General features: G+C 51.4%; 6 protein-coding genes and 2 long non-coding RNA genes across 11 annotated transcripts; 6 read left to right on the forward strand and 2 right to left on the reverse strand.

Annotated features, from left to right (window-relative positions):
• Positions 1-11,219: 11,219 nt before the first annotated feature.
• DUSP1 (dual specificity phosphatase 1) lies at positions 11,220-14,288 on the reverse strand. The gene is made up of 4 exons (XM_090288584.1): positions 13,666-14,288; positions 13,279-13,424; positions 12,695-12,914; positions 11,220-12,261 (listed from the first exon to the last, which is right to left on the reverse strand). Exons 1-4 carry the CDS (start codon positions 14,030-14,032, stop codon positions 11,891-11,893), a joined length of 1,104 nt encoding a protein of 367 aa, XP_090144710.1. The 5' UTR covers positions 14,033-14,288; the 3' UTR covers positions 11,220-11,890.
• Positions 14,289-17,710: 3,422 nt separating this feature from the next.
• LOC150001015 (uncharacterized) lies at positions 17,711-41,158 on the forward strand. Of its 2 annotated transcripts, XR_016513609.1 has the most exons (4): positions 17,711-17,833; positions 19,015-19,080; positions 40,470-40,659; positions 40,978-41,158. It is a non-coding gene; the product is annotated as an uncharacterized LOC150001015 (long non-coding RNA). The 2 variants fall into 2 exon arrangements; XR_016513608.1 differs by lacking the exons at positions 40,470-40,659; positions 40,978-41,158 and adding an exon at positions 24,839-25,231 and having other exon boundaries at positions 17,737-17,833.
• A 5,799-nt stretch (positions 41,159-46,957) lies between these two features.
• LOC150001016 (uncharacterized) lies at positions 46,958-50,063 on the reverse strand. Its single transcript, XR_016513342.1, has 2 exons — positions 49,871-50,063; positions 46,958-47,129 (listed from the first exon to the last, which is right to left on the reverse strand). It is a non-coding gene; the product is annotated as an uncharacterized LOC150001016 (long non-coding RNA).
• On the forward strand, positions 48,969-126,920 carry ERGIC1 (endoplasmic reticulum-golgi intermediate compartment 1). The gene is made up of 10 exons (XM_090288586.1): positions 48,969-49,084; positions 87,522-87,583; positions 93,790-93,862; positions 102,885-102,979; positions 106,829-106,953; positions 109,353-109,457; positions 110,823-110,883; positions 115,226-115,326; positions 117,640-117,762; positions 126,732-126,920. Exons 1-10 carry the CDS (start codon positions 49,065-49,067, stop codon positions 126,837-126,839), a joined length of 873 nt encoding a protein of 290 aa, XP_090144712.1. The 5' UTR covers positions 48,969-49,064; the 3' UTR covers positions 126,840-126,920.
• A 4,675-nt stretch (positions 126,921-131,595) lies between these two features.
• On the forward strand, positions 131,596-135,277 carry RPL26L1 (ribosomal protein L26 like 1). Of its 2 annotated transcripts, none has more exons than XM_090289810.1 (4): positions 131,596-131,656; positions 131,977-132,153; positions 134,020-134,160; positions 135,109-135,277. In XM_090289810.1, the coding sequence occupies exons 2-4, from the start codon at positions 131,986-131,988 to the stop codon at positions 135,235-135,237; spliced, it is 438 nt and encodes a 145-aa protein (XP_090145936.1). In that variant the 5' UTR covers positions 131,596-131,656; positions 131,977-131,985; the 3' UTR covers positions 135,238-135,277. The 2 variants fall into 2 exon arrangements, with proteins under 2 accessions (XP_090145936.1, XP_090145935.1); XM_090289809.1 differs by having other exon boundaries at positions 131,632-131,656; positions 131,904-132,153.
• A 5,730-nt stretch (positions 135,278-141,007) lies between these two features.
• Positions 141,008-162,743, forward strand: ATP6V0E1 (ATPase H+ transporting V0 subunit e1). Its single transcript, XM_090288587.1, has 4 exons — positions 141,008-141,202; positions 144,548-144,595; positions 155,163-155,292; positions 162,275-162,743. Exons 1-3 carry the CDS (start codon positions 141,099-141,101, stop codon positions 155,254-155,256), a joined length of 246 nt encoding a protein of 81 aa, XP_090144713.1. The 5' UTR covers positions 141,008-141,098; the 3' UTR covers positions 155,257-155,292; positions 162,275-162,743.
• Positions 162,744-189,818: 27,075 nt separating this feature from the next.
• CREBRF (CREB3 regulatory factor) lies at positions 189,819-210,840 on the forward strand. Its single transcript, XM_090288588.1, has 8 exons — positions 189,819-190,004; positions 191,900-192,025; positions 193,701-194,787; positions 199,350-199,544; positions 201,458-201,647; positions 203,253-203,326; positions 206,671-206,793; positions 209,737-210,840. The coding sequence occupies exons 1-8, from the start codon at positions 189,996-189,998 to the stop codon at positions 209,850-209,852; spliced, it is 1,920 nt and encodes a 639-aa protein (XP_090144714.1). The 5' UTR covers positions 189,819-189,995; the 3' UTR covers positions 209,853-210,840.
• Positions 210,841-218,760: 7,920 nt separating this feature from the next.
• Positions 218,761-229,018, forward strand: BNIP1 (BCL2 interacting protein 1). Of its 2 annotated transcripts, none has more exons than XM_090289816.1 (6): positions 218,761-218,880; positions 220,812-220,904; positions 222,670-222,761; positions 224,951-225,052; positions 225,257-225,375; positions 228,406-229,018. In XM_090289816.1, the coding sequence occupies exons 1-6, from the start codon at positions 218,797-218,799 to the stop codon at positions 228,600-228,602; spliced, it is 687 nt and encodes a 228-aa protein (XP_090145942.1). In that variant the 5' UTR covers positions 218,761-218,796; the 3' UTR covers positions 228,603-229,018. The 2 variants fall into 2 exon arrangements, with proteins under 2 accessions (XP_090145942.1, XP_090145943.1); XM_090289817.1 differs by lacking the exon at positions 228,406-229,018 and adding an exon at positions 227,064-227,315.
• Positions 229,019-252,326: the final 23,308 nt, after the last annotated feature.

Raw genomic sequence — 252,326 nt, forward strand, 5'->3', positions numbered from 1 at the left:
TACCACAGCCGGAGCAGAGACATGGCCCCAGTTCCCGGTGCCCAACTCCCACCCCAGCCTGCTGGCCTGCTCTCTGCGGGGGAAGTGGAAGCAGAAGAAGAAGTGTGTCCCAGATCCAACCACCAAGGAGCAGGGGCCACATCCTTGTCCCAGAGAAAGCAGAAGGAGAACCACTTGCCGGGGTTGACAAGTCCCAGTCAGGCAGCCCCGTTCACGCTCTGACCCAGGCCAGGTCCCTGCCCCTGGCTCAGCCTCAGCTCCACGGGCGGCTGGTTTGCTCAGGCCGCCTGTGGTCCTCTTCATTCATTCATTCATCCCCCAAAGTATTTCTTGAGCACCTACTATGTTCCAGACGTGTGTTAGAGCTGGGGATGTGAATAAGATTGGCACGGCACAGAGCCTGCCCAACCACAGATGCTGACAGAGGGGACGGGGAGCAACAGTACAAACCATGTCACCCTAGAGCAGAAGCTAGGCCTGTGCTGGTGCATCTCGCTGCTCCAGGAATGGAGAGTGCCATGACATCAGTGAGCAATACGCAGGGGCACCGAAAAGGCGGTCAGGCAGGACCTCTGGAGGGGAGAAGCCAGCCACACACGGGAAAGAGAGAGGAGAGAGAGAGAGGGAGAGAGAGAGAGAGAGTTGGTTGTGGGGCTTAGAGTTCCAGGCAGAGGGAAATCTCCGTTTATTGAAGCAAAGAAATCAGTGTGGTTCGTTGCGGTGGTCGGGGAAAAGGCTCTACTTGCCAGTGGCAATATGTCTTAGACACGTCCCACGTGCCAGACACCGTATTTACTGTACTCGCTCATTTGACCCTCACGATAACTCTGAAAGGCAGTTCTATTGTGAATCCATTATACAGGAGAGGAGCCTGAGTGAAGTGATGTCCCGCAGTCACCGACATAGGAAGCAACAGCCCGAGAAGTTGACCCCCAGAGGCCTTGCTCTTAGCTCCCCTATTGGGGCCTGACTAACTGGGGCCACAGAGGCTGCGGCAAGAGTTGAACATTGTTCTGGGTATGAAAGGAAGACACTGGCCGGTTTGAAGCAGAAGGTCTTCACATATGAGTTAGAATGTGGTTCCGTTGCAAGAAAAGCCTGGCACGAATGGTGGCTTAAACAACACGGGACTATAAAACTATAGTTTTTCTCACCCAAAAAGGACCCACCAGATTCAAGAGAAAGAAAAGACACACCTCAGAGTGGGAGACAGTATTTACAAAAGGCAAATGTGATAAAAGACTATTATCCAAAACTATACAAGGAGCTCTTAATATTCAACAATAAGAAAACAAACACCCTGATTTTTAAAATGGGCAAAAGATCCGAACAGATGTCTCACCAAAGAAGAGATAAAGAATAAGTACATGTAAAGAAACTCCACATCATCTGTCATCAGGGAAATGCAAATTCATACAGCAATGAGCTACTGTTACGTACCCATTTCTGTGTCAAAAATCCAGAACCCTGTCACCAGATGGTGGTGAGGACAGGGAGCATAGGAAGGCCGTGCGTTGCTGGTGAGGACGCAAAATGGTACAGCCAGTCTGGAAGACGGTGTATCAGTTTCTTACAAAACTAAACCTACTCCTCCCATACAATGGAGCTACTATACTCCTTGTTATTTACTCATAGAAGCTGAAAACTTATGTTCACACAAAAGCCTGAACGTGGAGGTTTATAGCAGCTTTTTTCATAACTGCCAAAATTCGGAAGTGACCAAGGTGTTCTTCAGTAGGTGAATGGGTAACCACACTGTGGCACATCCAGATGGAGGAATATTTTATTATTCGGCACTAAAAACACACAAAAAAGAATTATCACCTCATAGAGAGACGTGGAGGAAAGTTCAATGCACAATAATAAGGGAAAGAAGCCCATCTGAAAAGGCTACACATTGTTTGTTTCCAAGTTTGTGACAAGCTACAATAAATTGGCTTGAAACCGTTCCTCATCACCCTGGGGATAGGAGTCCTTCCTGGGCCAGCCTTCTAGGGATCAAAGGTCACCTTCTCCAGAAAACCTTTCCCACCTGTTCTCGCCTCTGCTCCCTCCTCCCTGCACCTGCCCAGCCCCTTGCCTTGCGCGCACCTCGCCGGCTCCCGGATCAGGGCACTAAACTCGTGGGTCAGCCCATCGGTCCCTATCCCTTGCCAGGAGAGCCCGGGGTCAGGGACCGTGGCTTCACCATCCCTGTGTGTCCAGCGTCCAGCGCAGTGCCTGGAGCCAGCCAGAGCTCAGCAGAGGACGGTTCATGTCTGGACTGTGGGCTAGGGCACTGTCTCGACCTGGACCACCCGCCTTAGCCTCTCTAATGCCATCGACACTGGGCACCAAACCCCAAACCAGTGGGCTCTGGCCACACACACACACACACCGCCACCTTGAGACTCTACCGGGCTGGCAATATCCTAGAATGAGGTCCCTCAAGACCTCCTCAAATATTTCTTCATTTATTCAACCAGGCACTGCCCCAACGATATGCCAAGCCATGCACTGGAGGCTGGGGACCCAGAGACGATAAAGGCATGAGCCCACCCTCAGCGGCTCACAGTCTGATGCCCTCTGCCCTGCCTCCCTGCCCCCTCCCCGCTCCCTCACGCCTGTCCTCCGTTCCTTCTCCCTTCCATACATATTTACTGAGCAACAAACGGGCAACTAGGCCGAGAAAGGAGTGGCAAGGAAGGGCTGCAGAGAACTCCACGGGGAGACTCCCCACTGGCCACCAGGGAACTTGGCCCAGGCCATTTCCAGGAGACTCAGCATGGATCTCTAACCCTCCTTCAGATGAGAAGCTATGAATCATGAGCCCCAAGCGGCCCCCACAGACTTCCCCATGAATCACTCACTGCCCCATTCTCCTCGCTAGAGGCACCCACCATGGGGAATTCTCCTTCGATGGGAGGAAGGAAACAGAGGGGGAAGTTGTGGGAAGCTGGAGACCAGAGCAGGGTCCTTGAGCAGGTTTTCCCACCATCGCCTTTCCAGAATCACAGCACAGAGCCCCAGGATGGCAGATCCTGGATAGCCCAGACTGCCGCTTGCTTCCTGCTCACAAAGTGGTTTTACACACTTTCTTTGCACCCAACTGTGGGTGACTGGAACACATCCAAGGGAGATTGCCTCATGTGGAAGGGAAAGAGGTTTGGTGAGCAGAAAAGACTCACTTCTCCCTAGCTTGAGACCAGGCCCCATCCAAAGCAGGGCGAAATTTTTCAATGTGTTCAAAGTCCTTCCATTGGCTCATCCCAGTGATGGTATGCCTGCTGCCTGTGGAGAGCAGGGGACCCCCCAGAGTGAATAGCACAGACAAGGTCTCTGTCTGCATGGTCTTACATTCTGATGGGGAGCCAGACCGCACACAAGTAACTGCCAGGTGGTGACAGGTGTCATGCAGAGAAATCAAGCAGAAAGATGTGTGGGACTGTCAGGGGTCGGGCGAGGCGGTCGCTTGTTTAAATGGGTTGGCAGTCAGGGATGGCCCACTGAGGCACTGACGTTGGATCGAAGAGTGGAAGGAAGGTCAGTCTGGGCCAAGAGACAAGCGTGCGTCCCTGAAACAAGAGCAAACTTCGCTTGTGCTGGACAGAGCAAAGGGGCAGGTTGGGCAGGAAGAGGTGAGTGAGGGGAAGGGCAGCAGAAGATGTGGCCAGAGACACACCCGCAAGACCAGTTATGTCCTGTAGCCTCGGTAAGGCCACGGCCTTGATTTTGAGTGAGGGAGGAGCCACAGGAGGGATTGCAGGAGAGGAGGGAAAAATGGTCCGGTGTGTGAGAAGTTTCACTATGGGTTCTGAAACATCTAACTCCCTGCCAGTCGTGACGGATCACAGAATTCAGAACCACCCTACTGCTAAGGACTGGGGAAGATGAAGAGCACAGTCCCGGGGGCCTACTTCCCCAAAGGGCATCCGCCTCTGGGTATCTGAAGGTCACTGACACAGGAGGCTGACAGGCTGAGAGGTGGGCTGAGCTGTCAATAGACTCACGAGTCTAATGGGACAGAACGTAGGGATTGGGACGCACCAAGAGGGAATCTGGTACAACCCTCAGATTTTTTGCATGGTACCCAAAAAATAATTCAGATGGGGGGGCTCATAAATTCCCCAAGCTTTTAGTTGGACCCCCCAAAGGACACCCTCAGAATAAGAATAAAGCAGTCATCACGGAGCCTAAAGCCCAGCTTCAAGTCCTCTCAAACCATCTCAATATCTGGTGAGACCAAGGACTCCTCGAACCCCTAACCACCTGCGATCAAGCAAACCCTCTCTCGAAGAGAATAATACCACTTAAAGCCAAATTAGCTCTAAAATTTTTCATACGCAGGCCTGGCCATCAAAAATAACCAGGCAGATGAGGGAATATGTTTTACTACATCATGTTTTGATTTTTTAAAAATCAAAAGAGACAATAAGCAATAGATATAAACACAAGAGGATCCAGATAGTTCTTGGTCACAGACACTAAAAAAAGTATGTTTAATATATAAAAGAATAGACATGGGGACATAACTGAGAATTTTTGAACGAAAGATTTCAAGCCACAGATTCAAAGGCATCACAAATCAGAAACAATCTCAATAGGAAGAAAGCAACAGATGCATCCTAATAAAACCACTAAAGAAAAGGACAAAGCAGCCCTCACCGGTGCGGCTCGGTTGGTTGGGTGTCACCTTGCATGCGGAAGGCTCACTGGTTCCATTCCTGATCGGGCACATGACTGGGTTGTGGGTTCGGTCCCCAGTCAAGGTGCATGAGAGAGGCGACCGATTGACGTTTCTCTCCCTCTCTTTCTCCCTCCCTTCCCCTCTCTCTAAAATAAATAAATAAAAGACAAAGCAAAAATTCAGAGCGGCCAGAAAATAAGAGAAAGAGTGTCCTCATAGGAACCATGCTATGGTAATAAGCTGCTTCTTCAAAAACAACAGAAGTCAGAGGACCGTGGAATGTATCTTCAAAGTGGTTAAAACATAAGATTGAAACTAGAATTCGTTGCCCAGGGAAAACATGTTTAAATAATACAAGTAAATAAAAACACTTGTAGGCAAGCAAAACCTGAGAGAATTTGTCCTCAAATGTGCACTCTCTGTAGATGGTAAGAGGACAGCTCTGGCCTCGGAGGACCGGGTGCAGCAGCAGGGGTCAGAACCGCCGAGAGGCTGCATGTGCCCTGACTGGGAATCGAACCAGTGACCTTCTGGTTTGCTGGCCAGCATTCAATCCACTGAGCCGCACCAGCCAGGGCTCCAAAGTGTTTTAGCTGAGCTAATGGAAGGATGCAATAACCATTAACAAAGGTAGGAAGACCACAGGAGGTGGTTTGGGGTTAAATCAAAGGGTTTTGGAATTGCTAAATCTGGAAGTCTATTTGAACAACAAATGGATATGTCAAGGAGGCTATTTGGATAAACAAGTCTGCAGTTGGGGGAGAGGTCTGGGCTAGAGATTAAAATTTGATATTAGCTTCCATGTACACATTTCCTTTAAAATTTTTTTCTCTTATAATAATGATGGTGATGGTAATGATAATAAAATCGTTAACATTTTTAAAAATATTTTATTTATTTAGTTTTAGAGGGAGGGGAAGGGAGGAAGAAAGAGAAGGAGAGAAACATCAACATGTGGCTGCCTCTCGTGTGCCCCCAACCAGGGACCTGGCCTACAACCCAGGCATGTGCCCTGACTGGGAATCTAACTGGGGACCCCTGGGTTTGTAGACCGGCATTCAATCCACTGAGCCACACCAGCCAGGGCAAAAATCATTAACATTTATTGTTTACCATGTGTGGAGTACTGTGCAAAACATTTTATGTACATTATTCCACTTAAAAATACTTTCGTTACTCTCTTTGTAAAGATATGAAAACTGAGGCTTTGAGAAATGCCCCACCAAGGTCACACAGATATTGTCTATTAGTTTTGTCCCAGGCACTTGGATCAAAATCTCAGAATTTTCTTTGCATTATTTGAATGTCTACTGGGCACCTTCTAGGAGATTACTGTCACTCACCCTTTTAGTCAGAGGACATATATAAATATCTGCCGCTCACTAAGCCCTGGGCTGAGTCCCAGGGGCTCAGCAAGGCACACGGGGGGACCCTGACCTTGAGAGACTCATAAACAGGTGGCCAGTAGCAGTCACACTTCCAGCCACTGGGCTGGATCACAGTCAGGTGGCAGATCTTTTGTTTGGCTCACACAGTTTCTGAAATCAGGAGATCTGACATCAAAATACAAATTCCTGGCTTCTTCTAGAAAAGAGGAAAGTCTGGCAACACTGGGCTTACATTTGCAGCCTGACTGGCAGCTTCCCCAGGGGTGGACTTCGGTCACCACAGTCTCCAGTGGCCCAATCCTCAATTGTATGACCTGCTTGGCCCTGGAGGTGGTGAACTTCTGACCCTTGGGTTCAGCAGTGGGATGTAACTAGAGGCAGACAAGCAAGTCTCAATGGTCAAAGAAAGCTTCGCCGATCTGCTCATGTTTTGAGTGGGGGAAGGTTATTTAAGCCACAGGAATAACATGTACACAAGTATGGGTAGCAAGAAAGGGCATATTGTTCTGTGAAAATGACAAGTCTCAACATGCATGAAGGACAGCAGTGGTGACAGGAAGAATGATGCTGGAAATGAAGGCGGTGGTCACACCCTGGAGGGCTGTGGATTATGTGCCTAAGTGAGTCTGATCTGGAGAGAATAACAAGCTCACAGAGAGAGACAGAGACAGAGAGAGGCTCTAGAAGAGGTATATATTGAGTGTTTTGCAAATCAAAGGTGACCTGTTTGGTCTAGGAGGTAGTTGACTTTGTTGAATGAATATGTTGAATGAATGAATGAATGAATGAATGAATGAACAAATGACTGAATGAACAAATACATGAATGAATACACAAAGAATGAAGAAGGAGGCAGCCAACCTCAAGTGGCCATTGGTGGCAGCCTGGATGAAGTTTTTAAACCTGAACTTTGCAGTGTAGGACATGACGAGGATTGCCCAGGGTTGGAAAGAAAGGCAGGCTGGGGGTGGGTGCCCCTGCAGAACATTGTAGGGACCCATTTCTGCAGGGACCAGCCACCTCATCATTACACCAATCCACCTTCCAACGGTGCAGGACCCCTTGCTGCCCCTTCCCAGAAAGTGTCTATTTCCTCTCCCCTCTGTCTCCCTGAACCAGCCAAAGGAACCCCAGAGATTCCAGAGCCTCCCCAGCCATGGGGGATGAGGGGGCTTGAAGCTGACAGTTGGGCAGGAAAGCATAGACGGTCACTTCAGTTTCTTCCCACAGAGGAGAAAACGGAGGCCGAGAAAGGGGAGCATCTTGCGCCATCCATGGGGCAGGGCTGGTGATCTCCAAACAAAAGCTCCTACCAAACAAATCTCAGCCCGATAGGAGTGTCAGGATGGACAAGACAACCCATTCCTCTGGGGCGGGGGGGTTGTGGGGGAGTGCTGTTGCTCAAGTGACAGAATGGGCACCAGCTGTGTCACTAGAGGACAATGAACCTTTCCCAAGCCTCTCTGATGTGCTCAGAGGTGACCGCCTTTCATTTAATCCTTAAAGAGCCTTTACAAGGCAGAGGTTATGGGAGCCATGTCTAAACTGGGGTTTAAAGAGTTTGGTAACTTACCCACAGTAAGTCACAGCTGACACGTGGCAGAGTCAGGACTTGAACTCAGGTCAAGCTTGCTGCCCTCCTGGCCTGGAACCCTCTTCCCAGCAGGTGGATTGGAAACATTCAAGCCTTAGCCAAAATCTAAAGGAACTCCCTCTTTATCATGCCACCTTCAGAACCCTCGTCCTTATCTGATTTCTTGTCTTCTTTATATGCCCCCCCCCCCATTGTTAGCTACCCCGGAGTAGGAACTTAGTGTTGTGCCAGGTATCCCTGGGCCTATAGAAAGTCAACAAATATTCGACGAATGGGCGGATGGATGGATAAGTGAACGGAACTGATGTTCTGCTTCAAAAGCCACAGTCCCCCCAAAGGGTGGTTTTACTGCACAGCAGAGTAGTGTCTGTTCATGCTGAGGCTAGCAACGTGCACAGCCTTTGTCCTCCGGAGCAGAGGGAGGCAGACGCCCGGCCGTGCAGAGTCCCAGGAAAGTCCCCAGAGGTGGGCAGCGCTCCCACCCGCTCCCCAGAGCGCGACCTGCAGAGAAAACCAGCGCGAGCCTCCCTGCATCCACCGGCGCGGCAGGTGTGGGAACGCGGCGGGGCGGGGCTGCCCCGTGCGCCCGGCTTTGTTTGCCTGTGCGTATGGCAACCAGAAACCACCAAGGCCAGCACTTCGCAAAAACCACCGCGGCCCGCCCCGGCCCCCCCGCATTGTAATCTCCTAAACTGATTTGTCAGCAGCAGGAAGTGACATGACAGCTTTCCTCACAAAAGGGAAACTCCTCCGCGTTGCCATGGCGACGCACTGTAGAATCACAGATTTATATCACCTTAAAGGTGTACACACCACGAGGGCATCCTTTCTCCCTCGGCGGGGGTGGGAGAGAGGGAATTGGATGCCGGAGGCTGCGAATTCAAGGGAAATTAGCCACGGTTTGCAAACTTTCCAAGGAAAGGAGAGGATGCTGTGGAGGCGTCTGGGGTGGGAAGTACCCTAATGGGATAATGGGTGCCTGGAAACCACAGAAAAACATGAAGTTTGCATTGATGCATATTTCATGTCCTAGAATTAGAGGATGGGGAGGAGACTTTCCCATTAGATCCCGGACAAACTGGCCATGGTAGGGATAGGAAGACTGAGACCTGAGATCGCAGAAGGTCACTAGGAGAGGGGAGGGGGGCCCTGGTGTTTTTCCAGGGCTCACTCCCTGCCAGGCCCTGACATTCATGAGGCCATCTCCTCCTCACGAGGGAAGCAGGTTTTATGATCTTCATTTTACAGATGAGGAAACTGAGGCCCGAATGGATAAATAGCTTTTCCACCCCAAAAGTCCATATAAAGACAATGGTGGCGTCTGGTTGGCTACAAAGCTCATCTCCCCGCTCCCTCAAACTGCCTTTTGGGCTGAACTAGGACTTGGGTTCCCGCTCTTCTCACAGACCCAGGTGCCAGTCTCTGCAATGGCCTTACTTGCTGTCCGACCCTGAACTATAGTTAAAGGGCTGTTGCTTCACCTTCCTAAGCCTCCTCTGCACAGTGGGTGTTGACATTACAGGTCTGACGGGAAGGAATGCAAAGCAGTTAGCACAGTGGCTGGCACACAGTGCTTGCTCTGGAATTCCTAGCTGTTATTACCACATTGTCAGTATTGAATGATTGACTGGTCTCTGTTTCCCTCTCCCATTGAGAATCACACATTTTAATAATTTAAGCATCTTTCTTTTCATCATGAGGTGCATCTCTGTTTCCCTAAGAAAAGCAGTTTCAGGCCCAAAGCGTCATTTTATGGAGGGCCCGAAGACTAGGAATCAGAAACATGGGGAAGATGGTTGTCACTCCTGGGGTGGCGGGAGGTGGAACGCCTGTGCTGGGAGAAGTGAATGACTCGTTTTCACTGGAGGCTCCCTTAGGCAGCCGCTGTATTTTTCCACTGCATGGATCACAGTGGAGATTAATTCTGGTTCAGCCAGAGCCTGCCAAGCAGAAAGTGATGGCCCCAGCCCATGGGGAAGTCAGCCATGGCATCTGCCACAGACGCGAAGCCACTGGTACATTTCCACGAAGGGAGATATTGGCACTAGTAAATTGCCAGGGTTTGATAAAAACACTGGGTACGGTTTGTTTTGAAAGGCGTGAACACTCTTGACATCGGAAGCCCGGTCGAGGAAATGAGCTTGCCAGCCCCGGGTAGGTTCTTAGACCTTAGAACACAGGGATCTTTCAGGCCCTGGGAGTCAGGTGGCAGATGGTGAACTGATGGGGAAGGTCAAGGACACTGATTCTACGTCACGGCCTTGAATGACAGGGCTGAACCAAGCCCACTACTCAGGGTGCTACTGGAGAAGCCTAGTGGGATGTTTGCTTTCCTGCTCCTTACAACACTTTGTCCAGAAACAAAGAGCGGGGGCAGGAGCTAACGGGTCAGTAATCCGGGAAATTCACTGCTATTTAGTTCAACCCCTACAGACTGGATTACAGGCTGGTGGTCAGCTATACCTTCTCTGTTTTGGACTTTTTGGCAACACAGAGTAAAAATCCAGAATGTTACCCTGGCTGGTGTGGCTCACTGAATTGAGTCCTGGCCTATGAACCAAAGGGTTGCCAGTTTGAGTCCCAGTCAGGGCACACGCCTGGGCTGCAGGCCAGGTCCCCAGTTGGGGGTGCGCGAGAGGCATCACACGTTGATGTTTCTCTCCCTCTTTCTCCCTCCCTTCCCCTCTCTAAAAATAAAATCTTTTAAAAAAAATCCATAGTGTTGTCATAGAGCAAGTCAGACTTAATTGCCTAGCTTCTTGAACAAGATTACGAACTCAGAACCACGAGTGACCTGGAGACAGCCACCAAAGACCCATGCAGAGGCGGAGACCCCCATGTGGATGTGCTCCAGAATGGCAATAATGGTCAGGTTTGGGATGGGGGAGTCAGGTAATTTGTCTATGTTGTATTTGCTTATAGTGCTTGGGTTTTTAACCACTTAAGGTATTCTTTTCACAAAAATGAAGACCTTTTCAAACGCAAAAAGAGAGGTGAGAGGTAAGTGCAAAGCAGATATAATTAGAAAACAAAATAGATGTGGGCCCGATTCCCCCACTCCTGCCACTTAGCTATTCTGGGTCTCAGCAACTCCGCAAAAGCTCTGCCTGAGTTGCCTGGCGGGCAGGGGGCACACACTGCCTTGCATGTAGTAGGAGCACATTTATGTCCAGTGTTTTGGGAAGCTGTCGTCCTCACCACTAGCACAGCTCCCAGACGGGAGGAAAGCTGCTTATGACCCTGGGGAAGGCAGTAAACAAGAAAGGCAACCCAAGGGAATGGCCATCTTTCTGGCTTTGGCTCTGGGGACACAGATGCCCTGGGTGGCGTGGTAGGGGATACACAGAGGGACATTTGGATCCAATATTAACAGTTCAGCTAAAGCACCTGGGTTTTCACATCATACTATTCTACCTACCTTATAGCCCAAACATCCTGTGGGACTGAGAGGCCACCAACCTGTGGCATCAGATCCCCACACACATTCTGGAGGACCTTGCCCTGGTCCCCCCCAATGTCATCACTAGAGGGACAGGGATCAGGGGGCTGACAAGAAAGCAAGCAATGACAGTTCAATAGAAATGCCATAATTTATTCTGCTGTATAAAAAAATGTCATCCTTATGTAACAAAATGTCTTCTTAGAAGAAGAAATATATTATTTCAGGTCATAAATAATCGGCAAATATACAACTGTTGACAACTAAAAAAAACAAAAAACACTGGGGCTTCCCATCAGTGCTGAAAACAAACCTGCTTAGGATATATTTACAGGATATTACAGTACTCCAACACAAAAATTGAGGTATTTGGTTCTAGACATTTGTGAAGGCAGACCACCTACACAAAAATAAATAAGGTATATTCTCATATGTGTATGTGTCGTCAGGAATGATAATACTGGTACGTATGTCAAGCATGAAGTTTCTACAAAAAAAAAAAGAGGGGCAAGCGAGAAGAAATTGGCTCACACACTGAGTCCCTTCTCTTCTGCCCCTTTTTGTCAGGGTGATTTGATGTACCCACTATACATTGGTCCCAAACGTGCTGACTTCAGCACACGCCTGGATGCTCAGTCATCCCCATGACTGCTCAGGAACCCAGTGGAACTCGGGTGACATTAATAAATAAATAAGGACCAGCCCTCGCGAGCCCCCTCCCTGGAGTAATATATTTTGCATTTCTCCTCTCAAGAAGGAGCCTGGAGTCCCGGTGGGGCAGGAAGATTGCCTCCCGTGGCCTTTCAGCAGCTGGGAGAGGTCGTAATGGGACTCTGAAGGTAGCTCAGCGCACTGTTCGCAGAGTGGACGGGGATGGAGACGGGGAAGTTGAAGACAGTGGTGGTGGAGGCGCTGCGGTCCAGCACAGACATGGCCGGGCTCCCGGCCTCGGCTGAACAGTGCGGGGCCAGGACCTGGGACTCGAATTGCAGCAGCTGGCCCATGAAGCTGAAGTTCGGGGAGATGATGCTTCTCCTCTGCTTCACGAACTCGAAGGCCTCGTCCAGCTTGACTCGGTTAGTCCGCATGAGGTACGCGAGGCAGATGGTGGCCGAGCGTGAGATGCCCGCCTGGCAGTGGACAAACACCCGTCCTCCGGCATTCTTGATGGAGTCTGGAGGGCAAAGGGTGGCAGGTTACTCAAGGGCTCGGGAGAGCAACCCCACCCCCGGGCACAGGGTGTCTAAGAAATGTCATGGGTAGCCTATGCAGAGATGGTCCACGTCACCTCCTGCCATCACACAGACCATGTGTGGAGGCGAGGGGGCGCTGTGCAAAGAACAGGATTTACACCCAGGCCGGCCGGCCGCTAAGCAAACGGATGCTGGGGGAATCACTTCAATTCAACTTTCTGAGCCTCAGTTTGCTAATTTGTAAAGGAGGGCATCGAATTCAGAGTTTGCAGGGATGTTACCTAGCCCAGACTGATATTTCACGTCTGGAGGAAGGCTTAGAAATACGTCCTTCAGGTCCTTGCCATAGTGTTTGGGCTCAGTTGCTAGGAGCATGGGAGTGAGGCAGAAGTCTCAGGCATCCATGCCATTTACCTATGAAGTCGATCGCCTCGTTGAACCAGGAGCTGATGTCTGCCTTGTGGTTGTCCTCCACCGGGATGCTCTTGTACTGGTAGTGACCCTCAAAATGGTTGGGACAATTGGCTGAGACGTTGATCAAGGCAGTGATGCCCAAGGCATCCAGCATGTCCTTGCGGGAAGCATGATAGGCACTGCCCAGGTACAGAAAGGGAAGGATCTCCACTGGACCACCCTGAAATCCAGAAATATCCAACACCTGTCAAGCTTTGCTCAAAGTCAATGCCGGTGCCCACACCCACAAAAACTCCCCACTGGAAGTCAGTTTCAGAAACTAGGTGAACTTTCTCAGCACTGTTGTTAGAGTATAAATAAATAGAGGACTAAACCCATTTGCCTGGGCAAGGCCACTGGTCATTATTTCTGCGGTGCCAGCAGTTAAGAGACTCAGCTAAAGATGACCACTTGACCACGGGATAAATATCCCTGTGTCCCCTCCGCCATAAATAAAACTGCAGGTCACTTTCTATATTCTCGCTAGCACTGCTCTTCCAGGCCTCTGTCAGCTGTTCTCCCCTCTGGCACGGCCCACTACTAACCTGATCATAGAGCGGGGTGCTGCAGGAATTGCACCCGGATTCGGCGCTGTCGGGGACATTAGTACTCAGGGGAAGGCTGAGCCCCATGGGGGTCGACTGTTTGCTGCACAGCTCCGGGCAGGAAGCCGAAAAAGCTTCATATCCTCCTGGGAATACAAAGAAACATTTCTTTCCATTAGTACCGCTGAGGCAGGGCACCTATACACAACTCCCCCACCCACCCGAGCTTGGAGTTTACGCCGGAGTCTTTGTTCTGGGGCCAAACAAAGCCAGTGACAAGCCCCCAGAATACGACTCGGGCGCCCCCGCGCTCCAGGTGGGGCAGGAGCTGACGGCCAACCCTGCTCGAACCCCTCCACCCCGCCCCGAGCGTCCCCGAGGGCGCACCTTGGAGGAAGAAGACTTGGACGGCGCGCGCCTCGCGGCAGAGCGCGCCGGCGGCCAGGGCCAGGGTGCCGTCGCGCTTGGCGGCGTCCAGGGCGGCGCTGCGCTCGTCCAGCAGCACCACGGCGTGGTAGGCGCCGGCCAGCAGGCGGCCGCGCAGCTCGGCGTTGGGCACGATATGCTCCAGGCCCATGGCGCCCTTGGCCCTGCGCCGCACGATGGTGCTGAAGCGCACGTTGACCGAGCCCGCGATGTGGCCGGCGTTGAAAGCGAAGAAGGAGCGGCAGTCCAGCAGCAGGCACTGCGCCGCGCGCTCCCGCAGCAGCGTCCGCAGGCCTCCGGCGTCCAGCGAGCCCACCTCCATGACCATGGCCAGCCCCAGCGCCCCCAGCGTGCAAGTCTTGATGTGCTCTTTGTCCTCGGAAGCCAAGGGCAAGGAGGCGACGGAGTTCGAGAAGAAGCCCGACCCTGGTGTCTTTGTTTGCACGGGACGCAAAACTGCCTTTGGACTGGGCGAGGGGCTCTGGTGCGGGTTTCCTTGGTGCTGCCCTGACTGCCCCTCTGGCCCACCTCGCTACTTGAGTCCCAGGGTCCTTCGCAGCGATCCGGCACCAGGGCAAGCGGCTTTATATATCACCTCAACGGGGGCGGGACTAAATGAGCGCGGAGGGGGAGGGGGCTTGTTTGTTGAATGGCGGTCACGTGACAGGGCGGTGACGTCACCCGCCCTGCCCGGCTTGGCGCCGGCGGAGCCAGAAGCGAAGACGTCATCGGCCTCGGAGCGAGATCCGCTGGCCGCGCGCTGGCACGGGTCCCGGCCCCCCGCCCGCCCTGCGCCTGGCGTGTCCCCGGGGACCTGGCCCGCACCGCTCCGGCCCAACGGGAAGGAGCAGAGAAGGACGTGCTGCCAGCGCAGGGCTGGCAGGGATGCGAGCGGCGGGGAGGGCGGGGTGCGGTGCGGGATCTGGCGTCCCGCCGGCCTCCGCCTCCCCTCTCCCCTGTTGTGCCCCCTGCCCGCGCCCCCGCCGCGGTCCAGAGCGGAAAGGGGCTTCCTGCGCTTTTGCGTACGCGAGTGCCCGTTTTTCTCATTTCCTCGTCCCCGACTAGGGGCAGAGTCCCAAGGGGAAGCGATTTACTTGCCCCGCATTACGCTGCTGCGGGTGGGGGTGGAGGGAGGGAAACAAAGAAGAGCCTGAAATGGGAGTTGGAGAAAATTGTCCATAGAAATGTTCCTACAGGAACAACCGAGGTGAGTTGGAGTGGACGGGCTCAGGGAAATGTTCTCCTGTTTCCCAGACTTTCCTGTTACTCAAAGAAATGTACATTCAGTAACCAAAATGCCTTTCATTCAGACCCTTGGTGGAAAAACTGCCCTTAGCGGTGTGATCCCTAGAAGACTTAGCGAAGGAAGGTGGGTCAGGGGTCTGAAATCTCAAGAGGGTCGCAAGGCGCTCTTGTGGTGAGGAGTTGGGCGTTTGGGGAGGTGATAGCGCCCCCCGGGGGCCACCAGGCACGTTTCTGGACGCGTTTGCTTAAGACAAATGGGGCTGCCCCATCTCGCTTGGACAAGTAGGTACTCATTGCGGGCCTGCTATGCTGTGGGCTCCCGGGCTCCAACTAGGAACGGGAGCCTACCCCGACCCCCTCGCCCTGGTTCTCGTCAGCTATATGGGCTAGATTCGAAATCCGATCCCGAGGCGCTTAAAGGGGATCTCCGGGACCTGGACAATTGTTTGGGAAGACCCCATTGGGCCACCGTGCCCTGAGCCCTCGTGACAGCCCCGTGGGCAGTGGATGGAGCCCGCTGCGGTGGCACCGACGTGCTAAGTACACAAACATAAACATTGCGCCACCCGGTCGGGGTGCCGAGTCAGGAACATTCTGCGGTTTCTCCCCGTCTCTGGGGGAGGGGGGGATTCAGTGCCACCCTGTATCGTTGATCTGTGATTTTATCACCAGAGACGACTAATGCATTTCGTTGCGTAGCTTGTGTTCACACATGCCCAAACTTTCTGCCTAAGTTCTAGAAAATTTCAGGACGAAGTGCTTCTTCTTTTTTTTTTAAGGGCGTTTTCCACTTTCAGATGAACATTGGCTGAGGGCAGCAAAGAGGTCCTCAGAAAATGGCAACACCCACCCTGTATCTTAAAAAAAAATTGTTTTGTTTATACTACTTATTCAGCTGAGAAACTCAACATATTTTTTGCATTGAATCATAAAATGTTACAGCTGCTGACTTTTCACAGCAGACCAATTTGATCTGCCTCAATTTTTTTTTACCAAGAGCATTTATTCTACCTTCCCCTAGCTACATTTTTTTAAAAAGAAAACTTCTGAAAATTAAAAAAAATTTTTTTTTAATTTAAAAAAACTTTGTAGTACAAATATTTAGTGGTGTTGGCACCATGTGGCCCTGGAGTCAGGTGCCTGCTCAGCACTGTGGGTTTTTCCTCTTTATCCTCTTCTGGAAAGAGCAGAGCTTGAACCCCATGTGGTCGTTTTGCTGCTGGGTGATCCTAGGCGAATCTCTTTCCCCACCGGACCTCTAAGCACTCATCTGTACTATGGGTTTACAACTGTCTGCCATGTGGTGGTTTGAGGCCCAGGTGAGAGATGGGGGGTGTAAGGAACCCAGGCCCTACCACACCCCTTCCTGTGATTCACTAAATCTTGGGGTTCCCCCGTCCCAGCAGAGCAGTTCTTGCAGCGGCATGCCCGTGTGTGTTTTGGGGTCTGTCACCAACGCTCGGAGAGAACTTACCAAAGGACACCAGAAGCTGTGGCAGGGGCAGAGTCTCAGCTCAGGGAAAGGTCCCTGCTTGGGAGTCACTAACACACAATGGCTTGGGTCAGGGGACCTGGTGATAAAGGCTCAGCCACTGCGGCTCCCAGTTCAGGCCGAGTGAGTGGAGCCCTAGAGGCCCCGCGAATCTGGTCTGGGGGGCTGCAGCCGAAGCGAGGGGCTGGGGTGGTGGGCCTGGCGGGCAGAGGGTCACAAAAGAGGGGAAGTCAGTGGGCATTGACCCAGGGGACAGAACTGGACCTTTCTGACCTGGACTCTTGGGCTTTCGATGTGCCTGGGAATAAACCTGGAGGCTGCGCGGGGTGGTGGCACGTGTTCGAACTCAGAAGACGTGGCCCTGAGGAAGTCACTTCCCCTCACGGAGTCTCCACTCCCTGTTTCCTGCAATGGAGATCATAACGTGCCCCACTAGGGCTGCCGGGAGACTGAGTGTGGTGAGGGGGTGGCATTACCAGACAAACGCTGGCCAAAGCCTGACCTGGGGTCACAGCGGGAGAGAGAGGGGCACTCTCACAGATGACAGGAAGTAGCCCCAGCTCACTGTCTGCTCTGTGACCATGGGCAGGAGGCTTTATGAAGCTGAGCCTCAGTTTCCCCATGTGTAAACTGGGAATGTGGTCCATGGAGGACTGAGTAAGACCTTATGCGAGAAAGGGCCTGGTATGGGGCGCCCTTGGGAGCGGGAACTGGCTCCCATGGTCACATTCTTTCAGAACCCAGAGCCCTGTTACTGTCCCTCCTATGCTGTCTGGTGGCTCTTCCCTCTGCTCAGTACCCTCCACAACACCTCTTTCCCACCAAATCCAAAGCCCACCACCACCAGGCCTTGCCCATCCACCTAGCCCAGCCCCCAGCTACCCACCTGTGGTTCTCTGGGCAGACTCCCAAGATGGCTCCCGTCCTTTCCCATCCCCACACCTTTGCTCACACTGCTCTCCCTCCCCCTGTCATGCTGTCCCCTCTGGGCTTGGTCAGGACCCTGCCAAAGCAGCCATCACCCTGAAGCCTTTCCTGGTTTCCCTAACTTCTCTGGCTCCTGGACCCTGGAGGGCTTTGTCCCAAAGTGGTGGCCAAGTCTCTTAGATCCTCCCTCCCCTCCCCGAGTAGCTTGAGGCAGAGCTGTGGCTTTCATCTCTTGGTCACCCCACACTCCTACCTTGGGTGCAGCCCCGGCCCATAGTAGGTCCACAATTCGTGGCATGGTGGAAGAATGTCTTCAAAATGCACTGTTGAAAAGTATGAGAAGAGAAGGGGACAGAAATGGCCACTCATGTGTTTCCCCTGTATTACAGGTGACATCTCGTGGCAAACCACAATGGGACTGTGGACTAATCAATCCCTAAGGGGGTCATTGTTCCCATGTCACAGGTAAGGAAACAGGCTCAGAGACGGGCCGTGCCCATGGTCACATAGCTGGTACTCATCAGATGCAGGTGCAGACCCTGGGCCCCGCTGCTGGAGAGACAGAGGGGACCCAGCCGCCCTGCTGTAGGAACCTCAGCCTGCTGAGGTCTCTGCTCCCTAGGCTCTGTTGGCCGAAGTCTCTGACTCCCAGCTTGCCTGGAGCTCTGCACAGTGTCCCTGGCAACAGCCTTGGAAGGAGCCTGAGCATCCTAGGACTCCTGACTCAGGCCCTGGTGTCCCTGCTGCCTCTCCGAAGTCACTCAGTGCTTGGGATCTGGGAGAACCATAGGCAGGGAGAGTCAGCAGCCTCTTGGTGGCCCATCCTGTGGGGCTGGCAAGAAGTGACTTCACCTTCCACACCCAGGCAGTTGGGGCAGAGCCAGTGGCTATTGCACAACCCTTACAAACAGATCTCCGGGGAGGGCCTGCAGAACTGCGTCATCTTGGCTCGTTTGAGACAAGGGCCCAGAGAGGTTATGCAACCTGTCCAAAGTCACACAGTGTTCAGAGCATTCTAACTCAGTGTTGAATGAGCTGTTTATCTCTGGAGGATGGGGCTACTTTCATTTTCTTTCTTATAATTCTGTTTGGTTTGGATTTTTTTGACACAAATGTGGGACTTTTGTAATCAGGAACAAAAGTTAAAAATATTAACAGGCAGTCATATTTAGGCTATACTATGAGGGTAGCTTAAGTCACAGCATTAGAATCTCAGCTTGAGCACTCACCTGCTGTGTGTGTCCTTGGACAAGTTACTTTATCTCTGTGAGACTCAGTTGCCTCCTGTGTAAAAGGAGGAAATTACCATGTAGAGCTGACAAGAAGATTATATGAGACGGGTCCAAAAACTACAGCCTGTGAACCAGATCTAACACACTCCCTCTTTCCACACCCTCCCCCCCACCCCCACGCTAAGAATGGCTTATACATTTTGAATGGTTAGGAGGTAAATCAAAAGAAGAAGTTTTTGTGACGTGTTAAAGTTGCGTGAAATTCACATTTCTGTGTCCATAAACAAACCCAACCTCACCCACTCGTTTACTGTGTGTCCTCTGCGGCTGCTGTGGCGTTACAAGGGGGCAGGGGGTGAGCTACGGCACTGCATGGTTCACAAAGCCTAAAATATATACCCTGTCCCCTTACAGGAAACGTTTGCCACACCCCAACGGCGTCAGGGTTGAAAAGCATTTTGCAACAATGCCTGGCACAGGGTAAGTGTTCAGTAAACTGTTATTATTGATATGTGGATATTTATGAAAGTATTCTTCCCCTAGAATGTGTTTAAAGGCAGTGATTGCTTTCATAATAGATTTCCTTGGTCCTGAGGCACATTAGAAAACAATACTCGGTTGCATACATTTGAAGATCTAATTGGATTTGTTAAACGATTCAGGGATCAGGCAGCAGCCATCGGGCGACCAGAAGGGCGTTCGGAGGGCCTGTGCAGAATAGATGGTATTAATAGGCAGAAACAGGATGGGACAAGGACACCTTCCCTTCCGGGAGGGCTGGGGTCTCCTCAGGCGGTCACCTCTCTAGTGTTGACCAGGACATTCCAGACTGATTGGTTTAAAATTCCACTCTGGGAGAGACTAAAACTGCCATTGGGTTCGTTATTACGTTTGGTTTGGTGACCTGGCTGAGCAAAAGGGACTCCATTTTGGCTGCCTTTTTCCCCTCTTTGTTTCATTTTTTAATAGGCACATTTTTCGTATTTGAACATTCCTCCAAGTGGAATATCATAATCAATTAACAACGTTTTTCTTAATGGTGCAGACGTGAATGAGGGGGGCCTTAGAACTGCTGATGTCTTCAGCTCCGTAGAATATAGTAATGTAAAAAGGTTTAAGGCAGGCAGGGATTAAAACTCTGCAGTCATTCAGTTAGCAAACATTCTAGCAGGGCACAGCTTTGTGAATGAGCAGGTGCAACCCCGGTGCTAAGGGCTAGGGTAGATATTGGGGAGGTCAGACGGGGTGGGGGGGGCCCTCACTCAGTGGGGAGGGGATTATGCGGGAGCGATGCCCTGAGGGGGAGAAGTTTGCAGGAGACTGAGAGGGATGTGGGGTAGAAACGTCTGAACGAAATACCTCTGAGAGATAGGCCTGTGTTATCAGTCACTTTCCCCCTGAGAGCCTCCATTTTCTCCCCGATAAAATGGGACTGTAATAACCCCAAGGGACCAACTTTCAGACTCGCTGTGGGGACCACACGAAGCCCCAGCAGCTTGTCTGAACAGTCCCTGTGGCTGACTTTCTGTCTGTCCCACTAGCCTGGCAGCAGGGACTTGGTTTCTTGCCTCTCTCTCGGTCCCCAGCACAAACCTCAAAGCAGGTTTGCTGGACAAACACTGAGGAGCCCAGGACAGGGACCAGGAAGTAGCAGGGCCTCCATGACTCAGGCCGTCCCTGCACTGAGGACTCAGGCGCCAACAGGGCCTCAAGCCACGCCCTGGCCTGGGGCCCAGGGAACTGACTGGGGGGAGAAGTGACAGCTTTCTGTTGTTAATTTATTTTCTTTTATGTTGTTTTTTAAGATTTTATTTATTTATTTTTGGAGAGAGGGGAAGGGAGGGAAAAAGAGAGGGAGAGAAACATCAATTGATTGCCTCTCGCGCACCCCCAACCAGGGACCTGGCCCGCAACCCAGGCCTGTGCCCTGACTGGGATTCAAACTGGTGACCTTTTGCTTTGCAAGCCAGTGCCCAATCCCCTGAGCCACACCAGCCAGGGCACTTTTTTTTTTTTATTTTAGAGTATAAATTGAGACATAATTTCATTTTCATAATTAGAAAACACTAATCAGTGTTGGAGGAGGGAGCAAATGAGATCATAGCTCACCTATTCCAAACTCTTCCCTGAAGGAAGGAGGAAACGTTATGGGGATGTGTTGAGGATTGTGGTGGAAGACTCAGAAATGGTGCATCCCGATTTCGCTTTCGTGTGTAAGTTATTTGAGGGAAGCTCTTACTACTAATAATTGAGCGCTTGCTATGAGCCTGGTACTTGGTCAGGTGCTTTATGGTCCCGTCCTCTTGTGTTATCCCAACCCTCTCCGTGTGGGGCGGGTACCAGTACACCTGCACATAAAGAGATGAGCTACCCGGAGGCCCAGAGGAGTTACCTAACTTGTCCAAGTTCTAGTATGAGGCTCAGCGGGGTGCGCGGGGCTCCCTCCCTCTGTTTCCTAAGCCCTTTGTCCTTATCTCTCCATGGCACACAGTGGGTGTGTCATGAGGGTAGCTTGGGGCCCCATGTCCCTGTTTCTTGGGATGATGACTCTTAGGGGGCTGCTTCTCGCTCCAAAAGGAAAGAGAAAAGGCTATACACACACCCCTAACTCAGGCCTGCTGCCTGGTGCTGCCTGACTCACTGAGCCACATTGCACAAATGATTCATCCACTGGCCTTGACCTCAAAGGGTTTCGCCACCCATTGAGAGTGAAGTCACACCTCCAGCTTTCTAATGCATTCATTGGCCTGCTCATCCACCTTCAGGCAGGCAGGTTGGGCTTGCTCAGAGTCACAGACAGGAAAGCACACTCATGCCTCTGGATGTCCCCAAGTCATGGATGGCTGTCATTTCTGGCCCCAGAGATCCTCCAAGGGCTCTGTAGTAGTTTGCTAGGGCTGCTGTCACGACTCACCACAAGCGCAGTGGCTCACGACAACTTAAGTATATTGTGCCACAGCTCTAGAGGCTGGAATTCTGAGCGCAAGGTGCCAACAGGGTCGGCGCCTTCCAAGGGCTCTGAGGGGAGGTCTGTTACAGGCCTGTCCCCTTGCTTCTGGTGCTTTGCTGGCCATCCTTGGTGGTCCTTGGCTTGGAGAGGCATCACCCCAGTCTCTACCTCTGTCTCCATGGGGGGTGTTCCGCGCACGCAAGCGTGTTTGTGTCTAAATTTCCTCTTTGTGTAAGGAAGGACACCAGTCGTGTTGGATTAGGTCCCACACTAATGACCTCATTTTAACTAGATTACCTCTGCAAAGACCTTATTTCCAAATAAGATCACATTCTGGTGGTTAAGACTTAAGCACATCATCTTTCTGGCGGACATAATTCAACCCTGAACAGGGCCCATAACCCAAAGGTAGCCCCCTGAGAATAAAGCATATGTTCAGTGCCAGAGAAATGTCCATTTGGCCCAGGTAAATACATCCATTTAACATGAGCCTCATGAAAACACTGGGTTGTTGTTTATTTGTTTTTTTCCTGGAGTTAAACAAGTTGATTCTGAAGTTGATATGATACAATAAACAGTCGAGAATAGTCAGGAAAATTTTAAAAGAAGGGCAGTGTGGTAGGGGTAAGCCAGAAAGCCTCAGCAGTTTAAAGTGGGGTCATTGGGAAGATGAGTGACCAGAGATACCAGTGGAGCAGAATAGAAAGCCCAGAAATATGCCCGAGTACAGCACGCATGGAAATCCAGTGTATGATGAAGGGAGCATCTCAGATCACCAGGACAGGAGGAGCTCTTTAATAAGTGACCTTGAGACAATTGGACAGTCATTTGGAAAAGGTTAAAAGTGGACCCACATGCCACTCGAAACACTTAAATAAATACCAAATGGGCCAGAGATCTCGATTTTTAAAATGAACCTTATAGCTTGGAGAAGAAAACATGAGGGGATTCCTTTATTACCTGCGAGGGAGGAAAGCCTTTTAATGCAGGACTCAACATGCAGATACAGTGGGAAAAAACCTGATAAATTCAAATTCAACTGCATAAAAACTAAAGCTAAATTAGAGAGAGGAAAAAAAATTTTTTTTCATGGCAAAAAATAAACAAAAACCTTCATAAGCAAAGTTAAATAAAAAAATAAAAGCCAAATGAGAGACAATATTTGTAATTTAAAGACAAAGGCTCATTTCACCAATATTTAAGGAGTTCTTCAAAATCAAGATGAAAAAGACAAACAAATGATTTCAAACTGGACCAACGCCAGGGGTAGATCGTTCACAGAACAAGAGCTGCAGGAGGACCGTGACCTTGGACAAAGATGCTCATTCGTCATCACAGTAAAAGAAAATTATCATGACATCAGATTGGCAGAAATCAAAAAATTTACAGCACCCTCTGCTGAGACGAGCAATTTCAATACGGATCGGGTGTTAGATGATATTATGGACGTCTTCGTTTTGGGGGTGACTTAGAATATCTTGTTCTTACGAGATGCACACTGAAGAATCTGGCAACGAAGAGTCATGATGTTAGCACCTTGCTCTAAATGTTCAGAAGAAAGTACACAAGCAAATAAATTAATTAAATATGGCAAAGTGTTAACCGTCGCTGAGTCTACGTGGTGGGTGATGAGGTGTTCAGGGATGGGATTCTTCTTTCAGCCTCTTGCATGCCTGAATTTTTTCATCATAAAATGCGGTTCAGTCACATTACCTCAAGGTGAACTCGGGGTGAATCGGAAGCTGTCAGCAAAAGCAGCTGGCTCAGCTGGGATGGTAACAATTGTGAACTCGATCCAGGGCTTGCTGTGGGGGCTGTGCACTATTCCAGCCGCCAACTCGTTCATCTTCATGCTGTCCCCACGAGGAGGCCCCCGTCCACAGCCAGCATGGCCGAGGCCCCAGCAGTCGGCCAGATCCACGGAGATTTGTCCTCTCCCAGCTCTGCTGATTGATTTTAATCCGATATGTGAGCCGGTCCCTAGGAATCATAGGCAGAGTCCAGAGAAATGATCTTAAATTGGACTAAGTTATTTCACTTAAAGAAGAATCCAGAGGACTAACGGGGACCTTTCTGATACATCTTGTAAGCACTAGCCATTCATGAGGGCCAATGTCCTGTTCTCTAATTTAGACTCGATAATTTCAGATCCTACTTAAGGATAGAGAAAAATATTGTGATAGCACCGCTGAGAATTTGTTCTAAGGATACATCTAGGAACCAGGCAATGGAAAGTTATGGTATTCTTTTCTTGTTTTTTAAATTAAGCTATTTTTCAATTACAGTTGACATGCAATATCATTATTAGTTTCAGGCATACAACAGTGTTAGATTTTTGCATACTTTATGAAGTGGTCACCCCAATAAGTCTAGTACCCATCAGACACCATACATAGTTATTATAATATTATTGACTGTATTCGTGATCCACTGATTTTGAACCAAAGTGCCGAGGAAGTTCATTAAAGGGAAGGGTAATCTGCTTAACAAGCAGTGCTGAGACATTCAGCCACCCACCTACATTCCAGAGGGAAACGTTAGACCCTTACCTCACACCATACATAAAAATTAACTCCAAATGGATCATTGACTTCAATGTAAGAGCTAAAACAATAAAACTTTTAGAATTCATAGGGGAAAAAAGTCTTCAAAACCTTGGGTTAGGCCAAAATTTCATAGCATGGTTTATAATTTTTAAAAGGAAAACAGAATGAGAGAGTTTATAAAATTCTTTTTATTTTTTTCAGGATTAAAAAATATATATTTTGTTTGTTTTTAGAGAAGGGAAGGGAGGGCGAGAGAGAGGGAGAGAAATAGCGATGTGTGGTTGCCTCTCACATACACCCCCCACCACCACCCCCCCCCAACTGGGGACCCGGTCCAGAACTCATGCATGTGCCCTGACTGGGAATCAAACCGGTGACTCTTTGGTTCACAGGCTGGCACTCAATCCACTGAGCCACAGCAGCCAGGGCAGTATAAAATTCTTTCTGTAGGAAAGAACACAGGCGGAGACATACATGACCTTACGTGCTCGAGGATTAACTGGAAAGGCTCATCACGGGGCAGAGCACCATCGGGTCCCTGGAAGCAGCACGTCCAGCCCTTATTGACATCTTTCTCTGCCTAACAGGAGGGGGGATCTTCCCCGCCCAGATCCTGGCCCTGGCAAAATGACCTTCCCAAAGAGAAAGAGAAATTGACATTATGATAAAATAAAGGAATATTTATTTGACTTAAAAAAGAAATCTTTTTTTTTTTTTTTTCATTTTTCGTTTTCCTGGACAGAAAGCAGCACAGTCTCATTTCAAAGCAGGGAGTCCTGACAACGTAAGTCCCTCCCACAGACTCAGGAAGACGGGCTGCCGCTCCGCGCTGCTGGGACGCACCCCCAGCAAAGGCCTTCAGCATCGCTGACACCTGGGTCCACCCCAGAGCTGCTGATGTAACTCACCCAGGGTGGGGCCTGGACAGGGGCGCTTTCAAAGTCTTCCCCAGGGTTTGAGATCCAGCCAGGGCTGAAAGCGAGCTTTCTAAAGGATTATCTGTAACGTCCAGTATACGTTGTTGAGGGAAAGAAAGCAAACTGAGGGATCTGCACAGTGCTTGGCACATAGTAGGTGCTCAATAGATGTTCCTTGCAAGCTTGATGTACATAGAGTGGCTTCCTTGCCTTTTTTTTTTTTTTTTTTTTTTTTTTAAGCCATGAATGGGCCTGGGATCGATCACCCAGGACTGGACGGGTGAGGGCACCTGCCCTTGTCAGTGTGCACGCTTCTCCAGCAGAGCCATTTTCCACTCTGAGGGTGTATCATTTTTAAAATTAATAATGAAGAAAATGACTTGCCAGCTGTTCAGCCACAGGTCGAGTTTCTTTTGCTTCCTTTTTCTTTACCTATTCAAGGGGCAGGAAGCGCCCAAAAATAGCCAGTGGGAAGGAAAGGTCAAGGTGGGGGCTGAGTCAGTGAGGCGAGGCCCCAGGCGGTTAACCTACCCGGCTCTGCCCTCCGAAATCCCTTCCGAAGTCCCTAGGCCGGCAGCCTGCCCCCAACCCCACAGTAGTTTGGGGTAACTGAGACGCAGGGACAGAGCAGGCTCTGGGGTGGGGGGTGGGGGATACTGGGTCCCCAAGCCCGCTGCCCCTCAGGGGTCCAGACCCAGAGTGCCAGTGGGTCACGGTCCTGGGCTGAGTCATCCTGGTGATTTCACTCTGACACAGCCAGCTGGCCCTGCCTCTGGGTGTTTCAGAGAAAATTCCAGCATCTGGGTACAGAGGGCCCAGTTATTTAACGTAACCACCCCGCGATGCTCTGTGAGGGCTGTGTCAGGAACCCCCCTGCTGCTGCTGGGGACCCTGAGGCCAGCCTCAGCCCCTGGGTGCTAGTCCTGAGCCACACAGGCCCCAGAGTTTCAGGATCCCGTGGCACCCTGTGGCCTTCGAAGCTGGGCTGTGGTCAGGGACTCTCCCTGGCGGTCTCCCTGCTAGACCCGGAGCAGGGGCCTGGTCATGTCTATGACTTAAATGAGGACCCCCCCCCCAATACACACACACCCAGGAACCCTAAAGCACAAGAGAGCACTGAGAAGTCCCCACCCCCAGCTCTACGAAGGCCAAGGCGCCCACACCTGCTTCCCACCTGCACTTACAGGAACTGGCGTTCCTGGGACACCTGTCCTGTCCCAGGTGCTCAGAGGTGAGCGCTTCACCTGCTCCCAGGTGGCATTACAATTATTTCCCCTATTTACAGACGAGAAAACCAAAGCTCAGAGCCACTTGGACACATGACCAGGGTTCCCACAAAAGGGAGCAGAGCCAGGCCGGAACTGAAGACCCCTGACCCCAAAGCGCAGGCCTTCCTGTGCTGTCAAAGGACCCGAATGGTGAAGGGGACAGAGGGCTTTCTTCCTGGCCCTGGTCACGTCCCTCCAGGCCTCGAAGGCCAGAAGAGGCAAGCCTGGAGAGGGTCTGGGCGGAGGCAGGTCACAGCCTCCCCGCAGGCCTTGACCACATGAGTGGGCGGAGCCGAGCTGCGGAGCCTGGGGTCCCCTGAAGAGCCGGGCTCTGCGCCAGCACAGCCAGGCTGACCTCTGGCCTCCAGGCTGGGACAACTTGCCTCCCTTCCTGCCTCCCTCTTTTCTTAGAAGTCCTGTCAGCCCTGCTTCCTGAAGTTTCTGCTGCCGTGCCAGCAACCTAGGGGGTCTCTTCCCCCTCCATGTGTGGGCTCTGGTTCTGGGCAAGCTGACCCTGAACCAGGGGAGGCAGGGTCCCGAGAATGCAGGCGCCTTGGGGTTTGAGAGGAAGAGAACGTGCGTCTCTGCCTGCCCCTCTGTGGCCTTAGAGACCAGGCCCCTCCGAGCCTCGGTTTATCGGGCTGTCCAATGGGGTTGACAATGACAACAGCTTTGCAGAACATGCTCACGGGTGCAATATGGATGGGCTCAGACAGCGGACGGTGCGCCTTCTCTGGGCCAGGTCCTCGCCGCTGGATGTGCATTTCTTGACTAATTCGTCCCAACAAGCCAATGAGACAGAAATTCATGTTTTCCCCTTTCACAGCCATGGGACAGAGAGGGAAGGTCGTTGCTCCAGGTCACACAGCTGCTAAGTGGTAGAGCTGGACGCCGTTGGACCGAGACAGAGAGAGCTTTCATTTTGCCCTTGGTGAGTCATAATGCCACCCTATGGGCTTTATACGGACTGTGACCCACGCAGGGGACAGGCCTCATCCGTTCACTGTGCACCAAGGCACTTAGTAGGGTGCTTGGAGCACAGTAGGTCCTCGGGGTAGAAGAATAGCCAGCAGTGCAGACAGTGGAGTAGAAATAACCGGGGCTCAAACAGGATACCGCCAGCTCTGTCTGTCCCCGCTGTCACCTTGGGAATTGTCTCTGCCTCTCGGAACCTCTGTCTCCTCATCACAAAATATGCAGCCGTGATTGCAGTACCGTGAGAGGGTCGCTGAGAGGATCAGAGGCCTATAGAAAGCCCCCGCACCTGCAGCTCGGTAGATGGTACCTTTGTTACTGCTTTGCATTATTAACTCACAATTTTGAACTTTATTCATTTGAAATAAGAACATGTCTGCAAAGGGACTTTGAAAGGCATGATCCAGTGTCTTCAGATGGGTTTTTGATGCTAGCGATCTGCCTGAGGACACAGACCAAAGGAGACCTTTCCCGGGGGAGCAGGAAGGTGTGAGTTGTTAGCTCAAGGGAGAGACTCACAGGGACAGCATGTGACGGAGCTGAACAAGAATCTCAGACACAGCCAGAGACCCGCTCGGGGCCGGACTGGGGACGGGCCATCCCCGGGCCCCTCAGATCAGAGCCCCAGCCTGGCCCTGTCTGGGTCGGGCTCCACTAGGTCACCATGCCCAAGTCCCTAGAGTCCTGTGGGGGTGGGGATTGTTATCTCTTTTACTGATTAAGAAAATGAAAACCTGCAGCCAAGAGGGGGAAGTGACTCAGCCCACGTCAGGCTGGCAGGCCATAGGCCCACCGTCTTTGCCAGCTGTATGGGCTTTTCAAGTCTGCCCCACTCACCCTGGCCCCATTATTCTGATGGGAAAACCAGAGGCCCAGTGAGGGGCAGGGCCCAGCCAAGGTCAGCGACGCTCAGCAAGCACAGAGCAGAGGCCAGAATCCCTGATTCTTGACCCCAGCCATCCATGTCCCTCGCCTGGCTGAGCATCCCCATGAAAGCCACGTTGCCCACCTCCGATGCTCGGGGGCACGCAGACCATGGGCTGGTTGATTCCCGCACAGTCCAGGCCACGTGCCCGGTAATGGCCAGCCCCGTGCCTGACCGTACCTGCACTCTCGCCTGCCCCGGCTCAGCCCTGGCATGTGAGAAGGCTCCAAAATACGCCCTGCTTGGTGTTGGGCTGAGTCTAGGACCCTTGGAGCTGCAGAGGGTTGTGTGGGAACCGACCTTGAGATGCAGACGTGAAAACCGTGTGAAGCGGGGAGGAAGGTGACACGGACGTGAGGCAGGGCCCATCAGGGTAGCCAGCAGGTGTAGAGGGTCACAGCTCTGGGTCACCAGCATAGGTTCAAGTCCCAGCTCCAACATGGACTGGCTGGGTGGCCTTGACCCAGTTCCTTAGCTTCTCTGCGCCTCAGTTGGCTGGGGTCATAGAGCGCTTACCCCATGGGGTGCCATGAAGATTTCTGAGATGTATACAGATGGTCCGTGCTCACTAAACGGTTGTCGTTATTGTCCGGAATGGTGGCCTCTGAGCCACGTGCTGGCACACGCATGTGGAGTGCTTACGAAAGCAGGACTGTCACACTGTCACCTTGAGTCATTGGGGCATCTCCCTGCTGCTGCCCCTTTGTGTCCACCCCCTGGCAGTCCCATCGCGATTGCCAGGGAGAAACTGAGGCCCGTGAGCTGGTCTTCACTCTAAATGGCCCCAGTCTGCTGGGTGAAGCAGCGTTGGCCAGGAGTGCCGGACCAGCACAAATGAGCTTTCGGTGACCTCAGGCTGGGCGCTCTCCCCTGTGGGGCTCTGTGGTAAAATAAGGGGGTGATCAAAAATGACATGGGGGTCGTCATTGCTGCCCCTTGGACGACTGACGCTCTGTGAGTCTGTTTTTGTGTTTTCTGTTAGCAGCGGCATCGTCCCCCCAGCAGCCCGTGTTGCTGGGACACCCGCGTAGGCCAGGAGCTCAGCTCAGTGCCCGAAGGGACAGCAGCAATGACCCATCTGCCACGGACACACCGCTGGTTATCCCGCTGGGTCCTTGCAGCAGTCCTGTGTGTGGGCATCGGGACCATCCGGCCATAAGGATGAGCAAGGAGGTTCCATGTGGCGAGAGAGCCTCAGGCTGCGGGGACCGGGCCCCCCAGAGCTGGGCTCGTCATCACTGGGTCATGCCCAGGTCCCTACAGCCCTGTGAGGGGGGAATTATTATCTCTATTTTACTGATTTAAAAACAAAACAGCAACAACAACTACCCTGCCGGCCAGAACAGGGAAGTGACTCAGCCCACGTCACACTGTTTGAGAAGAGGGCCTCTGAGGATATCCTGCTTCTAGCTCTCTTTATTCCAATGGTCTCATCTGATGTGTCCACGGCATGGGCTTGGGCTTTGTGACTCTCTGTCACCACTTGGAATTCCTGTCCGGTTACCCTGGGCCCACAACTGAGCTCCAGGTAGCTGAGGGGCCAGCTTTCGGCAGGTCTGGCTTCCAGAAAAGCAGAGCCCTCATGTGGGGACAACGACACAAATCACGGAAGGTCCCATGGGTGCTCAGTGACACTCAGGGAGGGGATTTCTCCCACCAGGGCCCTTGCTCACACATCACATGCGTCACCTCCTCCACGGCCCAGGACAACTTTGTCAGCTTTATAGGACTGTCTTCGCTGCAGGAAATTGAGATCATATGGTTGATGTAGCAGGGACCCAGTGACTGACTAGTGCCCCCAGCAAATCATGTCATCAGAGATACTTGTTAAAATTCCAGCAGGTTGTGGAGGGTGGGTTGTTTGTCCACTTTGGGGGAGAACATTGGGAGGGGCAGCCAGGCAGAGGAAGGTGGCAATGAGGAGCGTGGCCGTGGCTTCACGTGCTCCCTTCTTGAGAAGTCTGTCCCCTTCCAGTGGCCACCATGGAGTGAATAGAGGCTTAGTTCCTCTTCGAGGTCTTCCTTGATATACCCACCTCTCCCACCGCCACCCAAGAAGCGGAGAGAAGTGGAAGCTCTTTGACGGCTGAAGGCCCAGGCAAAGTGAGAACAGGAGCACCTTTGGGAGCAGGGTGACTCATTCCCTGAACAGAGGCGCCTCGGGAAGACCTGGACTTTTGTTCCCTTGGGACCAAAATGAATCACTAAGTCATATGGGCCAGTCCCTAACTTTCCTGGGTAGGAGAACCAGCACAAGTACCAAAAATGAGTCAGGTGTGGCTCTGTCCACGGGCAGGAACAGGGCAAAAGGCTGAGCACCTCCTCCCCCTGCATTTGGGTGCAGGGAAGAGGCCGGACAGGTTTCCCTCTCCTTAGCACCCAGTGGACACTGGAACCAGAAAAGTAAGGGCGGGCACGATGCCTCTAACTAGCAAGGTGGCGGAACAGACAGCGCGCCGGCGCCGTGTGGACGCCATTCAGCACATTTGCTCATTCGTTCATCGATGCAGGCGGCAGGAGCATGAGCTGCGCGCCCACCAGGTGCCCAGTATTGCACCTGCTGTCGTCCTCCAGAGCCGGCGAAGGAGGAGGGCACCAAGGCACCGGCCAGGGTGGCCCAGCCAGGAACCCACCGCCGGGTGAAGAATGCCCGTCCACATGTCGCCACCTGGGTTGGTCCAGGAGAGCCTAGAAAGCCCGAGACTTTTCTCAGCGAAACCACTTGGGTTATTTCAGGAAAGGAGTGTGCTGTAAAGAGAAGCAGAAACTTGGGCAGCCAGTCCTCCGGGGCCTCAGCGTTCCAGAGGCCAGATGTGTGAGCCTGACGTCACCTGCCACGTTGTGGCCCCGGTCCAGGCTGTGCTTTGCTGGCTGTCACCCCTGCTCTGCCACACGCTCCTCCTCCCTTCCTCAGCCTGAAAGAGACAGAGAGGGGCTGGCAGCAGGGTCTCTGCATCTGGTGGAACATTCTGCCCCAGAGTTGGGCCCCTCTCACTCCCCAGCCATCCCCAGGGACAACCAGTGACTCATATTCCCATTTCCAAGGCAGAGCCAGGCACCAGATCTTTCCATGACCCCCAAGACGGGCCATATTGAAATTGGGATGAAGGACACGAGCTGTGACGTCAGCGGGATCTGAGTTCTAATCCCGCAGCGTGTTGGCTGTGTGACTTGAGGCAACTGCCTTACCCTCTCTGAGCCTCTCTTTCCCCATTTGTAAATAGAGGCCACGCCTCTCAGTTCTGATGTCTTCTTCATTGAAAAGCATCCTCCCTTTGGCTTGCAGTTTGGAACAATGAACATTCCCTTCTATCAGTTTTCTTTCTTCTATGCTCACCACTCTTAAGGCAAAGAAAGAGGAAGCTTAACATCTTGGCTTCCACACTTACTTTGTGCCATCTTGAGCAAGAGGCTGAAGCTCTCTGAGGCTCAGTTTCACTCTCTGTAAAATGGAAACAATAATGGCTTTCTCCTGGGGTCGTCGTGAGAATCATAAGAAAGAATGCAAGTCGCTGGCATGTTGTTTTATCGTTACGATATGATGATGATGATAGAATAACTGTCAGAGGGGTGTGGGGAGAGGAATACTTCTTCCTGGAGAGGAGGTGGATGAGGATAATTTTCAGGACTCGTTGGTTGCTGGTGCTAAGTCTTCAAGGAGGGGTTGGATTTTTATGCAAGGAAGTGGCCAGGAGTGAATCAGTTTAGAAGTAGAAAAATGAATGATTCAGAAGGTCATTAAAATCAAACAAAGAATCTAAACCAAATGACTGAGTTCCTTAAAAATAGGGCATTGCATTGCCAAGCTAAGAAAGCATTAGTCAGGCAGGGGAGGTGGTTACTGGAAAATTTCACCCAGTTCAGCATTATTGAGAACTTGTGGGTTCCTTCGGCGGGTGTTGCACAACCCTGTGAGGTCAGGATCGGTCCAGGGACTCAGGGGGCAGTGTTTAGGATGGATCAATCTTAGGAGAAAAGAAAAGCTACTTAAAAAGCGAGCTGTCTCAAGAGAAAGTAGTTAAATGTGTTGGAGGTGTGTGGGGTGGGGCCATAGGCCGGCAAACATCTGTCCCCGGGAACCATGGTATGAAACCGCTGGAAGGCAGGGGTCTGATTCTGATCTGCAGGGCAGACATTCCTTCTCCCCCAGGGTCCTGCGGCCCCTCCTCGCTTTTCCCCACTCTCCCACACTCCAGGGACGCCCTAGCCTTCTCCATCCAACTGATCGAACTGGGCAGATGGGGCTCCAATCCCCACTCAGCTGCTTGCTTGCTGTGTGATTTTAGGCAAATCACTTCACCTCTCTGTGTCTTTTTTTTTTTTTTAACCTATAAAAAGGGGATCATAATATTCACTTTACTGGATTATGGTCGGGAGTTAATGAAACATATACCTGGCACATATAGGTGCTCGGAAAATGTTAGTTCCAGCCCCTTCTCCCATTCTGTTCCTTCTGACTGCATCCTTCCCTGCGTATTCCAGTCATTTCTAGCTGGGGGCCACCATGCATTCTACAGGCAAATAATTGAATGCCTTCTATCCGGTGCCCTACAGGTCAGGTCATTGACTCATTTGTATTATTCAGCTTCTGTTTATAGATGCCTATAATGTGATGAGTGTTGTTCTTGGAAGAAAGACAAATATTATATAAACACAAAGGAATGAGGGGCATACAAGAAATATGGGGCCATGGCGCCAAGGAGTTGAGAGGGAGAACCCCACATTTATAGTGCCCCTGCTATGTGCTGGGTGTGGAGGTGGGCGTGACGATGAAGAGGTCAAAATGACACAGCTTGGGGTCTTGGACAGGCCACAGCACAGGAGCAGACAGACACACAGACCCAAATGACAGCTGTAGGGACCCACCTAAGGCTGTGATTTTCATCTTGGGCAAGATGGGGAAGGTTTCTGAGAGGGGGTGATGGAGGAGCTGGGTGCTGAAGGGAGAGCAGTCACCGGGAAGGGCATGTTAAGCTGAGGCACAGTCTGTGCAAACGCCCAGCCATGTCAAAGGACAGAGTGTTTGGGGAACAATCGGGTACCCCTTTAGAGGAAGTGAAATAAAATCTTTGCATTTAGCCCTGGAGCTGATACAGAGTAAGTGCTCAATAAGAGTTCAGATGGTCCATGAACTTGACCCCCCAGCAATGAGCTGATAGCACGTGCTAAGACTCACTGCAGAGAGCCTGACTGATCACCTCCCGGGATGAAGGCAGGCTCAGGATCTGAGGCAGGAGAGACGTGGTCTTCAGACCAGGGGAGGCCATGGTGTGGGACAGGCCAGGTTCATTTACTACTTTAGGGGGCCTGGGCAGTGTCCCTCCTTCCTGGGGAAGCACGGTCTGTTCCCTTCCCAAAACAGAACCTTCGGGTCTGGCCAGCTGCTGACCAGCGCCCTGCTAACGGGAAGGTGGGCCACACTGGGCCCCGAATCATCCATTCATTCTGATGAGCCAGGCACTGGGGATTCCACCGGCCTCGGGGAGCATTTAGAGAAGTACCCAGAGAGTCATCTGTCCTGTGTGGTGACTGCCGGTCAGGGCTGCATGGGGCAGGCAGGGGAAATGGGCGGATTGCGGCACTGAATTGTGGGAAGTGAGTGCAGGGCCCCGGGGCTGCCTCCCAGGGACTGTTACCAGGTTATGTAACAGGGGGCTCGTGCCCTCCACGTTAGTGCGTGGAGTGCCATCGGTGCGCCAGGCGCTCCTTCAGGCTCTGGGGATGCCACAGGGACAGACGCGGCGTCCCTGCTTCAGGGAGTTGACACTCCTCCTGTGTTTATTGAGGGTTGCTAGGGGTCAGACCCTGACCCACGGTCCTGTTTACTATCCCCAGTTGCTTCCTGTCTCATAAATTTCATCCCATTTTACAGACCACTCTGAGAGCCCCGTAGATGGCCCCCTTCCCCAGATCTGTCCAGCATCACTTCTCAAAAGGGGGTGATCTAAGGTGAGGTGCAGTGCCACCTAGCCCTGCTCCCGCTGGGTTACGGTGACCTAACGGGGCAGGAATGAGGGGCCTGGCCTCTTCTGATAACAGTCGGCTCCGCCCGTGCAAACCACTCTCCCCAGGCTTTCAGATGCTTTCAGAGCCTGTAACCACCTCCTTTCCCAACATTCCTTAATCATCATTACTCTGGGCTCAGGCATTTAATTGCTCATCTGTTTCTTCATTCTTTCATGAATGGAGAATTTCTTTCATGATTGGATCAGGGCAGGAGCAGCCTTGGACCACATCGTGCTGCAGAGGAGCCCCCGCCCCCCCCGGGAATTGCTGTTCTGCCACTTGCTCACTTGTACCCAAGAGTGAGCCCTGCTGGGGGCCAGGGGCCACATCTGGAGCCCCCAAGGAGGAGGAGGAAGAGGCAGGCCTCTGTGCCAAGGGTGACAGGTGGGAGGCTCCTCCAAGAACCCAGTCAATGCCTTTGTGAAAACGTGATTGGGTGGCTGGCAGGCCCCTCCGGCACCAGAAGCCACCTGCAGACATGAGACCTCATCCACCTTCAGACTCTGCCGCCTAGCGCCCACGGCCTTTGGATAAGGTGGGATGGGTGGTCATGGCTGACGGCTGTCCGAGGGATCGTAGTGCGGTGAGAATTTAGGTTGCCGAATGGTATATCCATTCTGTGCAGGAAAAGTGAGTAGATGATAGACAGAGAGAGAAAGAGGGAGAGAGAGATGATAAAAAGGAAGGGAGGGAGGGAGACAAATACACAGGCACGTGACCTAACGAGAAGTGGCCCCTCCGGCTGCCCTGCTCCTGAACTGAGGCCTGACCATCTTCCACCAAACCACGACCCAGTCCCAAAGTATTGCCCAACATGGATTTTCTGTTTCTCTTTCTTTATTATCAAGTAGACATATAAAACCTGTACACGATCAGGGCCACCAAACAGCCGCAAATGGAAGTCTCAGTGACGGACTTGACTGCCGTTTCCCGTAGAGGTGGAGGGGGGCCTTGCATTGCACGAGGGGGGGGGATGGGGCTCCAGAAGGCTCCATTTATGTCCTGCTGCTCCTTTCCCACCTGTAAACTCCTCCCTCTGTCGAAGCACCTGCGTCCTCCCCGGTCTTCTTGCTCTCCCCGGCATGTCCCTCTTGGCAAGACCAAGGCTGATAGTCAAGCTGGGACACTGCTCTGTGTTTTGCCTTTTAAATAACTTTTAATTTTTCAATTACAGTTGACATACAATATCATAATTGGTTTCAAGTGTACAACCCAGTAAAATGAGACATTTACGTAACTTACGAAGTGATCACCCTGATAAACCCAGTACCCGCCGACATCATGCATAGCTATTAGGTACCACTGACTGTATTCCCTGTGCTGTATCGTACACCCCCGTGACTACTTTGTAACTCTTGATATATACTTAACCCCTTCATCTTTTTCACCCAGCCTTCAGCCACCCTCCCATCTGGCAACCATCCAAATGATCTCCACCTATGAGTCTGTTTCTGGTCTGCTTGTTCGTTTGTTTTTTAGATTCCACAGACTAGTGAAATTATGGTATTTGTCTCTGTCTGATTTACTGCACTCGGCACAATGCCCTCTAGGTGTGTCCCCGTTGTTGCAGATGGCCAGGTTTCATTTTTTTGTTTATGGCTGAGTCACATCCCATTGCATACATGCATTACTTCTTCTTTATCTGTTCACCTATTGGGGGGCTCTTAGGCTGCTTTCATATTTAGCTCTTGCAGATAATGCTGCAAATGAACATCTGAAGGTATGGGGTTGGGTTTTTCTTCTATTTGAAACTATGCTATTTCCCACTCTTCTGAACAATTAATTTCTTCTCTGGATGTATATTAACTTTACATTGGAATAATAATAACCCCACCCCCTCCAGGCCTGTCTCTAATATAGCAGGGCCCAGAGAAAGAAAGTTGACCGCCAGCTGCCACCCTCCCTTCTTGTCCCTGATCCAACTTCTGGGCAGCTGTGGGGACAGCCCGGCCCGCATTTGCTCTGCCCACAGCCCCGCACCCCAAAGCAAACGCTTGGTCACCCCCCGTCCTACATCCCCTTGTCAGGTGGGACCTGGGGAGAGGCCTGCGCAGGCTCTGGAAGGGGACTTGGGGACAATTAGGCAGGGTACGCACAAGTCCTGGGTGCCAGAACACGAAGACATTCATTGTGCGTCCAGCCCATGGCAGGATTACCAGTGTCTTATACTGCTGGAACATTCCGCACGTAGCAGAACAGTTACGATTTTTATGTGTCCCCCAAATTACTCAGCTACCGTTGGAGGGGCCTGGTGGCTGGCAGAATGATGCAGTAGAGAGGGGGAGAGCTGTGGCATCAGGCAGGCCTGTGAAGCACTTTGGATTCCGTCACGCCTTAGCTGAGGGACCTTGAGCAAGTCCCCGTAGCTTCCTGAGCTTCAGTTTGTTTCTCTGTCAAACAGGAATTGTTAAAGCCACTTTTCAGGGTGATGGGAGTGACTGAGTGGCCAGGCAAGTGAGTGGCACAGAGAATTTTAAAATGTAATTATTACTATTTTCAAAATGTTCATTGATGCCTGGAATATTCCGATGATCCTCCCGGAGGGGTTTCCGGGTGCTTATTTCCTCCTCCTACTCACTTCCTCGTCAGCCCTTCCAACACCTTCCACCCTTACCTCATCACCCTCCCCCCACACCCCTGCCCAGCCCTAATCTTCCTCTTAGCCCCACCCCCACCCCGGGTTCCGCCTTAGATGTAATTAACGGGCCACAGAGGAGACACTCTAATCCAGCCTGGGGATGAGCACGTGACTCCAGGCAGTCCACAGGCAATTCAACCTGTGTGCTTCAAGGGGCCTGCAAACCCTGGAGAGGGTATCTGAGCCATTGTGTTCCAGGGAGGTAACCCCTTAATGCAGATAAAGAATTGCTGACCAACAGATAAAGAAGTCCTAGGAAAATTGTCCGCTGAACCCGCAACCCTTATCTAATTAACATTTTTTCCAAACCCCTCACCCACCCTTTCTTCTCCTTATAAAAAGGTCGGCTTGAAAGGAGATGTCAAGAAGGTTTTTGAGGGTACATAATGCACTGTCTTCTCAGATCTCGGGCCATCTGAATAAATTGCCCATTAAGATGCAATCTTTGCCCCCTGGTTCTGGTAGTGCTGTATCCGGCAGCACGAACCCCGACCTTTCCAGTTGCAAAACACATACACACAATGTCACTACAAGTACATTTTAGAAGTCTGAGGACACATACTATTTACAACAGCAGCCACAAACATACCTCAGATAAGTTGTCAAGGGTGTTTCAGGAAAATTAAACAATTTTATGAAATGACATTTTACAGACCTAAGTACACAGAGTTGCATACCATGTTCATGAACAGGAAGGCAATTTTCAAACTGTTCGAACACTATTCCAATCGAAAGCCCAGCTCAGTTTGTCATAGAACTTGGCAAGCTGAATCTTCAATTTACCTGGAAGAGCAAAGGGCCAAGGAGAAGGCCAAGACACCCCTAACACAGAATTTTGGGCAGGGAAGAAACTGATCAAGGTTTATGATAAAGAAACCACAATTTCTACAGTATGACATTGGTCCACAGACTGAGAAACAGGTAAATGGAACAGAGGAAAGGGCCTCAGCGCAGGGATCCACACAGATCAGAAAACCTCGTTTCTGGTGGAGGAGTTCCTGAAGACCGACGCGGAAAGAAGCAACGACTCCATAAAGCTGGGGAGACAGATAAGAGCTGACAGTGCCAGGTGGATCAAGGCCTTCACTATAAAGAAACATCTTAAAACTCTAAAAATAATTAGTCAGCCATCAAAGAGAAGGAAATGCTGACATTTGTGACAACATGGATGGGACTTGAGGGCATTGTGTGCAATAGAATGAGTCAGACGGTGATAAGCAATCACTGAATGACGTCACTTATCTGTGGACTCTAAAAAAATACTGACAAATAAATAAATAAATACTATTGCGGAGAACGGTGGCTGGCAGGGTCTGGGGGCGCTGTGGGGGGAGTGGGGAGATGTTGGTCAAGAGAGACAAATTTCAGACAGAGGTGAGGAAGTTCGGAGGCTCTAGTGTACGGCGTGAAGACTCTATTTCAATATTGTCTTTTATACTTGAGATTTGCTAAGAGAATAGGTTTTCAACGTTCTCAACACACAAACAAATGGTAACTATGTGAAGTGATGTGCGAACTGACCGTGCTGTGGTCATTATTTCGCAACATGTGCATATGGTAAGTCATCGCGCGGTACATGTTGGGCCTTACACAATATTATTTGTCAATTACATTTCAACGAGTCTGGGGAAACATTTGGAGAAGGAAACATGGAATATCTTTATGATCGCAGATAGAGACAGATTTCTTACGCAAAATACAAAAAGCACAACTACAAAGAAAAAAATCCGACACATTTAACTAAATTGACCAATTTCCGTTCACCAAGAGAGATGAAATGACAAACCATATATTTGGAGAAGATATTTGTAATGAGTAATCAAGAAATGATTAGTATCCGGCATAAATAAAGAAGTCCCACAAATTTACAAAATTAAGGCAAACAATCTAATAGGGAAAAGGGCACTGGGGAGAGGTGTGTAAGAGTACTAAAAGGTAATGTTAAAAAAAACAAAACAAAAAACCCAATAAGGATTAAAAGTAATCAAAAAAGAATTTTTTAATGGGGAAAAGACTCAGAGCAAATATTTTATATAAGAGGAGACAAATATGACCAAGAAACCTATGACAAGGTGATTAATCTTGTAATTACTCATGAAAATGAAGAATAAAACCACATTGAAATATTATCTTAAGCCCACCAAACTGGTGTAAGTTAAAGGTCTGTCAGTACTAAGTGGAACAACGTGGGACAACTGGAATGATCACTTAGTCTTGACGACAATGTACATTGGAACTACTATATTAGAAAATGACACGCACCCATATGGTATCCTATGACCCAGCAATTCTGTTCTTAATTATGTAACTAGAAAAACTCCTGCACACAAAAACCAGGGTATATGTGCTAGAAGGCCATAGCTGTTTCGTTTATTAAAAATCCTGGAACAATTTCACATACACGTTAGGATGCCTAATATTTAAAACAAACAAAAACACCAGGAGCTGGGAGAATTGGAACCTAGCGCACTGCTGGTGGGAATATAAGAAACGGGACCTTGTGGCCACTGTGGAAAACAATATGGTGGTTCTTCAAAAATTAAAAATAGAATTACTGTGTAATCCAGCCATTCCACTGCTGGGTATGTACCCCAAAATAACTGAAAGTAGGGACTCAGACATATTTTGTCACCCACATTCATAGCAGCATTATTTCCAAGAGCCAAAGGTGCAAATAACCCAAGAGTTTATCAGCAGGTGATGGTGTAATGTCAGGGAGGAAACATCTTCTGCTCTTTAAGACTCTCCTAGCTGGCCTAATACTCAAATTCACGTGAGACAGATGAGCAGGAGAAAAACGAACTGATGTTTAGTAACACGTGTAGGGGTTTACATAGGCTCCCCTGACCGGTGCCGCCGGGGGCACGTGAATTGTTTTGAGCTGATGGCAGCTGAGACCGTGAGGACTCACAGAAACTCTTTACCTCTCTCTTAAAGGATTTAATTTGAGGCCTTGCCCATAATAAGAGTAATCACCAAAGATAACTTTTTATGACCTCTGTCGGGCGGGGCACACTTCTAATCACAGAACATCTGCTCTTATCATCCTGCCATGACCTCATCCCCTCCCCCCTGAGTCCCCAAGGTGCCTGACCTCATCCTTAGCTCGAATGCTTTGTGTACCCCATCTTCCCTGTCTCCAAACCTCTCGTGTGCGTGGGGTCTCTGACTCACGCATGCGTGTGGGGTTCCCACACACACACACATAATTAAGTTTGGTTACTTTCCCTTGTTTATTCGTCTCAAGTAGTTTTAACCGTTAGACCAGCCACAAGAACCTAGGAGGGTAGAAGGAAGTTCCTTTCTTCCCCACACGTCTCCCTCCTGTATGCATGGGAGAGTCCCCGGAACACTGAGTAACTTGACAAAATGGCAGAAGCTGTCACCTTACATAGTGCCTGCAGCTAAAGACAAAAGAAGATGTTGGGACAGGGGCGTCAGCTCTGGGGGTGACACAGAGAGCACAGCAAACAAGAGGGAGGCCGTTCTGCAGATTTCGGTCCCTGCCTTCCCCACAGATAAGTTTCTGGAGAGGCTGCCGTTCTCCTCTTCCTGGTACAGCGAGGGCAGTCCCCTTAGAGACGGAGATCTCCCTCAGGAAGGGAAATGTCTTTCATGAAGGGAATCTTGTGCTTGGTTTTCAGAACTTCTCCCATGTCTGTTGTTGGTTAAAGTGACCCAGCTTAGAACAATTATTTGGGGCAGCAAACTCTGTTCCCCTCCCGTAAAGAAAAGTGGGAGATACATACAATGGGATATTATTCAGCCTCAGGAAGACAGGATGGATGAACCTTGAAGACGTTACGCTGAGTGAAAGAAGCCAGCCACACAAAGGTAAAGACTGTATGACCCCACCAGTCTGAGGCACGCGGGGTCCCCAGGCTCACAGAAACAAAAAGTAGAGCGGTGGTTGTCAGGGGTTGCGGGTGGAAAAGAATGGGGGGGTCGGGTGTGAGCGTTTCATGGGGACGGAGTCTCAGTTTGGGAAGATGAGAAAGTTCTGGAGACGGTGGTGGGGAGGGCCGCCCAACAGTGTGACGGTGCTTAACGCCACTGAGCTGCACACTGAAAAATGCCTAACGTGGAAAATGTTATGTTTAAATACGTTTTATCACAATAACACTATACTATTAATAATTCCATCCAATAAAGGTCTTAATGATGAAAATTATCCTGGAAACCGTGCACACGCCCATCAGCAGAAGAACAGATAAACTGAAGAATCGTATCCCCACCCATACCATGGACTACTATACAGCAGTGAAAATGAATGATCTATGTCTATGCACATCAGCATAGATGGACAGAATAATGCACTCCAGGTATATAAAGGTCAAAAACATTACATTGTCTTGGGATATTATATATATTATAGTATATATATGTATATGTATATGTATATATATACGTGTATATATATGTGTGTGTGTGTGTATATATATATATATATATATATATATATATATATATATAAACTATTAAGAAACCCAAGAGGGATTACTCACAAAGTTCAAAATCATGGTTCCCTCTGGTTGAGTTGGGAGAGAAGGGCACATGGGAGCTTCTGAGGTATTGGTGATGGCCTGTGTTCTTAAGCTAGGTGAGGTATACATGGGTATTCACTCTATGATTCTTTAAATCATACACACGTGTTAGACACACTTTTTCGTACATATGTCACATGATTTTTTAAAAACTGTAGAAAAAAGGCTGGAAGAACTCTAAATGAGCGAGTGTCTCAATAGTGGGGTTCTTTCACTTTCTACAATATTTTTTTTGTTTTTAAAAAATATCCTTTCGTACTTTTATAGTAAAAGCATTCCATTATATCAAGAAAAAAGAAATGCAGAGAGCTTTTCCCTCACATTTTTTCAGAGAAAAGGGAAGTGAGAGGGAAGGGTGAAAGCTTTGGGCTTCCCCTGATTCCAGTAATAACAGAAGATGACATTGGAATTTCGAGGTAAGATGCTAATTAAGAGATAATGAGTGTTAACTGTTATCTTGAGGGGGAACAGTTCCTCCAAAAACTGAGCTCCCTAGTCCCTCTTCTCAGGAAACCCCTGCCAGTTTCAAGAGTGGGCCGAGGGTTTTGATTCTCTTTTGAAACAAGAGTCGTTAACCCACGAGGTGAAGCCATGGGGCTCAACCAGCGCTTGGTGGGATTGATTTCAGGTGAAATCCCTGGCACGCATCCCCTTTCGCCAGCCTTAAAGCCCAGACGAAAGAGGAGAAAAGAGGAACGTCATGGAGTTCCGAGAAAGCTGAGCTAGGGGACGGTCTGAGTGATGATGACAGCAGATGTTCACACGGTGTGATTGCTATTTGGGTAAATTGAGCTCGGGAGAGCTTGGGTTTCTCTTCCCAGGACCGTCGTGGTATTTGCTTAGTCTCTCTCCCATCATGGCCAAAATGCCCACTCAGGATGAACTTGATCCTGGACTCTCTTGAAGAAGCACTTGCTGTACGTCGCGGACAGGGAGGCAGCCCCCACCCCGTGCGTGCTGGGTTTGTCGGGGGCCTGGGGACACGCGTGAAGGGCAGCACAACCTCACTTCCCGGAGCTCCCCTTCAGGAGTAACAGGCAGCCACCGTGGCAGACGGAAATGCTCCGGCAAGGCCAAGTACGAGATGTCGCGGGCCGCAGAGGGGAGACTCTGACCCAGCCTGGGGGCGACAGGGAGCACAACCAAGAGGGCCAGCACCGGAGCAAGAACTAAAGGACAAGTTGCAGTCAACTAGGCAAAGAGTCGGAAATGAGGAGCTTCCTGCGCGCAGGAAGGAAAGACAAGGAGGACAGAAACTGTGGCGTGAGGGCCGCCAGAAGTAGTTTGTTTTTCCTGCATGTGAAATTGTGATTCGTGACAAAAAGAAAAGATATTTGGTCTAAAGCCCTTGGAGTTTTCTAAGTGAGGAGTTCAGTGGCTTGAATGACACCTGAGTTTATGTTAATGAGATGGCTTTTGGAGAGCCCCTAGCGAGGGGGAAGCAATCAGGTGATGAGCAGGTTGGAGCTTACCCCCACGCCCCCCCACCTTCAGAGAGTGGAGCTAGCGGGGCTGGAGATCACCTTCATCAATCACTACTGTGGGGTTGGGACGGCCCGCAGGGAGTGTGGAAGCTACGCGCCCTTTCCGCATACCTGTCCTATGTGCTTCTGCATCTGGTTCTTCCTCTTTTATAATATCCTTTATAACTGACTGGTAGATGTGCGTAAATGTCTCTCGGAGTTCTGGGAGCCACCCAGGCACATTAATTGAACCCAAGGAGGGATTCTTGGGAATTTCCAGGTAGCATCAGAATTGATTGAGTTAATTGCTTGGAGGTGCTGGAAAATGCATACTGGAGGGAGCTTTGACCAGAGGCAGGGCCTGGCGGGGGTGGGGGGGCGGAGTTATAGGGAGCCCTGTCTAGAAGATCTTTTCTTACTGGGTTGAGGGACTTAGACCTGGTCCCTTGGGTACGAGGGGCCATGGAGGTATTTTAACAGGGAAGAGAGCTGGCCAGTTTGTCCTTTGCATTGTGATCAACTGCCATTTAAATGGCGCTTTTGATGATGTCATAAGCCAAAGGAAACTTAGGACACCGACCACGGGCAGGTGGGGTAAAGTGCAGGTGCAATGTGGACTTTGACCGAGAGCCCCACGCCTGCTCTGTTACTCAGCAGCCATGGTACGTTGCTGACGGTCCCTGCCATTCACTGGGCTTCCCTTTGTTCCTCAGCAGTGGCGCTAATGGGAGGGTCCCAGGGCAAAGCACACGGAAGCCTTGCCCAGATCTGTACTCCCCTAACGTGAAATCTCCCGGATGCATCATTCACGTGCATGGTACTATCAACTTTAAGAGACAAATAAAAACAAACCCTACATGCACGAAAAATGCAGCGAAAACAGTTGGAAGGATTCACACCAATTTGAAAATGGGGATCCCTTTGGGAGAAGTGGAAGAAAACCCAGAGTGGAGCTAGAGATCAGAGCAGGATTTAGGCTAATCTGGAAAGGTTTTCATTTTTTTACACAGAAAAGGTATTCCTAGGTGACTTGTGTGTTTAAAAGTCGCTTCTACAATGACCTAACAAAAGCCCTTGACAGAGAGTAAGGGGTTCGGTGTTCTTCTCTTCCACTTGCTAACACAGTGAAATTCGGGGGCCATTTCCTAATCCACCTTCATTCCAACCCCAGGCCAAGGCCACACTCCTTTCTGGCCCATTGTAGTCACTCAAATATTTGTCAAACCCCTTTCCTGACAGGGTTAGTGATTCTCTCAGAAGTGGGTTAAAGGTCTCTGTTGGAGCCCTGACCTCAAGGTCTCCCCTCTAGCCTTCTGGCATACCCTCAACTCTTCAGGAAGCACTCTCCCTCCTCACTTCTGGCCTTAGGGCTCCTCGCAGGAAATGCAGAGAGATGCCTGCCTTTCTTCCCCTGACTAATACCTACTTGTTCAGCTCTCACTCTTCCTCCTCCAGGAAGCCTTCCCTGACTCCCTGTAGAAGATACCTGATGATTTAGCCTCCCAACATCCTCTCCATCTTTGGCAATGCTGCCCTGTTTTTTATTTTATTTTATTTTTTTTAGGAAACCACCCCTCTCCCATCTGAATCCTGAGCCTGTGTGTGTAGAATGAGGCTATTCCACTCTAGGCTCCAGGCTTGACCAGTCAGCAGGTTCCTTTCCTCTGGAGGCCGCCGAACGGCTGTGACCTAAACCAAGCCCCTGCGGGTCAGCCCAGGAGTCTTTGCTGGAGGTATCAGGAAACAGGTTGCCTTTATCTGCTGGAACTGCTGAGCCAGAAAGCATCGGCCTGGAGCTATAGGCAGACATTTAGCCAGCACAAAGGGAAAGGCTGCCTTGAGACCGGAGCCAGAGAAAGAAGACTGGGCCCAGGAACACGGAGAGATTCCCGATGGATGCCGCTGTGAACGTGCCTGGATTCAGCTGCGCCTGAAGCCCAAGTCTACCTTGGCCTGAGACAGTTACATGATGATTTGAGATGATTTCTGTCGCCTTCCACTGAACAAATTCAGACTGATTTATCCCATGGGTACAATTAGGCACCCTCTCTGGCCTTCAGAACCTCTGATGCGGCCCTCGCCACCACACTCACCACACAAAACTACGCGTGCACAGGAATTGGAGGCCCAACCCTGGCTTCTGTAATGGCATCACACTTTTGCTCACCCTACCTTCCTGCTTCTTGGGAACAGGAATGTCGTGTTCATTTCTACATCCAGAGGCGTTTTGTGAATGAATGAATGAATGAATGAGTGAATGTCTTCTGATTGGCCATGAGACTTTAGTAGAACAAGAAAAGAGAGTTGTTTGCTCAGAGGCCTACCTTCTACAAGGCTCGGGTTACGCTCTAGACGTCTCTGAGTTGACAAAGGGTTATTATTTCTTAATCTCTCCTCATCCAGACCTCAGCAGAACCAGCCCCACCCATGGGACACAAACCAGTCTCCTATTACAGAAAAACAAATCTGACCTGGCCAGTTTTCTGCTTGAAACAACTTCAGTGACGTGTTTGCAGGAGGGAATAATGGGGGAGGGAGCATTGCATCCAGGGGACATTCTACGCTCTAGCACATTCCATTGTTTATTGCTTGATTCATCCAGCAAGCATTTAATTAGCATGTACTATGTGCTGGACACTGTACATGTTACTTCATCTTCACAGCAAGCTTCTAGGACCACGTATTTGTTTCTGTTGCTGTGTAACAAACTACCCCAAACTTAGGGGCTTAAAACATTTATCATCTCACAGGATCCAGATGCAGCTCAGTGGGACGCCTGTGGGTCAAGGTTTCCTATGAAGCTTCAGGGCTGTGGTCAGCTCAAGGCTGGCCTTGGGCTGAGGGTCCATTTCTAAGCTCATTCAAACGGTTGCTGTCAGGCCTCGGAAGGGTTGCAAGCGCACTCCCATGGACGTGGCAGCTGGATTGCCCAGGGCGATGGATCTGGGGGACAGCGGAGAGTGTCCAAGAGAAAAGCCACAATGTTTTCATAATGTAGTCTTAGGAGCGACATGCCACTGCTTCCGCCATCTTCTGTTCTTTGGAAGTGAGTCAGTGAGTCCAGCCTACGCTCTAAGGAAGGGGATTACACAAGGGAATGAATACTGAGAAGTAGACTAATTGGGGTGGCACTCTTCGAGGCTACCTGCCACCGGTAAGGTATTATTATCCTTCATTTCATACTCCGACACCCAGGTAAGGTATTGTCCGACGGAAGTGGTTTCCATTTCACTGGACTATCCAGGAGGCCAAGGCTGTATAAATGATCTACTGCCATGTAACCGATTACCCACAATTTAGTGGCTCAAAATCACTGATTACCTTACAACATTGCTTCTTAGGGGCAGGGATTCAGGAACATCTGCTGGGGGCAGTTCTTTGCCACAAAGACTCCTCTGTCATGGTGCTTGAGTATCTTTATGACACAGAACCCAGCTTCCTCCAGAGCAAGTGAGTCAGGAGAGTTAAAGCAGGAGCCTCCGTGCCCTTTACAACCTGATCTCAGGAGTCACACGCTGTCATTTCTGCAATGTCCTGTTGGCTCCCAGGTCAGCCCTCTTCATCGTGGGAGGAGATTACACAAGGGCGTGGGAATATCAGGAGGCGGGCGGCCACAGGGTGCCACAGGATGAAGAACCCTAAAACTCAGCTGTTAGGAAGTCACTCCCCTGAGCAAAGAGATCCAGAGTTTCCCCACTTACTCCTTAGCTCCATCTCCCGCTGTCATTGGGCCAGGGGGTGCCGTTGGGACCGGCAGCCTGGTTGTGTACAACCCCAGCAGTCTCTACAGAGATCCCCGTTGATGGGCCCCGCTCCCACCCTCTCTGTGCTCTGGGAGGACCTGCCACCCCAGGAAGCCTCCATGCAGCCTTCGTGGTCACTACTCTCCCTCGACACGCGAGCTCTGCTTGGATGCTGGGATCCAGCAGGGGACAAACAGACATCTATCCTCCCTGGAGAGTTTCCAGTCAAGATGCGAAGGCAGACATTAGCCTATTACAATAATTTAGTCACAAACTCTGGTTCTTTCAAGGAAAACTACCAGGTGCCATGAGAGCTTATTCTGGCCGGGCACGTGTTCTAGCACCTGGTTCAGGTGTAAGTGTCTGAAAATCCAAAATAACAGCCCAGACAAGATAGATGTTTATTTCTCTCTTGCTTAGACGTCTGGGTAGGTGTTTGAAGACAGGTACTGTGCCACGCAGTGACAGAGGTCCAGGCTCTTCTGGTCTTGTTGCCCTGCACTGCGTGGCCTCCACCACATGGTCCGGGATGGTGACATCCACATTCTGGGAATCTAGATGGAGAAAGGGATGCAGAGAGTAATGTACACCAGCTGTCCCCAAAGCTGCCACAAGCTGCTTCCCCTTACATATCAATGGCCTGAACTTAGTTACATGGCCCCACCTAGCTGCAAGGGAAGCTAGGAAATGAAAGTTTCATCTTGAGCACCCATATACCCAGCCAAAAATTGGGAGCTCCATCATCATACGGTTCCAGTCTGGGCTCTGTTCACAGTTCACAGTTCTGAAGAAAGGAAGAGTGGCTTTTGGGAGACATGTGCCTTCTCTGCCCACACAGCAGCATGGAAGTAAGAGAGGAATGTGTTCCAGGGAAAAGGAACAGGAAATGCAAAAGCTTGACGCCCAACCCCCGCCTCCAGGAGCCAGGCCCTCTATCACAATGCCTCTCAAACTTAAATGTGCCAATGAATCTCTTGGAGATTATGCGAAATGCACACTTGATTCAGTAGGTCTGGGCTGGGGCCAAGAATCTGCCCCACGATGCCCTAGCAGCGGGCCTGTGGACCACATTTGGAGGAGGAAGACTGGTGGCGGTATGTCCACCACTACATGCCTCCCTCCTGTGCAGGGCCACAAACAGTCCTTCGGGTCCAGTGGCTGCTCAAGGCCCCTCCCCCCTTCCTGTTGCCCTCAGGTCGCTAGTTCAGGCTGAGATGTCTTCCTCTCTCCTAAGAGTACCAAGTCCCTTTTTGAATGAATGAATGAATGAACGAACCAATGAATGAATAGAGAATGCCAGGGATCAGAGGGAAGGAGAGGCAACTGATCAGGCCATGGGTGTGCTCCACGGGGAAGAGTTTGGTTCGGGATCCCACCCTAGAGCAGCACCCCCTGCCTACGCGCCCGCCCGCCCCAGTACTGAAGCGCTGCATCCCACAACCTCCCAGAGGAACGGGGAACACCATTGCCCTCTATTTATAGACAAACTAACCAACCGCCCGAGGGCCCTGCTTTTAGAATAGGAGCATCCACCTTCCTCTCCAGGGGCTTTGGAAGGCGCAGTCACCAGGACCTGCTGGTGTGAGAGGAACCGGGAAGTTCAGAAAGCGTTTCCTCTACAGGGGTCTTATGTTATCTCCACCAGCATCTCCTGCAGTCCATGGAGATGCTGGTTACCTGTGAATTTCACAGAAGGAACCTGAGGCGCAGGCACTGGGTCGCAGGACCTGTGAGTTCTGAACACAGGAGCCTCAGGTGACTGAGCCGCCACGAGGTGCCAGGCTCCGCACTGAGCCCACTTTCTCATTTGACGCCCCAGGAGAAAAGCCCTCCAGCAAGTGCCAGGGTCCTTTGCGTGCACACTGCGGAACGGGGTGGGACTCAGGCGCGGGGGGCCTTTCCCAGAGGGGCCCACCAGGGAGGCGCCTTTTTGTGAAGCTGTGCGCCTTACGAAGCTGGAACTGCCCCATCTCCCTTCTCACGCCGCACGAGGCCCTCACCCGGGGCTGGGCGCTGGGCTCTGGGCTCTGGGCACGGCCCCATTCTGGACCGTTCCCTGCAATCGCCACAACGCAAGGAATCCGTTTTACAGATGCCACAAGCGGGGGCGCAGGGAGGCAGAGGGCTTTACCCGAAGCCCCGAGAGAAACAGAGAAGGAAAACTCGGGGGCGGGGGCCTTGGAGAGGTCAAACGCATCCTGAAGGCCCCCTTCCCCTCGGAGAGCCTCGACCGCCAAAGTCCCCCCCCCTCCCCCTCTGGCCGGCGGGCCCCTTAAACCGGACGGCGGAAGGGGCGTCCGGGCGGCGGCGCCCAATGGGCTGCGCGGAGCGTCACTTCCCGGCGGCGGGAGGCAGCGGCGGCTGCCTGGGCGGGGGGCGCCCGGCGGGGGCGGGGCGGCCGGAGGAGGCGTTGGCAGGCGGCAGGGACCCACGCGGCGCCGCGGCCCGCCAGGCCTGCAGCGCTCCCACCCCGCGGCGGCGACGGCACGATGCCCTTTGACTTCAGGAGGTGAGTGTGGCGACCCCGGCCGCCGGGGAGCCCCCTCCGCAGGCACAGGGAGCGCCCCGGCACGCTGCGGATTCCTCCTGCCCGGCGCGCAGACGCGGCCCCTGCCCCGCGCATACCTCGGCGGGCCCCCGGGACCCCGGGCGGGCCGCCTGCCGCACACAAAGCCAGCCAGAGCCGCGCGGGGTCCCATCGTGCAGCCCCCCACCTCCCCGGGCAAAGCCACCCACCTCGGGCCGCCCCAGCCCTGCCCTCCCCGGAGCCCGCTCCCCAGCCTGCCCCGCTCCCCAGCAGCAGCATGTCCTCGCACTTCGAAAGCCCGCACCCCTCCCCCCGTTCTGGGTCACAGATTTGCGCCCTCCTCCAGATGGGAGCACAGTAGCCACCCTGTCCCCCACCTCTGCAGAGCCTCCTTCTGGGGACCCCACCCCAGCCGACAGGTGCGTCCTGGGCACCTTGAAGGAGCCCCCAGGGACCTGCAGGCTCTGCAGCCCATCCCGCCGCCGGGCAGCTGGAGGGTTTTCCGTTACCACGGGCTCAGGCTGCCCCGACTGGGCGGACAGAGCAGGAGGCCTGTCCCCAAGCCAGTGCAGGTCCTGGATGTGGGGGCGGCGTGGGGAGGGGAGAGGCCATGGAGCGTGGGGCAGTGCTGTGCAGGGGCCCCAGAGGGTCTGCCCTTGGCTCCAGTCACCACAATGGGTCCTTCGTAGGTCCGCCGCCTCCTGGTCCACAAAGAACGGGCTAGGCCTTCTGGAAGCCTGCCTGGGAAGGGGTCTCCGCCAGACTGACCTTTGGGATGTGGAGCCCCCGGGGATGCCCTGGCCAGAGGCAGCCACACAGCATGGGTGCCTGGTCAGGGAGACGGAGCGTTAGTGTGGGAGCTGAATTAGAATTCAGGCTCTGCTCCTTCCGCTGAGCAGCTGGCTCCGTTCTAGAAGTCAGGGAGAAGGCTCTGCCTGCAGACCTCCCCTAGCTGCTCAGTTGGGTGACCTGAGCGGGGGCCTGAGTCCTCTCAGAATCCCCGAATCTCCACCTGCGGCGTGGGGCTAACCAGAAAGTCCCACCTGTGAGGACTGGGTGCAAGTTTAGAGCTCAGAAGTGGGAGTTAGTGGGCGAGAAGTTTCTCCACGAGGCCCTTTCCTTGTGTACAAAACCGGGACCCCAGTGCCCCCTCGCCAGCAGGGACTCCCCTTCCTGACTGCCCGTGCCTCCCTCCAGGTGTGAGTGAAGTCAGGCTAAAGGGACCGCCTTCTCCGCCAGAAAAGCCTGGCAGTGACCCCCACGGCAGGTGGGCACGGTGGGGGGGCTGGCCTTGGCCCTCTCGCATACTCCAGCCTGTCCTGGGCCCCGATGCCATCTCGCACACGTCGGCCGGCTCACTGCACCTTCCCTGCAGCCCCAGGCCTGGCACCGTCTCAGACAAACACTTACAGAAACAGGGCAGTTTCGGACAAGGGAAGCCCCTCTGGGGGACCTCAGGGGCCGTCCTCCCACTGACATCAACATTGGGGCTGTAAGAGCTACCGCTGGCACATGGACCTGGTACCACAAAGGCTCCCCTTACCCAGGCTGACAGTTCGGGCCCCTTCCCCTACCCCATGGGTTTCGGTGATTTTTGACCTTGGAGGAGTCACCGCTTTTGGCCATTTAATCCCTCCACTCTGTACGTAATCCCCTTATTTTAAAAGGAGAACGTTGAGGTTCCAGGGCTGAGGGTCTTGCCCTGAACCTCACCGGTGCCAGGTTGAAGGGTGGGTCACACATAGCTCCTGACCTGGTGCCCCTTGAGTTGGAGGTTTGGCATGTTTAGTGCCACGGGGTCCCCGCTTAATGCATCGCTTTAATCAGTTCCTAAGAGCGTGGGCTCACCACCTGCCCGAGAATGTGGATTCAACACTCTGCTTTCCCACCTTGGAGGATGAGCCATTTGCAGCCAGAAAACTGCACTTTTTAAAGATCTAACACCGGGGCGCAGGTTCTACGGAAGGTTCCGCCATCCCAGACACCGTCCTCTTCTTCAGTATTGCGTCAGCCAGGCTCAGCCCTCTGCCCCGTGCCCCAGGGTGCAGGGCTGGGAGACACGTGGCCCTGCCCAAGGGGAGGCAGGCATAGGGCACTCACCCTTGTCACCTGGGAGAGGGAGTTTTACTCATTTCAAATCAAAGGAAGGGGAGACTTGCGAGAGGGTGGAGCTGGGATTTGCATTTGGGGCTGTTAGCTCCAAAGCTTTAGCTTTGAGAGAAAGGGGAGGGTTTGGGGGTTCCACAACTCCGTTGCCTCCGTTAAGAACCATGGGGAGGGGAGAGGGGCATACTCTGATTGGGCCCCTTCAAGGCTTGGGAGAAAACCAGCCTTCCTGGTCCGTGTGCACTCCTTAAAACAAAATCAGGAGGATTTTGCCCTTTCTCATCAATACTTGTTTTCTCACTGTCCCTGGGGCCTCGTGCGGCTCCTCCTGCGTGTTTTCCTGCCTTTAACGGGGATGAGAGTTGGGAGGGTTTGTTGGGAGCATTCAGTGAGATACTTTGTGTTCAGCGTTTATTAGACACCAGGTAAGCTCCCAGTAGCGTTTGGCCACTGTTTACATTATTTGTGTGATTTCATGGAAGCACCTGTATGTCCTAAGAACATATAATTCACTTGATTTATTATGCTTATTTTTTCTCCCTCCCGTTAAAACACGAGCTCCCTAGGGCAGAGATTTTTATCTGTCTTACTCATTGGTAACTCCTGGACCGCACTGGCTTCTTGGAAGGGCCTCTCAAGGAGCCGCAGGCCCGGGGGTGTGATTTGATGGCCAATTCTCCCTTCACCCGGCAGGTTTTCAGCGATTGGCGACCCCCCTCCCCCCTTTCCTTGAATTGGCTTTACATCGTTGGGGGTGGGGGAGGAGGCAGAGTCCAGAGGAAGGATCCTGGGCCTTCAAAGATTACTTTGTTTGCTTTGCTTCTGTTGCATTGTTTCATTCCTGGCTGAACACTGCTTGTGACCCAGATCCGGGGGCGTTGGCCCAGACCGGACCCAGTTCCGGGGGGCGGGCCACGAGTACCACCTGCTGCCTCCCGCTCAGCCTGGGGTAGGTGATGGGGCAGTTCCTGCAGCTCAGGCCCCGGGGAGCTTGGGCTGTGCTTTCAGGGAGGCAGAGGTGGTCAGCTCCCTCACGATGGGGGTCCCCTGAGTTGGAACCCCAAGGCCTGGGGGTGCCACTACCCTGCCCAGACCAGCTGTGTCCTATGACATCGTTCGTTCGGCAGCCGTCCGTCTCGAGAGACGATGGTGTAGCTTCTTAAGAGTCTATCTGCACCGCCGAGAATGGCTGTGCAGTCCGACTCGGGAGTGACACGGTATCTGTCTCCTCCCGTGTTGAATCGACATCTTGTGATGACGCTGGAGTGTCCTCTCCAGTGAAGCTGAAGCTACAGAGCCTGGGCAGGGTGATATGGAGGGTCTGCTGTCCTATGACAGTTGACGTGCCTTCTTGGAACCTCAGTTTCTTCATTTTAAAGGGGATCGGAACCTTCACTGACACACCAGGAAGGGTAGATACAGGGGCAAGCGAGGTGTTTCTTCACGGTAGGGCCGGCTGTGTAATTTATGGAGCCGGGTGCAAAATAAAAATGCAGAGCCCCTTGTGAGGAAAGTGTGAAGAATTTAAGGACGGTGACAGCAGAGCATTGGACCTTGTGCTACTACACAGGTTGCACACCCATATCAAGTGGCCTGCCCTCCAGGAGACCCCAGCCGGCCCCAGCCCTGGAGGAACCCCGAACGTGTTTTTCTAAAACTGACAGATTTTTTCATTTCCTGGTCTCAGCCTTCAAGCAGGGTTCATTGCTTGGAGGGTCAAGTATGAATTCCTTAGCTCCCTCCGCGGCCTTGCCCGAGGGGTCCCCTGCAGACCCTGGTAGGCCCCCCTCAGTCCCTACACCAAGCTAAGCCCCAGCTTCCAGGGTGAGGGGGCAGAAGGGGACCCTGAGCGCAGCGTTAACACTCAGCAGACTGTAGCTAACACGAGCTCTTGTGTGTCTGCCCTGCCTCATTCCAGAAAGAACTGGGGAACCATAAACTGGACAAGAAGTTTTTAAAAATTTAAATAAACTTAAAAAACCTAATCTAATAATGATTAGACCAGAGGAAATATTATGGGAAAATCAAGCCAGTATTTCGAGTTTGTTGGGCACTCCTGGGGGCCGGACATGTTGTAAGGATCAGACGGATGTCAGCTCATGTAACCCCCCCAGCAGCCCTACCAGGCAGACCCTGCCATCCCCCGCCTCACAGATGAGCCCGTGGGGGTGCAGCGTGGAGGACCACATGGGTGGGCAGAAGGCGCTGGGCCCGGGGCCCACTGGTGACCTGTGGGCTCGTCTCTGAAGTGTTTCCCCTTCTGCTCACCACCTTCAGAGACTGAATCCTTCTCTAATTGGAGTCATTGACTTTCTTCTGGTCACTAATCCTTTCCCAACGGTGCTCATTAAGAAGCTTAAACTCATCCACCTTTTTTTTTTTACACTGGCCTCAGGTGGCCTGACACTCGATTCCGAAATTGTTTTTAAAGACCCCTCCACTCCATTGTGGCCTTGTTATGGGAAACACTCTCAGAAACCTGGTTCTTACCAATGCAAGCAGGGTTTAATGGTGATCCGTTTTCATGGAAGAGAACGGGGCCTAGCTAAGGTGGGGGCGGGGGAGAAGGGCGAGAGCAAGGGAGGCCAGGGCAGGGGTGGGCTGAGGCTGGGTGGGGCTGGTGGCCAGAGGGGGCGAGTCTTTTGTTCAGAGGACTCATATAGTTGGGGGGCTGGGGGCAGGTAGGGTGTGAATACCCAAATGTGTTAATGGGCTTCTTCCTTTGGGCTCTGGGTTCTTTACCATCTTTCAGGCCTTGGGATAAAAAGAGTTTCAAAGGGGTTCTTTCCCAGAGAGTGGAGATGATACATAGAATCAAGGACTGCAAGTCTGTGGGTGAGACATGTCTCCCTCTTCCTTCCCGCCTGCCTTTGCCATCTGTCCTACCGAACAGGCTCACACAGACTTAGGGCGTCTCACTCTGGACAGTCCAGGGGTCCAGGTTCCCCTCTTCGGCCACCGGGGCCTTGGAGCAAAGAGCGTGTGTTTGTTTACCTGCTCGTCTGGGCACAGAAGGAAATGGAAACTCTCCTTCCAGGCGGTTTGGATTCCTGGCCGTGATGCCACAACTTCCTGAGACGGGGCTTTAGCCAGCTGTGGTCTCGTGGAGTTCTGTCCCCACCTGGTAACCCTTTCGTACCTGAGTTTGAGCTGCTGCAGGCAGTTTCCTCCGGCATTGACAGGCAGGCAGGGTGTGAGGGGGCTTTGGGGGTAGGGTTTATGCACCAGTGAACCTCAGTGCGGGCTGTACCCTCGAGTCACTCCAAGTCCCCAAACTCAGGCAGCACTCCAGACCCCAGTCAGGCTCAGAGGGTGGGGCCCCAGGCGTCAGAGAGGGGGGAGGGAGGGAGAAATAGAGGCAGAGACATCAATTGGTTCCCTCTCACACATATCTCAATGGGGGGCCGAACCCACAATCCAGGCATGTGCCCTGATGGGGAAGCGAACTGGCGACCTTTCGCTTTATAGGAAGATGCTCAACCCACTGAGCCAGTCCGTCAGGGCCCAGGTGTCAGTATTTCTAAAGCTCCTCATATCATTTCAGTGCACAACCAAGACTGAGAAGGTTGCCCTGAATCCGGAGAACTGGTAGCGAGCAGGTCTTTGGAGGAGAGGCAGGGGGTTGGAGTCTGGCCCCTCCTGGCACCCCTGTGTGACTTGTGGCAAGCCAGTTCCCTGCTCTGAGACTTTTCCCACCAGTCAAGTGCTCCAGAAGGGGTCTTACCTTCCCACGGATACCCCAGACCATCAGCTGCAGCATCCCGGAGCTTGTTAGACATACGGTCTCTCTTTGCCCCCTTAGTCCGAACCTGGGTCAACAAGATTCCTGGGGACTTTGGGTGCTCAGTGAGGACAAAGCCTTGCTCTGTGTGACGGGGCAGACTTAGCGTCTCCCGGCCTGTGCTCCTCCACTGCGTTCCCCACTTGCAGATTGACAGCACGTGCTGACTTAAAGGCTTGGAGAAGCCCTGAATGAAGGGACCCAGAGTGCCTTGGAGAAGCCCAGCTTTTACCAAACTTACTGTCTTTAAGTCACCCCGTTGCTCATAGAGCGCTGGGTGCCATTTCTCAGAACGTGGTTTGGGAAACAGCCCTCATTGATTCCTTAAGGAAGTGGTAATTAGCCTAATTGTTGTGAACCTTAACATGTAGGTCTGTTGATTTAATTACATTGGTTGTATCTGCAGGAGAAGTACAGGACAGGACAGAACCTCCAACACTACTGTGTATTGGTATTTAGAAATCCCAGCCCTTGGGAGAGGCAGGAAGAACTCGGGGTTGGTTCTGTGTACTTCCGGCAACGAGCGCGTATGCAGAGGGCTTTATAAGTCCCCCGGTCAGCCAAGTGGGCATCATCGTTGCTGTTTTAAGTGCAGGGAAGCAGCTCGGGTACATCAGGGGGCCCTGGGACCTGCGCACATCCGACAATGTAATTCACCCCCTGGGACCTGCCAGGCGGCACACCTGGACAGGCAGCGCGATGCGTTTTAAACGAACTGAGTGTTCTGCTAAACCCCGTTGGAGAGGAGAGGCCTGGCTGTTATTAAACTTAAGCCAGGTCGCAGGTCCCCGAAACACTGGGGACTGGTGTTGTGACAGCCCCTCCATGACGCTGACTCTCTGGAGGAGGACCGGATAGGAGCGAGCTCATCCTATTAGTAATGCCCGCCTGTTCCCCAGCTTCTGCCGCATTGAGCCCTGCGCTGGGCATGTCATGGGACTTAATAGTCACTCTGCCCCATGGTGGAGATATGACTGTTAGGAATTTATTTTATTTAAAAATTAACATGCAGTGAGATTGACCTTTCTGGGGGTTGTGCTCGTCTGTGAAACTTAAGACATTATATCATGTAACCGCCGGTAAAACCCACAACTTAGATCCAGGGCAGTGCCACCCGCCCTAGAAATTCATGCTGTCACATTATAGTCACACTATTAATTCAATTTTTAAAAAAATTGTAATAAGAACACTTAAGATCTACCCTTTTGCCCTGGCTGCTGTGGCTCAGTGGATTGAGCGTCGGCCTGCGAGCCAAATGTCGCTGGTTCGATTCCCAGTCAGGGCACATGACTAGGTTGCACGTCAGGTCCCCAGTTGGGGGCGTGAATGAGAGGCAGCCACACAGTGATGTTTCTCTCCCTCTCTTTCTCCTTTCCCTGCTCTCTAAAAATAAAATAAAGCAAACAAATAAATAAATTATTTTAAAAAAAAGATCTAGCCTCTTTACCAATTTTTTAAAAACGATTTTATTTATTTATTATTAGAGAGAGGGGGAAGGGAGGGAGAAAGAAAGGGAGAGAAACATCAACGTGTGGTTGCCTCTCACGCGCCCCCAACTGGGGACCTGGCCCGCAGCCCAGGCCTGCACCCTGACTGGGAATCGAACCTGTGACCCTTTGGTTCTCAGGCCGGCGCTCAATCCACTGAGCCACGCCAACATGGGCTTTAACCAGTTTTTAAGTGCATGGCACAGCGTTGTACAGCAGGTCTCTAAAAGTAACACATCTTGCGTAACAGACTTTATAGCCGTCTAGAGCATCCAGTGTCCCTTTCTCCCTCTCCCTGGCATCCATCCACTCTTCTACTTTCTGCTTCTCTAAGTCCGACTGTTTTAGAGAAGTCATGTAAGTGCTCACATGTAATGTGTGTCCTCCTGTGACCGCCTTATTTTCACTTAGCATGATGTCCTGCGGGTTTATCCATGGCGTTGTGTATGGGAATGATTTCCTTCGTATGTGCATATCATGTTTTCTTCATCTGTGCATATGTGAGCAGTTAGGTTGTTTACACAGTATTGTGCATAACGCGGCAGTGAACATGTCTTTAAGATCTTGGTTTCAATTCTTTTGGGTAGATACCCAGTCACGGGATTCCTGGATCCTATGGTAGCTCTAGTTCTAATTTTTGAGGAACCTCCTCGCTGTTCTCCACAGTGGCCACACCAGTTGACATGGTGCGTGAGGGTTCCCTTCCCTCCACATCCTTGCCAGCCCTGGTTGGCTTTTGTTTATTGTCATAATAGCCGTCCTCGCAGGTGTGAGATGCCTCATTGCGGTTTTGCGTTGCTTTTCCCTAATGATTCGTGATGTTGAGCATCTTTTCATAGATATGTGGCCATTTGTATGTTTTTGGAGAAATGCCTGTTCAGGTCCTTTGCCCAGTTTCTGGTGGTTTTTTTGTTGTTGTTGTCATTTTTAAGTTTTGGTTTTTTCCCCCCACTATGGAGTTGAAGGGGTGTCTTATATATTTTGGATATTAACCCCTTTTCAGATACGTGGGTTTCAGATATTTTTTTCCCTTTCACTCTGTTGTTTTCTTTAGTAATTCGATTTTAGGTCGGGGAGCCAAGGCTCAGGGCTGCGAAGCGACGGGCCGGGTCACACGGCTGGGGAAGTGCAGGACGGGGACCTGAACTTGGCGGTTCCTGAGCCGGGGGGCTTCACCGCGGTGCCGTCCTGCCTCGCTGATGGTTGATTATTAGGGCTCCCCATTAGGCCTTCTGTCCCCACCACAGCCACTGACACACGGAGCTCTGTGCGCCAACGGAGGCACTTGGGCTGTTGTGGGGGATTGCCGGCTCCAACAGTACGTTCCTGGCGTGGAGAAGGGGTCTCCAAGTCTTCAGGGGAAAGTGCGGCATGGTGGGCTGCCCCTGGCTGCACCCGCAGGAAGTCCTAGACTGCGGGGCCCTCCCTCTGAGGGCTGCCCACCGGGCTCCCCAGGGAACGGACCCTCCCCCTGGATTCGCGTCTCTTCCCCGTGTTTGCCGGCTGTGGGGCCCTGGACAGGACACAGCCTCTGGGAGCCTTGGTCTCCCTCAGTCGCAAGTTGGGGTGCTGCTCCGAGCCACGTGAGATGGGCTCATTCAGAAACCAGGCCACCAGCCGAGAACGTGGGAATCTGCTCGCCCCTCCCGGCCTTGCCTGCAGCACAGGCCTTGCGCCTCGCCTGGGAAACCTCCGCAGAGGGGCCTCTGGCGGCGGGCGTGGGAAACCCCGGCCTCTCGGGTTTGCAGGCCAGTGACCTGCTCTCGTGAGGCCCTCTGGGGACGTCAGACCCGGAGCCCCGACCCCTCTCTCTAAGTGGCACCCACAGGTGACTCCAGACAACGAGACAGTAACCCGGGGAGAGAGGAGGTGGTCAGTTACACACCCAGACGCCCCAGGGTGGGCGGGAAGGGGCAGCTCCAATTCGGCTCTGCAGCTGGTGGCCCCAGCTTTTCGGAAAATGTGACGACGATGGGCGACCGCTCCCACTTTCAGTTTTGTTGAACGTCACGCTGGGCCAAACTGAAACTTGCTGAGGGCTGACGGTGGCCTGTGGCTGGCAGTGTGCGGCCCGTGTGTCGCAGGCTGGCCGGGTGGACAGGACTTGGGGCACAGCCTGTGCACTCTAGGGGGCAGTCTCTGGGCATGGGCCTGGAGCCAGAGGCAGAGGAGTGAGGGGCGCACAGGCCTGGGCAGAGGCCGCCTGGGGTCTCCCCTCCTCCTGAGGGTGCCGGCATGGCACCGCCAGCTCTGCCACTGGGCCTGATGCTCCTCTCGGGCAGGTTCGGAGCTGGCCACAGCCCAGTTTGAATGACACTCCCTTGCTCCGGATTCTGTAACACCTGCAGCCCCCCAGGATGTCTGTCAGGTGACTTCTCAGGGCTCTCCTGCTTTTACGACAGTGCCCACATTGTCCCCATTTAGCAAGTTAAAGGCCTCCCTTGGATTCCCATCATTCATCCTTGCATCAGGTAGGAACCAGGTTGTTTTTTTTAAGATAGTACTTATTTATTTTCAGAGAGAGGGGAAGGGAAGGAGAAAGAGGGAAAGAAACATCAATCTGTTGCTTCCTACACGCCCCCAACTGGGGACCTTGCCTGTAACTGAGGCACGTGCCCTGACTGGGAATCGAACCGGCGACCTTTCAGTTTGTGGGACAATGCCCAACCCACTGAGCGACACCAGTCAGGGCAGGAGCTCGGTATTATTCCCATTTACCTGATGAGGATGCTGGGCACAGAGAGGGGGCAGGACTTGGCCAAGGTCACTCGAGCCACATATGGCGCAGCTGAGACTCAGGCGCTCGGTCTGTGATGCCAGAGCTGGCTTTCTTAACCACGCTTGCGTGCCCCAGAGGGGAGCCTTATCACCTTGATTTTCTCGGGGCCACTCCATGGACATCCCCAATGTCAACTGCCATCCACTTAGTTGTGTTTATAGTTTTTTGCCATGGAAGCCTTGATGGGGGCCCTCTGGGTCACTGGTGAAGAGGCTGTCTGGTGACCATTTCCTGTGTCGTGTGCACATCTGTGGGTGGGACCTTACACTGAGCCCCTGCTGGGGAGCGGGCAGGGGGTGCAGCTCTTCCTGTGAGACATGGGGGGGGTGTGCAAGGAGCTCATCCTGCCCTTTCTTTGGCCCATCTCTGAAGCCCCCATCCACAGGCCAGGGGCTGATCGTGCTGGTGGAGTCCTTTTTTATTGGACGTGTTTATTGAGGGCCTACTATGTGCCAGGCACTGTTCTAGAAACTGGGGATGGAGTGCTGAGCCAAACAGACAACTCGGGCCCTACCAACCACCTGAGACTTCTGTTTTAGTTCTAGTGTTTTGCTTCTCTCTCTCCTCCTTAAAAATTAAATACAGTTTTAATTTTGGAAGAACTTAGATATACAGAAGAGCTGTATTGAGAGTACAGAGACCCCCATCTAGTGTTCCCTGTGGTTCACAGCATATGTTACCACGTTTGGGCAACTAAAAAAAATGACATGGGTAGATGATTATTATTATTAACTAAACTCCAGGCTTGATTTGGGGTTCACCTGTTTTCCACAAATTGGATCCACTCCAGCACCCCACATTGCCTTCATTGGTCATGTTTCCCTGGCCTCCTGTTCTGCAGGACCTCGGCAGTCTTGGGGAACACTGTCCCGGTATCCTGTGGAGTGTTCTAGTCTGGGTTTGTCCAGTCTTCTCTCATGATTACACTGGGTTATGGGCGGAGTGGGCTTTTCAGCATACCCTGACATCCGCCTGACTTCCCCGGTGGCTTTGACCTTGAGCTCCTGGTTCAGGCTGCGTTTTCCAGGCTGCATCCCAGGTTGGGGGTCTTTCTCCCCACCTGGAAACTGGCCGCCTCTAGCGAAGTGGACCCCCAGCTTCTACTGACCCTGTGGTTTTGCGTGACTTTACTGCCTCTTTCTGCTTGGTTGGTGCAGGACCCATGGTGGTGGGCACCACGTAGCACTTCTGAGCGGTGATCTTCACGGCTGCGAGTGGTCTGGCACCGCACCCGGTGTTTCCATGACACCCCACGCCCTGTGGAAGAAGAGCCGAGAGCGAGGCCCATAGGAATGCCTTTCGAGAGAGGACCCTTGAAAGGACTAGAAGTATTTCACCCAGCGCGGGAAAGAGTTTGAAGGAGTCCTAGGCCCCTTGGTAGACAGGGTGGGGGGACCGGCTGTGCTGATCGCTGTGGGCCCAGGAGGTGGCTGTTGGCTCCAGCTGAGCCACGAACCCCACCCCCACCCCCCCACGCCCGGCCCATCTCCCCGAGCTGAAATCTCTCCCACCCTCCATGGCTAGCCTCAACTACCACCTCCTCCGAGGGTCCTTTCCACCGTCCCTCTTGCCGTCTTTGGTCCGGGAAGGCGTCCTGCTCCAGGTGCAGCCACACTGAACACTGTCACATATATTCATGCTGCTCCTGCCACCTCTGTCCCTGTCACCGTCACCTGCTGGTATGTGGGGCTGCGTTTACACAGGAATGCCGGCTTCCCTGGTCTGCTTTGAGGAGCCAGGAAATCAGAAGGCGGCCCTGGGCGTGCTTGGGACCTTGTCACCTACTCGCTGGCCCCGTGGGTGACAGGATTATCTGGTGACAGCATCAGTGGGAACTGTTTCACTGCGTGCTGCTGAAGGGCGGGCTCCCCAGGCATCGGGCTTGTCTTCCTGACATTGTTCTGTGGTCTCGACTCGGGTGGAGTCCACGGGTGATTTGTTTCCAGGGTAGAGAAGCCCGGCTTCCTCTCCTGCGCCGAGTTCCCCTCCCCCGGTGTCCCACCTGGTTACAGCAGCACCAAGCCCCACCCACTGAAAACAGGTTGTGTGCCTGGGATCCGGGGAGGCTTGGCTGAAAGGTTTTGTCGTTACTGTCACGGGGACAAAGAGGTGGAGGTGCAGGGAAGCCGGGTTGGTGCGTCCATTCCTTCCTTCCTCCATTCACTCACTCAGAGGTTTCCTGGGGAGGTTTCCGGAGGGGGGGGGGTGGGGACAGGAAGGAGAGAGGCAGGGAGAGGGGGCCAGTCGAGTCAGAATCAGACTTGAAGTCTGTGGATGTGGGACTCATGCCCCCCCACTCCCCACAAAACAGCTGGGAACCCCAAATGAGATGAGACACCCCCCCCCCACGACCTGGCAGGGGGGTCCGGCTCCGGTAGATCGGGTGCTTTGTTGCCATGCCTTTGTGTTTAGAAATTGTTTCTGGTTTTCTTAGGGTGTAAGTACATCAGAAAGGAGTTGTTTCTCTAGCGGTGGGAATAGAAGGTGATCCCTATGGACTATGTCCCAAGAAATTGGGGAGTCATTACTGGGGCCTTCACTAAAGGTGGAGTGGGGGACCGGCTGCCTCTCCTAATGGGAGGTGACGAAGTCACCCCCACCCCCGCTAGCTCCACTTGCTTGAAGTGGCACATTCGCCCCAGAATCAGAGGACGTTGGGACAGAGAGGACACCTGACATTTCATCCTCACCCCAGCCTGGGGGTCACGCCTGATTGTTTCCATTTTGAGGAGACAGGCTCAGAGAGGTTGAGGGCCTGGCCCAGAGTCACACAGCTGGCAAAGTAACAGAGCCAAGCCTTAACCTTCAGACCTGCTCACCTCCAGAAAGGGATGCTTTCTGTTAGATCACCTGTCCCTGGCCAGCCAGGTTTGCCTGATTCTCAGCTTCAGCCAAGCAAGTGTGTTCTCTAGAACAGGCAGAGTTGCTCCCCTTATTACCTGGGCCCTGTGCAGCCCCACCCCCAGCCCACAGTCCTGTCCCGTTGGCCTGTGATGAGCCCTGGAATCACGGAGATCAGTGCTGCTTAGGATCAGGTAAGCTGCGGAGACCTTGAGGAAGAGACCCCCGTTATGACTCCAATGTAATTCTGGAACTCAGGACCGCACACCCCGATTAACTTAATAACAATTGCACGCAGGTGTCGTATGGGATGTAAGACGTTAGAAAGTCCTTAGAAGGTGCCTGAGGTCTGGGAGTGGTGGTTTTCCCTGCAGATGAGGAAGCAGACTCAGTGAGGTCACACAGCCCCTGAACGGACACGCCTGTGGCTTTGGACCCCTTCGTCCCTGACGCAGAGGACTAGACCTGACCCATGTTCCGCACTCAGACGTTTCCGGAAGGAGGGGAGTGAGAAGCCACAGGTGCTAGACAGTTGCGGAGGCGGTGATAACAGGCATAAACATTTACTGAGCATCTCCTGGATATCAGGCACAGGGCCGACGCAATACAAATAGGTTATCTTTTTCAGGTTTCACAACAAACCCATGAAACTCGGGCTTACTGCCCCTTTGCAGGCGAGAAAAGCCAGGTGGGGGATTTGCCCGGTGTCCGTGTGGGTGGAGGTTCTGGGCTGATTAGAATCAGTAGTAGCGATGGGAGCTGAAGAGCCTCCAGGTGGAAGGAGCCGGCCCTTTCCTTTTGGAGCTGTGGGACCCGAGACTCCAAGAGCTGAGGGCCCTGCCCACAGTCGCCCAGCAAGCCAGGTGGCAGCAGGGACCGGTTCCACTCTCGGACATGCCCGACTTCTCCCGACTCGCTTCAGTTGGCTGAGCTGCGAAACTGGGTCATGCTTGAAGCCAGGTGGTTTGTCAGAGCTGAGTTAACCCTGAGTCAAAGGCGGAATGAGAAGGTTCCCCCACCTCCCTGCCCCTTGGCGTGGGACCACCCAGGCACATCACCCAGCTTGGCCCTCCGCCTGCCTCACACTCACCGCACTGGGACGAGTCAGCCACCCAGACTCTGCTCTTTCCCAGAGCTGCTTTTGTGTGCTGCCGGGCAGATCCGGGGCAGGTGGGCTTTGGGGCCTGATGCTGTGTGTGCTTGGGCAGCTCACTTCACCTCTCTGAGCCTGCTTTCTGGTCTACACGTGGGACCACGAACCCTGACCCACCCACTGGGTGGCTGTGCAAACTTACGGAGAGAGCCTCCCACAGCTCCTTGCTCACAGTAGCTCCTAATTCACTGTCACAGTCCCTCTACTCTCCTGCCCCTGTTATTGAACTTCTGACCGACTGCATATTGCTGAGATCGTACCCTGGCAGCCGGGGGGATTACATGCTGCCCAGTCACAGGGGTGATAATTTGGCCCTCACATTTAAAGACATTGTTGAATGAAACGCCAGCATCTTCAAATTAGATTTCGCATGGAGATGTAGGTTTCCGGTGTCTAGAAAAATGGGGCTCCCTGGCCACGTGGTAACATGCAGCTGTTGCTAAGGAGCGGCCACCCTCTATAGGCGGGGCACATGCCTGTCAGCTCCCCCTACTTCACACCCAGCTGGCTCCCCTCATTTAGGGGACCCGCACCCTAGTTCTTAATGGACCAGCTTATGGAGACGGGGCAGTCTAAGGGGAAACAGGCCGCAGGCAGAGCCCAGGGCCTAGAGTAGTGAGGTGAGTGAGCTCAGTGGTTTCAGGCACCCCGACAGGTGCCCTGTGTTGCGGGTTAGCCTACAGGACCTGGTTTGTGCTGACTGATGTCATCTAGCCCAGATGGCCTCCTCACAGGGTCTGCCAATGGGCCTCAAGCCGGCACTAGACCCCAGGGACCCAGGCATGGCGGTCTCCCTTTGGAAGGAGCCAGTGGCCTTTGGGACAGTAGAGACCAGGGCTAAGAGCTTGGTCTCCCACCAGGCTGTCAATGCCTTGCTCTGTCTTGGCCAGTGCTGGGTCCCCCGGGCCAAGGATAGTGCCGGGCACACTAAAATATCCCTAATAGTGGATAGCAGAGGCTCCCTGGGTTTGAATCGTAGCTCTGCCACCGTGGGCTCTTTATTTGCTGCCACCTTATCGACATAAGGGGTTGGTGAGGTGCCTTCTTCCTAGGGGACAGTAGAGCTTCAGTGAGATGATGCAGGTCAGCCGCTCAGCACGGCACACCGCCCTGGGAAGTGCCCACTGCGTGTGGCTGTGCCTATTATTTAATTACACAGGTATATCTGTGTTTGAACCTTGATTCAGGCTCCCACATGGGACTCTGGTCCTGCAGGTGACAGTGTAACAGCTGTCATTTGGGAGTCTACCTGAGCATGCTGGCAGTAACAGGGAGAGGGCACACAGGTTTGGCTGAGGGACACACCTCTAGGGGGAGCGCCCCCTGTTTGTCAAAGAAGTGCCTGTGTGTACTTACGTGTGTGGATCTGCGTGTTCATGTCTTTGCTGAAGGCCCACGGGGCTGCTCTCAGTGCCCAGCCAGCGTCACACCGTGGGGCTCCCTAGTGTGGGGCCGTGGGATGCTAATCAGTGTCCACCCCGTCACCAGGCTGAACCGGTTTGCCATGTGCTATTGTTCTCTGGAAAGGTATTGCACAGAAGATAGGACATGCAGGAATGTACCCTCTGCCCAGCAGCCCCGTGACCTGTGAGCTGCTTCTGGGTCTGCTCCTGCCTCAGGTGGAAGCTTCTAGAAGAGTCAGCCCCTTTATAGCCCCAAGGGCTCCCCAGGTGTAAGTAGAGGGGCTGGTTGGGCTGCCCAAAGGCGTCTTCCTTGGTGGGCCTCTCTGCCAGGCTCCTCTTGGCTGTTTCTAGAACAGGTACCCAGCATTTCCCTCGCTCGGTCTTCGTGAAAAACTCACTCTGGACAGAAGGGAGCCGCCTGCAGGGTCCGAATGAGGGGGTGCCTGCGTGCCTCACGTGCCAGGTTCTTGTTCAGTCAGCGACTAGAGGCGAGGCTCAGAGCTTGCACTCAGTGAGGCCAGATCCTTGGGTTTATGCAGAAGAAAGGCCCAGGGACCAGGACCGTGTGTCTAGGAAGCTTGGGGTGGGCAGAGGAGGCTTTGCCGGATCGCCACTATCATGTGACCATTGCAGTTGTCACCCCGATGTTCCTGAACAACCCAGGGAAAGGCTGTCTCTTTAGACCCTACAGTGCGCCCAGGAGATGCACGTTCATCCTCCCAGCAGGGCACTGGGACGGGGCCAGAGGGCCCTGTTGTCCAAACAAAACAGGGTCCGTGCCTGTGAAGCTCCTGCCTACCGGGCGTTTGGGGCCAAAGTCCTGGCTCCCCTGCTCTGCAGGTGACGCCTATGGGAGGGCACGTCCCTCTTGGCAGGTAACGTCAGGTCAAGTTCTGCTAAAAGCCCACGGGGCGTGTGGCTGCAGAACTGGCTCTGAGGGTGTGACCTCTGAGGCTGTGGGTGCTCTCTTCTGCCACCTAGTCCGGCCGCCTTCCTAGCTTCCTGGGACACCCCCCTACCCCGAACACCCGGGGCTGGGTGGGCAGTGGGTGGCCTGACCCGGGAGGGCTCTGTGCCCTGCACGTCTCCTCTGGTCTCCCCCACCCTGCCCCCACTCATCCTCAGGCCTTGGGTCAAGGCAGGGCTGATCCTGTAAATACCAGGTCCCTGACATATGCATTTTTCCTCTATGATTTTTCCTGTTTTGATGAAACACTGCTCTTGGCTGTGAAGGTTCCCAAGAGGGGCCTGAGGCTCTGGCCCAGCCAGCCGGTCATTCAGGAACTTTGCTCGCAGGCCTGGCTCCACACCCTGCCTGGATTCCGCTGGGGCCATAGCCTTCCTGCTCTGCTTGAATGGGGCTTGGCCCTCCCCCACCCTCGAGTCCCAGGGTTCCCAAGTCCACCCCCTTATCGCTTTTCCCAGCTGACTGAAAAAGGCTGCATTCCAGCCTGAAATTAGACTCATCCCACCCCCTTCCTTTCTGTTTTCTTCCAGACATGGGATGTGAGAGTTTGCTCAAGTTCATGGTCACGCCTGCTGGTGTCTGAGGCCACTGAAGGGCCACCTGGTTCACAGGCTGCCTGTGGGGAAAGGACAGGGGGTTAAGTGCATTCACTTGTTTGCAAATTCATTCAGCAAAGACACTGAGCACCTACTGTGTGCCAGGCATTGTCCTAGGCAGGGGGCACAGAGAGAGTAGAAGTTAAAGTGCCACTCGGGGGCCTGTGCTACCCGCCCTCCCTGGGGGGGAGGGGGCAGCAGCTCTCACTGGCCCCACTTCGCAGGTCAGAACTGAAGCCCCAAGAGCTGACGCAGGTGCCAGTGTTGCTGACCGCACCTCTGCCACTTCTGTGGGGGTCACCTTAAAAGCTCCCCTTCTTTGGGGCCCCTGGAGCTCTACGCAGCCCTCACACCGCCTCTGCTGAGCTGAGCGTGGGCTCGATTCCAGCCCTTGCTCTGCACCCTGGTCAGGTCCCTTGGGCAGGGGACAGCCCTCCAAGACCATAGCACGGGCCATAGGTGGCGGCTCCGGAACCTGGAAGCCAGGTGTCTGTGGCTGCAGACTCCAAAGGCAGTTCTTGGGGGCTCTTATGATCTGGTGGCCCAGGTATGTGCGTCTTTCCCGGCTGTGTCTGCCTGGAAGCTGCGCTGTGCCCGCAGGCCGGGCTCTGCCCTGCCACAGGCGCCTTTGTGGGACGTATTTGTCCTGAGTGATTCCGAGGTTTAGATCTCAGCTCTGACACATTGACCCAGCCTGTCCTCCAGCAAGCTTGTCCTTTATTCATTCTTTGAACAAACAGCATTTATTCGGTGCCAGGGCCTGGACGGACAGGTGAACCCTGCCTGTGGAGCTCACAGGTATATGTGGCAGTGGGACGGTGGGCAGGCATGAGGCCCACGGGCGTAGCCCTGAAGTGGCATTCTCAGGGGCACCTGGTCCCGCCTTCTCCCATCGATGAACTCATGACATCCTTATGGCTGCTCCTAGGAGGTGGGTGGGGTCTATCATAAATATTTTGTACATTGGGAAATTGAGGCACAGAGAGGCTAACTAACTTGGCCAGGGTCACCCAGCTAGTGGCAGAACTGGGAATTGAACCCAAGTACTCCAGCACGGTACTTACTATATGACCGTGAACTTGCTAGATAAAGAAATAGGAATCGCTCTGGGGCATATGTGGCAGAATTGGGGTCAGCGGGCACCTGGACAGAGCAGCATTGGGCTGGCACCGAGCGCGGGTCCCGAGGTCAGGGCAGGGAGAGGGCCCCCGGGGCGCAGTCCCCCTGGATAGGGAGGTAGAGTGGGGCTCGTGAGAGACCTCGGTGTGAGGAAGCAGTCCAGGGCGCCAGCCACACCCATGTTTCTTTGTGAGCACAAAAACATCTTCCAGAGCCAGACCCTGAGTTCCCCAGGGCTTGGAGTTCTGCCTGAGGGCCTGTGCGGCTGGTGCTGGGGGAAGGGGAAGGGCCTGGCTGGGGCGGACGCAGGCTGGGCCAGCCGGCCAGCTCTGTCACTGGCTGCTGGGGTCACTGGGAGAAACTTAGCTCCTCTTCAGACCTGCCGCGGGGACCAATGCGGAGCTCTTTCCCCAGCCTGCAGGGCCCTGAAGGTCCGTCCTCCCCCGTCCCGGCTGACCTCATCCTGTGCCACCTCCCCTCCCTGTGCCCCAGTGCCGCGGCCATTGCTGCCCGCTGACCAGGTCGGCCCCACTCTCACCTCCGAGGCTTTGTTGAGCAATGGCTGTTCCCTCCCCTTGCGATGCCCTTCCCGGGCCAGTTCCTTCCCTTCCTTCAGATCTCTGCTCGGAGGGGCCTGCCCTAACCCTCAGCCTGGTGTCCCTCATCACGCTTTATCAGAGCGCCCCGTGGGACCCTTCGTGGCTCTTAGCTCAACTTCAGAACAGTCACATCTCCTTCTGAATTGGTTAAAACGTTTACTATCTGTCCCCTCCATGATAATGTAAATCCCTCACTTCATGGGCCTCGCCTCTCTCCTTCACTTCTGTTTGCCCAGGGCCGTCCATGGTCCCTGGCACTGGTGGGCACTGATTATTTGTTGGCTGAATGAACGAGCCTCGGTTTCCTCGTCTGTAAAATGGGAAGCGCCTTGCCGAGCTACTAAAGTTGCTGTAACGATTAAATGGGTGTATTTAGGTTCTGGTGGCTGGCACATAGTAGGTACTCAGGACTGGCAGATGAAACGAGTGGGGGGGCCCAGGTGGGAATGAGCAGCCTGGTTTGGGCTCAGCATGCACCGCAGAGCTGGGTTCTTCTACATCGCCAGGCCAGCCTGACGCTCTTGGGCTCTGAAAGTCAAGTCGGTGGCTGGGGTGGAAGGAGATGAGGGAAGTAAAGAAGAAAAAAGAAGGGAAAGTCCTGGGATGCAGTGGACCGCGTTTCCATGGAAACGTAGAAAGAGGTAGTTTAGCTCCAGGCCCGCTTTGCCAGCCGGAGAGTTTGTAAGTTCCTGCCAAGGACATTTATCTTTAAGACCAAAAGGCGTGGGAGCGCACGTATTCCAGGTAATAAATGTAGAAAGAATGATGGGATTCAGACATGAATGACAACACTGTAGTCATCTTTGCTTCGGTTAAGATCTACTTATGAGGGTTAAAACCAGTTGGCAAAAGTTGAAGCCGAAACATGGTATTTGTCGCTCAGAACAGCTCCCTCCAAATATTTAGTCATTACAAAAGGGACAGTAGTCCCAAACAGCAGAGAGTCCCAGCAGATACCATCTTAGCCCAGTGAGCAAGGCTGACATCACCAGTAATAGGACCTACGGCCCACGTGTCCCCTATTGCATGGCATTCTGACAAGGGCCCACTGTGGGGTTCTTTCCAGAAGGGCATGGCCCGACTTGAATCGCCAGAAAAGATCAGACAAACCCAGTTTGAGAGCAATTCCACAAAATAACCACAAATGCTCTTCAAAACTGCCACAGCCATGACAGACCAGGAAGGACGCAGTATTGTCACAGATGGGAGGAGACAGCACCTAGAGGGTGTGTGGGACCCTGGACTGGAGTCGAGGCCAGACCAGGACGCTCGTTAGCCGAACGGGTAAAGTCCTGATGGAGTCTGTGGTTACCTCGCACCGCTGTACCGAGGTAAATTTCTGAGTCTGAAGAAGTTTTCTGTGGTTTTCCGGGCTTCTATAAGATGTGAACATTAGGGGAAGCTGGGCAGAGGGTATGTGGGACTTTCTGTACTTTCAAATGTGCTGTCCCGTACGACTCAAATGACCACGAATAATAAGTTGAAAAGGATGAGTCAGGAGGAAGGGGACAGATAAAGGAGTACAGAAGAGGAAGCCGTGAGTGGAGACCTCAGGGCGGCATCAAGGCCACACTGAGGGGCACATGGCTGTAGAAAGACCCGGTGACGCTGACGGAGGAGGCAGCTTTCAGGTATAAAATCCCCTTTCCAGGAAGAATTTTTAGCAGCTGGTTGGCTGGCTGACCTTGCTTGACTTTGCTGTTGCCTAAGGGGGTCTGGTCCTCCCCTCCTGAGCTCTGCCACCTGGGAGCGTGTCCTTGTATGACACCCACTGATGTCACGCTGTGCGAAGACATGGCAGGATTCCCCAGTCCAGAGTCCTGAGCGGCATTTGCCAGATTTCAGCCCCCCCGGGCCAGTGCCACACTTATACCATATTTACTTCTGCCCCTGTTATTATAGACTTTTTATTTTATTTAAATGGGCCCACTTTTAAAAACTGAATGGGTGAGTTTTAAAAAATGGTAAACACGTTACCTCATCCCTAGACATGGAAAACCGGTGTCACCTGCCAGGAATTCCCGATTTCCGTGAACTTCAGAGCAGTGAGCAGCCCGTTCTGGCCCTAGGCTGTGGCCAGCTGAAGGGTCTGAGCCTGAGTCCTGCTCTTCTCTGTAATGAAAAGTGAGATTATGTGGTGATAAAAGACCTGCTAGTACCAAACACGACTTTTCCCTCAGCTCATTCCCTGGAATTGCCAAAGCGGCCCAGGCGGAAGGCCCTCCCCGGGTTCCATGTACACCCTCGCGTGCAGGACACGGCAGAGCGCCCCCAGAGCCATCTGGCCCTTCCTGAGGGACAGGAGAGACCGGGCCTGGCGCAGCGGACCCCCCAGCACGATCTGCCTCTCCTTCCAGCCCCAGGCGTTCAGGTCTGACTGCTGTGTGTGTTCCTCCAGGGCTGAAGCCGCTGCCTTGAGGCAGCTTTTTCAGAACATTTCAGCTCAATTTCAGAACATTTTGGCCCATAAAAAACCCCAAATATCTGACTTTCTTGGAAATATTAGAATTATTCTCATAGTGCCTTCGTGTTCCTGCGTAATTCCAAGAACCGGGCTTTGCCACAAGAGCTAGTTCCTGCTGTGTGGGGCTCAGTGGAACAAGGCTTTTAATCACTTCTGCTGTGCACCCTTTGTAGGAAATGCATTGCACATCCCAACCGGGCGGACAGTGCATTAAACCCAACGCTACATTTTCTTTATTACAGGCAATGCAAATAGATATGATCTGTTCTACTGTAGTCTAATTTTTAAAAAAATCCTCACCCAAGGACTTTTTTAAAGAATTGCTCTTAGAGGGAGGAAGGGGGAGAGAGAAAACATTGATGCAAGAGAGAAACATTGATTGGTTGCCTCCTGTACGCTCCCAGACCAGGGATCCTATGTGCCTCGACTGGGGATTGAACCTACAACCCTTTAGTTATAGGCCGATGCTCCAGCCAACTGAGCCACACCTGCCAGGGCTGTAGTCTGGTTTTTTAATGCTAGTTTGCAACCTGCTCAAATTGATTTCTCAACCCCACTAATGGTCATAACCTGCAGTTGGTAGAACATTGCTCTAAAGGGTGAAAGCATGACTCGTAATATCAGGGCCCATTGTTCTAAGCACCCAGTAGGTGCCAGGCACAGTGCTGAGCGCTCTCTTGTTTAATTCTGACCACGTTGGCGCATCAGACCACAGCGTCTTGGAGAGGGTATCACTTAACCCAGCTCACGCTGCAGCAAGGGCGAAGCCGGGATTCCCACCTGGCTGCCCACGTCCTGTGGGCCTTGGAGCACCCCGCCCCCTTTGCACCTGCTATTGTACCTCAGGATTGTGGCCAGAGGAGATCTGGATAGATACATGAATGACAGAATCAAACATCAAGTTGGCATAGAAAGAAATTCAAAACAGTCTCTTTAATATTACCCTACGCTGGTGCAGGGGGTTCCCAAACCTGGCTGATGATTTGACTTATTTTCCTCCTTAAAATTTTAATTCATTTTTTAAAAAGGTTTTATTTATTTACTTCTAGAGAGAGGGGAAGAACGAGAGAAAGAGAGGGAGAGAAACATCCGTGTGTGCGAGAGATACATTGATTGGTTGCCTCTTGCACACCCCCAACCAGGGACCAGGCACGTGCCCTGACCGGGAATCGAGCCAGCAGTCTTGGTTCGCAGGCCGGCGCTCAGTCCACTGAGCCACACCAGCCAGGGCTTAATTCACTTATAAATGGAGGTATAGCTGAGCATAAAGTTCTGTCATCTTAAGTGTGCAGCTAGATGGCTTTTTACACACACTCCCATGCGGCTGCCCCCCAGATCAATATGTGAGTTTCCAGCACCCTGGGCCCCACCCAGTCAGTAGCCCTATCCCGAGGGAGCCCTTCTCCCAACTTCCCTCACTGTTGGCCAGCTCTGCCTGTCCTTCTGTGTCATGAGAGTGAAGCCCACAGTATGTGTGTGTCGGACTTCTTTCATTCAGCGTGACATCTGTGGGTTCACCCATGTTGTTGGCATGTACTAGTAAGTCATTCTTTTGTGTGTTGTAGCATCTGATATCTTTGGGCTACTGCCAGACTTTTTAAGAATTTTTTCGTAGACTATTCTAGACACATCAAATGGCATAGAGAATACTCTCTACCCAGCCACCATTTTAAGAAACAAACCGTAAGCCCCCGTATTCCTCTTCTGTTTGCACCTCTCCATCCTTGATGCTCCCCCACCCCCACCCCCACTCTCACCTCAGTATAACTACTCTCCGGAATGTGGTGTCGATCCCTCCTGCACAGGCTGCTACAGTTATACCACCGATGTATGAATTCTTCGTGGATCCTTCACGCACTGTTTTGGTGTGCATTGCTGAGCCCAGATTAAACATTGTTTTAAATGTTCCAAGTCTTTCTGGAATTCAGAACGTCAGCTCTGTGCTACTGAGGTGGAGAGAGTTGGGGGTCCAGAAGGGAAGGCCGTCAGAGAGAGGCAGGAAGAGCGCTGAGAGGGGAGGAGGCCTGGGGGTGCTGGTGGGGGTTTGGAGGGGGTGCTCCCAGGCTGTGTGAAGCAGCTGTGACCTGGGGTCCCTGGGCCCCTGCCTTCATTGTGGACGTACGGGGAGCTCAGTGTGCCCCTCATTCTGACCTAATTTCCTGGGCGCACTGGGGCCACCTCTGCGAGGCCAGCCCTTAGAGGGCCTTGCGGGGGAGAACGTGCTTGTGGTCCCCCGTACCCCGCCCCCTGCCGCCTTGGGCACGTGTAGTAGCAGGCACGGCAGCCAGGCCCGGGGCCAAACAAACGCTTCCCATGTAGTAGTGCCTGGGCCCCGTCAGAGCAACCCAGCGTGGTGGGCACTGTGTGACAGGCTGGGAAACGGAGGTTCAGGGCAGTGAAGTCAGTCCCCTGAGGCCACACCTGGCAAGTGGCGGAGCTGGGACTCACAGCCAGGAAGGCCCGCTCCAGGCCCGCGGTGACCCGGCACTGCCCAGCCTCCATGGTAACAGAGGGCAGGAGGCCCGTGCCTTTGCTTCCTGCCGCCCGTCTCCTCCTGTAACTCCACGTCTGTGACAGTTTTCTCAGTTCCAGCCCCAGGCAGGCAGGGGCTGCCTTTGTTTGGCTCCCACCCCGTCTCCAGGGCCCCGCCCAGCGCCCAGAGCAGAGCAGATGTTGAATGAATGAATGAGTGAATGAGTGAGTGAATGAGCAACGACGCTGACGTGAGCTGGGAGCTGTCAGTGAGGAGGCCCCCGAGGGGAGTCTGCAAACCCGTAGCCTGGCTCGGGGGATGGAGAAACTGAAAGCCAAGGATGTGAGTCCCAGCCTCCGCGCTCCCTGGCAGTGACAGCCTGGGCAACCTGTACCTTCCTCCTCTGGAAAGCAGGGACCGTGACCATCCCTGCCTCCCAGGGCCCCTGGTCCTGTGCACCCCTGAGACCTTTCTGGGTACAGGTGGGCCTCCCCGGTGGGTGGGTCCCAAAGACCATGCAGCTGGCTGACTGATGCTGCCCCCTGACTTTCTCTGTGTCCCCGCCTCTCACCTTGGAGGCCACAGAACAGTGCTGACTGGCCTTGGCCACCGCCGCCTCCGCTGTCATTTGACACCAGGGAGACTGCTAGCCAAGCCTTGGCCAGCTGCAGAGGTGCCACAGTCCCCAGTTGGTCAGTCCTGGCCGACCTCTGCCGTGTCCTGGCTGGGCAGGATGGCACTTGCCTGTCCCCACACTTACTCTGCTTTGAAGCCACCCCTCCTGGCTGGCAGCAGCAGACTGTCACTCCACCCTCACACACACCCACTGTCCCTGCATTCTGCCCTCAGCAGGGCTGGTCACCGGATCTCCTCCGCACAGCCTGGAACTAACCTTCTGTGACTGCCTCCTGGGTGCCAGGGCTCTTTCTGCGCTCTAGTTAATGATCACGTTTGTTTCTCAAAATCATGCTCCGAGGGACAGGTGACCCGCCCCCCGCCCCATTTTACAAATGAGTAAACTGAGGCTCAGAGAGGTCTAGCCAGTTGCCTAAGCATGGTCAGGGTTTAAACCCCAGCCTGTGTGAGCCCAGGGCTGGGCTGTCCCCACTTCTGTCCGTGCCGTGTTGTAGAAAGGAAGCAGAAATATGACCATCGATGGCACGACAGCCACAGCGCTAGGGCTGGACAGTAATTGCAGCCAACGTCTGCCCCACGCTCCGTGCTGAGAACTGTGATGGGCACCTTCCGTGCGCTTCCGCTTGTGATCCTCACTCCCCTAAGGTAGTCGGTCTTTTTTTTTTTTTAAAGATTTTATTTATTTATTTTTAGAGAGAGGGGGGAAGGGAGGGAGGGAGGGAGAGAAACATCGATCGGTGCCTTTCACACGCCCCAAACTGGGGACCTGGCCTGCAGCCCAGGCCTGTGTCCTGACCGGAAATTGAACAGGCGACCTTTTGGTTTGCAGGATGACATCCAGCTCACTGAGCCACAGCAGCCAGGGCTAGTCTGTCTGCTTATCCCCATTTTACAGATGAAAAGCACTGGAGGGTCGGAGAAAAATCTGCCCAAAGGCATACAGGCCGTGCATGAGGAGGCTGAGCCCTGCATGTCCACACCTTGGGGGTTGAAATACCAGGTGCACACAGGGGCCATCCAGACACTGGACTATTTATTATTCAGTGCTGCAAAAACATGAGCTATCAAGCCCTGCACCAACGTGGAGGAAACAAGTCCCTATTACTAAGTGAAAGAGCCGACCTGAGCCCTGGCTGGTGTGGCTCAGTGGGTTGAACATCGGCCTGAGAACCGAAAGGTCCCGGGGTTCGATTGCTGGTTAAGGCACATGCCTGGGTGGCGGGCCAGGTCCCTGGTTCTTTAAAAAAAAAATTTTTTTTTAAGGAGCCAGCCTGAAAAGACTGCATACTATATGATACCTCGTATGTAACATTCTGGAAAAGGCAAAACTGGAGACGGTGGACGTGGTGGTGAGGGCGGCCTCATGACCAGGCTGAGCGCAGAGGCTATTCAGGGCAGTGACATGACTCCGTGTGGTTCTGTAACGGTGGCTACATGTCATTATACATCTGTCCAGACCCACAGGATGGGCACCACCAAAAGTGAACCCTAGCGTCAGCTGTGGACTCTGGGTGATGATGATGTCAACCTGGGTTCATCTCTGTAACTGATGTCCCACCCGGGGTGGGGGGGAGGGGGGGCGGTGTGTGGAATGTTTCTGTACCTCCCACTTAATTTTGCTGTGACCCTAACACTGCCCCAAACAATAGCCTATTTTTAAAAAAGCAAATTGGTACACGATGTACTTGGTGACTGAGCCAACCCCAGACAGATCCCTGGGCCTGTGCTCTTCCCACAAACCCCAGTGGTGGTGTCAAGGGGGGGCGGGGGGCACGTGGCTCTGCAGATGCTGGGGGCTTCCCTGGCTGGGTTATCTGCAGCCCCTTCTTTCCCAGGAGGTCTGTGCCTGCCGTCAGGTGTGGACTGAAGTGCAATCTAGGGGTGTGCTCTGTGAGGGGAGCCAGAGGGAGGCGGTGGCTGCAGCTAGTGACCAGGAGAGGCCACTGGACGGCAGGCACCCCAGGGGCTCTGCCACGGGGCGGACTGATCCTCCCACTTGGGGAGAAGGAAGGAGGAGGTGCGGGAGGCGATAACCACATTCCTCGGTCCCCATTTCCTGGGACAGCGTGTGCTCAGGCTAACCTCACCCCTGCCAGGCCATTGCAAAATTCAGGCTCCGTTAAATCAATGTCCTTTGGAAAAGTACATTTTGCTCAGGAGCCAAGAAAAACTGAAGAGTCTGCAGCCAGCGCACTGAAGTCGAGAGCCAGGCGTGAGTCACCAGTGGGAGGGAGGAGGGCTGGGCCGGCCGAGGCCCTCGTGTGGGCCCCGGCTCCCTCTGGTGCCAGGCCCCTCGGCCAGCCCCAGGCCCAGCGCTGGGGCCGCGTGTCCCGTGGGCAGCGCCCTCAGATGGCTCCCTCAGCGCTCAGAGCACCTCCCTGTTGAGAGAAGGCTCTGCTCCTAAGAAGCTGTGGAGAGAGTGAATCACTGTGAAAAGCAAAATTCCTTACTGACTTGCATTTTTGGTTTGGGGATAGCTTTTCTCGAGGATAAGTCTTTGGTAGAAAACGCCAACAGCCCCCAAATTTAGGGGCACCTGGAGGTCATGGGAAGAGCCTGAGGTGGGACTCACAGATAGTTTTCACTTGTGATTTAGGAAGTTTGGTGTAACTTCCTAGCCCTTGATATTTCTGCCTTAAAAATGGGCCTGGACTCAATCATCCTTGAGAACACCCAGGAAGCATGTCACTTAACGTCCCAGGTCCCACATTGCTTATCCATGGTCAGCCTTCCAGGCCGAATCTGAGCCCCCGAAGTGTTTTCTCTGACGTGCCCCTAGAGCCACAGTAGGCGTCTGTAATGACAGGAAGAATGGATGAGCGGGGGAAGGAGAAAAGGAGAGACAGAAGGCACCGTGCGTGCAAAGGCCCCGGGCTGGGACTGAAGGGGCCCTTCTGGAACCAAGTGGTGGTGGGGTCGTGGGTGGGGCAGGTAATGCAGAGAGGCTGGGCAGCCTAAAGACCCTGCCTGCCTTGGTTTTTTATTTATACCCTGTGTATTATAGAGCAGCTGAAAAATACTGAGACGTGCCCCCATGGAAATGGTTGCCAGCTCGCCTCCACCCCGACCGATGAGAACACTCTGATCCTTTTCCTTATCCCTTTTGCATGGGCTTCTGTGAAAAGTCTCAGTTTTAATTCGTGGGCCAGTCCTCACATTCTAATGCACACAGCTGGACCCAGCACAGCACACTAACTGCTGGTTCGGACCCCGGGCGCAGATCGCAGCTTGGCCACCTTGACTGACCTTGAACTTCGGGAACTGTGAACCTTAGCAGAAGCTGTCACTGTGCCGCAGACACCTTCCACCCTTTCCCCCAGCCTCGTGGCTGCTTGTCTTTCCAGGCTCAGGGCTTCGGCCTCAGAGCCACCATCTCTACACAGTCTCTTCTAGCCTCAGCTTCTTTTTCTGTAAAAATGGGGATGAACCCCAGCTTTGTATCTTGGATGACTTTGAGGAGACAGCAGGAGTTAAGAGGCTGGCTCAGTCAATATTCTGCCCCTCCCCACGACACCACATCTCCCTCCAACTTTTTCTCTATTATACGTTCCTTTCCCTGCAAACCTTTTCGGACCTAATCCTGTTCTAGGCTTTCAGCCGCAGGCCCAGCCAGAACTCAGCCTTGACCTTTAAGAGTAGCTGGGAATGTTGTCCAAAAGGTGGTCTCACGGTACAGAGTAAACTTGAACTTGAGGGGCAAGTGCTGGTGGAGGTCGAAGGACGTTTCTGCGCCCCTGGAAGGCAGCACCTTCCCCAGGAATCTCGGCTTGGCTGCCTTTCCCCCCAAGGGCTGGCCTGATAGACTGAAAAATGCCAGCACCCATGGCTCCTTCTGTCCAAGTCTGTCGAAGGCCGTGCCCTGGCAGAGAGCCAGGGCCTGAAAATCCAATCCCCAGAATAGCTCCTGCCGCTCAGCATTTAAATGTCGTCTATATTTTTATCCGATGATGGGTCACTTCTGAACCCCCTCCCCCGCCCGTTCTCCTGCCCCTCTAAGAATACATTTCCATTTATAGCGTCTGCACTTGGGATGTTGTTGTGTCCCGGTGTGGGGCCAGCGGCCGTGGCCTGCTTCCAGTGATTTGGAAACACTTTGGAGCCCTTGCTGCCCCCCAGCCCGCGCTCCCTGTGGCCGTGACAGCAGGATGCCTGGCTCCCCGCCAAGCTCAGGCTCCGACAGACAGCGCGACTTCCCGCTTCCTGGGGCAGCATGAGCTCATGGCGCTGGCGGTGCAGGTGGGGAGGCCACCGGGGCTGAAGGAACCCCTGTCCAGCTGTGCTCTGCAGGGCCTCAGTGTGGCGCCACACCATAGTAGGGGACCCTTCCCGCTTCACTCGTTCCCCTAGTGCCCACCAGACCGGACCGCGCACAGGAGAGCATCTGTGACAGGGACAGCCGGGGCCCCCTGGGGCCGGCGTGGAGCTCTGGGGAGGCTGCAGAGGGTCTCTGCTAGTCCTGATTCCGCCTCTGCCTGGCTGTGTGAGCTCAGGCCAGTGGCTCAGCCTCTCTGAGTCTGGGTTTCCGCCTTTGGTGCCGGTACCTCATGGGTGGCAGGGAGGACAGAGTGGGATAGGACATGTGTGTAAGGAGCGCGTGGCCCGTTGGGTAGGAGCCCAGGAGGTGCAAGTCCTCTTTTCTGTCCCTCTGTTAACACGAGTGGGTACAAGTTGAAAGTTTGGGGAAATTAATTTGCAGTTGGAAATAAACCCGTGGTTTATACCTCAGCAGGTCTAGCTGCGGCATCTTTTCAGTTGCGCTTTCACACAATGCAGTTCCTGCCTCTCCGCCCCGTTCTGGGTCAGCTCATTCCACAGTGGGGCCCTGGGACTGAGGAATTTGACACATGTGTACACCCATGAAGCAAAGATATCCATCACCCCCAGCCCTTCCTCATGCCCCTCCCTCCTCCATCTCTAGGCAACTGGTGGTCTGCTGTCACTAGATAAGTTTGTACTCCAGAAATCTATATTGACGGGCTCATACCATCGGGACCCTGGTTTGTCTCTCAGCATAATTATTTTGAGAAGCTCATAGCAACATCCCATTGCTTTTTATGGCTGAGTCCATTGCATGGCTGCACCATGATTAGTCTCTCCATCTGCCTGTTGCTAGACCTTCGGGTTGTTTCCAGTTTGTGGCTATTACAAATGAAGCTTCCACGAATATTCCTATTCTCATGTTTGTATGGAAATGCACTTTTTCTCCTCTTGCGGGGAATGGCTAGGAGTGGAATGGCTGGGTCGTATGATAGATACAGGTTTAACTTTTGAAGAAGCTGCCGAGCCCTCTTCCCTAGGGCTTATGCAACTTTTCCTTCCCATCAGTGATGTCTGAGAGTCCCAGTTGCTTTACCTCCTCCTAGCACTGGGTGTGATCAGTGTTTATAATTTTAGCTATTCTCGTAGGTATAGAGTAGTAGCTCTTTGTGGTTTTAGTTTGCATTTCCCCAATGACTTTGACGTTAGCATCATTTCATGGAGTTATTTGCCATCAGTGGGTCTTCGGTGAAATGTCTGTTCAAATCTTATGCTCAGGTTTTAATGGATCATTTGTTTTCTTATTGCAGATTTTGGAGAGTTCTTTATACTGCATATAAATTCGTTATCAGGCATGTTGGCTCACATATTTTTCCAGTCTGTTGCTTGTCTTTTCATTCTTTTAATAGCACCTTTTGAAGAGCGGAAGTTTTTCCTCTTGATGAAGCCTTAATTACCAATATTTTTTATGGATCCTGCTTTGAGTGTCGTATCTAAAAACAACAACAACTAAACACGTTTGCTTAACCTAACATCACGAAGAGTTTTTTCATTTTCTTCTGGAAGATTTATAGCAAGTGTTGAAGTTGGATCCAACTTTGTTCTTTTCAAGAGTTCTTTTGGCTGTTCCAAGTCCTCTGCATTTCCTTGTGAATCTTAGCATCAGCTTGTCAGTGTCTACAAAAATGCTTGCTAGGATTTTGTTTGGAATTGTGTTGAATCTGCCAGTCAATTTGGGGACAAATGCCACCCTAACAATATTGAGTCTTCTGACCCATTCATACAGTATATTTCTCCATTTATTTAAGTCTTCTTAAATTTTCCTCATCAATGTCTTATAGTTTTCTTATGTGGGTCTTGTACTTCTTTTGTCAAATTTATCCCTAAATATTTAATAGGCTTTGCACACCTCCTAAGAATAATAGAAGTAACCATTTGTGTTAGCTTTTGGTTATACCTTCTATTTCTTTCTGAAGTTACAAGCAAGGACGTGAATTTATTTTTATCCACTTCTCGCCACCCCCCCCAACACACAAAATTGAACAGAACGCAGTGTTCCGCAGTTGGCTTTTTTCTCTTTCGTGTGGGGCTGGGAGGCTCCTCTGTAGAGAGCCCTCCATGTGGGCACCAAGATTTGGGGAGAGAACCCCAGGTGCTGGGCTGAGGGAGAAAACTGGGCCTCTGTGTCGGAGGTGTATGCGCAGAGGGCCGTCACCCAAACCTGTACTCGCAGGAGGCCGTCCCCCGTGGTTACAAGTGAGCACCCTGGAGGCGGGCCACAGGAGTCGGGGTCCTGATCCTGCAGCTTGGGCACGCGAAATGGGCACACACCCCGCGTAAGCCTCGCTGGGACTGCTGTGGTCGTTACTAACGTTACTCCTTCCCAGCTTCGTATCCCGGCGGGGGAAGGGCACCGATGCTCTTTTGATGCTCTTTCCCCTTCCTCGCAACAGAGGGAGGAGTGGTGTGAACCCCTATTAGCCTGTTTGAATGTCAAGGACAGGGTGGGGGAGCGGAGCAAGTAACTCTAGGGCTCAGCTCTGGTGCATTGGTGTACTGTGGGCTCTCCAGCAGGCGCACACGCGCACACGGGTACACACACACACACACACACACACACACACACACGGGCGGTGCTCAGGAAGGTGGAGCAAGTTAGCAAACAGGCACGCTTTTCACCTAATTCCCTGGCACCGGGCTCCGAGGGCTCGGACAGGCCGGGGCGGGCAGGGCTGGCCACGCCGCGCGCCAGCGAAAACCCTTGCTGGTTATTTTTGGGGCGAGTGACCCACCGCGTCCCATGACTTGCTCCTACACGGCGTCTCATGTCACGGAGCTTCGGAAACAGTGATATCACCAGCGCTGGCCTGGCCGCCGCCCACGGAGGGCGAACTGCGGAGCGAGCTGAGCGCCGTCCACGGGAGCCGGGAGAAGCGAGGTCCCCGGCGGCAGACGCTAAAATAGCAGAGCTGAGGCGTTCTGCTGGGAAAAGACATGACGGAAGAGACCCGTTAGTCAGACGTCTCCACCTGCTTATTTTCGGGAGGGGGGGCCGCCTTCCCCGCCCTGCAGGCCCGCTGTGGTCCGATCAGCGAGTTTCTGTTCGGTGGATCCTGTGGGCTCACTGGCTTCTGGTGCCGACGTGTGTTTTCGCCTCAGGAACGCGCTTTAGGCCGAAGGATAACGGAGTTAGAGGCGTGGGTTCGGCACCTTTCTGATTGAACTAGTGACGCCTGTGTTTACTGTGCCACTAGAGTAAGCCACAAATCCAGAGGGACTTTCTTTTCTCCCTGTTGGGGCCTTTGCCCAGTTTTTCTTCTTCTTCTTTCTTTAAGGTTTTATTTATTTATTTTTAGAGAGACGGGAAGGGAGGGAGAAAGGGAGAGAAAAAACACTGATGTATGGTTGTCTCTTACACGCCCCCAAGGGGGGACCTGGCCCACAACCCAGGCATGTGCCCCGACTGGGACTTGAACCAGCGACCCTTTGGTTCGCAGGCCAGTGCTCAGTCCACTGAGCCACATCGGCCATGCCCAGTTTTTCCAAGTCAGCTCTGCCTTCTCAGGCACAGAGCACAAAGGGAGGGGGAGTGACCACTGTGTCCACATTCTTGGTCTCCATGGGGGGCGATCAAGGCTGGAGCCCGGACTTCCCCCAGTGGGAGCAGAGGCAATGGGACGGCTCTTCAGCGAGAACACGGGCTCCGTGGAGGATGTGGTTCCCGCATGTGAAGTCTTGCTCTGCAGGCCCTGGGGTCTCCCATCTTCAGCGCTAAGGACATTTTGGGCCCGTACTCTTTTGCCGTGGGGGACTGTCCTGTGTATTATAGGATGTTTATTAGCATCCCTGGGCTCTACCCACTCGGTACCAGCACCACTCCCCAGTGTGACAACCAGAAATGTTTCCAGACGTTGCCAGATGTCCCCTAGGGGACAAAATCGCCCCTCCTTGCATATGACCTCTCATGTGACTTTTCAGGAGCCTGAGCAGTAACAAGGATTTCACGAGCTTTTTACTGGCTTGGTTTTGTTTTAAATACTGCGAGAGTTGTACCTTGAACTGGGCGAGTCACCCCTCTTCTTGGGGCTCCTGCTTCCTTTGGAAAATGAATGGGCACCGTGCACCTCGAGCCCCTCCTAGGCCTGACAGTGCTGAGCGGAGAGCAGGAAAGAGGCCCGTGGGGTCTCCGTGTTCGGATCCTGCCCCAGCAGGTGATGAGCCTTTTGCCCCCCTCGCTCCAGACACTGGTCCCGTTCTCCTGGCCTCTGGGTCAGACCTTCTCAGGTCCCGTGACTGCTCTCTCGCTTTCGCTGAAGCCCATTTTGCTTTTCATAAAATGAAGTTTCTAAACATCCATCAAAGTAGAAGGGCCCGGAGGACCCGTCCGCCAGCTTCCCCATCATCCATTTCACCCTAATCGTGTTCCTGAGGCCCGTGAGGAGCCTCGCCTCTATGCAGATTTGCTCACGGACTCCTCCGTTCATGCCCCTTCCCCAAGGGCCTGGGCTGGGCAGGGCTGGGCAGCAGGGAGACCCAGGGCCTGTCCTTGAGAAACTCACAGTCTGGTGGGAGGTCAGAGAATGAGCATTTTTATTTGACAGCCATAAAGAGTCCATCCTTTAGCTTTCTCTGTTCCGGGCTAAGCCATTCCAGCTCTTTAGTCTTTCTTTCTAAGAAGTACCATATTTTTCGCACTATAAGACTCACCTGAACATAAGACGCACCTGGTTTAGAGGAAGAAAACAAGAAAAAAGATATTCTGAACCAAATGGTGTACTAAAATATTTAATAAAATATAACTATTTCAGTCATGTAAAGTGAACAGCAGTCAACAGCGGTATTAAGAACCATCATCACTGTTGTTAACAAATGAGAGATGTAATATTTGCTCCATAAAACGCACAGACATTTGCCCCACTTCTGGCGGGGAGGGGGTAGTGCGTCTTATGGAGCGAAAAATACGGTATTTTCCATCCAAATGCCCTGGTTGGTCCCCATACTGTTGGGGAAAGCAGCAGGAACTTAAATTCGGGCTGGATGCAGACCCTCGCTGTGGCGCTGCATAGGAGTGCAAGTCTAGCCAAGTTATCAGCCTCCTGTCCAAAATGGGTTCACCATCTCTACCTCATAGGCTGGCCGAGAAAATTGGGTGAGCACGTGCTGGTCAAGGGCCCAGCGAGAGCCTGGCCTACACTAGGTGTGCACCAAGCAAGCACCCCTGTCCCCTCCCCCGTTCTCCTTGCCCTTTCTTCCACATTCTTCTGTCACTGAGTGGTCACAGCTAATCTCATCACTGCATCACCGCAGTGAGGGCCTGACTAATGTGAACCAAAGAGAACGGCTCACTTCCTGGTCTGTCACATGCCTAGGTTCTCACCATCTTCCCTGTGACCCATTTCTGAGTGACATTCACTGCTGACTCACCCGGCTTGTGGTTAGCTCTGAACCCAGGGTCTCTTTCAGCTCTCCCTTCACCCTACCACCGCTCCCAGCCTTGGATTCTATGGCGTGGGAATGGGATCATTAATATCGGAGAGGATTCTGTTTCAGTGGCCCTACACGGGGAGCCAAAGGCATTGATACAAAGCAGCTTCATGAAGGCGGGGGCCGTGCCTGCCCTGACCCCTTGCATTTTCCCACCATCAAGAACCACCAATAGTACTTAGTAAATATCTGTGGAACAAATTAATGTATTTTGAACTGGTCCCTGTCTTCCGGGAGATTCCCACTTGCTTTGAGGCAGCCATCTTCGGACAAGCAAATAAACAAAACTTTGAGGGATGAATTTACCAATAATTGAGCTCCAAACTGATTCCTGCAAATATGGGGCAGTGGAAGGACCATGGCCTCTGGACTTGGACTTGGGTTTGAATCCCACTTTTGCTAATCAGAGGCTTGACGACTTTGAGCAAGTTGCTTAGAGCCAAACTTGGTCTTCCCCCCGGGCAGATGGGATAGCGGCGTCTGCCAGGGTCATTGTGAACATTAAGTTCAGATACGTGCGTGGAACAGCCTAGCACAGGCCGGCAGTGGTCTTGGTTTCATGTCACTCGCTTTATCTGGAGCACCTACCTCCTTGGCTTGCCACGGCCTCCTGTAGTTTGGTCTCAGTCTAGCCTCCTCTCTTAGACCTTTGTTCACCTAGCCTTCCACCCCCATCCACCGCCCACAAAGACATCCCGGACCCAACGCCAGGTACACTCCACCAACGTTTATTAAGCCAGCTCTTCAAATTCAGAGGCCTCTCGGGACCGGCAGTTATGGAGAGAGCAGGCTGGGTGGAACTTTTACATGATCCCTCCCCCTTAAGACATCTTTTAAGATTTCCCATTAAATTAAAACTTGTCTTAACTTTACATTTTGACACAATTTTAGGCTTACACAAAGTTGGCCCACATAAGACAAAAACTTCCCATGTGCCTTTAGCCCACGCTTCCTCGAATGTGAACATCTTATGTATGTAACTAGGTACCATTGTCGGAACCAAGACAACAACGCTATGAACCGATCTACAGATTAATTCAGGTGCCACCAGTTGTCCCACTGGACATCTCACGTGACTCGGTTGTGATGGCTCTTCCGCCTCCTCCGATCTCCGGTGGCTCCTTCGTGTCTCCTGCCTTCCTGACCTGGATCATTTTGACAAGTCATTTTGAAACATGGCCCTCAGCCTGGATTTGTTTGCTGTTTTCTCATGATTCATTGAGGCTGTGCATTGGGAGCAAGGTCTCCACGGGAGCGATGCGTGTTTCCCCTGTACATCATATCGGGGACACATGGCAGGTCTCCTTCCTGGTGACGCTCGCTTGGTCACTTGGTCATGGTGATGTCTGCCAAGTTTCTCCCCCGTACAATGAGGCTTTTTTCCTTCCGTAATTAACACAGGTTTTGTGCGGAGGTACTTTGAAAGTAGGCAGATGTCCTGTTCCCCATCAAACGTCTGATTTACTCATTTCTTTTTCTCTGTATAGGCTCTGGGCTTCCTGTTCCATCCAGTGGGTTGTAATCTCTTGTTGTGGTTATGGACTTTCAAGTTCACATTGTCCTTTCTCAGGCCCGCGGGAGCCCCTCTAAGCCGGTGTCTCGTCCTTTTGATACGTCCCCATCATTCCTTGAACATTTTCTTGCTCTGACGTAAGACGATGCTCTAAGCTCACCTTGTGTTTTCCCTGCCTAGCCCTAGAATTAGCCATTTCTCCAAAAAGCTGATTTGAGTAAAGAATGATATTCAGAAGCCAAGATTTCAGTGCCAGATGTGATTGTCATTATCTTTCTGTCACTGTTCCTGGACCCTTTCTATGGAACGAGCTGGGAAGTGTATGTATGTGACGTATATACATCCACATGGACATTTCTGTATTGTGCATGTAGATAATCATGAATTCACAGCAATTCTTTCGTCTCCACGCAAATACCACGGGGTTTATTCTGCTTTTCTCCCTGTCCCTCCCCTGACAGGGAGGCACCTGGCCCCCAGCAGCCTCACTGTTTGCTGATTTAATCAGTCCCCCTGTATGTGACACCTCCCAGCTCTCCCACCTCACCCTTACCAGTTCTAATCCTCTGCTCCAGGCCATCCGCACCTCGTCACCCTCAGCAGCCTCTGACTTCCTGTAAAACTCCCAGTTTTGGAAAGATGGTTCCTTTGCTTTTTAAACGGGGCAGCCCGGTTTTGGTCTGTGAGCCCTGGATGGTGACTGGTACTGACTACCCAGGAAGCTGAATTGTAAGCCCCTCCCACTTCCCAGGGACAGCTCCCTCCATCCCCAGCCTAGTTCCACCTGCAAGTGAACGAAGCCTCCATCACAATGGGATCGACCCTGCTCTGGCCTCTGCTTGCTGTTCCTACTCTCTGGGCTCCTCTGCCTGCGCCCACCTTCCGCCTGTCCTCCTGCTCTGCCCAGACGTCACCTCTTCTGGGAAGCTGCCCAGATTTCCCAGGCACCCGCACCAGACCTCGTGGCGGGGCACCCCTGCCTACTCCGTGCATTTCCTTTGTCTCTGCTGCCAACCCCCAGGCACGCAGGGTCGATTTTAGCTCCCGCCCTGGTGCCTAAAAGCGCGCCCAGCACCAAGTAGGTGCTCCTAACCGTTACTCAGAGGAGCATCAGTAGTAGGAACAGCAGTACTCAGAGCGCTTGCTGGGCACCAGGTCAGTTCGAAGTGCTCTCCGCTCAGATTCTTCCCGTCGTGACCCCGGTCTGTGAGGTGGTGACGAGTGTTGTCCCATTTCACAGATGGCGGAACCGAGGCACAGGGAGGTTAAGCAGGTGCTGGGCCCGCCCCAGGTCACATGCCACGTTTGAGCCCAGGCAGGCTGACTCTGCAGTACCTGCTCTCACCTCTCATGCCTGTCGCACGAGGGGTCAGCATTTTCAGGACAAGGGGGACGAGTAGGTATGGGGGCGGAGTCACACAGTTCTACCCCTCCCTGGCCCCTCACCACATTCTGGTGTCCTCAGGGGTCCACGCCCCTGGCAGAGCAGGGAGGAGAGAAAGTGGTGCCTTTTAACACGGCGCAGGAACTGTTTCTCCCCCGAGGTCTTAGGAAATCAGCACGGGGAGTGTGTTATTAGAGTGAGCACACAGGAGTCAAGTGTCAGGTCTTACACAAGACTTCTAAGTCATTGCATTGGGTTCGCTGAGCTCCTACTGTTTTGCAGTCACTGACGGGGACCACGGGCCAGCCTGTCACCCAGGAGGGCCAGGGAAGTGGCTGTTGACCAAGCCAGGCTCAAACTAGAGAGCCTGGGAACACTGTGTGTGGACTTCAAGCTCCATTGGTAGAACCCTGTGTGGGAGAGCTGTCTGCTCAGGGTCAGCACAGGGGAGGAAGCTGAGGGCATCTGCCAGACACTTGTCCTTTCCTTCTCTCAATAGCCTGGCAGGTCCAGTAGGAATAGCCGCATTTTTACAGATGAACAAACTGAGGCACAGAGAGGTGAAGTTATTTGCTTAAAGTCACACAGCGAGCAAGAAGACCAGCCAAGATTAGAACCGAGGGCGGTCTGATTCAGGGCCTTTCGTCGTAAACGGCTGGCTGGATTTAAACCCGTGGAGTCTGGGTCCCCAACCCCAAATCCTTCCACCACACTGCACAGCCCCATTCTGCTCTGATGGGGCCCCACATTAAACAGAGCCAGAGCCATCCCAAGCTGACGCGGAGGCAGTGGGTCCCAGGAGGGATTTTAGGTTAACCTTGTGCCTTGGAGTTAAGAAGAATCTGTAAGAAGCAGGCTTCGGGAGCCAGGGACACAGGGAGCAGGGACCAGAGGGCGAGGGGGAGAGGTGACACCATAGCACTCAGGAAGGGCTGTGTTTCCTCGTTCCCTTCAACGTCAGAGGAGCCCAACACTCACTTGGGGGTTCACTTCATTCCACAAGTGCCTATTGAGGACCTACTCTGTGTCAGGCCCACGCTAGGGTCTGGAGACATGGCAAGGGGGAGAGAACCTCACCAGGTCCCTGCCCTCGTGGGGGTGACTTTCTGATGGGGAAAGACCAACCAAGAAACATGACCAAATGTGTGTCAAGGTCCTCTCAGGTGCTAATACGTTATGAGCAAGTGTGACAAGGGTAAGGGCATGGGGGGCCGGGGTCCCATCAGAGGGGGTGTCCCACAGGCCGCTTGGTGGAGCTGGTTCTGGGGAGGGGCATGGCTTGCTGAGCCACATGACACACCAGCCGCGCCATGTCCCCTGTTGCCCGAGACCAGCCCTTTGCGCCCACCTCACCCCTGTCTGCTTTGCTCTCTGCAGGTTTGACATCTACAGGAAGGTGCCCAAGGACCTGACGCAGCCCACGTACACCGGGGCCATCAGTGAGTAGCCCCTTCTTGCCCTTGCCCCTCCTCCCCTCCCCACCGTCAGCCCCGTGCCCCCTCCCCCTGCAGAACTGCCGGGCTAGGGAGGAACGGAGAGACAGGAGGAGGGAAGAAAGGACGGACATTTGGACAGGCCCTGGGTCTAGTTCCTTGTCTCACCCCTGTCCCCATCCCAACCTAGGAGGCATTAGGTGGTACCTGTTTCTGGAAGGAGACGTCACGGGCAGTAGCTGCCCTGGGAGGTGATGTGGGGGCTCAGGGGTCAGGAAGAGACTGACTTTTCTTTCCAGACCTTTTAAACTATTTGCATTTTTGACATAAGCATGTTTTTAACCATTTAAAAAACTAAAAATCTCACTCCCATTTTGGGTTCTAAATGCTGTTCTTTAATAAAAGGACAGGGCTCTTTGGAGAAATAAATGGCCAGTTCTGGGGCTGGACAGGAAGGGTGTGAAGTAAGCCTGGGAAACCTTGTGTACCAGAAAGCGAAGAAGAGCCCGGGGGGAGAAAACAAAGGTGGGGTGTGTCAGCGGGGCTCGGGAGCCACCCCGGGAGACAGACTAGAGACCAAGGCGGGGCGGTTTGAGCAACAAAATAAATGAGGGCCTTATCGGCTTATCACCCCAAGAGTTAAGAAGAAGTCCGTGAGTCCATACTGTGCTAATAAACGGGGGACAAGGGATGAGTCTTTCTTACAGAAGAATTCCAAATAATGTCTGGGAAGACATCCCCGCCCAGGAGTGTGGGCTGGACTTAGCGACTCACTTTTAAAGAGAAGAGAATGGAAGGGAAACAGTCACTTGACTGTGGGCACACCTGGAGCAGCACCTTCCCTGAGGGATGAAGGCTAGTTGAGATGCCACATGGGTCTCGTGCACCCCAGCTGGGACGTGATGGGGAGGGCACCTGACCACCGGGGATCCTCTCCCAGAACCACACGCCCGTCTAATCATGAGAAAACGTCAAGTCGCTCCAGACTCGGGGGACGTTCTGCAGGGCTCTCCAAAAGTGGCCAGGTCTTGAGAACCAAGGAAAGACTGAGGAACTGTCCCAGATTCTAAACTAAGGACATGTGGCAGCTGAATGTGAAGCGGGGCCCTGGATCAGTTCTTGGCACAGACAGAGGTCATTGGTGGGGAAACCGGTGACCTCAGTCTGTCATTTGCTTAGTAATAGTGTTGGACAGTGTTCCTATCTCCCTCTGACCAACCTGCCCGATGTTCACATAAGGGGAAGCAGGGAGAAGGGCGTGTGGGAACTTTCTGTACCATCTTTGTATCTGGTATTGCTCCACAGTAAAAGTTTATTTAGGAAAAATCAAAACAAACCAAAAGTACTATGCACATAGGAATGATTTGACCTCATTTTCTGGAGGAGAAATGGGCTTAGCTTGATGTGTCACAGTTTGCAGAAGTTAAAAAAAATTTAGTGGGTCTCCCTGCACCGCCGGCCTCTCCAGTGCTTGGTGTGGGAGGGGGACCTTCCCCACAGACGGCCCCCTGGGGTCAGGCACGTGGGGTGGAGTCCGCTGTGGCCTCCTGGGGCAGGCCATCGTCAGGTAAGGGGATGATGGCCTCAAGGACCCCCCACCCTGGCTGGCCCAGCCCAGCCCGCCCACCCTCCCTCCAGCGCAGCTCCTTGAAGTTGCGGACGGCTTCTCAAGTCCTGGGTCTCCACATCTCTGGGGAAGGGGCAGGCTCTGGGGTCCGGCAGGACTGGGTTCAGCCTCCCATTTAGCAGCTGGGTGACCTTGGACTAGTCACTTCACCTCTCTGAGTCCCTGTTTCCTGATCTGGGCGTTAAAGGACATCATGCCTGTCAAGTGTGGGGCCCGTGCTAGGTCCTCGGTGCCTGGCTGACGCTTCTTTGCTTATCACCATCCTCCTGAGGCCCACGGGGGTCTGTGACCACAGAAGCTGTGACATTTGATGTCTTGGTCCCCACAAAAGGGATATTCGGGGAACATGAGAGGAAAGGGCCTCGTGTGTCTACCTGCTCAACTCTTTTATGAACCTGGGCCCAAAACGTCAAACCAGGCCTGTCCCCTCCCTACACCAGCCGACAGCTTGAACCTCTGCTCGGTCTGTGTAGTCTCACCCGTGTTGGCATGTTTAGCTCTCAGCTGTGCGTCCTACAATCTTTCAAACGTGTCGTCAGGCGTGGGTGCACGCCTGTCATTTTCAGCACAGATGCACGCAGGCTGTGCGCACCATCTTCCCGGCCTTTCCTTCAGTTGGTTTGTCCTGGACGCTTTCACACCAGCACATAATTGGCCACTATACTCTTCTTTCCAGCTGGGTCACATCACCCTGTCCGGGTGACCCACTGTTTACGTAACCAGCCTGTGGGGGTTGGCCATTGCTGATTCCCTTTTATTGCTATTACGGACATCTTGTCTGTACCTTTTTGCACCCTTGTAGGGTTTGTTTCTGTAAGGTAACTTTCCTAGGAGAGGAATTGCTGAGTCAGAGCCTGTGTGCGGTGAAATTCAGCAGGTACCCCCTGATGACCCCCTGGACACGTGGTCTGTTCGCGGTCCCGGTCACAGCGTGCCCGGCAGCAGATGCCCTTACACGGAGGAAAGCTGTGAACCTGGGAAGCCAGCCCCCTCAGCTGCCATTTAGTGAAAAAGTATCAATTAACCAGGTCCTGGCGCCAGGGCCCGTGGCAACACGGGGACCACGTTGATGAATGGGCTTCGGTCTTTGTCCCGGAGGAGCGCACACGGCAGTGGGCACAAACATTTCCTTACCCCGTGAGACGTGCTATTAATAACTGAAGAAGCCAGCGAGGGTGCTGGAGACTCACCGGCCATGTTTGAAATCTTCCTCCTCCACTGAAGCTGCCATGTGGCCTTGGACAGATTCATTGACTTCTCAGAGTCTCGGGCCTTAGGTCCAGTCCCCCCTTGGCTGGCTGCACCAGGTCGCCCGCTCGCCAGCATTCTCCCGGGGCCACATTCCTACCGTCCAGTGCCTGAGTTAGTCTCAGAAGAAGTCTGGAGTCCGCTTTAGCCTCTTGCCCAAACATGGATTGAAAAACCCTCATCGAGCCTTCGGTATCAGAAGGCCTTTCTGGCTGGAATACCTCCCACCTCGTCTTCGCATTTTTCATTCATCTGTTCAGCAGAGATTTATTTTATATGTCCTCTGAGCCCCACACTGTGCTAGCCCCTGAGGCCACAGGGGTGCTGAGATGCAGTCTCTGTCCTCCCAGTCTGGGGACAGGGTGAGGGGAGCAGACACACAGCTCGAGTGATCGGGGCTGTTGGACACTTGGGTTTCCCCCGAGCAGACTTGGGGCTCATGGCCTCCTCCTGTCGGCTGACCGGGCCTCCTGAGAGCCTTGAACAGAGCACACAGGTCTCAGAAAGAGGCCTTGGCGGCCCTGTCTGTCCACCTCCCATCTGGACAGAGGGAGGACTTGGGGGCCCATGTTGCAGGCGGGAGGCAAGGAGACCCGGCTAGACCTAAGTCAGTGTCGACCTTCAGAAACGCCTGCTTCCTGTGGGCTTGGCCGTCACGGCGGTGTCCTGTGGGTCGCTGGGGCTGAGGGCGGGGCGGGAGGGGTGACCACAGTTCTCAGGGGTGGGTCACTTGCCATGCGATGCTGTTCAGAAACAGCGCCGGGTCAGGTGAGGGGTGCCGGGCCCGCCCCCTGGCCTTCTGCTCCAGGACCCGTCATCCCGCAGCGCGCAGGCGAGAAGGGGACGGACGAGAGCCGGGAAACTCGGACTGTTCCCTGCGATGGGTTTGCTCGGCCGCTGGAGAAGGCGTTTGAAATTCATTTCTAGGCCATAAAAACAAACACAAACGTGGGCGCTCTATACAAGTGACGTGGCTCCTGCCTGGACACAGCTGGCTGAGTGCGCACAGCACGGCTAAGAGCATGTGTCCCTTAGGCTGCTGTTTGCTTAGAGGAAAAAAGGATGACTACGTCTGTGCTCTCGTGACCAGGAAGGCCACAGGACTGTGATGGCGGCACCGCAGGGCAGGGGCCTGCAGGTCAGGGGTGAGAAAGAGACTCACACAGTGTATGCCTTTGAATGCGACTTGACTGCTTCCTTACCGTGTGCCTATCTTACCCGTTCCAAGACAAACAAACAAAAAACCAAACCCTTAAAGCTGCCCCCAGCCAGCTTTTTCAAAAGAACTGAGGAGTAACTCTAGTATCCCCCATGTCTTGGTCTGGTTTTGGAAGCTTGTTGGGGACTCTGGGGAGATCCCTGGGCCCTTCACTTGGAGCTCTTGGGGTTCCTTTTACTTGGGCATTGGCTCTAGAGCACACAGGTTCCAGTCTCGTCCCCTCCCCTCCCCGTGGGGCTCCGGGGCCAGTCTGTTCCTCTCTCTGAGCCTCCATTTCTACACCCGTCCCATGGGCTCCTGTCCCCGTCCAGAGGGAGCGAGCAATGACTAGGTGTCCATCAGTGCTCCCTTAGCAGGGCGAACAGTAGGGGCCCAGCAAACACGCATTCTCTTTCCTCCTCGCTCGGAGAGTATCGTTGACCATTCGTTGATAAATAGGTAGATCAGTAGGTACGGTAATACCAATACCACTACTGAAGGCCAGGAAGATAGTGTGCACAGCACCCATCTAGTGCCTTGGTCAGTCCAGGGGCCGGCTGTCAAGAATGTAGCGGGAGAGCAGGTGGGGCTGGGAAGTCTCCGTCTCTGCAGGAAACTAAGGGTCAACCCACTGTCCTGTCACCTTCCCCAACCACCAAGCCCTTCAAAGTCCCTGTGATGGAAGAGCTAATAGTGAGCTGTGGAGTGATTGCCTTCCAGGCTATCAGTCTAGTAAGAGTACCAGCCACAGGGAACCGTTAAAATGTGACAAGTGTTCACCTAGAGGCTGGGAGCTCAGAGGAAAGAGGGACCAGCTCCACTTCTGGGGACAGGGTGAGCTTCCCACCAGAAGGGACATTTGAGCTGGGCCTTCACCTAGAAGGATGAGTAGGAGTTCACCACACAGAGAGGATGACCGTGGAGGAGCAGGGACGGTGGGAAAGCCATTCCACGCAGAGGAACCACAGCAGCAAAGGAACAGAAATGAGCCCTGGCTGGTGTGGCTCAGTAGACTGAGCACCGGCCTGCAAACCAAAGAGTCACTGGTTCAATTCCCAGTCAGAGCATGTGCCTGGGTTGCAGGCCAGGTCCTGAGTTGGGTGCGTGCGAGAGGCAACCACACACTGATGTTTCTCTCCCTGTCTTTCTCTCTCCCTTCCCCTCTCTCTAAAAATAAAATAAATAAAACCTAAAGAAGAAAACGGAACAGGAATGAGTCTCGTAGTTAGGGAACAGCACATGGCTTGGTGTGGCTGCATGGTGGGTGCTGGGGGCGTGTCAGGAGATGGGCCTGGGGATGAGTGGAGGGCCAGACCCGGAATACGTGTTACATTCTGCGCCAAGGAGGGACTGCCGGGCCACGGACTAGCACTGGCAGAGGCCAGGCAGACAAGCTCCCCGCGAGTGCAGGGGCCTGGCCCTGGGGCTCTGTCCCGCTCTGCGTTTCAGCCTGGGGCCATTCCTCACTTCCACAAAGAATGGTCCCTTCTCTTGAAGCACAGAGCTCACTGTCCTCATTTTCCTACTTTTGATGGGGACATGGTCGCAGTGTTGATGGTACCACGGGGGGTGGTGATACACAGCATGTATCCTAGGAATCAGGGAGGCAGGAGGGAGTGGTGGGGCTTGTGGCAAATGGCTGAGCTCAGAGCCGCTGTGGGAACAAGGGCTGGAGTGATATGGAGTGGCCAGAAAGCTGGACTTGTACGGGAAAGCTCCAGATTGTTCTGTGCCAACTCCATAGTTTAAAATAATGTTCCACTCAAGTCAAAAAGAACACATTTGGTGGCCACCACTTGGCTACCTCTATTTTTGCTGACTTCTGCATTGAAGAGCTCTTGTGGAAGAAAGCTGGGCAGGCTCCTGGAGGCTCTGCCTGTTGGGGGGGGCTGGCCCACACTGGGGGGTCAGATCTGTATCAATTAGTATCAGTCTCCCTCTCTGGGAGCAGGGCCGCTTCAGACTGAGCCCAAGAGTAGGAAGGGGCTTTGGAGGCTGTGCAAGGGGGCGGGGGGGGGGTCTCCCTCCCACTCTTTCTAGGCAGCTTTTCGCTGAGGGCAGGGGGCAGGGACAGGAGGGGGGCCCGGCTGCCCTGGTCAGTGCCCTCCTCCCTTACTGTGCGTCTCTTGTTTCTTCCAGTCTCTATCTGCTGCTGCCTCTTCATCCTCTTCCTCTTCCTTTCGGAGCTCACCGGATTCATAACCACGGAAGTGTAAGTTACCTCCCCCCCCCACGGGCATTCTAGAGCTTTCCCAGATGAGAAGAGGAAGGGGCTTTAAAACAGGGAGAAGCCTCAGAACCTTCCAGCCCCCATTCCAAGCCTGTGGCATCTCTGTCCCTCTGTTTCTTAAAAGGGTTTCAAAGTGAGAACAAAAACGATCACTGCTTTGTTACAGCTGAAGAGGAGACTTGGGTTCCGGGCCGTGGGAGGCCGCCTAGGTCCCCAAATGGACAGATCTCATTTGCTCTCTTTGTCGTCCCTTTGATTGTCCAGGGGGCTTTTTTCCCCTGCTCTGACTCATCACAGGGTCATTCCATGTCAAAGCTGGAAGAGTTCAGAGAAACGGGGCGGCTTCCTATCCGAGGGGGCGGGGCCGCTGACATCAGAGCCCGGCCCCCTTGGCTAAGCCCCCCGGCCCTGCTCGCAGGCCCACACTGGGTGAGGAATTGGGGTGGGCTTCCTGGCAGCAGCTGACACACTGTGAGTCCATCCCCGATTCCTGGCACATGCTCCGGGCGGTGTGTGACACAGATGCCACTGGGATGACTTAGTCACGGCCTCCTCGGACGCCCCTCTGAGACGGCATCAGACCCTGCAGCTGCCCGCCCTGGCCGTGGCTTGAGGCTTCAGGCCTCTCTGTTTCCATGTTTCCAGCCTAGAAAGTCATCACGGGGTTGAGCGCTGGCCGCTCGCTCCCCTGTTCCAACGCTGGAATTTTCTCTTTTACTCATGGAATTTCTTGGTTTGCTTTGCCTGCTTCTCAGCCACGAGACAGGAGGAAATTGAAAACATAGCTGCTTAGTCCCCGATGGGCCTTGTTGCTGCATAAGCATTTCCGCCTTTCAGCCTCACGCAGCCCTGGGAGCAGAGGAAACGGAGGCTCAGAAAGGCAGGGCGCAGGCCGTGGTCATGCATTTAGGGGGTGGCCCTTAGCTTGTTTCTGGATGTAGCTTCCTGCCCTCCAAGGTGTGACAGGGTTGGCCTTCCTTGTCCCTCTGCTCTTGTTTTTAACCCCACAGGGGCACCAAAGCCCAGGGGTCCTCACAGAGTGGTGGGAAATGGACAAGGACTGGGAGACCCAGGGCCAGGTCTCTGCTCAGTTACCACTCCGCTGTGTGATCCTAGGCAAGTTGCTGAACCTCTCTGGGTCTCAGTCTCGCTGCCGAAACAAGGGATGGTGGATCAGAGTCACACTCCCTTCTAGGCCTGGGGGGCCTATCTACTTCCCCAGATATGACCCACCCCCCGACCATGCAGAGGTCAGAGAAAGGGCTTGGTGCCCCCCCCCCCAGCCAACCCTTCAGGGGGGTGACTGGGACATGGTCAGGGTCCCCTCTGTGTTGCTGTCACACGTGTACTCCTCTCACCAAATGGGAGGCTTTAGATATTCCAGGCAAGGGCGCTGGCAAGTGCAAAGGCCCAGAGGCAGGAATTCCCTGGTGTACGTGACGTACAGACAGAGAGCTGGTGTGGCCGGAGCTGGGGGGGGGGGGGCAGAGCCGGAGCAGCGGAACCAAGTCAGGCCGGGCCCTGTGCACCGCTGCATATTAACAGGGATCGTCCTCGGCCCTGAGCCCCCGGAAGCCGGGGGCCAGGTCTGCTTAGTCACTGCTGCGTGCGGCCACGCTCAGAGGAGCTGAAAGTGGCCCCGGCAGACACGGGCAGTCAGCAAGCACACAGCGCTAGGATAGCATGTCGATCTGTGATAGGGCCCTGGGTTGGTAAACAAAGCTGGTAGCAGGTGCAGAAGGTGTGGGGTATTTGGGGAGGCTTGCACGAGGCAAAGGCAAGGTTCGGAGATGCCGCGGGTCTGCGTCCATACCACCGTCATACAGTGACATGTCTCAGCCTTTTTGGCAGTGGAAGGTCTTGACTTCCATTGGTCAAAACGCAGTACCCGTGAAGTGCAAATAAACGAGGAACTTGTCGTAGCGTTGGGTATCGATAGGTTGATATCTCTCCAGGCGTTTACTCATTTCATATTTACTCCCCATCTGACACCCCAAAGGTCATAGGCTGCTTAGCCCGTCCCATATGTGATAAGTGCTCCGTGAATGTTTACTTCCTGTCCCCTCCCCTGAGCGAAGAACAGGCTCCCCCCGCCTCCTGCTGAAGGCAGGTTAGGAGTCGCATGTCCTCTCGGCCCCTGGTGAGGCCGGCGCTGAGGCAGGGCCAGGCAGCCCAGTTTTGATGTCAGGCCTTGCGTCGGGAGCAGGTGGGGCCTCACCTGCCGGGTGAAGGGCCACGCTAGCAAGCCTGGACGGGTCCTTCCGTGTACCCAAGAGCACAGCGTTCCCACCTTCCTGTTGCGGCCCCTCTCCAGGACTTCCTGCTCCTGGCTCCCGGGGGCATCCTGGGATCCCACCTGGTCCCTGGAGAGGGAGAAAGAGGAGGTGAGGGGAGAAATCAAAACAAGAGGCTCTCCATTGAGGGTTCGCCTGCGGCGGGCCCTGGGCTAGCAAGTGCTTTTCCATTTGCAATGTCCGTGACCAGAGACAGGGAGGGACATGGGGACAAGAAGGGAGAGGTGTCGGGGCCGGACGCTCCATTTCCAAGGATGCGGTGACCCTAACGTCCCCTTTCTCTCTGTTACCGCATAACCATAGTCCGGGAGTTGCCGAAAGGGTGAGGACTGAGGACGCCACAGAGAAATCCGGAGGGAGACAGGATCGCTCCTTTGGGGTCTTGCCCCTCTCAGAAGCTTGTTTGGCCCCTGAGGAGCCCTGCTGATTTGGGAAGAACGGAAGGTCACAATTCTTTTCCTTTGCGGAGCAGCTGGCCCTCCCTGGCAGTTGTGTGGCCACAGTCCCCCCACCCCCCCCGCCCCACCCCCCATGAGATTGTAACCCAAGGAAATGAGGTCACCGCTGGTTGGAGCAACATGGCTCCAGCCCTGGCCTGTGGTTATCGGTGACATAAGGTGCTATTCTGGCCTGGCCTGGTGGGAGAGAGGCCTGTTTGTTTGGGTGGCTGGACTCCAACCTGGGCCCTGGACAGGCGTTCATTACGCTGGGGAAGGTGGCCCCGTGGGGTTCTGTGAGGCCTGACTTCCCAGGGGAGCCAACCACCCCTCCCACTCGGATAACGCGGCCACAGAACGTTCCAGCCTTTGACTGCCCGGGCTCTGGCTGCCCTTATTCTTAACCTGTTGAGGATTTATAATAAGAAACCGTAGCTCTCCATTGATAATTTGTAGCCTGATACTCATTAAAATGTCCAGTTCTGAGTTCCTAGTAGGCGATCAGGTGCCAGCCTCCCAGGCTAGCAGCTTACAACGCTCAACTCATGTAATCAGCACAGACCCCCAAAGTGGCTGCTGTTACCATTAGCTCCACTCTACAGCTGGGGGAGCGGAGGCACGGGAGGCTAAAGCCGCGCTCGGTTAGGAAGCGGTGCAGCCAGGGCCAGACCCGGGTCTGTCTGAGGCCAGAGCGTCACCCCGGCCCGTCACCTCGCCCTTCTCTGCCCAGAGCACTTCCGCTCCCCGGGCACCTGGGAGCAGCTACTTTTTAGTCGGGATAGCTGGCTAGAGGACTTGGGTGTCCCTCCCCAGGTGAGGTGGCTCCAGGAGGCCGCTGCCCTCTCGGAACGTGGAGGTGACCTTGACCGGTGTCCTCGCAGGCTCACCAGGCAGGCCCGGAGTGAGGAGCTGGCGTCTCCCTCAGAGCCCAGGTCCCCGCTCTGTGTCCAGATTGTGGGCCAGAGCTGGGTAGACAGCCACGGTGTCACTGTGCCTTTGGGAACGGAACAGGGGAGGGCTGGAGGCTTCTGGGCTCCGTGGCAGGACCGGGCTCGTGCCTCAGAAAGCTCACCTCTTGTGAAGGGGTGACCGTGGCGGCCATAGCCCAGGTGAGGAGGCCGGGCGATGGCCCGGGGCAGCGGGGCTGAGGGTCCTAGTGTGAGAGCTGTGGGCAGGGGTGGGCGCAGGACGGGGTGTCTGTGGAGGGCGGATCTGGGGGGCACGGCTACCTACCAGGCAGGGGTTGCATAACCTGGTCCCCGCGCCCCTCCCACCGAGTCCCGCGCTGCAGGCCTCCCTGCTGTGTAAGTTTCCATTAAATCCGGTTATTAAGCATGGAGGGCAGCGACTTTGGTCAGGAATCTGAACTATTCAAGGGCTCTTCTGAAAGCAAATAAAATTGTTTTCCATAGATGTCATCGGGCTCACGCCTCAGCCGAGAATTTCAAGGCCTCCGTTACACTCCCCGCGCTTGCCCCACCGATACCTCCCCATCTCTCTCTCCCTCCCTACATGGTCTCGGCTTACCACCCCCCACGCCATCCGCCAGACTCCCCCACGCTTCCTGGTGCCCCCCACTTCTCCGCCGGTGCTGTTAATTACCTCTCCCACCCACTCCGTCAGCAGAGATTGTGAGCCCCCCAGCCCTGGGGGAGGGGGCCAGATGCTGCCACCCAGAGGGTGTGGCAGGTAGTGACGGAGGGAGCGGGCCCCGGAGCACCTCTGTAGCCTGTGGACATTTGGGCTGTGTGTGCGAGACTGCGTATGAAGATTATCAGCAAGACTGTAACTCCCGCACCCAGGGGTGCTTGGGGGCCGCACCCTTCCGCTCTCCATTAGCTCCTGTCCCATCCGGTGTCATTCAGTCGAAGGCACGCAGCCCGACGTTCCGGGGGGCTCTGGGTCTCTAGGTTCAGACCCCGCCTCTCCCTCTTCCTGCCGTGTGACTGTGGCCAGTCTGTATCTGGCTTCCTCTGAGCCTGGCTTCCTCTTTGTGAAAAGAGAAAAGTGACGCCTGTGAAACACGGGCCCGTGCTGTGCGTTAAGTGAGATGCGTGTGAAAGCCCCAGCAGAGTGCCTGCCACCGTCCGGGAGCTCAGAACGGGGACATCTCCCCTGATTGGTTATCAGCAAGGCCAGCTTTTCGGGGGGCCTTAGACTCTACTAGGGCTCTGCTCGGTGCCTTACACACATTATTAACACACGCAGTCCTCCCCGCAATGCTATGCACTGGGTACTGTTGGGGTACCTGTTAGTATCAACTCAGTAAACATTGGTATTAATAATAACAATAGAAGTAGTGGACGTTTATTGAGCACTTACTATTTACTAAGATTGTGCCACGTCTATGATTGTCCCCGTCTTACAGATCTGGGGAAACTTAGGCTGATGGAGGCCAAGCCTCCTGGACAAGGTCAATCAGCCAGGAGGTGGCAGAGCCAGGATTTGAACCCTGAGAGCCTGGACTTTCACCATGATACCTTCTACCAAGAAGGGCCTGGGCTGCGCCCCTGAGGGTTAAGTGAGGGGCGTACACCCCAGCCCACGGAGCATGCCACTCCATCGCCTGCCCCACACAGCCTTGGGAAGTAGCCGAATCCTTAGCCCACACTTTTCTTTCTCCCTCCCTTCCTCCTTTCTCCCCCCCCCTCCTTTTTTCAGTGAGGTGTCTATACCGTAGAGATGGCCAAGTGCATACGTCTTAAAGATGAGGCTGGCTGAGTGTTCAGCGGTATTGCCATCACACTCGCGTCACCACCCCGTCAGGACAGCACATCCCCACCAGCTAGAAGGTCCTCTTTGCTCGCTCCCAGCCAGTCTCCACCCCCTGCCACCACGACCACTAGTCTGACTTCTGTTACCACCGATTAATCGTGCCTAGCTTTAAATTTCATAGAAAGCTTTATCAGTTTTACGGTTGAGGAAACCAAGGCTCAGAGAGATGAAGCACCTTGTCCCAGGTCCTGCACCTTCTCAGTGGCAGGGCCAGGTGGTGAGCCCACGTCCAACTGTCACTGACCCACGGGTCTTCTCATCAGCCTTGCTAGTGACGGGGTATCAGGCCTACCGGGGTCCTCAAATAACAGTGAGTCCATAAAAAGCTTTTGTTTTAGCTTCAAACCGGCTTATAAAATCATGTTTTAAAATTAGTTTGGCCCCAGGCAATAAGGTTAGCTCGCCTTGGCAGGGACCTGTGAGTGGCAAGTGACGTGAGGCTGTGAGTGGGCTTGCAGAGCCAGCTGGGGTGGCAGGAAGCCCTGGAACATTGGCCTTGGACTTAGAAGGTGGCCGTACTGACCTCGCCGGGTGGGCGGCCCAGGTGACCAGGCCGCTGACCTTCAGGGGCCTTCAGGAAGGCTCCCGGGAGCTGGGCTTACAGAACAGGACGGTCCCTGAGCTCTGCAGGTGGGCGCCTTCGCCTCCCTCCCCTGCCCCTTGGCCCCTGGCTTGGGAGACGCCTGCTGGTGCGCAAGGGTGAGCTCACCTTGGTGCCAAGACTGGGACTCACCTCGCTCTGCAAGCTGAGGTCACCTCCAGCGGATTGCCAGGGGATGACATCATCCCACAATCCCGCAGGGCCGCTCCGGGCCCCGCCTCGCAGGTGGGAGAGGTGAGTAGCTTCAAGGAAGAGTGTCACTGGGCAGGAAAGGGAAGCTGGGGGCTCTCGCTCGGTGACCGCCCTGTTAATCACCGAGCAGTCTCGTTACTCAGCAGCCCTCCTGAGTTGCGGTGGAAGGCCGGGGTAGGAATTAGGTGCTGAAGGCTGAGGAGGAGCATTTGGCTGTGGCAAAGTCAGCCCTCCTCCAGCGCGACCTCCCGTGATCCTGTTTGCTCCTCTCCCAGGGGCTCACTGGTTCTCCCTGTTCTTTGATGTGGGTCGGCCCGCCAAGCCCAGGCCCCATCTCCCCTCCCCACACCCTGGGGCCTCAGAGGGCCAGCCCCCCACCCCCCTTTTCTCCCTTGACCCTGGACGCTGAGGACAAGAAGGAGGGAGGCAAAGTGAGCCCTGGGGCTCAGGCAGAAGGCAGGCCTGGGTTGGGATTGCAGCTTAGCCATTTCCTGCTGTGTGACGCGGGGGTGGGACTCAGCCTCTCTGAGCCTCAGTTTCCTGCCTTTAGAATGGGTATCAGGACATTTCCCACAGGTAGACGGGGCCGTTCCTGGCCACATGGGCTGGAGGCGCAGCAATCTGCAGGCTAAGCGGTGCGGGTCTCTCGTTTCTGGGAACATTCTCGTGACCCCACAAGGAAGGAAGCCCCGGGTGTGTTTCTGAGCCCACCGTTTCTTACTAAGTGAGCACCAGCTGCCCGACACTAGGGGCTGGGCCACAAGGACAGGCTCTCAGTTAAAGCAAAGGCCCTCGCCCTGGCCTGGCTCATCCTTTCCCAGAGGTGCGGCCACTGACCGGGCTCTTGGAGTCTGGTTGTTTCGAGCGGCCGTCCTTCATGTGACAGCCCGTGCGTGGGACCCACAGGGCCGCCTCGAGCCCACCCATAGCTGCCCGCTAGGCCGGCCTTTAGATTCAGCGCCCTCTCCCCGTGGGCGGTTACGGGAACCGGGCTTCCGACACAGCCCCCCAGCGTTCCCTCCGAGGCACCTCGGGCTTAGCACAGCCGCACAGAACCCTGTGCCTTCCCCCGCACCGGTCGCCTCCTCTTCGATGAAAGGTTCTAGAGACTGTGGCAATCTGCCGAGGAAGAGTGCTTCCCTGCTCCGGCACCCCTACCCTCCGCCACCCCCACCACCCCGAGGCCAGGCCACCATCGTCACCTGCACCCTGCAGCACCTCCCGTCTGGACTCCCTAATGCACAGCGGCCCCTCCAGTCAGCCTTCTTTGCCTAGTGAAGTGCAGCCTCACCGTGGCGCTGGGTTCAGGTTCAAGTGCGAAGGCCTCGGCATGGCCTTGGAGCCCCCATGTCCCAGCCACCACCCAGTCTCCAACTGCTCCACACACCCAGCTTCCCTCTGCTCCACACGGCAACCACAGTGACCTTCACTCAGTTCCCAGGGGAGCCATGTCCTCCCCTGTCCTGAGTCCCCCCTTCCTCTTTATCAGGACGGCCGCCTCACCCTCAGAGCTCAGGTGCCACCTCCTCCGAGTGGTCTTCCCAGCGGCTCTCCCCGAGGGCAGATGCCCTGCCTGTTCCTCTGGGGCACCCCCAGCTCTCTGTGAAAGCAGTGATCATAGTTGGGGGGTTATGTCTCCCTAGTGGCATCTGGGGGCTCCGTGAAGGCAGAGACCACACCTGTCTGCTTCCTCTCACTCTGCTGCCGGACAGGCTAGGTGCTCAAGAGGATGGACTAAGTAAGCGAGTGTTGCCCACAGATCCCCGTGTGGCACTGTCGTCCCCAGCAACAAGGTGTGGCTGTCACAGAGCCACCTACCCCCAAACTATGCCTCCCCCCAAAGATGTCCACGTCCCTGCCTCAGAAACCTGTGACTATGTGACCTTATGTGGAAAAGAAAGTTCACAAATATGATCATGTTGAGGGTCTTGAGATGGGAAGGTGATCCTGGGTTACTGGGTGGGCAGGTGAGCTCCCAGGGGTGCTAAGAGGAAGTCAGGAGGCAAGAGCGGAGAGGACGGGCCACGCGGCCGGCCTGGAGGACAAAGGAGGGGCTGTGAGCTCAAGCATCCTCCAGAAGCCGAGGAGGGAAGAAAGCAGATTCTCCCCTAGGGGCCCCATGCAGACTTCCGGCCTCCAGAAGTAGAAGCTAATAAACGTGTGTTGTTTTAAGTCATTAACTTTCTGACGATGTGTTACAGCTGCCGCAAGAAACTGATCCTGTGGCCTGGTTGTTCTCAGAACTGGTACCGGCCCAGGGTTTGTGAGAGCCGGGACACAAGGAAGGGTACCCAGGGAGCCCCGACCTCCCAGTGGGGTTGGAGGGGTGCTCAAGAGAGGAGAGTCTGTGTGCCTGCTGGTGCCAGGCTCTGATCCCTAGTAAGACCCTCAGTTCTCACATGGTTACCCCCGTATAACAGATGCGTTCACAGAGGTGGCCTCTGCTGAGTTCCCATAGAGAGTGGCAGAGCCGGGGTTTGAACTTGAGTCTGACGCCTATGCCCTTGCCACGACCGCTCGCCCTCCCTCCAATGGGAAGGCCAGCATTTGGCGACTGCCATCAATCTGGATGGCTGCAGGCTCCCCCAGGGGGAGTGAGTGCCGGTTACTGGTGCAGGAGTCGCCACGTGAGGTGGGCCCTGGCTGCCCCTGCAGCGGGGTGGGTGCCCCCTTCCCAGCAAAGGGCCCTGTGCTTGTCTCCCCAGCGTGAATGAGCTGTACGTCGATGACCCAGACAAGGACAGCGGCGGTAAAATCGACGTCAGCCTGAACATCAGCTTACCCAGTCTGCACTGTGAACGTGAGTATTCCCAGCAGCCCTCACTCCAGCAAGACCCCTCCTTTAGACAGCGAACTGCGCAGGCTGCCAGCAACAGGTGGCATGCGATTCTCCCCCCTCTTCTGGGGGAGAATATGAGCAAATGTGAACATACTCGGTGAGTTTCTGGAAGAAAAAATAAGCAACTGCTAGTGGGCGTTCCTACTGAAGGGGGCATGTTGCGGGGTGGTGGTGGGGGTGGGGGTGCGTAGTTCAAGTTCCTGAGAAGCAGAGTCAAGTCTCCGAAAATGTGTTTATTGAGGGAGGGCACTCAGGAGGATCCGCTAGGGGCCTGAGGGACACAGGAGGACGAGCAGAGATGGGGGGCGTGAGAATGACCACGGTTTGTCCCACCTGGTCGCAAAGGGCTGGGCTGTTATTATCCGCATCCTTGATGTCCTTGACTAGCGACTGCAGGGTGGTGGGTGGGGGATGGGTGGGGGTCTGTGACCGCCCCAGCAGCTCAAGGCAAGGAGACCACCGACCAACCAGGCGTGGTCAGCCACCCAGAGGAGGGTGCAGCTCCCAGCTCTAAGCAGCCGTGTGGACGCTTCCTTTCTTACTTCCAACTCAACTTGAGTTGTTGGTTTCATTTGGTTCAACCAAGAGAAGGAATTACAGTCCAGCACCCAGAGTCCCGCGATAGAGCGAAAAATCTGCGATAAATGATTAAATATAATATTTTTACAAATCCCAGGATACAGTGAGGCCGCGATAAGTGAACCGCGATATAGAGAGGGACGGCTGTATTTGTGTAAACAAAACTCATTGGAAGTCGGGCGTGTGGCATCAGATTCTGGCTCCTTTGGTCACTAACACTGTGTGACGCTGGTTAAGGTAACCTCTCTGAGCCTCGGTTTCCTCATCTGTAAAATGGGCTTAGTGCTTTCTGTTGCCTGGAGACGTTGAGAGGATGTGGTAAGCTGGTTCCTAGACTTGTGGGTGAGTGGCCTGGGTGTCCCCTCCAGGGCTGGGGTCCTAGCTGTTTCTCTGCCCCAGCCTGGCACGTAACCCTCATCCTTCCTGTTGAAGGCAGAATGTTGGGCGGGTCTGCAGGTAGAGGTAGGGAACCAGCCCTGTTACTACTTTTGGTGAGAATTACATCGCAATTTTGAATCCACAGTGGGCCTCGAGCCAGGGAATCTGTTGGAATAGGTCAGTTTTATTTTTATTTTATTCTTTTTCTCTTAGAAAAATAATTCATCTGGCAGCTTCTCGCTCAGCAGCTGGTCATGTCTCTGGAACAAGGAAATTCTGAGGCCTGAGGCCTGGGACCGGGGGGGCAGGAGAGGGAAGGGATGTGGTTCTAGGCTCTGTCCCAGCTCCAGGCAGCGGCCCAAAAGGGACCCGGTGACCTCAAACTGCGGCCGTGCCGGCCCACGGGGCCCTGCCGCTCTGCGGGGCCATGACCCAAACCCGGGTGGCTCCTGCTAGAGCCCTGTACCCTGACTTAAAAAAAAAAAAAAAAAGCTTCAAATTTATATTATAGAAAAAACTATGTGTGCTCACCATCGTACTTTTGGGAAATCCAGAGCAGCGGGGGGAGAAGAGATTGTCCATCCTTCGTCCCCTATGACAGCCGCGGTGGACATTCCAGGCCGTTCTGTCCCGTTGGCTTGCCCTTCCGTACATTTCTGCACGCGCTGACATCATGCTTTGTGTGCGACCTCACATCCTGCTTTTAAAACTGCTGGGCTTTTTGGTTGCACAACTAATACAGGAATACATTCTTTGTTATTTTTAAAAAGGATAACACATCCAAAATACAGAAATAGATAAAGAAAACACAAAAAGAAATACATGTTCCCCAGAGGGCCGTCCACCCAGGGGAAGCCTCTGCCAACAGTTGGGGACCCCTTCTGCCACTCCTGTGTCTTCTGTCTGTCTGTCTGTCTGCCTATCTGTCCACCAACAACCTTTTTTTCTTTTTCCATCATTGGGAAACAACTGTACAGGGCCTTTCTAGGGCTTCTTTTTTCAGCTGATATCTTGGGGTTGTTCTTATTTACTCATAAGATTAACGAAACAGTAACCCCAGCGGGCATTGATCCGGCTCTGAGCACGGGCCAGGCCCCATCCTGAATGCTTGGGCTGTGTGAGTGCATTAAGGCAAGAAGTGTTCTAGCAAAGCGGATAAAGGACGTGGGCCCTGGATCAGGACTCCATGGGTTCCAACCCAAGCGTCATCGTTTCTTAGCTGTGCAATCACAGGCAGGTTACTTAACCTCTCTGTGCCCTCACGTCTCTCCAAAAGAATGGGTCTGATAGCATTATCTTCCTCGCAGGAATGGTAGATGGTGCGTTCTTACACAAAAGGACTTAGAAGAGTGTTTGGTGCATAGTAAGGGCTCTCTTAATTTTTTTTTTGTCCTCAGAAACCCAGGATGGAGGAGGAAGCTGAGGCACAGAGAGGTTAGGGAACTTGCGTGAAGTGCAGCCCCACATGCTCAGCCGCGGCCCTGCCCGGAGCGGCCTCTCCCACGTGGGGATTTAGTTCATTCCTGTACCTGCTGCCCAGCCTTCCAGAGGGGCTTCCCTTGGCCAGGTCCCTGTTGACAGGCAATTGGGTTGCTTCCAGTGGTCACAGTTTCAGATAAGGTTGCTCTGAGCAGCCTTGTGCACACGTGTGGCCACATGTGCATCCAGAGGACAGGCTCCCCGGGACGGAACTGCTGACTCAGACAGGGACCCGCTTGCATTTCTTTTAAACCACACGTTACGACATCGACCTTCCCGCATACTGCAGACCCGTGAGCGTCCTTTTTAATGGCGGTGTCCCGTTCTCTTCTGTGGGCGGGCCCTCGCTCCCTTCCCGTCTCCAAGGAGGGAGCTGGAGTTGTTCCCTTTTAGGATTGGCTCACTTAAAAAGTTCCTTACAGCCGCTCTTTGTCTATATTGCAACTCCCTTCCTAGCGTTGCTTTCAGGGAAATTGCTGTGTTTCTGTAGTTTATGGGGACCTTGCTGTCACCACCTTGCCAGCTGGACCATCTCGGGACAAGCGGTTGGCATGCGCCTGCCCGTTTCCCACGTGGGGAAGCTGAGTCACAGAGGTGGTGGAGCCACACTGGAGTCAAGGACCAGGACCACCCCAGTTTCCTGCTCAGTGTACTGAGTGACCCAGAGAAGTGCCTGAGCTCCTGGGGGGGCGGGGCCTGGAAGAGGTGCGAATGATGAACGAATGAATGAACGAACAAGTGATGAATGAATTAAGACTGAATGAATGAGCCTGTTTAACCAGTGAGCCCAGATTCTGTCTGAGATACATGAAGTGTTGAAGCTTATCAAGCACCTGCCCCTTCCTGTGCATTGCATTCTATTCTAAGCGTTTTCTCCACGTTAACTTTGATCCTCATGGTTCTCCAAGGAAGGGTTTCATTGGTATCACCCCATTTCCTAAGAAAGACACCGAGGCCCAGGGAGGTGAAGTGCCTCAGCCAGGGTTGCACAGCTGGCAGGAGGCAGGCAGGGCCCGGGGTCAGACCGCCTCCTGACCTTGATGCCCTGCCGCCTGCAGCCTCGCATCGGGCATGGCCGCCCCTGCCCAGCGCAGTCCTTCTTCACCGGCCCCGCTAGCCGCTGCCCGCCACCTCTTCCTTCTCGTCCCTTCCAGCCGCGGGCAGTGGCAGGGGACCTGCGGGGCTGCCTCCCTCTTAGTCCACGGTCACTTGCTGCTCCTCCCCTGCCGCCTGACTTCCTCTCTGTGTCTCTGGGCCCCAGACTGGGAACTCTGGGGGGGCCTGGCCTGTCCATGGAGTGGACGGAGGAGGGGCCGGCCCGTCCCCAGCTCTCTCCGGGTGTCGGTGACCCCCCTTTCTCCTTCGCTGCCGCAGTGGTTGGGCTCGACATCCAGGATGAGATGGGCAGGCACGAAGTGGGGCACATCGATAACTCCATGAAGGTCCCGCTCAACAACGGGGCCGGCTGCCGCTTCGAGGGCCAGTTCAGCATCAACAAGGTACGGAGACCCCGTCTCCCCGACCCCCTCCTCAGGACCTGCTGGTGGCCAAGCCGTGTGCCCGCCGACCTCCCCGGGACGGCCCCCGGCAGGCTGAGGTCATTGCCCAGGTGTTTGGTGCTTCCCACTGAGAGTCTGCGTGGGGGTTCTGGGCTCCCTGGGGTGTGGAGCCCCTGCTCGCTGGGGCAGGCGGTGTGGGATGAGGAGACCGCACCACGGACAGCCCCGAGCCCTGCGTGCGAGTCCCAGCTCCGTCCCCTTTTTGCTAAGCAACACCCTTGACCCATCTTAGCCTCGGTTTTCACGTCTTTAGGTTGAGGATGGGATGATCATCTAAGGATGCTGCCCCTTCCCCTTCACAAAGTTTGAGTGAAGAATAAATGAGCTATTCCACATGCATGTATTCCAGAAATTTGAATCAAGCACCTTCCGGGTCTCCGCGTGGGTTATCAGCTCTGGGGCCAAGCCCCGGTGCTGGTGGGTCTTCCGATCCAGCGGAGGGAGACTGGCGCCCACACACTGAGGAGCATTACAGCCCGGCTTCCGCTCTTCCCCCTCCCCGCCCCGTCCCCCGGTCCCCCTCTTGACTGCTTTTTGCTGACATCTTGGTCACATGTGACATAACCAATGTGTTCATTCATGCCAGAGCACAATTCAGGCCTTCCTCGGACCCCCACCCTTGGCAAGCTAAGGGGTCCTGCCTTCGAGACGCTCTCAGTCAAGCGGTGGCCCGGATAAGAAAGCCGCTGCGGTGACGGGTGGGCGGGGTCTGCAGCTGGCCCCCCACCCCCTGACTTGCAGCATCAGGCTGACACTTGCCCTGCGGCCTCCTTCTCCATCCATCAGGAAGCTGGCCAGCAGCCAGCAGCCAGAGGTCACGTGTCTCATGCTGCCGTGGCAGCCCCCAGCACCCCAGACTCCTCGCTCCGTGACCCAGCGCCCCAGGAAGAGGGCGGGATGAGCCGGGTTTGGAGGCCTGGCTCTGTCTATATATTTTTAAAATCCGTCAGAGGCGCTGACGCAGGTTCCCAAGTCACAGGCTCTAAAAGCGTCGTCCTTTCTTCAGCCCAGTGTGTGCGGGTATGAGTCAGACACCTGTGATGGATTCCGAGTGGAGGGGGAGCGGGTCACTGAGTCACCGCTCAAGGGGTGGCAGTGGGTGGCAGATGCGCAGGAGCCAGCCGCCTCGGCTCACCTAACTGGGAGCGTGGGGCCAGGCCCCCAGCACGACTCTGAACTCTGCCCACGTCCACAGGAGGCCCCATGCCATTGCGTAGGAAACTGAAGGACACGTGTCAGACATGATCGATTCCCTGTTCCCAGCGGGGGTAGGCAGCGGGGACTTCAGTCCTGACTTCATCTCGTGAAGTTTTTATGATAGAGATGTATCTACGTGTTAGCTCCATGAGTAAAAACGAAGTTTGAAATATTTTGTAAATGCAGTAGCTTTTCCCCAGGCCCCGCCTGTGCACCTGCTGTTCCGTCTTCCAGGAGGGTCCTTCTCCCGGGTGACAAACATGTCCATCCTGCGAACCTGACCCAGGAACAGCGGCCATTGTCTTTGTACTCGTCACCTCATGAAATCCTCCCAGTAACCCTTTGTGGTTGTCACCCCGGTTTTGCCGATGGGGACACAGACACAGGCTAGCTCCTGACCATGCTCCCGGCCCCTCAGCTGGGAGGTGGGGGCAGGCTGGAGCCCACGTGTGGCCCTCAGCTGCTCCTCTGTCACAGGTGGTCGGGCCCCTGAGTGGGCTGTGCTGTCTCTCCTGGGGGATCACGTAAGCCGGCATTCCTGCTCAGCCCAGACCCAGCGGCTTGCCTCCTCCTCCCAGCCCCTGGGCCCAGGCCCCAGGCACCGTGCCGGCCACTCGGTGTGAGCTTGCTGAGGCCGGGCCGGGCCCTGCCTGCCAGGTTCCTCCCACGGCAGCCCAAAGCTCAGGCCCTGCGTACTCCCGAGAGAGGTCTACAGAGTTTGAAGCAGGCATGCTCGCAAAATAAGCTGCTAACCCATAAGCCGTACCCCTTCCTCTAATGGGCGACAGTGTTGGTTTGGAGCTCCAGGAAGCGCCGTTGGTCTGCAGGCCTAAGGTGGGCCCCCAACCCACGGTGGAGCCAACAGCCAGGAGTTGGTGGTGTCTTGTTCTGTGGAGTGGGACACTTCACAGACACGCTCTCCCTCCCAGCAGCCCTTGCAGCCCCGTTGGGTAGCTCCCGTCATTGCTGCAGTCCACAGACAAGGAAGCTGGGGCTCAGAGAGGGGCAGGGGCCCCGCCAAGGTCTCATGGCCTGACCAAGCTGGGGTCCAAATGTAGAGCTGTCTGACTCCAGGGAGAAGCCCTGCGCCCCACCCTCTGGGGAAGCCCCCCCCAACTCCTGAAACTCGCGTCTCTCCCCAGGTCCCAGGCAACTTCCATGTGTCTACACACAGTGCCACGGCCCAGCCTCAGAACCCGGACATGACCCATGTCATCCACAAGCTCTCCTTTGGGGACACACTACAGGTGAGCAGCCATACTGCAGATGGTGTAGCCAGGGATGGGCGCACAGAGGCTGTGTCACCCACCAGAGCTGTCCTTCCTGGGCACAGCGATGCCCTCCAAAGGGGTCACCCCCTTTGAGCCTCCGCTCCATCCCACACCTCCTCTGTTTGATTCCTTCTGAGCGGACAGCTGGGCTGGCTTTGGAACCTCAGCTGGAGAGCTGGGGCCTAGGGAAAGGGACTCGCTTTTCATGAGCAAGTACTAAGTGCTAGTGCTTTCTCTGTCAGTGCAGCCTTATGAGGTGGGAGGGAGCACCACGTTTTACAGAGGTGGAGCTGGGACCAGAGGAGCCACTTGTGCAGGGACCCCAGCAGGTCTGTCCCACTGCACAGCCCCGTCAGCGTTACCTCCCAGGCCTGCGCTATTCTGTAAGGTGGCATGGCGAATGAAGTATTCCGAGACCTCGTTTTCTGCCCGACGGGGCCCCTCCAGCAGGCCCAGCCCGACAGTTTCTTACTTGGGGCAGCAAACACAGAGGACCAGACACTGGCCAGCCCGTCCCTCCCAGCGGCAGGCAGGGGCGTGCTAACGGTCCTGGAGGTAGATTCCCTTGCAGCATCTGTGACGAAGGGATCCGAGGCTCTCAGGGGAAGCAGCTGCCCGGCCACAGCGCTGGGACTGGTAGCCTGGTCCTGACCCCAGGCCTTGCTCGGTGAGAATTCTGCTTCCTGGTTGAGGTTGCTGGAGGGCAGGGGCCCTCCACGCAGGTGCACACACACACGCACCTCCACTGTCAAGGTCACTTAGGTGCACTTGCAGCCAGAACTCAGACCCAGTCTTTGCCCCATGCCACATCCTCCTTACTCTAGGCACCTTCAGCCTGCACGGAAGCCTGTCCTCTGTCCCTTAGAAAACAGGGTTGTCGGTGGCCCCTTCTTTAATTCTCTCAAAAACACCCTTTGGGATGTGGGATGGGATTTATTTTTCCTGCTGAGGCAACTGATTCAGTAACTTGCTCAAGGTCACACAGCTTGTAAGAAACCAGGTGTGTCTGGCCCTGGATCTTCCTTTGTATGCCTTAGACAGTCATGGATCTAGGAATTTCTGCTCTGCACCATGCTCTGCCAGGCCCGAGTACCCAGGACACAGTGGCACGTAGTAGCTGCCTAAGATGGGAAGCAAGCTGCCGCCTGCTGTGTGCCAGGCCTGTGCTGTGTCTGTCTCTCGCTCACCACCACTTCTTTAGGAGGCAGACCCTGATGGATCCCCATTTTACATACGGATGAGGTCCCTAAACCAATTTGTACCAGGCTGTCCCCTCACAGCCGGGGACAGGTCTGAAGTTGGCGGCATCCTGAGGTCAGTCCCCTCACTGTGACTCCACAGGTCCAGAATGTCCATGGAGCTTTCAATGCTCTCGGGGGAGCCGACAGACTCACCTCCAACCGTAAGTGTCGTCCCTGGGAACAGCCAGTCGGGGAGGGGAGGGGAGGGAAAGGTAGGGGGCACTCCCAGGCTTCCTCCCCACTGCTAGCCTGGGGGGAAGCTGGAACTCTGTCTTTCAGAGAAAGGAAGCAAAGGGGCTTGGCCCTGGGGAGTGCAGCCGCCCTAGGCACTACCCCGTGAGCACCAGCTCTGTTCTCATGGTCACTGTTACAATTCTTAGTCCTCAGAGCCAATCAGCTGAGGTTCCGCAGGGAGCAGTGGCAGAGCCAGCGTTCATCCTGGGTCACGTGGCCCGTGAGACCAGGTCTGGCTACCTGGGCCGCCTCCCCCACCCCACCCTCTCTTCCTGTGCAGACCCATTCCTCCCACAAAGGCCCCCACTGCCCTCTCCGCCCCTCAGCTCCCCGGCCCCTCGGCCCAGGTGAAAGAGAGTACCGTGTCTCTGCACACAGGCAGGAAAGCACGCACACACTCGGGCCTGTCTGCCCGCTGGGTCCTGCAGGACGGGTCACCGGTCTCCTTATCTTCTCTAATTTCCTCACCTGAGCTCACCTTCCTTCTCATGCATAAGGCTGCTCTTTTATTTATTTATTTTTTAACATTTTATTTATTTATAGAGGGAGGGGAAAGGAGGGGGAAAGAAAGAGAGAGAAACATCAGTGTGTGGTTGCCTCTCACACGCCCCCAACTGGCGACCTGGCCCGCAGCCTAGGCCTGTGCCCTGACTGGGAACCGAACCAGCGACCCTTTGGATTGCAGGCTGACGCTCAGTCCACTGAGCCACACCAGCCAGGGCAGGCTTTTCTTATCGTTTCTTAAAAGTACCTGCTGCTCTCCAATCATCAGAAATCCAAGTAAGAGAAAACATCTCCCCATGCCCCGCCCCACCCCCAGGAAACCCTGCTTTTCATTCTCTGTGTCCCTGTGAGTTCGTGTCCATGAGCAGAAGTCATTTTTTCAAAGCGAGGACAGCAGTGTACCTCCTTATTTTTGTACCCGGCCTCGTTACATAACCACAGAGTTGTCCAGATTTTTCCGGTGGTGATGGAGGCACGGCTGCCCACCAAGCGGCTCTGCCAGGCTGAGTTTGTTTGCACCGTGACAGCGATGTCACTGACACGCGCGGTATGTGGTTTACATTATTCCCCTGTGGCCTCCCAGCGGTCCGCGCCCATTCGTGCTGCCTCCACAGCGTCCGAGTACGCTGAAGTACCTCCTGTGTTCGTGCAAATGTCACGGATGGTGGGGAGTCGTCGCAGGTCTGTGTCAGGGCAGCGTGTGGTCCCAAGGTGGCTGTCCCCACGTGCCTGCAGTTAGCACGCACCCTCAGCTGGCCGAGGTCGGGAAACCGGTCAAGCTCAAGGCCCCGGGGTGTGAGCCGGCAGGAGGTATGGGCAGAGAGCCGCGCCTGCTCGGGGGCTAAGACGAGAGCCATCTCAGGCCGTCTTTGTGGCAAGAAAAATGCATTAGGTCAGGCGGCAGGCTGCCAGCCGCAGGACTGGCTTTCGTTTCCTCGGCTCTCAACCTCCGTCCGGGTGCTGGGCCTTCGCCTCTGAGGGGCCCTCTGCGCTCCCGTCTTCCCATGGGGGCTGCTGCTTGTCATTCCGCACTCGGCATAAACACCACCACTCAGCGGCCCTCCCTGACTGCCACCTTCTCTGTAGGAAACCCCACTGCTGCTAAGGAACAGATTTGTTGATTTTCTTAGCCTAGGCCACTCTCTTTGAAGATACTGACTGCTGGTTGTTGACATTTGAGCTGTGAGGACGGCCTTGGGGTGGTGGGTATTATTTTAAGGAGTTCTGATCTCTTAAGGAGACATCACTAAAATATTTGTGGATGAATGGATGTGATGTTTGGGACTAGCTTCAAAATAAAGTGGGGGAGGAGGAGTGGTGGGGTAGAGTTGAAGCAAAGTTGGCCATTGTTGTTAACTGTGACTCCCGGAAACGGGCTCATGGGAGTTGGTTCCGTGATCCGTTTCTTCTTCTGTGTCTGAGCTTTTCCATAGTGAGATGTGTGAAGAGCAGGAGGGAGCGGGAAAGGCACATGGGCCTGCGTGGGTCGCAATGGAGCCACCAGCCCCTGGGACGGGTCTGCTGACAAGGACTCCATGTGGGTGCGTGAGGTGCAGGGTCTCTGGTGGACGTTTGGCAAATTGTATCAAAGGCCCCCAAAATGTTCATTGTGTGTGAGTCATCCATTCTGCTCATGAGAGAGGAAGCTAAGGAAATAATTAATAAGAGTGTCCAGTGATTTAGGAGAAAACGATGTCTGTTAGGTCATTGTTTATAAGAGTGAACTTGAGAAACAACGCCCGCGTCTCGCCACGGCGGCCTGGGTGAGTGCGTCGCACGCGGCCATGCCACAGGATGCGTGCCGTCACGGACCGCAGCGCGTCAGAAGCTCACTGGCATGCAGGCAGCATGCGTTTACTGGGCACCGATGACGTGCCAGGCACCGTGCTGGGGGGTCCGGCAGCGCAAATAACCAGCACCCCTATGGAGCCGGCGCTCTGCGGTCTGTGATGTTGTTTTTAGAAAAAGCTGCAGTATGATCCGGTTTTAGGAGAACGTAAACGTGTGTAAATACAAGTCTGGCAGTTTATACATCAGAGTGCAAATCCACGGTTTCCTGGGGATGGTGGATCTGTGAGCGATTCTTACTGCTTTTACTTATGATCATTTTTTGGTGCAAATTTTAGCAGAACTATTTTAAATTTATTTGTAGTGTGTTGGGGTTACATTGGTCGATAACATTATATAAGTTGCAGGGATGTACCTTTGTCATACAACTTCTGCCCTCTTTGTCCTTCTTCCCCGGTAACCTCCATACTGTGTAATAGAACTATTACAGATGTGGTCCTCATGCCTCCAAGTTTTTAACCAGGGTGATAACAGACTCTTGGAGCTCTGTAGCTCAGGTGTGGTCTTGGGCTTCTGGTTTAAAATGCAGATGGATTCTGAGTCCCACCCCAGGCACACGGAGCAGGAATCTTCAGGGGTGAAGCCGAGGTGTCCGCCTTTCCTGGGTGACTCTAGTGTTTTTATTATCTGAGGACCACTTTGGGGTTGAGCAGAGGGGTCTTAGGTCTTCATGGGCTCAGCCCCGAGGCTGCAGGGCTCTTCCCGGGTTCTGAAAGGAGTCAGGTCAGCAGACAGTTCAGGAATCTCTATCCCTTCCTTCCCGAGCTCGGCGTTAGCAGGAAGGGACCACAAACACCAGCTGTATCCCCAACCTCTTACAAAAGCTGAGGGCAGGCAGGGCTCGGGACTGACTCAGCCAGGACACCAGGATTAGAGCCCACAGGCCTACATTTCTGATTTGTTATTTTAGCCCCCGGGCCCCTGACCCAGCTTCTCTTGGCATCCCAGAAGGCCCGAGGGAATTCATACCTTTCCCGAGCAATATTTGGCAGCTTGGGGCCAGAGTTCTATCAGCCTAGTGTTTGATTCCGGTTACCTCATGCTTATCAGAAGCTGATTCATCTGCTCTCCCATTCATGCCTCTGCCCAGTCATCCCTCGTTCATTCAATAAGCATTGGCCGCTGTCCGCTCTGTACCAGGCTCCATGCAGGGTTCTGGGGACACGGGGAGGCGTCAGGCTGGGTCCCTGCCCTCTGTGGCCTCCCCATCCCGCGGGGGTGGGGGTGAGAGTTATACCGGGTACATGACGGGCCAGGGCGAGGGAGAACGGATCTGTTAATTGAACGTAGGGAAAGAAATGAATCAACTGTTCATAGATGCAGGTTTTTCTGGTTTGTGGGTTCTTTTTAAAACCTACACCCAGTTTGTTTTTCAAGTAACAATATTCCAACAGGACCAGAGGGTGCACAATAAAATGGGATCTTTATCACATCCTGCTTTCCTCCCCAGAGGCAAAAGCTGCTAATAGTTCTTTGGGCATATTTCCAGAAAATTCTTTTATGTATTTTTGCACACAGAGGGTGTGAGCCTTCCCTGTTCCCAATGCACAGAAATGTGTTATTCACCTTGTTATATAACTGGGTTCTTTTGACGTCACAGTTCCTCTTGGAAAATGCCTCTCCCAGCACCCCCCTTTCAACGCCTGCCCTACTAATGGACGTCGCGCCGTGTCCAGAAATGTAGTCTTAAATACAGGCGTAAAGATCCTGACAGGTGGGGTCTTTCAGTTCCTGGTGTCAAAGGGAGAAAATGAAGAGGGGTCCTTAGGGGAGGAAAATGTGGAGCCTGGGGCCCAACCTCACCCCCCAACCACCAGCCAAGCCGAGCAGGTTCAAGGTCAAAATGACATAGAGCCGCTGCCAGCCAGGCAGTGCCCGTCCCGCCCTCTGCTTCATTCTGCTGTGTCCTTCCCGCAGCCCTCGCCTCCCACGACTACATCTTGAAGATCGTGCCCACGGTTTACGAAGACAAGAGCGGCAAGCAGCGGTACTCTTACCAGTACACGGTGGCCAACAAGGTACCGGGGCTGCGGCCGGGCCGCGCGGCGTGCAACGGTGCCCTCTGCTGGCCGCGAGCAGCGGCGACAAGGGTCTGGGCGGGCTGTGAGAGAGAGCGGGCAGGTGGGTGGGGGGGGCTCCCCGACAGGTCCACGAGGGCAACACATGGCTCCATAGCCCTGCCTCTGGCCCAGGTCCTTCAGACTAGGGACCCTGTTGGGTCCGCACAAGACTGATGCTCTGGCTTTCAGGGCACCAGCACTTTATCCAATGGAGGGGCCATTGGTTAACGGGAAGGTCCCGGGACCCCAGCACTCAAAGTCCTGGAGAAGCAGGCAGGCCTCAGTGGGAACCGGAGCATGGTCAGGGCCAGCGGAATGGGGGGACCAGCAGTTCGTGGTTTCGAGCTGAGAGCCTCAGGCTTCCCTGGAGAGGACCCTGTGAATGCTCCCACCCCAGTAGACCCCTTTACCATCAAGACGCCTCCTTTTCTTCTGTTCTAGGGCTGCCCAAGCCCCTTCTGAGTGATACAGTGTTTAGCTCAATAATAATAATAGTAAGAGTCGTCGCTGTCATTTATTGGGCACCTTTAATGGGTTGGACATTTTGCTAAGCTCTCCCCCTCCCATTTTTTTCCATCATGACAGCTGTGACATCGGGACTCTTACTGTTCCCATTTTACATATTTGACCCCCGGGACATGGAAAGGTGATCACTGAGCTACCAAATGGCCCAGTGGGGATTAGAACCAGGTTCTCCCCGGGTTCCAGAGCCCGGCCTCCTGGTCACATCACGACTCAGTCTGAACAAGGGGCAAGAGTCTGCCGGGCTGCGCGTTCCTCCCTCTGCTCTGATCTGCCCATGCTGACGGAACTCTCCCAGGGGAAGCCTGTTTCTTTGAGTCTCTTGTTCCTTGGAGGGCGTGTCACTGTCACCCCCAGTGCTGACAGCATCTAACACTTGGGAGAACGTGGATGCAGTCTGAGCAGAAAGAGCATGAGCTGTGGAGGAGACTGCCAGTTCCGACCCGGCTCCGTCACTTAGTCACATAACCCCTCGGTGCCTCAGTTTACTCATTTGCAAAATGATGTCCTCCTTATAAGATTGCTGTTGAATGAGAGGCATTGCCTTTAAAACCAGGCATTGGATTAGGCTTTGGATACGTGCTGCTATTTTTTTGTTATTTTTACTCTGTCCCTCAGCCCTAGGGCTGTGACCCAGACAGTCACCCGGCCCCATCAGCTCTCCATAGAGAAAGCTGATCTTGTTCTGCCCAGGGCTTCTTCCCCTGAGGCTTTGGCAAGGCTCATCAGCCAGAACAGCTTGCTCAGCTCTCTCTGTGGCCTTGGCCCCAGCCTGCCCCGAGAGTGAGTGGCACCCATTGGGACAGTGAACAGTGAGGGCAGGTCTTGGGCTTAGCCCCGGGAGAAGCCTGGGATCAGGCCCAGCACTTGGGGTTGGGGGCGCCCCTGCGGTTTGGCTTGGTCTCCTCTGCATGCGGGTAGCACAGAGGTTTCGGCATCCCGAAGCACCCAGACCGGAGAGGACGCACAGTTATTCGGCCCCTGAGCACCCTTCTGGGCCCGGCCGGGGGCCTTCCCGGTAGGGCTTGCTATGGGCTGAGCCCTCTGGCCTTCCGTTCTGGGTGCTCCTTCTTCAAAGAACCTCCCTCCCTGCCAGGCCTGCAACTCATCTCTTAGTCGCACGCATTCCTCAGGGTGTCCGGGGGGTATACAGTGTCCCCTCCTCGCCAAGCCTTCCAGATGCCCCCCGGGGGACTCGCTTGTTGTTCACGGCCCCCTCAGCACCCCATGTCCCTCTGTCCCCGCATGTGCAGTGTCACCGTATGACATATACTGTTTTGTCTGCCTCCTCCGGACTGTGACCCCCTCCGGGGGTGGGGCGGGGCTCACCTCCTGGGGGTCCCCAGCAGTGATCACGGTGCCAGGCACCGGCAAACAGGAGCAGTGCTCAGGAAGCTTGGTGAATAAGTGAATGGCTGTTGCACACCCAGGAGTGACTCCCACTGAGCCCAGACCACACTTGTCCTTTTCCATCTCTGCTTCCGGAATCAAAATACGCAGTTGCCAGGCAGCCAGAAGGGTCAAGATGCCCCCTGCAGTGCTGCCTGTCCACATGCTGAGGGCAAAGCCTCTGGAGAAAGGGTGTGAGAGGAGGGGCTGGCGGGGGCTGGCTCCCAGGGGAGACAAGGAGGCAAGCCCGTTCACGTGGGTGGCAGGGGGATCCCCTGGATTCCCACCCCCACCTGCTGTGAGGTGTGGTTTGTGGGTCTGAGTCTCGTGTTCGCACCCCTCGCCCTTCCCGCACCACAGGAGTACGTCGCCTACAGCCACACCGGCCGCATCATCCCTGCCATCTGGTTCCGGTACGACCTCAGCCCCATCACGGTCAAGTACACAGAGAGACGGCAGCCCCTGTACAGGTTCATCACCACGGTGAGTGGGAGGGGTACCTGCTGTGGGCTTCTTCCCTGGGCGCCCCCACTGGTTCTGGAAGAAACAGGACACAGCCCTTGGGGCTTGGGGCTCAGGCTGTGCGCGGGGGGCTTTGATGCCCGGGACGTCCAGAAACGTCATCAGAATAGCGTCAGTATCCATGGCGTCTCATCAAGAAAATACTTCCCAGAGGGGAATGCCACCAAAGTCATCTCTTAAGCAGATCTGTGTATGGCGCGATTCGCTGTTTGTGGTTTTCTCCAGTTTTTCAGGTTTGTGGAAATTATTCCTAGCAGGGTTTCTCCTTTTCTGTGTGAATCTTACAGGGAAGACTTACCTCCTTTTTTCCCCTGTGTCTGTTTTCCAACCAGAGCTGCCGATGTTGTCAGGTTTTTTCTTTCTTTCCTTCCTGCCCGTTCTCTTTTTTTTTTTTCTTTGCCACTGTCTCCTCCAAGTCCAGTCTTCTGCAGGGCTGCTTCAAGCTGATGTCATTTTTCTTTGATACTCACGATTTCTGTCGAGTATACTGTTTCCTGGCCTCCCATTCAAAATGTCCTTGGGGTCAGAAGAGCAGGGTTACAGTGCCCCACTTCAGCTGAGATGCCCAGAGGTGTTTGGTACCAGAGTCAGCTGAGGTGAAGAGATGGGGGACGGCCCCCATATCACAGATGGGGAAACCGAGGCCTCTTTATTTTTAGAGAGAGGGGAAGAGTGAGAGAAACATTAATGTGTGACTGCCTCTCACACGCCCCCAACGGGGGACCTGGCCCACAACCCAGGCATGTGCCTTGACTGGGAATCGAACCAGCAACCCTTTGGATTGTAGGCTGGCGCTTAATCCACTGAACCACACCAGCCAGGGCCTCCTTATACTTTTAATATAATTCAGGATCAGGGGTTCAGTCCTGGCACTTTCACTTCTGGCTCTGACTAGATTTGTGCCAGTCAGGACTCTCCTCCGGAAGAGACAGACCCCACATCGAGCTGCTTGGAGGAGGGTAGGCCTCAGGTACAGCTCGATCCAGGCATCAATATTGTCTCTGGTAGGTCTTGCTTCCACCTGCATTCCTCTGCAGTGGCTTCATTTTCAAAAATAATTTACCAACAGGAAATGCCTCTTTCTCAGTAATTCCACCCCGAGTCCCGGGTAGGAGAGTGCTGTCATTGGCCTGGCTCCAGTCCCATGCCACCCTTGTGACCTGGAAAATGAACGAGTGCTCCAGGTGGCCGGCCCCGACTCAGAGCCCGAGGACAGAATCCACAAGAGAAGAGTCAGGGGCCAGTTCGCGGGAGAGGGAGGAGCGGGTGCCAAGAGGCAGAAAGGTCAGGTGTCCACAGCCAGGCCTTCATCTCCCAGTCCACAAAATAGGAGTAGCAATCAAGACTCTCCCTCCAGTGGGTCTCGGCTCTGACTCTTAGCCCGGTACTCCAACCGTGTGCCCAGAATTAGAAACTAAGGTACAAGTAGGTGCCTCTGTGAGGGGTGGCCTTGACAGTCCTATGCCCACAGCTTGCAGTAGGGCTGGGAGCATCTTCATGCCTCACAGTGCCAGGCAGTTGAGGCTCTGAGGGCTGAAACCCTTGGGAAGAGGCTGAGAAATGAAGGGACTTCATTTATTCATTTAGCATTTGCTAGAATTTTCCACATGCCTGGCCCTTGCTAGGCCACAGGAAAGATAAATTAGACATCATCTGTCCTCAGGCTGCTCCCTGGCTGGCAGGGACATGGGCAAGCACACAGGGAGATGCAGTCCCTTCCAGCGTGGGCGCCGCTGGAGCTGGGCACCAGGCATGGTGGGGACACAGAGGCAGGCACAGTCCCCTCTGTTTGGAAAGTTCTCAGAAGGAAACCCTGAGGTGGGTCTGGAAGGACAAGGAGATGTTTTCTAGGCTGAGTGAAGGGGAGAGAGTCGAAGCAAAGGAAGTAGCATGTCATGGGAAAGCCAGGTAGCCTACTTCGATGGGGTTGGACTTCTGAGAGCCGGGTGTCCCAAGAAGGCACAGGGCAGGAGCCTGTCCTTCATCACCCAGAGGCCGACCGCCACCACGACTCCGGCCACGAGCCCCTCCACCACCTCCGCCTCAGTGTGAATTGTGCTGCAGGGAGCCTCTGGACAGTGTTAGCCTGCTGGGTTTTCTGAGGGCCCCGTGACACCATCTTGGTTTCCATGGCAACTAGGGTGAGCCTTGAGCCAGCTGGCTGTGCCTGGCAGATGGCGTCATTGTGCAGCTTCAGTGGCCCTTGTCACGGGACAGCAGATGTGAGGATGACGTACGCAGGCAGACACATAACACAAAGACCCCCAGCAGCCCGGGAAGGGCAGGGTGGGGCCGGTCTGGAAGTGCGGGCGCCTGCTATGACTTCTTTCTCTTTTTAAAATCAAAACACTTGCGTGCAAAGCCCTGGTCCCTAAATGGGGGCCTCTGCAAATAGCTCCTCAGAGAGGCTGTTGAAGAGGGGGCTTAGGCCAGGATGTCGTCATGTGGTGGCTGCAGAGGCAGCTGTGGGCGGACTGGAATGAGGAGTGGGCACAGCTGGTGGGGGGTGGCTGTGGGTGTGGAGGGGAGCGGCGGCTGGGGCCGTCCCGAGGCCGTTCTAAGTATCCAGTACCTGCTTGTTCAGAGCCGCTCCTGCAGGGTCTCGTCCTGAGCCTGGGCAGAGGGGCGTTTCTTCTCGCGGAAGGCTCCACCGGGCTGCTCAGCCCTCCGCTTTGTGCTGTTCCGGAAAATTCCTCTACTAAGGGAGGAAACAGATGGTGTTTTTAACAAGTGGTCCCCTTCACGGTGTCCCCTCCCACACATGCAGTTGTCCCCTGCCACTTGCTGCAGCCCCTTTTTGAGATTCCTGCTGAGTGGCTGGCAGTGGCAGATCGGATGGCTCGGTGTCACACTGCCTTCCTTGTGTGCTTTATTCTGTTGGGGCAGGCGGGCGGGGCAGCCAGAAGCCACCAAATACCAAAATGGGCCAGTACGGCTATGACCATTTTTGACCACCGAAAAGTACTGGCTGGTACTGGCACGCTCCCGATGGGCAGCAGGAGAGGCTGAATTAGACATGATCCCTGCCCACAAGGTGCTTCTTGCCAGCGAAATAATCCCGCGAACTTGAGATTGCACCTCGCTCGCAGTTGCCAGGCCTGATTCAGCTCTGTGTCCCTGGCATGTAGCTAGCACAGGGCCCGGCTAGCACATTGGTGCTCAGAAATATACAAGGGCTAGCTGCTTGAAGAAGTGATGGTATAGCTCTGCTTACTGCACGTCATTGTATAGTTATTCCCTTTAACCCCTCACCCCCCGGGACCCTGCAAGGTAGATGATGTTATTCCTATTCTGTATATGAGTTCATTGAGGCCCAGAGAGGTAAAGAAACCCATCCAAGATCACACAGCCAGTGAACGGCAAGGCTGGAATTGACCCTAAAGCCCACCCTTCCTCTTTCAAAACAGTGGCTCTCAAGGATGTTCCAGCAAGAGTCCCCAGAAGCCATGGGGTTGTTGGTAGGACCCCAGGACCCTTCAATACAGTGACTTCCATTCTGGGAACTAGAGGAAAAAACGTCATAGCAGGAAACAAGATGATATTGTGAGCACGTGGGATAAAGTCATAGTCACACATGTGCAAACCATAGAAAAGTAAGCTGTTCAGGCTTTGGTTTGCAAGTTTGCTTGCCTTTCTCTGATTACCTTTCGCTCATCTGTTTGGGCACCTGAAGGAATCCACTGCAGACAAAAGGCAGCCGGTGTCTGGTGGGGGGAGGTGGCCCAAAGAATTGAGAGGACACAAACCTGAGAAGGTTTTACCTGGTAAGATTGTGTGCGTCGGGGAAAGAGCGGCTTTGTGGCTGGGCTGGCGCAGACGCCGTGTTCTGAGCCTCCGTTCCGGCACTCAGATTTAGTGTCTCTCTGCTCGGGACCGTGAGCTCCCAGAGGGCGGGGCTGGGTCCTGTCACCTCCGGTCTCCAGGTCTGTGACAGTGCAGGCTGGTGATAAATAAACAGGTGTCAAACAATGAACAGTGTCCACACCGGTCCCCCCAGGACAGTTTCCGTTATCTGCGGAACAGAACAAACCCAAACAAGCAGCTCAGTTATTCAGTTAGTCTGGGGGGGGGAGAAAAACCTGCAAAAAAGCCAGTTCCGATCCTTCCGGACGTCTGAGCAGACCTAGGCCTTCCAGAAGGCTGCGTACCGGGGACAGATTGCTCCAGCTGGGTCTGAAGCAGATGCCTCGGTTGGACCGGAAGCCTTGCGAAGGCAGACTCTCACGCGCATGGGGAAGACTGGGACGGGGAGGGCTCCCCTGGCTCACCCTGCACTCACTTTCACAGCCATGCTCACTTCACACACTTCGCTGAGGGGGACCCCTTCCTTCGGGACATTTGATAACAGAATTGAGAAAACGAAATGCAAAGAAGCCATCTGTACAGAAAGGTGGAGACCGAGGGCAGCCTGCAGGGTGGTCTAACTGGAAGAAGCAGGCCCTTGGCAGCCAGCCTCCCAGGCCTGGATTCTTGTCACCCTCCATGGCAGCTGTGTGACCTTGGACAAGTCAGCCCCTCTCTAAGTCTTTTTCCCCATCTGTGGAATGGGGGTCCCCCATTTCCCCAAGCACTTGCAAGGACTGCACGAGAAGGCAGAGGAAAGTGCCGTTAGAGGCCTGGCACATAGTAGGTGCGCAACCAGGGTGGGGGTTTTTTTCTGAGGGGGAGGCAGGTGTTTTTCAGCTGTGGCCATGATAACAATGGCAGGGAGAGGACTCCTGCGCCCCCCGCCCCCAGACCCCTGCACTAGAGGGTGGATATGGGTCGTCCGGCAGGTGTGACACCTCTGGGCGGGGACCTCCACACCCGCTGCCCCACCCCCACCTTGCCAGGGCCCAGTCATCGCTCCCGGAGACAGCCCCCACCTCCGCCGGGCTCCGTGCTCTCATCCTCGGCTCCAGCCTGTCTGCCGCCGCCCGCTCCGTGGCCCGCAGATCCATTATTCATTTCCTAACACTGTGCTTTTCCACAGCAGCGCTGGCTGCCCGGGGAAGGGCAAGGGGATGGGGATGACCGGCTCCCGGGGCTTAGGACAGCGGGCAGCTGGACAGAGGTCGTCTCGTCCCCGTGGTGGGCCCCATTTTACAGATGAGAGGAGCCAAGGCTCTCCCACTGCTTTTCCCGGCCAGAGTCACAGAGCCGGGATCCAGCCCTAGGGATGTGTGCTCGGGGGCCTGTCGTGTCCCCTGCCCCCTGTGGCGTGTCTGTCATGCTTGTGCATTGCACGCTCCGGGGAAGGGCCGGTGCTGGTGGGACGGCGGAGGGACCCAGCTCTCCCACCAGCGCCGCTGGAACGGATCCTTTCCATAGCAGAAGGAATTAAGAGCCGGACTGAGCACGTAAGGGAAGCATGCGCACACACACCCCTTCCTTTCGAGGTAGACAAGCTGACTTCATTCCAGCCGAGGTAGGAGGTCGGGAAGCTGGCAGACCGCAGCGGGGCGGGCCCTGCGGAAGAACAAAGGGGCATTATTGGTGACTTCTGCCCAACTCAAAGTGCCCTGCCTGTCCCAGACGCGCTGGGGCCTGGATATCCTATCTTCGTTTTGGAGTCTAGAGCTGGAGCTGCTGCCCAGAGGAGGGTTGCCTGTGCTGGCTGCGGTGGCCCTTTCTGGCTCAGCGGCCCTATTTACTTCATTCCTCCCCTCCCCCGCCCCCCTCCCCCCCCCCCAGGTTGTCCCACTGTCCCTGGCCGGGAGGTACAAAGTATGGCAGCAGTGAGGGACCGAGGGAACAGGCATTCAAGAGTGGCAGGGACACTCATTTAATCCCACAGCCACCCTGACTGGTGAGGATTAGCCTTCTCAGTTGTAAAAGTAGGGAAACTGAGGCACGGGGAGCTAGGGTGACGCAAGGGCTCGCAGTGGGAGGGGCCCCCACCATCCAGAGGCTCCTCCACAGCCCCTCCTCCTGGCTGACACCCTGGGAGTGAGTCCCCTTGGCATGGAGTCCTGCTCCGTTTCTGAGCAGGTCATCCCTTCGTTCATTCGTTTGTACATTTACTCTCAGACTGAATCAGCCCTGTACCTACTCCATAAACCTGTACCGAGTGCCTGCTGTGGCAAGAGGGCCGAGGTGGGCCAAGGAGGCAGAACTACCTGTGCCCCGGGCGCTCGGCTGCTAGCCAGTGTCCGTCACAGGCACTTCTCGGCACTTACCTGACCGTGGGCCACCACCTCCCTGGACGAGTCCAGATGTGTTAATCTCCTGGTGCTGGGGTTTCTGCGACCACCCCTGAGTCAGCATCCAGGGGCCCCCATGGCTTGAGAGAACCCTCCCCACAAGCCCACTCGTGGCCAGTCACGCACTGCCTGTTGAATTGAGCGCGTTGGGGCCCAAACAGCCTATAGACAAAATGAGAAGAGCCGTGGCAGATCAGGCTATTAGATTTCTTTCAACTTTTGAGTCCCCCCACCCCCCAAAAAAGGTGTCAGTTTCCTGTCCTCAGCTGCCTGGTGACCAGCACCTTCCACACATGTGGGGTACCGGGGGACATGCTGTTCAGCGGGGTGATCCCAGTGGGTTGGCACAGGGCTCACTGCAGGGCCTCCTCAGTTCCCCCACCCGTGTTTCCTTGTGGACCCCAGTGCACATGTCACCTCCGGCTCCGGGCTGGCGCCGTCACAGGAGCCTTCAGCCTGTGTGCCCCGTGTGTGTGAATCACAGGCGCGCTCGGGCTCCAAGGTGTATAGATGAATATAGATGTGTGTGTGTGTGGTTATTTTTTATTTTTTTATTATTTGCTCCATTGCACTCAAGTCACATTTTCCTATCCTCGGATCCAAGCTCTAAAAGCATTTTGTGGTATAAAATCTCCCATCATCTGATCCGCTCTACCGAAATAAACCAGCTCCCCTGCCGTCACCCTCTGAGGCTGGCAGGGCGAGGCCGTGCCCACTGAAAGCACTTCATCATAATCCCCCCAGCGCCCCCAGCCTCTTCACTCCCCGGGGGGCCGCTACGGTTTCGTGGGCTGTTATTACTGGAATGCCACAGCTGCTCCACTTACAGCCCATCCATACAGACCCGCTCTGTCTGGCCTGGGCCTCACAGGCCCTGCTGAGCTCATCTCGTAGAAATACCATTTTAAAAATAAATGCCGGTTCGATTCGCACTTCCCTCGCCTCCGCCGTGTCTCCTGGCCTCCTGCACTTGGCACCAGAGGCTCCATTAAGGCGCTGCTCTCTCCCAGAGTCCTCTCCCAGGCGCCCAGTGTCGTGGCTGGCTGGCCACCCAGTGGTGCCTTCAAGGCAGTCTTGGGGGCCCTCTGGAGCTGCCCAACATGGCTTCTTTTGAGTCCTGTGGTCATTTAAGGGCTGCTTAAATGTAGTATGTGGGGACAAGGGAGACTGGAGTAGATAGACGTGGCTCCGCCACACACTTGCTGTGTGACCTTGGACAAGTTATTTCCCTCTGGGCCACATGGGTACATGAGTGAAGTGCTTCCCTCCCAGCTATACGGGGTGTGGGTGGTATTGGTTCTCACGAACGGCGTGAAGTGTGTGTTCAAGGAGGAGATACATTTCAAGTTCCCTTGCAAAAACCTCTTATGAACTTCTTTCGTTTTCCACCATTCATACTTTGATTGACCTATGGCACCAGAAAGCTGACAGGTAGGTCAGAACATTCTGAGTAACGCGTCGCATGAGTTTGACACGCCACCAGTGGAGTTCTGACAACTTCATAGCAAAGGGCAGAGTTCGGTTGGGAGGGCATTCCGTGCCTGAGAAGCAGTAGCGTCCTGTGCAGAGAGCAGACTCCCCAGCGTTTTGTGCCCCAGCTCGGCCGCTAATCACTGTGGCTTTAGAAAAGTGATCCAGGGTCTCTGGGCCTCAGTTTCCCTGGCTGTAAAACAGGCATAAGAATCCTACCTCCCCTGTCGGGTTGGTCTGGGGGTTCCTTGGTAGGAGGCACGAAGCACCTCAGACCGTGCCTGGCACAGGGAAGGTGTGAGCGCTTTCTGATTTGCTGTGGTTAGTAGGTGGCAGGACGTGACGGAGTACAGACATGCAGGCGACATTCATTATCATCCCCCCTACTGCAGCGATTCTTAGTCTAGAGCGGTTGTCACCCCCAGGGGACACTTGTCAATGTTTGGAGACATTTTGGTTGTCACAACAAGGAGAAGAGACTACAGGTGTCTCGTGGGTGGAGGCCTGGGATGCTGCTAACCGTCCTTCAGTGCCCAGGACAGCCCCCACAATGGGTTATCTGGTCCCGAAAGATAATGGTGCCCTCAGAAACTGCCCTGAGGGGAGCCTTCTGGTAGCACCGCGGGCCCCTCTCTCTGTAGCACTTGCCTTGGCTGTAATTTTGCATTTATTGGATATGATTATTTGATGGCTACCCATCCCAGCGGGAGAGCGAAAGCTGCTGAGAGAGATTTGCTTCCCCCTCCAGTCCACCCAGGGCACTGCTGCCTCTTCCGCCCACCCCAGATCTCGGCCCCAGGCGGCACCGCGCCTGGACCTGACGGACAGGATTGCCCTTTGCTGGCTGCGTGACCAGTGGTGACGCTTCTCTGAAGCTCCATTCCTTCATCTGCAAATGGGATTGTAAATGTCTGACAAATCAGAGAGGTGCGGACCACAGGCTCAGGGTCCAGACGGACCTGAGTTCAGGTCCCTGGGCGGTTCCGTACTGTGTGAGCTTAGTTACCTAACTACGCCTCAGTCTCCTCACCTGTGAAATGGGTCGAACAATCCCCGTCCTTATTCAGAAGGTGAATATGGGAATTTAAGGAGCTACAGCTGATTACTTTTATTCTTATGAAATTCGTTATCCAACAAGGGGGGGGTTGAGCCCCAAGTATGTTCCAGTTCCCATTGGTTACCATGGGGGGGGGGGTGCAGAGCACCTGCGCCTCGTGATGTGGAAGCCGGCTGGCCTGGCCCTCTGTCTAGCGCTGACCTCTGACCTCCCCCTTTCAGATCTGTGCCATCATTGGCGGGACCTTCACCGTGGCCGGCATTCTGGACTCCTGCATCTTCACTGCCTCGGAAGCCTGGAAGAAGATCCAGCTGGGCAAGATGCATTGATGACCTGCCCGGCCCCATGGCCGAGGACCCCGGGACACTGCCTGCCCTGCCTCCAGCACAGCACTCTGTCTCCTCCTACCATCTCTCTGGTCCAGGGCCTGGCTGCGTCCCAGAGCGGGGGGAGGGGGAGGGAGGGGTGGCTCGCAGCTTCGCAGCTACCTCTGTTCCCCACGTTTAATTTGAGACAAATTACACTGCCTCAAGTTGTTGTGTCCCTTCCCCTGGGGAGCCCCAACACAAGAGTCAGGCAAGGGGTGCTTGGGGATATTGGGGACCACTTCTGGGAGGGCTGTAGAGTCCCTTCTCCCTGTGGAACCAACCCAGAATCCTTGTGGACCAGTTCTCAGCCCAGCTTTGACAATCTCGCAGCCCCCACCATTGGGATGCACTAATCACTTGGTTTCCCCCGTGGGCAGCCAACCCGCAGACCTGGACTCTCAGCCGTGGGCCAGGCTGCCCAAAGGTACCCCCCCACCCCCGCCTTCAACAAAGGACGGTACTTCCCAGGCAGGTCCCTGAGATGCGGTGCTCTAGGTGGGACGTAGCTCTGCTCCCTGCTTTCCTGCCTGACCTAGAGCCCAGACCTCGAGTCCCGGGTCCCCACACCTTTCTTTTTCTCCCGAGAAGCAGGTGCCCAGTTATTGGTCACTGGGCAGGTGGCGGGGTCCCCTTCCTCAGTTCACATTATTCCTCTGAACTACTCCCCCTGCCCCCGCCACCATTGTGCCTCAGTCCCCACGCTGTGTGACAGCAGCACCTCTTGGTGGGGGGCTGGTTGTGACTGGAAGTCATCCTTTGAGAACCAGACAGGGTTTGTGCACTTAAGTTCAGATGGGGAGCATCTTTCTCTGTAACCCTGAAATAATCATGTCTTGGCCTCTCCCAGCTGGCTGCCATCAGCCCCCAGGCCTTAGGTGGGGGAAGCAAAGCAGCCCCCACTTTCCCCCCCTTCAGGACATCCACCTTCTGGGCTCTCCTCTGCTCCCCCTCCCCTTTCCCTTTAGTCCTGCAAAGGAGGGGCAGCGGTCCGGGCGCACTTGGGATTTTAGGTATGCCCGCGTGTCCCAGGGAGAGGGCAACCGCCTGTTTTCCATTTATATCAAGATTGTTTGCATACTTTTGTAGCTAAGGGGAGTGTCCAAGAGAAGGAGCTTTATCTGTACAGATTGCGTAAGTCTGCCATTTGTAACTTTTGGCTCTGGATTCCAGGAGAAAGAGCTTCCCTGTTTGCATACGATGTAACAGCATTTGGTTATTTCTGGTATCTGTGGCCACTTAGGTGGATTTTTAAAAACATTTTCTTAGGTTCTGTTCCCCAGTTACAGAAAGGAGTCCCTTAAGAGGGTGGGCAGAGTAGGGCAGGGAAATGTGTGGGGTGCACAGGAGTCGAAAATCCACTTTTATGCATTTTTAAAAAACTCTTGAGGGCATGGGGGATGTCGGTTTCCTATGGAAGAGACACCTCCGACCCAATATTCTTGTAAACAAAATCTCAAGGGAAGAAAATGTTTTCGTTCTTTCCCCATTTACTGGGTTCCAATAGATTAAACGCTGATTTCCAGAACGATTGCTGTGTGTTTCTTTCTACTTGATGGTGGCGGGGCAGCCCGGGGGCTTGGTCCCAGAAGGCATTTAATTCTATAGGAGAGAAATCAGGAAATGGGGGAAGGACGTGAGACGGACCAGAAAGTCACCCTGGGGACTCAGCACTTCCTTTATTGAATCCCTCCAGGCTGTTCCTGGATCTACTGTTTTCTAGCCTCATAAACTCCACCTCTCAGGACCTTAATTTACTCAGGTGAAAATGGGGCATAACTTCATAGGACTGTGGAACAAATCAAATCTATAATGTGCGCAAGCCAATTCTGGCTCAGAACAAGCTCGGGTATGCAGGGAAGGGGTACCTCCTAAGTTTTCAGAAATGGTACTTGTTCCCTATTGGTGTTCCCTATTGGTAGTCCCGAATAGAATATAATCTTGAGAACAGGGCTGGCTTTTTCCCACGTGTTAGAGCGAAGGGCTGCATAAATGACGGTGTTTCATAAATTCTTGATTTTTCAAGGACCTGGCATTCCTTGTTCAACCTTGATCTCAGCATAGTGAGACCACCATCAGCTGTAACAGAGGGACTTCATGGCTGTGTGCCATCCCGCTGTCTGGTTCTTTAAGGTCTTCACTGGGACGGCATGAGCATGGATAAACACACCAGGGATGAGAGTGGGAGGGAACCAGTCAGTAAGACAGTCTCCATTCACCTTCCCCATACCTCTAACATCCTGTCTGCTGCTTGTGGTCCAGAGCAGTCTGCCTGCTGGTAGTCAGTTACGTGCGTTCCCAAGCCTGTTCACGTGGGCTGTGCTCTGTGCTATAATAACGTGGCTTAGTTAACCAATGACACGTGATGGAAAAATGAAAGAATCCAGTGAAACAGTTAAATACTTTGGAGAGAAATGAGAAAGGTGTGTTGCCACTGCCTCCTCAAAATGCTACTGAATTCAATGACCCAGAGTGCAGAAGAGAGTTGGGGCGGGGGTCACGGGGGAAGTCCTTGAGGATACTGCATTCCTTAAGGTCTCACTCCGTGTTGAATCCCAAAACTGAAGCTCTTGGGTTGGTTTAATGAAAGGAAAATGAAGGCGAACTCCCAGGAGGTTTCCCAGGGATGAAGCAGTGGGTCCAAAGGCTAGCGAATGTTTTAAATCGTATGTGTTTTAAGTTGACGTAACATTTAAGGTACGTGTGTGTCATTGTTATGATTTCTCCCTTCAGGCAATTCTTTCAGTGATCTAACCAAGGGCTGATCATAGTGTTTTCCTGTAAGAGGACTTCTCAGTCGGACCCACACAGCAGGAGGTGATAGGCTGGGGCCATGGTGGCCTGGCCAGAAGTGGCTCCTGGGGAGGTTGCAGGCGAGGTGACACTGTAGAGCCACATCAGTGACGGGAAGAGTTTCATGTGCTGCAGTCTGCACTGCCTGGGATGAGCCCGCAGGGGGGTGGCAACATGCTGATTTGATACAATTACATATTGAGAAATGATATCGGGGAATGATTAACACACTAGTGTTAACGCCTCCAGTGCCTCGCCTAATTCTTTTCCTTTGGTGAGAGTATTTAGGGTCCCCCTTTCTCGTGTCTCTTCTCCGCGTCCTTGCCCTGGAAGCTTAAGACACAGTGGGCACACGATGCTGTTGCCTCAACAACTTCCACTCCGCTTACTCCGCTGCCCTGGCTTCTGCGAACAGCCCACGTGTGGCCATCCGCCCTGAGTCTGAAAGCCGTGCGTGTCCGACACTGACTGCAAGGGGTCTGGAATAAAACCTAAAACAGGCCCCCCAAGTCCAGGGATAAGCCACATGCCCTGATGGACCATGAGTGTTAATAAATACGAGTGTTTTAACAGTTTCACCACCACGTGTCGGGGACACAAACGGACAGAGCTCGAGACATGCCTGATTCTGGCGAGACATGCCGCGCTCTGAATGCAGGGCGCCCACCAGCTGAGCGTCGGGCACCTGACATACAGTAGGCGTTCAGCAGATACGAAGGGAATGAAAGCATGGATCAGTTCGCTCAATGAAGGAGTCGATCTGGAGCCTCCCGCACAGCGAAGCCTGTATCCGGAGACCTTTCCTTCCAAGGGGCAGCCCAGATTGCCCGGCCTAATGAACGCTCGGGTGGCGCCTACACCCCTGGGTGGTCTTCTGCACGGGGAGGTGGGCTCGGCAGGCCGCGGGAGGGGGGCGGGGCCTGGAGGAGGGGCGGGGCCTGGAGGAGGGGGCGGGGCTGCGCGGCGGCCGCAAACTCGCAGGTGCGCTCGCGCCCCGAAGTCCCAGCCGCGCGAGTTGGCCTTTTCCGAAGGCGTTTGCAGAGGTTAAAAAACAAACAAAGGAAGAAAAAAAAAAGGGGGGGGGGATTGTTGACTACAGCTCGTGTTTTCTGAATGGGACGGAGGACCGAGTGAATGTGAGGCCCGGCCGCAGGGCTTTCCGGGAGATGAGGAATAATGGGTGATGGTTGTAATTGAGTGCTGTGTGCCAGACACTGTTCTAATCACTCTAAACGGATGAACTCATTTAGTCCTCGTAACAGCTCCATGAGGCACCTACTAAGATCATCCCCATTCCACAGATGAGGAAACTGAGGCTCAGAAACACGGAGGCGGCCCCCCGGCTCTTCCGAACAGAATTTAAAAACTAGGGGGAAGTTTCACAAAGCCAGGGGGTTGGTTAGCCACGATCCGCAAATATTTGTGCGCCTCAGAATCTTGGGGGTGTGTGTGTGTGGAGGGGGGGTACTTGAAATTGAGATTCCCTGACCCCAACCTGCAGTGTCTGGTCTGTAGGACTGTGGTGGGGTGGGAAAAATATGCATTTTGAACAGGCTTCTCGATGATTTTTAGAAACAAGTCAGCAGATTGCATTCAGGGCATCATGACGTTAAAAGCGACCTAATAACATGCCTGGACGACTTCTGCAGAAAATAACGGGGGCAAAGAAAGAGTTTGGGGTAGGAGAGAGACTATTAATGGTGTACTTATTAAAAGACCATCAATAAGTCTCCATTGCAGGCATAAAAAAAGCAGGCCCCTTCCCCCAGAGGTACCATCTCTTCCGGGCTCCCGGCATGACACCCCGGGCCGCTAACCCATTCATTCAGTCGTCCCTGGAAACGAGGTCCTGCGATCCCACCCCAAGGCGCAGGGGGCGCCATTCAGCTCCGCTGCGAGGGAAAGGGGCACCGCTTCCTGCGCGTGTGCGGCGAGGACACCTCACTTCCTGCCCTGCGCGCGCACGAGCTGAGCGCTTCCGGCGCCAGGTAAGTGAGTAGCGGCAGGTGATTTTCTCGTATTGGGAAGCGCACCTGCCGTGGGGTTACCCGCCTCCCCAGAGACCTCTCTGCGTGACCCCGAACATGCGCTCTTCTCCAGCCCGGGCCTTCCCGCTTTATTCAGCGTCAGGACCCCCGTGCCGCCCTCTCCCCACGACCCCCCTGGTCGGGCATGCACCCGCGACCTCCTTCCCCCATCCGCTTGGTCGCCTTCTTCCGAGGCCACCTCTTGCAGAGCACTCGCGCGGGGGCGAGGAGCTGGTACCCCACCGAACGCCGCCGCGTCCCCTCCCTGCCGCGCTCTGCAGACGGTCGCTATGAAGTTCAACCCCTTCGTGACCTCGGACCGCAGCAAAAACCGCAAACGCCACTTCAATGCCCCCTCGCACGTGCGCAGGAAGATCATGTCGTCCCCGCTCTCCAAGGAGCTGCGGCAGAAGTACAACGTCCGTTCCATGCCCATCCGCGAGGACGACGAGGTGCAGGTGCGGCTCCCGCGGGCTCTCGGTACCCAGAGGCGCAGCGCGCGGGCCTCGCCTCCACCCGCGTGTGTCCCGTGTGCTTAGACGTGGGGGAGCCATCGACTTGACTTGCCCTCAGCGATGTGACCCTGCAGAGGTGTCAGACCAGAGACGGGGCCCAGAGCCACCAGACAGCACCTGCCCGACCTCATTGAGAGCACTCAAGTTCAAGTCTCTGATAATACTTTCTTTCCAAAAGCCGTATGCCAGCCGAGGAAAACCCCCCCTGTTGATTAGCCCCGCGGCTGCTAGTTTACCTGGTGTTGCTCAGGGTGGCCCTTCTGCACCCGGCTCTGCAGGGGGTGACTCCCAGGCCTGGGCTGCCGATCCAGTTGGCCTGTTAGCTGTTTATGGAATCTTCACTAAAAATATTTCTAGATGCCTCAAATTCGACGTGATTTCCCCTAGAAGATGCCCCCTCCCCTCCGCCGTTAAATGTTTCTGGGAAAGGCATAGCCATCCATCCAGTTGCCCAACCAGACTCGGTGTCACCTTTATCCACGCCACTGCTTTGTCCACTTCTCTTTATCCCAGCTGTTCCTTTGGCCTCATTTTATTAACATGTTTTTTCAGTCTCGATAGTAGTTCAGAGGGGCTTTTTAACAGAGTCCTTGGTTATACAGAGTGTGGTGGGCCCCCACTGAGGAGTGGCTGGTCTCTTTTCGGCCTGAACATGGCCTTGGCAAATAGGCTGGACAACCTAGGTAGACGTTTTAGGGAGTATTGAGGTTCCCCAGTTCTTTACGGGAGTTATTTCCTCTGCGCTTATTAATGAAGGTCCCCTGTATTGTGCCTTCTGTTGAAGAGGCTCTTGCCTTCAGAGAAACCATAATCTAGTTGGTTTTTTAATAGTGTGAGCAGATTTTTGGTATAGTCCACAAGGTTTTAATTTAACATTAAAACTTTTTGACTATAAAATATTTGTATTTAATTGTAGAAATCTTAAAATTTGGAAGACTTCAAATTTTTAAAATAGTCATCTGTAATCCTACTTCCTGCCTATCAGCAACCATTATCAATATTTGGATGCATTTCAATCTCATCATCAGTATGTGAGACGTATACATATAAGATTCAGATTCAGACTGTATTCTCTCTCTCTTTTTTTAAAGATTTTATTTATTTATTTTTAGAGAGGGGGGAAGGGAGGGAGAAAGAGAGGGAGAGACACACCAATGTGTGGTTGCCCGTCACATGCCCCTAACTGGGGACCTGGCCCACAACCCAGGCACGTGCTCTTACTGGGAATCGAACCAGCGACCCTTTGGTGCATAGGCTGGCTCTCAATCCACTGAGCCACGCCAGCCAGGGCTCAGACTGTATTCTATATATAGCTTTGTATTCTCACTTCTTCTCAAAACATTTCTATCTTGAGCATTTTCCTGGGTTATAAATGTTTTGAAAACATGGATTTTAAATGATTGCATGAATCTCAGTATATATTTGACCATTCTTTGTTGAGGATTTCAGAGTGACTGTATTTTTTTCTCTCTTAATTTTTTAAAACTGAGATATAGTTGCTGTCTAACATTATATTAGTTTTAGGTGTACAGAGATTATATCTTTTTACTCTCAGGATTAGTTTTGTGATGGCCGTTCTAGTTTAAGGAATATTTTTGTTCTTCAGATATGAAAAGAAGAAAATCCAGGTAGAGGAATTCCACCTGACTTAGGGTAACACAAAGCAGATTCATACCTAAAAATAGCCAACTTCTGACTGCTGTTGTACAAAAAGTGGTACACGTTAGCCTGTGTGTCCCTGACAGTGTCCTCACTGTGCTGGTCGTGCATTAGAAACGGCGGCGAATTCTCTCTTGTGTCTCCTCTCAGGTGGTCCGAGGACACTACAAAGGCCAGCAAATCGGCAAGGTGGTCCAGGTGTACAGAAAGCGGTACGTCATCTACATCGAGCGGGTGCAGCGTGAGAAGGCGAACGGCACAACTGTCCACGTGGGCATTCACCCGAGCAAGGTACGGCCGTGCCTGGGCAGCAGCGGCGGCCACACAGGGTGACGCTGCTGTGCGCGGTGTTGGCGTGCTGGTCCCATTCCCGCAGGTGACCCTGGCAGGGACTTCCCGGGGGAGGTCGGGCAGGCTAGACTGATTCACTGGCCTAGTGACGCCAGCAAGGACCCAGGTTCTTTTTGTGTCTGTTTGTCATGCTTAGTGAAAGCTCTTTCTTCAAGCAGGTAGCAGGGGGGTGCTAGGCATTCCAGACTTCGCCACTAGATATGTCCAGAGAGACTGTTTCTTCCTGTGGCCCTCACGCCCATCTGGTGGCACATGCCGCTCTTCCTGTGCACTTAGCCTTGTGATATCCGTAAAGCCCAGGAACTGCAGGGATGACGAGGGTTTCTCTCTCTCTCTCTCTCTCTCTCTCTCTCTCTCTCTTTCTTTTTGAATACAAGTGCCTGAGCCCACCATAGATATACTTAATAGTGAATAGAACCATCAGGGCTTGATCTGGGAATCTCTCCTTTTTGTTTTTTTTTAAATCGTTACCCAAGGACATATTTTTATTGATTTGGGAGAGAGAAAGATAGAGAAACATTGATGTGAGAGAGAAACATTGATCAGCCAGTTGCCTCCTGTATGTCCCTGGACTGGGAATCGAACCCACAGCCCACCTGGCCGGGGCAATGCAGATCTTTCTCAATGCATTTTGCCAGCCAAGGGAGGATAGACCAACCGGAAACATGTAGGTAGCATAAGTTTTCCCAGTCCAACTGGTATTTCATGTCCCTGAACTATCTAAATGGTCTCCTAGGTCCTCAGGCATTAGGTGGATAGGGGGTTGGCCAGCAGAAGGGGCCTAAGCTGCTGTTGTGGAGGGAACCTCTGCTGTACAAACAGGTCGTGCTTATAAATCCTTTCCACTTAAAAACCATAAAGATGTGCTCGTTTTCTCACTCCTAATAGGTAGTTATCACCAGGCTAAAACTGGACAAGGATCGGAAAAAAATTCTTGAACGCAAAGCCAAATCTCGACAAGTTGGAAAAGAGAAAGGCAAATACAAGGAAGAACTTATTGAGAAAATGCAGGAATAAATATAACCTTGTAGAAATACAGCCGCAACCGCGGTTTAGCTGCGGACTTTGAGGCTGGTGTGTATGCCTTTGAAACTTTTCAAGATGCCTCTGGAATATTTTGTTTCCTCCCTGTTTTGCTTTTGATATGTGGCTCTGTAGATCTGTGTTGCTGTTTTGATTAATTTTATAAATAAAAATTGGAACTGTTTCTTAATGCCAAATGGAGTCTGCACTGTTCTATAGATAAAATTTAACTCAGTATCAGTTCCCGGTTGCCATTGTTTCCTATGTTTCATTGATAGCCATGGTGGGGTGGCCCGCTCCTGCCTGGACCCTCACGCTGATGGCGCGGACAGGACCAGGCTGGCCCCTCAGGCAGGGGTGCATTCCACTCAGTGGCCCCACTGAGCAGCTGGTGCTGCTTTGCACCCCGGGTCGCAGGCCTGACAGATTGCCCTCTGACTAGCTTCCTCTCCCTCGTGCCCCCAACCAAGGCTCCCTAACCAGGCGGCCTTGCCCGAGGTCTTGACTTTGCAAGTGCCATTGCCATGTGACTAAAATGCCCCTCCTCTCTCCTGGGGCTGACTCAGAAAATTGATGGCCTGTAGGCAAGGATTGACTCACAGGCAGATTTCCTTTGTCCTGTTGCTTTTCATGATTTTTTTTTTAGAAAAAATTTTTTTATTTATTTTTAGAGAGAGAGAGGGAGAAGTCGGCCCGCAACCCAGGCACGTGCCCTGACTAGGAATGGAACCAGTGACTTTTCGGTTTGCAGGCCAGTGCTCAATCCACTGAGCCACACCAGCCAGGGCACTTTTCAGGATTTTTAAAAGTTAATTTCCAACGTTTAAAACTTACGAGATGCACAGAGGAGTCCAGAACTTGTGCTTCCTCTGGCCACACGGCACCCTGACCCGGTACGGCGCCAGTCACGGGGAGCCAGGGCTGGCCACTCCCTTTCCAGCTCGCTCCACTTGCAGACTCTGGGTGCCTGCCCCCACTGGCGTCTGAGTTTTAGATTCCACAGCTAACGTACAGTTCCTCTTCAAGACTGAGCTCCAGGGCCACATCTGGGATTTTCCTTTCCCCTGTGAGAAATCATCTGTTGATTAAAATACATCAGGTAAATTTGGGAAATGATGGGTTAGGATGTAGCCATAATTTTACCCACCATATGAAATAGAGTAGGTATCCCACGCGGCAGCTATGTTATTAGCACGCTGAGCCATATGTCTAGTGTGGTATAATGAGTAGGTCAACCAGTAAGGTCTGCAGTTCTCATTTGACATTTGTCTTTATTCTCAAGCAACGTGTGGTAGGACCCCAAAGTGGCATCAAGTCAGATTTCATACTAGATGAAGTTTATTTTAAGGACGACGTATTCTCGTGCCTGGTCTGAGCCCTGTTACACTGTTGTAACTATGATCATATCTCCTAGTAGTCAGGCTTGGCTTGTTTTCAGCAACTTGTTCGATACGATTGACACGGAGAAGAGCTTTGAGAGCGTATTACTTGTGTTACTGTGTGTAAAGCCCAGAGTGGAGCCAGGTTTAGCTGGTGCCTTCTGGAGGAGAATGGAGGTGGGTTGGTCTGCAGGCGCAGGGGGAAACGCTTCTCCTGGATGGAGGGGAGGGTGAAGGGCAGCAGAGCTGCGTTTTGGCTGCTGCAGGAAGTGGGGACCGGAGACTGCCGGCCGGGTGGGCCTGCCCGTCCAGGTTCTGGCCCTCGGGGATTAGCACGTTTCCTGGGAGGACCGAACTAAGCAGTTTCCTGCTGACCTCTTCATCACATGTGCAGATGTCCATTCATTTGAGTGAGTCCCCCTGTGCTATTTTGGGGAGACTCCAAGCTTCGAAACTTCAGACAACTGCTTCTGAATGTGTGCTTTCATGCTGCGCTCAGACACGGGAGGCTCAGCTACAGAGCTGTCAGCGTGAGCTGGGGAGGCAAGAATCGACTCTCCTGACCCCGCGCCCGCCGGTCCCTAGTGAGGCTGCAGCTGTTGAGCAGTTCCCATCTGCTGGTGGCTTGGGTCTTAGTTCATTGTTATTTTAGACTTTTTTTTTTTAAAAAGGAAGTAATACCTATATAGGGTACAACCAAAAGGTACACAGTGAAAAGTAAGCTTCCTCGTCACCTTGACACTCCATCACTCAGTTCTCCCAGAAGCAGTGACTGTTTCCAGTTTCTTTTGTGCCCTTCCAGAAATGGTCTATATGTCTACGATGGGGTGTTTACTAAAAGTTTCATCCATGAAGACGTCTTCATGAGCAAGGCAGGGCGACCAGATTGAAACAGCTACGTGAGTTGATTTATTGCCTGAACACCTTAACTGCCATATAAACATATGCAAATATTCAATAAAGCATTCTTAGTTGGTTAGAAATAACGGCATCATCACATCCTAATTCTAGACCAGGTTTTCAGAGATCTCATTTCCTGCAGCAGAAGCCTCTATCTTGTTAAGCAGTGTCTAATTTAGGGGTTTTTGCTGGCTTACTCTTAGAAACAGGAGCTATGATTGAAGACTTACATGCAAATCCCAGTGCTGGGACTTAACACAGCTGGAGACTTCGGGCAGGTTACTGAGATGAGCCTCTCTTTCCTACTCTGTAAAATGGGTTTAATAATACCTGTATTAGGTGTCGTGAGCACTGAATGAGACAGGTAATTTGGTTTGGTTTTTTTAAGATTTTTATTTTTATTTTTTGAGAGAGGGGAAGGAAAGGAGAAAGAAGAGAAGAAACACCGATGTGTGAGAGACATTTATTGGTTGCTTCTCACAAGGGACCTGGCCCACAACCTAGGCATGTGCCCTGATTGGGAATCGAACCAGCAACCTTTCCGTTTGCAAGTTGGCGCTCAATCCACTGAGTCACACCAGTCAGGACTGAACGAAACAGGTAATGGAAAGCACCTAGTTCAGTGGCACGTGGGCGTCACTCAAATGGCAGATGCAGCTGCCCACAGCACATGTTCCATACATACCTGCTGAGCAAATGAGTAGTGAAGCATGCTGGGCCGTTCAGTCTCTCCAGTAACTTTCAGCCTTCCAGATCGCCTTAGAAGGAGCTTTATGGCTCCATGGCTTTGGTTCTGCATGTCAGTTTTTACTTACAGGGCTGGGCTTCAGAGACAGGGCTCCTGCGGGGTTGCACTATAGCAGCTCAGTCAGCTCTTATTTACTTTACCCTATTGGGGCTGCATCTGAGGCTTTTCTTTTAGCAGTGGTTCTCAGACTTCGGGGGCTTGACACCTGTTTACATGTGTAAAAGTTATTGGGAAGCCCAAAAGCTTACATGTATATGGATTATTATCCATCACATAATTTACCGTATTAGAAATTAAAACAAAATCTTAGCATATAATAAACCCAGAATAGATGAACAGAACTAACATTTTTATAGAAAATAACTTACCTTTTCCAAAATAAATAGGATGTAGCGAAAAAAGTGACATCGTCCTTGATGTCTGAGCAGTGGATTCCCACAATGCTTCTGCATTCAGTCTGCCGCAAGACACTGTTTTAGGTGAGGCACAGGAAGAAAATTAAGCATCACACAGATTGGTGGTTAGGAAAGAGAGGCCCTCATGGAGGGCTGCAGGAGTCTCAGGAGCTCGCCAGGGGTCCTCAGTCCATACTGTCCGGAGTCCGATTTATTCCCTGAAGTAGACTTTAAGGGCCTTGAAGGCAGATAATGTTTTTTCATTTGGCGGATCACTGGCTCCTAACTCCTGGCTTTCCCTACAGTTTTCATGTGGACTGTATCACATTTTCATGTGATTAAAATGTTTTTGACAGATTCACTGATAGAGGGAGCTATTGGCCAATACTAGATCACAAATATAATACCGAAAGTAAGGATTTTTCTCAGTTCACAGAGGATAAAACTGACAGTCCTGGTGTCTGAACAGCCACTTCCCTATGCTTCCCCGCATCTGCTTCTGCAAAGGGCTGCCAAGAAGGCAAGAAAAAATTAGACTTAAAATAAAATATTTGCATTGATTTAAGAAACAGGAAAAAATTCACATAGTCAAAAAGTAAAAGCACCACAAATGTCCATTGATAGGTGAATGGAAAAACAAAATATAGTACATACGTAAGGTGGAATATTATTCAGCCTCGTGGCATGTGTTAGAGCGTGGATGAAACCTCAGGGCGTTATGCTAAGTGTATTAAGCCAGACACAAAAGACAAATGCAGTGTGATTCTACATGTATCAGGTATCTAGAGTTAGTCACACTATAGAAATGGAAGGTAGACTGGTGCTTGCCAGGGCTGGGGGAGGGGAAATGGGGCGTTGGTTAGTGGGTGTTAAAAAGTTCTACAGATCGTGGGCACAACAATGTGAATATACTTAACAGTACTGAACTGTACACCTAAAATAGGTAAGATGGTAAGTTTTAGGTTACATATATTTTACCCCAATTAAAAAATTTTCTTTTAAAGAAAGAGATGGGACGAAAGTAGGAGCATACATTTTTCAGCCAGCTGACCTCACCCTTTCTTCACTATTCAGTTCAGTTGCACAAGTGTTCCTCAAGCACATTCTATGTATCAAGTGCCCCTGAGGAGCATAGATCAGTTAAACCATGTGTCCTCAGGAGTTTGCCCTCTACTAGAGGGCTGGTTCAGATCCACAGACAAGTCCAATGCTACCAGAGATGCACTAACTTGGGGAAGGAGGTGCTTGGACTGAAACCTAAGGACAACAGAATTCCTGCCGAGGCTGAGTTATTGGGGAGCAGTTATGAGCACAAAGGTGATCAACTAGTTTCCTACCTTATTGGTCATGTCAAGGCTTGGAATCCCGTTTGAAGAGCTAGCCCTGATGTTACAGATGGTCAGTTCAACTTCACATTTAAGAATCCATTCTATCTGGTGAAGAAAGAAATCGGGAGGGAATGTGAGCGGAGAAAGTGTGCCTGTTGCAGGGAACGTGGGATTTGGTATCGATCTGTGTTCCATCTTCCTTCTGCCTGTGAGCTTCATCACGCGCCTCTCCTCTTCGAGAACTGGTTTACGCCCCTGTTCCAAGGTTGTCTCCAAGCTTGCTGCATGCTGAAATTAACATATGTGAGAGTTCTTGGCAAGCATCAGAAACTCCAAGTTCATCTCATTGTTCTAATTCCTACTCCTCTTTCAGGGCGCAGCTCGGGACTGGCTGGGGTGTGAAGTCCAACAGAACTGTCCACTACTTTCACACTGCACTGCGCGGCCCATGGCAAGCATCTCCTCACCAGCCTGTGAACTCCCCTACGGGGTTCTCACTGAGCTCTGTAACCCCAGGGCCTGCGCAGGGCACAGACATAACAATAGTGCAGGAGTTTAGAGCACTGGCTTTGAATGTCACACCATTAGACGTGGAGTCCTAGGTCTGCCACTTACTAGCTTTGTGGCGTAGGGCAAGATCCGTAACCTCTTTCCTGCAGCTTCTCCAACTGCGAAGTGGGGGTAATAGTTAAAACTACCTCCTAGGCTGTAGTGACATTTCCAAACTTAAAACTCCTACAGGAATTTATAACAATAACTACTGTTAAGATCTGTTGCATAAAAAGAAGATAACGCTGTCAGTAACTACGGTCTTCTCCTAAAAGGACCACGATCTTATCAGAAAACTTCGCCCCTGGTGACTTGACCCCTAGGTCTGGGGCTCTGGGATGAGTGACGTCGCTCAAAGGAGCAGTAGCCCAGACACCCGCCAAGTGAGGGCGGAGCTCTGTCTTTCGGCCCCGAGAGGGGCGGAGTCGGCGCGCGGGTCACGTGGCGCGCGGGAGGCGGGCCCTCGCGCACGCTGGTCACGCGGCCCGGTGTTGACACTTCCGGGTGGGACCGAAGTGCTGCGGCGAGGTAGGGGCTGGCAGCCGCGGCGGCAGCCATGGCGTACGACGGGCTCACGGTGCCTCTGATCGTGATGAGCGTGTTCTGGAGCTTCGTCGGCCTCCTGGTCCCCTGGTTCATCCCTAAGGGTCCCAACCGGGGGTAAGTGCGCCAGGCCCGCCTGGGGAGCGACGCGCGACGAGGAGCGGCCGGGCCGGGAGGGGGAGGGGCACGGGGAGACCCTGCCGGGGTGGCCCAGACCCCTGTGCGGCCCCAGATTTCCTATACGCAGCGGCTTCGGCGGCTCGTGGCCGGAGCGCGAGGACCCCCAGCGGACCGTTCTCGGGAAGGCGTTTTAGGGCAATACCTTTTCATCGGCCCCGGTGGGGGGACGGCGTCGTCGTCGGAGATGGGTTGATCCCAACCCAAGCGGAAATGGGGAGTCGGCCTTAGATGACTGTAACCTGCTCCCCACGCCAAGGAGGCCACGTCCGCCTAAAGGAACGGATCGGATAGATAAAGGAGAAGTCGCCCTCCGCGCTTCCCATGTCGTCGCAGTGGCACGGGACCAGCCTGTGCAGCGACGACCAGCCCAGGCGGCGCATCGAGTGGGCGCCAGGGGGAAGCCGGGGCGCGATTTAAAGCGAGATGATTCCCGGGGGGCAGGGGGTGTTGGTTAGGAACCCCTGCGTCATACCTTTCGGAGAGCGCTGCACCCCTTGTGTGTGAGTGTAGCAGGTTCTTCGCACGACGGCGAAGAAAGACCTTTTTCCCGTGTTAAGGAGCTTCATCTGTTTTACAAGGAAACTTGTGCAGGGATCTTCAAAGGAGCTTTAGCACACCTTTTCTTTCTTTTTTGCCTTTTAGTTCCTCTTTTGCCTGTTAGTCATTTTTTCTCAGTGCAAGATCATGTGCGGTGAGACTTAGACTGAAGTCAGGGTTTGTTGGGAACACCCTTTTTTATTCTTTGACGTTAATTGGTGGCCTCAGTGCTTTGCACGCAGAGTAGGCATTCGGTAACTCTGTTGAGTGGAATAGAATCGTCTGTTGCCTTTATTAAAAGAAAGAAAATACTGTTACTTCCTGAACCCCCTTTTGCTCTCTGAAATAAACTTTGATTATTAGGCCTGTTATTTCCAACTAGTTTTAAAATAAAATATAATTTTGCTTTAAGAAGGAAAAAGGGTACGTGGATTTTATCATTTGGTAGCATTAGGTCCCGGTTCCCTTCCTCCTCCCATAAACCACCAGTTATATAGGGTCATCTTTCCAGCCTGTAACAGTTGAATAGAGAGTCAGAGTTCAGGGGTTATTAAAACAATTTATATTAACCAAATTAATTTCTTAGATGTGTTTCTCCTATGGGAGTTAGAGAACAATACAGTACTTCTTCGTTGTGTTTCTGTCTTGGACTCTTTCCTTGCATTACGGTCTGCGTTTCCAGCCTTCATACTCAGAAAAGCAGTTATTAAAGTGCTGGTAGCATTGACCCCTCCTTTCTTAAAGACCCCCCACCTGGGGCCCACCCTGCCCAGCCTTGGGACTGGGTGCCCCTGTGTTATCCAGGGTGATGAAATGCCTCCTGTAGCAAACCTGGGTCCGTAACGCAGTTTCTGGCCCGAGTGTTACAGACCCAGGCTTGACCTGCTGGGGACATGTTTTCCAGGTCTAAGTGACAGCCTCCGCCCCAGTCCTCGTATTTCCTGCTCTTGGCAGGATCAGCAGGTCCTAAAACACAGTGCCTCCTCGGAGTTACTGTATTACGCTTGGAGAAACACGGCCCCTAGCTGGGTGATCCCTGTGACCTTGGGCAGGTTAGTTAACTTTTCCACATTCTCACTTCCTCGTTGTAAAATGGAAATGTTAGCACTGAATTAGGACTAGCGTCCCTTTACGTCCCAAAAAGACTGCAAATTAACTTTTGAAATACATAAAGGAGCCTGGATTCCTTCAAGGACTGTTGTGAACTTTCAAAACAGGAGAGCCTTTTGGATTTGAAGGATTAAAACATCTTCGCTAAGGAGATAGTGAAGCGCCTTCGTAAGGTGCCCCAGGGGAAGGGAAGAAGGAGGACTTTGATGTTACATCCTGTGCACCTGAAGGCAGAAAATTGGGTGATGAGGTTTGCAGGACCTGGTGAGGCACAGAGGGAGAAAAAAGGCAGAAGGGACGACTAATCTTTGTGTAACCCAAAGCCCCTTTCTCTCTCATTCTTTTCTAAGACTGGGAAAGAGTAGGGTAAAATGAAGTCTGGGCCGGAATCGGCTTTCCTGGCCATTCGTGCACGGGCGTGTGTGTGCGTGTGTGTGCACACCTCACAACACTTTTATCTCAGGCACCCCTGCACACCCTTATCCTCCTTTTCTGCTTTGTTTTTCTCCATCTGCACTTACTGGCATACAGCTACCTGATGGAGCGATCGATAGTTGGATAGATATGTAGACAGATCTTGTGTGCTTATTGTTCTTGTCCGTTGTCTGTCTTTCCCCACTGCCATGTAGACTTCACCAGGGCAGGCGTATTCATCTGTGTCCTACACACCTGTCTCCCCAGAGCCTGGTACATACTGGACACTTAATGAAAGTCTGTTGCCAGTATATTAACCATAGAAAAGGCACACACAGTGAACTTGCAAAGGATGAGTTAAAAATAGAAATAGGAGTTCTGATTTTTGCTTTGGGGGCGGAGATGGGTCCTTGGGCGGTGGGAGGCATTGAGAGGTGTTCAGCTGCAGAGGAATCATTTAGAAATACTAATTCAGGGTCATGGTGGATAGAATGAAAGGGAAGGAGGAATGTTTTGACTCTGCTAGCAGGTAAGCCGGGTGAGCCTGATAAATTTTGGTGCCAGGGTGGGAATGGAAGGGGAGAAATCCACACAGGGAAGGATGCTCGAGGGACGGACCCACAGCATTTGGTGACTCAGGGTGCAGAGGAGGCTTGAGCACAAAGATGACAGATTTGAAGGTGGGTTGGGTGGGCAGAGTGGCAGAGCTGGCTTCTCGGGAGCAGGAGATTCAGAGGGGAGCCCTGGGAAGGAGGAATGGGAGGAGATTAGCGTGAATCCAGTTTTAGAGATGTTGACATTCACGGGGTCCGAGATCCAGGCTTAACCGCTTTTCAGACAGGAGTGGAGGTGGGTAGAGGTCAACACTAGGGAGTCACAGTTTTAGAAGTGTCATGTCATTTTGTGGTAGAGAACACTACCCAGTGGGGCAGTCCCTAATTGTCACTGCAGCTTTTATGTGTTCAGTTTAGATGGGTTCAGATTAGACAGCTAAGCTGTGGCATAACTCCATGTCCCTTTAAATAGAAATACATGTTTTGTTACTTAAACCTCTGCCAAATGCACCCCAGGATGCACTGCAGCCTGTGGGCGTGGGCACAGATTCAGGTGCATTTTCTGGGTGCACAGCCCCTGCTGGCTTGGTAACTGGGAAGGGGACTTGTACCATCCTGCAATGTTGGCATAGTTTGCACGTTATCTCTCTCTCTCTTTTTTTTTTAGAGTTATCATCACCATGTTGGTGACCTGTTCAGTGTGCTGCTATCTCTTGTAAGTATGTTTCTTGCAAGTAGTTTTCCCCTAAAATAATAAGCGTTTTTATTGGCATTTATAATGTGTCTGATGGAAAATGACATCCGTGGAGCATGATTGTTGTGAAACTTCACAACTGACTCATCAAAGCGTGTTCCTCATGAAGCATCTAGGACTAGTGTCCGAAGATTGACAATAGCACAGCTTTCCTGTGTTCAACATTTATATAATTTTATAATTAGGTAATTAATTACATAATTAAATAGAGGCATACTTATATAAGGACTGTACAGATATTCTCTCCTCTGTCGACACAAACATAGTTTATTTGGCACGAGTTTAAAGCTCAGAATTAGCTGGAAATTGTCGCTGTGATGCTTTATATTTCACTATTGTGAAGTATTCAGGCCTCCTCATTTCACTTACGTATCTTGCTGTGAAACCATGAAGCCATTCTTTTAAAAAAAAAATAATTTATTTATTTGTTTGTTTGTTTACTTATTTATTTTTAGAGAGAGGGGAAAGGAGAAAGAGAGGGAGAGAAACATCACTGTGTGGTTGCCTCTCATTCGTGCCCCCAACTGGGGACCTGACGTGCAACCTAGTAATGTGCCCTGACTGGGAATCGAACCAGCAACACTTGGTTCGTAGGCTGACACTCAATGCCCTGAGCCACAGCAGCCAGGGCCAAAGCCATTCTTTATTATGACTTGTTCATCCGGTGAACAGCAGTTGAGCTAGAATTGTAATCAAGTAGAATAAGAACAATTTTTAAAATTAAAATCAATTTTAATTTAGAAGTATAATAATTAGCCTCTATTTGCATAGATTGTATCATTTGTATAAACCGTTGAATGAAAACTACTTTAGGACGTGTAAGGTCATCCTCCGCATACGCTTTTGGAATCCTGCTCTTCGACCTCACGCGTGTCAGCAGAGGCAGCGCTGCACTGCCCTCTCGGAAAGATCTCTCCGGCTCCTTCCACGTTCCCCTTCCGTGCGTGGAGAGTGGAATCCGTCCCACTCCGGGAAAGACTGAGTAGTACAGACAATTCATGGAGAAAATTGCCACTTCAGAGTATTCAAAGGCCTTACGATTTCTTTCTTTTTAAATTACAGTATATTTCACATACCATAAAATACATCCTTCTAGGGATTTCTTTTCGGGGTTTTGAACCAGTGATTGTCGTCTTGAAGAGAGCTTTCTAGCTTCCTGAGGCTTCCTTATAAGAAAAGTACTGGTGTTGGCCCAGCGGTTGTTCAGTGCACACGTGAGGCAGGAAGTCGCAGATTGAGCCCTGTGTGACTGGCCACGGCTCTCTGTGACTCTGAATTTGTGAATTTCCTATGTCTGCAGACTTTTTTTTTTTTTTAAAGTGGGGATGAGCCAATCCAGTTCTTGGCATAAATCAAAACCCACCCCCAACAGTTATTTCCATCAATTTTGACTCTGTGGCCCATCCTCGGTCACTTCTTCAAGTGCAACCTGAAGCGTTTTCACTCTACAAGCGTCGCTGACTGGTGATAGTGTTTGCTGCCTCGGCACCGGGGCTCGGAAGGTGAGACGAGTTGGCTGGTTTAGCCTCTTTTTCTGGTGGGAGAGGGAAAGAGGCTCTCTGGGGTGGTAGCTCAGCCCCCAGAATGGAAGCCGGACAGGTGGCATGTGGAGGGAGCTAGCGAGTGTTCGTTCCCAGCACCAGCTGCGTTTGGCCCTGAAGAGGAAGCGAGAGGAAGTGTGTGTGTGTTATCGGGAATTCGTCGTTTTAGGGGGGGCGGCTGAGTACCGTCCTGAATCTTCTACAGAGATCCTGACCAGGGAGCTCTTGATCAACCTGGGAGCCATTGAAAATGCCTTTGTTTTTATTTCTCTGACGGTCCCTGCCCCTCGAGCAGTAACCTTGGTGGTAGGGTCTTTAAAAAAAAGAGAGAAAATAATTGCACAGAGGAATGACTTCAGATTAAGGCAAGATGGGACAGAAACATTTTCTGCCTGTCTCTTTCTCCATCTTTGAAATTTAGTTATTTTCACGACACCCTCTTTGTAAAAACAAGAAAACAAACTTGCAATCAGTCTCGTCCTGCTTATTCTCGTATTTATATGTAAAATGAATAACTGGACTGGGTTGGGACTCCTATCACTTTGAGTCTTTGTGACTCAGCCGGGAACTATCTGAGTCCTTACCCCTTGCTGTCTAGATTTTAGACCATTTTTTTCTTTGTGCCAACGTGCTTGTGACAGCTGTGTTGACAGTGGACTAGTCCTGTCACTGGTGTGTTCATAAAGGTAGTACATGGAGTTCCAGCGTTCAGTGCTCCTGGGGGCCATTTAAGCAGCGGTGAGCTGGGCAGGACAGACTTGGAAAAGATTTTTTTCTTTCCCTGGAAAACCGATTGTATAGCGTACTTAGCAAGTTATCTATCTGCAACACATGGGTGGAGTCCAAACCGTAAATATTTTACATACCTGATTCCACAAAGGGGCGGGATTCTATAATAAATTAAATTAGAAAGTCAAAGAAAACATCACTGTTTGGTACGAGTGAGTGTATGTCTTGAAGGACGACATACCCAAAGAAATGGGATTTCCTAAACAAAGTCATGTTTTGAAATACATTCATGGACTTTTTAAAAGATATTTTCTTTATTTATTTATTTTTTTTAGAATGGAAGGGAGGGAGAAAGAGAGGGAGGGAAACATCAATGTGAGAGAGAAACGTTGATTGGTTGCCCTTCGTACGTACCCCAACTGGCAACCGAATCCGCAACCCGGCAAAGAACCATTCAGTCCCCAAAGTCAGTGCTGCTGGGGTTGAGAAACTGCCCTAAAGGAAGGGATGGAGAGTGAAGAGAGGACAAGGCCAGAGCTGAGGGTGCCAGCATTTAGATGTACCGCTGAGGAAGGGCCAGCAAAGGGCACCCTTGAGCCTTCTCTGTTGAATGTGCCCTGACCAGGAATCAAACTGGTGACCTTTTGGTTTGCGGAACGGCACCCAGCTCACTGGGCCACACTGGGCAGGGCTACATTCATGGACTTTTAAACTGCCTTCTGTTTGTGGCTTTTTTTTTTTTTTTTTTTTTTTCCTGTTTTCAGTTTGTTCTAGCTGAAGGTTAGAGTCTGTGGGGCGTGACATGGTTGGGCTCTGAATACGCCAGGATCTCTGCCAGTGTGACAAGTTTGTGTTAATAGTTCAGCAGAGGAAAGTCAGTTTCAAAACAATAATTCACCTGGGGACAGGCTAAGGTCGGCATGCCTGTAAACCTTCTCAGAGATGTCAGATGAGAAGCCGGGTACCTTAGGACAGATATTTGAGGCCAGGAGGCTGACCTCCTAAGGCAGTGGCTGTCTGCGGGGGCTGGTGCTGGCAGCCGGAGGGGGCAGAGGCCGGGGGGCTGCCGTACTTCCTGCAGCAGACAGGCCGGCCCCTCCGCCCGGCAGAGAACTGTTCAGCCCCAAACGTCAGTACTGCTGCGGCTGAGACATGTGCCCGAAAGGAAGGGATGGAGCTGAGGGGTGCCAGCATTTAGGTGTACCGCTGAGGAAGGGCCAGCAAAGGGCACCCGTGAGCCTTCCCTGGTGAATTAGGGGAAGTGAGCGGAACATGTGGAGGAATCCGGGCAGTGAAATCAGCAGGCATGCACCCCAAAGGGGAAGTCGGTGTTCCCCAGGAGTGGAGGGCGCTGTCTGGAGGCAGCACAGGGGGCGCAGAGGGGTTAGCGCTCCCGTTCGCAAAGGCTGAGTTATCCGGAGGTGCGGGAGTGAGCCAGTGGCAGAGCACCCAGCGGACGGGTGGAAGAGAGGGAAGGCAGGTGTGAGGTGGGCAGAGCAGTTGGGGAGGAATCTGGATTGGAGGAGGTGGTCCTGGGAGGCTTGGGAAAGTTTGGGGGGGGGAGAAATTGAGGTAAACAGACCCGAGATGTGTTGAGCTGAGCACCTGCAGGTCCTGTGATTAGGCTGTCCCCAGCAGTGGGACAGTCAGAGGCTGGGGCAGTTGGGCTCACTGCTGTCGGGGCTGCTGGCCCTGCAGTGGTGGGGTCAGGCTTTGCATCGTTTTCGTAGTTGGGTTTGCCAGGACAGTGGCACCGTGATTGCCACAGCACTGATTGAAGACTTTCCCTTTCTCCATTAAAGGGCCTTGGCATCTTTGTTCAACATTCCCTGACTGCCCGAGTGAGCCTCATTCCAGACTGACTCTCTTCTGTTCATCGATCTCTTTGTCTAGCCTTGCGGCGATCCCGTGCTCTCTTAGATTTGCAGCAGGACGTGTAAGTCCTCCGTGTTTGCTCTTCAGGTTTCTTTGGCTATTCCAAAATAGCCATATACATTTTAGAATCAACTTGTCAGTTTTTACTAAAAAAAGCCTGTTGAGATTTGTAACTAGGGTTGTGTTGGATCTTCAGATCAATTTGGAGAGAAGTGACATTTTAACAACACTGAGTCTTCTGCTCGTGCACATGGTATCTCTATTTATTTAGGTTTTCTTTATTTCCTTCCTTCTGCTTTGGGTTTAACTTGCTTTTTGTCTAGCTTCTTAAAGTAGAGACTTAGATCATGGCTTTTAAACCTTTGTTCTTTTTAAATTAAGGAATTAATGCAAAATAACTAATGCAATGACATTCCCTCTAAACATTGTTTTAGTAGCTATAGCCTATAAGTTTTGATGTTGCTGGGTTTTCATTTTTAGAAGTGTAGTGTTTAATTTCCAAATATTTGGAGCTTTTCTAGATTATCTTATCAGAAGATACACTCTGTAAGATTCCAGTCTTGAAAACTGGAACATATTCATGGCTCAGCATGTGGTTTATCTTGATGACTTTCATGTGCACTTGAAAAGAATGTATATTTTGGAGATGCTGAGTTTTGGGTTCTCTAAATGTCGGGCCAGGGAAGTTCAGATCTTCTATATCCTTACTGAGTGTTTTGGTCTACTTTTCATCAACTACTGAGAGAGGGTGTTAAAATCATCAGCTTTGTGGATCTTTTCTATTTCTCTTCTTAATTATTTCCATTTTGTTTCGTATGTTTTGAAGCTTTGTTATTAGGGGCATACATATTTGTGATTATGTCTTCTTGATGAATTGATATTTTTATCATTATAAAATGTCCCTCTTTTATCCTTGATTTGATTTTTATTTTGTCTGATATTAGTAATCATACCACCTCTCTTAAGCTCACTGTATCGGTGGCTTTATATTTAGAAATGTGCCTTCTTGCTATAGCTCAGTCTTAGTTTTTCTATTCATTCCGACTGTTGCCTTTTAATTGACAAATAGATATTCATATACAATTAATTATTGATATAGCTAGGTTTGGGTCCACTCTTTTGCTAACTGTTTTTGCTTATCTGTTTCTTATCCCTGTATTCTTCATTTTGTGCCTTATTTTAGGTCAATTGAATATTTTTAGTATGCTGCTTTTAATTCCTGTAAGGGCTTTTTAGTGATACTTTTTATATTTTTCTTTTTACTCTTTGTTCTAGTGATTACAATGCTTTTAAAATGTACTTAGAGTTAATATTGAGCTACTTTAGGTAAATGTAACAAACTTGCAATATTATAATTCTATTTACGTCCCATCTTTTGTGCTATTGTTATCCTGTGTTTTATGTCCATGTATGTTGTAAAACTGCTACTGCGGTATAACAGTTTTTACCTTAAGGAATCATGTCTTATAAAGGAAATAAGAGAAAGACTATTTTCTTATTTGCCTACAGAGTTGCCATTTTTTGTGTTCCTCATTTGTTTTTGTAGATTTGAATTTCCCTCTGGTGTCCCTTCAGCCTAAAGAACTTTCTTTAGCATTTGTTGTGGGACAGACAGGTCTGCTGACAAGTCCTCTCAGCTTTCATGTCTCTGAAAATGCTTCTACTGCACTTTTATTTTTGAAAGATATTTTTTCTGAGTATAGAATTGTGGGTTCACCGGATTTTTTTTTTTCTTCCTTTCAAACAACCTTAAGATGCTCTTAATTTTCTTCTGGCCTTACTGTTTCTGCTGAGAGCTCAGCTGTAATTTGAGTAATTGCTCCTCTTGATGAATTCTTTTTCTTCTGGATGTTATCAAGGTTTTCTCTTTATCTTTGGTTGTCAGCAGTTTAACTATGATGTGGGCAGATGTGGTTTTATTTGAATTTATTCTGGTTGGGTTTTGCTGAGCTATTTGAGTCTGTAAATTAATATTTCCCACCTAACTTGAGACAGCCTATATTTATTTCTCATTTTTTTCTGCTATTCTTTTTCTTCTCAGACTCCAATTACACGTATGGTCGACTTTTTTCTTATATCTTCAGATTGGATGGTTTCTGTTGATCTGTCTTCAGGTTCACTAACTTGTCTCTATCATTTCTAGTCTGTTAGTAAGCCCATCCAAAGACTTTTCAGTTTGTGTATTATATTTCTTAGTTCTAAGATTGCCCTTGGGTTCTTTTTTTATAGTTTTATTTTCTGAGATTCCCCATCTCTAGTACCATCATATAGTTGGGTTTCGTATTTTGTTTAGAGTTTATTATTACTCTCTATAGGATGAGTTATATACAAGCTACTCTGCTATTATTTGGCTTTTATTTTCAGTATTATGTTTTCCATTTCTGTAGGAGTTCTTTTGCTTTTATAATTTTGCATACCCCCTTCCCTCCTTCCCTCCTTCCCTCCCTCCCTCCTTCCCTCCTTCTCTTCCTTAACTTAAGTGTAAGGCGTAGGAAAGCTCTGTAAGGCACCGCAGGGCCGAGGAGACCCAGGCAGGACAAGCCCGGAAAGGACCCGGAGCCCCTCGGAGGAGGTGATCCGCCCACCCGGCGGCAGGGGAGCCGTGGTGGCCCTGCCGGAGCTGCGCTGGCCCTGCTGGGTGGGCGGCAGGCCCCTCGGGCTTCCGTGCCGGCGCAGGGGGCCTTCGGAGCCCGTGGGTGCGAAAGGGCTGCAGGAAGGCCATTTCCAGGCCGCGGCTGTGGGACCAAAGAGCAGCCGTGTTTCAGGCCCGAGCCTGGCGGCCACGTGTCCCCCCACCCACCACGCCGGTGCCCTGTCCCCGCTGCAGCGTGCCTCCGGCTCCTTCTACCGAGACAGTGTAACACTGTGCTCCCTTCACGGGGAGAAAAAGGAGTCCGGGTGTTTGTCACAGAGCACGCACGACAGGGTACGGGCAGAGCTGCTCGGCGATGGGCTCGTAGGTGATCCACACGCCCCAAAGGCCTCGTCGGGGAGAGAGCCCTGTCCCTGGGAGGAGCGCACCCAGTTAGGTCACGTCCACTCAGGAGGATTTCCCTTCCCTGAAGCCTGCTGTGTGTTACAAGCTGCCCGCAGGAGGGACCGTCACCATATTCACTGTCTTGGGTTTAGACAGGGCGTGCGCGCCAGGGGATGGGTATCTCGGGGGACATCGTGGAATTCTGCCACCACAGAGGGGAGGGGGCCGGAGAGGCGGTCGGGACGAGGATGACGCAGTGCTGCGTGAGAAACGCCTTGGCACAGCACACAGGTGGTATTTCAGTCCGTGCTCGAATGCGCTTCATCTTTCTCACGAGAAAGAGGAGGAGTAACTAGTGTTTATTAAGTGTCTATTCGTAACTACGCCACAGCACTTTCACACATCCTGTCTTTATTTCTTAACATTTTGAGGCCAGGATTCTGACCTTCATTTTACAAAAAGCGGAACTGAGGCTTGGAGTTGTCAGGCTCCTTGTCTGGAGACAGCCAGCTAATATTTGGTAGAGTTGGAATTAAGATCCAACCCTGCTGAATACTGAACTCCATGTTTTCTAAGAGCATCTAATAACAGGCTGCCCTCGAAAGAATTTGTGTCATTGGATTGGGATGAGGGCAGGTGACAGAGATCATCTCAGGGGAGACAGGGTATGTCCCCTTCTGCATCTCTGCTGTCTCTTAAGGACCCCACTGGTAGAGGTCATTCCCATCAAGGCCCTCACTGGAGGGACAGTGGATCAGAAGAGAAGTCCTTGCCAGACTTCCCCACTCCGACAGGAGGCTGGGCATTTATCCGCGTGATCTGTGCGTCACTGGGGAGGACCCGTCCCCCTGCTCCCTGTTCTCACATCTGAACATGAGACAAAAGAACAAAGCGAGATCTGAGAGAGCCGGGTATAGCCTTTTCTGGGCTGGGGTGGGAGTTGTCCTTGATGCTTGGAGAATTCTGATAACCAAGAGCTGGGTTCATGATGAGTGGTCACGGAGAATGTGTAGAACGAAGCGTCCCAAGCGTGGCTCTCCCAGAGCGCAGTCCACTGCTGGCCTGGTTTATCTCTCACATGCTCAGGAGCGCCTCGGGGGTGGCCCCTCTTCTGATTCCTCTGTGCTGCCCGGGCCGGATGGGGAGCATGTTGTTGGTAATGATTGTGGGATAAACGGGGATGTTCGTTTCAGCCTGGTCTAGTGGGACCCAGGAGCCCACTGTTCAGCCCTATCACGACTCACTGGGAGCATTATGCCTCCTCGGGCCTCGTTTCCCTGTCTTTGGAATGAGGAACCCGGAGTTGACCTTGAACCATTCCAGCTGCAGCTGGATGTTCCCGCACCCACACAGCTGCCCCGGCGTTTGGATGATCTCATGTGGTTGGTTCTGAGGCCCGACTTCAGGTTGTTGGACGTGTGGAACGGTGTGGGTGAGCTGGAAGGTACAGCTCGTTCTCTCTGCTTGGACACATGAAGTAATAGAGTCATTGGAATATGACCTCTTCCTCCACCCACTTCCATCAATTCAGATGAGATTGTTTTCCCCTCCCAGTTCTCCAACGTGTTCCTCTGATTTGAAGCGAAATTTCAAGTCAGACAGGAGTCGAAAGGACAGGCACAGAGCTCAGCTGCTCAGAGGGGGACAATTCCTCCCTGAAATTTCAGGTGAACTGGCCCGGGCCATTTCCCAAGGAACTTTGCTGAGCTGTGGTTTGTTGGTATTTTTCAGTGAGATGTTTTGCTTGAATTGAACCATTAAAAATAGTGTGTAAAATTAAATTCAGAAGTTTCTCGGTGCTAATCTGAGCAAGCAAAGCAGACTTCCATCTTGCTTCTAGGTACTTCTTTTTTACCAAAGGCTTGTCATGGCTTTAAGCAATAATCAGCAGGTGGAGTCTTTGTTTCCTCAACCCCCAGGTCAACTCAGATTTCGCTAAAAGAAATGCCAGCCCTTCAGAAGGTAACTTGTAGTGGGAGCGCTAGTTTGAGCAGATTTCTGGGTCAGGAGCTGCTGCCACCAATTAGTGTTGTGACCACAGGCAGATCGTTTTGCCTGTCTGTCTCGGTTGTGGGAGAATTCAGAGGAAGGCCACCATGGGGCAGAGCTCCCTGGTCGTCAGCGTGCAGCCGGGACTGGGGGCTGGCGTTTCAGTTGGGGCTTAGCCAGTTACTCCCGTCCCTCACGCAGGGACGGCGACCGTCTGCGGTCGTGGGGAGGCCTGGGTCGGCCTGGGTCGGCCTGGAAGTTTCCGTGACTTAGCTCTGCGCCAGGAGTGGCGCGCGGTGCCCGAGTGTCCCTGTGCGTCCACTGGTGCTGGCCTCCCCCTTCTTTTGTGACCGTGTCAGATCGATGTCAGACCCCAGCTACACGTCTGGGTATTTTGTTTGTGTTTAATACTCTGGTTCCCGGGACCCATCAGAGAATCTCATCTGAATTGGCTTTTTGTTTATAAAGTGAGTTAGCTCGCAGTATCTGTGTTGGCCCGATTTCCTCAGGTGTCACATTACCTGTCACGGAGCCACCTTTTGTGGGGCAGGGTGGGGAGGGCGGACGCAAGTTTCTGGTGCCGTGCTGGTCACCGTGATCGGAATCGGCTCTTTGATCCTTTGATTGGAAGAGTCCCACAAGTGACAGCACACGAGGGAACAGAGGGCCAAACAGCTAATGGCCTGGTTGTGTTTGGCTTGTTCCCTCCTTGTAGGGGACCTCAGGGCCTCAGTTTCTTTGCTTTCGTTCTGTAGCCCAGTGGCTCTCAGACCTCCCTGGGTTACTGTATCGGAGATGAGGCCACCTGTGAGCAGTGTATTTTTCGTGTCCGACCCCGAGGTTGTATGTAACACGGTCGTGCTTCCTGCGCAGTGAGTCCGTAGACTCCGAAGCAGACACAGGCAGTTAAAGGCCCGCCTGGTTCAGCTTCCCTGTGGCCCAGATTTTAGCAGTGACGGTGGTCAGAGAAGGGGCGCTCCAGTGCTGGAGTCTCATTGGGAGACGGGGGGAGCCGAAATGCCACCGGCTGGACCAGGAAAAGTAGGGGTGTCACCTGGATTGTGGGCCTTCGTATTTGGAGGAGGGATAACATAACACCCATTTTTCCTGAGCGTGGGAGGGGTGATGAAAGCTGAGACTGGGTAAAAACACTTCGAGGTAAAGGTACGTACATGAACTCAGGAAATCTTAGAAACTTAGAATTAAGGAAATGAGAAAAGACAGAGACGCACTGAGCTGAAGCCGCGCGCCGGGCTCCCATTAGTGCGGTGTGTTGTGAACTTGGGTTGAAGGTTGGTGTGCACAGGAGAGACTTAAGTTTTACTGAAGCTGTTTTCTTATGTCCTCACTGAAAATGGGCCTGTTCCCACATGACTTCACCACTTTTTGTTGACATCCCTCCCCATGATTCTTTCAGCTGGCTGATTGCGATTCTGGCCCAGCTCAACCCTCTCTTCGGACCACAGCTGAAAAACGATACCATCTGGTACCTCAAGCACCACTGGCCTTGAGGAAGAAGACCCGCGGTCCAGTGCTCGGCCACCGAGGTGACTATATACCTCTGACCTTTCATGTCGTGTTGTTGGTCACTCACCTAGAGTTTGCCTTGACTTCTTCTCCGAATTTTTGGGGCATTTTAACGCTTGGCAAGGGTAGGTTGCTGAAAGCAAACTTGATCTGAAGAGCAGAAGTTAATTTGGAAGTTAGGTCATTTGCTTCTACCAAAGGATTTATCCACAAGGTTCTTTGAAATTGTTACCCTGCCATGTAAACCACAGTTTGGTGTCGCCCTGGCTGGTGTGGTTCAGTGGATTGAGCACCGGCCTGCGAACCCAAAGGTTGCTGGTTTGATTCCCAGTCAGGGCACGTGCCTAGTTTGCAGGCCGGGTCCCCAGTTGGGGGCGTGTAAGAGGCAACCTTTAGATGTATCTCTCACACCTCGATGTTTCTCTCCCTCTTTTTCTCCCTTGTTTCCCCTCTCTCTGAAACTAAGTACATAAAATCTTTAAAAAATAAAAACATAAATAAGACACAGTTTGATGTACAAGATTAAGTTAGCATGCCGTCTTCTCCACACAGCTCAGGGCAGTGACTGTTGATAGTTGGTGTTAACAAGACTCAGCAGCTTCAGGAAGTGGCCGGCAGATTTGAGATGAAGAGCATTTCTGAATGCGCTGGACAGAGAGCGAAAGGGGCGCTGTGAAAACTGGTCTTAACATCGCAGCCTGATTGGGTTCTGAGGGTCCGCGAGGTCAGGGGTGGTACAGTGGAAAGATTTAGTCGCTGGCTGAGGTCAGAAAACCTGCCATTCAGTTTGTTCCTCTGTCGCCAGCATTTTGCTAAAGGGACCGTGGTGCCACATGCTTGATTCGATTCTAGTGCAGCTTCGGGCGAGGCCCCTCGGTGGGGTGCTGCGGACCACGTGTGTATGGTGGGCCCGTGGGTTCAGGCAACGGCAGCCTGGTACTCCCGTTGTCAGGTGCTCTGTCCGCCTTTCGTCCAGGGATTTGATCCGTTGATGACTGTAGCCTGAATGAAGTGTTTCTGTAGAAATTGCAAAATGGTGATTTTCTAGTTTTATCGTGACTTCTGCATTTTAGTAGATGACCTCTCTAATAAGGGTGAACTTTCCCTCATCGACTAGGGTTATTTAGTAACGTTGAAATATAGCTCATACAGGAAAAGCAGAATATGTATTTAAAGTTTTTTGTGTTTTTTTTTTTAATTTTCAGAGTAAGTTATTGGTGCTCAAGTTCCTTCAAGGGTATCCAATGAGGTTTTCTTTTCTTTCCTTTTTATTTGTTATCAATTACATTTGTTGTCTTTTTTTTTTTTTTAATTAAGATTTTATTTATTTATTTTTAGAGAGAGGGGAAGGGAGGGAGAAAGAGAGGGAGAGAAACGTCAGTGTGTGTGGCTGCCTCTGATACGCCCCCAACCCGAGACCTGGCCTGCAACCCAGGCACGCGCCCTGACTGGGAATCGAACCAGCGACCCTTTTGTTCACAGGCTGCTACTCAATCCACTGAGCCACACCAGCCAGGGCCATTTGTTGTCCTTTTTATGTTTAATTGTTCTGTCTTTGGCCTGTGGGAGCTGGTCGAGACTGGCTTCTGTGTCTGTTTGATGTCAGTCTTGGATGATTCCCTCATTTTCTGGCATCATCAAGATGTCCCAGACCCCTCTGTGTGTTTCCTGGCCCAGGCTCGGAATCCACTGGTCCTCCGATGGCTTTCTAAACTTCCCCCTGAAAGGATCCTGGTTCCCTTGTCAGTCCTCAAGCCCAGCTGGCCCTGGTTTCTTTCAGTGGGAATAGTATTTAAAAACCAAAATCTGATTGCTCAGTGTGCCTCTTTCTGCCGGGGTGGTGTTGCCTCTAAGCCTTTACAATGAACAGAGCCAGGAAGTATGTAGTTTTAAGAAGAAAAACATGTGTTCATGTTAGTATTTCTAATTCAAATTTAATATTATAGGTTTTGTAGTTACTTGGTTTTACACTTGAAGATCATTCACATATACTGACAATCTTGGTTCCTAAAGACAGTCACCTAATTATTTACTTTCATTATCCTACAGTACATATAAAATACTTTCTAAATAACACCAATATAGCTACCAACTGTAACTTTATTGAGTGCAGTTTAGGATATCTTTCCTGCTTTATTTGTCCTTAGGATAAATAAAGAACAGAATGCTGTTTTCTGAGGTCACTTGAAATAATTATTTTTTTCTGGTGGTCATCAATTTGTTATGTAGTTAGATTAAGTTTTATTTTGTGTTCAGTTCATAGTAATTTTATTTGCTGCTAGTTTTGAATATGTAAAACATATTTCCAAAGTCAAAATTATAAACTGTATATTCAGAGAAGTCTATCCTTGCGGTATTTCATTTGGCCTAGGATAAGCAAATGCATACGTGTGTGTGTGTGTGTGTGTGTGTGTGTGTGTGTGTGTGTGTCCACCCCCCCCACCAGCTGTTACAGGAAAGATGTATTGTATATACTCCTCTGTAGCTTGCTTTTCCCTGAACACTGTAGTGCAGAGCTCACTCCTGGCAGTGGATTGGGATCTTCCTCAGCCTTTTGCAGCTATCGAGGTCCTTCTGGATTGTTTCTGGTCCTTTGCCATGATTAATAAAGCCACAGTGCCATCCTGTGCATGTGACATGTGATATTTTTGCTGATGATCTTGGGATTAGTGTCCCTGAAAATGAAATCTCTGGTTAAAGGTGAAATTACTTTTGCTAGATATTACCACATTTGCTTCCCCGGGGCTGGTACCATTTTTGCATTCCCACCAATGGTGTCTCAGCACGCCTGTGTCCTGTCATCTGGGGTTTTGCCAATCTGATACGTAAGTAGTCAGCTTTTTTCCCCCTCTTTGCCCAGGGTGTTTTGATTTCCCTCTTACGTATTTTTAAAAAATCTGATGCATAAGATTTTTTTTTTATCTGCTCCACCCCCCCACCCCACAATGTCTCCTGATTTCTCTCCTTGCTTTTAACTATAGTGAGTGTTTGTTAGGGAGGGAATGTTGCTTGGGCTTTGAAGCCAAGAGCTTCCAGCACTGCCTTTCTCTTAAACTTCTCTGAGCCTCATTTCCTTCCCTTCCGACGAGGCAGTTGTGCCTTTCGGTCCTGCATGACCCTGGGCGTGTGGGTCTTTTTAGCCTCCTGTGTCGGTGTTACCCCGAGAGACGAAGTCCTTGCCTTCGCATTCTGGCCCACAGCACCAGCTGGCGCCACTGTTTGAAATCCTGTGTTATTGGTTGTTCCTTTCAAAGCAAGATGCCAGGAAGTAGGCAGGCACAGGCACGTGGACCCTGAGGAAGAGCCCCAGGGCCCGCGTACCCCACGTTTGAGGTAGTGATCCCAGCAGAGCCAGGGCTCGAGGCCTTGGAGCGCCCACATCAAGAACGCTCAGGTGTGCGCAACCTGGGACCGAGGCAGGACTTCAGTTTTCTTGGTGGAAACTCAATAGATGGAGCCAAGTTCCCTTTTGAACTTCGAGCTTTTACACAACAGTGGGTGATCCAGGAGTGCAGAACCCAGATGTAGGCCTGTCTTCATCCGGGAAGGAAAAGTGTTCGATTTTGTATGTGATTTGATTAAGAGCCGGATTTGGGAAGTCGGAGCTGTAAGTGGACACAGTGTTCAGCAAGAGGAAAATGAGGAACAGTCGTTGAAAGCTTTAGACAAATTTCATACAGAGGAAACTGACTTGATCTGAACAACACAGTGGAACACCCAGTTAATGGTTTGCTCCTTGAATCACGTGACTTGCCATGGTTTTCTTCCACACAATGATGATTGACAGGCTGAGTGCAGGCGCGTTATAGTCATTGGCTGGGAGCCTTGCTTGGCACTTCCCAGAACGGTGCTCACCCCGTCTTTGCTCCTCCCGGCCTGTTCCCCTTGGTGTGAGCTGTCACGTCAAGCCCCTGTTTTTGTCCATGTTCTGTGTTCCTGCCGCCTTGGGGGTGTCGTCTCCTTGAAGTGGTCTGGCTTCAGAGCTGGTGTCCTTTAAGTGGGCGGGCTTGCCGCACCACTGTAATATGTGAGATGAGCTTCCGTGGTTCTCCACAATTCTAAAGGCGGAAGTTCTGTTTTATTACAAAGTCTGGACAGGAGAAGAATGGAGGGTATTGGGAATCAGGCTTCTGCCCTGGGGGAGCTGTTTTTCTCTGCATTCCAGAAATACTTGCGTGCCGATGGTGTGCATAGTACTGAGTGGAAATTTCAAGGGAAGCTCTGAAGGGATTTCTGATATGCTCGAGACTGAAACTAGCCGTGCTTGTGACCGGTTCCGCAGCGCACGGTGTTTGTGGCTGAAAAGCAGAGCGTTTGCTCTGATTTCCGACTGGACAGTCTGCCGCCACTGCAGACTCAGGCCTGTCTCCCTCTCAGCTCCCGGTAGCACAGCTTTCCCGTCACTTAGGGCCAGACCTGTCATTCCCCCAGTCTCCTCTTCCTCAAATCCAGAGGATCCTGGTAATGACTGTGTATCTGCTCCTCCCGCCCACACTCACTTCTGACCCCAGTCACTGTAGCTCTGAGTTACCCTGGTGGCTCCCTGCCCGACAGCCAGTGTGTCTACAGAACACCGCCCTGTTGACCTTCCTGACGGAGCACTTCCTGAAACAGCCACTGCTTGCCCCGGAGCCCTGTCCTGCGCCGGCTGCAGCAGGGCTGTCCCCCCCCCCCCCCGCCCCCCAGGTTCCCGAGGTCAGCGGGGGCCACGTGAAATGCTGCGCAAGAGGCTGTAGCTCAGCCCCGAGATAAGAAGGACTAATCTGCAGGTTCGTCCCGCTTTCTGACTTGGAGGTCAAGGCCTTCCCAGTCTGCCCTCTCGTTCTCTGCTGCCTTTTCCCTCCTCCGGACCCAGTGGTTCCCGCCTCTTTGTTTTCGTGTTCTTGACCTATTTAGCGTTACTTAACCTTTTCCTGCCTCTCACTCCCTGCCACAGTCATTTGCGTAGGAAGTAGATTAGTAAACACTCTTATTTTGCAGACATTCTGCCCCTGCCTTGCTCCACTACCCCATTCTCTTGTAGCTCTGCCCGGTGCTTTCTCTGAGTGCCAGCTCGCAAGGCCTTGCACTTCCTTTCCCGGCCGCTTGGTTTCAAAGTGATTTCTTCTCCCTAAAGGTGTCCCGCTCCCCAGTTTTTCCACCATCCATTTGGTGCCTTCCCTGGTTAAATGCACGCCCCTAGTTCGCATAAATGCTCCTGTAGTTCATCTCCTGCGGTAAGTACATGCCCTACACGTAGCAATAGAAGAGGAATTATTTTGTGAATTTGTCTGAAATGAAAAAATAAAGATAAAAATAATATGTATCTTTTGAGTAAAGAATATGTTCACTCATTCTTCCCTGAACGGAGTTCCGGGTTCTGTCCTCCGGGCTCTCGGGCTGTTTCTGTTCTCGGTTTAGCTGGGAGTGGCCTGAGTGATTCCCTTACTGCACAAAATGAGCGTGTAGACCCTTTGCGGGCTACTCTCCCCCACCCCATCTGTCCAGGGAGACGATTAGAATGTGTGCTTCTTAATTCGCTCCAAAATCAGACCACAAGCCTATGCCATTTAACATAATGCTCACTCGCATTTATTTTAAACTGGGTGTCATTGAGTGAAAATTATCTCTAGTTTCTATGTGGTTTTTCAAAAATGAAGACCTGTTCGGGTTTTTTTTTTTTTTTTTTAATTTCGTGATTATTTATTTGTCCAAAAAGGCCTAAACGATGAGGAAGTCTAACCAGTATGTGCTTCCTGGAAAATTACCACACAGAACATCTGTGTTCACTCTTCAGGATTCCCAAGTAAAATTCATAATCGGCCTGGAACTCAGGTCTGTGCAGGGGAGCTGTCTGCTGGCCTCAGGGCGGGGAGGGGAAAGGACCACTGGGTCAGAGGAAAGGGCCTTTGAGCCTGGGAGGCTCGCGCTGGGGACCACCCTTCTGCGGCCTGCGGTGTGAAAATGGTCCCCTGGTCACAGCTTGCGGTGAGCGCACCTTGTTTGCAGTGACCTGCCATCGTGGGTCCCGGCAGCCAAGGCGGCTGGGCTGCCCCGGTCTGCCCCGGCCTCTGGTCCACTGCTGGGCACCCGGACACTGGGCCTGGGGACCTTTCCTCACGCGGCACTGTGGCTTTTCCTGGTTCTGCCCACTGACCTGGGGAACCTCGGGGGCCCATCAGATCTCAGGACCTTCGGTCTCGTCAGACCTGCCAGCCACAAACCCTGTCTCATCCGAATTTAACCAGCCCGTCCCACCTGCACTTAACCCTCAGCGTTCTGGCACACGTGTGTCCTAACCAGTGTGTCCTCTTGTCTGCCAGCTCAGGGCTTGTGTGGCAGTTGCCTTTGGTTTTTTCTCTTCATTGGCTTTTTCACTTCAGAAGTAGCATATGAGGCCCTATTTCTATAGCTGTTATAGAACAAGCTTTCCATAAAGGGGTTCGTGCGACCACCGTTAGCAGTTGGCGTGTGAAGATGCCGTTTCTGAATGTTCACTAGCTCTGCAAAGGTGGTGTTGAAGCTGATGCTTCTAGCAGAAGAAACTCACGTTTGTCACCTACACTTGTGGTGGCAAGAACGGGGAGCAAATGAGGAGCAACTTCGAGTCCCAAGGACTAGGAGTCTGCTCTTCAGGAGCGTGACAGAGAAAAGCTGGCCACGCCCGGGGGACCCTTCTCCCTTGATGTGAGAGGGGAGGGAAAACACACAGTCTTGAGACTGAAGGGAACACGTTAGACTCCACCAGGGGGCTGGTCTCAGTCACTTTGCGCCTCCTCTTTCTGTGACAGTCAGACCTGCTTGTGGTCCTCAGTTTAGCAATACCCTTGGTCACGGGACCTCCTGTCCCCGCCCTGCAAAAGCCTGCCCACGCTTGCACATTAATCGAGCCCACTTTTCACCCAAGGGTTTATTGAGTACCTCGGTATTCTAAGCGATCAGCCGCACTGACTTGCTTGATGTTAACCTTTGCCCCCTGAGGATGCTGTGAGGACCAGTTACGAGAACGGCTTTGTTTTGCAGGTCACGCAAAGAATTCCTCTGGATGCAAAGCCGCCTCCACACACAGACCGCCTTCCTTCACTCAGCTGCCTTCCACGTTCACGCCGCAGTTGAATACCTTATTCTACAATGCAGCGTTTTTTCCTGTGCCTTTTGTACACTGATGAATGCCGTTCCTCCTTAATCCTAACGGTGCTGACGACCTAAAATGTGTGTGCACTCTTCCGAGATAGAAGGTGCCAGTCTTCTGAGAAACACACCCTCCTTGGGACCTGGGGATTTGAAGACGGCTCCTGCCTGCTCATGACACGGGAATCCACGATGTGTCTAAAAACTGTCACGAGATGATGACTCCGGTGCAGCCGCCAATAGGAGAGCAAGTTCAAGGGGAGCTCCGTCCCAACAGAATTACACCAAAGTATATTTTCAGGATGAATTTCTTACTTCTGCCATCTTTTGGAATAAATTATTTTTCTGCTTTCTGTGGAAATCTGGTGTCTGTGTTTGTTCAGCTCTTTTTTTATAAGCTTTTCTATCTCTAAATAATGCCTTGAAAAAAAGAGGCGTTGCGGTCTGAACTCAGGTTGGATGGATAAGACTGGCCCTGTAGTCTGAGCTGCCTGAGGACCGGTAAGGACTTCCCTTCATTGTTCAGTGAGCACCTGCGTGCCTGCGCAGCCAGGGCACTGGAGCAGTCAAAGATGTGGAAATTGGGGTCCATTCAAGTTCAAGAGCTGTTAACGCTATTTGGAGAGGATGGTCAGTCTACGTAGAACTGTAATACAAGGCCGTGTTTGTCAATAAAAAGTGTTACAATGGTGAGCAGGTAACAGGTCATTGCCAGCCACAGGGACAAGTTGGACCCAGTGGGTCACTATCCCATCACACCCTCAGAGCTAGGACTGAAGAAATCCAGTGAGGAAAAAAGCCTGGGGCGGGGGAAGTAATTCTTGATAGTACGCATCTCATTAATTCACCATTCACGGGGCTGTATTCGTTTTAAGAAATTCGAAATTAAAAGAGACCTAATTTTTACCAGCTCATGGCTTTTTGACAGCCAGCCAAGCATGGATTTCCTGTTTTGCAGTTGGTACTTTTCTGTTCCTCCCAAACTCTCTGAACTCATTGCTTTGCTATTCTCATGACCAAAGAGAGATTCAGGCTGCAGTGACTCCTGCTCTCGTTTCTTGCTCTCTGGTCTTCACTTTCACTTTGAACTTGAAGTTTTCGTGAGCATTAGGCAATCCTATACTTGACGTTTCTAGCAGAGGGGCCCGTTTAGCTCATTTCATGGAGCCCGTAAAACAGGGAAGATGTGCTGCCGCAGTCACTGTAGTGATAGCGCTAAGCCCGTGGATTACAGACGAGGGATCAGAGCCCAGGCAGGAAAATCACTTGCCAGTTCAGGGCAGCTGGCTGGAAGCAGGCTGGGGAGTAGGACCCATGTTTTCTCACTCCCACTCTGGATCACTTCTCCCTTGCCACCCTGCCTCGCTCAGAGCTGCACGGGCCAGGAGCCAGCTCCAGGGCTGAGTGGGAGGAGAGAAGCTGCCTTTGTGGGTGGCCAGGCTTACTTGACCCCTAATCAGTATTTGTCATCTAAGGAAGCAGTGCGGTTGTTACTGGGCTACATAGAATGCCACAGATGTTGAGCCCTGACCGCAGCGGGGTAGTGAGACTCCAGCCCAGCTGTGTACCTGGATTTTCAAGTCAGGCCTGGCTTTCCACTGCCGCTGGGGATCAGCCTGAAACCCTGCCGGCTCCCACCCTGCACTGCTTCCATCGGACCACCATGGTTTTGGAGCTGAGCCTCACGATGTCCCTAAGATAGTGGTGCCTCCCTTGAGTTGCTGCTGCCTGTCCTAAGTTCAGCATCAGGCAGACCTGCCATGGAGCCCAGGATGCTAGGCCCAGCAGACCTCAGCCGCGGCCTGCTTTCAGCAGAGTGGGTGGCCACTCGGGGGGCTCTTCTCATTCATGATCATGGCTTGGTGCATTTCCAGTTTTAGTGGCATCATTGAAAGCAGAGGTCACAGCCTTGGCCAATCCAAATCCCTGAGTTCTGCCTCGTTCTGACACCTTGCTGATCCAATTTTCTACTGCTCATTTGCTCTAAGGTAGACTTTGGGCAGGAACCTGGATTACGTTGCTTTTTGCACTTGGGCTTGCTTGCCATTCCGCAGGATCTGATTCCTGTGTGTGTGTCCACTACACCAGTCACGGTTGGAAACACGGGGACGGGAGCACTGAAGGACCTGGTGCTGTGCTGGGGAGGTTTGACCGTCCCCTGGAAGGGGACATTGGGCTCGGTAAGCTTTCTAAGGAGGGAAAAGTCCGTAATGAATTAGGCAGCAGGCTCAGGCCTGAACCCAAGGGTTCTCTTCAAACTCTGTTGGGACTTACTCCTACTGATGCCCGGATGGACTCAGCAGAAAGCCTGTGAAGAAGAGGTCCTTTTCCAGCCAACTTAGAGATCAAAGACCTCCCAGAAAGGTGGATTGCAAGCTCAAGGCCAGGTACTGTGTCACCACCTGGCTATCTTGTTGCTGAAGGGAGGGGACGGTGAAATCAACTCAGAGTTTGTGAGGGAAACTCAGTAAGATCCCTTTGCCCAGGGCCACTTAACCCTTGAGCCTGTTTTCTCATTAAATGCAATTAATAGGTAAACTCAGGTACGTGTGTTCTCCTCACCTCATCCGTGAGAACCGAGCCATTCTGGTACAACATGACCCAGCATCTGAGATGGGGGCTTGTGAATCATTGCCTTTGACCCTTCCTTTGCTCCAGGGCTCCCATCAGAAGGCGCTCCGCCCACCCTTTCCAAGGATGCTGGAAAGGTCCCTCTCCTTCAAAGCCCTTCCAGGTGAACACGGTGTGGCCTTGTGGGGTGATCGTTAGATTAGGAGAAGCCCTGACTGCAGTCTTACCCCATCACTTGATAGCTGTGTAACTTGGGGCAAATCATTTCATTTATTGAGCCTCAGTTTTTTTCATCTATAAAATGGGGATAATACTTGCCCTTTCTGCTATATGAGGTTGTTACCAAATGAGATGTTGATGGTGAATATGAGTTGTAAATTATAATAATACAAGAAATGATAAACTTCCTGGGACCCACTGACAGTACTTATTTCTTTTTTTAATTTTATTTTTTACTCTGCTTTTCTATAAAGATATGCCCCAGAGATCCAACTCTGACAGGGAGATGGATCTCCTAGAAACAATCACAGATTAAGTGTCTGGATCACGTCCTTCCAGGTTTCACCAGCTCTTGTACCAGAATGGAAGTATTTCTGGCATGCTTTTGAAAATGTAGTTTGCAGGGTCATTGGTTTCTTACGTGATTTTTTAAAAAAATATTTTATTTATTCTTGGAGGGGAAAGGAGGGAGAAAGAGAGGAAGAGAAATATCAATGTGTGAGAGTTACCTCTCACATGCCTCGAACTAGGGGCCTGGCCCACAACCCAGGCATGTGCCCTGACTGGGAATTGAACCAACGACCTTTTGGTTTACAGGCCGGTGGTCAGTCCGAAGAGCCACACCAGCCAGGGCTATTACATGGTTTTTGTTGTTTCCTTTAAACATACAATGATGTCTATACCCTTATCATTGGCCTAACGATTATTATATCTTTCTTTGGTGTTGCTTCAGAAGGAGCACCTTTTTAGTTCATTTCTTCTAGCCACATGTTTTTTTTCTTAAAGCAACGGCAAGTGTCCTGCTATGCTGAGGTAAATTTAGAACTGAGAAATTATTTTAAATTGTTGCTCAGACCTGAAAGAGTTGACTCTGGATTTCATCTTCCACAAATTGGAAGAGTTGCTTGCTCCTTTATTAACTATATTTAAATTATATTTTTAAATACCTATCTAGGCATTTCATTACCCCATTCATCTATGCAAGAGCTCTCCTCTGTTTGGAGGACAAATATATTTAAAAGGGAGGTGGACTCTTAAAAGTAATGTTACTTTTTTCCCCTGCCCTTTTATTTCAGCCTTCTCTCAAGAATTGAATGGTTGATACTAATTGTAGAAAATCTATGATTTTCAAAGGAAAAAAGCACAATGATAATACCATTCTAAAATACATTTATCATGGCACAATTAATGGAAAGCAGCCTTCATGCCCAGCATAAGGAGATGCTTAAATAAGTCATGTGCGTCCAAATGAAGTAGTATCATGGAGCATTTAATAATTTTTTTCCCCCAGAATATATGCCTAGAAAAGAGATTGAAAAGACAACAAAAATATTAACATTGTCCCTGAATGGTAACTGCAAATGATTTTAATATTTTTCTCAGCATTTTCTCCAGTGAAAATATAACACTTCACTAAAAAGGAGAAACAATAAAAGTTACTGATGAAAGAGAATACTGTGCTTGCTTTTGCAGCACGTGTACTTAGTTAGCATGGCTCCTCGCAAGGATGACCAAAAAGAGGGGGGGGCAAATATAGATAATAGAATATTATATTGAAAAAATGGAATTTTCAACTTGTATACATGGCAAAAATTCTGGTAGGAAATAGACCAAAATGCTTATAATGCTTATTTATTTTACAACTTTGTGTGTTTTCCAAATTTTCCACAAAGTATGTATTATTGTACTATTATAATCAAGAGGAGAAATGTTGTTTTGGGGGGGGTTGGGAGAGGGACCATTGTCAGAATAGTGTTAGTACTTCCTCCAGACATTATATAACACACACACCCCTTTTTAAAAGAGTAATTCAAGGTCCGGGGAAGTGAAGTCAGCTAGATTTATGAAAACACTGAGGCTATTCTGAATCAATGAAGATTAGCGCGTCCACACAGCGATTCTGATTAACTGTTCCCATTGTGCGGCGCAGAGCACTGGGCACATAAAACTGGCCTCCTTTTGTACCGGTACTCATAGTGACAACCCCGTGAGACGAAAGGGGAACATTGATTTGGATTCTGCCCACGCAGAAAAGTGGAAGCCTGGGGTGTTAATGTTCTGGGGTGCAGCGTGGGGTAGAAAAAGCCCCCACTGTTCTTCCCCTCCCAGCTGCTCCAAGCAAGCCTTTCATTCAGGCTGTTCCGCTGCTTCACTTAAAAACCCCCTTCCTTGTCAAACGCATTGCCCCTCCCCCCTTTTTTCTCAACCTCTACCCCCCACGTCCCAGGCTAACTCCCGGCAGGAGTACGCTAGGGGCTGAGGACGCTCCGCCGCTGGAACGTACCTCCCTCTCCTGGGAACACCTCCCCCACTTCGCACTGCCCGCTGACCCCAGAGTCAGGCCCTGGGGGCGCTGTTCCACCAACTCCCTCCGCAAGTTGTGACACCCCTCCCCCACCCCCGGGTTCCCGCAGCACCCTTCGTTTGTCATCACTCCTGTGTCATTCGCAGGGTGTTTTCCCTGAGGCTGCAAAACCCTGTGCTGGACAGGATCTCTGGCTCATTCGAGCGTTTGGTCCCTGCAGTCTTGCATGAAGTAGGTGCTCAATGAGTGCTCATTCCCTGCGAGTCCTGCGGGAGGCCAGGCCTTCACGTGGAGCTGACTGTTCTGCGAGGGCAGCAGGCAGGAGCTGCGTCAGCCCGCCCGGGCTCCTGCAGCCCGAGTGCTGGCTGGCGGGGAGCAGGTGCCGTCGGGCAGTCTGCAGGAGTGAGGGGCCAGCGAGGCTCCCTCCTGCGGCTGCCCCCCGACCAGGACAGAATCCGCGGGTGGCATTCGGGTTTGTTAATGAGCTGTGTGCGTGGCGGTGACGGGCCTGCGAATGCAGGTGCAGAATATCCCGGTCTCGGGCGGGGCCTTGTGTAAACGAGGTGAGGCCTCAGAACTGGTGGGCACCGTCCCCGGTTTGCTGTGGCAGGAGGAAAATCCATGACCTGTGACTTTCCAGGGGGAAAACCTTGGATACAGAGTCCTCCAGCTTCACCTCAATCTTCTGAGTTTTTAAAATTATTCTTTACTTTAGCACTCTCTCTGGACTGGGGTCTTCCTTGTATTTGGAAACCCAGCTTCACGGTTTTACCCCAGATTGGGTCCTTCGGAGTGTGTGTCCATTTGTAGTTCAACAAACGGTTATCATGGCTACAGGTCTCGGTTCCTGCTTCTTATCAGTCTGTTCCTCCACTTTCTGTTTTTATCGCTCTCCTCATGGCCAAACCAACAAGAATGTCTTATTGTACCTGTCCTTTGGGAGTCCGTCCTACAACAAGTGCTAGATTGTTCTCCCTTGGCTTCCTGGTTTGCTATCAGTTAGAGTTGCTGATACTAACAGTGTACACTCAGCTCAGCGCTGACAAAAAACCAAACCAAACCAAAAAACAAAAACCCACAGGAGCCATTCGTTGTCCTGGGAGTTGTCAGTCTTAGTGAAATGGACAGAACAATTTGGACAGGAACAGAATCACAGAACAGCCTGAGCGGCTTGCTGCCTTCTCTTGCCAGGCTGCTTTCCCTTCTCTGCTGCTTCTCTTCTCCTTAACACCCCCCTGGGAGGCGGAGGGTGGGAGGGAACCAACACTGTTAAGTAGGGACTATGCATCAGCTCCTGCATTTAATCCTCAAAATCCACCTGTGGGGCAGGGTATGACAGAAGTCAAGGAAAAGCCCAGTTAGTAACGTACCCAAAAAAAGTTGGGAAGAAAATGACCCTGAAATACATGTATCATGTTCTTGACGGCCGCCAGGGCCACCCCTGTTACAGACTCCCTTACGTTGTCGGCTTCACCAGGTCGAGTTCCTCCAGGGCAAGGACTGTGTCTTCATGTATACCTCAGACTCTCAAGAAATGTCAGTTTCTTTGTACCTCTCTCTTCCCTTCCCCTACTCATCACTAAATGCAGGCTTGAATATGCTATTTAATGATGTGCCCTGCATTCTCCATAATTCACACATATATTAGTGTTTAGGCTACTTGAGTTAATTGAGGAACTAATGATAATATTAACACACGATATGAATAATACCAAGCAATGAGGGCATTAAGGGCTCCGCTGGGTGGTAGAGGAAAGGAGATGATTAATGAGAGCAGAAATAGATGTGGTAGCAATACATTGATTTCATAAAGGATTTGGGATCTCGAGTCAAGGAGGAGGAATAGGATTTGGATGTTAATCTGTGCATTCAGACCAGAAGCAGTTATTAAGCTCCTGTCCATGGCAGGCTTGGTTCTGGGTGTGGAGAGTGAGGAATCAGGTTAATAAGTAAAAACCAGACTTGGGAAGGGCATTTGGGACTGAATTTGGTGCTTTCTGGGAGAGGTAAGAAACCAAAGCTCAGAACTGTCTCATAAAGAACAACATCCTCTTGAGACATTAAGGCAATGGGGAAGAAGTGATCTTTCTTCTTCCCCCAATGAATATCTTCTAGAAAAGATGAATGAGGGATGGGTGTCAGCTGCCAGCCATCAATTAGTATATCCTTTAGATTCACCCTCAGCAAAGCTCCAGTCTGCTCAGGGGAAAAAAACTCAGTTTCTACAAGTATCAGAAGGACACAGCTTTTCCTGGAGATCTTCCAGCTTTGACTTAATTAATCTCAGTTCTGAAGCTGCTAAATCTTAACAGGTCCAGCAGGGTCTGGAAAGAAAACACTGAGGTGTAGAAAGATAATGCTCATTTAGAAGACATATACATGAACAGCAGGCAGGGTTCAATCTGGGCTCTGAAGAAGAATGCCACACAGCAAGAACAAACTTTAGTAGGTCATTAAAAAAGCTAGGACCTGTGTCAACAGCTTTAATTTTTTTTCAGGAGAGCTAAACATCCAAGTTAGAAGGATCGTAGAGGACATTCAGTTCTGGTCCAGATTCCTGCTGGTGGAGAGCCTAGACCAAAGAGAGGGCCAGCCCCTCACCCTGGATCTCATAGCCGGTCGAGCTCAGATTGGAGGCTTGGGTCCAAGAACAATGTTCCAAATACACTGAGGTTTAAAGTGGGTAAAATGTCTTTATATACAAAGTGTATCTCTGGAAGAGTACACAGAGTGTGGGTAACTGTGATTGCTTCTGAGAAGGGGAACATGGGTGGGATTTAAGAGTCACTGAATACCTTTACGGACCTTTTGAGTTTTGTGGTGTATGTTACCTAATCAAAAAGGAAATTATTTTTAAGAATTCAACAGAGTCCTAGGTATTGCTTTGTTTGCCCCATTGTCTCACGTTTGCGTAAAACATTGTTCTGACTCAGGCTACCCCAGTGTGTAAATGATTCTGTAGGAGCAAGGTTAAGCACTTTGGAAGTGGCGATGGCATTTGTTTACTACTTCCTGGCTAAAACAAGAAGAGCCTCCTGAACCTCAAGCCAATGCTATTCCAGAGTCTCAACTTCCTGCCAACTTTGACTGTGACACAGTCTGGCAGGATAAACCTCAGAGAAACACAAACCAATGAGCAGCCAGGGACTTCATTCACTCCAGAGCGGGATTCAGCCATTAACAAACCTTGATGGAAGGGGCTCTGCTGGCCAAACCCTGTCCTTCCCAAGACAGCGGGAGACGCAAAGGCGGGAATCCGATGTAATTCATTAGCAAGCGCCTTCAAGAATGTGCTAGAAGAATCGAGCTGCTCCTTGACGCCAAGGATCCGTTGCCTGCGAAGCTGTCTGTGTCCAGAGGGCAGTGTAAAAGTGGAATAGCTAATCATCGGCTGGAGTTTTTCCAAAAATAGTATTACAAGAGAGGATAGTGTGTGATGTGTTCCGAGGAGATTTAGTGCATGAATCTCACTGAATGAGAGAACATGGCTCCAACTTCCCAAGCTAGTTTTTCAATTGGGGTTTCAATTGAAACTCTAGTGGATATGGGAAATAAGCATGTACTTGTAAGACATAATAAAATGCTACTTTCTGCGCAGTAGGGAAAATCCTCATTCCTTCATTGGGTATTGAGACCCTATGACATTTTGAAGGACATGAAGGTGAGATCAACCTTCCTCTTAGGTTTCTACATATACCTCCCTATTAATATTGTGTACAAAATTATTATTTTAGCCGCTGTTAAACTGCTAAAGTCCAGAATTATCCTTATTGCTATTTAGTCCATAGTAGACCTTCTAAATGATGTCCTTGAAAGAAATCTAACAATACTATCATTCATTAATTGCTCACTGTTTGCAAAGCACTATGGTAAGTGCTTTATATAAAGTTTTTCACACAATTTTCACATCCATGAGAAACTTACATAGTAGCCTCACAGAGATAAAATAATTTGTGCTGGTTCACACGTGGTAGAGGAAGGATTCAAATCCAGGTTGTTCTTCCATCAGTATTTAATGACTGCCTACCTGCCAGGCATGAAAGGGAGGATGAACAAACAACACAGCTAGTCCCTGCCTTCTTGAAGCTTGTGATCTATTGAAGTCTTTCTGATTTCAAAGTCTATAGTTTTGACATCGACATGATACTACTCCCCTAGATCTGTGCAAAGAGAAACCACATCTTCAAAGGCGATTACTCCTAAGATAAAACTGGCATCCAGATGGAATCTGGCCAGGCATTTCTGCTCTCTCAATCCCCTAAGTTCACTAAAATCAGATTTCTGTTCTGTGCTCAAAAGATAAATTTTGAGACCTTAAGAAGTATAAAGAGCAGCGTGGAAGCACAGGCTGTGATAGCTGGATTATTTACTAGCTGCCCGACCTTAAGCAAGTATAATTTAACCCCTCCGAGCTTTAATCTCCCCATCTGAAAATTGGCATATTACCATTGCAAGTGCTTGTAAGGATAACTAAACGACGTGATAAGCCCATCCCATAGTATACGTTCAATAATAAAGGATCGCTGTTGTTATTAATAGGATCAGGGAGCACAAAAAACCCTCAAGCCCATGTGTTATGAAGGTTTGAAGTGTGTACAGGTCTTCTCTCTCTTAAAGGTGCACACAATCAGATCCCTGTGTCTGGGGCATACGTGCGCAATGAATATGAGTTGAATGAATGAACGAAATCAGTCTCAGTGAATTAAGAAGTTCAGATTGATAGGACATTCATAAAACAGAAAGTCGATACAGCCCTCTCTTAAATTAAAATGCCCTGTTCCCGCAGACCCGTTCAAGATTCAGTGAACTTAAACCGTAAATGGGCATACTGACACTTCAGGCCCTACCGCGTGTTGTGAGATCAGAGAAAAGGCTGGAGGTGAAAGCCTTTGTAAACAAACACGCTCCACAACGTGAGTGTGGCAGGGTATCGGACACGAGACTGCCCTCACCCACGGTGCAGCGGCAGGAGCCGAGGCCCCGCTCCGCCCCCTCTTCCGGGTTTTTCCCGGCAACCCGCCCCTCCGGCGTCATGTGACAGGGGTGCCCTGCCAGGCCGAGCTCCTGATTGGCGGGGCCGCAGAGCGCCTCGTGATTGGCCCGAAGCCGGCGGGCCCCCGCCTCCCTTCACCTCCTCGCCGCGGCCCACGTGAGGGGGGCGAGTCACGCGATTTCCGGGAGCCCGTCAGGAAGGACATAAACAAAACAAACCCGAGGCAGCATGGAGAGGGGCCGCGGCCCCTGCAGCGGAGCCGGACCCAGCGCCTGAGCCGCCGCACACGCACAGGTGAGCGCCGCTGCCTGCTGCCCCGAGCCCGCAGGGGCCTGGGCTGGAGGATAAGCCGGCTGGGGGGCGGAGGAGGGCCGCTGGCCTAGGAAGCAGCAGCGCCGGGGCTGTTGGCCGGGCCGGCGCGGGGCGGGAGCCGGGCCCAGGGCCGAGCCTGGGGGCACGCGGGCCGCAGGCTGCCGCCTGCCGGTCACTGGGGCTGCGGGCTCCCCTCCCCCCCTGCTGGCCCGGGACGGTTATATAAAAGCGCAGGGCGGCGGCAGAAGGGGCCCACGGGCGGGAAGCAGGCTAGGTCAGGGGTGGGCAGCGCCGGGCGTCCGCCCTGTCGGACCGCCGGGCCTCTCGCCCCTGCCCCCGGGCCCGGGGCCGCGGCTGCCGGCTACCGGCCTGTCAGAGCAGCGAGCGGGTGGGAGGGGCCGGGGAAGGGAGGGGAAGTGAGGCTGGCGGGGGAGGAGGGGAGCGGGAGAGAGAGAGGGGCGTGTGAGGAAGGGCTGGGGCCGCGGAGATTGTAACGGGGCTGGCCGGGGACGGGGAGGCGCTGGCTGGGGCTGGGGGGGTGCAGGGAGGGGGATCTGGGGGGTAGCCGCTCCCCCTTCCCGTCCCCGCCCCAGCGACGGGCAAGAGGGGCCTCCCTCCGGGGATTTGTTTATATGTCTTCTCAAAGCAACTTGAAGCGGATCGGGGGCGGAGCCCTCGGCCCGGAGTGGCAGGCCTGGCCGTCCAATGAGGAAGGCGGGCGGAGGCAGCCTAGCTAATGGGGGCGAGGGGGGCGGATGCCGTGGGCTTCCCAATTGGCTAGGTTGTGCCGGGGGTGGGCCGGGTGGTGCGGCCATGTTAGATGGGAGGGGACCGGTGGTGGTGGGTCACTGCGAGGGGAGGAGACTGGGCAAAGGGCAAGGGAGCCGGGCTTGGGGGCGTTTCGGGTGCCCGACGGCGAGTCCGATCGGGCCAGGAAGTAGCTCAGGGGAGCCTCGCCCCGGCCCGCCGCTCTCCCCACCCGAGCAGAGGAGGCAGGGAAGTACCGAGGGCAGTCCAGCCGTCCCCGGGGGTGGTTCCTGGGACTAGGAGCAGCTCAGTGTCGGGTTCTCCCTCTCTCCCGGCCCTGCGCTTCTGACAATCCCGGCCGCCCAGCCCTGTGATTGCCCTTCTGTAGCCCAAGAAAGCAAGCCTTCCGCTGTCTCTGCGCGGGCTTGCGCCTAAGGCTACCTTAAGGAGGTACCGGGTACCTAGCGGGCTGCATTTCTGCATCAGGCCCCAGATTCGGCGGCAGGGAGGAGGAAGTTCCGCTGCTCTGGGTTTTGCACAGGGAAGCCCAGGACTAGAACAGCGAAGGAAGTCGAGGGCTCAGCGGGGGTTCTGTTTTTCCGTCGGGCTGCCCGCTATAACATCAGGCCCCCCGCGCTCGCCCCTTCTCACAGTGGTAGCTCCCGTGAGTGAACAGGAGAAGACTGAGCCTTGAGCGAAGTCTTTAGATTTGAAGGTTCTTAGGATTTTGCCTTGCGAATACCCTGCAGGTGAGAAACAGGATCAAGATCTGACTTAATTCTTTAAAAAAAAAACAAAATTAAGACTTCTGTGTAAATCTTGTGATCTGTGGTAAACTGGTTGTCACTTGATTGTACTTTTAATCCGAAATAGCTAGTGGAAACACCAGAGATGCAGGGGGAATCGCTGTGCATAATTAGAAAGTCACTAATCTTACTCTGTTCCATGGTTATTTGGGCATCCTGTCGGCCTTACGCAGGGCTTAATACCGCTTTATGTTGGCACGAGCGTTGTGATAAAGGGTACCAGGTTGCTGATGGTTAAGCCTTTAGGGTGGTAGGAGCAAGCCTTAGAGCTATCCTGCAGGAGCTATTCAAGAGTTGACTGTGTATAGGAAGTTGCATTATCTACTGTTTTGTTAACTGAAGAAAAATAATTGGTAAATAAATGATTTTTCAATTTCTGTATTAATTTGACTCAGTTCTGTTAGGAATTACATGTAAAAATATCTCTTCCATTTGATAGACTTCAGTTGTTAAATGTAACAGCAAATAAAAATATTAGCTCGTTTTTCCTCTTCTTATAAGAATGGCAAGTATATCCAACAGGACTTACTTGGGTGTACTTTTATGATATGACCGATACCGCAACTTCGGGACCGTTAGGCTAGTACGCATGGAAGAGACTGAATGCGTCCAGAAGAAGAGATTTTGGATGCTTCCCTTACCGTCCCAGCCCCTGTCTGTCATAGCGGGTGAGAACCAACCTTTGCGAAGACTGTGCCCTACTTAGTTTACCGAGTTCATGGTGTGTGGGTTCTTGGATGCCAGTTTAAGGAGGGTAGGAGTGACTAGTATGGCTCCCGGTGGTGCTTGACTGAGTACCAGTAACAATAAACCTACATTGAACTTGTATTTGATTCTATTAATGCGGCACAGTTTTTAAAAGACTAAGTGAACTAAATGCACCATTGCTTTTAAAGTTCAGTTAAGATCGACAATTACATGACTCTGAAAGAATCAGCAGAGGTTGCTTCATGTGGGTTTCTGCTTGGATGTCCTGGGGAAGATTTCTTTTTCTCTGTATTCAGTAGTTCATGGTCCAGGGGAGATAAACTCTTAGGCTAGGCATACATTTGTCAGGTCATTGATTCTGATAATTCCAGTAAAGGGCTCAACAGTAAATGTGTAGGCTTTGTGGGCCATATAGTTTCTGTCACAGTGACTTTGCCGGAAAACAGCCGCAGACAGTGTGTTTGGGGCGATATTCCAATAAAACTTTATGTATAAGAACAGCCTGGGCTCGAAGGCTGTAATTTGTCAGCCTCTGGTCCAAGACATTAATCACTGAGCTCTGAGAACTTAGACATTCAGCTATTGCAGAATGTATAAACGTGTGCTTGCTCTGATGTTTGAGCACTTGCATAATGTACACGTCTCCTGCCTTGAAGAATTTTTAGGATTAGAGCACATGGCGACATTGTGAGCTGTATTTTTATTTCATTTGCAAGTAGATGTTTTCCTGAAAAAACATTTAATCAAATGTTGGAATATTCTATTTAAGAATTGTATTCTGATAGAAAAAACTTTGGCTTTATGATATGATACCTAAGAACCTCAATATATTCAAGGATATAGTCCTGTTGAGGTTTAAAAGTGCATTTGGCATATCATTCCTTACAAAACCATGTATTGCTGTTTGTTTTTTTTTTTTAGATTTTATTTATTTTTTGGGGGGAGAAGGGAGGGAGAAAGAGGGAGAGAAGCATCAGTGTGCGGGTAGCCTCTCTCCCGCCCCCCAACTGGGGACCTGGCCCACAACCCAGGCATGTGCCCTGACTGGGAATCAAACCAGCCATCCTTTCGTTTGCAGTCTGGCATTCAATCCACTGAGCCACACCAGCCAGGGCTGTATAGCTGTTTTAAGAAATGTTAGTCAAGTAACTTGTCAGCAGACTTAGCTCATTCGTGTGTGTGTGTGTGTGTATGTCATACAGTTAATTTGGAAGCCACATTGATTATTAGCAGTGCCTGAGATGTTTATATAAATACCTAAACAGGGTAGGATACTTTTTAAAACAAGACTCAAAAAGGTATAGCTTGCCGGCCCTCCCCTTGCTTGGAACATGTCAAATGGTGCTGAGTGCCCGCCGAAGCAGAGATGCCATGACCTAAGAATATTACACACGCAAATACTTTTTGCCACGGGTAGCTTTCCGCTTTGTTTTAATGTGATATTTTGTGAGTTTTGTTGACATGAACTGGGTTTCTGGATATCAGGTGCAAATCTGAAAGTTTAAAAAGGAGAATAATATATTGACCTCTTAAAACTCTTTCATTACATGGCCTGGAACCTTATTTCTAGTTCTAGTTAATCTACTGTTTGTCTGGGTGACTGTGGATCACGCAGTTAATTGATTTGTAATGGTGGGGATTAATGATGTTCTCTGTCTCACAGAGACAACTGTTGGTTATTGCGTCCTCAAGCTCTTGTACTTTGAATATGCTAATACTTGGGGCTGCTTATACTTCAGGCTGATTGGAACCACCTCTCAAATCTGGATTCTCCTAGTTTGTTGCTCCCGTGCTAATCTCTTTAGCACTTGCCCCACTGCAGTATTTCTCTGCCCATTTAACGGTGAGCTTAAGGTCGGAGCTGGCCTCTTCTGTAGCCTCAGTGCCTGACACTGTGCCTGACAATTTTTAGTGCCTCTGAACTGTTTAAATGATACTAAAAACTGCTTATGCAAAAGGTAATAAAAGTCAGTTAGTAGAGATGTTGGGCTTTTCTTGGTTGGAAAGGAGGAATTAATCACCGTCTGCTCAAATATTCAACAAAAATCTTTATTTAAAAATTGGCCCTTAAGAAAGTTTATGTAGAAGCTATTTTGATGATATCTAAAAATCCCTTAAATTCTTTTGTTAGCTTTTTTTTTTTTTCCAGATTAATTCCATTAGTTAAAGTTGTTGAGTACTCCTTCCAGGCACAATAAACCTTGTCCTTTGTCCTTTGGATTTGTCTTTAGCTCTTGGCACACTAGGTCTCCGGGTGTTTGGCAGATGTGAGTGGAATCTCATTTCTTAGAGGTTTGGGATAATTGTGCACCTCTGTTTCGGGGACCGTTTGTGGGAAAGCATTGTAAAATCCTTCTTGCTAATGATTCATCTGACTCACCCCGGTGGAGAGGGCCGGCAGCAGGGAGAGAGTGATGGAGGTCACTCCAGTGGTGCTTTCTGACTGCAGCGCCGTCCCATTCCATCTCCAGCCAAGCCTGGTTTCGCTTTCCACCAGTTCATGGCCTTTTCCCCAAAATCTCTACTGGAGCTCTCCTCCCTAAACGGCTTTCTAAACTCGTCACCTCCCTGCTGATTCCCAGCAGCTCTGATCATCTTATCATTCTGTCCTTCTAACCCCCAAACTACTTGTACATCTTTTGTTACAGAGTCATGTTGTCACGTATTTATCTTTGGGTTTTGTTAACTTTAAGGTTCCTGTGAAACCTTCATGAGCTTGCTGACATTTTGTCTTGCTCCAGTTTTCTTCAGATGCGTTTTTGTTTTCCCCAAATATTTTATTTATTTATTTTTAGAGAGGAAGAAAGGGAGAGAAACATCAATGTGTGGTTGCCTCTTATGTGCTCCCAACTTGGGGTCTGGCCTGCAACTGAGGCCTGTGCCCTGACTGGGGATCGAACCGGCGACCCTCTGGTTCTCAGGCTGGCGCTCAGTCCACTGAGCCACACCAGCCAGATTCTTGTACACTTATTTTCTTCAGTAAGATCTTCTGTCTGTGAGAGTTCAAGGAGCTCCTTTTATTTTATAGAGGAAGTTTCTTCTTTGACTGCTACATACCATTCCTGATGCAATTTGCTTTCTTTATTGTGTGAGAAATATAAAGCATGACAAATCAAACTTCAGGAACGGTGGGGAGATGCCCTGGGCCAGTTAGCCCAGCTGGTTAGAGCATTGTCCGAATAAGCCGAGGTTGCAGGTTCCCTCTCCCATCAGGGCACATGGAACAACAAATTGATGTTTCTCTCTCTCTCTTTTCTCTCTTTCTCTCCCTTCCTCTCCTCCCTCCCCCCCCTCACCCTTTCTCTCAAATCAAGTTTTTTAAAAAAGTAAGGTGGCTGTGCTCTTGTTCAAATGAGTTATTGTAGAATCCCTTCAAACAGCAAGGCTTACAGCATCCTACTTGTGTTGATAAGATGAGGGACTTGACAGTTTTTAAAAATAAGTTACTTATTTTTAGAGAGGAGGGAGGGGAGGGAGAAAGAGAGGGAGAGAAAGGAACATCAATGTGAAAGACAAACATCGATTGGTTGACTCTTGTACGCGCCCCAACTAGTGACCAAGCCCGCAACCCAGGCACGTGCCCTGACCAGGAACTGAACCAGCGACCCTTCGCTCTGTGGGATGACGCTCAACCAGCGGAGCTACACTGGCGAGGGCATTTTACATTTTTGAACTGCTTTTTAGTAAGGGTTTTTGTTCTTACTGTCGCCTCCTCCGTTGGCATTGCCTGTAGACCAGTAGAGACAGACAGACGTTGCAGTTCCGCATCGAGATAATCCTTGGAACGGCACGTTCTGAAAACAAGGAAGAGTGACTACTAACCACGCATCGGCAAGTTGGAGCAGCTTCCCAGAAAAGGCAGCATCTGGGCAGGGGTGTGAAGACGCGTGCAGGAGACATCTAGTGCAGTCAGGGAGGTACGCACGGGGACGTGAGCGGTGGCATGGGGGCAACACGGCCCCAGGGGGTCGGGGGGACAGCTGCTTCTGGAGGCTGAGGAGGGAAGGACCTGTTTTCCCTCGCTTGTTCTCCTGCGCCTGCTGCCGGGCCTTCGGGCTCTCTTCTCTGGAGCTCTGACTTTGGTTCTTGGTCTCTTTCCCTGGTTTTGAGTTTTACTTTTAGTCCCTCGTCAAAGTCTGACACACCTCTCTTCTGTCCTCTAATCCGTCAGTTTCAAGGTACCGTGGATTCTGACCCAGTGTGTCTGTTCTCTTGATCTTACTTCCCTGCCTCTGTCCCCACCTTTATAGCCTTAGGGTTTCTTGTCTCTTTTTTGATTTTGTCTTTTGCTTTATTTTAAAACAAAACAAAATAAAAATTATTTCACATTGTCTGCTTATTTTGCATATGAACAGTAATATATGTCTGAATCGATTCCCTCTTGGGAGATCTTGGGAGATCAACTTGTCTTTGATACCTCTCCAAGCACTCATTATTCGTCTCTATGAATTTCCCTCTAGGAAGCATTTTCCTTTGAACTCAGAGATGCCGCGTCTCCTCGGCTGTAGCGCAGAGTCCGACTGCTTATATCGTGCGTTCTCTACTTCTTCTGGACTTAAACTTGTTCTGTGATGAGCACCAATTCGAATCTCACCCTTTCCCGAAGCTTTCCTGAACTTTCCCAGGGAGAGGGTAGTACGCTCTTCTGTCGTTTTATAGTATTTTGTAAACACCTCTTTTTAAAGTCAGCTTTATGGAGGTTTAATTTACATAAAATAAAATTCGCCCAGTTTTTAGTTTTGACAGATGTGTGAGTTACCTAAGCATCTCAGCAGTCACGATATGGGACATTTCCATCACCCCAAAAAGCTCCCTCATGCCCTCTCCACCCCTAACCCCAAGGACTGATTTACTGTCTTGCTCTATGGTTTTGTCTTTTCTGGAATTTCTTAGAAATGCCGTCCTAGAACGTGTCGCCATTTGAGTCTGACTGCTTTACTTAGCATGATGCTTTTGAGATTGACTCTCGTTGTTCCGAGTATCAGCTGAGTGCTTCTTGTGGGACGTGCCGCAGTTTGTCCGCTTCCCAGTCAGGGGGCATTGGAGTTGCTTCCGGGTTTTAGGCTGCAGTGAATAAAGCTGCGGTAAACATTCATGTGTAGTCTTTTAATTACCTCTTTTATCAGTAACTGCTTTTTATTTGGAGGACGAGTTGCAGAAAGGTTAAGCGTGGAAGTCCTGGAGTTAGCTCCGATATATTCACAAATATATTGTGGTTTCGAGAATCGCCAAGCTTTGATTCCCCATCTGCAAAACGGTACTGGGTGGAGGTTGGCACAGTGGAGGCCGATTGAAGGGGTAACTGGCATCAGGGCAGGTGACTCGGCCAAATGACCTTGTCGGGAGTGTGTACTTGTTGTTGTCAGATCTGATCCCCTCCCCCCAAGACAGTGGCATTTGATAACAGGACTTAGAAATTTTATATGAAATGAAATTTTATTTGAAATTTCCAATTTCAGTGCTGGCAGTTCAGATTTAATTTTTTTAGCAGCACTAATGTGCAGCTCGAACAAAACCTATGTGTAGGCACTGATTCATGGCTGTAGGACAGTTTGTGGCTTTTTCTTTAAATATTCTGCTAATTTTGTCTTGTTTTAAAATGCACATACTCCTAGTAGAGTGAACTTGAACTTGTTAGGACTGTGTCACCTTTATTTTATAAATTAGCATAATAATTTGCTGGTTGTCCAAACTCCCAAGTTAAAAACTTGTGAATTACTATAAATGAACTTTATTCTTTCCTTGGAGAGAGATAAGAATTCTGAGGGTCTGATGGGAGGGTGGGACCAAGTTATTGTTACACTTTGTACTTCTTTGATGGCTGCTAATTGTATTCAAAGCTGTGTTTTTCCAGCAGTTGGGATAGTCAGCCTCCTTTGTTTGACTTATTGAGAACCCTGTTGAGACAAGTGTGGTATAGATTAAACTCTGTGGGTGTTTATTAGAAACCGTGTAAGATGTTATGGATATAAAGATAAATTTTGTATAAGTCCATTCCCTCGAGTTGCTCAGAATCTATGGTGAAGCCAGGATAGCTCACAATAAAAAAATAAATTGTATGTAATTGTTTGAACAGTAAGAACGATAATCTCTCTGAAAAAGTACTTTCCCCTTGTAATGTATACACTAGTTCTTTATTATGTTTAGAAATGACTAGTTTCCAGCTTTATGAATTACTCTGTGAACCCAAAGATCTTTTGCTGATTAAACCAGCATAATTGACATTCACCTTCATAAAGCTGGGGCAAGGGTGTTAAATGACCGGTGTTGCCAGTGTCCCTTATTCACCCTTGTTCCAGGTAGTTGGGTTTTTGTGATAATTTAGTGCAGAATTTAGATACTCCAGGATTCTAAGCTGAGTTTAGGTTTATACCTTCAGTAGCAACAACATCCCGGGAACATCTACCAAGGAAGGAATCTGAGAATAAAAACAGCCATCATTTATTGTCATTTTTGTGCCAGGGCTAGACCCTTTACATAAGATCATGAATCACAATATCCCTGCAAATGAAGAAGAGGAATTCTTATATTTACAAATAAGAGAAGGCAAGTGAGAATCAGGATGAAGTTCCAAATATTCAGTTATAAAAGAGAACCTTTTATCTTGAACCTAGAGTTTGTTTCTCATAGAGCAAGCCTTTCAGAAGGATTAAGAGTCAAAGAGGCAGCCCGCATTTCTCAGTATTGAAAGAAATGACTTTAAAACCGCATTAGCAATCTCTCTGTAGCGCCATGCCCATAACCCGGGCACCGGCTGTGCTGTAGTCTCGGCCTGTGGCACAGGCCTGTCCCACAGAGCGGGGAGGGATTCGGAGGGGATTTCCACACTGTCTCTAGTCTTGTGTTCACGCCGCTTTGAGAAAGGAGACAGTGCATCTTGAGGGAGAGCCCAGACCCTTGCTCCCAGGAGTACCGAGGTGGTTCGGGTCTGTCCAGAACGTCTTGTGATGGGTGTTCCCACGGAATCTTGCTGTGTGGCTCAAGCGTGTTCTTGCGGGCACCGCCGTCTTTATTCTGCTGGCGTCCACTGTACTGTCCCTTTGTACATTTTGTCGGCTTCTGCAAGGAGTTCGTGAAGTGAAAGGATTCTCTAAAGCTCCAGTCCTAACCCACATTGAATATTTCGTTTTAATTAAAAATTGTGTGTGTGTGTGTGTGTGTGTGTGTGTGCGCGCGCGCGTGTTTGTGCCTGTGCCTGTGTGTATGAGACGGGGGTGGGGGGAGGAAACAGTGTAACGTGTGTTCCATTGGTTTAAATAAGCTTTAATTCTACTCCTTCCTCTGCCCTCTCCTCCCTAGGTAAGAATTATTGCAGGTCTTTAAAACTGACTGAAATTCAGACGGCATCCTCCTGGAAATTTAAAAGAAAAAGGAGTACAATTTTAATATTTTTATTCTAGCCTCAATTAACAAGCTACTATAAGACACTTCAGAGCACATAGAAGATGCTCAATAAATATTTATTGGATGACTGGCTTATTTGTAATGTTCTCTTTGTATATGAAGAACGTGGAACCTCTTTACCCAGAAGGACCTGTGGTCTCGGGATTTCCTGTCCATTGTCGGTCACCTTTTGTCTTGGTGCCTGTGCTGGGTAAGGCATTGCTTTTGGCACTGTAGTGAGATAGACATGAAATATAATGGTCATCAGACTTTACAGTCTGCAAGTGGAGCCAAGGGGTGGGGGAGGAAGAGGAAAAACTAGCCGAGGCATGAAAGGCTAGAGTCTCGCTGTTGGAGGTCCTTCGTGCACTGAAGAGGGGCTGTAAGTACCTCAAGGATTTGGGGGAAGTGATAAGATCAAGCGCATGTTAGTGTTATATTTATAGAAGAGCAGTGGAAGACGGGGTTGGGAAGGGAGTTTCCTGTGTCCGTGTGTCTTGACCACTGTCCCAGAGCTGTTTGGGAGCTGCGGAAGACCGGAGCGCAGTGCTGACGTGACCTGGTAGTGCAGGGAGAACGGTTTTCCAATGGGACGTGGAAACTGTAGGGGCGCGCGGGAAGCAGGAAGAACTGTAGGTCAGATGTTAGATTGATCAATAAAAAAGGAGGAGGCAAGTAAGGGCTGAGAAAGTGGGAGGGGCCAAGTCAGACGTGTGCTTGCTGCGAGGGAAGTTGGCAGTGCACCCCCGTTAAAGAGCGCTGGCGGCGGGCAGGGGGCGGGAGAGTCCGGGCTGGGGATGAGGCTCCGCGCCGGCGGCTGAGGGGGCGGTGCCCTTGACGGAGTGGGGGTGTTTGGGTGCGGGGTGGCGCCGTGCCTGAGCTGCCGGGTGCGAGTGAACACGTGGGCTTTGTGCACTCGGGTGTTTAAGATACAGATGTGGATTTACACGTCCTCCCGACACGGTTTTGAGGCACTGAGAGTAGACATGGTCTAAGATGATAGGTTTGAACAGAGGCGTCCGTTTGCTGAATGACCTTGGACAAACCCTTCATCCTTGCTGCACTTCTTTTATTAACGTAAAACTGGTCGGACCGAGGGTCGGGATGGTGTGCTAGCGCTTACGCTCGCGCCTTTGCCAAGTTTTATGAGATGACAGGGTAGAGCAATGTGTGAATATTGTGTTGCTCTGAGCAGTTGACAGGGATCAAGGCTTCAGAAAGCCCCTGATATCTTATAGTTAATAGTTTTCAGAAATAAAAAGTAGCTCTTTCCATTAGACTCATTGATCCAGAAACCTGCCAAAGCGTTTTAAACAAGCTTCCTTATGTTGTCTCTGTAGCCCAAAGATTAAAGTTGGGCGAAGTCTTTGGAAAGGAATTGAATAAAATTCCGAGAAGGTCTTCTGTCTTCTCCCAAGACAACATCCCAAAAAGAGATCATTTTTGAGATTTGGTGTCTTAGCTCCTTAGGATTCTCAGTAAAATTACTTTGTTTAATTTTTTTGTGGCAAAACTAATTCAAGCCCCATGTTTTTAAAACTCTTGGAGTGTGAGGATAAAAGGGGACTGTCTTAGATTAACCCAGGGACAGAGTAGGGGGAGGGCAGAAGGATCACATCTGCTTATAAGGTCTGAAGTGCTCCTTGGCCAGGAAAATGCTCTTTCCTCTTCTGGTCGGAGAGGAAGATACGTCTCCTTCCTCCTTCCTCTGCTCATTCCCGTTTTCCATCCTTCATGACCACCAGCAGCAGGAGTTAGAAAATAAATGCAGGTGTTCTAACTCGTGGCGTAAACTAGAACCATCCAGCGTGAAGTTTACTTGCCTGCTTTGTAAATTTTGGACTTCAGAGAACTGCTGTTGAAAGGCAGAGAATTGCTCTTCACCTGCAGTTGTAGTCACGGGACTTATATTACACAACAAAGGGAGAGCGCAGCCCACCCCCACCTCTGCTCCTGTGTGCTCCTTTCTTAGGCAGCTCTGCGTCCTTAATAGTGTGGAGATTGGGGATCTCTGGTTGTCTTTGCACCGGAAAGCAGGTAGTGGCTTTATTTAGTGAGCATCGGAAGGACTGTTTCGTTCAACTTCTGCTGAGTCGTTTCAAAGGAATTACTGAATGGGACATACGGTGTGTAGCAGAACGGCTGGGATGTGTGGTGGTTGGGTCCTGGTCTGCTAAAGAGCTTGGGAAAATGAATAAACCGTCTTTCTTGCCAAACAAGGGAGCCTCATGGGGTATATACATTGTAGAAACCTTTAAATTACTGTCAATGGTCCTTCCCCACTCCCCCATTCCATCCCTCCTCTTTCTTCCCTTTCTTTCGGCTTTACTTGGGGTGTTGAGTCAAATGATTTATTTAAATTAGGGGTCAGGACAGTTACCACCTCTTATAGAATTGTGAATCTGACACTGTTTATAGAAAACAAAGAGAGAACCCAAGAGCTCTGCCCACCTGAAGGAAATGATGAGCACAAACGAGCAAAAATTAGGAAAGATCAAAATAAAGCATGGTATATGAATTGTGTAACAATGTAAATGTGTCAGCATTTCTTATCTTGAAATTAAAAAATAAAAAAATTCTCATTTTTGGTAAAATAAACATAAATTTTTCCATTTCAAACATTTTAAAGTGTACATTGCAGTGGCATTAAGTTACATTGACAACCTTGTGTAACTACTACCACTGTCTATTTCCAGAACATTTTCATCTTCCCAAACAGGAACTCTGTACCCATTAAACACTAACTCTCCCAGCCTCTGGTAACCTCTGTTCTACTTTCTAGCTCTCTGAACTTGCCTCTTCTCATGCCTCGTAGAAGTCATATCATATTTGTCCTTTTCGTCTGGTTTATTTTACTTAGCATAATGTTTTCAAGGTTCGTCCATGGTGTAGCACATATCAGCATTTCATTCCTTTCTACGGATGCACATGTTTTGTTGAATGTATGGGCCACATTTTGTTTATCTGTTCATCTGTTGACGGCCACTAGGGCTGTAGCCACTTTCGGCTTCTGTGAATAGTGCTGTCATGGACCTGTGTGTGTCTGTATTCGTCCCTGCTTCCGATTCTTCTGGGTCTGTCTCCAGATGTGGGATTGCTGGGTCATATGATAATGCTGTGTGTCACTGCTCAGCTGTTTCCCAGCTGCACCCTTTCACGTTTCCTCCAGCGGTGCGCACACAGGTTCCAATTTTTTTGGATAATAGCCATCCTGATGGGTGTGTCAGAAATTTTTGACCGTCTGCTGTGATGAATGTTGGATGACTCAGAAGTGCTGCTTGCCATTGTGAGGAACCAGTTCCCTCAAGTTACTGAAAGGGAGCAGGGGCCTGAGCCAGTACTATACAGGGGGTCTGCAGGGGTGCGGGCTGTCATGGACAGAATTTGCTTGTCCAGAAGACTTCGTCATTTTCAGACAGGTGTATGTTTTTCTTGGTGCCAACCTTGTTTGTGTGTGTGGACTGCCAGGGATCAGCTGAAACCCTCACACTCAGAGGGGGCATGAATTAGAAGCTCTTGGGTCTGTGTGAGCTGCGGGGGCACACCAGTCAGCTCTGGGGCGTGGCTTTTAGAGATTGGATCAGTGGTTTGAGCTGGCCGAGGGAGGAGCTTTTGTAAGAAGTCCGTCCTTTGACCTTCCTTATCTTACTTTACCTTTTGCCTTGCCTTCTGTGCCTAGTGAGCCTCAAGGTATTTTCAAATGGCGAACCAAACAAACCCGGGGTGGGACCTGGTGGAAAGGGCTGTTCTGAAAGAGAGTGAAGCTTTGTGTCTCTTCAAGGGGTACCATCGCTGCTCATCAGCCCATCTTCTGCCCCATCTCGTTGCCTCAGAGAGCTGGTTCGAGGTTACCAGAGTATTTTCCCGGGCGGAGGAGCTGTTGTGGAATAGTTTTGAATGAGCCCTGATATAGAAAATCTCTTTCTAAAAGTCTTTCTAATGGACCACTGTCTTCTCGTCCTTGAAAAACAAAACTGTGCTGGGAACTGTGAATAAAAGGAAGTAAGGGGAATTAATGGAGTCTTTCCCCTAGTTTTTTTTTTTTTTTTTTTTTTTTTTTTTTTTTGTAAGAAACACTAGTCTTGAGTTCAGCTTGTGGGTAGAGTAGATGATTTTATGATCAAATAAGTTTGGGACATGACATCTGTTCACCTTTTGGTGATATATAATGTGCATTAGCACGTAGCATCGTAAAGTTTCCAAGAAGTCCTGCATGAAGGCAGTATAACAGTCTTGTTTGATATGGTGTCTTCCAAACCTCACAATTCTGTTCAGTAACCATCTAACATTCTTGGGAACAAATGTTCCTCAGGTCACGCATAAGGAAATAAGGCTATTGCTTTTTATGGACTTTAATATTAAAGCCTTTAATAAAATAGAGATTTTCTTGAGCCTTTTAAAGAAGTGTGCAGGCATCCTGAAAAGCAGGGCGTTCCACCTTCCTCTTCAGTGTCACTCGGCCACCCAGGCATTAATGTGCCCTTTGCATGGGGCTCCCTAGTAGAGGAGACCGTTTTGGAGCAGTGTATCATTTATGGAAGATTCTGTGTAATTATATTACTGTAGGAGCTCTTTTTATCCTTCCACTTTGGGGTGGGGGATTTTCTTCTTCGTGGTTGTTTCTCAATACATGTCTGGAATGGTACCAAGCATTTCTGGGTAATGGGTGCCAGTCTTGGGGGATGAGGATCGTTTGTTGTGAACTTAGGTCATTGGTTTTAGAGACTACAAGAGTTTACTTAACGCTGAAAAGATGTCCTACTGCTTGGGGAAGACTTGGCCCTTCCCCTGCTCCTCCTGCTTGCTGCTGCTACCTGAGAGACTAGGAGAGGCCGCTAAGGACCTTGAACTCTCCCAGGTGAACGAATTATCCCAGGCGAACAAGTTCAGCCCTTTATGTAGTGGGTATTCTCTCTTGGGAATGGGTGTCTTTAAAATACTCAGCCCTGCTTACAGTAGCTGTCACAGATGGTGAGTTTCTGAGCTGGACCAGCTGTGGGACAAAAGAAAGCATTGGCAAAATATACCTATTGATGATAATTACCTTTTAGCTTTATTTTATTACTATATCCCTATTTAATATTTCACTTAATTCTCATAACAACCCTATTACGTAGTTAAGGGAAAATAATTGTAATTCCTCAGTCTGGTAGCTAAGGCAAAAAATTTAAGCTCTAATTCCTAAGTCTGCTTAGTTTTTTTTTTTTTTTTCAGGTCTGCTTAGTTTTAATTATGGGATCAAAACTGGAATCCAGGTCTCCTGTTTCCCAAACAAGTGGTCTTTTTACTAACTGCATTGCCTGAAGTTTGCTTTGAGGCCAAGTGTTTAAATACAATTTTAAGTACTTGTGTTTGCACGGCAGTATTATGGCACAGAACATGCAGTAGCCAGAGATGAGAAAAATGAGCCTTAGAAAGGTTGACCTTCCCAGTGTTGTATAGTTTGCAAGTGAAGGCTACAGCTGGCATTTAGCCCTTTTTTGATCCAGTGTTTCCCTGATAAACCAAGTTGTTGGTAGGTGGTGTTTCGAGTAGATGCTGATAAATGTATGTTGAATACAACTCAGTCCCTTCTTGAGACTGCGGCCCTTGCTGGGAAGGGTAAGTTTCAGGTTTTACAGAGTATCAGACTTTTCTCCCAGATCCACATTATAGACCTGGATTACACTGGTACACTTTGTTGAATGCATCACTTGAATCATATGCCTTTCGGAGGTCTAAGTAATAGGTCTAGAAAATGCAACTGGCCTCTTTCCCACAGGAATCAGGGAAAGTGTTAGGACTGAGACTCCATATCAGCAGTAGGACCAACCATGAAGCCACATAAGTAGAAGCTGGGCCAGAGCTGGCCTTTGGCAGGAGCAGGGATCAGTCCACTTAGACTGTAGCCCTGGATCAACGCGCATTAACTAATTCTATCTCTAGGTCCAGGCTGGGCACCTGATGGTGTTTCCTAGGCTAGAAGAGCTCAGAATGACAAGCCACCAGAGGGGAGAGCCCAGCAAAGAGCCAGGCAATACAGATGGTTGTCCATTTGTTAATCTAACAAAGTAGAACAATGATTGAGTGCTTGTTGCCTGTGCCTTATTTATTCAGCAAGAAGTCTTTGAAATAATGTACCACTCTAACCTAGCGCAGAGTGAGTTAACTGTAGTGGGCAGCCCAGCTTAAATGGGCTCTTACATTGATCTAAGGAACGATACTGCATCTATACTGAATTAAGAGCAAGCAGGAGGCAGTGGTTCTCAGCTTTTAGGGAGGGTCAGGATCAGAGCCACCTAGATGGCTTGTTAAGACATATAACTGGGTCCCACTCCCAGAGTTTCTGCTTTAGTAGGTCTGCGCTGGATCCACACTTTTATACTTCTAACAGATTGCAGGTTGATGCTGATGGTGCTTATCCTGGGTCAGACTTTGAAGGACCACTGATCTAGGAAAGATGATGAAAGATGTATAGCTATTTAGTTCCTAATGATTAAAGCCTTCATGGAGGAGGGAAAAGGAACTAACATTTTAAGTCTCTTCCACACTCAAGACCCTGTGTGGTGAGTGATTTGCAATCATTGTTTAACTTAATCCTGAAAACCACCTTGCAGAGTAGTCCTTATCCCTGTTTCCCTGCTCAGCAAACACATATTTAAAAACTTACTTGAATAATTCTTACCTCAAGGACAGCTTTCCCTTATAACTGAAAGAATAATGTAGCACAAACCATTATGAATATGATTTTATTTAATGTAGATGATATGTCAAATTACATTGTTCATTATTTTGTATTCATTGTTCTTTTTGTAGCTTTATGAGCAATATAAAATGTAGATTAACTTAGCAGTAATGATTATACACTAGATAGAATTAAATGTTGCGACATATTTTCTCACATGGAATATAAAGTGAATGGGAGCTTTACTTTAACGTTAAGTATAATACATCTTTCAGCTCACAGGAAAAATCGGCCTTTGTTAATTTTTCAGGGTGTTTTTTTTTAATCCTCACCTGAGGATATGTGTATTGATTTGAGAGAGAGAGAAAGAAACATCGATCAGTTGACCTCCCATATGCACCTCGACTGGGGATCGAACCCCCTGCAGCCTTTTGGTGTATGGGACGACGTGCCCACCACCAGAGCCACCCCGAGAGGGCTCAGGGCTGTTTGTTTGTTTGTTTTGTTTTTAATGTGGCTAATTTTTTATTGACCAATTCTGTTTTAGAAACAAATAAAAGAAGGAATGGTGAATTTCAGAGGAGTTGGTACTAATAACGAACCAAATTCGTGATATTGCAACCACAAGGCTTATTCCTTTAAAGTGTTCTTTGTTAAGGTCGTTTGGAAAGGTCAGCTTGTTTTTAATGGTGCTCAGTGAAGTTACTGTGTGTTGTTGTTTGACAGATTCACACAGAAAAGAAAAGCAGTGATCCAAGCCATTGAAGTGAAGGCATTCCAGGGAAACCTGCCCTTTATTGTGAAAATCATCTTTAATTCTGAAATTAAAAGTAAAGCTGGAAAGGAATTTACAAACGAGAAAACAAAGAAGTTTGGGATCGGACTCACAGGATCTGGGCTTGGAAATGCCTCAGGTAAATCACACAGAGTAGGTGCAAGGTTTTGTATTTCCCCATGGCAGAAGGTCACTGCCATTGGTTCTGTGAGTTCTCCAGTTCTTAACGCAACTTGACATGCTGCCTTTTTAAGACATTTTCCTTCGGATCTCAGTTAGTTTTCAATATGTGTTCTCCCTTCCATTGCCTTTGTTTCCTGCTTTGCTATACAGCTTTGAGGTTTAAAGAGCTTGGCACAGGCAACATGGTGAAAGAAAAGGTTTAGAAGTTGGACAGATCTGCTGGCTTTATGGGGGCTAAACCTACTCCCCTGAAAATTAATCTACCACAGAAAGCCCATTTTTTGTCTTCTCTGTCTTCTCTCTACTTCCCACTTGTTCCTTTCCATTTATGCCTGTTGAATTTAAAAGTAGTTAAGAGGAAATGATGTATGTTTTTATACGCACAAACACACACACACCTCCCATAAAACATGCCTAAGAATGATTGTATCCATTTTTATTAATTATACTATGAATTGGTCAGTTCCGGTTTCAGACAGTCACTGAAACCATAAATGAAGCCCTGTTAGTCCCCACTCTGTATATCCAGACTTCTTCCCTTCCCCCTCTTCATTCGCTTTTACCCTTTCCCCTCTTTGTGTTCAGTGCTGGGGAGAAATTAGAAATAATGAGAGGCAGGGATTCTTGGGTGGCTTCATATGACGCCAGGCAGAACGATGCCCTGAGCACAGCAAGTCAGAAACCTGCTGGGACTGCACAGTGACTGGGAGGCAGGCACAGAGGCGAAGAAAGGGGATTCGCTCGCTGATGTTAGAAGGACCAGTGGCCTCCCTGCCAGGCTGACTGCACAGAGCTATTCAGAGTTCTCTCCCTTCCAAATGTTAATTTGCTGTTTATTGAATACTTGAATTTAGGGCTGTAAAACACTTATTTTGAGCTTGTCATCTCGTAGGGTTGGGGAAAATCAGAAAGAAGAGAATGGGATGGGATGTACCAATGAAGGAAGACATGATGAGAGGGCCTGTGTGACAGTCTGTGGCAGGTGAAAGGCATATGAGTACAAAAATGTAAGCAGACAGTCTAATAAAAGTTGCAGTAGAAGAACAAAAAGACAGAGAGAGAATTTTACTTTTTCCCATCCTTTTCCTTCATGCAAGTTCAATTTCAAAGGGAGGCCTCTCTCTTGTTTGGGCCACTTCAGGGGCGTGAGCCCCGCCTTCACTCTGGAGTGATTTATACAGAGGTTGAAACGGGAAAGGGGGATGGATTAACTCTGGGTGCCGAGTCTTTCTTCTGTGTTACAGAACAAATCGTACCCTTTTCAGGAACCAGGATTAAAGCTACTGAGTCATGTCCAAGTTAGTCTTGCCCAGGAGATTTTTGGATATTTGGCTGATCGTATCTCCTTCACAGCCCTGGAGGGGTTTGTTGACTAGAGATGCCCAAATTTCCCTCAAGCTTGTTATGGGAAATAAGACACTGGACTCACTTAGGAGTACCCAGTTAGCCTGACTTGCTACCTCCAAAGACCCTCGGGAATGGCAGGCGTTCTCCTCTTCAGGGGGTTAGTACAGAGAGTATTATTCGGGATGGATTTGAAGAATATGGATAGCCTAATGGAAGTACTCATTAGGTACTGTGTGCCGACTCTGGTGGCTAAGTAAGCTTTAGTTTTTAGAGGTTAGGTTTTATGAACAATTGCCACTCTTTTTCTGTTTTTATGCATCTTAGTTATTTTCCTAATATAAGCCCCACAGTTTAATGCTAGTTAAGTCTCTTAAATGTACTAAACAGTAGAAAAGATACAGAATTGTTTTCTGAAAATAGTAGGTGTTGGGGTGGGGCGTATGGGTAATAAATTGGCCTTTAAGTAGTCTCTCACATTCTAAAATTCGGATTTCTCTGTGGTAGCCTAGTGTAAGCGGAATGGATCCGCCTTTTGGGGATGCCTTTCGAAGCCACACGTTTTCGGAACAGACTCTGATGAGCACGGATCTCTTAGCAAACAGTTCAGATCCAGATTTCATGTATGAACTGGTAAGTAACATTTTCTTGGATTCTTCTTTGATTTATGGTTAGAGTGTTGTGGTAGTTTTTTATTTATAAATACTCAAAAGAAAAAAAGGATGTGATTGGGCCCAATTTGATTTTTATAACTGTCAGTCTAGTAATTTTAGAAGAATGTGTGAACCCACTGAAAATAGTAAGTAGAAAGGTTTTCTAAATATCTTTAGTCTGGTTTTTGATGATGAGGATGAGAAGCTATCTTTTTTAATATGCTTAAATGCTAAAGGACTTTTCAATTGAAAAATTGAGGACTGCGTATGTTGAGCAAGGCATCTGTCACGCTGAGTGTGAGACAGAAGTAGCGGTTTCAGGCGGCGTCTGCGTGTACTTCTCGTTTATTCTTGAGCTGAATAGACAGTTAAGGTTCCTAATAGAAACATTTGAAAAATAACCATAATTACATAAAATGTAAGCAACACAGAAATATATAAAACCTGGAATTTACTTAAAATCATTGAATTGTACACTTAATATAGATGAATTTTAGGTATATAAATTATATACTTCAATAAAGATGTTCACACACACACACACACACACACACACACACCCCCTACCCACCCCCCCAACCCCCCCACCCAAACAAATGCAAAAGTCAAAACAGAACTGGGAAACTGAAACTTTCTCATTTCCTTCCTGAGCCTCCACGCTCCAAACCTGCTTCGCAAGGGTAACTACTCCTGACATAGGTTTTCTATGTCTGTAGAGTTATATGAATATTTAAATTATTTATTTATTTAAAAAAGATTTTTGCGATTCTTATATTTATTTATTTACTTTTTAGAGAGAGGGAAAGGGAAGGAGAAAGAGAAGGGGAGAAACATCGATGTGTGAGAGAAACATTGATCAGGTGCCTCTCGCACGCCCCCAACCCGGAACCTGGCCCGCAACCCACGCATGTGCCCTGACTCAGAGTTAAACCGGTGACCTTTCGGTTTGCAGGCCAGTGCTCAGTCCACTGAGCCACACAAGCCAGGGCAAATTATATGGGTATTTTAAATTGGATGACATATTAATAAGTACAGTTGCCTGTAACCTTTTTAACATAAAAATGTATGATGAGCAGCCTTCCATGTTAGTTCATTGGACTTTTAACTGCGTTCTTTGTAATGGCTGTATAATCTTACTCACATTTTAAAAATTACATCTCATGAGTATTTTATTTGCCAAATCCAAGAGTTGTTACAAGGTCTTACTAAAGATCTTATTCTTCTGTGGCTGAGTTCCAACTCTCTGAGTTGCTCTTTGCCTCCAACTTTAAGTTCTCATTTAAGAAGACAGAGTGTTCTGTGATGAATGTAAGGTCTTTGCTAGTGCTTTGTAATTGAAGCTTGTTTCTAAGGAGATCCCCAAATCCTTCTAGGTCAAAGATCAGGAGAGAGTGTTTATAGTCAAGTTCAAAAGGCCTTCATATTTGGACCATACTTAAACTTTTCAAAGGACATATTTTTCTCTCCTTTTTTTTTTTTTTTCTTGTCCAAGGGAATGATGTTGTATGGAATGGTAAAGTTTCATGTAAGTAGCCTTTATCTTAAAATAAAACAGGTAAGAGGTCAAGTACTGGCTTCTCTGTTTGATGTATGGAAGTGGGTGGAGGTGAATGTTTCCTAAATAGGGTGTGTAATTTGTTTTAAACCTTTCTCAGGATAGAGAGATGAACTACCAACAGAACCCTAGAGACAACTTCCCTTCTTTGGAGGACTGCAAAGACATTGAGAATCTGGAGTCCTTTACAGACATCCTGGAGAACGAGGGCGCTTTGACCTCCAACTGGGAGCAGTGGGACACATACTGTGAAGACCTAACCAAGTACACCAAACTAACCAGCTGTGACATCTGGGGAACAAAAGAAGTGGACTATTTGGGTCTTGATGACTTTTCTAGCCCTTACCAAGATGAAGAGGTCATAAGTAAAACCCCAACTCTGGCCCAGCTTAATAGCGAAGACTCTCAGTCTGTTTCTGATTCCCTGTATTACCCGGATTCACTTTTCAGTGTCAAACAAAACCCTTTGCCTTCTTCATTCCCTGGTAAGAAGATCACAAGCAGAGCAGCTGCCCCTTTGTGTTCTTCGAAGACTCTTCAGGCTGAGGCCCCTTTGTCAGACTGTGCCCAAAAAGCAAGTAAACCCACTTCAAGCACACAGATCATGGTAAAGACCAACATGTATCACCCTGAAAAGGTGAACTTCCATGTTGAATGTAAAGACTATGTAAAAAAGGCAAAAGTAAAGATCAACCCAGCGCAGCAGAGCCGGCCCTCGCTGAGCCAGGTTCACGCAGACGCGGCGAAGGAGAACACCTGCTACTGTGGGGCGGTAGCAAAGAGACCAGAAAAGAAAGGGATGGAGCCTCTTCAGGGTCGTGCCACTCCAGCTTTGCCTTTTAAAGAAACCCAAGAACTACTCCTCAGCCCCCTGCCCCCGGAGGGCCCTGGGGCAGCTGCAGCAGGAGAGAGTAGCAGTCTTTCCGCCAGCACATCGGTTTCAGATTCATCCCAGAAAAAAGAAGAGCACAATTATTCCCTCTTTGTCTCTGACAGCCTGGGTGAACAGCCGGCCAAATGCGGTCCCGAGGAAGAGGAGGAGGACGAGGAGGATGTCGACGATGAGGACCATGATGAAGGATTTGGCAGCGAGCACGAACTTTCTGAAAACGAGGAGGAGGAGGAAGAGGAAGAGGATTATGAAGATGACAAGGATGACGACATTAGTGACACTTTCTCTGAACCAGGTATTGTAATGCTTAGAGACTTACCAGACTGACCTTTCTCCTACTATCTGGAAATAGAACATTTTGCTATGGGTGCTCTCTTTGTCTTAGTTTGAGGATTAAATGACTTAATGTGTTGGCTTGGATATGTCATTGCTTTTTTTCTCCTGTTCAGACAGCTCTAAAATGACTACTTCTGCTCATAATAGTGGTTCATATGCTGATTCCTTGATGGCTCCTTCTTATTTATTGTATGCTAAGCGACCTGATTTATCACTCTCTTGAGCAGCTGTGCAAAGATGCCAAGAATTGATTGGCTTAAAAAACATTCCTATTTGTGCACGAGTTAAGTTAGGAGTCCCTAGAACGGTAAACCAAGTGATGATGGCTTACGTTGCTCATGCCTATAACCAACAAGGCCTACTTAATGAATCATATAAAAGAGGTTTTTCTTCGTGTCTGCTGCATCTTCACATGCTCAGTGTTTTTCCATTCAAGAAAAGTGTATGCTATAACTTAATGAGCATGAAGGAGGCTGTTTTATTTATACACAGTGCTTTCAAACAAAGGGAGAGAGAAAGTGAAACCTGCGGGGACCGGTCCCCTCCAGCATTTACATGCCTGGGCTGTTGCCACTGTTGGCTTGTGCAGTTTATTTATGAAAATGGTATTGCCAAGTGGGACATAGTTAATACACAAAGAAGTGAAGATCTTCAAGTTTAAGCAAAAGTTATCTTCTTCAGAAATAATGTTGATACTGTAATGCCTGCATAATAATGTTGCTATTAAAAACCCTTGCACATTGCCAGAGAACACCCTTCCCATTTGTTATGATGATGGCTGGACTTTCCGGCTTTAGAAACATTGATACTTAAGTTTTGGGAAGGCTTTTAAGGCCTAGCAGCTGTGCTGTGGGCACCGAGGCACCCTCGTTGCTGAAAGACCCCTTTTACCGCAGTCGTCCCGTGACAGAAAGGCGTGCGTGGGTGTGTGCGATACAGCCGCGTGGTGTGGCGTGGGCGGGGTTGCGAGTGTGGAAAAGGGGCTTCAGTGCAGTGTGGAGGAGAGCGGAGGCTGTGCTTTTTCTTCCGTTTGCTTTAGAACTCTGTGTAGTCTAGACGGAACAGTTGTCTTCCCTCCTTAGCAGGAAGATTTTTCAACAAACGAATAAACTCTGCTTTGAGACGTTTCAAGGGAAGTCATCTTTGTAGCCTGTAGGAAGACCACAGCGCTTCTTAAGGTCTGACAGGCCAGCCCTGTGTTGCTTTGCATCCGTATTTAGAATTAGGATAGGAGGGTAGGGGAAGGGTGAGACCAGGAAGGAACCGGGTAATAGCTAAGGGGGATGGGAAGTGGGGGGAAGCAGATGCCTTTGCCAGCCTGTGCTTAAATGAGTAGATAAGTCAGTAAGCAAGTCTCCCCGCCGGCCAGGCAGGGACTGTGCTCTCTGCCCCACTGCTGGCTTTCCTTTTGCCCTTCTTTGACTTTTACCTCCCCTTTAAATTTGTTCTTGATCTTTTGACTTGGTTTCATGTCGAGAAGTGAGTGGGTCCATGAAGAGACACCACTTGGTAGGTTGACCCCCCATTCCCACTTTCTCACCCCTTGACTCGGATAGGGAGGGGGAGCCGGTGTCGGAGTGGGCGCCGTCCTGTTGCGCCACATGCCCTTGCCGGTGTGAAGCGGGCAGCGCTGCTTTAAAGCGGGGATGGTTCGCCCCGCACTCTGCAGGGCAAAGCGCTCCTCTTGTGCTGTTTAACAATGTCACGTGTTTGGGTGGCACTAAATTCACTCATTTCCAGTTGACTTTAAGTAAATCTCCTTGGTTAGTGTCACTGGGACGATTTTCACAAACCTTAATGAATGGCATTCTTTAACCACAAAAATCAACACCATTTTGTGTTTGTAATTTAGGCTTTGTTCACATTTGCTAATGAAATTTTCCCTTTTTCTTGAAAGAAAGAGCTGAACAAGCGACTTAGGAACGCAGAAGTGAGTTATTGGTGAGAAGCAGGAGGAAACTCTTTGAAGCTGAAAAGTGGGCATCATTCTGGTCCCTTTAGAGCGCGAGTCGGAGAGTGGGCGGCCGGGTTTAACTTGCAGCAGACAGTGTACAGAGGCCCTTTGTGATGACCAGCTCCCTTGATGCCGGTTCTTGGCAGTTCGCTACAACAGGGCCCGAGCCTACAAAGCTCCAGGAAAGGTGTAAAAGGAGTTTCAGTGCCTGTTCTGGCCGGGCTCCCAAGTTTTAATAGAGCCTGTTCTGTGGACAGGCTACAACTGTTGGGGTCATGGAGTTACTTGGTTGTAAGACTGAGAATTGGGTCCCCAGAATGAGAGTCTATTTTGTAATCCCCACTAAACATTCTTGTGATTGACTTTACCGGCTTGGTGGCAGTAGCCCTTAAAACCAAAGATGTGTGATTGAAATTTTAGGCAATACCTAAGCCTTTTGACTGATAGTTGTGTCCAGAAGGAATGAGTCAGGTCAGTATGGTGAGCCATCAAATGAAAAAGAAAAGGGAAAGGCTTGGTTGGAAACGTTGCATTAAACAAACCACTGGTTTGTTAGAATTTTTGAGTGCCTCCTTTTGTGTCAGGCGCCGTACAGAGAGGAGCAGAACAGACAGGATGGTGGTTGTCTTCGTGGGACTGAGGGTTGTGTGGGCTCACGTGCCGTTGTGATTTCCGTCCTCCGATGTGCCTGTGTGCACTGTGACTTGGCAGAGAAACACGCAGGAGGAGTTTCTCAAGACCAGTTTGACCACGGGACCCGCTTGGGGACGGAGGCGTATCTTACAGCAATAGCGATTCTCAGAACATACTTGGGGAAATAGTCAGTGACCTTAAATGCTAGACCAGTATCTGGGAATGTAATTTTTCTGCATGTTACTAGATCCTGGTAGCCTCTGTACCGCAGGGTGGCTGACTTAGCTAACAAGTCCATTGTGTGTGTGCACTGTGGTGAGTTTACAGTGTACACTCGTAGAAAGTGTTGAAGTGTTAGATCAAAGGAAATGGATGGCCCGTTAAATACTTTTAAAAAAAGACTGAGTATATATAAATAAATAAAACTGGTAACTAATTTGGGTGGGACAGAATAAATAAGACTCTTGGTTACTCTTTGCAATGTGGAATGTATGTGGGGGGAAACCCCACTTAGACCATTTCATTGGATAGGCACAGGAAAGTGGGAAGCCCAGTGGGAGCTAAACTCCTCGAGTCCTGGGGCCTCAGTCAGTCCAGGCCCTGCCCAGCCACTGAAGTGGCCGTCATTTCTTAAGGAAGACCCCAAGGTTCACGGTCACTCTGCCTGCCACGTTGTTTTAAAGAACCACGAGTGCACTCGCATGCTGTAAAGCTTCTCCTGACTGTTGCTTCGAAATCATTCTGCTCTCCGAATTGATTCTCCTTTTAAAGGTCATGGTTATTGAGGAATAATTTTCACACAGTAAAATTCACTCCCATTAAGTACTCACCTCTGTGAATTTTGACAAGTGCGTGTAGTCATGTAACCACCACAATCAGGACACAGAGAATTTGATTGCCTCCCCCAAATTTCCTTCATGTTCCTTTATAGGCAGCCCCTCCCTCCACCCCCCAATAATTTTACCTTTTCTAGAATGTCATAGAAATGGAATCATATTCCTAGTTAACGTTAATCTGAAGAAAACCTGGTAAAATTATAGTTTTTTCAAATGCTCAGATGTCATCACTTTCTTAGTGTCAGTTCCAGAGGAGTCAACATTTTTAGGAGGGAAAGTGGTCATGTTGCTTGGCCAGTGCCGCCCCGTGTTTCCGGGTCACCTCAGTTTGTGCTCATACAAGGGGGGCATTCTCTGAGGCGGTCTGAGGGCACTGGGTCATCCTGTATTAGGACTGACCAGTTCTAGCAGCTCAGGATGAGCACGTTCTGAAACTTCCCCTTAGTGAGAAAAATAACTTCTTAAACAATGAAGTAAATGCAGATTGTTTCCAGTAAACTATTAAAATAAGCACATACATTTTTAAGCACCTGTGCGGGAGCTGTCATGTTTGTACTTCGCACAGGGGCCGGGGGGGGGGGGCGGCCAGAGAGGCCAAGAGCTGCTGCCTCACCCAGCTCTGCCCATAGGGCAGCGCCCCAGGGAGGCTCACAGCTCCTGGTGGGGCGCGGGAAGGGTGTTTCAGGGGCATCCGTATTCAAAAGCAGACATTTAAGGGCACAGGAGAGTGGCTGAGTACCGTTATCTGATGGGGCTTTGACATTCCTATAGCTGTATTTCATTATTCTCTCAATCCTACGTGAGGATAGAGGGCGTCACGTACTAACTTATGAAGACCAAAGAGAAACCCCAGAAAGGTAGTGTAGTTATCTTTGTTTTTGATCTCTGAATATTTTATGAGTTAGGGATTTCTACACGAAAAGTTGTATTACAGATCTGGTTTGCCACCTTTGACATGCCAGCGATAAACAGCGTCCTTGCAGATGAAAGGAAATGCATCAGACAACAAATAGAAGGATCTTCTGTTTGTCATGATTGATTTAGTGAAACTTATGGAACCTAAAAATTGGGTGACAGGGCTCGTGTTGTTTTCCTAAGGCTATGAAAATGATTCCGTGGAAGACTTGAAGGAGATGACGTCAGTGGCCTCCCGGAAGAGAGGCAAACGGAGGTACTTCTGGGAGTACAGCGAGCAGCTCACGCCATCACAGCAGGAGAGGGTGCTGCGGCCCTCGGAGTGGAGCCGGGACACCCTCCCGAGTAACATGTACCAGAAAAACGGCTTACACCACGGTAAGGGGTGACGGCGGCCAAATGTCGTACGCCGCTTTATCTGCCCGCTTATTTATTTATTTAAGGGTGTTGTTTATTTATTTTTAGAGAGAGGGGAAAGGAGGGAGAGAGGGAGAGAAGCATCACTGTGTGGTCGCCTCTCGCGCGCCCCCAACTGGGGACCCAGCCTGCATCCCAGGCACGTGCCCTGACTGGGAATCAGACTGGTCCGGTGCTCAACCCACTGAGCACCCCAGCCAGGGCTATTTTATGCCACTTTAAATAGAGGTACTAAACCGTAGTGTTTAATCATTGTGTGTGTAGGTGTTCAACTCTTCCTAGCAAACCGGAGAGGGGGGCACTAGAGCTCTGTGTTTGCTGCGGCCGCTGTTGGCTCACCAACAGCTTGCCCCGGAGCCGAGAGCCATTACCCAAACAGAGAGGAGGGCCTGTCTGAGAACGATCTCACGTCCGGCCACTTCCAGGAAGCGATCAGGAGACTGCGCACTGCTGGCCTGTCCCAGATGCCATAACCCAGAGGGCTGGGGGGAAGGAGAGTGGGCCCTGCCCCTCACGGCCCCTCTCATCCAGTCTCTAGGCCTGAGATAAACGGGCTCAGAACGGTGGTGGGAGGCAGGAGGAGGGCAAGGAGAAGGCGGGAAGAACAGCTGTAAGGAAAGGAATGCAGACAGAGGGGGAAATAGGGTCAGGAGGAGCTTATCATCTTAGGACGGTTTTCGAATTTTGAACCCATATGCGGGATTTCTTCTGCATAAATGTTCTTTTTACATTAATCCAAAGCGGAGGGCGCTAGTTAAGTTTGGTGCTCAATGCACAGTTTAATAATCACTCATGTTGCGGATTTAAGTTGCTAAGCATTTTTGACACTGGAATTGTACCAGACATATATTTGTGCCTCATTTTCCCTTTCCGCTGATATCCAGGTCTGTGCTTTACTGTTTCTCAATGAATAAAAACCTAGTTTTTGCCTTAAGATTGATTTTCCTACCAGAAATGAGAAGTCAGGGCCGATAAATAGGTCTAGGAGAGTTGTGTTCTGCATTGTAGTTTGAGGACAGAGCCATCCCTCTTGCCTGCAGTGACAGGGCAAGACCTCTGGGGTCTGCTGTGTGTCAGGTACCAGACTAACCGAAGAAGAGCTTTTAAAAAAGGCACCCTTCCTTTGTTTGGTGCGTTTTTGAGTCCAACACAAGGAAAAAATTATGTATATATGGGTGTGTGTGTATGTGTGTGTGTGTGTGTGTGGCAAGCTTTTAGTAAGAGAATCAAAGCATCTTGGTTTAGGTAAAATCTCGAGAATCTTTTTCTGATTGTATATTATACCGTAGCCCTGATTTGTTTTTTTAAATAATTATTTATTTTTAGAGAGAGGGGAAGGGATGGAGAAAGAGGGAGAGAAACATTGACGTGCGAGATGTCAGTCGGTTGCCTCTTGCACACCCCCGGCCAGGGACATGACCTGCCACCCAGGCATGTGCCCCGACCGGGGATCAGACTTCGACTCTCACTCTGCGGGACGCCGCCCAAGCCCCTGGGCTGCGCCGGTCAGGGCCTAGCCTTGGTTTTTGTGTGCAGGCGAACTTGCACTCCAGGCCCAAAGTTGGAGATGCTTATTCCTGCCGTGCAGATAATAAGATGTCACACCAGGGCTAGAGCCCTTAAGGCGAGAGGACTTGGAAAAGGCCTGAGCTGTTTCTCAGGTCACCCCCGCCCCCGTAGTCACAGGCGGGGGGCAGCCGAGGCCAGGGCCTCTAGCAGGGGTTGTGACCCAGGCGTCTGAAGCGTGCCAAGACTTCTGAGCGGGAAAAGGGGGGGTGCGGTGGGGAAGAATGCGGTTTTAGGGTACGGCTGTGGGAAATGAACCTTTGTTAAATAAAATGATGTAACTGACACTTCTTTTAAACCCCCTGCAGGAAAATACGCAGTGAAGAAGTCACGGAGAACTGACGTAGAGGACCTGACTCCAAACCCTAAAAAACTACTGCAGATAGGCAATGAGCTACGGAAACTGAATAAGGTGATTAGCGACCTGACTCCGGTCAGCGAGCTTCCCTTAACTGCTCGGCCAAGGTCAAGGAAGGAAAAAAATAAGCTGGCTTCCAGGTAAATACTGATCGTCCTCACGCGTGTGAGTGAAGTTAGGAGGTGGGATTAGACTTGCAGCAAGCTTTTATAGAAGCTCATCTGACCCTCAACCATTTATTCAGAAATATACTTTTACAAATGCTGTAATGAGAATATTATAAATTTTCCTTTGAAAGTAAAAGACAGTATTTATGCTTTAAAAAAAAAAATCCTCACCTGAGGACATTTTTTCATTGCTTTTAGAGATAGAGGAAGGGAGAGAGAGAAACATTGATTGGCTGTCTCCTGTGCGCGCCCAGCCAGGGATTGTGTGTGTCAGGACCAACTGGGGCTAGAGCTGCAACCTAGGCATGCGCCCTGGCTGGGGACCCAACGGGCAACTCTTTGGTCATGGAACAGCGCTCCGACCAGCTGAGCCACACCAGCCAGGGCAAAATACGCTATTTATGCTTGGCGGAAAAAAGATAGGGGTGAGCCCTCGCTGGGTGGCTCAGTTGGTTGGAGCATTGTCCCATACGCCAAAAGGTTGAGGGTTCGATTCCCAGTCAGGACACATGCCCAGGTTGTAGGTTTGATTCCCATTTGGGGCATGTATGGGAGGCAGTCAGTTGATGTTTCTCTCCCTCTCTATCCCTCTCTCTAAAATCAATTTAAAAAACGTATCCACGGATGAGGATTAAAGAAAAGGTGGTTTGCGGGGGAGAGGCAAACCCACTCAAGTCTAGTATAACAATAAAAACTTCTATCCTAGCTTTGTTTTTTGTTGGTTTTATAGTAATTGAAATTCTTCTGTGATTTTTGACATATTCAATCATATAACCACCCCCACAATCAAGACATTGAACATTTTTATCACTTTAAAAATTTCCTCATGTCCCATTGTCAAAGTAAACACCCTTCCCCCACAACCCCCCGCTGCCTCTGACCTGTTTTCTCTCCCTACAGTTTTGCCTTTTCTAGAATATTGTATAGATGGAGTCATACTTTTGGCTCTCCAGTTTTTTGATTCAACACTGTGAGGAGTGGTAGTTTGTTGCTTTTTATTGTTGAGTAGTATCTCTTTGTGGGGATACTCTACAGTTTTTCCACGCACCAGCTGAAGGGTGTTGGGGTTGTTCCCCGTTTTTGGCAATTAGGAGCAAAGCCACCATAAACGTTCACTTAGAGATGTTCATGGGGACATAGTTATTGTTTCTCTAGGGTATATACCCAGGAGCGGATGTTTAATTTTAAAGGAACTGCCAAAGTAGCTATTTCCAAAGTAATAAAGCAAAAATTTTTTTAGTTACCCTTTTCCAGAGGAGCTCTGTGTGCTGTTTTGCACCCCTCCCCGCGTGCCCTGCGGTTCTGCTACTGCACAGCGCTTTGTATCGTCACTTTTTGTGGGTTTATTTCAGTGAACTGGTCATAGCTTAACTTTTGAATATGCTTACAACTTTTAAAAATTAGTTTGGATAAATGACCGATTATATTGTGGGTTTTTTGGTAACTGAATTACTTAATATAAAAATGTTGGTAGGCAGTGGTCTTTGGTTGCTACTAGAAAATGTCTGACGGCAACAAAGAAATATATTCTGAATGTTCATTTTTAAAAAGTGAACTAATTACTCCTTCCTTTCACAGGGCTTGTCGGTTAAAGAAAAAAGCCCAGTATGAAGCTAATAAAGTGAAATTGTGGGGCCTCAACACAGAATATGGTAAACCTAAACTTTTAAGAATTTGATTATCCTCCTTTTATTTGCTGACCACTGTTTTTCTTTGGGTCTGTTACTTGCTTCTCCTGTGTTCTGCGCAGTTTTAGGCCAGCCTGGTTTTTGTTACTGCACTCAGTAAGCGACGTGCTCTTACTCATTCATGTCCTTCTAGCGGGAGTGTCTGTCTGTGGCCCCCCGGCCGGGCCCCGGGTCTGCCCCGAGGAGCTCTTCGGCTTGGGAGCGGAGTCCGTGCCTGCTTTCCTTTCGCAGTGGCGGTGCTGGCTTAGCCAATCTGTTGACTGGTGTTTATTTCAGCCTTTGAGTGGGTAGTTTAGGTTTCTGGTTTACACACTGGTTTGCTCATTGAAATTGTTGTGTACACGTTGACACACAGATTCGTGGGCTCCCCCGCAGCTGCTCCGAAGGACCTTATATTTTTCACACCCTCGGTTACTGGCACACAGCCGTCCTAGCACATATTTGGGGATTGTTGGGTTAGACCCCAGTCGTTCACAGCATGGCACATGTAGAAAATCGCTGCCTCTGAGGCATCCTGCGATGTAACCGAGGGGGCTGGTCCTGAGAGAAGGTCCCTGTGGAGCGGAGGGGACCGTCCTCATGCCCCTGTGCCCCCCTGTCCCCCCACTCTGGTACTGCTCCTTACACTTGGTACCCTAAGAGTTTGCATGTTCCTTTGCCTCTAAAATTGAATACTTCACGGTGTAGCACTTGGACTGTTGTATCTGAAAGTGAAACAGTGGCAAAAGGATCAATTATTATTTGTTTCTGAAGATTTTTGGAAATGCAGCATGGTGTCTGGCGTGTAGGTGCTCATAAACTTTGTGTCGTTTTCCTTAATCCCCGATTGTGATTATCTTGTTTCCATTTGTAAGAGCGGAAAGAGGGTTTCCAGCCGTGAACAACTTGTTAAATGAACCGATGTTTTATTTAGTAATGGCCACTCTAATCAAGGTAAATGAATTAGGTAAAACAATATTTGGCTTCTTGGAATGGAAATCTACCCCGTTCCCCTATTATTCTCTCTGGCTGCTGAAGCATTTCCATCTTGAGCTCTGAGAGTATATATAGATGAAATGATTGTGATGTCATGGGCATTTTATTACTTTTAGAGCCCAGCTGGCTCACACTGCAGGGGTGTGTGCTGGGCCCCTGAGAGCCTCTGGGTCTGTTTCTTTGGACGCATGCTGGCATCTGGCTCTGTGGCGTTCAGTAGTTATGCTCACCCATAGTTCTGTGCATCTGTGTGGCTGGCTATTTTACATTTGTGTATAATATGCATCTTTGTGAAATCAGTTGACCATGTATGTGTGGGTCTGTTTCTGGATTCCGGATTCTGTCCTAGTGATCTATTTGTCTATCTTTATATAAACTATCTTGATTACTGTATTTTATAGTAAATCTTAGTCAGGTAGTTATTTCTTATCAAAGTTGTTTTGGCTATTCTAGGTCCTTTGCATGACCATACAGATTTTAGAATTAGTTTGTCACCTTTTAAAAACAGCTCACTGAAATTTGATTGGGATTGCTTTGAATCTGTAGGTCAGTTTGGAGAGAATTATCATCTTTAATAAAATGGAGTCTTCCAGTCCATGAACTTGGTATCTTTTTCCATCTAGTTAAGGTGTCTTTAATTTCTCCCCACCTTGTTTTATAGTTTTCAGTATAGAGTACTTGGACATCTTTTGTGAGATTTGTTCCTGGGTATTTGATACTTTTGGCACTGCTGTAAATGGAATTACTTTTGAAATTTTACTTTCAAACTCTTTGCTGCTTAGAAATGCAGATAAAAGGAATTTTTTTAGTATACTCTGCATTTTGTTATCTTGCTAAATTTGTTTATCAGTTCTAGTAGTATGGATGTAGATGCCCCAGAAGTTTCTGTTTAAGCAATTATCATCTTCAAATTTCTTTCTTTCTTTCTGATCTTTATGCCTTTTATTTATTTTTATTGCCTGTTGCAATGTCTAGGACATGAAATACAAGTGGTGATTGTCTTATTTGCAATCTTGTTTGGGGGGGATTGGGGAATCTTTCACCTTTATGATTGGGCTGTAGGCTGTTGTTGTACCTGGGCTATCCTCTATCATTTTGAGTAAGTTCTCTTTTTTTCCTAGTGTCTTTTATCATGAATGGGTATTGAGCATTGTCATATAGGGGTGTTTTTTTTGTTGTTTTTTTTTTGCATTTATGGGAATAATCATGTTATCCTTTTTTCTGATAATATATCACATATTCATCTGCTAATATGGTGAATTACATTAACTGATTTTTGAATATTAAATCAACCTTGTATTCCTAATAAACTACTTGGTTATGATGTATTTCTCTTTTTATATTAGAATCTGTTGCAAGTACTTTGTGAAACAATTTTGGGCTATATTTAAGAGGGATATTAGTCTGTAATTTTCTTTTTTTATAGTGTCTTCATCAGGTTTTGGAATTTGGGCTATACTGGTCTTATGAAATGATTTGAGTCATAATCTTTATCTTTTTTAAAAAGCTTAAGATTGGTTTTTAGTTCTTCATTGTATATTTGGTAGAATTTGCCATTGAAACCATCTGGGTTTTCTTTGGGGAATATTTTTGGATAAATTTAACTCCTTACTAGACATAGGCTGTTCAGATTTTATATTTCTTCTTGTGTTGATTTTAAGTTGCATTTTCAAGAAATTTGTCCATTTCATCCAAGTTGTTAAATTTGTTGGCATAGCATTTTCTTATCCTTTTAATGGATCTAGGGTCTGAGGATAACCCCCTTTTTATTCTAGATATAGATGATTGATCAGTCTCGCTGGGGATGGGTGGAGGAGGGGGTATCAATTTTGATGATGTTTTCAAAGAACCAGCTTTTGGCTTTGTTAGCTTTCCCTATTATGAATTTGCGCTCAGTTTCATTGATTTCTGCTGTTATCTTTATGTCCCTCCTTCTGTTTACTTTGGTTGACTCTGCTCTTTGTTTTTAAGTGTCATAAGGCAGGGAAATTTGTTCTTAAAAGTTTTTGTCTTTGAAAGATTTTGTTTGATTTATTTAATAAACACTAAGATCTTATGAATGTGTGTACTAGGCACCGTCATAGGCCTAAAGCGATGAGGCCAGGTAAGAGACGTTGCTTACAGGTCAGTAGACCTTGATACACGTCTACAGTTTGTTATCAAAAGGCTCATCATTTGAAATTAGTCTGTTTGGATAAGAAAGCTTATAACTGTCACTGCTTAATAGTTTCTTACACATGCTCCATTTTTAATTGGATATCTGTTATTACATAATTGAAAGCAAGTTCTTCCATGTCAGTGACACGTTCCAAGTGCCTTGTTCTGTCTTGCAGATAACTTACTGTTTGTCATCAACTCCATCAAGCAAGAGATTGTCAACCGAGTACAGAATCCAAGAGAGGAGCGAGGACCCAACATGGGGCAGAAGCTTGAAATCCTCATTAAAGATACTCTTGGTAAGAAGAATAGTGGATAATTAATAACAAATAACAACACGGAGCGTAAAATATACGATTCCAAAAGGGTAAGGGAAGACAAGTGCTCGCGTGGTCGTTGCTCTCCATTGCAAGTAGCTTTGTCTTCTGCGACTTAGCGCTCACAAACGCGCACTGCTGGTTACCACGTGTTGTATTTAGACCTCAGCACTGAACCACTCTGAGTCTTAGGGAAGATAAACTCCTAGCCACTTCTGAGTTTCTCTGGGGACAAGGCAAACAGAGATCTCTGACCTGGGAAGCCTGCGGTTTACGCGGCAGTCGAGGTTCACCTTTTCCTTTTACACGTCACAGAATTCTAACAAACTTGACTGTCGGGCTTTTCATTCCCGAGCAGACTGCACAGCGTGGGGAGGAACAGAGAGGCAGGCACTGGGGAGCCAGGCCCGGCGCGCCTGGCCGGGAAAGCAGGGGTAGCTGATGCAGGCGCGGAGCGCTGGGGGCCAGGGGCTGAGCCCGCAGGAGCGGTCACTTCCGGACCTCGCAGCAGAATGGCCCTGGAGACCCTGAGACGCTAAAAGTCGCTCAGCCACGTCACCTGTCCTCTAGCAGCATTTGTTTTGCATTCTTTCAGGGCATCTGTCTTTTGTTTCTTGTTATTTTAATGTAAAGGATTTCTGTGTTGAAAAAAGCTTGTATATTCTTTTTATATCTAAAAGTCTATTTCATCAGATAACAAAATCCTTGATTCACATTTCTTTCCTTGAGTGATTTGGATAGTTTCTCCATTTTCTCTGGCACTAAGGGCTCCTGTTGAAAAGCTAATAATTGCCTAATTTTTTCCCTTAGAAGGCATTTGCTATTTTTGCCTATGGTTGTTTTCTTTTTCTTTAAATCACAGTAATTTTACTAGACTGTGTCTTGGTATTGGTTATTTAAGGTTGATATTCTCACGTGTGCACTGTGCCCTTTCAGTATGAAGTTTGAAATCATTTTAGTACTTTATCTGTTCCCTTGCTTTGGTTTGCTTCTTCGGGGGCTCATTATTTGTGGGTTGGATCTTCTTTGCCTGTCTTTAATGTTAATATTCTTCGTCCCTTTCACCTCTATTTCTCTTAAAATCATTATCTGCTATGTTTATTTGCTCATTTTTTTTCAGTTTTGCCTTAATTTCAAGAGTTAATATTTTTCTTTCATTTCTAATTCTTTTCTGAGTTCTGTCATCTTATTTCTGAGTTTTATTGCTTATTATGTTGTCCTTTCATATCTCATATCATTTTCTTTAAATGTCTTCTAGTTCATTTTGAAATAAAAATGGGTTTTGGTTTTCATACATTTTTGTGGTTATTCATGTCTTTCAGGCATACTTTTATCATTTGTAGGAATCTTCTTTTTTTCTTTTGTTTTACAGTAACTTTTTATGGGATTTTTGACCTTGATACTTTTCTGTTGCTTATTTGTATGTGAATTCAATTTGTGTGAACTTTGAAAAGAAAGTTTGGTTCATAAATTTTGTATCTTCAAACTTCACAGAATCCCTTGTCTTCAGTTAATGTAAAAAGTGTTCTGTATTTGTTCATGAGATGTTCATGCATGTGCGGCCACAAGAGAGGCCCCAGGAGAGATGCAGGAAAAGACAGTTAGTCCTAGAGAGACAGAGTCACCACATGCACAGGGAGGCCACAGGGAGGGAAGCTAAGGGAGCAGGTCAGCGAGGCGGGTGGACAGGAGACACAGAGAGACAGACCAGCCAGGGCAAGTGGCCTTAATGCGAGTCAAGGTGGAGTACAAAAGCCAAAGGGCTGAGGGGGTTTCTTTGCTGCATTGGAATGTCAGAGGCCACAGTCAGGAGAGGACAAGAGGAGGCCTTGTGGCAGGGCCAGCCTTAGCACACTGGTGCTGGCAGCTTGCTTTCTGAGACGTTTTGTTCTGCATCCCTCCCCCATTTTATCTGAACCGTGGCTTTCTCTCCTACCTATTGTCCCTGTCTTGCTCAATTTTGATTCTTACCAGTCTTGGCTCCTGTCCTGCAAGGGAGTCCCGGCTGGTCACTTTGCTGAGGGCACAGAGGCTGGGCTGCTGCAGCCCTCGCGTCTTCCTGCGGGCGCCTTGCACTCACCCTGTGCCGGCTGGTCGGTCGGACAGGACCCGCTGTGCACAGGCCCCTCAAAGGTGTTCCACTGTCTTCTCGCCTTTCCCGTGGTGCTGCTTTGGAGCGCTGGGGCGTCTGGGTGGGCCTCACCGCTGCCGTGGAACGCAGTCTTTAACATCATGCAGTCCGTCCGCCCTGTCCGGTACGGCCGCCCCGCACGCAGCCGTCTTACTGTTTGTGTTCGCTCGGTGTCCCTCTGCCTGCCCTTTGACTTTCAAGCTTTCTGAATCAGTTAACATCAGATACATCTCTTTTAAAACCATTTTTTAATTTAATTAATTTTTTATTTGCATACCACTAAATTTACTCTTAGATTTTTATATGTAATACACAGTCGAATTTTCTTTGTTAGTCATCTGGGAGTTTTTCTTCAGTAGGCGAGTCTAGGTCATTTTCATTCTTGGTACATGTTCAGTTTTGGTTCTGTCGTCAAAATATCTGTTAGGATTTATTCATATGGCTTTTTGTTTTTGCCTTTTTATGTTACTCTGTGATTCATTTTCGTAGTTTCTTTCTTGTATGTTTCATCTGATAATTTGCAAGCTCTGCATTTTTGTCTTTTGGACTGTTACTGTTCGTCATCTGCCCTGCTTCAAAAGGTTGACTAACCATTCTTTGTGGTTATCCTTGACTTGACCCTTCTAATCTTAAAATTGTAGGCTCTGGTCTGATGGGTAGAATTGGTTTTCTGGGCTGCAGTAGCATGGAGCAGAGTACTCATCTGGGACCGGTGTCTGCCGAGGGCCACCCCCACGCCCCCTCACGCTCTCTCCATTTCTGTGTCTGAGTGTGCCTCTGATTCTTTTCCTCAGGTCTCCCAGTGGCCGGGCAAACCTCAGAATTTGTTAACCAAGTGTTAGAGAAGACCGCAGAAGGCAATCCCACCGGAGGCCTTGTAGGACTCAGGATACCAGCCTCAAAAGTGTGATCGGCTTCGTTGGACCACTGGTCAGAATGTCTAGTTTGTCCCGTTATTCATTGTAAATTTTCATTCTGTTTTGCATGTCAGTTTAACATTATGTAAACATTTACAATTAGGTTACATTGTTTTAAGAACTAAGTAGCATAAGTGAAGCATGATCCAAACACTTGATTATTGCATCTTCAGAGTGTAAACCGTGGTTACAACTGCTACTGGCATCAGAGTTGAAACTCATACTTTTAACTAAATGTTTAGATACAGATTGCGAAAATCTGTTAAAGCAGAACATTTTGGAGGGGTGAAGATATTAGTAAATGCCAAATACTGTGGCAGGTTTATGTTCTGAACTACAAAAAATTGAGGAAGCATTGTTTTAAAACAATTTAGATTGTTTTTAGAATTATTGCTTTTTGTTCTAATTTTCCACAACCATTAATCTCACTTGTACATGGCACAACACAGCACTCATGCCCATGTGCCATATTAGGTGTTCATTTTCCGAGCTCAATATGGTATATATAAATATATATAAATATATATATATAATGTCTGTGCAAGTAAGAAAAAAAGCATATTCTTTGTGCCTTGTATTTTGGGGAAACTATAAAACTGGTAATATTTTGTATGATGAAAACCCTAATGAGGAAAAACAAGATATATAGGTGGAAAAATTATGGGGTTTAAATGTTTTTTTGTTCCAACTCTTTTTCAGATTTTTTGAATGTATATAGGACTATGTCGAAATGTAGATATATGCCACAGAGTCTGTGTATTGTATAAAAAAAAACAAACAAAAAAACAAACAAAAAAAAAAGATGGCTCTAGAAAACTCATATTTCGGTACTTGACCGGAAGAAGACAAATACTTGCACATTATTGCGATTGTTTTATTTTTTGTACCAAAGACAAATGCAACTGATATGGCAAACTGCCAGTCTAAGTAAAGTTTTGCACAGCTTACATGATACTGTATGAATGTATGAATAAAAGGAGAAAAAAAAGAAAATGAAAAGGTCAGGGTTAGGGATCTTACTGAACTGTGAATTTTATTTCTGTTTGGGTCCAATTATCTACAGAAGGAGCATCCACACGTACAACTATGATTTTGCTGTTCCTCTAGTTCGCTTCCACAGTAGATAAGTTGGTGGCCATTTAGATATCTCGTCTTTTTATTTCTGCACTTGTAGAAAATTTTAATATATTTCATTTTAGTAAAGTATTGATAAAGTAGTTTTTGACCTTGAAAATTTAAAGTTTATTTAGCTTATTGTAGTATACTTCCACCAAACAACCAAAATACAGATTATTTTTATTGTATTATGTGTGTATATATATGTAAAGGAAGAGAAAGCTAAAAATATCTAATTCTTCGGTTGCCACTTTTCCAATTGATGTATTATTGTGCATGTAATATTTTCAAAGATCAACACAAGCTTAAAACAAAAACAAAAAAATTTATAGATTTTTATATTTTTGTACAGGTATTTTCAAACTAGCTTCTTCAGACTTACATGTGACTTCTATAGTTTCTAGAACTGAGAAATACTGACACATTTAGTTTTTAGGTGCTCTCTTTTGCTCACATAAAACAGCTTCCTTAGTCAGAGTTTTAACTGTGTTCAAGCTTTACCTCTCAGTGAGGGATTTCTGTGTCAAGGCAGCATTATAACCCTTCCCTCAGATCTTTCCAGCCTGTCTCTCTCTCACTATTTTATTCTCAAATCTTGTGGTTTGAACGCTGAAAACTGATAACGTAAAACTATACTTAAAAAAAAATTCCACCTAGCCAGAAAAAAAATAATAATACCAAAAATTTCAGACGTAGCTGCTGGGAAAGTATCTATTTCTCCATTACCCATTGGAGACTTTATTCTTTAATTATAGTTTGTCTGTATAGTGTATTTCCTTTTCTTGTACTCTCCCGACCCCCACCCGTTTGTAGGCGAGTGCACGTGAAGCTATAGCTCGTGAGGGTTTGGGTCTACAGCACGCGGTGACAGCGGAGCCCTGCCTCACGTGCTGCTTTGACGCCGTGGGCTGGGACGCGTGGGCTGGGACGCGGCAGAGCCTGCGGTGTGCTTGGTGGGAGTGGGCCTGGTCAGGGCATTCACACTCAGCAGCTGGTCGTTCAGACCTGATGGTTGAATAGAATGTAGGTTCATTGTTTATAAAGTTTTTCCTTTTTAGGCGGGAGAAGGCAAAGCACAGGTTTGTCACTTGGAAGTATATAAAGTTTTGACAATGTGTCTGGCGAACTAAAATGTATTCCAAAATATGGCAGTTTTGCAATCAGGGGAAAGTCACTTTATGATAGAGATTCAGCTGATGAGATTTATAATATTGCCCCTTTCTAGCTGCTCTGTTAGGAATTCTGGTTTTTGATACTTTTTTCCTCTCTGCAAACCAGAATTTGATTTTTTGGTCTTGCATTTCAAAAAAGACTTTGACTCTGTTTAGTAGATTCCATATCCTTGCATTTCAGTGTTTTATATGTACTACTTAAGTTATATAGTTAAAAGCTTTTAAATAGTTGAGCTTTTTAATGTTGACACTTTATTTTGTACCTATTTATATATGTATGTATATCTTAGAAAAGCACTTTGTTAAAAAATTTGCATTTTATATGATTCCTGCCATTTGCTGCTAAATCTGGGCTGGTCAGAATGCTGCAGCGATACTTGATCTAAATAAAAACCTGGCAGTAAAATGTAGAGTGCAAGTTAAATCCTCTTGCTGTTTTAACTTGATCATAAAGATGACATAGGCAAGCTGTGCAGCTTTACATTTTAACCAGGGGACTCTGTGGCATTTAAAACCGTCTAGAAATGGTTGTACTTTAATGCCAGTAATAATCTGCTTCCTCCATTGTCATTAACTACATATGGTTAGTGTATCACACCAACAGATCTTATAAGGGTAATGTAAAAACCCCAACAATTGTACATGTTCTGGTTTTGAAATTGTGGCATGTATTTTTGGGTGAAGATCGTTAGAGAAGAGCTCTCTAAAGGTTTTCTGTGTTCATACATGGTATACAGATAATTCATAATGAAGTCCAGAGTCTTATTTAAGTGAAGGCATTGTGAATTCACCTCAGATGAACCCATTGTTCCGAAAGCAATTATAGAAACTTTGACTCTAGTAGTACTATGATTTAAAAACAAAACAAAACAAAAAAAAACAGACAAAAATCGTTCTTCCTCGTTTCAGACACACTGGATTCCTCGTAGCTCGTCTCCATCTGAAAGCATGCTGTCCAGGTGTTCTTGTTACGGTCTTGTCTGAGTTTTGAATTGGGTGCCACACTTTCTCAGTCAATATGATTGCCTGTTCTACTGTACCATGTATGATTCTCGTATCTTCCTGTGTTCTTCATAACAGATTATGATGTGGCTTTATATTGTGCCTTACTTGTACATTAAAACAAAACGTCCCGTTCCCTTCCACTTCCTAAATCTTTCACTTTGACCTTTTTGGTAAGAGAATCAAAGCTATTCTAAAAACATCATGAAGGATTTCAGATGGGTATGGTTTCAAATTCCCTCTCTTTATAGTTATTTTATATTTGTATGAAAGACCAGTTTTGAGTGGTCTTTGAATAGGAGGGGGACAGATGAGTGGTAACGTCACTGCATCCCTTTTTCCTGACTTCCATGAGTTTGTCACATACATCTTCTTTCTGATGCTTGACTTCGTTTGCTTCTTCGCAATAGTCTGCATTTAAAGAAAGGTGTGTTCCATTCATCAGCTTGAAGTTGACTATTTCATTTTTTCCAGAATTTTTTAGAAGAGTACCCATTTTGTTTGTTTTATAAAACAGATGACAAGTCTCTTTAAAAGAAACAGAAGTACAGTACTTTTGAAATACAATGCTGTTAGTTTGGATTTCTTTTTTATATATATAATATTCATACAATTATCTGATGTTTGCCTTCATTAATAAAGCTGTTAGTTTATTCACCAAAATGTCAAGAATGGATGTGCTTTTCTTTATTCCACACACTTAAAAATAGTTTAGCTGCTAAGATTTAGTTAACTTTAAAAGAGACAAATTCAAGTTGCCTTCAGCAGACATTAACAAAAACTTATGTTCCCTTTCTTTGTAGTCTTCCTGAAGTTTTGTTTAAGTATCTCCTAGTTAATCATGTAACAGAATGTTAGCATCTCTCCAAATCTTGAAACTTGAATTTTGAGGATGCATTGAATTGTGCTGTCAGTGTTGAAGGGACAGGTGTCCGCGACCGTTCTCGTGAAGTCTGCTGTGGACCGCCGTCTCCCACGGGACCGAGGCCGTGTCCACACCTCTGCACAAAACTCCAGGCTCGCTCTTCCCCTGAACCGTGACAAACAAGTCTCACACAGTGCCGTAATACTTGTGGCTTCTTTTGTAATCTTTGTAATCTTAATAAGGGCATTACGAGAAGATGACTCCGTGTTTTTTTACTCTTTCAAACACATCGGGATGTAACAATGGATGTCCACGGTAGGGATGGCTGTTTCGTTTTAAGGAATAAGCATGTTGGGGAAAGGCAGGGAAATGTACTACTGAGAGTTTCACACTCCCCTAGGCGAGTGGGGTCATGTGTTCAAGCATAGCCCTCGTGCTTAGGAAACTGACGGAAGCCGTAGAAATTACACCTCGGGATTGAATTCTGCCAAATTGCTGTTTTTGTTTAGAACAGAGATTTGGGGGTAGTGGTGAGGGAATAATAAAACCTTAGAACTACTTCCAAATAGTATTTTGGAGACCTGGGGACTAGGACAGAACATCCAAGTTGGGGATTTCAGGTGCCAAGTTTGGGTGAACTACGTTTGCCTTTCCTCACGATGTAAACACAGTGGTGTAGGTCATTACATTCTGGGTGTATGGGAGCGGGACTGACTACTGTGTCTTGCCCTTCGCCCTGTCCCCCCCACCCCCCAGAACCAAATAACAGAAATGTGTATGTGTGTGCTGTATCTGCCTTCCCACCGCATTTTTATGACACTGTATTCCACTGCCTGCCTTTCTGACCTTCTTTCCCTAGGATCTGTCCTATAACTTAGCACTTGTGGCTAATAGCGACGCTCAGGCTGACCGCGCATAGGACGTCACAAGAGAAGAGTGGAAGGGCAAGAATTCAAAGCGTTTGCTCGTCCGGTGTGGCAACTTCCCTCGCGTAGCTGCGTGGGGTCCTGTCTGTAACGCTGTCACATGCTGTAGTTTTGTTCCCCGCCCCAGTTGTTCCCCCACAACTGGAACTATGAAACTTTTCATTGGATTCAGTCTTGTCTTTTGTCTAGAAAGAATTTTATCTTGTTGACGCATGAGCTGTTTAAAAATTATTCTATTAAGTGTTGGTTAATAGTTGTGCAGTTTTCCTTTTCAGAAGAAAAGGCAGTTCACACGTTGCCTTTGTGTTCTGTCACCTTGCAGTCCCTCAGCACTTCTAGTCAGATACAGATTCATCCGTGTATGCAACATCCTTTGTAATTTAAAATAAAAAAAGATGAAAAGGTTTTGACACGTTTGGCTCATGTTTTCGCCCTTCCTGTCCCCGGCTTTCCCGTGGCTTCTCGAGGCAGCCGTCTGCTCCTCAGGGCAATCCCCTGCAAAGAAACCCCAAACGAAAGAGGGCAGAGACTTTTAGTGAAATTGCGCTGTTATGTAGAATTATTTATTGATAAACATTTGCATTTTTCATAGCTTGGAGCACACTTTAGTTTATACTTCTCCCTTTGATTCTTTGGGCAGGTGATTTCTCTTGGGGAAATAAAGTATTTTGAGTCTTTAAGTAAGAATACATAGAGCCTAAGTCAGGTGACCCGAGTGAAGCCCGCTGTGAAGTGTGAAGTGTGTACCTTCAGCTAACAAACTTGTCCTTGGACCAAGACTTGTACCAGCTGCTGGGGTCTGAAGAGATCAGCAGGCCTGCCAGGGCCTCCCAGACTGCTGGCGGTGGGGGTGAGGGGGCAGCCTGTGGACAGGGTTGCAGAACAACACAGAGTTGTCACACAGGGACACACGGGCCCCATCTGGTGGGGCATGTTAGAGAGGAATTGACAGGCTTGTGTTCCTGACGTCCCCGGACCCTTGAGCGAAGCTGAGGCTGTCAGGAAGCAGAGCGGACATGGCCTTGCGTGAACTCAGTCTGCTCTAGGACTTCACTCCTCCAGATCACACGTCACAGGAGCCTCTGCCACGGTCCAGGAACTTGAAGGAGCTGGCTGAGCTCTTAACTAATCCTGTGAGCGGCACACAGGTGGGTTGTTCACTGACGTTGATTCGGAACCAGGAGAGCTCCTTAGTCACCAAGGAAAACACTTTAATGTCCCGGCTGGAAGGTTCAGAACAGCAAGGAGTTAGAAAGTCCTAGAAGGCTAGGGTGGCATTCATTAAGCCCCCGCCAGGTTCTGTCCCATCAGGGAACTTGGCTGGGGCTCTCAGTGACCCAGTGAGGAGGATAATCAGCCGAGACTTAGATGCGGGGTCTTACCCCAGACCCAGCTCATGTGATACGGAGCTCAAGTTCAAACTCCAGTGTGCTTGCTTGTGGTCAGACCATTCATACTCATCTCTGCAGGCCCCGACCCAGGCCCGGGCAGTATTGGGAGTGTTGCAGGTTCGATTCCCAGTCAGGGCACATGCCCGGGCTGTGGGTCAGGTCCCCGGTTGGGGGCATGCGAGAGGCAACCACACATTGATGTTTCTTTCCCTCTCTTTCTCCCTCCCTTCTCCTCTCTAGAAAGAAAGAAAGAAAGAAAGTCTTTAAAAAATCTGGAAACCAGAAAGAACTAAAGGCAAAACCTAGCAGATGTAGGAACCAAAAGTTAGTCTCAGAATCAGTGGGTAAAGGTGAAGGGAACAGTTTGGGCGTGTGGGTCACCAATTTGCATACCTATCCCTCAAAGATGGCCTCTTGCTGACGGGCTGAGAATTGGGTCATTTTGCTAGAAGGGACTGGGTGGAAGAAAGGGGAGCTGTGTTTTGTTCTTTAATTGCAGGGAGATGCAGCTGGGGACTGTTGGTTACATAGGAATTTCCAGCAGGAAGCAGGATGTGAATGGGGGCCAGGGTCACGTAGGCAGACCTGCCTTCAGACTTCGGGCTTCTTACTGTCCTAAAGGGGAAGCTTCTGTTTGAAGGTCCAGGGCGTTTGACCTGCACAGTGTCAACCTCCGTCTCTTTAAAAACTTAATCTTAAAATACCATTGCCAGGAATTAACAAAATGTACAAGCTCTAAAGATATCTTGAAAATACTAGGAAGGATACAGAAAACTCGAACAAGTGCAAAGAGACCAAGTTCTGGAAGAGGAGCAATCAATAACACGAGGCTGTCAATCCTACATTAAATAAAAAATTTAATGCCATCCCAATAAGGACCTATCAATAGAGTTAAAAAAAAAAAAGTTCACATAGGGAAAAATAATAAGTGGGAGATACTGGTGGTGGGGGGATGTTTAATCCCTAACATATTAAAACATAAAACTATAATAATTAAACATGTCATTTTGGTGCATGAATGTTTAGACAGGCCAACAAAACAAATCCATTCAAACATAAGAATTTAGTAAATGTGGCATCCCGAGCCAGTGAGAAAAAGATGGACTCTTCGGAAAACAGTGTTAGAACAACCGGGTAACTGTGGAAAAAGTAAAGTTGGCTGTGTGTCTCATACCATATACCACCATACATTCAAAATAGGTAAAGATCTAAATGTTAAAAAAGGAACGAAAAAGAATTCCTGTTGCTGGTGGAAAGCTTTCCAAACTTGGATCCCAAATCCGGAAGTCATAAATGAAGATTGATAATTCTATGTGAAACAAAAATAAAGCAAAAAAATTTAAAGGAAAACGTTTAAGGCCAAAAAACAAAACAAAACGCTAAGCCAGCTCAAAATTCTATAGGCTAAGAAAAAAAACTCATGGTTAAGGAATAATCCTAATATAGAAAGAGCTCTTGGGAATTGACAGAAGGCCAACAACCCAACAGAGGAACAAGCAGACGACAAATACAAATAACCTCATTCATGATGAGAAATGCAACTTTTAAAATGGCATTTTTGACTTCATCAGATTGGCAAAAATCCCAGTGTTTTAACACACCAAGGTGCCAAGACTGTGGGAAGCAGGCACTGGTAACACATGCTGGGGGGAGTCTAAACTCCCACGGATAGAACCTCTGTGAATAGCAGTATGGTGGCATGAGTCAGAATCTGTAAATGCCCAGGTCCTTGGACCTGGAGATGCCATTTGCGCTGGGCAAGTCATCCAGCTTCCTCGCGTGTGGACTATGGATCATTGTATCTCATGGGGCTGTTGTGAGAGTTAATAAGTTAGACGATGCACATAAAGCCCTTAGTACAAAGTGCTTGGCACATAGGAAGTGTTCCCAAAATGTCGGTAATAAAAGAAGAGCAGCGAGCGCGCCCTGCGTTCTCCCAGAGGCCACCTTTGCGCACGGTGCTGGGCGCTTTGCGCGTCTTAAAGCCTCACGGAACCCTCCAGCCGCCCCTGTGCTGACCACCAGGCGGCCTCTGACGACACCGAGGCCCAGGGACGTTGAGTTCACTGTAAAATATGAAACATTCAAGAAAACAAAGAAATACAAAATTTTGTCAATGCCACCTTCCAGAGACATCCCAACTGATCCCTTTCTTCCAGTCTCCGCCGCCCCCGCCATACAGAAACATCTGTAACCATTAGAATGGCTGATCGGAGCAAGATGGGAGAGGCCACCGCGAAAGCGTTCTTGATGTTCCCTCCTCCCTTCGTGTCCGTTTTTCTGGACCACGACAAGAGGTGAGAACGATTTCCCCCGCAACGTGTCGGGGGAAGTCCCCACGACTCAGAGCCGCCATCCTCGCCGGCCTCAGGCCTGCCTCTAGGGGGCGCTTGCAGCAAGACTGGGCGGCGAGAAAACGCGTTTGAACTTGGCCGCCGCCGCTGCCCGTAGCCGGTGTCTCCAACATGGCGGCTGCCCAAGATGTCCACGTCCGGATCTGCAACCAAGAGATTGTCAAGTTCGACCTGGAGGTGAAGGCGCTTATCCAGGTACTGATCCCCGGGGCCTCTCCTGGGCTCCCAGTGCCCGCCACGCGAGCTCCGCTGGCCCCCCGTGTACTCCGCGGTCTCAGCCCCGAGCTTTCCCCACTCGGTCAAGTCTCCTTGGTGGCTGGTCTCGCTGTACGGCCGGCTGCCTGCACCCCGGCCCCCTTTGGTCCTTTCCCCTTGTCCGTTGGCCTTGATCGTCCATCCAGGTGCCGTTGGCTCCCCCTTTTCCGGGACACCTCCGTGCCCCTCGCCCCTGAGCAGGATTCCCCTCTGTGGCTCCGCTTGGTCCCTCCCATCCGGATCCCTGGGTGTCGCCTTGCCCCGCACCATCTCACAAAGCACCTGTCACCCTCTTCAGCCCCGTCTTCTGACCACGCGCTCCCCGCCGTTCGGTAGCAGCCTGGCGGCGTGAGCCCCGCTCCTGCCGGCCAGCTCCGCGCGGTCCGGTGCCCCGTGGCACGGGAGGCCCCGGGTGAAATGAACGCCCCCTGGACGCAGTTGTGATTTTGTAAACGAGGAAATCGGGTGAAACGGCAAGGACCGAATCTGAAGGCAAGATAGTGGCAGAACTGGGGGTTTGCCGGGAGGAGGGACGGAGGTCCCTGCGGGGCTCTGGCTTAAGCCAGTTAAGGGCAGAAGGAAGTAGTTGGCAGAGGCAAGAGTTAGGAATGTAGAAATGGTGCCTTAAGTTTCACAAAAAGAAACCAAAGGTTTTATTTTATTTTATTTAAGAATGTGTTTACTTTTAGAGAGAGGGGAAGGGAGGGAAACATCAGCCGGTTTTCTCCCCGACACGTCCCAGCTGGGGATCAAACCCACACCCCAGGTATGTGCCCTGACCGGGAATTGAACGGGCGACTCTTCGCTTTTCGGGATGACACCCAACCAACTCAGCCGCAGTGGTCAGGGGACACCAAGACTTTTAAACCTTGGTGTCAGGCCAATGGTTTCCAGGCCCAACAAATGTTACTTAGCATTAGATGTAGATTCAGAGTCTGCAACTGGCTGGGGCAAAAAGTGAAGGAAACCAGACGCAAAATAAACCAGATCAGTGCTTTACCATATGGTGCCAGGAAGCGTGATTCAGTGAATAAAGCCAGAGAACAAGTGAGGAAAAGATGCAGTCATTTAAATAAACTTCCTGAACTTTCCTTCTCCCATGTGTAAGCTACAAAACAGCGGGCTAATTCTAAAATCGAATCAAAAAGATCCATTAGAGCTGGATCCATTACACTCTTACTGCATTCCGGCTCCTCTGCTAAATGCTTTACGTACATATGTGGTGTGTGACGTAGGTAATGTGATGAGGGGACAGGCACAGAGAAACCAAGTGGTTTGTGTTTTTCAAGGTTTCACAGCTGATAAACACACAGCCAGCATCTGCATCCGCATCCACAGAGTCGGGCCCCGGGGTCCGCTCTAAAACCTGGCTCCGATAATTCTGACTATCCAGAAGCAAATTCTCCATCAGTCCTTGAGTATGTCTGTAAACCAAGTGATTTATAATAGGTGGTTTGTCAAACCAGATTGAAGTTAATCTTGTCATATGATTTGCAGGAATTTAGCACCCCAGTTTTCAAGGACCTAAAGTTATCAGTATCCGTTTGGGATTTCCATTTTAGTTGAACACACAAGCTACTTTAAGGCTTTCGTATCTGCCAGGTGGCGTTTTGTTTAACTTTAGGAACTAGTAAGTCAAGACAGAATTGTGTTTCTCTCTGTGCTTTTATGTTACCTATTCAAAATTAATTTAAAGAGGAAGGAGAAGAGTGTAAATAATAATGTGTTTGCTTGTGTCGCGGAGGTAAACAGCAAAGAGCAGGATGGATTTCAGTCAGTGGGCCAACCTTAGCTGCGGTCACTGTACAGATGGTGCCCGTTTCATTTCATTGCCTTGAGAAAGGTCCCCTCATCTCTTCAATGTCTCCTAGGATATTCGGGATTGTTCGGGACCACTAAGCACGCTTACTGAACTGAACACTAAAGTGAAAGAGAAGTTTCGAGAATTGCGGCACAGAATACAGGTGAGCTGCTACGGAAGTGAGCTGCTAGGACAGGGCCTCGGTCCCAGGACTGACCTCTGCCTGAGAGCTGTCTTGGTTCTTCGGTAAATGTTTAGAGAGTGAGGGTAACTGTCCTAGCCTGCTGTCCAGGTTAAAACTAGAAACGCTGGAATATAGAACACTGCCAGCTGTATTAAGTGGGTGGAGGGATGGCATTGTCCTTGGAATTTTCAGCTTAAAAACTCTGGGGTCACTTGAACTACTTCCTTTTCTCTGCCAGTCTCTCCAGCCCATCCACCCCAATCCACCACCAGTGTTGCCTGGGTTCCTTTTCCAGGCTGTTGCTTCGCGCAGCCTCTTCCTTTCTGTTCTGTAGTCACCAGGCACATCATATGCACATACAACCCTCCTGAATTTGACTCTGGTATATGAGGTCTGTCTGGAAAAAGTCCAGCCATTGTTAATATGAGAACGGTTCGCATGATACTGATGGAACCTGGCAGCCAAGGAGCGGGGACTGGAATGCGCATGCGTGAACAATGGCGCCTTTACTGTACCAGTCAGTGGGGGTGGTAGACGCCATTGAGTGAGCATGTGTATGGTGTGGCCGTTGCATTCAAATTGGCTGAGCAAGCAGAGCAATGAATCTGCATCAGATTTTGCGTTAAGTTTGAACACTCCTCTGCGGAAACTATTCGGTGGATTCAGGAGTCTGCAGCTAAGCTTCAGCATGACAACATGCCTGCTCACGTATCACGTCTCATCAAACCTCCCGAGTGACTCGGCCCCCCTGCAGCCCAGATTTGGCGCCCTGCGACTTCTGACTTTTCTCAAAACTAAAATGGCCTTTGAAAGGGAAGAGATCTCAGACCATTGATGATATTCAGGAAAATATGATGGGGTATCTGACGGCAGTTGGGAGAACCGAGTGAGGTCCCAAGGTGCCCACTTTGAAGGGGACTGAGGCATCCTTGTCCTGTGTACAATGTTTCTTGTATCTTCTTCAATAAATGTCTCTGTTTTTTCATATTACATGGCTGGATACCTTCTGGGCAGACCTCGATGTGCCATCTCAAAAAACAACCAAGTGAGAAGTCCCAGTTTGGATAGTGTAGATGTTTCTGCTACTGTGCCTTCAGTGAGGATAACTTAGGTGGCAGGGACCTGCCCATCTCTGGGTGAGTGTTGGGCGCCCAGTCTCCCTGCATGTGCACATGGGGTGTAAAGATGAGTGCTTTTCATATTGCGTGGCCCCACATGCCAGGCCAGCAACTGCGGTTGCTTTAACACAAGGAGAGCGTCTGTTCCAAAGCTGGTGGAGAGATGGGTCACTTGGACCCTCAGAAGCAGTGGGTCTGTGTCCTGTGTTTTGCTTTCCAAAGGGATTTTCAAGGGAAGTTTTGAAAACATGCAGTTTTTTATATTCCCATAATATCTAAGAACGGGGTCAGTCCCCTGTTTAGTATTTTTGCCCCTTGTCAGGCATGCGCCACGTTACAGGCGGCCTCTGCCACTACAGGGCAGCCGTGACCACTCACAAGCCAACTGCGCTGGCCGAGTCTCCTCTGCACTGTGGGGCCTCGGGAGTGTCCTTGCTTTCTTGCAAGCCCAGCTATGTGTTTACAAGGAAGGATGTTTGGGGTGTGTCTGTCCCCTGGCATTCCTAGGTGTCCTGCTCTGGGAAGGTTTTCAGGTGCTGGCTATGCCCTGGCTACAGGGAGAGGTGCTCTCCGGTTTTTGCATCGGCTTTAAAATGGTTTTAATACAGAGCTGTGTGCCCCCATAGGAGCTTGAGCAGTCGGCTAAAGAGCAAGACAAAGAGTCAGAGAAGCAGGTGCTGCTCCAGGAGGTGGAGAACCACAAGAAGCAGATGCTCAGGTAGGTGGCCGGGCCTCCTGCCAGCAGCCTCTGCTGGCTCACGTGCCCCCTGGGAGACTTGTGCCTGGGTGTGCCTAGGAAACCTGGTTTAACGACTTAATTATATCGTGCATGCACAGATGGGATGTTCTCTCTAGATCAGTCATTTCCAAAGAAAAGGGCAGGTAGGAGCTCTTGGGCAGGGGGAACCGGGCAGTTTTACAAAAGCATATTTAATGTGATACTGTGTTTTATATTTTTAAAACAAAACCAAAATATAGTGGTTTTGTTTTACCTAAGAGAATGGGTACCAGAAAAAGTCCACTAGAAGTGTACCCGTTTAAGATGGATCAGTCCTGACCCGTGTGGCTCGGTTGGAGCGTCGTCCTATAAAGCAAAAGTCACAGGTTCAATTCCTGGTCAGGGCACATGCCTGGGTTGTGGTTTTAGTCCCTGGTCAAGGATGCGCACAAGAGGCAACAGATCGATGCTTCTCTCGCACATCGATGTTTCTCTCCCTCTCTCCCTTCCTCCCTTCCCCTCTCTCTAAAATCAATGAGCATGTCCTTGGGTAAGGATTAAAAATAATAATAATAATTTTTTAAAAAGGTGAACCAAGATGAGGTTATTGTGGCTATGGGCTAATACTCGATTATGTCATTGAAAATATGTGCTGTTTCTTGGTATTGAATTGGGGGACTTTCCCAACAAAATTGTCTGGTGTCATAAAATAGTACCTGTCCCTTCACATGGGACTTTGCACCATAATCATAGGAGGGTCTTTATTGCAAAAAATCGGAGGGCTCCATCGCCTTTCCCAGATCATTCTCTTAAAGCCCCTGCTGGGCCACCCTCCTCTGGGCCTTCCCTGTGTCCTCGCTAGTCAGGCTCAGCCCCGTCTGTGTTAGTCTGTGGCTTTGCTTCTGGTTTAGTCTGTGGCTTTGCTTCTGGTTTCAGTGATGCTCCAGCATCTTCCCGGCCGACGGCAGCTCTTTGGAACACCCAGCAATCAGGGGAGAGGGGCTGGCCGAGGCGTGGGTGTGCCGGAGGCGAGGCTGGTGGGGTGTGTGTGTGGAGGGGGACGGGTGCGTGCTGACCAGTGTTCACGTGCTTGGCTCAGCAGTTATGCCTTGTGTCATGATGACTTTTGCTTCCCAGGCCCACCGAGGGCACTCAGATTATAAACTGAGTAGAGGACAGCTTCGTACTAAGTATAGCGAGTTCGGCTGGACAGAACCAGCTCCGCATGGGTTTAAAGTTGAGAGTGGCCACTCCTGCTGTGGAGCCTGAGGGCAGAGGAGAGGAACAGTAAGTCACGGCCGTGGTGACTGCGTGTGGAAGCAGTAGCTGTGCTGGCCCGGGGCGCGCGCCTGTCACACCGAACAGTGAATGATGGCTTGCTGGTCTCGTGCCAGTGACCGTGAGCGCCTGGAGGGCAGGGCTCCTGCCTGGTCATCGCTGCCTCGCGGGGCCCGGCAGACCTGCCTTGCTAACAGTTTGAACGCGTCACTGATTCTTTTTAAGTGTCAGGTGTGAAACGGCAGAGTGGCCGCGGTTCAGGCGTCGGGGGCTTGTCCGCAGACTCTCGGCCTTGGGGTGCAGGCGGAGAACCGCCCGCTCAGCCCACGCCCTCTCCACTGGGCCTGGAAGCTCGCAGGGCTTAGCGCGGGGGACGGGAGCCGCTGCGCACGCGTTCCAGAGCATGAGCGGGGTCCTCCGCGGGGCCCCCGGCCCTGCCAACTCCCGGCCGCTGCTCCCCAGCGGGCCCTGTCCCTCCCCGGCGGGGGCAGGGACAGCATGTGAATAGATCATGCCACGCAGGCCCTGCTGGGCCAGGGTGTGGGTTCGCTGCGGTCTGTCTTTAGCATGGAGGGAACAGCAAACCACGAGGAAATGTCGAGGGAAACTGCCTTGTTATGATTTTCCTACATATATTGGCTGAGCGGCCAGTGAGCCAGAGCCTGTCGTAGGTCCTGGTGACGCAGACGTGCGTGAGGCGCGGTTCTCGGGGAAGAGCCGGCCGGCCCCCAGGGCGGAGCGGTGAGGGGGAGACGTAGCCGGGCAGGCCCGGGCCTCGTGCCCTCAGCGGAAGGCTTTGGAGGTTACCCTGAAATCGGGAGCCCTGCGGGCTGCACACAGAGCTGTGACTGGGGCTGTCTGTCATCCTGGCCCTGTCAACAAAAACTCACACGTGCCCCTTCTGATTCCAGCAATCAGACGTCGTGGAGGAAAGCGAATCTCACCTGCAAAATCGCCATCGACAATCTAGAGAAGGCAGAACTTCTGCAGGGAGGCGACGCCTTGAGGCAAAGGTATCTGTTACAGAGGGCAGCCCCGGTGACATCCCCTCCTGCGGTCCCGAGGCGTGTGGGCTCGGGACACCCGTGTCGGCACTGACCACGAACGTTTAAAAACGTGTCGATGTCACAGATGGAAACATGGGGTCTCACGTGCACACGGGGCTTTCTCGCAGCCAGGCCTTGGTTAACATTCCTCCTCCCGCTCTGGACGTCTAGGAAGAGCACCAAAGAGAGCCTGGCGCAGACGTCCAGCACCATCACAGAGAGCCTCATGGGGATCAGCAGGATGATGTCCCAGCAGGTCCAGCAGAGCGAGGAGGCCATGCAGACGCTAGGTAAAGCGGTCTGGAGTGGGAGCATCTCCCGGGACGCGGCCTCAGGGCCCTCGCCCCGCGCCGGCCCCCGGCACCCCCGCCTCTGCATCCCGCCACCCCCGCCTCTGCCTCCCGCCCCGGCCGCCTGACCCGTCACTTCCCACTTCTGTGGCGGCATGGTTGTACCCGGAGGGAGACCTGCTGCCCTTACTTCTCTCCGGTTTCTCTAGTCACACATCCGCAGTAAGAGGCTTCCCCCGCAGAAGCACTCCCAGGGGCTCGCGTGAAAAGCAAGGGGTCCGCTGCAGTGGGGTGGCGGCGAGCGGGGCTCGGGGAAGGTCTGGGAGCCTGTTCTTCGTCCAGGGCTCTCGGGACCCGCTGGGCCAGGCTGCTTGGGGACTCACTGCCCAGAGAGATGTGTAGTGTATTGGTGGCCGGCTCATCTGCTGGGATTTCGGCTTGCAATCATGCTCCCCAGAGTGGTGGTGTTTTCGTTTTTGTTTTTTTAACCTCCCAATGTGGTTTTTACTCTGCGCGCCTTTTAAAAGAAACGGAGGGCACAGAAACAGCTGCTGGAGACCACCTGGCTCCCCCAGAAGCTTTCCCGTGGCGTCTCCCGTACGGCGCACAGAAGAGAGTCGGGCCTCCCCCGGGCCCTCCACGTGGGGAAACAGCGACCCTTTTGGGAGAGTCACAGGGACAGAAGTGGGGAGCCCGGCCCCTGAACCCCACGCACCCATCCCCTGGCTTCAGCAGCTGCCGACTCAAGGCCACTCCTGTCCAGCGCTCTCCCCACGATGCCCCATCTGAATGATTTTGCAGCAAATCCCAGGCATCGTAAATATGCAACTACGTCTCCCTAAAAGACTCCTGAAACAAAAAAACAAAGGAAAAGACCAAAACCACAATGCCGTTCTCACCCCTAAAAAGTCACTGTAATTTTGAACCACCTTTTTTTTTCAGTGCACTGTTCAAACAGGCAGACGCAGAAGGAAAGCCAGCAGCTTGTCCCCAAGGTCACTCCCTGTGTTTGAAACTTATCTGGGCATTTAGGCTCAGCACCAGCCGCTCACCCCATCTGAGCGAGCACTGCGGGCACAGACTGAGCCTCGGGAGAGGCCTGGGAGAACGTGGGAAAGAGGAGACCGCTGGCCTTTGAGGCAGGTGACAGATGGCCACACCCAGCACGGTGTCAGGAGCAGACTCAGTCTAGGTGGTAGGGAGGGCACGCAGGTGCCGGTGGTTTCTGGGGTGTTGAGGACTGTTTGGATCTTTTTTGGAGGACCATTCTTGGGGCCCGTTTTGCAGGAGAGAGAACTGTTGAAAAATAAGAGTGCAGTTCTTAATCATTCCCTTACGGCTCACGAGTTCAGCTTGATTTAAAGCTGCCGAGAGCCTTAGCCTTTTAAAAAAGCCTGTTCGGAATACAGCATCTGGACTTCGCTGGTGGGGTGGCCAGGGGCCAGGGTTGCCGGGGAGTCGGTGGCGCTTGAGCTGGGGCGGTGGGCGCACGGTCTGTCGCGCTTCTGTGCCGCCGGCTTGCGTGCCGCTTTCGCGTCCTCTGTGGGGAAAGGTGACGAAGACAGGCCTGCTGGCTCTTTGCCCGGCAGGTGCTGAGGTGTGCGCAATGGAGGAGGGGGGCCGAGAGGGCCGTGTGGGCTTCTCCCCCTGACCTGCCCTTTCAGAGAGGGCTTCTCTGTTCCTTCCAGGAGTTTCCTTCGTTGGCTCCGTAACTTTGCATTTTGTGAAAGGGTCATGGAAGTTAGGTGGTCAAGGAGAAGCCCACTGGGCCAGCAGCGTCTGAAAGAAGCATAATGCGACTCAGTCTTCTGGGATGCACATCAAAGCAGTGGGACGAAACATGAAATTAATTTTGATAATTTCTTTAACTCATTGTGTGTTAAATAGTACCATTTCAACATGCAATTAATATGAAAAATTACCGAGACATTTTACATGCCTTTTTTCTTCGTTCTAAGTCTTTGAAACCGTGCGGGTATTTCATACTCGGACGCGTCACCGTTCGGATTGGCCCCGCCTCACGCGCTCGGGTGCCTCGCGTGTCTAGTGGCTGCCCTGGCGGCTGCACAGCCCTCGGCCAGCCCCGACCCTGACCTCCAGCCTACTCCCCAGAGGCCACCACTGTGACCAGTGTCTCTTATGTCCTTCCGAGACCTCTGAGCTCGCGTGGCACAAGCAAACTGAACGCTATCTGCTCCCCTCTCTCCTACCTGCATGCAAACGTTTCCCACGCTGCTTCCCCTCCCTGCCTGTCCACGGGACACGCTTCCTTCTCTGGGTGTTCCGACAATGTCATGTTTTACTCTGTAGGGGGCGCTAGCCAAGAACCCCTTCCCCCAGTGTCAGGCCCAGATCCCCACACTCAGAAGTGAAGTTGACGTCTGAACGCCAGGAGCCTTACAAGACACGTGCCTGCTCTTAGGTTTCACGCGGTGTCCAGAGCGCAGGGGTCCCGTCTTTAAAGCTACAGCCGTGACCTGGCACTGAAGGGACTGGTTTGTGTGAGGGCTTGTGGCAGAGCCGAGCCCAGCCTTCCGTGATCCCACGCAGGGCAGGTCTGGCCGCCAGGTGTCCTGGCACGGTGCCCCTCCTAGGTGGGAGGTCCTGGTGCCTCCCAGCTTCTGGCCCCATACAGACCTCACAGGGCCGGTCCACGGTCACCCAGATTAGTTGCGTGGCTGGCGGTTCTCAGCAGCGCCTGCCTGCTTCAGAAAGCAGAGGTTGGTGGTGGGGAAGAACCCTTCTCTGCCCTTCTCCCTGCTGGTGCCCACTTTGGAGGACTCCCGGGTATGGCCTTGTGACATTGTATGTAAACAGACCATGTTGCTCTGAGCTGGATGGGACCTAGGGAAGTGTCTTCCCTTGTTTTGTCCTTGTTCCCACTCCTCTGATGGTGTCTGTTCGCAGTCCCTGCTCCTGGCACGGGGAACTTGCTTCAGAGAGGTTTTTACTGGGAACCCAGCCAGCAGAGCCATCTCTGGATTTTCTGCTCCACGGTCTGAGCCAGGCTCCCTCCCTCTTGTGTTTCAGTCAACTCTTCTCGGACGATTCTGGATGCCAATGAGGAATTTAAGTCCATGTCGGGGACCATCCAGCTGGGACGGAAGCTCATCACAAAATACAATCGCCGAGAACTGACGGACAAACTTCTGATTTTCCTTGCCTTGGCCCTTTTTCTAGCAACAGTTCTATATATCATAAAAAAGCGGCTCTTCCCATTTTTATAGGACCTGAGAGCTGGCAGCGCCTGCCCTTTAAGCTCCGGTGTCAGGATCCAGCCATGCCCCTGAACTGTGGCCCAGGCTGCCAACCGATCCGTGTTCCCCAGTCGGTTCCAGTTGCTCGGCAGGTCGGGTGGAGACAGTCCCCCAGGTTTTTGCAGGTGGCACCTTATAAAGGGCGAGCAGAGCCAGGGAGGCCTGTCGTCAGGATGCCTGCAGGGACACAGGGACCCCTAGAGCCATCACACACGATGGCAGCTGCGTGGGGCACCCAGAGGCCACCCTCTGGGATTCATGTTCCTCCTCTCCCACTCTCTCCCTGTTGCCTTCATCCAGACTGGGTGGAGGGAAGAGAAAAGTGTGTTGGGGGGAGGGTCATGGAAACTCATGTTCATTCCTTGAATAAACTTGACTGTATTTAACAGAGTGAAAAGCATTTGGTTTTACAAGGTATCTGTCCGGCAATTCTGTGTTTGACGTCCAGATTTCTAGGACGTGAGCTTCCATCATGCATTTGTTCATCCAGCAAAGGAGTGTGAAGCGGCAGCCCCACGCAGTGTCTTACAGACGCTTTGGACTTTTACAAACACGTTGATAAAGCAGCCACGGCCCCGCCCTCCAGGAGCAGGAGCCACGCCATCCCACAGGCGCTGCAGAATGCGAGCCACCGGCCCCACGGGAGGGGCTCACCCGCCGTCTGAGAAGGCCAAGAGGCAGACGACCTTCTCTTTCCTCACCCGGCGGCCTGGCCTGGCCTGGGGGTGCCATGTCGCAGGCGTTGGCCCGCACCTTTCTCTTTGAGGTCCGGAGCTAAATATAACCAAGGAGAGCCAAGCGAGTGATAAGCCCAGGCCTGTCTGGGACTGAGTTCTGTTGAGGCCAAGGGGACCGGGCGCTGGCTCGGCCAGGCTGGACCTACTGGTGTCTGTCGGAGGCCTGGCTAACCTTGCGCATGAGTCTCAGCCTCCCCGCTATTTATAGCCCCGGAGGCCCTGGGAAGGGTAACCTGGAGGCAGAGGGGAAAGTGGACGCAAAGACTTGGTTCTGAGTCTTTGCCCTGCTCTTCAGGGACCACATGGCCATGGGCAAGTGGCCTCATGTCACTAAGCTTTGATCCCTCCTCCTGTACCATGGGGGGGCCGTAGTTTATACAGACACTCGCTGTCAATTTGAGAATCAAACAAGAATCTAAAGTAGCAAGTGCAGCTTCCGTGTGGCGGAGCACACGCAGAACTCTGGGCCCCGAGGTCCTGCGGCGGTCAGCCAGGGCTGCAGGGAACGCTGGCCTGGGCGTCCCGAGTTCTGTGTGGGTCTGTGTTACGCCTCCAGTCTGCCGTGTCAGCTCGTCATGGGACCGAGTCATGGGCTGGCTGCACGCTACAGACCAGCTTGATGAGTCGGTTCAGAGTTAAGAGTCTGTGTGTACACTTACACTTTATATATATCTTCCTTAAACAATTTCTGGCCCCAAAAGACACCGGGTACAAGTTACGCATGCGTGTGTCTTATTTATAGTCGAAGATGAGAATAAAGCACAGATGGAACATTCCAGCTCGGGTTCCAGCTGTAAGGACAGCAGATGGCCGTTATCAAATCAGGATTTTCTTGTCGTAACATTTTCCTTTACTCCTTCCCGCTAATTGTCAACAACATCCTCCCCACAGTCTGGAAGTGTGTGGGCTCTGCGCTCCTGAAAGTTCTCCCTTTGACACTTTATTCCTCTTTTACTTGCCTCCTGAAAACAGTGTTGAATTTGACCCATTTTGAAATGCCATCGATAGCATTTATCTCACAGCCCCAATCAGCCGCGGGGGTTGACGTCATCCCCGGCCGGCTGGCCCGGCAGGAAACGGCCGTCGCCCCGGTCAGCCAGGAGGGGGCGCTGTTCCCATTCGCTCTATGGACTTGGCCGACGGACGCGTGACGGGCTCCGAGGGATTTTTTTTTTTTTTTTTTTTTAAACATACCAGGTTTTTTAAAAAGCAAACATACAAAGCTTACTTACATATCTCGTTTTTGGAAGACGTTTCAGAAGTCACTTTTTTACCGTTGAACAGTCAGGCAAGCTTGCATTCTACACTTTAATCTGCGGACGGCCAAGTAAAGTAGAGAGGCAGCGGGAGCGCTTCCATTCAAGCGCTCACTCAGCACCTCCTCGGGGCCGGGCGCTGTGCTCGGGGGTCCCAGTGAGCCCGGCCGGGGCTCCCGGCGGCAGGGAGCTTCGCGTGTGTGTGGGTGGGGGGTGGGGGGGGCTGGGCGGAGGATGAACAGTTACCATCCCAAATAAATCACTCATTGTGGGAGCAGATAAGTGTTTGGGGGGAAAGGGGGCAGGCTAACGGAGATCTGGGGTGTAGGCGTGGTCATTAAGTAGGGGGGTCAGAGCTGGCTCATTGGGGAGGTAAGGTCTGAGCAAAGCTGCGGGGCAGGACACCCCCCCCACCACCACCACCACACACACACACACACACACAGTCGAATGGGCAGCAGCCAGGGGAAGAGGTTCCATATGGGAACCAGGTAGAGCAAAGGCCTGTGGTGGAAGCACCTATGATATTGTGATTTATTATAATAAGAAACACCTATTTGGTCTTCTATAGCCCATGAATTTCCTCTGAGGAGAGTGAGAAATATGTCTTTTGTCATGTTAATGAGGTGACTATTGGACCCCGCCCCAGGATGGAGGCTGGGTGCCAGCCCTGTGGTTAGAGATTGAAACTTTCAGTTCCACCTCTGACCTCTGGGGAGAGGAAGTACCGGAGATGGAATTCAATCACCAATGGCCAGTCATTTAAGCAATCGGGCCTCTGATGAGGCCTCCATGGGGTCCCAAAGGGACAGGTTCCGACAGCTTCTGGGTTGGTGAACAGCTCAGATTCCCCAGTGCCAGGAGAGTCTGCTCAACGAGGGCATGGACGCTCCACACCCCTTCCCCCTACCTTGCCCTGCTGGTCTTTTCCCTCCAGCTATTCCTGAGTTATAGGCTTTTGTAACAAACCAGTAATCTAGGAAGTAACATCTCTGAGTTCCATGAGCTGCCCTAGTAGATCATGGGAACTTCCGATCCGTCGCCTGTGGGTCGGAAGCACAGGGGACGATCCGGACTTCTTGAGACTGGCATCTAAAGCAGAGGAGCGGAGGCAGTCTTATGGGACTGAACCCTTAACCTGTGGATGGGATGCTCTCTCCAGGTGGTTGGTGTCAGCATTGAGTGGGATCATAGGACCCCCAGCTCGTGTCAGAGACTTGCTTGGTGATGTGGAAGAAAGCCACGCATTCCCTCTGGGTGCAGAAGCTAAGTATGACTGGTTTAACTTAGGGAATAGCACGGGAGCCACTGTGTCTAGATCAGAGTATCGGGGCGGGGGTGGGGGTAACACCAGAGGTCAGAGAGACAGTGGGGGACAGAATCATGAAAAGCCATCTGGGTCCTTGGAAGGATCAGCCTTGTACTCTGAGAGACATGGGGGGCCACTGGAGGGCTTTGAGCAGAAGAGTGACTTGATATGACAATGTGAAGGGGACAAGGACAGAGCAGAGAGGTCAGTTACGAGGACAGTTGCAGCCGTGCAGGTGGCAGATGATGGTGGCTTGTACCTGCCGGATAGCAATAGATGTGGAGAGAAGTAGTCATACTCTGGGTATATTTTGAAGATAAAACCAACTGGACAGGGTTTCCTGAAGGAATGGATGTCATTCTTGAAGGAATGAGAGCAAAAAAACGAGATTTTTGGCCTAAGTAACCAAAGGAGAAAGAGCTGGAGTTGGGTGTTAGACATATTGGGTCTGGGATATCTGTTAGACACCCACTGTGAGGTGACAGGTGTCAGGTGGCCGTGCCAATCTCAGGTTTGGGAGGCCAGTCTGGGCAAGAGGTGTAAATTCAGAAGTCTCTGGCCTGTCGACTTTACAGTCATGAGGTTGGATGATGAGATCCCCCTGGATGTGGGTACAGATAGGGAACAAGTAAGGACCAGGAGAAAGAAAAAAGGAACCAGCAGACGAGACTGAGAGGGAGTGACCAGAGCCAGAGGCGGCGCTCCTACCTGTTAAACTTCTGGAGGAGTGTAACTGTCTTTTCAATCCTTACAACAAGAGACCTTCTTATCTTTAAGAATCTGTATTTTTTCATCTTCATCATTGTCATCATCACTATTATTGTCATCAAAAGTGTACAGAGCACAGGCAGAATGGACTTTCTGGACACCTTTGACATTCAATATGGAGTCACCGTCAGCCATGACAGTTATGTCAAGTGCTGTGTCAAGACTGAGGCCATGGGGTCTAACGGGAGCGCATTTAGGAAGGGCCTGGAATGCCCCAAACCACAGGTCCGGATGCTTGGAGAAGGACTCTGTCTGCGTGGGACCCGTCTGCCCCCTGCAGACTTTATGAGCTCAGAGCCCCGACCACCCAGCACTCTTGGCTGTCCCAGGGCTCACGACTGGAGCCCTACCGGACTCCCACTGCCCTGGACGTGCGCTGCCACTGCAGCCACCTGGCTTGAGACCGATGCCCGCCTCCCTCCCTGCGGATGCCACCAGTGACCAGGACTTCACACCGGACGCTTGCTCTGCTCACTTCTATCGTGTAAGCTCCCCATCTCAGTGTGTGACCTGCGGGTGACCCTACTGGCTCATCGGGAGGTCTCCCCTAATAGACCCGCACCGTGGAAAGACACACACATGTGTGAGTGACTCCTTTCGGGGATGCTTCCTTGCTCAGGACAAAAAGCATCTACATTTGTTGAGTTCCCGCTGTGTGCTGACACCGGGAGACCGCACATACAGGTGGGGCCCCGCCCTGAAGAACTGTACAGGTGACAATGGTGCCTGTGTCCTGCTGCCACGGGGGATCTGGAGAGAGAGAGCGTTCCTCTGGGACAGGACATGGTGGCGTCTGCTTCCCCTTGAGTCACTGCTCTATCTCTTTCTGGACCCGCTCCTGTGCAGGGCTCCGTTCCCTCACCTCCCACCCCACCCCCGGCCACTTCAGTCTGCCTTCTGCTACCATCGCTGTCCCGGAGACTAACTTGCCAAGGTCATCCATGACCTTCAGGCTGCCCACTGGAGGACGTTTGCCTCCACTCTCCTGCCGGTCACTGGTTCTTCCCAGAGACCTGTGACAGTACTGTCTTGTCTGTCTCTTGCTCCTCTGACAGCTCCTGCTCACTCTCCCTTCTTCATCTGCTCCTCTTCAGCCTGAAATGCTGGTGCAGACCTTCCCTCTTCTCCCCCTAAGTATTCTCTCAAGGGCAAGGCCATCCACGTCCCCACAGCTTTAACGTCTAGGGGGTCAGCAGCCATAGTTGCGAAGCGGGATGCCCACTGCAGGGGTCTCAGGTGCGCTCCGACCCCTCCCCCTCCATTCAGAGGTCTGCAGCCCCTGCACCGCACGGTCCCCGGGCTCCCCCTCCACAGCACAGTGGGCCCTCCTCCAAGCTTCCCTCTTGGCTTGCCGTGCCCCCACGCCCCGTTTTCTTTCCCTTTTCCCTTCACTAAGCCCCTCTTCTTGACACCCCCTCCCACTAACCCAGAAGGGGTGACTTCAACAGATACAGGTCAACAGTGTTCTGAAAGAAGGTGTCTGTCTGTCCGTCCTTCGCGTCAGGGAGAGCAGGCAGCTAAAGGGCCCTGCTCAGGCGATGCGGCAGGTGACGCTGTTTGGATGGAGATGCTTCTAAGGAGCAAAATGACAGTAAAATAAGCCCTGCTTTCGTCCCTGGCTCATGATGGGCTCCCTGGGGCCCTGCCTGGGGGTTCGCCCAAGCTGTGTGTCTTCGCTGAGCAAGGGCAGAATAAAAATAGCTGGGGGCTAATCTAAGAGATACCAGATAGGAGTCTCAGCCACGCTGTCAGGAATGAAGGCTGGGGTGAGGGGAGGGTGGGTGTTATCACCTCCCGTCCTCAGTCCCCAACAGCCAAGCCCCAGGGCCTGCGGTACCGTCTGCGTTTCCAATGGGCGTCAGTGCACAGTGGTGCAAATGCAGCCTTTGGTGGCAGAGGGGCTGGGGTTCAAACTGTGCCCTTCCTGGCCATCTGCCCCTGGGCAGGGCTCCTCTCTTGCTTCCTCATCTGGAACACATGGCAGCCAATGGCATTGACCTCGAAGGGGTGCTGGGAGGGTTCAAGGACAGAACTCACGCCTGGGTCTCTTGCAGAGGGTGTGGGAAGAGAAGACTCCCCTTCTGACTCTGATCCCCGTGATGCTGGAGGGCAGTGGGGGGAAGGCACCAGCAGACAAGAACTGCAGAGGCACAGGGCGGGGGGGGGGGGGCGTGTGGGTGAGGACGCTGGGGTCCAGGAGGCTGAGGTCTGAGCGGAGACCTGGGCACCCGGCTGACCCAGCAGTGGTTCCCAGGGGCGGAGAGCAGGAGGCAGCTGGCAGAGGCGGGTGGTGAACGTAGACCATTTTGTCAAGAGGTTTGGCCAAGACGGGCAGGAGAGAGATGGTCGAGAGGGGGCTGCTGAGAAAGGAGACTTACATTTTGCAAAGCAATAGAAAGGGATTTGCTGGGAAGATCGTATGGAAAAAAAAATTAACATAGAATTCCGTATGATCCAGCAATTCCCCTCTGGGTATATCCCCAAAGGGATTGAAGGCAGGGGCCCAGATATTTATTTGCCAAGCCGTTCAGAGCGCTCAAGCATCTTCCCTCCGGAAAATGGCTTCACGCAGGCAGGTGAGCTCCCGGGGATGATACTTACACCCGCCTTTCAGTCCCACCACTCAGTCGTACCCTGACTTCAGTCACTTCCGTCCAGAAGCGCAGGCATTGTCATCTGCGTAACCCCAGGGCCTTCAAGGGATGTGGCGGCCACTGACTGGATTATTAACCATTTTCTAGACGCCAAACCTGGAAAGCAAATAGCAGAGACACCCCGGAGCAGAAAGCGTTCGCAATCCCAAATCTCGTCAGCCCTCCCACGGAAACATCCGCAGCCTCCGACCTGAGAGACCCCGCTCCCAGGTCAGTGTTTGTCCCCGGGCACTTGAGGGCCCTCAGAAGTATTCTTCCTCTTGTGCTTCAGCAGTGACATCCTGGTAGAGAGAGGCGTGAACAGATTTGGGGGTGCTCCTTGGCTAACCGGAAGTCCCCCCCTCCTTTCTGTCGGGATGGGCGCATGGGTCTAGCATGGAGGAGGTGACTTGGCTGCGTTAGGGGTGGTCTGAGAGAAGGACCTGCGCATCCTTCCCTCGAGCAGGACCCTCGCCCCTCGGCTGAGAGGGAAATGTCCCGTGGTGCTCATCTGTGGTGTCTCCCTGCCCCCTACCCGTTCTCCTTCATCCAGCAATAGCCCCCCAGTTTCCACTGGGGAGCCCCCCTGCCCCTTCAGTCCACGTGGTTAGGGCAGAGCTGGCCCCACCACAGTGCCAGGGCTGGAGAGGTGACCTGAGCATTCTGGGCCACAGTGGTGGGCTCCCTGATTTGTCCCCGCGACCAAAGCCAGGCCACCAAGCGTCAGTCCTGGGATGTTTTCTGCATTTCTTCAGAAGGAAGCGTTCTCTTTGTCTGGGACGAATAACCTCATAGGAGAGGACCCTGGAGCTAGTGGGGAGCTGTCTTTGTGGTGGCGGGGTGTGGGCTGCCCAAGAGGAGAGCTGAGAGACAGAGGAACGAAGAGGCAGCTTCTTTTGAGTCCCTGGATCCAACCATGCCTGAAATTAAATCTATCTCTGGCTCTCCATTTTAGGTCAGCCCAAAATTAACTTTTTTTTACGTCGGGTTTCCATTACTTGCAACCCAAAGTGTCCTTACCAATGCGGCCCCTGTGTGTTGAGGAGGACAAGCTAAGAGGGAGGGACCTGGCAAGCCAACGCCCTCCCCCGACAAGGCTTCCGGAGAAGAGCCCTCCACCTGCCAGCAGCAGACCAGTTTCTGTCCCGACAGCTTCCTGCAGAGGACCCAGGCCCCTGGGCAGGCGGCTGGCCCTGTGACTTAGCTTTGCCCTCACCACCCATTGTTCAGCTGACCGTGAACCAGCCTTGCTCCGAGCTGGGGGTAGCAGTGCCCCAGCGTCTGGGGTTTGACCCTTCTCGGCAGTAAGCCCGGTGCTTGGCTTCAGCACAGGGCTCTGGCCCAAGACCGGGTCCTGCCTGAGCACCGAGGCTAGTGAGGTGCCTGATCAGACCAACCAGTGACCAAGAGCGGGGAAGCTGGGTATCCAGACTTCTGCCCGCTCAGCGTTCCCCGTTGGGTGCAGCCTCACGTTGGGGGTGGGGACAGTGGCAGCCTTCCCCAGACGCTGGCCGGTCCTCTATGGATGTTGTTCAGCACGAGGACAGGTTGGGAGAGAAACAAACGACCTTTGTTGTTCTGTTTTGTTTATTTGCAGACAATGTGATCTGCGATATGGGAAGGTCAAGTGAGTCTGTTCTTCTCATTATTATCATTCAGCAGGGTTTCTGGGTATAAGATCCATGTAAAAAAACTGCATTCCTAATACAAGCAACACACTGGAAACATATCTAAAAAATAGCACATGTGATAGCAGAAAGAAAAGGAACTCAGGAATGAGTCAGATGGGCCTTGGGGTGGGCCTGAACTTTAGGGAGAAAATTATAAAAATGTGTTGAAAAACACAAAGCGTATTAAAAACAAAAACAAAAAAAGACACAGTGATCTAAAACACATTTAGGGACCCACGGACAGGAAGACTCGCTGTTCTAGTGATGCCAGATTTTCTTCCAGACCAGCCTCTCAGTCCCATGCAGCTCCAAGAATAAATAAATAATGTCCCAAGAGGAACGCCTGCAGAACTCCATCATTTAATTCTCACGTGTACAGGGAGTAGCAGGATCAGCAAGACAATGTCGAGGACGGGTTGGGAGCACATTCCTGGCGGTTACTGAGAGAGATCAGAAATCACGGCAGTTCTGATGGGGGGCAATGTTGGGGGCATGGGCCCCCGCGCCCTGAGAGGGCCCGCAGAGCGCCTCCCGTGGGCAGAAGCTGCGTGCTCCTGTGAGTGCAGTCTGGGGCCTGAAGGCCAAAGCCACGTTTCTTATTATAAATCACTGTGTCGTGGGGCTCTAGTGGGGTTTGCAGTCGTCTGCTTCCGAAGCCAGGCGGCGGGGGCTCGGAGGTACTCATGTCGTTCTGTGTGCCGGAATCCCCAAGCGGTCCCTGGAACAGAAGACACTCAGGTGGGCCCGAGACACTGACGGGCCCATCCTCGGGGTCGCCTCGCAGCCCTGGGCAGCTTTCGGGAGGCCCAGGCGAACAGGCGGGGCCCAGTGGTGGCCCTGCAGAGCCCCAAACGCCTCAGGAGCACTGTGAGCCTCGGTGGCACGTCCTGCCGCCTGGACGTCAGTGACAGTAGCCAGTCGCAGAGCGCCCCCCGCCTGAGCGGGGCAAAGGCCAGGGGGCTGGAGGGGCCTGTGTCCTCAGTGCTCAGAAGCTGCAGGAGGACGGGGCAGGGATGGAGACGGGAGCCACCGCAGGCCCAGCTGCAGGCCGCTGGCTTGAGTCTTCAGCTCCCAACAGACACTTCTGCCAGTGTCCCCGTGACGGGCAGCCGTGTCCCCTGCAGGCGACCCTCTGAGCCATGCAGGAGTGTTCTGTAAGTTCCAGCTTCCTCGCTGCTTTGAAATACTCGATATAAAGGGACGTGCCCGGATTCAGAATCCCAAGACGTCCCCACATTATAACTGCCAAGGAAAGAAGAGAGATTCTTTGAGGTGGCAAAGCAACATTTCTGGGACCTTTGTTTTTAACTGCTTATTGGCGCTGTGAAGGCAGAGTTTCCTGGCCACGATGACCAGTCAGAGTTCGAAGCTTTTGTCACTAAAGCAGGGATCACAGGTAACCATAAGCCCTCAGCCTGTCACCGAGGTTCCAGTCATGGAAAGAAACTCTCGTTCCGATTTTTGAAAAGATTTCATTCCAATTTCCCATTAAATATGCTTCCTACTCTCTGTGATGATAGGAAGGCGTGTGAATCTCCCCACGAAGCCCCGTGGACACAGGCCTGACCCTCTCCTGTTTGCTGCCCTTTGCCAGAGACACCTCACCGTTTTGGTGAGACTGCTCCTTACCGCCTTGGGGTGGACTCAGGCCGGCCCGATGGTCTGGGGACCAGGGGCTGGCGTGGCCTGGTCCCGTGGGCTCCTCCAGTGCTAAGCCCAGCAGGGAAGGAACAGACGAACGGGCGAGCGAATGGAGGAACAGGCTCCCGCCTCCAACGAGCAAGGGTCTCTCTCCTCCTGGCCCGCAGCGTCCCCCAGGAAGAGGTCTGGCTGCAGCTCATCAGCCGAAGTGAGGAGTGGCTCTGCGTCCAGACTCTCTGTCCCACGGTCATCCATTTCGTTGGGGACCAGAGGTCACTGACGGCAGGAGTGCATCCTTCCTGTCTCTCCTCCCACCCTCCTGGCAGTGTTCATGGGTCCTTTCAGCAGAGGGCCCTTCCAGGTGTGGCCCCGGCCTCCCCCTTGCCGGGTGCCCCAGCGCGGGCTTCAAAGGCGGCCCTTCAAGGGAGCAGACGGGGCTCAGCTGTCCGTGCCCACGGAGGGTTACAAATTTGGGCGGGAACTCTGCAAAAATGCAGGCAGCTCTGATTCCCGTGCTTAGGGCCACTCAATCCTCCCGGCTTTGAAGGCCCAGCTGGGGCGTCTGTGCAGCCCCCAGCAGAGCAGAGTTCAGGGGGAGAGACAGATGGCTGAGTCATTAGCAGGGGACGAGGGGACAGCATCCAGAGTGCCAGGCGGGTCCCCGCCTTTCCTTGGGGAGCTCTGTGCCTTTGGGAGAATAATTCCAGTACGCCACCTGCCTTGATGGTACCTTTGGGAGTTAGAAAAGTGCGGCCCTCTGGGTGTCACAGGTCCTCAGGCCCACAGGGGGCCCGTGGGTGGCACCCTTGTGTGAAAGTGTTCTGCCAGTTGGGGGCAGCTCAGGTGGCCACAGGAAGCTGGGACACAGGTTGACCTTGTGCTTGAGCGGAGGGCCAGGCGTTGTCAGTCAAGCGAGGTGTTCCCCAAAACCTAGACCCGAGGGAAACCTGGTTTCCTACCTCGCGGGTGGAGTTGGCTGTGGTGGTTTTGAAACGTGGCTGCAGAATCTTTGACGCTTACTTGTCCCCTGGAGGCAGGGTCTATGCCTGTGTCCAGAGGCTCCATGTCCTTCCTCTTGAAAGTCAGAAGGCTTGGGCCTGCTCTGCCCAAGACTGTGCAGAGGAGGCGGTTCTCTTTGACTTCCAAGGTTAACGGATACAAGGCTGTGCAGCTTCTGGAGCCCTTGCCCTTGGAGACCTGGCCACCGTGTAAGAAGTTTAATGGCTCTGAGGCCGCCATGCTGTGAGGAAGCCCAAGACACACTGAGGAGCCAGCGCAGACGCTTGGCTGGCAGCCCCAGCTGCGTCGTCACAGCCCGGGCACCTGACAGGTGAGTGAAGCTTGCTCCAGAGGACTCCAGCCCCCAGCCGTCCCAGCCTCCCAGCTAAGCCCCGGACCTCGTGGAGTTGAGACAGGTCCCTCACTCGTGCCTACTGTGGATTTTTGACCCACAGAAGCGTTAAATGGTTGTTTTATGCCATTAAGTTTGGGGTGGTTTGTGACAATAGCAGTTGGTATGGAACATTTTCAATAACCTTAACCCCAGATGCTTTCACGTGGGCAAGGCATGCAGTGAACATGTGAGGTTGGGCCTGGGCAAACACGCCTTGCAAAAAGCACTCACGTGACAGCCCTGGGGTGAGCCCTTTGGTGTAAATGTGAAGGAAGAGTTTGGGGGACACCCCATATGCCAGCCAGGGTCATCTGGGGCGATCTCAGGGAGGCTCAGCATCTACTATTAGAAGCAACCTGGGGATCGTGTCAGGCGAGATGATGGGAGAGGGCTGCCCAGAGGCCTCACCTCACCTCCCTCCTGCTCTGTCCACTGGGGGTAGTGGGTCCTCTGCTTCCCTGCCTCTAGGTCCTGTCTACCCACAGACGCCCCTCCATGGTAGCAGTGCCCCGGTCCTGCCACCTCTGGCCTCCAGGCCTCCGGATGTGTCCCCAGGACCTAGCACCGTGTCTGCACATAGTAGTTGCTCAGTAAGCATTTGGGCGCATGCGTAGGTGGCCTGAAACAACAGAGTGTTATTGCTGCAGTTCTGGAGGCTAGAAGTCTGGGGTGCAGGTTTCGGCAGGCCTGTGCTCCCTCTGAGGCTCCAGGGGAGAGCCCCCCCTTGCTTCTTCTGGCTTCCTGGGTTGCAGGCCGTGTTTGACATTTCTTGGCTACATCACTCCAATCTTTGACTACGTCATCATATGCCCGTCCTCTCCCTCTGTCTTTACCGTGTTTCCTCGGTGCGTGTCTGTCTCTGTGTCCAGTTTGCCCTTTATAAAGGACACCGGTCCTACTGGATGAGGGCTCACCGTAATGACCTCATCTTAACCAGTTACATCAGCAGTGACCCTGCTTATTTTCAAATAAGGTCACATTCAGAGGTCCCAGGGATTAGGACTTCGCATATCTTTCTGGGGGACACAATGTGATTCATAAAATCCAGGACAACTGGGATGACGTAAGTCCACCCTGGAGATAGGATTTGCCCCCAGGATGCTCTGGGCCCGCAGGACGAAGTTGAGAACCAAGGCTGGGGATTTGTCAGGTTATCGGCGGAGCAACCATCCGCCTCCACGGGTTGGGGGGAGGGGAGCGCACTCCCTCACCTACACCACGAGCTTACCGCCTCATCCAGCGGGGCTCCTCCCTTTTATTGTCCTGCCTTCTCTTCAGATGGCAGCGCTCACGCTGCATGTCATTATTTTATTCACCATGCGCTCCAGGCGGGGCAGTATCCTTGTGTACCTTAACAACCCCGTCCCCAGTGTCCAGCACAGCGGCTCAGACGTGGGCTGAGTGCGTGCAGGAGGGAATGAATGAACAGCGACTTGCTGGAGGGGAGAAAGGGTTTCAGACAGCTCCCCGTGAACCCCTGTGGAGAGGCAGAGACCCAAGCCCGGGAGTGGGCCGGGAGTGGAGGGGCTGCAGCCACGGGCTGTCGCATAGCTTTTGGACGTTGATTTGTGGAGGTTTCAACCTGAAAGCAAAATTGCCGCCTGAGCCTTTCAAGAGATAAAGCGTCTGTGTCCAGTGATAAGGGCGCCCTGGGAGCCAGGGAGGCGCTGGGCAGGGATCAGCGCACACCCGGCCCCACGCGCAGACCGGTGGGTGGTAAATATAGAACAACATGAAAGCGCGGCCCCGGCCCCCCCTTTTCCAGCTGTGAGGTGGCCACATACGCCCGAGCCAGGCTCGTTAACCCGCCCCTGTCCAGGCTTACCTGGACCACTGCACCTTTCCTTTCTGGTCGCTGAGTGCGGCCGGGGTCACCAGGGCCCAGTGACAACAGTGGACTCGTGCACTCGGCAGACTCTTGTGCGAAAAACAGTCGTGCCAGCTGCCTGCTGGCCGGAGAACAGACGCAGCACGCACACAGTCTCTTTCTGCTCAACCACATTATCCAAATCCCACTCAGTGATTTCTAAATTCTTTAACAAGTGCCGCAGAGCGGGCGCTTCCGTGTCCGTGGGTCACTCACGGCAGCCCTGTGAGGCAAGACGTAAGGACCCCGAGGAGGCCCAAGAGGAAGACGAGGCCCAGTGGGGTTCTGCCACTAAGTTTGATGAGCACCTACTATGTGCCAGGCGCTGGGCTGAGAGCTTTACTTCTTTTGGCCAAGGTCACACAGCTGGTGAGCAGCGCTCAGGGCTGTCTGTGTCCAAAGCCAGTCCTCTTCCCACGCCACCCCCCAATTGCACCCATCTGGGATTGGCTGCGAGGAGTCTCCACTTCGGGAGCTCAGACTGCGTCTGCCTTAGGCCCAGTCTCCTGCTTGAGACCCAGACCCATGGGAAGTGGGGAAGAGAGCTGACATTTGTGGAGACCCTGCATTACTGCATTTTACCCTCCTAACAATGTGGTGTGGGGCTTTATTAGCCCCATTTTACAGCCAGGGAAATCAAGGCTCAGAGAGGTGGAGCAGGTTGCCCAAGGTGTCATGGTGCAGAGCTGGGATACTAACCCACGGTCCCTTCCGGGAGGAGACCTCCCTGCATCTTCCCTTGTTGTCCCCCAGGCGGCGGATCCTTATCTGGCCCACGGGCCTTGTTCCAGGATGAACCAGTCATTTGCACTTGCTAAGGTTGTTCCCGGGGTCCTTGCAAAGATGGCCAGACAGTTTTTGGTTTTTCAACATAAAATGTATCTTTTCAGTTTTTCAAGGAAATATCTGATCACTGTAAAAATTCAAAAAGAAGAAAGAAAACAGGCATACATAGTTCCACTGTTAATGACAGCCAGACATTTGGGTCCAAGTTCATTGTGTCGGAGTCTGCAGGAAAAGGTATCTTTTCCCCGTAAGAGCAGTGCCCCGCTTTCCCGGTACCCTATCAGCCTGCCTCCCAGCCATCGAAGAAATTTGACAAGTCCAAGGACTATTTCTTCACCTAATAGAATGTTCTGGGTCCTGGCCCCGGCTTCTGGTGTCCCCCACCATCATGGTCTGATGTCTAGCCTCTGCTCCCGCTGTCCTAGCCCCACCTGTCCGGGAAGCAAGGCACACAATGCTCTGGTGTTGACAACACCTCAGATCCCGGTGCCCTGTGACGAGGTGAGGCTCCTTGTACAGCCCCAAGCAAGCCCTGCCGTGTTTCTGGTAAAAAGATTAGGGACATGAAAAGGAGCAAGTGTCTGGGCACGGGAGCTAATGGCTGGCGAGGCCCCCCTGCCGCAGCCTCTGCGGCTCACCCCGCACTTGACTCTGGACCGCAGGCCCCAGAGGCTGCGGATGAAAGGGAGAGGAGGAATCCCAGCCGCTGGGTTTCAGCCCACAGCTCCGACAGCTGCAGGAAGCCGGCCCCTCATCCCACATGGGAGACAGCGCGCGGCCATCTGGCTGGAGGGAGTCGGGGCACCATTAGCTTCTTGCACAAGCCGAGCTGAAACCAGGTTCTTGGCTTTGAAGACGATTCCTGCAGAGCAAACAGTTCATTTCCTTGATGGGGACGCTGTCAGCCTTAAAAGCCCTCACTCCCCAGCGAGGCCCAGGGCCCCTCCAGGTCTGTAAACAGGAGGGGCTCCGTTTCAGTTCTGAGGAGCCTTGCACATGATGGCAACAGGGTGGCACAGGGGCAGTCGGGCCATAGGTGGCCCCGGGTCCTTCTGTGTTGTCACCATAGGTGGCCCCGGGTCCTTCCGTGTTGTCACCATAGGTGGCCCCGGGTCCTTCCGTGTTGTCACCATAGGTGGCCCCGGGTCCTTCCGTGTTGTCACCATAGGTGGCCCCGGGTCCTTCCGTGTTGTCACCATAGGTGGCCCCGGGTCCTTCCGTGTTGTCACCATAGGTGGCCCCGGGTCCTTCCGTGTTGTCACCATAGATGGCCCCGGGTCCTTCCGTGTTGTCACCATAGATGGCCCCGGGTCCTTCCGTGTTGTCACCATAGGTGGCCCTGGATCCTTCCGTGTTGTCACCTAATGATCTTCACCCGGTGTTTCCTTTTACCCGACACAGCTGTGACGCTGCAGGCCCACCCCGTTCTCAGCCCTGGGACTGCTCCGCCCACTCGCCATGTATTCATGGAGCGCCTCCTGTGTACCAGGCAGTGGTGAGCACAGCAGCACGGGGTCCAGGGAGTGAAAGGATGTGCTCTGGACCAGTCCTGCCTCCGCCCCCAACTGCGGTGTCCTGCCAGCTGAGACGGACTTTGCCGGCGGCGTCTTTCTACGGGGTAAGGGTCCCGTGTGACGTTGGCAGTGCGGTGAGCACGGACTAGCATGGCGCGCTCCCTGTGCTCCTGGTGCGCACGGCCTGGAAGCGTGCCCTGCCGGCCGGATCGAGGGGCGCAGAAGCAGAGGAGGGAAGAGGAGGAGACGGGCCTCGCGTGAGGACAGGCAGAAGGGAGGGGTCTGCAGGAAGGAGCTGAGAAGAGGTCAGTGCTGCAGGGAGCCAGAGCTCAGGAGTGAAGGATGGGGTCTGGGGAGGTGGGCAGAGCTTCATTGTCCAGGCGTGGAGTCCAGAACCCCCACAAGCAGTGGGAACCCCTGGAGGGCCTTGTGCAGGCACATGGCGGTGTCTGATTTCTGGGTTTTGATAGATTCCTCCGGCTGCTGGGTGGAGAACAGGCTGCAGAGAAGGGTGTTCGTTTTCTGTTTCCACAAACTTAGTGGCTTAAAACAATACATACGTATTACCTTCCGGTTCTGGAGACCAGGGCTCCTAAAATCAAGGGGTCAGCAGGGCTGAGTCCTTCTGGAGGCTGCCTTTTTAGTTCCGAGAGGTGCTAATAAGGACCCCAGGGATTCCAGTCCCCTGCCCCATAACCCAGAATCACCCTCCCATCCCGAGCCCCTTAACCTAATCCCACCTGCACACGTGGGTGTGCTTGTTTTGCCCTCTGGGGATTAGAACGAGGACAGGGTTAGGGGCCATTATTCTGTCTGACACAGGCGGCAGGTGTGGAAAGCAGGAGACAGGCAGGGAGGCCACTGTGGTCACCAGGCAAGAGCTACAGGAGCCTAGACCCTGGTGGCAGTAATGGCCGTGGAGAGAACTGGATGGAACTGAGACATTTCCTGGAGGCCCTGGAAGAGGGGAGGGGAGGGAGCAGGGTGGGGCCTGGTTCACAAAGCTGTCCCAAGGCCATGCTAACTGTAAGGTGGCGGGGAAGTGCAGCCATGTCAGGGACACCCCAGGAGAACGAACCCAGCATGTGTGAGCTGCCTCGCGGTGCCACACCCACTGCAGAGACGTGGGGTGCAGGGCGGTCCATCTGGGGTGGCACTCCTCCAGCTGGCCACTCACTCCCCTTGAAGTTAAATCCCCGCTTCTTACTGTGGCTTTCTCCTAGTTAACCACATCCACAGGGATGCTGGGAGACGCCCCGCCCCCACACACCAGTCCAGTGGCTGAAAATCGGCCATTTTTCTCTTTCCCACATCTCTGGGTTGCCGGAGTTTGGCTGAGGCTGGAGGCTTGGCCGGGCCATAGGTGGGGCCCAGGCCCACGCCAACACCTCTCATCTTCCCGGATTTGGGGGCCTGCGGGGGGCAGCTGCTTCCCACGATGGTGGCTGAGACCCGAGACGGCAAGGCCCCCATGAAAGCACATGCCAGCCTCTGCCTGTGTCCTGACGGCCAGCCTCCCATTCATCAAAGCAAGTCCCACGGGTGTCCCAAAGTCAAGGGTCAGGGAAGTTCAGGTGTGGATGTGACGGCCGCGCAGGGGAGTGAGGACCTGTGACCAGCAGGCCAATCTGTCCCGTGTGCGAGGCGGACCCTTCCAGCCCTGTGTCATTTTCCTGTGCCCACCCACCCAGCCTCCTTTGGTGCTTTGGGAAACTTTTCTAAACATTTAAGAAGTGTCAGCTATACAGACAGAACAAGGAATGAAACACATATGTGGAGTTTTACGTACAGTAACAAAGCAACGTCCACGTAGCTACCACCCAAGTCAATAAATAGAACATTGCTGGTGAAACCTACAGTTGATCGAAACTTCTGCCCGTTTCCTGAAGTTTATCACACTTTAACTCCATTTGCATTCTCCCGCCTCGTGAGTTACTGTTGCCTGGTAGTGGAACTCCGGCCCTCCTTCGTTTCGGCCCCACGTCTAACAGTCAGTGTTTGCTTCTTTCTGCCACATAGTAACGCTTTCCTTTGCTGTCCACTCATCTTCTGTCCGCGCATCATGTCATGAGCTTATTGCCATTTTAAAACGAATCAACGAACTATTTTTTTTTAATTAGCACTTTTAATTTCTAATATAATAAATATTGCTAGATAGGTCCGACCCAAACTAAAGCTCTTTGAAATCCTCAATAATTTTAAAAAGTGTAGCCCTGGCGGGTGTGGCTCAGTGGATTGAGCACCAGCCTGCGAACTGAAAGGTCACAGGTTCGATTCCTGGTCGGGGCACATGCCTGGGTTGCAGGCCAGGTCCCCAGTTGGGGGTGTGTGAGAGGCAACCGACTGTTTTTCTTGCACATCTGTATTTCTCTCCCCCTCTTTCTCCCTCCCTTCTCTCTCTGAGAATAAATAAATAAAATCTTTAAAAAAAGAAAAAAAGTGTAAAGGGTTCCTGAGACCGAAACATTTGAGAACTGCTGGGCCGTGGATTTTGACTGTTTCACAGACTGGAATGCCCGGATTTCTGAAGACAGCGGTCCCAGCAGCAGTGAGCTCAGGGAGGCCTTGTCATGTGAATGTACTGAAAACAGGTCTCAACTGTGAGTAAGTTTTGAAAATGTTCTTATTTTATCTCACGGATCTGGTTATAATTGCATTTCTATACTAAGTCCTAACAGGAACAAGCGTGGATTGCAGGTTGATGAGGAGTCTGGGGGTGTCATTTTCTTCTGACAAGGTTGTATCCCCACACCCAGCATCCCTCGTTCCCCAAGGTCGCTGCCTCGCCTGGGAAGAGCTTCCTGAGGTCACTGTCGACCCCCGGAGGGCCTGTCCTTCTCTTTGGAACCCTCTCTCGCCCTCACGCTGCCCACTGTTCCCTGGCCGCTCCTCACAGCCCCCGCTCTTCCCTGTCTGCAGATGACATGGAGGGCTCTCCGCAGGTCCTCGCCTGCCTGTCGCCTGGGGTGTAAATGGACAAACGCCTGCCTCCACTTCCAGAAAGCCTGCCTCTTCTTCTTTTTCCTTTTTTCATGTTGGGACTTAATTTTTTTAAACTGTGGTAAAATATCTACCCCACAGTATTTCCCGTTTAAATGGTTTCTCAGTGGGCGGCTCAGCGGTCATAAGCACATTCACATTATTGTGCAACCGCCACCTCCATCATCTCCAGAACTTCCTCATCCTCCCAAACTGTCCCCAGGACTCCGCCACCCCCACCCCTCAGCCCCTCGGGTCCCGCCGCACTGCTTTCTGTCTCCGTGAATTTGACTCCTCTAGGGGCCTCCTGTGAGTGGCATCACCCAGCATTTGTCCTTCTGTGTCTGGCTTATTTCATTCAACATAACGTCAAAGTTCATCCACAGAGCGGCACGTGTCTGCACTCCCTTCCTTTTTAAGGCTGCAGACTGTCTCGCTGTGGCAGGTGCCACGTTTTGGGTGTCCGTTCACCCGTCAAGGGACATAGGTTGCTTCTGACTCTTAGCGGTTGTGAGTAACGTTGCTGTGAACACCGGTGTGTGACTGTCCGCGTGAGCCCCTGCTTTTACCTCTTTTGGGTGTAGATCCAGAGGCGGAATTGCTGGATCGTATGATTGCTCCATATTTCATTTTTGAGGACCTGCCAGACTGTTCTCCGCAGCAGCTGTGCCATTTTACATTCCCACCAGCAATGCACGAGGGTCCCTATTTCTCCACATCATCACCAGCACTTTCTTACAGTAGCTGCCCTAATGGTTGTGAAATGGTATCTCACTGCAGTTTTGATTTGCATTTCCCTAATGATTAGTGATGTCGAGTATGTTTTTATGTGCTTATTGGCTATTTGTATATCTTCTTCGGAGAAACACCTGTTCAAGTCCTTTTTCTATTTTAAAATTGAAATGCCACATCTGTGATATTTATTGTTTCATTTTACAATTAAATGGCCTTATAGAGTCTCACTGTGCTGGTGGGCAAAGGGAACAGCCCGCGAAAAGGCCCTGGGGCAGGAGTGTGCCAGGCTGTGTGACAAACCTCCCTTAACAAGCTGAGGACAGAGGAAGCCAGTCTTGGGGGAGAGGCGGAGCTAATGTGAGCCCCTGCTGCCAATGAGACGTCTGCAAGTTCATGTCCGGAAGGGTGGGGCTTGTTGGGAATGGACCGCAAAGAAGAGGGTTTGGTGTTGGAACCCAGCTGGGTGCTGCCTAATGGTGGAAGACAGCCAATGACAGAAACTCTTCCAGCCTCACCGTCTTCATCTGTGGAGGAGTCCAGCGTGATCAGCTGATTATGCGACTTGGAGGACCCCACGCAGACAGAGGAAAGCCTGCCACACTGGAGACGCCCCTGGAGGCAGGTTCACCCCCCACCAGCCTGCATGCGGACCCCGGAGCAGATGGGCTGTCTCTGAGCAGTCCTCAAAAATCCCTCTTCTCTCCTACGCGGCACTGGCAGGCACTGGGCTGCAGAGCCACAAGGATGACTGTGGTCCAGCCAAGACAGGTGTGTCCCAGAGGACGTCTCCCGGGCTCTCCCCCTCCGCTCTCCTCCCCCTGCCAGGCTCCCCCTGCCAGGCTTCCCAGGGCCTCCGGCCTGGCTTGTCTTGCAGCCGCTGGATTGCAGCAAACACACAAGACACCCTGGGAAGGAAGGGCAGGCCCTGGAGAGCGGAAACCTGACCCCCGCGGCTCCTGGAGCCTGGGGGTCTGGGACCTCTGTGAGTCCCAGTTCTCCAACTGGCCAGATGACGAGAGTCACCTGGTCACCAATGCGGTTCTGCAGGCCCCTCCCTGGGATCCGGGGCAGCAGGGGTTTGAGTCTGTCCCAGCCTCCGGCGGTCTGTGTCTTCAGGCAAGTCTGAGAATGGCTGAGAGTGGTTCAAAGAGCCGGGGCTCTGACGGAACCGTCTGGATTTCAGTGCGACCCCCTCCTGCCACCCCCCCTCCCCCAGTCCACACTACTAGAGTAGCTCAGGTAGGCCATGTCCTTAGCTTCTTTGCATTTCACTTTCCTCCCTGGGAAATGACAGAATGAGATTTGCAAGATGAGCACTCAGTCCCAGGCCTGGCACCACGTGAGCACGAACAGATGTTAGGCAGGGGTCTGTACCCTTGTCCCACGCCCGGGTGGGGACCTGTGGTGGCTCTGGGTGACCAGCACAGCAGGACTGCTCACTGCAGTAAGCTCTCCTGGAGGCAGCAGAGTGGGGCAAGGGGCCAGCCTGCCCCCTGGAATCCCCGCTGCCATGCCTCCCCACCCGGGGGTCTGGGAATCTTTACAGACTTGGTAGCTAATATTATTACTGTACTCTTTTAATCGATTAACAAATCGATTAAATTTGTCTTGACATCTACTCTTACTCTTTGGGGTGGGGATGGGAAGACAGCATGCACTGGGACTCCTGAGCCAGGCTGCCTGGGTTTTTAACCAAGTTGTGGTACTGACCAGCTGTGTGACCGTGGGCAAGTTACTCCTCCTCTCTGGGCCTATGACTGATTCGTCTATTTCCTCAAAGGTGTGAGGGAGGGTTAGATGGGTTCACTGTGTAAAGAGCTCAGGACAGTGCCTGGCATTTGGCAAACTCCGTGAATGGTAAATAAATAAAATTTAAGCCACTAGCCCTTTTTCCAGGAACCCAATCTAGAGGGGAAGTTAGCAAAACCTGTCCATGTGTGAGCCCTGAGCCTGGAATACTTCCTGGAGGAGGTGAGATGCCCAGCCCTGGAAGGGCAGGCTTCCGGCTGCTGTCAAGTTCGCAGGTCCGCAGCATAGCAGCAGGTTTTTCGCATTCCTTCAAATATAGGTATTGAGATACAGGACAGCGATCAACTTAAGGGGAAATCTACACAACATAAAAAGATGGAAGCTGTTCTGGTTTGGCAACACCTGTTCCTGCTGGCTGGAAATGCTGCAAAGGAAGAGGACCTGGGCGTGGTGGGGGAGGTGGGGGAGGGCCACAGGGGCCTGGCCTCTCCATCCTGGACCCCCAGCCTTGGCTCTCCTCTGCCCACTTGCATGGGGCCCTACCCCAGCCCAGGGAGCCAGTTTTTTAATGTTAGTTTAGCTCTCACTATTTCTTTTATCTGTGGTTGTGCATGTTTGATTTTTTAAATGGTCAAATATAGCTAGTTCCCATGGGCCCTTGGTGCTCCAGGCACACGGACCGCCTGGGCCACCCCGGTCCCCAGTGCTTTGCCGCCTGGAAGGCGCCCGCAATTCACTTGTTTGCCACTTCTCTGTCCTGGCTGCATTTTCTCACTGCACGCGTCGCCTGTATAATAACAGAAAAACCAAACGCTACCCATTTAATTCAGAATGGGATCGCTGTATAAACACGGGGTTGCTAGTTTGGGATACTCCTGACCCTGCGCCCCCAAGAGCCATGGGGCGCCTCCTGGAGCCCCGTGCAATACTTTTGGCCCCGTAACAGATGTGGAGCCTGAGGTCCTCACCCCACTGGTGAGGGACCTGGTGGCCCGACGCAGAGTCCCTCCACATCTTTCTGAGAGAGACAGACGCAGTTTCTTAAACATGACCCCCTGCACTGCCCCCTCCCCCCTTCAGCGTGCGGTGGTGGGCTCTGCAGCTCAGCTCTCAGAAAATGTACGACCTTGACCACTGATTAACCTCTGGTCCTCAGTTTCCTGGCCTGCAAATTAAGATGGATTAGATTAGAGAACCATAAAGCATTTAGCTCCGGCATTTGGCACACCCATCTGTGAGAGACCCTGGGTGTCACTCAGCTTGTCCCCGAGGGATGAGGGACGGCAAAGAGGAAGGCACCGTAGAAAACCCCTCGCAGGATAACGTTAACTTAGAGAAATAGTGTAAGCGGAAGAAGACCCGCGGTGCGCGGGACCCCAGAGGGCCATCGGCAGATACACTAAGCTAAGAGCGCCAAGGTGGGGGGATTCCGGGTAGAAAGGTCTCTGTGGCTTGTGAGTTAGGCTGCCCGCTAAGGCTGCAGGGTCGGGGTGCCTGGTGGGAGAGTGCCCACTGGCTGAAGAGCTGGTCCCGTGGCTTGGTGGGGCCTCAGGGTGCTCTTCCTTGAGAAGGGACCATGGCGTGCGTCACCAAGATGGGCAGAGAGCGCTCTACGCGCATGAGGCTTGCAGCCGGCTTCTGGGCCCCAGAGGTTACCCTGAACACACCTCCCTCCCCGTTGCCCTCGCAGGCCCCATTCGAACCTTGCAACGGAGGGAATTTCAAGTCAGGGCCCAGGGCCCAGACCGCGCTCAGCCCGTTCCCTGCCTCCCCCCAGCCCAGCCGCGGTACTGCGATGGTGGGCTGTGTGCCCCCTCTGCCCCTGCACCCCACAAGGCGCAGTGCCTTGCACAGCCCTCTTAGAATCTCCTGGCGTTGTCCCCTCTCGCGTGTGCGGCTGGGGCTAGCTTGGGGGTAGCACTTCTCCAAAGATGACACAACATGACTGGCACGAGCAGCGCCGCAGCATCCGGTCCCGGCGCCACAGCGGGACAGCTCCTGGTCGGACCAGGCCTGACTCAGTGACTCTGAACCGGGCAGCAGGAGCACATTGAGCCTCACTCGTCCCCGAACACCACGAGCCACGTTTTGAGCGGGACCCTCAGCTCTCAGCCCGGTAGCCCACGCTCCAGGCAGCCAGCCCAGCGCTTCCCGGGAACAATCGCAGGAGACCCTCTTTCGGCGAAAACTCAAAAGCCCTGACTCCCTCCAGCTTTCCCCCCTTTTTAAAGAGCCAGTTGTTCCTCCCAATGCTGGGGTCAGTGGATAGAGGAGCTGGCGGCCAGGCCCCAGCACCTGGGGACGGGCAGGACCTGGGCTCAGAGCGCAGCATGCTTGCGGTCCTCACTGTGCAGACAGAAAACCAGAGGCAGGCAGCGGGCACGTCCCACAGCCAGGGGCTGTTTAGCCTGATGTGGCCTGGCTTCAGCGTCCTCCTCTGTAAGTCCCTTACGGCAACGGCGGCCGTTTGTCAGGACCAGGGCGCATTTCGTTCAAAGCCCAGAGGTGAGGAGGACCCTGGCTGGTTGTGGAAGGGGGCCTCCCTACCCACTTGAAATCATGTGGCCTAGCCCCTGCTGGGGCGAGCGCATCTCTTTGTGGCCCCGGTTCTGTACTCAGCCCAGCTGAGCAGCTGGCAGGACTCCAGCCACGGGGCC

This window comes from Furipterus horrens, unplaced genomic scaffold, assembly GCF_987537825.1.
Source record: "Furipterus horrens unplaced genomic scaffold, mFurHor1.1.pri manual_scaffold_10, whole genome shotgun sequence".
Classification (NCBI taxonomy): domain Eukaryota; kingdom Metazoa; phylum Chordata; class Mammalia; order Chiroptera; family Furipteridae; genus Furipterus; species Furipterus horrens.

Coding starts and splice junctions, on each gene's coding strand:
- DUSP1 (XM_090288584.1), bottom strand. CDS start 14,032: ATGGTCATGGAGGTGGGCTCGCTGGACGCCGGAGGCCTGCGGACGCTG. Junction 12,915..13,278: donor GCACCCCGCTCTATGATCAG/GTTAGTAGTGGG, acceptor TCTGGATTTCAG/GGTGGTCCAGTGGAGATCCT. Junction 12,262..12,694: donor CGAGGCGATCGACTTCATAG/GTAAATGGCATG, acceptor TTTGCCCTCCAG/ACTCCATCAAGAATGCCGGA.
- ERGIC1 (XM_090288586.1), top strand. CDS start 49,065: ATGCCCTTTGACTTCAGGAG. Junction 106,954..109,352: donor GCCAGTTCAGCATCAACAAG/GTACGGAGACCC, acceptor GTCTCTCCCCAG/GTCCCAGGCAACTTCCATGT. Junction 117,763..126,731: donor TGTACAGGTTCATCACCACG/GTGAGTGGGAGG, acceptor TCCCCCTTTCAG/ATCTGTGCCATCATTGGCGG.
- RPL26L1 (XM_090289810.1), top strand. CDS start 131,986: ATGAAGTTCAACCCCTTCGTGACCTCGGACCGCAGCAAAAACCGCAAA. Junction 132,154..134,019: donor GCGAGGACGACGAGGTGCAG/GTGCGGCTCCCG, acceptor GTCTCCTCTCAG/GTGGTCCGAGGACACTACAA. Junction 134,161..135,108: donor TGGGCATTCACCCGAGCAAG/GTACGGCCGTGC, acceptor CACTCCTAATAG/GTAGTTATCACCAGGCTAAA.
- ATP6V0E1 (XM_090288587.1), top strand. CDS start 141,099: ATGGCGTACGACGGGCTCACGGTGCCTCTGATCGTGATGAGCGTGTTC. Junction 141,203..144,547: donor CCTAAGGGTCCCAACCGGGG/GTAAGTGCGCCA, acceptor TTTTTTTTTTAG/AGTTATCATCACCATGTTGG. Junction 144,596..155,162: donor TCAGTGTGCTGCTATCTCTT/GTAAGTATGTTT, acceptor TGATTCTTTCAG/CTGGCTGATTGCGATTCTGG.
- CREBRF (XM_090288588.1), top strand. Junction 194,788..199,349: donor TGACACTTTCTCTGAACCAG/GTATTGTAATGC, acceptor TGTTTTCCTAAG/GCTATGAAAATGATTCCGTG. Junction 206,794..209,736: donor CCTCATTAAAGATACTCTTG/GTAAGAAGAATA, acceptor TCTTTTCCTCAG/GTCTCCCAGTGGCCGGGCAA.
- BNIP1 (XM_090289816.1), top strand. CDS start 218,797: ATGGCGGCTGCCCAAGATGTCCACGTCCGGATCTGCAACCAAGAGATT. Junction 218,881..220,811: donor AGGTGAAGGCGCTTATCCAG/GTACTGATCCCC, acceptor AATGTCTCCTAG/GATATTCGGGATTGTTCGGG. Junction 225,053..225,256: donor GGCGACGCCTTGAGGCAAAG/GTATCTGTTACA, acceptor CTGGACGTCTAG/GAAGAGCACCAAAGAGAGCC.